The sequence below is a fragment of the Solea senegalensis genome, linkage group LG13 (assembly GCF_019176455.1).
Source record: "Solea senegalensis isolate Sse05_10M linkage group LG13, IFAPA_SoseM_1, whole genome shotgun sequence".
Classification (NCBI taxonomy): Eukaryota; Metazoa; Chordata; class Actinopteri; order Pleuronectiformes; family Soleidae; genus Solea; species Solea senegalensis.
Genome location: NC_058033.1, coordinates 15,911,017 through 16,113,413, shown reverse-complemented (window position 1 = coordinate 16,113,413; position 202,397 = coordinate 15,911,017). Strand labels below are relative to the sequence as shown.

Sequence of the window (202,397 nt, the reverse complement as noted above, 5' to 3'; positions counted from 1 at the left end):
CCCTATCTCGTACGCCATACAATATTTTAAAAAGCTTTTGATAACTTTTGATGCTCAACTCGTCCACAATGATCTCACCAAGTTTGAAGGTGATAGCACAAAAGCTCTAGGAGGAGATAATTGAAATACAAGCTGTCATACTGTCTGCTGTCACCAGGGGGCGCTGTTTTCGAAATTGAATATTTTCATATAGACGTCTTTAGGGCGGGACTATCATCAATCCTAGCAAGTTTGGTTCAGATCGGACCAGGATTTGCGAAGTTGTAGCAGTTTGATTTTTTGTCCCAAAAATCCGACTTTGCGTCGTTGCCATGGCAACACCGTTAAATGATTCGTCGTCATATTGATCACACATCATCTACCATGTGTTTTGACTGTTGTCACCAATTTTGAGTGCGGTACGATTATCTGTGTAAAAGTTATTCCCGAAATAGTAAAAAAACTTTTTTTTGGTGTATTTTCTTTCACCACAAGGAGGCGCTGTTTTCAAACTTCACCGTTTTTTCATAGACGTCTTCAGCCATGGCCCATCATCAATCATAGCAAGTTTGGTTTGGATCGGACCTTCCATCGCAAAGGTATAAGAGTTTTGTTTTTCTGATGCGAAACATCAGAATCATCACGAACTTTGCCGCCCCCTATCTCGCGCGCCATGTGACATTTGAAAAAACTTTTGATACCGTGAGCTCCTCAACTGGTCCCCAGGGACCTCACCAAGTTTGAAGGTGATCGCACGAAAACTCTAGGAGGAGTTAGTTCAAATACCATTGCTGCGAATTCGCCAAAATCGCCAAAAAATGGCCAATCAACCCAAGATGGCGGACTTCCTGTTGGGTTTGGATCATGGTCATAATGTAATTTTTTCTTCATCCTGACCCACTACACATGTGTACCGAATTTCGTGCATGTGCGATATTTGTGTTGGTCATGGTGAATTTGGACAGGTGGCGCCGCACTTATTGCCCCCTCCCACATTCAATTTTCAACGCACATTCCCCGAACCTTTTTCAGACGTAAATTTACACCAGGATTGATGCGGTCACAAAAATTGGTGAGTTTTGGGGTATGGGAAAGGCCTCAAAAAGGCGATTCATTTGGGGGAATAATAAGAATAATAATAATAATAATAATAATAATCCTTCCAGTTTCAAGAGGGTTCTTGCAACCTTGTTGCTCGAACCCTAATAACTAGTACCGCAAGCGGTAATCAACGGGTTCGAGCTTGACGGCTCGCGGGTCTCCCTGCGCCCACCTCGCCGTGCGAGACGTCTAGCTCATCTTCCGTTCATTCACCGCTTGCGGCAGTAGTAATTTTCAGCTTAGACTATTTTCAGCGTCCATGTGCTAAGTTAGATGGCACTTCCTGTTTAAAATGGCCGACTTCCTGTTTGGTGAAAGGTGTGTCCGTAAACGTGTTCAGGGACGTTCCTTTGACTCACATATCAAGTTTTGTGAAGAGTGGAAAATGTTAGACTTGACTTCCTGTTTCGGGAGTTCTACTTCCTGTAGGGAGGTTATCCTTTACAGCACATATGTCAGAATCAAGGCCCGTGAATGAGTTATGTCTGGCTAGCGGGATGATTTTTAATTACTATTAAAACCGGCTTGCACTATTATGTGCCCTCAGCACCATAATACTACAAATCCCAAGATGCACTGCGAGTGCGATCCCGTGTCATCATTCATGAACAGCATCACAGTCACAGTGGAGGACTAAACATTGCTGTCATTTTTCATCTCCCTCTCCCCCAAATAGACAAATAGAAAAGTAGACGGTGAAAACAGGGTTATCAAGACAGGTGGGAGGCAGAATAATGTTCACCGAAGTAAAAGGAAAGCCTGTGTGTCTTGTGTGTGGAGACAGTGTGTCGTTATGAAAGAATATAACTTAAGAAGGCACTATGAAACTTGCAACTGTTTTGCACTTTTCAAGTTTGCATTAACTTCTAATTTTATTATAAAAGACAGACATTGGTGAGGATCAGAGCAGCACACTGATTTGTTTTGTAACATGCTGTTTCATTTTTGCATTTATCTTGCCATTGAGCTTTGAAGGAAAATAACATTTTGCTGTTTACCTGTTAAAAAGAAGAAGAAGGAAAAACGTTTTCAATTTGTTACTGAAAGAGCCTTGAGAAAATATTGCAACTGATTTAATTTAATTTAATTTAATTTAATTTAATTTAATTTTATTTTATTTTATTTTATTTTATTTTATTTTATTTAATTTAATTTAATTTAATGATTGAGTGCAATATAGGCTGTGGTATTGGTATTGGTTCAATATGTGCAGTAATTGCAAGTTTTAATAAATATTTAACCCTCCACCTGTACCATTTTTTTTATTTTGGCCCCCGTGTATTTGACTTTGGCATTACTGCTTTACAGACATGTTCCGGACGGTTCTGAGGTCTCACGTATCAAGTTTCAAGTGGATACAACAATCCCAATTAGAGCAGCATGAGAAACTGTAAATGTTAGATTTGATAGATTTGTAGGCAAATGCCTCCATCATGTGGCGAGCAATGGTTACTGCATGAACAAACCACTCAGTTGAGGGAATCCTTTGCATTTTTGCCAGGCAACACCGTTGAACGATTTGTTATCATATTCAGCAAGCATCATCTACCATGTGTTTTACATGTTTTCATTCATTTTGAGTATGATACAATGAAATTTGTTAAAGTTATAAGGGAAATTGTGAAATTGTATTTTCTGTTACCACCAGAAGGCGCTGTTTTCAAAATGTACAGTTTTTGCATGAGCATCTTCAGCAATATCCCATCATCGATCGTCACGAGTTTGGTTAAGATCTGACCTTCCATCGCAAAGTTATAAGAGTTTGTTGTTGTAGCGAAATACCAGACGTCATATTGTCTGCCGTCAACAGGGGGCACTGTTTTTGAAAGTGAATATTTTCATATAGGCATCTTCAGGGATTGACTATCATCAATCCTAGCAAGTTTGGTTCAGATTGGAATAGTATTCGCAAAGTGGTAGCAGTTTGTTTTTTGTCGCAAATATCTGACTTTGCAGTGTTGTCATGGCAACACTGTTGAACAATTTGTTATCATATTAGGCACGCATCATCTACCATGTGTTTTGAATGTTTTCCCAAATTTTGAGTTTGATACAAGGAAATTTGTTAAAGTTATAAGGGAAATTGTGAACTTGTACTTTCTGTTACCACCAGGTGGCGCTGTTTCCAAAATTTACAGTTTTTGCATAGGCATCTTCAGCAAAAGCCCATCATCGATCATCACAAGTTTGGTTAAGATCTGACCTTCAATCGCAAAGTTATAAGAGTTTGTTGTGTGTTGCGAAATACCAGACTTCCTAGTGTTTGCCACCACCAGGAGGCGATGTTTTCAAAATTTACAGTTTTTGCATAGACATCTTTAGCAAGGGCCCATCATCGATTGTCACTTGTTTGGTTAATATCTGACCTTCCATGGCAAAGTTATGAGAGATTGTTGTGTGTTGCGAGGAATCGTGATTTTCGCCAACTTTCCGCCCTTCTTCTTGTTCGCCGTGATACTTAATGAAAAGATTTTGATACCTTTGGATCCTCAACTTGTCCACAGTGACCTCACAAAGTTTCAAGGTGATCCCATGAAAGCTCTATGACAAGTGCGTTCACATACCATTGGTGCGAAATGGCCAAAATCTGCAAAAAATTGTACTTTCAATCCAAGATGGCGGCTTTCCCGTTCGTTTTAGAGCATAGGCTGCTTTGAATTTTTTGACCGTCCTGACCTAAGGAACGCGTGAGTACCAAGTTTAGTGCATGTACATTAAACGTGCTCCTCAGGAGGACAAGTTTTACGGGTTGTAAGAGTTTCGCCTTTTGTTGTGAAAAATATGAATGAACGCCAACTTTGGCGCCCCCTATCTCAAAAACCATGTGACATTTTAAAAAACTTTTAATAACTTTAGATCCTCAACTTATTCACAGTGACCTCACCCAGTTTGAAGGTGATCCCTTTAAAGCTCTATGACAAGTGCGTTCACATACCATTGGTGCGAAATGGCCAAAATCTGCAAAAAATGTACTTTCAATCCAAAATGGCGGCTTTCCTGTTCATTTTAGAGCTTCGGCTACGCTGACTTTTTTGACCGTCTGGACCTAACGAACGCGTGAGTACCAAGTTTTGTGCATGTACATTCAACGTGCTCCTCAGGAGGACAAGTTTTACGGGTTGTAAGAGTTTTGCCTTTTGTTGTGAAAAATATGAATGAACACCAACTTTGGCGCCCCCTATCTCGTACACCGAGCGACATTTTAAAAAGCTTTCAGGAACTTATGCTTGGCAACTTGTTCACAGTGACCTCACCAATTTTCAAGGTGATCGCACAAAAACTCTAGGACAAGTTCATTCAAATATCAGGTGTCATAGTGTCTGCTGTCACAAGGGGGCGCTGTTTTTGAAAGTGAATATTTTCATATAGGTGTCTTCAGGGCCGGACTATCATCAATCCTAGCAAGTTTGGTTCAGATTGGACTCAGATTCGCAAAGTTGTAGCAGTTTGTTTTTTTGTCACAAATATCTGACTTTGCAGTGTTGCTATGGCAACACCGTTGAACCATTTGTTATCATAATAAGCACGCATCATCTTTCATGTGTTTTAAATGTTGTCACAAATTTTGAGTTTGATACGATTAACTATGTAAAAGTTATTACCGAAATTGTGTATTTGTTGTATTTTCTGTTACCACAAGGAGGCGCTGTGCTAAAAATTTACAGTTTTTCCACAGACTTCTTCAGCAATGGTCCATCATCAACCCTAGGTAATTTGGTTGGGAAGTGACCTTCTATCGCAAAGTTATAAGAGTTTTGTTGCCTGTGGTGAAAAATAAAAATTTTCACCAACTTTGCCGGCCCCTTTCTCGTACGCCATGATACTTATTAAAAAGTTTTTAGCAACTTTAGATCCTCAACTTGTCCAAAGTGACCTCACCAAGTTTGAACGTGATCCCATGTAAGCTCTAGGACAAGTTCGTTCAAATACCGATGGTGCGAAATGGCCAAAATCGGCAAAAAATGAACTTTCAATCCAAGATGGCGGCTTTCCTGTTCGTTTTAGAGCTTAGGCTTGCCTAGGTTTTTTGACCGTCCCGACCCAAGGAACGCGTGTACCAAGTTTCGTGCATGTACATTAAACATGCTCCTCAGGACGACAAGTTTTAGGGGCTGGAGCAGTTATTTGCCCCGCCCACTTTCATTTTTTAACGCACATTCCCGGAAACACTAATAAACGTAAATTTTCACCAGGTCTGATGTGCTTGCAAAAATTGGTGAGTTTTGGGGCATGTTCAGGGCCTCAAAAAGGCGATTCATTTAGAGGAAAAATAATAATAACTAGTACCGCAAGCGGTAATCAACGGGTTCGAGCTTGACGGCTCGCGGGTCTCCCTGCGCCCACCTCGCCGTGCGAGACGTCTAGCTCATCTTCCGTTCATTCACCGCTTGCGGCAGTAGTAATTTTCAGCTTAGACTATTTTCAGCGTCCATGTGCTAAGTTAGATGGCACTTCCTGTTTAAAATGGCCGACTTCCTGTTTGGTGAAAGGTGTGTCCGTAAACGTGTTCAGGGACGTTCCTCACATATCAAGTTTTGTGAAGATTGGAAAATGTTAGACTTGACTTCCTGTTTCGGGAGTTCTACTTCCTGTAGGGAGGTTATCCTTTACAGCACATATGTCAGAATCAAGGCCCGTGAATGAGTTATGTCTGGCCCACGGGATGATTTTTAATTACTATTAAAACCGGCTTGCACTATTATGTGCCCTCAGCACCATAATACTACACATCCCAAGATGCACTGTGAGTGCGATCCCGTGTCATCCTTCATGAACAGCATCACAGTCACAGTGGAAAACTAAACATTGCTGTCATTTTTCATCTCCCTCTCCCCCAAATAGACAAATAGAAAAGTAGACGGTGAAAACAGGGTTTTCAAGACAGGTGGGAGGCAGAATAATGTTCACCGAAGTAAAAGGAAAGCCTGTGTGTCTTGTGTGTGGAGACAGTGTGTCGTTATGAAAGAATATAACTTAAGAAGGCACTATGAAACATGCAACTGTTTTGCACTTTTCAAGTTTGCACTAACTTCTAATTTTATTATAAAAGACAGACATTGGTGAGGATCAGAGCAGCACACTGATTTGTTTTGTAACATGCTGTTTCATTTTTGCATTTATCTTGCCATTGAGCTTTGAAGGAAAATAACATTTTGCTGTTTACCTGTTAAAAAGAAGACGGAAAAACGTTTTCAATTTGTTACTGAAAGAGCCTTGAGAAAATATTGCAACTGATTTTATTTATATTTTGCTTAATTTAATTTAATTTAATTTAATTTAATTTAATTTAATTTAATTTAATTTAATGATTGAGTGCAATATAGGCTGTGGTATTGGTATTGGTTCAATATGTGCAGTAATTGCAAGTTTTAATAAATATTTAATCCTCCACCTGTACCATTTTTTTTATTTTGGCCCCCCGTGTATTTGACTTTGGCATTACTGCTTTACAGACATGTTCCGGACGGGTCTGAGGTCTCACGTATGAAGTTTCAAGTGGATACAACAATCCCAATTAGAGCAGCATGAGAAACTGTAAATGTTAGATTTGATAGATTTGTAGGCAAATGCCTCCATCATGTGGCGAACAATGGTTACTGCATGAACAAACCACTCAGTTGAGGGAATCCTTTGCATTTTTGCCAGGCAACACCATTTAACGATTTGTTATCATATTCAGCAAGCATCATCTACCATGTGTTTTACATGTTTTCATTCATTTTGAGTATGATACAATGAAATTTGTTAAAGTTATAAGGGAAATTGTGAAATTGTATTTTCTGTTACCACCAGAAGGCGCTGTTTTCAAAATGTACAGTTTTTGCATAAGCATCTTCAGCAAGATCCCATCATCGATCGTCACAAGTTTGGTTAAGATCTGACCTTCCATCGCAAAGTTATAAGAGTTTGTTGTTGTAGCGAAATACCAGACGTCATATTGTCTGCCGTCAACAGGGGGCACTGTTTTTGAAAATGAATATTTTCATATAGGCATCTTCAGGGATTGACTATCATCAATCCTAGCAAGTTTGGTTCAGATTGGAATAGCATTCGCAAAGTGGTAGCAGTTTGTTTTTTGTCGCAAATATCTGACTTTGTAGTGTTGTCATGGCAACACTGTTGAACAATTTGTTATCATATTAGGCACACATCATCTACCATGTGTTTTGAATGTTTTCCCAAATTTTGAGTTTGATACAAGGAAATTTGTTAAAGTTATAAGGGAAATTGTGAACTTGTACTTTCTGTTACCACCAGGTGGCGCTGTTTCCAAAATTTACAATTTTTGCATAGGCATCTTCAGCAAAAGCCCATCATCGATCATCACAAGTTTGGTTAAGATCTGACCTTCAATCGCAAAGTTATAAGAGTTTGTTGTGTGTTGCGAAATACCAGACTTCCTAGTGTTTGCCACCACCAGGAGGCGATGTTTTCAAAATTTACAGTTTTTGCATAGACATCTTTAGCAAGGGCCCATCATCGATTGTCACTTGTTTGGTTACTATCTGACCTTCCATGGCAAAGTTATAAGAGATTGTTGTGTGTTGCGAGGAATCGTGATTTTCGCCAACTTTCCTGACCTTCTTCTTGTTCGCCGTGATACTTAATGAAAAGATTTTGATACCTTTGGATCCTCAACTTGTTCACAGTGACCTCACAAAGTTTCAAGGTGATCCCATGAAAGCTCTATGACAAGTGCGTTCACATACCATTGGTGCGAAATGGCCAAAATCTGCAAAAATGTACTTTCAATCCAAGATGGCGGCTTTCCCGTTCGTTTTAGAGCATAGGCTGCTTTGAATTTTTTGACCGTCCTGACCTAAGGAACGCGTGAGTACCAAGTTTAGTGCATGTACATTAAACGTGCTCCTCAGGAGGACAAGTTTTACGGGTTGTAAGAGTTTCGCCTTTTGTTGTGAAAAATATGAATGAACGCCAACTTTGGCGCCCCCTATCTCAAAAACCATGTGACATTTTAAAAAACTTTTAATAACTTTAGATCCTCAACTTATTCACAGTGACCTCAACCAGTTTGAAGGTGATCGAATTAAAGCTCTATGACAAGTGCGTTCACATACCATTGGTGCGAAATGGCCAAAATCTGCGAAAAATGTACTTTCAATCCAAAATGGCGGCTTTCCTGTTCGTTTTAGAGGTTCGGCTACGCTGACTTTTTTGACCGTCTGGACCTAACGAACGCGTGAGTACCAAGTTTCGTGCATGTACATTCAACGTGCTCCTCAGGAGGACAAGTTTTACGGGTTGTAAGAGTTTTGCCTTTTGTTGTGAAAAATATGAATGAACACCAACTTTGGCGCCCCCTATCTCGTACACCGAGCGACATTTTAAAAAGCTTTCAGTAACTTATGCTCGGCAACTTGTTCACAGTGACCTCACTAATTTTCAAGGTGATCGCACAAAAACTCTAGGACAAGTTCATTCAAATATCAGGTGTCATAGTGGCTGCTGTCACAAGGGGGCGCTGTTTTTGAAAGTGAATATTTTCAAATAGGTGTCTTCAGGGCCAGACTATCATCAATCCTAGCAAGTTTGGTTCAGATTGGACTCAGTTTCGCAAAGTTGTAGCAGTTTGTTTTTTTGTCACAAATATCTGACTTTGCAGTGTTGCTATGGCAACACCGTTGCGCCATTTGTTATCATAATAAGCACGCATCATCTTTCATGTGTTTTAAATGTTGTCACAAATTTTGAGTTTGATACGATTAAATATGTAAAAGTTATTACCGAAATTGTGTATTTGTTGTATTTTCTGTTACCACAAGGAGGCGCTGTGCTAAAAATGTACAGTTTTTCCACAGACTTCTTCAGCAATGGTCCATCATCAACCCTAGGTAATTTGGTTGGGAAGTGACCTTCTATCGCAAAGTTATAAGAGTTTTGTTGCCTGTGGCGAAAAATAAAAATTTTCACCAACTTTGCCGGCCCCTTTCTCGTACACCATGATACTTATTAAAAAGTTTTTAGCAACTTTAGATCCTCAACTTGTCCAAAGTGACCTCACCAAGTTTGAACGTGATCCCATGTAAGCTCTAGGACAAGTTCGTTCAAATACCGATGGTGCGATATGGCCAAAATCGGCAAAAAATGAATTTTCAATCCAAGATGGCGGCTTTCCTGTTCGTTTTAGAGCATAGGCTACGCTGACTTTTTTGACCATCCCGACCTAAGGAACGCGTGTACCAAGTTTCGTGCATGTACATTAAACGTGCTCCTCAGGCCCACAAGTTTTAGGGGGTGGAGCAGTTATTTGCCCCGCCCACTTTCATTTTTTAACGCACATTCCCCGAAACACTAATAAACGTAAATTTACACCAGGTCTGATGCGCTTGCAAAAATTGGTGAGTTTTGGGGCATGTTCAGGGCCTCTAAAACGCGATTTACTTTGGTGAAGAAGAAGAAGAAGAAGAAGAAGAAGAATAATCTTTAAGATAGGGTTCTTGCAACCAAGAAGAACTAGTACCGCAAGCGGTAATTGACGGGTTCGAGCTTGACGGCTCGCGAGTCCCTGTGCGTCCACGTCGCAGCGCGAGTCCTCTTCCTCATCTTCCGTTCATTCACCGCTTGTGGTACAGGTTATTTTCAGCTGCATCCCCGCGCAATGTCAGGCGTGTCCTTTTAAAATGGCCGTCTTCCTGTTGGGTGAAAGGCGTGTCCGTAAACGTGTTTAGGGAAGGTACCTTGACTTACATAACAAGTTTCGTGTGGATCGGAGAATGTCAGACTTTACTTCCTGTTTCGGGAGTTGTACTTCCTGTAAGGAGGTCATCCTTTACAGACATGTTCAGGGCGGGTCTGAGGTCTAACAGTGTGATTTCATCTATAAGTTGTTATTTTTGTGAAAAACAACTGATGGTATCAGAATTGAAGCTGAATTTTAGAAATAACTAGTTATTTTTGTGATAGAACATCTGATGGTATAAGAATTTAGGGTGCATTTTCTCTTTTTTCCCTCTGTTACTTTTTCTCTCTTCCCATTTTCCCTGTTTTTTTTTTTCCTTGGCCCCTCTTGCAGTACCTTTTGCCCCATCTTTCCCTTTCAGAGCAGCATGAGAAACTGTAAATGTTAGATTTGATAGATTTGTAGGCAAATGCCTCCATCATGTGGCGAACAAAGGTTACTGCACTGACAAACCACTCAGTAGAGTGGGTCCTGTGCAGTGTTCTTATGTCAACACCGTTGAACGATTTGTTATCATATTCAGCAAGCATCATCTACCATGTGTTTTACATGTTTTCATTCATTTTGAGTATGATACAATGAAATTTGTTAAAGTTATAAGGGAAATTGTGAAATTGTATTTTCTGTTACCACCAGAAGGCGCTGTTTTTAAAATGTACAGTTTTTGCATAAGCATCTTCAGCAAGATCCCATCATCGATCGTCACTAGTTTGGTTAAGATCTAACCTTTCATCGCAAAGTTATAAGAGTTTGTTGTTGTAGCGAAATACCAGACGTCATATTGTCTGCCGTCAACAGGGGGCGATGTTTTCAAAATGTACAGTTTTTGCATAGACATCTTTAGCCAGGGCCCATCATCGATTGTCACTTGTTTAGTTAATATCTGACCTTCCATGGCAAAGTTATAAGAGATTGTTGTGTGTTGCGAGGAATCGTGATTTTCGCCAACTTTCCTGACCTTCTTCTTGTTAGCCGTGATACTTAATGAAAAGATTTTGATACCTTTGGATCCTCAACTTGTCCACAGTGACCTCACAAAGTTTGAAGGTGATCCCATTAAAGCTCTTTGACAAGTGCGTTCACATACCATTGGTGCGAAATGGCCAAAATCTGCTAAAAATGTACTTTCAATCCAAGATGGCGGCTTTCCTGTTCGTTTCAGAGCTTAGGCTGCTTTGAATTTTTTGACCGTCCCGACCTAAGGAACGCGTGAGTACCAAGTTTAGTGCATGTACATTAAACGTGCTCCTCAGGAGGACAAGTTTTACGGGTTGTAAGAGTTTTGCCTTTTGTTGTGAGAAATATGAATGAACGCCAACTTTGGCGCCCCCTATCTCGAAAACCATGGGACATTTTGAAAAACTTTTAATAACTTTAGATCCTCAACTTGTCCACAGTGACCTCACAAAGTTTAAAGGTGATCGCACAAAAGCTCTATGACAAGTTAGTTCACATACCATTGGTGCGAAATGGCCAAAATCTCCCAAAAATTTACTTTCAATCCAAGATGGCGGCTTTCCTGTTCGCTTTAGAGCTTCGGCTACGCTGACTTTTTTGACCGTCTGGACCTAAGGAACGCGTGAGTACCAAGTTTCATGCATGTACATTCAACGTGATCCTCAGGAGGACAAGTTTTACGGGTTGTAAGAGTTTTGCCTTTTGTTGTGAGAAATATGAATGAACGCCAACTTTGGCGCCCCCTATCTCGAAAACCATGCGACATTTTGAAAAACTTTTAATAACTTTAGATCCTCAACTTGTCCACAGTGACCTCACAAAGTTTAAAGGTGATCGCACAAAAGCTGTAGGACTAGTTCATTCAAATACCAGGCGTCATAGTGTCTGCTGTCACCAGGGGGCGCTGTTTTTGAAAGTGAATATTTTCATATAGGCGTCTTCAGGTCTGGACTATCATCAATCCAAGCAAGTTTGGTTCAGATCGGACTCGGATTCGTAAAGTTGTAGCAGTTTGTTTTTTGTCACAAATATCTGACTTTGCAGTGTTGCTGTGGCAACACCGTTGAACGATTTGTTATCATATTAAGCACGCATCATCGAACATGTGTTTTAAATGTTTTCCCAATTTTTGAGTTTGATACGATTAACTCTGTAAAAGTTATAACCGAAATTGTTTTTTTTTGTATATTTTGTTACCACAAGGAGGCACTGTGCTCAAAATTTACGTTTTTTTCACAGACTTCTTCAGCAATGGTCCATCATCAACCCTAGGTAATTTGGTTGGGATGTGACCTTCTATCGCAAAGTTATAAGAGTTTTGTTGCCTGTGGCGAAACATTAAAATGTTCACCAACTTTGCCCGCCCCTTACTCTTACGCCATAATACCTATTGAAAAGATTTTGATACCTTTGGATCCTCAACTTGTCCAAAGTGACCTCACCAAGTTTGAAGGTGATCCCATGAAAGTTCTAGGACAAATCTGTTCAAATATCATTGGTGCGAAATGGCCAAAATCAGCAAAGCATTTACTTTCAATCCAAGATGGCGGCTTTCCTGTTCGTTTTAGAGCATAGGCTACGCTGACTTTTTTGACCGGCCCGACCTAAGGAAGGCGTGTACCAAGTTTCGTGCATGAACATTAAACGTGCTCCTCAGGACCACAAGTTTTAGGGGTTGGAGCAGTTTTTTGGCCCGTCCACTTTCACCAGGGGGCGCTGATTTTGACATGAAATATTTTCACATAGGTTTGTTCAGGGCCAGACTATCAACAATCCTAGCAAGTTTGGCTCAGATTGGACCAGGATTGGCAAAGTTGTGACAGTTTTTTTTTTTTTGTATTTTCTACCACCACCAGGAGGCGCTGTTTTCAAAATTTATTGTTTTCGGCAATATAGTCGCCTTCAGCAACTACCCATTATCAATCATAGGAAGTTTGGTTGGGATTGGATCTTCCATCACAAAGTTATAAGAGTTTCGCTTTTTGTTGTGAAAAATAGGAATTTACACCCACTTTGGCGCCCCCTATCTCGTACACCATGAGACATTTTAAAAAACTTTTGATAACTTAAGTTCCTCAACTGGTTCACAGTGACCTGACCAAGTTTAAAGGTGATCGCACAAGAACTCTAGGATTAATTCATTCAAATACCAGAGGTCATATTGTTTCCGTCACCAGGGGGTGCTGTTTTTGAAAGTGAATATTTTCATATAGGTGTCTTCAGGGCCGGACTATCATCAATCATGGCAAGTTTGGTTCAGATTGGACAAGGATTCGCAAAGTGGTAGCAGTTTGTTTTTTTGTCGCAAAAATCCGACTTTGCATCATTACCATGGCAACATCATGTAACGATACGCCATCATATTGAGCATGCATAGTCTACCATGTGTTTAGAATCTTTTAACCAATTTTGAGTTTGATACAATCATTTCTGTAAAAGTTATTCCCGAAATTGTAAAAGTAACTTTTTTTTTTAGATTTTCTGCCACCACCAGGAGGCGATGTTTACAAACTTAACAGTTTTTGCATAGGCATCTTCAGCAAGGGCCCATCATCGATCGCCACAAGTTTGGTTACGATCGGACCTTCCATCACAAAGTTATAAGAGTTTCGTTGCGTGTAGCGAGAAATTACAAATTTTCGCCAACTTTGCCGGCCCTTTTCTCGTACGCCATGCGACATTTCAACTAACCATAAGCATCGTTAGATCCCCAACTTGTCCACAGTGACCTCACCAAGTTTGAACGTGATCCCATGTAAGCTCTAGGACAAGTTCGTTCAAATACCGATGGTGCGAAATGGCCAAAATCGCCTCTGTTTTGGAGTGCAATCCAAGATGGCGGCCTTCCTGTAGGATTCACAGGGAAGTTGTCATGGACTTTTTTGACCGTCCCCACCTCATGAACATGTGTGCCAAGTTTCGTTCATGTACGTTAAACCCGAGAGCAGATGACCTAATAGAAGTTTTTTGCGTCAGTTTTTAGCCCCGCCCTCTTCCATTTTTTGACGCACATTCCTTGAAACACTGATATACGTAATTTTACACCAGGTCTGATGGGGTTGCAAAATTTGGTGAGTTTTGGGGCATGGGAAAGGCCTCAAAAACGCGATTCATTTGGAGGAATAATAATAATAAGAATAAGAAGAATAATCTTAGCGATTACAATAGGGTTCTTGCGCAACCAAGTTGCTCGAACCCTAATAATCTTCGCAGTTTCAATAGGGTTCTTGCAACCAAGTTGCTCGAACCCTAATAATAATAATCCTTCCAGTTTCAATAGGGTTCTTGCAACCTTGTTGCTCGAACCCTAACAAGTGTAGTTTGCATAATACTGACTACTGAGCACTACATTAATTCATGTAATATTACAAACTCACTTACTAGCGCACTAGCTTAAGACGTCCAATTCATTTCTAATGGAGAAACATGCTAGCGCTACATTTAATTGTTGTTTCTTTCTTCTTGTTTTGTTCACCGGTCTGTGTGTGAGCTGGAAGGAGAGGACTCTCGGTTACTCGGTGACACGGGCGGGCAGGCAGGCAGGCAGGCACACCTTCTCTACTATGTCTTACCTGTGAAGAGCTGCTTGCGAGACCAGAAAAACAAGCCGAACACTGCAGCCGCACACACCGCATACGTGAGCCAGAGTACCATGACAGAAAGAGTTACGCTGTCAGCTCAGTGTAACTGCTTATCAAGCACAAACCTCTGCCACGAAGCATGACATTTATTTATTTAATGACACAAGTTGATAACGGCGTTACCTGTCACCGCAGTCAGACTTAGCTGCAGGTAAAGCTGAGACCTTTAAATGACAGTGTAAATGTAAGCTAGCTTAGCAGAGGCTTACACACAGTGTGACGACAGTGCCACCGGCCGGTGTTCATTACTGTACTGCTCACTACTGTACTGTTCATCACTACTGTACTGTTCACCATTGTACCGTTCACTACTGTACTGTTCACTACTGTATTGTGCACTGTCGTTGACTACTGTACTGCCCATGTACTGAACGATACTAACCGTAAACAGACGCGGAAACTCAATCCGACATAAACAGCGAGGCGAAGAACTCACCGGTGGTAATAAACCGACACGTAATCCTGACAGCGTGGAGTCCAAAGGCTCAAATTAATTGCGGGCGCCAAACACACATCCCCGTCTCCACTGACGATGATGAAGAAGAAGAGAGAAAAAAATCACATCGCGATGGGGTGACGCAGCTCCATCGGACGCTTTAACAGCAGAGAGTGGTGTGATGTGACGAAGAGCAGCCAGGTTACTCCCGGACGTTCACCCCTGACCCCAGCTTCCGCTGTAGAAACAGATGTAATAGAAGAGACGCTTATTTTGTGATTATTTTATAACGAAGCTGACTTCTAGAAAACAGAAAGTACCTCCTTTAATAGACGTTGGATAAGCCTATAACTGTACATATATATATATATATATATATATATATATATATATATATATATATATATATATATATATACACATATACATATATATATATATATATATATATATATATATATATATATACATATATATACATAATATGTATATATATATGTATATATATATATATACATATATATATATATATATATATATATATATATACATATACATATGTATATATATACATATGTATATGTATATATATATATATATATTATATATTTTTTTTTATTCATCTACTACGAATAAAAACATAATAAAGACATTTATTATGTCATTTATCTCTGTTTTTGTTATAGATTAATTTTACATCGTTAATATTTGTTTTTATTGTGAAGCAAGCAGTGCTCCATATCAAAACAAACACTTGTACTAATTCTGTGAAATACCATCCTGAATGTCTTTATTGTGATATCATGATTTGTGATCATTGTGCTTGTACAAATATAACAGTTCTGGGTTCTTGTTTCAGTTTGTATTTAACTGTAAAGAAAAATTCACAACCGCTGACACTACTACTGTATACTGTATTTCTTATTTATGTTGTTTCTCTTGTTGTAATGCAAGAAGAAAATTGGTGCCAATTTGAATATCTAAACAACACAACTCCTATTTTAAATATTATTTTAGTTGTGTTAATTATTCTGTGTGTGAGAGTATTCTATTTTTGTTATTATTATTTGTTTAGAAAGATTTAACTGTTAATGGCACAGAATACATATCAATAAATGAGTCAATGTTGGTTAGTATCGTGAAAACAGCCCCGATCTACTTTAACCTAAATCTAGGAAGTTGTCGGTCGCAGAGAACCAATTACATTCCAGGGATCTTTTGTGGGCGTGTTTAAGAGGGCCCGGAAGAGTCGGTCTTTCATCGTGCACGTGCTGCTGTTGAGTCTGTTGTTTAGTTTAATTTCGTCATTAACTCCAAGAGAGCAGCTCTGCACACAGTCAGGTGTGTTTCATTACGGAGAAATAACCACTGTGGTACTCGAATAAATACATACAAATACATAATAAATAACCACAATTACTTATATAATAATATAAATTGCAATTACTCATATGATTACGTAAAAGAAACATGGCTTTCTTTTCTCCAACAGTTAAAATATCTGTTTAAAATATTCCAATTGCAAAGGTCACAGCAGATGATTCCATCTTTATGATAATGAGCTAAGTATGTTAATACAAAAGACAATATATCGATATTATATCATGATAAAGTATCTGTGATTACTTTTAATGGTTTTAAAGGCTGTTGCATTGATAATCATATTTATTGTATTGAATACATTTGTGAAATACACTTAATATGATCAATTAAAGATAACCTATATTGATTGTAGAATACATGGACAAAAATTATAATAAAAAAGTATGTTTAATTTTAAGCCAAATTATTTGTGTCATCGCAGAATTTGAACATATTTATAGTCAATGTCATTGTCAACACACATAAATGTAATTAAAAAGCCAAAGAAATAAGGGTATGATATGAAAGGTAATGTTTATTTTAAGATCCTGTAACACAGATCATAAATAGATTATATTTTATTTTATGTATTTGTGTTAATGCAACTGTGATCCACAAGGTGGCTCCAGAGGACTTTCTTTTGCCACCTCTGATTCAGGTTGTGGTCAAGACATTTCTTCCTGAAATGAACTTATGAGTTGATATTACATTTTTATTATTATTATAAGACAAATTAAAAGAAAATGCTTGCTCATTTGTGTACCAAGCATGAATAGTTAACATTTGACATCTTGGTTTCCTCTCATTTATACATTAACCATCTTCCATATGAGCTACAAAACTGAACATGATTAATGAATTGCCATTTGAGGCTTGACACAGTGTTTTTAGTATCCATGATGTGCTTATAACAGTGAATAATTAAGCTTTAAACTAACAAACTCTGACATCCTCCACTTTACATTAACTTCACCTGTGAGCTAATAGCAAGAAAAATACCTCAATGTTATATATGTCTAACATTAAAGTAGAGGATTGGATGGTATCTTAAAGGACAATACAGATAAAAAAAAAACAAAAAAAACCTTACATTGGAACATGACAGCATAACACTTTTAATAAAATAAAGAGAACCAAATAAATTCCAAAACAGTCTTTAACATAACTAATTTACTTTTTAACATGGTTGTTTGTCTCTGTGTGGCCCTGCAATGGACTGGTGAGCTGTCCAAATAAATAAAATGTGGTCAAATTTAATCCAATTCTGTAATAGAATTGGAATTAAACACAGCATAACAATTGATTTTTAGTTTATTCTTTATATCACCAAGTGGAAAGAAAATGGGTGAACTTTAAATTGAAATATTGTAGTTTAAATAAACAGTAAAAATGTAACACTATTCCAGTGTATTCTGGTGTGTTTCTAATTGAGATGCATGTTAAATTTACTCTATTAGTGTTGCTTCAACACATATTTTGTATCTCTGTGGTTAAATTACACCGTTTTTTAATGCAATACCTTTTCCCAACATCGACATAATGAGAAATAATTTACTGGCTGGATTTGGAGGAAAAACAGATGGTAGAAAGGCATAAAAAAAAAAAGACCATATTAAAATTAAGCACAATTACTTTGCTGCATCTTACTTTATACCAAATGATCATGAATGTTGCACAGCTAAAAAATGTGAATTATTCTCGTCGCCCTGAAGGTTTAAAAATATTCAGGAAGAAAAAGGTTATGTGGGTTTCGCGAAATTGAGAAAGAGTCAAAAGTTCTTCTGTGTGGCTCTGGCACAGTGACATAATTATATAGTTTGTTTAAGGTTAATATTTAGACGTTGCTTAAATGTGTCTAAAGCCTGGAAAAAAGTGAGATGGGTTTATTTTTTTTGTATTATTTGTCATGGTTAATAAAGAATTGTGTCTTGTGAGCTGGTTTGGGTTAAACAGATGTTTAACAGGCTTTGTCAACACATGTCTCCAAAATGACTGTAAAATAGTTAAAGTTTAATGCAATTTTTCGACATTATTTCACACTTATGAGAATGAACGCTATAAAAACTAAAAAAAATAAAGCATTTACATCTTTGAAGAGAGGCTCTTGCCTGCTGAGAACAAAAAGATATTCCTGTTTAGGTGAATTATTAATGCAGTGTGTTACAGAGGAGTATGTTATGCTTCCATGCTATTTTTTTTAATCTCTGCACAGTAAATTAAGAGTATGTGCTGAGGAGTCCTGCAGCATCTGAAGGTGTTGCTTTGACATTGTGTCAACTCAGAGTGTGAGTCAATGCTCAGTCGAGGAGAGAATGCACTCAGCGGAGCTTTGAGAGCAGCTCAGCACAGAGGGAGGACTTTTCACATACATTTTTCAGTGACCACCACCATCATTATTTTTACATTACCAACAGCTGCAATGACAAAAAAAAAAACAAAAAAAAAACAAGACAAATAATTTGCTTAATCGTTCTGTCGTGGCTTAAGACAACCAAGAGGTTTAATTTGATAGCTGTACATGTTTGTGTCCAATATTTATGCAACACGAGTTACACTCAAAAAATCCTGATAACACTCAGTACAATCTATGCTGTGTATGTTTAACATTACAGACATGTCTCAGTCAAATTTAAATTTCAATAAATGCAAACTACAGTTTGTGATTACAGAGGTTTTTTTTTTTCCCCTTCTTAACATGCAGTATTCCTTAGTGGTCAGGGATGTAGAAACAACAAGAGGAAATCTGTGTAGTATGTAGTTGGTGTTTGAGCTCTAAGGGTCATCTGTGCAGCTGGGATGACCTTGGGTCCACAATTTTGTGTGGGTATAACTCCGTTTGCTTGGTGTTTAGACCAAGGGTGTAAATATACCATGTAGAGAGATATCTGGTGTCACATCACCTATCTAAAAGTATCAGGGAAGCAACAACAACAACAACCAAAAGATAGGCAGGTCAACGTGGAGCGGAATTAAATTAAAGCATTATTTTTAACAAGTTATCAAAAACTGTTCAAGAAAGGTTTGTGAAACAGAAAATGGTGGGAGGAACGGGCAGAAGTGGTGGTGCCAAATAACTGAAATTAAAAGAACAAAACAAGGCCTGCTTACTCCTAACATATAACACACAAAATCAACCTAACTTTACAGAAATTATGACCTATGACATGCAAAAATGTAGGGTACCCAACTTACCTAAAACACCAAATCGCACCACCACAGAATTACAATAAGGAGTCAAAAACTCTAAAGCTCATAAACAGAGCAATAGTGAGGGCAAGATGGCAGAGAGAGGCAGAGAGCCTGTCAGCCGGCCCTTATGACCTTGACCAGTCCATCGCTGATTGGCCAGCTCATTATGTGATCCCAGCTTCCCAGGTGGATCCCAGTCAGGTTGTTAGCACCTGGGAAGAAAACAAAAAGGAGGGGGGGGAGGCAGAAATGCAAACACACACCTCCAGCCCTCTGGCTTTGTTTGGCGCCTAACATCTGGGAAGAGCTACAAGTGTGTAGGTCAAAGGTGAATGGCCTAGTATGAAGCTATAGGAATGTGTATGTGAATGGAATTGTTATTTTCCATGACAATGCCTCCCTTTTGATTATATATTAATCACTAAGCTAAAGAAAATAGCATTTGGAAAAATCAACACTAACTAAAAACTTACTGCAAAACCTGCATAAAGGCACTTAAACATCATTAAAGCGACCATGAATACAAAATTCAAGAATCCATACAAAAACAATCCAGAATCAGAACAGTATAAGGTCACATACGAAGGTGATTATACTAATACAAATACAGGTGATACAAATACTAACAAAAAAGGTTATGATACTCGTAAAAGTAAAAAACATTCAATCGATTAGACTTTTTTTTATGCTAAAATATGACAGTGGTTATGTTTGCTAGTCTATTCTTAAGTAAAAACATCAAATCAACCAAAATGTATCATCAAAGTAATTAAAAAAAGATCAAAGGAGCACAACAAGACATCAAAAACATCACAGAGCCGGTTGAAGATGTTGCTGTTGAAGGGAAAATAAAAACTTAAGCCTTCTGGGTTCATATGTAGTGTATTTATATGTTTATAATATAAGGAGTTGTGTATTATTTCTGCAGCAATTTACCAAGGATGTAAGGATCTGTGAGTCGGGTTAAAATGGCATCTTTTGTTGTGTTTGTTTTTTGGACACAATACTCCACATTACAAACTAAAACTAATACAAACTAAAAACAAAACTAAGCATTAACAAAAAACAGAAACTCATAAAACCCTTTCTGAAAACTGATAAAACTCTTAATTAAGAAAAAGAGTAAATCATGTCCAGTCCAATGAAAAATTATATTATTAATTATAGCAAAGTTTATTTCAAGAGCACAAAATCAAAGAAATTTTTTTTTTCTCATACACATAAAATGCCTTTAATTTAATGGCACGGTCATATTAAATCAATTAAAACCTGACTTTATTTGTACATCGCATTCAGGATTTTACAAACCTAGTGTGAGTCCAAGAAGTGCTTTTTCAAAGTGCTTTGCAAGATAAAAAAAAAATCAGGGGAATGTGTCGTCTCTTAGTTATTGGTTGACATTTGATATTCCCCGGCACAAAAAAACTCAAACGCAAATAATCTATTTAGTTCAGTTTTCAGAATTAACTTATAACATCATACCCATAAGAAACATATCCAAATACACACACTACAGCTAACCTACTAAATTTCAAAGACACAGGATTCGTTGGACACACTCTCATTGTATATATAATGTGCATATTAATACATATAAACTGTAAAAATACACATTGTTATGTATCGTAAGTCTGCAGTTTGAATGTTCATATCGTTGTGTGTCGTGTGTGGAACAGCCATGTATATGTAAACATCCCAGAACTATTTCAAACATTAAACACGGACTATGTTTGTCATATGTGTGTCTCTGGGAGATTTAATTTGCATGACGGAGGGTCAACGACTCATGTGTAGCTCTGCCGTCACAAGCAGAGGAGTTGTACAGCAGCCATGCATAAGGTATGAGGCACACAGGCGCACGTTCACTCATTCACCTTCATCGCTCATTCATCACTGCCGTGGCCGAGGAGAGCATGACAGCAGCAGATGTTGCACGGCATGATTTTTTTATTTTACTTGCTATGATGTACTGGCGCTCCGAAAAAAATCCCCAAAAACAAACAAACGAACTACAGCAGCATGTGTGTGTTTTGTCTGGAGAGAAGTGGCACCCATGTGAGGGTGAACTCTGAGAAGGCTGACCAAATTGATTCCTTCAGAATTAAGATGATTATGTGCTTATTCCCCTCTATAATTCATTTGTGTGCCAGTGCCTGTAAAGAGGCAAAAAGATGTGGCGAGTGTAATGTGATTAAAGGGGCAGCTCAGGCAGAGGTAAAGTCTCATTCATCAGGCCCAAAGAGTCTAAACGCTTCCTGCTGGGCTGATCGAGGCAAAGCTTAAAGAGGCTGTGTGTCAAGAAATAAGTCAGGGGTCTGCAACCTTTACTACAGGGGTGTCAAACATACGGCCCGTGGGCCAGAACAGGCCCACCAGAGGGTCCAATCCGGCCCACAGGATGAATTTGTCAATCTAAACGTAATGTCAAATGCTCCAGATACCCGTGACTAAATGTTTGTGCCTTTATAGATCCAGTGTGCTGTGTAAATAGTAAATTTAGGCATGGTATTGTTGAAATTGCACTTATATGTCTCAAGAAATGTCATGTTTTGTAAAAATATCCTTCATTAAATGTAAAACAAAGGAGAAAAAACAAAGGAGTTCTTGTTGTCCACAGAGATCAAATTGTGCTGTATGTGGCCCCTGAACCCCTGCTTTACTATGAAATAAATCTAATCTGGAGCCACAAAACCCATTTCATCCACAAGATTCAAATATTACATGTTTTTTCGTACAGATGTATTATATTCAAAATAATGATAGTCTGTGGCATTAAGAACTACAAAAAAACTACTCAAAATAATCAAACTTATGTAGACCAAGTCCTTCCATTTTTTGTGAAAAATGAATTCAATAAATAAAGCAAATGGTGTAAATATGCCAGGGAGAGAGCTAAGAGAGTGTGTCGGTCAAAAGGTGAGTTGTCCGAGTATGAGCTGACTAGAAATGTGTATGAAGAGCAACAAATGTAAGCAACAATGTGAAAGTCACACGAAATGTATATGACGAGGGCAACAAATGTGTAGTTCAAAGGCGTATGTGTACGTGACCAAAGACATAAAGGACATGGGAAACACGGAGAATGTTATTTTCCATGACATTAGTTAACATTGCTGTAACAAATAAAGAGAAGAGAGATATTCACTTCCAAAATGTATTAAATGCTGCCATATACGAATTGTCACATGGGAATTTCGGCTGGGCACACACACAGCAAGCTGGCTGCTCTTTTTGTTGGCTACGTCTTGTTCTTTATGAATAAATCCTTTTGTTACCTTTTTTCAAGAAGCAAGTTTTGACTTCCACTTATTTGGGTTCAGTTTGGCTTTTTACTTTTCATGAATGTCACAAGAACACATTTTAAAGAACACTACTCTTTAAAGGGGCTGGCAGTAAAATAAAAAAATAAAGGTCTCCTGCCTTCAGCATTTTACAAATCAGAATTGACTTCTTACATCAGCTCATGAAGTACTTACAGAAACTTCTGAGATCATCTTAAAGTGCAGCATGAAACACCTTTAAAGAACAATATTTGAACACTTCACAGTAAAATAAATTACAGGGTCTTCTGACTTCAGAATTACATAAACGACTGCTGATGTCAGCGTTTTAAGTACAATCTTCTACTATATATTCTTTAAAAATACATCTGGCTTAAATCAAACTATACCAAAACATACCTAATTAGTATTTTGTGGCTATGAATTAGTATTTTGTGCGCGTTTCACCTATTTCAGGGGAAAGAATTAGTATTTCGTGGCCACAATTTAGTATTTTTATGCGCATGTTTTACTTATTTTGTAGGAACAAATTAATAGTTTGTGGCCACGAATCAGAGGTTTTTTTTCCCATGTCATGTCTGGGGCGCCCTAAAAAAAACAACAAATGACAAGGGAATTAATTGATTGAAAGAAATTTACTTTTCAAAATAAATTCATACGGACAATACCATTGAAGGACTTTTTACAGTGCAAGATTGTATCAGCTTTACCTGTCCCATATCTACACCAGTGGGTTTTACCATTATCGCACTGATGAGTTTTGTATCAGCTCATCCCTAATTATGCGTCACAATGTGCTCACTCGCTGAAGGTGGTTTCTGTGAAAGGATCTGAGGACACATTCGGGATGGACGAAGAACTACTCTCATTGTAGCTGCTGAGATGCAGAGCATCCACCGTGCCACAGGGGGAGCTGTGTATCTGAGAGCTGGCCTATCTATTGCGTCACTTCCAGGTACCTGGCCAATCACAGGACAGCAGGAAAGCTCTCGTTGGCTGGCCAATCACAACACAGTCCACGTTCTGGGGGTGTGGTTTTGGTCTGAAACAGCGCGGCTGACGAGAGCCTCAGTGAGGAGATATTTTGATCGGCTCGTTTGCAGCGATTAGGAGGTTTTTAACCATGAAAACAAGTTAATATATGCAAGTAGACGTCCATAACTAACATATATGTGTGATACAAGCATTCTATGTCGCCTTTAAACTTGCACAAGACTTCCAATATGCCCAAAAAAGAAGCTGATGTCAGGGATAAAAGCAGAGCGGAGACAATGATGGCAGGCAAAGAGTCTTTACTGTGGAAACAAGGCAAATAAACCAAGCAGGCAAAAGTACAAAGAGATGATGGGCAATTGGCATCACAGTCAAGCATGCAGGCAAATCAAGAAGCAGGCGGGTATGGGTAAGGTCTTAGAGGTCCAGAGTGCTACAATTTGATTGATGATAAATGTATCATTGCTTTAAAATAAAAGTAGTTTGTTGTTTTATAGCCTTAGAAGTACTTTTTACTTCTTATATACATTCTTCACAAATGCAGAAGAATGGCTCCGCTCACATGACCCTGATACATAAAGTAATAAGTGATAAGGAAGAAGCAGAGAGTGAGAGACAGAGAGAGAGAGGGAAATTGAAAGAGTGTTAATATCATTTCTGGGATGCAAAGGCCACTGTAGTTTCTTAACACCACGGAACACCGAATGCAAATATTTGCTCTGCACCAGATAAAACGTTTAGTGTCACACATGCGATGTCAAGTTACGGATGTGACATCAGGAGAACACTGGTTTTAGTTTTCGCCAAAGTGGCATTGACTTACTGCATGTCCTGCATGACCACAGCACAACATGCTTGTATGGAGCCCTAGACATGACATGAAAACAACTCTTTAAATGGTGTTGAACCTTTGATAAAACTGTGACCTCTTGTACAGGTAATGCAATTGAAAATGCCCACGTGGCAATGATTGCAACTCTGTATTCCACATATAATGTTTTTTTTTTATTATTATTACATTATTACAGTTCCAAGGTGGAAATACACAAGTATGGCATTGGTGGCTTATGGCTGACTCGTGGTGTTTATTGTATTGTTTTTATTGCAGTGTGGTTATAGGTAGTAAGTATTGACCACTCACTCCCTGTCTGTCTTCTTGTCCTCACTGGCAGCCATGTTTTTACGAAAAAAACAAAAAAATGACTTTAAAAGATTTGCTGATTTTCCAAGATTTCGATCGTAGTCGGGTCTGTAATAGGGTCAAAATATCTATTAGGTGATATATTGTCATAAAAGAAACGCCTCATCCACGTTGAACACATAGACTTTATGCAATGTGTTCTCTACGTTGTGAATAAATAGAAAAATCCTGGACTTTTAACGTTTCACTGATTACGATTCACTGTTTTCGTTACTTGGACAGATATCGTGATATATCGCTATATGATTGTCTTGCAATATATTGATTATCACAGAATCGTTATGGTATTGTGATATTATTGGCATCACATATCATGAGGTACCTTGTGATTCACACCCCGAGTCTGTGATGGAGTTATTCAGTATAGCAGCAATACCTACTGTTCTTTGATCGTAATGTGCATTATGATCATAACATTATGTCAATGAAATGCCTTTTTTCATCATTGTCCATCCCAACAATAGGAGAGTTTAGCGTGGGGTACGTGGTTTATCAGCTCCTCTGAGCACCTCGTATACAGACGCTTTAGAGGTGGTTTGAAGTGGAGCAGTCCTCTGCTTGGCCTTCTCGTAGCTGTGATCGACACAAACGGGACCTGGCTTCCTGCTGTCTGGTTTGAACTGTGCGTGTGAACTCCCAGACGAAAACTCTGTGAGCGGGCATGGGTGTGAGGTGGCAGATGACGGGAGATGATAGGGGCTAAATCGCAACCAAGGTCGAGATCCATGCGCACAGTGGTTTCTGGAGAGAGACAGGGTTGCAGAAGAAGCGGGGAGAGCAGCTGGGGCAGCCACGTAGCAGTACGGATATCCTCCATATGGTGACAGTGGGATTCCCTGCATGAAAAATACAAATGTTTCCTTAAAACAACTTGGATCACTATACTTTTCATTGACAGTTTTGAATTTGGCTTTTCCAACCAAGACTCCAGGCCAACTTCCTATGTGAGCCATTCTCAAACTAACTAACTACAAGTTAGCCTCCCATTATAAGCATACACTTTTGTAGGTACACTGAGTATTTCAGACACTACTGATCTATTCTATATCAAGTGAGCAGTAGACAATATTTCTCTGGGCGAAAAAAGTAGCCTTGTTGATGCCAAACATCTGGTTCATCATGATAGAAAGGCAATAGTAACTCAAATGATCACTTGCTACACTCAAGGTAGGTGGAGTAGAAGACCATCACTGAAGTATGTCAGATCTTAAGCAGATAGATAAGTCCACACCTACTTCATTTGCTGTCTTGTGTACCTATTAAAGTGGCTGCTAAGCATGTTTTTTTTCCATCCTGGCTATAAACTAAATGCAAACTGTTTCCCATTCCCAGGCCTTTAAAAAAAAAACATTTTAGGGCCTTTCTGCACTTCTGTGTAATTTTCCGTGGTCGGTCTGGTGTCATGAAATATAAAAATTAGGTAATAACAATAAGGCAATAACTATGTATTGACTTCTATGCATTACTAAAAAAATGTATGGAGCAATTTAAAGGGTCAGTTCATTCAAACGACAAAAAAGACTATACATGTAGCTGTGATTAGTTTTCCCTGAAAGTAATTTCTACACTCAACCAGCGTCAGATCTGAAGATGATCCTGAGCGACTAAGACATGCTTTCTGTAAAGTGCTTTCCATAATTTAGGACTCGCCATTACGAGACCACAAAAATGAACTGCGTGATATCGACTCCCACTTTAGAGGGTTGATGATCCGAAAAGTGTCCGCTTAGATTTGTGCATTCGTCGAGCCATTGCCAATTATATTCACGCGGTCCATTCAAATCCCAAGATGTTTAGATTGAGAAAATCATAATTCATAACATCTAACCCATGTCGCGGGTTAAGTGGTTAAGTTCAATATTTAAATATGTGCATCATCAGCATATGTGTGTCGTCGAAAGGAAATTCAAGTTAAACGAAGCATAATGGAATAATACCTTATACCTAATACCTTATATGAGTGGGTCAATGTTTTTTTCTGACTTCTCAACTAAAATTCAGTTTCTTTGTCCACCACCTGTGGCTCAAGGCTATCATGTTCCAAACCCAGGTTTTGAGATGTTATAGGTTGAAAATGATTTATGTCTACACTTAGGTGATGCCCGCCTAAGAGTCTATGCTCATTCTGACATAATTTATCATTATTTTGTTACCCTTTCTTCCCTGGAGGTATAAGCTCAAACTGTGTCTGCATTTTAACCGTAACAGGAACCTTCATACAAGACCATAAACACCAAGACCCACCAGTGGGCCACATCCCATACTTTGGGAGTCTCTGCCCTTAAAGTATACCGTCTGTAGAATGTGTTGAGTGTTGAGTTCTGTGCTCCTGCTGATTCGAACCTGAGATGCCAGCGTGTGTTGTGACAGGTGAGCCATGAAGGGAGACGCAGAGGTGATGCTTTGAAGAGTCAGCTCTCCACTTACTAGTTCATCCACTCCAGACAAAGAGGAAAATCGATGTCCTGTCGTCGTAGTGGGGAAAGCCTCTGGCTTCACTGTCAATTGTCCAGGGTGAAACAACAGAGGCGCACCAAACTTCAGCAAGTGTTGCCTGTTTGCACCTGAAAAATCCAAAGTCTGATGGCGACCACATCTGAGAGACGACAGGATTTCACCCATGTGCTCTATTGACGAGTCCCTCTTCGTGGAGTACATATCATCTGATGTTCTGAACACTGTCCTTTCATTGGTTGCCTCCTGGCAGTCATGACTCTTACTAAGAGCAGACCTGTTACGCAGGAGCTCCTCACTTCTCAGACTCGGAGCAGGTGCATATTTATCCCAGGAACCGTTGGCTTCAGCTGGGTCCTCGCTTTGTCGATCACAATCCGAATCACACCCAGTGTTGTTCTCGTCTGTGTGGAGAAAAGATCATTTTCAATAAAAATGTATTTGAAATGCATTTTTTGAACTATTGTTGAATGATGGGCCACACGATGGGGTAGTGGCTAGCGCTGTAGAGCAGGGGTGTCAAACATACGGCCCGGGGGCCAGAACCGGCCCGCCAGAGGGTCCAATCGGCCCACAGGATGAATTTGTTAAAATTTCACACTAATCTAAACGTAATGTCAAATGCTCCAGATACCCGTGACTAAATGCTTGTGCCTTTATAGATCCAGTGTGCTGTGTAAATAGTAAATTTAGGCATGATATTGTTGAAATTGCACTTATATTTCTCAAGAAATGAAAATAATAAAATTATCCTTCATTAAATGTAAAACAAAGAAGAAAAAACAAAGGAGTTCTTGTGGTTCATAGGTTATTATTCTATTATTTTTGCTCTTTTTACTGGTCCGGCCCCCTTGAGATCAAATTGTGCTGTATGTGGCCCCTGAACAAAAATGAGTTTGACACCTCTGCTGTAGAGGTTGAGTGGACACTCTAAATGTATGTGTGAGTGTGAGAGTGAATGGCTGTTTGCCTGTGTGTTGGCCTGTGATGTCTGCTATAAAAAAAGAGATTCATTAACGGATGCATTGATCCTATAAATTGTACAATTACCAAACACATCTGAATATTGTAAGAAAGAAGGAAACACAATAAACATACTTGTTAACACAGCCTACTTAGGCAACTCAACATCACTCATATTTACATTTTCTTAATCCAAAATTCATGTTTCAACATTCCTATATGGAAATATGTTCGGAAAACAGTACAAATATTATTTCGTAATATGCGTTAGTAGTGTTGTGTATTTATAGAATCAATACTGCTCGTTAGAAAAAGGCATTTGTTCACACTGTAAGTTCACGCACCGAAGCAGGATGGTGTGGACATCAGGGGGCTGCTGACCAGCTCCAGAGGGGAACAGATGGAATCGCTCGTGCTGCGTTGTTCACCCGAGTCATCAGAATCGCCGCTCTCCTGCTCCGCTGCGCTTTGGCCCTCGTGCAGCACACTTGGGTTTCGTTGTTTGCTCCTGAACGTCACACAGTTGTACTCAGGGTTACAGGGTAAGCCTGCATTTTTCACGTGTGCCATTTTATATGAGGACAAATCACTTACCTCTTTTCTCGTTTCCCATTCCCTGTGTCTCTGAATCCTTTGGCAAAGGGGTTGTTGTCGATTTTCAGCTGCGTAATCTGATAAAAAACAAGAAGAAGAAGAAAAACGTAGCTTCACATTATAAATACATTTATGAGTGGATATTTTTTCAATCTATTACGGCTTTATTGATGTTTCTGTAACACTTACATATAAATACATATCAACTATGGAACACTCGTATGATTCAGAGAGTGAAATAAGCTTTGATGTGTGTGTATGTGTGTGTGAGGGCATTACCTTTTCATTCTGATAGGCAGTGACAGCGATGAACTCCATCTCTGGGAAAACATAAGTCCGGAAGGTGCTGTACGGAAGCTTTATTATGTCGTTGGCTCTCACAATGTGAAATCTGGGCTGGTATTTATGCATCGAATTCAAAACTGTCTGAAATATTCAAGAAGTTTGATTAAATCTCAACACATGGTACGGTTATGTTACAATAAATAAGTCATAGAAGCTGCAAGGATTCAAACTTGTTTCACTTACAAACCCGTGCTTGTCGGAAATATTGTTGGTGAGTTTGAGTTTGTGAAAAGTGACGGGTTTGCTCATCCACTGCTCTCCTTTGGAGGGGCTGTCTGGGTGAATGTACATACGCTTTGGCATCTCAGGGTCAGCTTTCCCCGCCACCTTCCAGCGGGAGTTGTGAAACTTGTAACGGCATTCATCGACAGCGACGATGTCCATTAGCATGATGTACTTGTCCGACTCCTGCAGCCCGTCTACTGTCACTTTAAAAGGCGGGAACATCCTCCTGTAGCGACATGTTGACAGAGGAGAATACATTGAAAGACTGTGATGGAAATGATTCACATTTGAGATTCCACTGTCTATTTTTTTTGCTTATTTTCGTACAAAAATGAAGGATTTAGATCAGGGGTGTCAAACTCAAATGGCCTGGGGGCCAATGAGCATCTAGTCTGGGCAAGAGGGGGCCGGTCTAGAAAAAAAAAGTGGAAAAAAACAACTATTTAGTAGTGGGTGGGCAATATACGATATTCATTACAATGTCAGACAGAATTGCAAAGTAACAGTAGAAATAAATAGAAAACTTGGCAAATATTGACAAGAATAACTGTATTTAAAGCAGCTTAAATATATGTAATTTAATGTTGAGAGTAATACATTTAATAAAGCAATGATTACAACCAAATGTCTTATTACTATTACAATAATAATAATAATATTGCTAGCAAATAAATATGTGGTGGGCGGCCGCATGTAATCGATTGGAGGGCCACATGTTGCCCCCGGGCCGCCAGTTTGACACCCCGATTTAGACTGTAAATTTATAACACACTGATCTTACATTCCTACGTTAGGTCTTCAGTGATATTTTGCACTTTGTCATCATCTCTCGTTTTTTGTTTTTGTAAATGTCAAAATCATTTTGGTTATTCTTCTTTTTTTGCTGTGTCAAACTCACTGACATTTTAACTACACAATTAAGTCCAAATTGTAAATTTCACCTTACATTCACAGTTAATTACTGTACGTTTACAAGTGTCCATAATATGTCACATCTATATATGACTGTATATTTTTTTTAAATTTTAAAAGTTTCCTGCAAGAAAGAAAGAATGAAAGAAAGAAAACCTGACCCTATGATTAATCTCGTGGTCATATTTATCAATTATCTAAAGTAAATCCATCACTCCAAGCCCCTCTCTGGCAATATATGCACTATATGCACGATTATAATTTTATAATTTTATAAGTTAAGTTATAAGTTTATAATTTTATATAGTTTATAATACCAAACTTACCTTCCAGACCTTGTAATCACCATCTCGGTCCCCATGTTGTGAAATTCATCCCACAGATTCTTTGACTCCAGTGTGACGACCGGGTCATCATCGGGTCCAGGTTCGAGCTGCAGGCTCGTCAGGGAGCGCGGAGGAGCCACTTGAGGCTGGCGGCGCAGATCCGCGCGCCGCCGCGCGTCAGAGGCGGAGGAGGAATAGCGCTCCGACAGGGCGACATCTGGTAGAGACAGCGCGGCGAGGAACGAGGGCTGAGCGGCACCGAGATGAGGATGGTACGACATGGCAGCAGCCGCCGTGGCAACTGGCTCTCTCATCAGGTTACCACACCATCATCATCATCATCATCATCAATAAAACACAAGTACGCACTGTGGAGCTGCTGCGGGCGCAAAACTTCAAACGGCTAAAACCAAGTTTTGGAGCAAAGCATATATATATATAGATATGTATATATATATTTATTTATTTATGAATTTAAGGAAAAACAAACAAAACAAAATATATTGTTCCCAATCTGTTGAGTCAAGGAGAGAGCGCAGTGCGCTTTGGAACCACAGCGGACAGTGGGAGTGGGGTGAGATGAGCCAGTGAGTAAATTGACCCACCCACTGTTTCTAGCATAACTGTAAACATCTGTTGTCACGTGACCGCACATTCGGGATTTCCTTTGTCATGTCATGCACACACACACAGTCTGGTTTCAGGGACTTCAGAGGACATTAGATTGACTTACAGACACACACACACTTTTCTTTGTTTTGCAAACTTCTTCATGTCATGTTTAGTAGACTGTTGTCTTAAATGAAATATATCCAAAGTTTACAATACATACATCATTGTGTTATATGGGTAAGTAATATGTCCAAAAGTGTCCTGATAATTGCTTTAAAAACGAGTTAATATTGATAATTGTTATGATAAATGCCGAACAGAAAGATAACTGTGATTTAATCTGGACAGAAAACAACAAGCACTTGTTAAACAGTGAAACATTTCACATAAACATTATGAGCTATAGGTCTCAATGTGCGTTTTCACAATATATCGACATAAATGAAGAATATTATGAAGAATACAATAACAGTATCATTAAAAATAAGTACAATGACTCCACGCTCCACTTTGTGCCAGGCTGGAGAGGAGGGGTTTGCACTGTCACACACTTGTGTCAGCGCGGGTTCACCACAGCACACACGACAGGGGAAATGATAATGGTTCGTGGCACACGGTTCCACGTGTCCGGAGGGCGACAGAGGGATTTTAAGATCACACAGGGACAGATGCACATATAGCATCTATTAGTCCAGCATGAATCATGTGCCATGAACCATCCTGTTATGGGATCAGCACAAACGCACACACACACACACAGGGTTGTGTGTGTGCGTCTATGTGTCTCTTCATGAAGACGACCTTAACAATCTGAACCATAAACAGTCGGTGCCTAACCCTAACCCTAACCTAAACCCACTTCTAACCTTCACCCTAAAACCAGGTCTTAACACTCAAAAAGCCCTTTTCAGGTGTGAAAAGTTTATTTAGGTAATGACTATTGTTTCAAAGCATATTATAATTAGAATATAAGAAATATGTAATATGGTAATATAATAACTTTTCCCCATTAAATGGCAAGTAATCACTGCCTGCCCATGGGAATATAAGGGAAAACAGATTTGAGACTCTTAACAAAGGGCTCACATAAGAAAATGACTGCAATAATTAATATCTAAAGAATATGTTATATGGCACTTTTAGCCTTAAAGTAAAGTTTATCCAAAGGAGAGATTTCAAACCCAGAAGACACCAAGTACCACATTTGAACTCAGTGATGGACTCGTGCGTGCCTTGATGTATAATCGTATATCCATGTAGAGTTTCTTTTCTGCCCTTGCACTCAGGTACTTAGCAGGTGACATCATGAAAGCCCGTGAGGTGTCGGGTCTTAAGGGTTTAGGTGGGGACACTGGGATTGAGCCTATATCCTCCTTCCACATTAGTGCATGTTTTTCCTGCTGTTTCCTCCCCTATTCGCTGCTGCTGTGGCCTGTTTTCCTATTTTACGTCCAGTTCACCAGCACATTGGTGGCACTTATCATCTAACTAATTGGCTCACTATTACTTTATCGGTATAATCATTTTCGGAGCATTCTCTGTAGCGCGAGATGGATGTGTGTCAAAATCTCACGCACGTCTCTGAGATACTCAAACCAACAACCATTCTGGTGAAGAAAAAACTGCATTTGTTATTATTTTATCTGCTAGACAGAGACACAGATAAGATGTTTTTCACAATGCTACACTAGTGAATCTTGTGCGGCATTAACTCATTCATGGTGGTGTTTAAAGTACAGACTCAGAGCATCTGGGATTAACCTAATTACACAGAAACAGACACACAACTTATCACACAGAGAGGACCGAGCCGCTGCTTTTGCTGCAAGGACTATAACTACATGGTCTCATATTGAATCAGCATGTAATAGACCAACTTTTAAGCGATGTCAGTCAATTCTAACTGCCCTAAAGCCTCATGAACTCCCGGTGACTCTTGAAATAAAAGCAACTTTTGTTCCCAAAATGAAATTATGAATTTTTCTCAGATTTATTGGATTTACAGGAACAAGTGTTTTCCTACAAATTCATTTACCAGGCTTTCAGAGCGCCTGGCAGTCTGTGCCGTTACTGTGAGGCCTCAACTCTGAGTAGTATTTCTTTAAAGAGAGTTCTTTAAAGTGTTTTTATGGATCTGATCTTGGTTCGAGTCAACGCTGAGCAAAAGATCACTCATAACTCCCAAGAGGGCTGTTTGAGTGCTATTAAAAGCCACTTTTTCTAAAACTTTGGACAGTTATTAAACTTGGAATGGTCTAAAATGAAGGTCAAACTGAGGGGTCCAGGTTTCATTTTTTGATAAGGGGTTGCACGGCAGAGTGTTTAAAAGCAGCTGGAACACACCCTGATGTAAGACTGGTGTTTATTAAAACATGTACAGTGGGCCCAACAGTGTCAAATACATTTTTTAAGCAGGCGAGATGGGATACTATCAAAAGGATGTAGCCCGTGCAAGTGCATAACTGTGTCAGAGAGCGTGGAAAGGGAATTGGCTCAAAGGGCTCGAGGACAGGAACTCGAAGGGGTCAGTGACTAACAGAGGTAACGGCGGTGGAGGTTGCGGTTATTGTAAACTAGATTAGACATTAGACGCGGACAGCTGACGAAAGCACAGTCAGGAGGAAAACATCAGGTTTGAGCAACAATTCTGTCTCTCTGCATAAATGGTTTTCCAGTATGTCTTCCATAAACGGTGTTACATTTTTATGTAGGAGTTTAAAGCATCCTAGCCACGTCATCAGCGGTGCTACCTGGGCTCAGTGGGCGGGTCTTATAATAATTCACTGATCATTCTTTTCTGATCTACAGTCATCTTGATGCTCCCTCCGCAGCATCAGTGATGATCCCGATGGCCTTCTGGCTGTGCAGTCCTAAGATCCCAAGTCGACTTTGAGAGTCTACTGCAGAGCGACTGAGGGAGCCAACCTCGGTGCAGTAGCACCAGGTCTTCCATCCTCGGCTGCGGCTTCGCCTGATTAGCGTTTTCTCGCTCCTCTCTTATCTCAGTGAACGATACAACAAATACATTTGCAGTTTGTGATCATCAGTCCGTCCATCCATCCATCCGTCCGTCCATTCACTTGTTTTTGTTTAGAGTAAACAATTAACCTCTGCATGTCTGTACACGGTTGGTGTAGTGGTTAGCACTCTTGCCTTTGCAGCAAGAAGACCCGGGTTTGAGACCCAGTTGAAACATGGGCCTTTCTGCATGGAGTTTGCAAGTTCGCCCCGTGTGTGCGTAGGTTTTCCCCGGCTTCCTCCCACAGTCCAACAACATGCAACATGGAGATTAATTAGGTGAATTGAACGCTCTAAATTGACCATAGCTGTGAGTTGTGGCCCCTGTGGCGAACTGTCCACAGTGTACCCCGCCTATCATGACCGTGACTGTCATGTGGAGGATAAAGTGGCAGAAGGTGGATGGATGTTTTTGGACTGAGGGAGGAAACTGGAGAACCATGTGAGGTTGAGTCTATTATATTTGACAAACCCAGTTAATTGGAAAAAAGAAGTGTTTAACCGACTCCTGTTCCCACAGAGAAGAAGAAAAGCAGACCCCCTCTCCAGAAGCACAGGATAAATGCAGTGGTGAAATTGGCCCGCGCACTGTTTAATTGGGTGAGTGAGATTACAAATAGACCTTTATTACACTGCTCTCTGGGTGTCGGGCAAGATAACACTTCTCACCTTATGTTCACAAATATGCCCTCCTGGGGGTTATAATCTGGGCTTTAGAGGTTTGATCAGGCTAAGAGCTTTAAAAACTCAGGGAGGTGAGGTGTCTGACAGCAAGGGTGGCGTACGAGGACAATCCACACCTGAAACGGGTATAGCCTTGTTTTCCGTTGTACAATTATAATCATTTTGTCATCTATAATTGTGTCCTTTGTTGAGTATTAAGTGTGTTTAATGGATTGTCGTGTTATTACCTCAGTTCACCACAAACATTAGTCCTGCTGCCAGACGAGGGATGCCTGCAAAATCCATCCTCACACCTGCACCTGACAATCTGCCCCGATCGTGCCCCTCGTGTGTGTGAGTGGGAGTAAGGTGAAATGCACCAATGCACCAGGATTTAAAGGCTTTTGAGACTCTTAACCCAAACAAACCTCTAAATCCAGTTCCACAGTGAGAACGGAACAGCAGCACAATCCTGGGTCACACAGTAGAACTGTAGAGCACGGCTGTGTTTGTGTGCTTTGAATGATGATGATGTGAAACTGGGCAATTGTGTGCAATATGACATTATATACAATAGTCGATGGCAAATTGAAATAAAGCAGAATGAAACAGATTATTTCAATAGTGCTATCATACAAAAATGACATGCCACTTAAGGGAAACACCAAAGAGAGACATTTAAAGTTACTTAAAACTTTTAAAGTAATCTTTTACTGTCAGTTAACTGAATGAATAACTTCATTAAACTCGATAACATTAATAAATGTGAATGAATTAACTGTGAGTGAGCGCTTGTAACAGCATGAGGTAACGATAATGGACGAACCCTTGTGTAAAAAGTACACAACTCTCGTCTTAATGAGTCAAATGTTCCATCACAACACAGATGAGAGGACGCAAAGGAGGTAAATGGTGAATATCAGTTGTCATGAAATCGGGGAAATGAGTCAACCTCCTTCTCTACGTGTCGTCACAGGGGGAAGTAGACTGTAAATGAAGTATGTAGGTCATTATTTCACAAAGCATCAGCAGCTTATTGTCTTTGCCGTAATATCAGGACCCTAATGTGTAATAATATGCACGTGTGGAGGCGGAGGTGAAGACACATGGTCCCACATCACTAATACTGTGCCTGCTTCAAATGTGGACAGGGAGCGTGTGCGACGATGACACCTGAACATAGTTGAGAATGAAATGGATTTCAGTAATTGGATGTAGTGATCAGCAGACAAGCCTCCTCTCAAGTTTGCTCCTTCCCGGAAAGCTGAATATGTCCTGAGCGCTTTGGAGTGTCACTGACACCGCCTGCGTCCACCCTTGAGCGTATTTCTGAAATATTGTCACTTACTGGCTACAACATACATAAAGAATGTCATTTAATCTTCTTTAAATGCAGTTTTTTTACTAGACGTACTTTAGGTTAGGTTATGCTTCCCTATGAGGTCACTGCACAGGATTATGTGGGAGCCTATTGGAATAAAAAAGTAAAAACTATGAAAGAGGATTACGTTCATGAGAATATGCATATATATATATATATATATATATATATATAGAAAATAAAAAAAACTTTAATTCTATCTTTAATCTCAAAATGTAAGCATCTCATGAGGGTTATTTAAAAAATATTTATGTTACGTTCATGTGCGTCTTCTAGTCTCTTGGCAAAAATTGGTAATTATTTCAAAATAAAACAGGAAACAGAACACAAGACTACTCAGGATGTTCCACTTTCTTGTAGACGCTTATATTTGATTCAGAGATGATTGCTCCTCTGTCCTAATACATACATTTTTGTTGGGTTTTTATGACACACAACACTTATTATGACCTTTTTGCATCTTGCGTACTAGAAAAACAAAAAGTCAACACTAAATAAACAATGCTATTAAACTATTCTAACTTTGTCCTTAGTTAGGGTCACGAATGTCATTTAATCCTTTACAAGCGTGAGTTTTGTGAAAGGACATTTTCATGGTGAAAATAATATTTAGTCACGGGCATGCTCTGCCTTGTTTGAGTCAGCAGAAGAAAGAGAAGGAGGACACGTCACCTCCCATCATCCGCACGGCCTTTTTCCTGCACAACACTCACTTCAGACTCCAGAGCGTCTCATGAGAGGCAGAGGACGACGTATTAAAAGGCTGTTGAAGCTCGATTCATCCTGTCAGGAGGAGACAGGAGACCGCTCTCTCTCTCTCTCTATATATATATATACATATATATATATATATAAATCTCTCTCCATCGCAGACGTTCTATAATGAGATATGATGATGAGGTCAGGGCGGTATATATAAATATATCCATATTTTATATGGTGACATGAGATTTTGGATATCATCATATCATAATAAAGTATCTGTGATTCATTTTCCTGGTTTTAAAGGCTGTTGCATTGATACTCATCACATGTATTATATTAAATACATGTGTGAAATACACTAAATACTATAAATATTCACTAAAAATACATGGAGTATATTTTTCAAGTCACTAAACAACACTTCTTTAATTGTAGGCCTAATTATTTGTGTTCTTGCAATATATCTATAGTCATATTTAAAGTCATATAGTCATAAGTAAAGCAGGTATTATCTGAAACAAAGTGTGTTTTAAGATCATGTAACACAGATCATAAACAGTAGATTATATTTCATTTTTAGAGGGTATATACAGTGTATTGTTACTCTAAATTGACCACAGTGTGAGAGTGAATGGTTGTTTGTCTTTATGTGTCCCTGTGATGGACTGACAAACTGTACCCCGTCTGTTTTATTTTGTAGTTTCCTGTGTGTGTGTACCTTGTTAAGTGTAACTTCCTGTCCTGCCCTGATGTGATTCACCTGTGTTTCTTAATCACCGCCTCCCTTCCATGCGTTCCTGACCCTGATTCCCCCCCGCGTTTCATGGCATTTTTCTTTGTTTGTGTTTTACATTGTGCCGTCCACTCCCACTTTGGATTGTTTGTGTTGCGTTTGGGGGTTTAGCGTTGTCAAACTTGTTCTACCGTCAGTCTGTCGTCAAAGTGCATCCTTGTTCCCCCGTGAAGATGCGACGAGGGAGCAGAAGATAAGGCGCTGGACGCCACGATGCTCCACTGGCTGATGTACAGTGACAGAGTGTCTGCAGTAAGAGGGAGATGCTGTGCGTGTCGGGCAGGTCAACAGATGCTGTGCTGACAAGGCGATGAAATATTCAAGTCGCGACATCTCTATCATGGATCTGATGTCTGTGCATCTTCACTAGATGAAGAGGATTTTTTTTATTATTATTTTGCATAGATCTCTGTGGAGAATTCAGGAAAACCCAACTGTTCTAAAACAACGATTTCCAGAGAGGAGGAAAAATAAATAAATAAATAAATAAATATATAAATACAAAAAAATATGAATATGTTCATATTCTGAACATGAGTTACTTGTTTTTGTCAAAAACCATTAATATGTGTAGAATATCTCGCAGAACGAAAAACAAAAACAAAAACAAAATTGAAACAAAATTTTTATAAAAAGTTCCATAGCACTTTTATTTATGAATGTCTCTAATAGTTGGAGTATTGTTAAAAAATAAGAATAACACTAGGGCAAGCTATGTAAAGGAATTAAGGATCTTGAGTTTCCACATTTATTTATATCATTATGTTTTTTTCCTCAAAGAAAAATATTCTCAAAAATATTTACAATACATTTGCTTTAAACTTGACATGATGACAGTAGGAGAGGCCAGAAGTAAGACTCAAATAAATGATTTACATTTATTTATTTATTCATTTATTGGTATTGTTAAATGAATATAAGTACGAGTACGAAAGATAATCATGACTGAAAAGGTTCAGGTGACTTTTCCTTTCATCTTCTCAAAGTGTCTACAGTAAAATTGCTTGACAGAACAGGTAAGTTACTAGAACGACCATTCAAACACTTCACATCACTGCCACCTGCTGGCAGGTCCTGTCACTGCCAGTGCACTATGACCCACAGCAGCTCTATTAACTAACGTGGGTGAAAGAGATCATTTGCTACACAGAAATATACTTACAGGGCAGTTTCTCCCTTTTTTTAAATTAAAAATCATTATGATGCTGCTGTATTTGTTTAATTTGAGAATATTTGAGCAGTTGTTGTTATTTATTTTTATCTTTTACTCATAAAACTTCTTTCCGGGAAGGGACTTTGATGTGGACTTTTTGTCATTTTTTTTTTTTTCACTTTCGACTTCCCTCTGTCGACTTTTTTTTTTAATTCATCTTGTTTGTAAAGTGTCCTTGAGTGACCTGAAAGGTGCTTTTAAATTAAATGTATTGTTATTATTGTTGTTATAAAAAAAAAGCCTTTAAATGCTCTTACTGAATACAAATGTGCTTAAGTAGAGTAAGAAGTAGTGAAAAATGAGAACTTTATTACAACACACGGAAAATGTACACCAGTCACTTTTAAAGCATGTTAACATACAGTATATAGTGAGACTTGAGAAGCAGCGGCAGTGACTCTGAAGCCAAGACTCAAGTATTGTAATAACACATGCTCATTAACATCCATCACCTCTGGACACTTCACAATATACAGAGTAGCTCTGAGCATGCCAGACTCCTGGAACCAATGACTTTGCATAAGAACAATAATATTAATTATAATAATAATCATTTGCATATGGACCCACTGTACAAACATTGACATATTGTGAGTGGCGTAGAAAAGAATGTGCAGGGCCGGAGCTGAGTGAGGGGGGGGCCTCCATCATGTAAAAACCACGTGAATAGCACCTGTGACTAATTTGTGCAAAGGCAATCATGACGTTTTTATGTAAAAAAAATATAAGGCAAAGGAATCGGCAAGAATGGTAGGTGAGCTGCCATGTTAGCACAACTTAAAATCACTTTTTTATTCTTAAAAAAAAAGGTCTAGTGTGTAAAGTTTAGGTGAAATTATATTTAATTGACGATAAAAACAACTTTCCTTAATTTTCACAGCTGAATAATCGCCTGCTTGTATGAAATGTCTTTCATAAAATGAAAACGAGCCTTTTATATTTATACCAGAGTCAGGTGAGCTCTAAGGAGGCAGCCATTTCGGCCCACCGTGTTAATGCAGTTGCCAACAATAGGCAAAGTGAATTAACGGAAGGCAACACAAGTTCTCTCACACACTTGGAAGGAAAGAGCGAGGTGAGGGTTATTCAGCTGCTTCATGCAACTTCACCAACAAACGTTACATTTCACACACTGTACCTTCACGGGCACTTGCTGCGTTCAATATACCATCAAGTGTTTGGAAGGTCTAACGTGCCACATTGTGCATGTTAAAATGTCAGGAGCCAGATATGAACGCACTCCTTCTCTGTGTGTCGTTATTGAGCCAGCAGATGCATTCGAGTACCGCAGGAAATGCCACAACCTGTACATGAATACGCCGCGTTCAAATGAGTTCACGAGAGGGATGCGTTTTGAACACAAACGGTTTTGTGGAAGCTCTGAGTTTCACTTGAACGCAGCAACAGCCACAAACAGCGAGTAGCGAGTAAGAAGTGGCTCAGTAGAGACAGAGAGAAGAGAGTTAATATTAATATGAGTTAATATTAATATTTCCAAAACATGCGTGTCGGGATGCTTTTCGTTTTGACACACAAATATTGCATATTAGACCTTTAAAACACAGGCTACAAATGAACAAAAAAACCACATGGCAATTAAGTGGAAGACATTTTCAATGCATGGTTAATGCCTTGGCGAATACTAAACTGCACGTTACACAAATAAGATCAGGGGTCAAATAAATTGTAACCTGTCTCACACTGAGGTATAGACTCTGGTAAAGACCAGTACAACCAACACAACCATCTGCCCTGCTTTAACACAAAATTAATATTATTAAATAATGCTTGCTTGGAATGGAATTCAATGATTATTCAGCAAAGAGATAAATATTACAAGTATTGCAATTAAAGGGCTAGCTCACTCAAATCGCACACCTAAGCATCTGGAGAGACACCTCAATGGTAGCTGCATTTACACTGCATTATGTCACACAACTCTGTGATCGTTTCCTCCCATGTGGCACAAATCAGATATGACCCATGACGGTGTGAACAGGGAAAAAAAGCACATGGATTCAGATACTGGTCTTTCTGCTTTTATATAGAAAAAAAGACTTCTAGTCTTGACGACCACTCAAAGCAGTGTCTTGCCCAAGGGCGCGTCAGCAGATTAGCAGAGCCAGGAATTGAACCCACAAGACTATTGCTCCCCACTGTCGGATCACATATGAATCAGATCAGTGCAAGTGTGTCTACGAATGTCAAGACACCAATCTCATAATGCAATGGAACTTAGGAGTCCATAAAGTGAACAAGTGAATAATGTAAATACACATGTTCACAAGCGATGATCACATGACTTCAACCTGTGCAGTGGAGGATGAGGGTTCAAACTCATGCTGAGGTTTCAATCGTTTTTAAGCCTTTGGGGCAAGGATTTCTGAAATTCACAGTGACACCATTTTCAGGTGAGTATCCTGAAAACACCACCACCCTGTGGTGTAAATACAGATATCAGACATGGGTCCTCCAAAAAAAATTAGATGTACGCAACAAAAATACCTGCAGTGTAAATGTAGCCTTAGACTTCTTCCGATTTGGGTGAACTGACCCTTTAACACCTCTGCGCATGCTAGGCTCCACATTCACCAATTAGTCGAATAACAGCTTTTAATCTCAACAGTACATACTTGGACAAAGATAGTGAAGAAAACAAAAGGGTGCAAACTTAAAAAAAATAAAATAAAATAAAAATGAATACCCGCGTGTTTACCTCAGACCACGGTTTGCTTCCTTCCTTTATTTTTGCAAACGGCACAATATGAGCTCAAATCTGACCATCACTAAAAGCAGCGGCACTTCATTTGAGGAGGAAAGATACGAACAAGTGGTCTGAGGTTTTAACTTCACTCCTGTAAAAGTCCAAACAATATAAAATACAGTTGCTGTGAACTGACTGTAGTGATCTATCTTTTTCTTTTTCTTTTTTTAAATAAATATTTCCGATATACTGTACATACTTAGAAGTATGAAAATAGACTGTGTAGATTGGACAAATCTAAAATTTTAACTTTCCCAAACATTAATATTTGAAGAGGTGGGAGGTTAGGGAGGGAGGGGAAAAAAGCAGGGTAATTAAAACATTAACATGTTTAGAATCTCAAATTTCTCACATATTTACAAAAACAAACACTTTGTATAAAAGTATACGCTTAGGAAAAAAGGGGCCTGCAGCACAACTGGTACATATGCAACGTGGACATGATGCTGATTTTTCCCTCTAGTCTCAGGGTAAAAAAAAAAAACCAAAACAAAAAACACTTCTTATAAGACCAGATTCAGCACACGCACGAGGCAGAGATGTGGTGCCGGTGAAGGAAATAGTGTCTTCCTCAGAGGTGCTGTTTCCTCTTTTCTGAGCCACATTCTGACTGAATTGCTGACTTGCAGCAATTCGAGGCTGTAACCGGCCGCGTAGATGACCAGGACCTTTGAGTTCAAGATGTGCCGAGTCCTGCTTTTTTGTAAAAACTCCTCTGCGCCTTCACAGAGAGACGGTGTAACCGCCACAGAGTCAACGTCAGGTAAAAGCTGCTTCATACAGACCAAACTCCCGCTGCAGACTCATGGAATTTTCTCTGAATTGGGAGGAATTGGCATCACTCTGCAAATACATAGACAAAAGTGTCATTAGATATAATTATCGATTATCATGATTTAGTTGTTACAAAAAAATAACTGATACATAATACTATTTTATATGTATCATAAAATAGTATTATAAAATATTTCGGGAACCTTCGATCTCATTTTTGGTACCAATTTCCTCCTCTTTATTGTTCTGCCACAGGCCGTGACGAGCAACAAAGTGTGTCTCTCAAAACTCCTTTTACTCGTCGCGAATAAGGACAGGAATTTGAAACACAACTTGCTGCGCATCCATCATTAACATTAAATACAGTATGAGACACAGATGACTCACGTACATAAACAATAGTTGAAAACACATTTGGATTAGAATGTGTTCAAATGGCACTAGTGAATTTAAACAAGTGATTAGAGAGAACAAAGGCACATGGATAGAAAGTAGAAACATAAAACGTATTATTTCATCTATTCCTATTCATAGTATTTTGAAATATACAGAAACTAGAGTGGATTTTTTTATTGGCACTGATTATTCACTGACTTTATTTTTTTCATATACTTGCTGAGTTGTTATTTTGCACAATACCTAGTGGAAGCCTACAACAAGTTGACTGTGCACGAGACGTGTAAAATGACACAATCATTGGTAGAAACCTATAACGTGACTGATGTTGGCAATTAGTGTCAACAATGTGGTATTCTGCAGTGCATTTAAGTGATGGTTAATGTGCGCTGGCTGAGTGTGCCTCCTGTGTCTGGAGCCAGGGTTAGGGTTAAGGAAATAACAAAGGCCCAGCTAATAAAATCTACATTTGCTTTAGTCTGCGATATGTTTCCCACTTAATCTCACGGTTACATCGCCTTTTTGAACTGGAAACTGGTTCTTGCGGCTAGCCAGGTTTTCAGACAGAGCTAGCGTCCATGTCTCGAGCACAGCGGAGACACAGATCATAAACACAGCACAGTCAGTGCTGACATTGTTTCAGTGTCTCATAGAACCACACCTAAAATAAACCTTAACTATCACTTCATTTAAAAGGATCTTTCATTATCTACTTCTATCAGCAACCATTATAATAATTTACCTTTGGCCTTTAAATTACACAGTGAGAGGAATAATTGGAGCACTTGTTATAATAATAATAGTCTTTAACTAACAAAAACATTTAGTGGTTTTGAACTGGTTTGGTCAGTGTCACAAATGAGTTTGTGGAATAGTCAACAATATGATTAAGGAAGCAGATGATCTGCAGCTCTGTTGGGTGACTACATAGTAATATTAATAATGATAATACATAATAATATGATTCCAAACAGATTAGATAAAGTAGAGAATACGTAAAAGGAAGTGGTCAGTTCACATCACATCAAAAAAATAGGTATGTACTTTTTTTTGTTAGTGAGCAGTCACCTGACTACCACTCCAGGCATGTCCACCCATGTTCTTCTCCATATATCTCATCTTCTTCATAAAACATGCCATCCTCATGCTCCTCCTGTTGGCCCCCGAAAACAAAAGAGTGACTTGATGAACTTGTGGTCCACTCATATCAACAGTGCAACTGCTAGTGTCATATTTTAACCATCAAGCAATTAAGAAAATGACTAAAACATAATGTAAAAAGGACAAAACATTGAACAGTGAACAACAAACAAAAAAAACATTCTATATATTTTTTCCATTGTCAGAGAACAGAGTCGACTCTGCGTTCAGCAATGATATGTCACTGACCTTTGGGACCTCACACGTGTTATAAGGAGTGCCTGGGAATGGAACATGGTCAATTCCAGTAGCCATGTCAACAACAATCTCATCCTGATGCATAGCGATAGGCGGCCCCTCGCGCTCCTGAAGAGCCAGGACAATAACGGTTGTGTTGTCCGCACGGAGCATGCGTTGTTTCCAAAAAAGTAGTGCTGTACATCCAAGCCGCCGAGCACACGACATTCCTTTTGGTCCCTACAAAAATCAGCAGAAAGAGAAATAAGTCATGAGACATGATTAACTTAATCCTAGTGCTTCTAAAGCTGAGACCCTTTTCAATAGGGATGTCCCGATCTGATATTGATATCGGTCCGATATCAGCCAAAAAACGAGTATTGGATTATATCGAACTGCCTCTAAAATCTCTGATATAAGCGCTCCGATACAAGCAGTCCATTCCACTCCAGCACTTCTATCCAGCGGCGCCCGTCGTGATCATGTGAGCTCTATGTGTTGGATGCATGTAGAGCCCACATGATCACAACAACAGCGTGTGTGTGCAGCTGATATTTCAGAGGTTTAACATTTTTCTTTAACCTCTGAAATCAGAGGCTACGAATCCGCACAGCAAGCGCGAGCTAGCCGTTAGCACCGCGCCACCTCATCCTGAGGTGAGCTGCTAAAACAACATTATTTCATAAACCAACGCCACCTGTCGACTTTCAACAGACTCCGTTTGTTAATTATACCCCAAAAATCAGGAACTATACGAACATGAACTAGCAAGCTAGCTTGTTTGTTGTAAGCTAATTTGTTGTTACTGCCAACTGTGTGCTTTCAAATTAATATTGAAAATCAGCAATATGCATGACATGCAGAAAAAAACAGGACATTTTTACACACATTGTGAGCACTGCGTTCGTGGTTCGATGTTTAGGTTTTGTTGTAAGCAGTGGAATTTTTAAGGTTGGGAATGACGACTACTACTACTACTACAATTCAAAAGCCCACAGAAATGATTGTGTATTACATGTTTCATTACGTACCACCATTTTGTCATGGCTACAACACATATTAACAGCATTCTTGGGAGGCATCATATTCCATAGACCATCACTGCCGAGGATGATGTAACGATGTCTTTTGGGGTCAAGGGTCATCACTGTGGTATCGGGCTCCGGAGAAACCACAAACTCCCCACTGTAGAAATCATAACTCCAGAGATCACCTGTAAGCAAATCATAAAACATGTCACTTTGAGAAAAAAGATTGTTAAAAAAGATTCTGATACACAAAGAACACTAAGGCCTGGATCCTACTTTTCGTGTCTGTGGAGTTGTTTCATATTTCCACATGTGCGTAAATGGCTGCAATTCCATTCATACTGAAATGAGGATAAGCATCAGTGAGGTGTTCCACACATGCATACTCAGTCTCACATTCTACTCCAGCGTATTCTACGCCATTTTTCCTCTTCCGGAGTTTGCCCTAATTTGTATGTCTTTGCATTCGTTTGACCATCGTTGTAAATGTTTGGCCACCGGCTGATGACCTCACATAATCTCAAACAAGTCTCCATGGTTGCCGTCCAAGGGTGGGCAATATATCAATATTTTATCTCTATCATGACATGAGAACAGACATGGTCTTATATTTTGGATATCATCATATCATGATAAACTATCTGTGATGACTCCATTGTGCTTCAGGGAGCATGCACAGTTAGCATGTACAGTCCACAAGGTCTCGAAATGTGGAGGTGCTTGAATTTGCCCATGCACATCACAGTGGACATGGATAAGGTGGCAACATTTATGTCACGTGGCCGACCTATGCAGACATGCAAAATTATGAGCCAGGTCTAATCCCAAGAGAAAATGTGGTATTCTTACCTAGGGATCGGGCCACAGCTAGGAAGGGGATCTGGTCAATGACTGTACTCCTCCTCACTGGGCCATTATGTGTCAGTCTGGGCCTCTTCCACACAACACGGTTCACCCCAGATTTCTTCATGACACTACAATTACAGAGACAAAACAGCAAACATCAAATCAATCCAAAGTCGTAAACTCGGACATAAAAATACAATACTGTGTGTCGTAGAGAAGTCGTTTGCCCACCAACTCACCTGCCCCCCAGGCGTTCAATCCTTTCTTTTTCTTTAGGAAGTTCAGGTTTGTGGTCTTGTGTCAGTTCAAGTGCCTGGAGTGTGATATCAGAGTCATTCTCTTTCACTCCAACTACCACTGCTGAATCCCCTACATGGGCAACGTACATGTGAACGCCACGGATCACAATCACGCTAGCAGTGGTGCCCGACGTGCTGGGCAAGCCGGTTATAGTCTTGGGCCATTCCGCTGTAAGAGGACAAAGGGAAAGAAAGACAGAATTCAGATACCACTCACAGGGCAAACGTGGTCATAGCTTATAAGAGGTACCTCACAGTAATGAAGTGGTTCATCCACGGCAACAGGTAGATAGATAGATAGATAGATAGATAGATAGATAGATAGAGGTAGAACATATTCAATTAAATTTTATTTGTATAATGTGATTCATAACATACATTATATCAAGACACTTTTCATGTTAAGGTCAAGAGCTTACAATTATAGAAACCCAACAGGAACACAATGAGCAAGCACTTGGCACCAATGGAGGGACAAAAAACTCCCTTTTAACGGGAAGAAATCTGACAGAACCAGACTCCGAGTGTACGAACATCTGCCTCGACCATATGACGGTCAACTGATCAAAATAACTTTAAAATAGGGATACAAAATATCGCCTTTTTGGCTTTAAAAAGTATAATCGGATATCGATAAAGACAGATCGGCCGTTGTGACTAATTAATAAATCTGTAGACTGAAGAAGCTGCTATCCTTGACATCTTGCTTATATCTTCTCCAACTTTTATTTTTATTAATGTTCATTCATTTTGCACAAATGAAGCACACTTGTACCTACATCTGCTGCAACATGAGTATGAAAAAGTAAGTTAATTTCACTACGGAATAGACTCAATGACCAGGGAAAAACATATATATCGGTATCGGTTACCAGTCTAAGTACTTCTGATATATCAGCATTATTGGATGTAGGAAAACAGTCCAATACTACATCCCTATTTTAAAAAGACATTATGATATACTGTATCTACAGTATGCAGAGCTTTCTGAAAGGACGACTCTGCGTCCATATGCCAACGATTCACAGCCACCTTGCTGACTCTCATAACTAGCTTAGCTGTTATGCTTCTGCCTTCCCTCCATCAGTTGTGACATAAAACTCATCACACACTGGAAATGTCACCTGGTGACCCAAAAAAACACACTGCTACCCTGAAAAACACAGAGAGTCATGTGCAGCTGATACCCTTTTTTATCCCCACAGAACAAGTACTTTGAAAGCACAGAAACACTAGTTTTGGAAAACAGGTCCCAGAGTGTGAAAATCTTAAAACACTACCCTTCATGTGTTCTCATGTCAACAACCAATACGCTACTTTGGAAAAACTGTGACGTCATAATCCCACCTCTCTCTTGCATTTGCGGTCACTGTTGTCATTGTCGTCTTCATCTTGTGTTTTGAAGGCTGTTTGGTCAGTTCACTGCATGACACGTGATATGTTCTTTTCTAAGTCGCCCTGGCATGCTTCATTATGTCTCTGTTTCTACGACTGTAATATAAACTAAATTCAAATCAAGTTTTATACACAGCACACATGTTCACTGCTCAAGCTCTCCTCGCAATTCTGTTAGCATTACAGCACCACATACAGGCCTGGCATATGTACTACAGCATGTATAGGTCTGAACGTAAAGGACATGTGTTTCTCTTTAGAATGTAGCCTAACCTTTTTTCTTCAGTATTTAAAAATAAAGAGTGAATTTATGGGCTATTGCTTTGAATTTTAGGGTGACATGGGGGTTTTGGTACAGTTTGAATGACCCGATTCTGCCTTGAAACACCTCTGCTCCCAGTCTACTGTAGACTTCACAACAACTACTTTATAACAAAAAGTGTTGTTTACTTGATAGTGTTTACTTATGTGATGAAAACATGCATCAGTTGTAGGTCAGCTCTGTACTGTGAACGCTGAGTGGTGGTCATGGAAATGTGGGGCAGTAGCCAGACGACGACAACAACAACAATAGGCAGCATCATAAAAACAGACAATGACAAATAACGGAGAGCTGATGACTTACGTAGCTCCTTCCACATCGCATGGTGACAAGCGATGAAGCCTTTACGTAAAGCAGCACACACTTCACTGTGATCCTTGGACCAAAACCCACGCTGCCTCTTCAACAAATCCCACAGATTGTCGCGCGCGAAGTGTGCAGCCTCGCGACCCCCGTGTCCGTCGAACACGGCGAAGAACGCCACCGACCTGCGCGTGTCGACTACGTGCTCTTTTTCGTGAGGTGCCGGTGCAATGTTGTTGCCGCTGTCCTCGTTCGAGAGACTCTCCACCCACACAGCAGAGGCTGGAGCAGATTCGACGGCAGCGTCGAGCTTTTGTGTCTCATTTTCAGTCTGTGTTGTAGCCTCACCCTCCGGTTTTTCTGCTCCTCCGTGTCTCTGCGACTTTGGATAATCTTCAACTGGCGCCGCAGTCGGCTCGTACTCGATTTTTATATCGACAACATCCTCCATGTATTTTCTCCCTCCTTGCTCGGAATACGCACTCATACGAAATATTATCGTCTCGTCCATGATTGTCTACGCTTGGTAATACTTTTCTAAACGATTGAAGGTAACATGTGGTCGCTAAACTGCGACAACCTGAATTTTTAAACCGATTTTGCCGCGACGGTGTGGCCGAAGGTTTCCTTCCTTTTTGTTTATCTCCTACAAGCGTCCACAAGACGGACAAGACGTCCCGCTGTACGTAATGACGTCATACTCCCACCCATAGCACCACGCGCCCGCCTCGCTATGATGCTGCATTTACTGGCGCTCGGAAACGTAGGTTTTAGCGAGCGATCATATTACAGGCCAATGTGGCGCCTCTCCCGCTTCTAACGTGATAATTCAATGTCCAGCAGAATGTTGCCATTGTCTTCACTTACGGACGCGGTTTATAAGTGATTCTAAAAGAAATGGAGAGACGTTTATGTAGCAAAATGTGTCCAGTCAGTCCAGCTGCGAACAACATTTAAAGGTCATGTGTATACTACTTACTTACCAATGTTTTTTTATTATTATTTTATTTAGCCAGGAAGGTCCTATTTCAATACAAGATATCTTATTCCAGGGAGTCCTGGTTAAGATTACAGCATAAATAGTGACTAAACACTTTCAGATATAACACTCATAAAAAGCTCAAAAGAAGTGGTTAAATGAGAGTAATAATAAAGTGAAGTGCAGAAGTATGGCTATGTAAAACAACACATTTCTTTCATGATGGTAATCTGGCATACCAGGCATTTTCCTGGTGGGCCCCCGGGGAAATAGACAGAGAACGGTGTAGCTGCAGGCTTGTATGCAGCAGTTTTAGGCCTGCAGAATTAAGTCCCTTCATGTTTTCTTTTTTTCTTTTATTTCACTTGCACACATGACCTTCACTGAAGATGAACAATCACAATCTAAGTACTTAGTGAGTTAAGTTTAATTTGTTTAAAATTAGATATACATTTTGGAGAATCCAACAGCAAAATGAACACCATGTAGCTGCATGGGATTGTCTAACATTATTGATAAGCTAATTGTACTTTGTTTAGCTGCTGCAATACCAGTTTATGCCAGCAGGTGGTGGGTGTGTTCTTTTTGTTGTTATAAAGGTGGGAACTTTGTGTCACTGGGCACTGGGCAGGTGTTGCCGGACGGAAGAGCGCACAGTTTTTCAACCGCTTTAAGATATGCTTACGCACAGTGGTCTCCGTCACCGATTTACTGCTGTCTGTTGGACTTGATCTTGCGCCTTAAAATGTGAGAAATAAAAGGTCGCACATTAAGCAAAACAAGCGTGTGAGAGAGGACACCGGACACGCTATGTGGACCAGTCAATGTGGATCGCCAGCTAATCCGGAACACTGGGACACGCCAGCGTGAGGACACCGGGAGCCAATCTTCAAACGCTGGCGGCAAAGGAGTCATTCACCGGGATCATCAAGGCGCTAGACGTGAGTAGTAGCGCTACTGAACAACTGTGCACTTAAACATGAATGGCCATAATAAGGCCATTCATGTTTAAGTGCACAGTTGTTCAGTGCGTAAATCCAATGCATTGGTGGTCAAAGAGGGCGAACTTGATCAATGTTGCGTGTGTGGGTAAATCAATATGGACGTTAGTGAACCGTTAGTAAATAATCCCATTGCGCAATCAGCCGAAATGAACATTAATATTGACATTAATGCGCAAAAGGACAAGCCACAACGTGCTGTAACTCTGACTGCTAAAGCCTTTGCTGAAAGGTTTGATAAGTTGCAAGCTACTAGGAAAGCTAAGCTAAATAAGGCAGGTGGCTTAAGAGAAAAAATTAAAGGGTTTATGCAAAGCAATGACAATGTAAAGGTTCAGCGTGCTCTTGATGATTTGGTTAAATTGTGTGATGAAACCAAAGGTGTTCATGGGTCTTTGATTGATATTTTGCCTGATGATGAAAAAGAAAAGCACAACATATGGTTCAAAGCAAAAATGATACCCAATGATGAACTTATTCCTCATGTGGAAAAAATGGGTCTCAGTTGCTGAACAAATATTAAATGATGATGATTTTGGTGTTGAGGATGATAATGATGATGACGATGTGAATCCAGAGGACAGTGTTTCAAATGTACCAAGCAGCCAGCTGATAACAAAGTGGTTGTTGAATGTGTCTATAATGTTTATATTGCTCTTAATTTTTCTTTAGTAGTTCAGGTATGTTAGCTGGCATAATTTGACCTGGTGAACATTTAATTAACTTTCAAAACGTGCTGGGGTTTTGTAGATTTTAATTTATCATGAACAGATAATTACATTTGGTGTTTTTAGCAAACTGTGTACATTTATTGCTTAATGTTCTGAGGGATTACTTATTTTCTTTGCTTTGGCACAAGCTTCATAAATTAGTACCAGTAAGTTAGTAGTTTCCATATGAGCATGTATGTCTGTATTACTAAATCATTATGAAAACCTTCAGTAAATAAAAGATAACAGAAGACATTAGTGATGTTTACAACATTTTTTTTTTTTTTTTTACACATTTTGCCAACTTTTATATTTAGATTATCCTTAACATTTTCAACAATGATTTAAAGTTGTCCCGTTGTTATGCTGTTCCTCCAAGACACAAGTGTGGCAAGAAGTCAGTGACTGTCAATGAACACTAGAATGTGAACGTCATGTAGTACACCCTGAGAAATGATAACTGTGGCTACAATTAATTTAATAGTTTGAGTACCGGGCGTTTATAATTGCTATAAAACAAACAAACAAAAACAAAACGTTTGGTTTTCTTGCAGCCTTTTATAAGTACAAGTATAAGTATAAGTAAGCATATTTGGAATAATTCATCCAAGTTTTTTGCCAACAAATCTAGCTTGAGGAACAATTTGACTTGTCATATGACTTTGTATGTCTTTTGAAATTTCGTTAATATTTTGAAATGACATTTTTTTTTAAGTTATATTTGTAAATTATATTCCAGGTTAGTAACACTTGCCATCAACCCAGCACCTGGGTTGATGATCTCCCCAGTATATTTATTGTTATTAATAATAACAATAATAATAATAATAATAATAATAATAATAATAATAATAATAATAATAACTGGAGGGTCCATCAAAACTAATAGGAAAACACAACACGAGAACTGACTGAAAAAAATCACAAACTACAAATATATTTTTTAGTGTGTGTGTGTGTATATATATGTATGTGTATATATGTATGTGTATATATGTATGTGTGTATATGTGTGTGTATATATGTATATATATATATATATATATATACATACACTAAAAATGATTAGTTCTACAACTATGTTGAAAATTTAAATACATTTTACATTACATTTATTTTATATCAGATGCAGTATGTTGAAATAGATCTGAATTTTAGGATGTTTTGGCGTTAAACCAACAGTAAGAACTGTGTTTCAGGACTTCAAACTGTAGAGGGCAGCATTTACCTCTCGGTGTACAGCCTGCTGGAATGTATTAGGAGAAGTAGGAGAATCAGTGACTATTGGTTATGTGGGTTAGATCATCTCATTTCACACAGCACCTGACTTCAGTCTCCTCCTGAGAGACGATCCAGACACAGCTACAGTGTAAACGCTGACATCTGCTGGTCCATATTTGATAAAGCTCACTTGGAAACTAACCCTAACCCTGTATCATCTTAATTCACTTAGTTATGATTTGACGTCAAACCTCATTGTGAGAACAGACATTTACAACATTTACCACTAAACCCTTTTTTCCTTTCATTTATCAAACATATAAAAACATACAACGGAGACTCGTTGGACTGGTTCTGACATCACTTTGACTCTGGAGGTATGAGGGCGTGACTCTGTGTCCTCAAATCAGACACAGAAAGACAGCAGGACAGACGAGGGACAATCAGCAGCGTCTTGTGTCCACATGAAAGGTAGTCAGTGTGTGTGAATGAACCTGAGCTCAGGTAAGAATCTTACTTGACAAATCTGACACTGTCTGATCATCGCAGTCTCTTCCCATGATATTTGAGATGACATTTCTGTATATTTGTTTATTCACCATGTACCAAAGAGATGGCATTTCTATGACTCCATGTAGAAATGTCTGCAGTAATGTACTGTGATTGGCTGCTGCTCATATTGATACATGTTAATTAGGTCATTTCTATGAGTGACAGTGATTTTCCTGATCATATGTTTGTGTCACCTCAGTAAAATCACTGCTGAATCTTTATAATCTGACTTTCTGTTTTCAACATTCCTGCATGAGGAGTCTGAACTGGTCTGACAGCTTCCATCAATTGATGACTGCCCCTACACTGCTGAGAGAGATGGTGCTAAATTATTTCTCATTGTCCCTGCAACAATGACAATGAAGCTGCTGTTCTACAAACAAACAAATCAACTCTGAATGAGTTCATTACAGTTCACACGTCTCTTTCACATCTGCACTATATCAATATTAAACTCTGGGCAAAACTAAGTTAGAAATTAGATTATCATGTTTCTTTCTGTGGTCAATGATTTTGCAAATTGGAGTCAAATCTGGAGTTTGTGATAAGAAATTTGAAGTGACACAATGTGCGAAACCTATAGTGGACTGTACCTAGTCTGAGGAAAAGGTTGATTGTACATTAGAAGTCCTGATTCAAAGTTCATCACTATCATGGGCTTGTCAACAAATGTACCTGTTTACAAACTCTAGGGGGAACAATTGGATTCTATCAATGTATACTTTAGATGATTATCGACACTTTGGTTCAAATCATGAGGAACTTTTTCTGGCTCACTGAGTCTCCATCAGGTGTTGTTTTTGCTGCTGCTCCTCGGCTGGTGTTGCTGGCTCTTCTGATGATGATGATGTTGTAAGTCGCCTGAGGTCCAGAGGATGGTGCCAGGGGCAGGAATGGTCTGGCCCTCATACTCTCCTCCTGCTTCATGTTGTTTCTCAACAACTGCAGCCCCTGATGCTGGACCACATAAGCCTCCTCTTCTCAATTGTGACCCCAAAGCAGATTTCTGGTGGTAGATGGTCTATGAAACCTGGCTTACAACAAGGTTTTATAGACCATCAACCACCAAGCTTTGGTGACTCAAGTATCACCAGCCCAGTGCCAACCCAATAATTATGTTGATTGGCCAGTCAGACAGTGAGGGTCAAGTTCGGCCTGTTCTGACTTCTTGCTGACCAGCTTATGTTAGGATAATGTGGTCCACCCATGCTAGCAGAACTTGTAATGAGTGAGTTCTGCTTTCACAGCAGTTGGCACTTTGCTATGAATCAGACAGAGGACAAAGAAGAGGAAACCCCCCTCTCTAAAACCACTCTGTGTGAGGAACACAAGGCTCAAAGGTGAGATGAGGGTCTCATGGATCACGTGTCTTTTCTTCATGTCACAGCTCAGTGTTGTATTTAAACATCATGTCCTGTGTTTGTAGGAGGTTCCATCAGCAGATACCAGACTCTGCTGGACCAGGACCCAGCTGTGTGTCCATGTTGACTGACTGGTCCATGGGTCAACCTGTGGACTTCAAACAAGGAAAGAGGTCAGATGATGTTGGGTATAGGTCTTCACAGGTCAACAAAATCCTGCCACAACTCAAATTATCCACCATGTACCACCAGATATGTACAATATTTGGAAATTCAGACCCAGACCTGTACAGAACCAAAAACATTTGTCAGTCCATTAGGATAGATTTCATTTTTACATGTTGTGTCCTGTATTTGTAGAATCCATCAACAGGGACCAGACTCTGCCAGACTTGGAACAGGACCTGAACCCAGCTGTGTGTCCCTATTGAGTGACTGGTCCATGGGTCAACCTGTGGACTTCAAACAAGGACAAAGGTCAATCTCCAACAACTACCAGGAGTCTGGTGTATTTAGGGATAGCACTGCTGATCACAACCAGCGAGCTGCATCACAGACCTGTGTTTCAGTCCAGTGACTGTGTCAGATGGAGTCTGCGCTCCGGTGGAAATATGCTGTTAGTTCACTTGTTAGGCCAGCTGTGATTACAACAAATAACTCCACAATCTCACCACAGTATCAGTTAACACAAACCATAAAACAATAATACAATCTTTTCTTCTTTTTTTTTGCATTTTTCTTTGCTAAATTACAAAAGTAACTACTCTTCTTACATCTGCTACACTTGTCCTGTATTTGTAGGAGGATCCATGAACAGGGACCAGGCTTTGCCAAACCTGGAACTGGAGAGAAGACAATGAACAGAGTATCACCTATGGATCTTCTTATTAACCTCAAAAACATTAAGAGGTAACTGGTCGCTGTTATTGGGAGGTCAAGTCATCCTCAGTTTCTCACTGAGTATCGGTCTATGTGGACTGTCCTGCTGGAACTGTGTCCTTCTACAGAGTCTCCTCTGACTCACTGATCCACCTCCACACCTTTGGGACCACATTCACTGAACCTGTTTATCCTGGGTTCTGTGTCTGGTCTGGTTCCTCAGTGTCTCTGTGTTCTCTGTAGGACCTGAAGAGAAGGCATGTTCAATGGTGTGTTGGGTGAGGTTTCACTTTGGTTTTTTTGTTTGAGTCACATAATCCTAATATTGTTCAACACCTTGAGAGGAGCTTCTACAGCTTATCCCTCAACCGTTTTTGGGTTTTGATGTGGACTTGGGCCCCAAAGCAGAAGGTGGATTAGAAGGAAAAAAAGAAGAAGAAGCAGGAGATTTGGTTCCCTAAGCCATGTGCCATGGTAGGGATCAGTACGGTTTGAAATGGTTAAGTCCTGGGTCACACAATCTGCTGACTAAATATTGCCGCTCTAGCTCCACCCTGACCGCTCGGTACCATTTTACTCTGGGACCCCAAGAGAAGGGCGTCAAAGTGGCTGTACCTTACTGTACCAAATCGAACTGTTCCAGTAGGTGGAAACGTGGCTTTAGGCTGCCATGATGGCGGTTCATAGAAACTGAGACACATGACGTCCGGAGCTCTATGGGCAAGAATGCTATAGTGTAGAGTGTAGCCATGAAAGGATGTAACCAGCAAGTCTTGTCTTGCTAACCAGCACAGATTATGATTGCATATTTTGATCAGCACATATAAATATACACTTTATTGCACATCAACAACATGAGGTAATGTCAGAGTTCAGCAAGTTTATGACAATCGTATGATAGGGTAAACATACATTTTTTGTCCTTTTCCATCATGAAAAGCGTTTTCAACTGTTGTCTAAATGGATTTGTGATTTGTGACTTGACAAGGTAATCCCAACTGTGCTAAAGGTTTTTTTTCTGATAATGAGTGGGTGTCAGCATGCATCAATGCCTGAGGTCGCAAGGGAGGGTATGAAAAAAAAAGTTACAGGTCTGTGCTCATGTGTATGGAGATGTAAAACAATGCCTTCATGTTGTTTTTGGACAGCACGGCAATAATAACAATTTTATTTCATTTGGCACTGACATTAATGACTACTTTTCTTCTGGGATTCACTTCTATCAAGGAAAATCTTTACAGATCTTTGTGTGTATGTGTGTGTGTGCCTGAGAGAGAGAAAGAACGGAAGGAAGAGAGAGAGCAGTAAAGATGTTTAAGTGGAGAAAAAAGATTTTTTCCCACATTACGTTTTCCCTCAGTGTCTCCATTCCTTTATCCCTTAATACCCGAGGTTCTGACCTTGACTTTAACCCTAAAATCCCACGTTTTAAAACCCAGTCCTCTTTCTTTTTTTCTTTCTTTCTCTTGTTTGTGTCCTTTCATAGTCATGTCCTCGGAGAGGTCCTGTCTGCACACAGGCCTCTATTACTGATGAAGAGGCAAAGTGATTTCCATGTAAATGGTGTCAGAATGTCATTTTCAAGTGAAGCTGCCGAGAAAATGAATTCCTAAAGACAGAGGAGATTACCAAGGGGGCAGTGACACCTGCATTGCATTCTCTCCGACTTCCACTTCCATAAAAATAGCTTTGTTTGGGCTTGACTGTGTAGTCACTGAAGTGTCACTCAGCCTGACCGAAGACGGCAAAGGGACACAAATATGAAATCTATGGTACTATAAACACTGCACATATGAGTAACACAGTGGATATGTTATTCTGTGACTTCAACATTTGAAATCCTATATTAGAATTGACCTAAACTTATCAAATGAGTCAGCAGTAATCCAGCATCTCATGTGTCCTCTTGGCTTAAAAACACAGATTTTCTCTATGGATTTTGGGAATTATTATGTTGCAATTCATTGAGTGAAATGAGTATTTGACCCCCCATCAAAACATTACTAAGTTCTTGGTGGAGAATCTCTTGTTGGCAAGAACAGAGTTCAGACGTTTCTTGTAGTTGATCACCAGGTTTGCACACATCTCAGAAGGAATTTTCCTCTTTGCAGATCCTCTCCGAATCCTTAAGGTTTCGAGGCTGTCGCTTGGCAACTCGAAGCTTCAGCTCCCTCCACAGATTTTCTATATAATTTAAGTCCAGATGCTGGCTCGGCCTCTCCATGGCCGTAATGTGCTTCATCTTAAGCCACCCCTTTGTTATGCCGGGGCTGTATGTTTTGCTGGAAGACCCATCCACGACCTATTTTATGTTTCATGAGTGAGAGAAGGACTTTGTCACCCAGGATGCGGTGAAGTTGACGTTAGCGGAGAAACACCCCCAAAGCATAATGCTTCCACCTCCACACTTTACAGTGGGGATGATGTTCCTGGGGTCATAGTCTGAATTCTTCTTCCACATCACCACATCGCCTTCTCCCAATCATTCTCTGAATCATTCAGGTGTTCATCTGCAAACTTCAGACGGGCCTGTACATGTGCCTTCATGACTGTGCGCTGCTGGATTTTAATCCATTACGGCGTAGTGTGTTTTCTTGGTGAAAGCTGCCTTGAGATCATTAACAAGCCTCTCCCGTGTAGCCTCACCTTTGTCATGATCATTGATGCCCCACGAGGTGAAATCTTGCGTGGAGCCCCAGACCGATGTTTCTTCCATTTTCTAATTATTGCACCAACAGTTGTCTCCTTCTCACCCAGCTTATTGCCAATGGTCTTGTAGCCCATTCCGGCCTTGTGCAGGTCTACAATCTTGTCCCTGATGTCCTTAGAAATGTATTTAGTCTTACCCATAATGGAGAGGTTAGTGTGACGGGTGTCTTTTATATTATTAAAGTGGGAGGAGTCTGTGGGAGCCAGAATTCTTTATTGTTGGTAGGGGATCAAATACTTATTTCACTCAATGATATTCAAATAAATTTGTATCTTTTTTTAAATATGATTTTCTGGATTTTGTTTTTGATATTCTGCCTCTCACTATTAAAATGAACCTATTCATTTGTTAATTTTATTTCTTAGTGGGCAAACTTAGTGCAGTCAGTGTTGGAAATATGTGTAATGCAGCCTCATAAAACCCAAACTGCCACTTCAATGGTATAAGAAATATGAGGATATATGCATATACTGTACTTCATCATCTTTCATTAATCATTTATGCTATTCAAAGGCAAAAGGTAATGGAAGGAAAAGAAAAAATAATTAACAAAGGATTGCTATGTGTTGTGTAAAAGATTCATTCATTTACCAGATACAAATAAATCCATTTGTGTGCAAATGGGAAAATGTGGTCACTGAACACCTATGATAACACGGTAGATGATGTAGAAGTATCATTCATGGGGCAGGGTTGGAATCATGATAATGGATTTCACAGGAATGATGATTGGCATTAATGATATTTCCATTTGTCAAATATTTGTCATTTGACCTGTTCAGGGTGCCTTTTGCCCTATATCAGCTGGGATTAGCACCAGCGCCCCCGCGACTCTCGTGTGCAGGATAAAGCAATACAACATGGATGGATGGATGGATTTGTAATTTTACCGTTTTACTGTTTTATTTCATACATGGTACATATTGGAATTACTGGAAGATTATAACTATTTGTAAAACATGCTGTCATATAATTCCATGTTTAATTGGTCAGAAGGCATTCATTTACTCGCTCACTGGCCCAGGGTGAAACCCGGGGTACAGTACTTGGACAGGTCACCAGTCCATTACAGGGCCAACATTCAGAGACAAACAAACATTCACTGTCCCATTCACAACTTCAGAGTGTCCAGTATGTGTATGTGTATGTGTTTGGACTGGAGAACTTCAAGAAAACCCACATGCAACTCCACACAGCATGGGGTCTTTTTTGCTGTAAGGCAACAGTGCACTACACCACCATGTGGCCCAGAAGGCAGTGCACGAATATAAATTAACTTACTATAAAACAATATATTTAATTAAGTAATAATGGATGCTGTAAAGGTTTGATAGTGTTACATTTTGTGAATCTGCATACTGAACGTCATTTCTTTTTATTATGCCATGGGTGATTTATGGTCATCACAAAAAGTTGAGAAGCGTTGTTGCTGAAGACGACCACGAGATGATTACGTGTCCGATGTCGCACTCTGCTTCTGTCAGCATGACAGATGGCCACCACATTGACTTGAGGTTAATTCGAAACCACAGTGCTGAGATGCTCGGATGGAGGATGCTGATAAGAGTGCTGCAGATAAGGATGTCGTTGAAAAGAAAATTGTTTTGGGTCACATGCCCTGATGCCCCAGTCTCTATACATTTAGCCAGCTTTTTTTTCTTTTTTTCTTTTAAGTAGAAGAATTGTGGGGGCGAGAATATCTTGTAAGCCAAACCATTATGTGTTCACCTTTTATGAAAGTTTGAATGTTGGTGACCTTTTATGATGTTCACGGTTCTTACAACAAACATTTCCACACCAGGCATGAATCGGGTCCGATTATAACTGAAAATGATTCCATGAAGTACATACAAAAAGGATGTCAGGCTTCTATAAAAAGCACCGTACCATTTGGATGAAGTGAATGTAACACACTTTATTCCCGAAAAGCATGTGTTAATTTCCCTAATTTGTCTAATCCACTGAGGCCAATACATTGCTGCATTATGGCAGATTAAAATGAAAGAGTAGCTGTGGAGCAATGTTGCAGAGCAGTACTTTTTTTTATATACTAACACAATTACACAGACAAAAAAGATGTATCAATCTGCCAGTCTATTCTACATTCAGTAAATCATTTCTAGGATGTCACAGGCTTTACCTGTGATAATTCACATTGTGTTTTCTTGAGAAACTAGGTGTGTGTGATTTATACAGTTAAATGTAGTATTTACACAAGAACATACTGCTACCTCACCAGCAACTGTACTGTTTTACATTACTGCTGTATCACCAGCTTTTTCCTTGTGGCACAGATTTGATCTGATATTTTTTACACCGTATGCCCTTCCTGACACAACCCAATACCAGTGATCCAGGGGATTAAGAGTCACTAGACTGCTCAGAGGGACCCCAGCCCTTGATTCAAACCAGAAAATCCTCCACTGTGAAGGTACAATAAAAAATGCTATTTATGGAGGCTAACAAGGCTACATTTACATTGACTTATGCAGAATAACTATGAAGTTAAAGCCTCTAAATCCTTAAACCCCTGTTTGCAGGTGTTAATCTCTAGTTAATGATATTTGTTGATCCAGGTGCAAATTCTTTGTGTAAAGTATTGTTAAAATATACATGATGTGATAGAAATTGGTGTATTTACTGCCCTCTTTGGTCAAACAACAGCTACTGCATTCAAGTTTTGCCATTTGCTTTTTTGAACACTTTTACATTACATTACATTACATGTCATTTAGCAGACGCTTTTATCCAAAGCGACTTACAAAAGTGCATTTAAACATTTGGGTACAAATAAGAGCTAGAAGTAAGTAAGAGCTTCAAGTAGATCAAACTATGAAGTGCTAGTCATAAGTGCGATGTACAAGTTTTTTTTTTTGTCGTCTTAGTTGAGGTAGAGTCGGAAGAAATGTGTTTTTAGTCGGCGGCGGTGTTTTTAGTCACTGGCTCTTTCATCAACAAGGCTCGTTATCCTAGAACGCCCTTTTTCTCTCCACCGCTTGTGAGCGATAGAGAGATTTAAGATTGAACTAGCAGACCGTGCACATATCCCCACTCTCCCTCCCTCCTCCTCTACCCCACTCAGCTCTCAGCCCACTTCTTGGCATTTTTCAAAATAATGCAGTGGGCAGAGTTAAGTAGTTGAGTATGACACAATTATTTATAGTAAATGTACACGCAGTCATTTCTATTCTATTCTATTCTATTCTATTGTAGCAGTAGATAGTGGGAGACACGTGCTGAGTTTTACAGATATTCAGGTCAGGTGGCGTGGAGATACTAAAATTTCTATTTGTTTGTCATTGCTATCTCTGTGATGAATTGGGTGTTTTCTCACCATCTCCACTCTCTGAAAAGAAAGAGGCAGGGAAGAAAAGAAGGGCGAGAACAATTTCAGTTTCACTCAATGGAAGCGAGAGAGGCAGAATGTTTTTTGCTGCAGGTAAATGTGGATCCTGTGGGATATCCTCACTGCAGATTGTGAACCATTTTCCACACATTGCAACAACACAGTGTTGCAGGAAGATTTAGCTGTGGTGATTCATGGAGAAAAAAAGGTCTTATCTGTGCAATCTTATTCCTGCATACTAATGCGTATATACATAATTGATTTTTCTGTCCGAAAAGTATGTAAAATGTCAATCATCATTCTCCAAACATCACACTGACAATCTCATTTTGTCCACACATCAATAATATTCAGTGAATTGTCATGAAAGCGCAAAGAAACCAGAACATATTCACAAAAGAACTGTAAAAACTATCAAATACTTGGCAATTATTTTAGTATTTGACTTATAATCAATTACACACCACATCACCAAACATATTATACATAATTAAATATACCTAAATATAATGCAGAAGACTTCATTGACGGTTGTCCTGAAAAAAAACACATTTCTTTTCATTATTTTTAGTCTGAAAATGCACATATGTATATATATGTATGTGTGTATATATATATATATATATAGTATACATATATAGTATACATATATAATTTTATTGTTGGAATTCAGCATTTTCTGATTTTCCAGGTTCACTCTATGGGAGTAAATTGTCTGCGTACTGCTTTAGGACCCTGAGGATGTTGGACTTAGGTTGCTGCAGAGGTAGGTTTGTGATTTGTATGCACCCCATCTGATAGTGTCTCCTGGATCTCAGATGGATTATTTAGGCTTTTCCTTCAGCATAGGCTCCTTCTTTTGATTTTTTCTGCCTTTAATTTGATCGTTTGTTTTTTTTCTTCTGGTTCTACAACATAATATTGTTTTTTTTCTCTTTCTCTCTGCTCTCATTGTTGGCTACCATGAAGGGGCTGAGATTTGGTTTTGCCAGAGAACATGGAGCAGTAAAACTGGATAAATAACCTGGAGGGGTAAGTTGTAAAGTTTGATGCGTTCATATTAGTGAGACTTGGTTTGAAATGTCACTGCTATGAGTGCACATGCTTCTGCTGCCGGTGGCTACAGAGGGAACTCAATCCCTTCCCCATTGATTCATATGGAAGCAGATGCTGTCCACGTGCTGTGGTGCTGAAAGTTATCACACATTACCATGAATTGTATTTCTATTCTGATTTTGCCAAACAAGCAATAAGCACTTGGCACACCTCTAATTCTTTACTCCTATTGAAGCGACTTTAAAAGCCTGCTAATAGACTATTAAATCTTTTTTTTATTTGTTTTTTATCTATAACGTATTTACATATTAACGTAGTTACATACTGAAGTAATCTGGATAAATGCTCCGTCAGTTATCACTCTGATTGATTTAAATAACAGTAATATAATATGGCAACATCATATTATTATAACTATATGCTAATAATCTGTAATATAAACTATAATTATTATTATTTTTTAATATATCTGAGTGTGAATTTTACTTGTTATTCATCTTTCACTTTAACCCTAGCCCTTTTTTTTTTACCCCATTACTACTACTACACAACCTATAGGCTAATTTTTTTTTTTCATTTTGAACAACTATATAAACACATCTGTGCAAAAAGTACGACACAAAGGAAGACGAAAAAAAAAATGCATTTTGTGAAGCGTGAAGATGTGACCGATAAACATACTCCAAGGATGTCCATGTAAGGAGTTGTGTATGATTCCCAAGGCAAATCTGTTAGGATTAATTTGCTGTTGGTTCTGACAATCCATCAGTGATTTTGAAACTCCAGAGGGATTAATGGACTGTGAAAATTCCATTCAAACAATTCCAAATTTATCTTAAATATACTCACTCATAGGTATATACTCACCTACTCAACTACATGCTTAAGTCCATAGTGTCTTAAAAATATTCCACTTATTTTGCCATTAGACAGCCTTTTATGACTCTTGAAAATAACTTGAAAAGTTTGTAAAACGCACACTCTCCCACACCAAAGTCCACAGAGAAAAACTGCATTTTAGCTTGTGGAGACACAGGAGCTGCTTGTCTACTGCTGCCTCCTTTGGTAGGTGTGTGCCAATATTATGTAAATCCCATATCTGTGGGCATCACAGTCCATGTCTCAGGCCGATCTTCAGCTACAACAGTTGGTGGTGAAGGCAAAGTTGAGTCAGAGTCAGTATCTCATACAACCACACTTCAAAAAGCGTGAACTTAATGCCTTTCACTTTATTCATACTGCAAATCATCAACATGTTCTTTCTACCTCTTAAAGAAGAACTTTGCAAGTCTGGTCACTTTTTTGCCTTTATCTCTATGGAGCGCCCCCTACAGGAGTAAATATTTTCACAACACCACCATAAACATCCACCCATCCATTGTCTACCACTTCACCCTCACTGTTGTAAACCCCCCACTGTTGTTTTCTCCATTTTTATAGCCTAGTGAATGTGAGATTATTATTTTATTCTATTTTTTTAAAATATATATGATACTGACATCCATCTTGTAAGGCCACTGCTCCTTGTGGCTGATCCATGGAATCATTTTTTACTCTTCAGTATGGTTTTGTCTCTCCCACATCGTCGACTCAGCCATCAGTGACTTGTTACTGCAGACATCGCCTCTCATACTTTTAATATCCTTTGTCTTGCTCTGACGGCTCCCTTTAAAGAGTGGCAGTGATGAAAGCCTGTGCTTCCCTCCACCATCCATCCATTTCCCCAAAAGACAAAGCCATATGTCAGCGCTAACTGCCAGGTGTTGATAAGAACTCAGGAGTCAGTCAGGGGCCTGGTGTGATGCTACAGTATGTGCCTGTACTTGATTGGCATGTCTTTTATGCAGGTGGTTTGTGCGTGTGTGTGTATCAAATATCTGTCTGTCTCAACAGCACAATCCTCTTCCTCCACACACACCTCCCGCTGTGGCCTTGATTTAGACTCAGATCCTGTGCAGAATATAGTCAGTGAATCATACTTCCTGGTTGTACACTGTGTCCATGGGGTGTCGTTCAACAGAACCTCTGACACAGGGTTAGGTTAGTCAACAATATTCATATTCAGACTTAAATAGCCGAGAAAATATTACATGTTTAGCTCTCTGCCATAAAATATACACATGTATTATACACATCAATGATATACAAATCCACAGTACAGATATGGAGTAGGTGCAGGCCCTGATTTAGATCTAAAATCTGAATGATGTGTATTATATGCAAATCCTATTTCAGATAGCTACACCTTAAAGGTCCAGTGTGTAAGATTGCATTTAAGTTAAAACTCGGTAGTCAGAACTCACCGCGTTAAAAGAGAGAAGTTGGAAAAAACCACGGATGCCAACGTATCCTATGTTTCCAGTACGATTTGGTCACAACCTCTACATGGTTTGGTGCACACAAACAGCTTAACAACAAGTCCATGTGTAGAAATCAAAGAGTACATGTGTACAACAGATTTACGGTGAAACAAATACGACAGGAGTACTAATCACAGTAAGAAGCAGTGTTCGTGTGGCAGCCATTATGGAATCTTAACTCTAGGTATGTGAGGTTGGTCCGAGTTTCCGACCAACAGTTCGTAAATGTTTATTTCAGCATTTACTGATGTTATTGTGTATGCCAGAGCAGGGGCGGGTGGAGTCAAGAATCTTTTCTCCTGTCAAACTGCTGAGTGACCGGGTTTTTTGATCAGTAGAATGCACTTCTGAATCTTTTCTGGGACATTTCTCTCTGTTTTCAGTCATACTTTAACCTGTTTGCAGTCGTCTCGCTTTACTCGCTCAATGTTGCTTTTGCCTCCATCTGTCTTGACATAAAACAAGTCACAGGGTGCTGCACAGGAATGTTGCCAGGCGACAGGAGAGCTCACTGCTATACCGATCAACACTGTGTGAATACATTTGACAATGATTTGAATGTAACATTGTTGTATATTTAAAGGTTATGCACTAAAATATCATTTTCTATCACAATAAAAGTGTGACTTTAGCGTATTTTAGACAAATAATGTCTTGAGGGTCGGGCACTTTTGTGAAATAAAATAATGTTTATGGTAAAGAGATGTAATGTCGTGGAGAGTGACACTGATGCCACAGGTGCATTGAAATATGTCTGTCTTGCCTCTTGTTGCAGTTTGCTCCCAAAGTAAATACATCCATTAACTTTGATTACCATTCCTTGGCCCTTCTGACATGGTTCACTTAGCATGAAGTATTGCACTGCACGTGTTTGTCTCTATACGAGTACAGAGGATTACAAGGGAGGAAATATGAGTGGGAGAGATGCTGAGAGCTGATTCTGTTCATGCTCCACTGCTTTCCACAGTATGTGATCTGTCTGCTGTGGTATAGGCAGAGTCCCTGCTCTGGCATATTGACACTATGTTAGATGGTAAGCTGTGATTATTCCCCAGTTGACAGAAGAAGGAAGGTGGAAGCAGCAGTCCTGTCTTCTTTGGTCTCCACACTCTCCTCCTTATTAGAATAGAGTCCGCGCAGACGAGTTTAACAGATATTTTACCGTTGTGTCTTTTAGTGAGGCATGAACATTTCCTTTCACAGTTATTCTAACTGTGATTCATATTATTATTGCTGTAATTGTAAATTACCCATTAAGATACAGTATATATATCATTTCTTTAATTTATTTTTTTACCTTTTACCCATATTCTTAGCTTCCAGAAAAGGCATCTTCCCTGTACAGATGTTTAAAAAGTCACCTTGTCGACAAGATGAAGGCTCCTCCTTGTGGCACTTCAAACATAAAGCACTAAGACTGCATGTTGGTGAGATAACACAGGATTTTGAAGTTACTCGTGTAAAATATTAACATTGTTCAGACTGAACAATAGTGGTAATGGAAATTTACCATGATCAAGTTATTGTGTGTCATTTTACCCTTTAATTCATTTCACAGGTAGAACCTACGATACAAAACAACATGCTTATAAACTGTCCATACAGTGATGTAACAAGTTGCAAAGTAACATTATTCTTTTTTTGTACCAAACCAAAATATAATGTATATAAAATACAACTTCGTATGCATTACTTTTAATGACCTACTATGATTAATCTGCAGTTCTTCAAAGGCCCACCAGTCGGCAGTGGCCCACAGAATTGCTGATGACACAAATGATGAGCACACATTGGCCTCATACTAATCTTTATATTGTGATTCCTGACATCATTTTCAGTTATTTTATACCACTAGACCACTCCTACTGCTCTTTTCATTTCAGATTGTATATGCTAATGTGAAAGTAACACTCCTCTGCTGGTGTAACATTTTACACGTATATTTTCACTCCAATAATTCCCTCACTTCCCATATTTATGAATTACATCCTGGTTTCATTAAAGTTCCTGGCTCTAAACCTATTTTCTGCCAGTCGCTGTATCCCACATAAGATGTGTATACATATACATACATATATACATATACATACATATATATGTATATATATATATATATATATATATATATATATATAAAAACTATATAAGCAATGCAATGTTATATTAAAACGTTGACCTACCCACATTTAATATTCAGCATATGCCACAAAATGCAATCTTCCTCACTCATTATGTCGGTAATATATCCACATGAAGGGTTTTGTAGGAGCAGATTTCAATATGAACGCTCTTCATATTGAACACTGTGGAATAGTATTGGCTTTGTCTTTCATCGCTCTGGAAACGTCAGCATTTTTACTACAACAGTAAGAGCGCTGTGAGCTCAGCGGGAGAAGCTAATTCACTCACAAGTCATATCACAATAGTGCTCCAGATTTTTTTTATCTGCGGAAATACAAAGAAACATTTATCTTTACACATGCGACGACTTGTAACATTTACAACATACAGTACATTTACAAAAATCAAACAGTTCTATGTGCGCGACTAATTTACTATGTATCACGACACAGTAAATCTATTATAAATTCCATTATATTAATGGAAAAAGAGGTCGTTCTGATAACAATGCTCACGGTGTATTTTGTACCGTGTTGCCAAATTCACTTCATTTGCAACAGTTGTGTGCTAATTGTAATTAGCATTAAGGTAATTAGTATGAAATGCATTTTATCTGAGGCAGCTTAATGGTAAAAACATTCATTTTGCAGAAATGGACACATGTTGACCTGATAGTGGATCTGGAATGACTTTGATCCACAGGTCTCTCATTACATGCTTTTGTTGACATATTATGTGAGACCATCTCTGCTGATGTATTCATGTTTTATTACATTCTAAGAATGGTTTTCCTTATTTAAATTTGTTAGCAGTTGTTGGGCTGGAGTAGCTATTAACTATCCCACTGAAAGGACTTGTATCCAGAGCAGTTGCAGTGAAACAGCACAGAAATGTTGTGAGGTGTGCTGGCAGAGAAAAACCCAAACGCATGACAGAGGCAGAAGTCCGTTCAAAGGTTTACTTGATCAACAAGCAGACAGGAGTCAAACATACCAGGGAGTCATTCCAACAAGGCAAACAAATCCAATAAACAGCAGGCAAGAATCCAGAGGTCAGACCAGGTAGACCATAGAACTAGAAATGCAGGAGATGCATGCCAAAAACACAATTTGGCAGAGGGTAGGTGATAATGTGCTGGTATACAGGGGAACTCATGAGCTGCAGGTGAGGAGAAGGGGCGTGGACCAACAGGTGAAGGGAATGAGCTGATAGGAGGGCAGGATCTGAAATGAGATGAGAGCTAGTGATGAGGCATAAAAACAAAACTAAGTATTGTGAACTTAATATTAGCTGTAAGAAGATTTTTTAACAGATATTTTACTGTCGTGTCTTTTAGTGAGGCATGAACATTTCCTTTCACAGTTATTCTGACCAGAATAACTGCGATTCATATTATTATTGCTGTAATTGTAACTTACCCATTATTATACAGTATATATATAATTTAAAAAAAAATTTTTTTTACCTTATACCCATATTCTTAGCTTCTAGAAAAGGCATCTTCCCTGCACAGATGTTTAAAAAGTCACCCTGTCGACAAGATGAAGGCTCCTCCCTCTGGCACTTCAAAAATAAACCACTAAGACTGCATGTTGGCGAGATAACACAGGATTTTGAAGTCACGCGTGTACAATATTAACGTTGTTCAGATTGTACAATAGTGGTAATGGAACTTTACCATGATCAAGTTATTGTGTGTCAATTCAATTGGGAAACACTGCTTGAAAAAGTACACCAAGATGTGTGAATCAGAACTAATGCTAATTCTACTGCTAAAATTAAAAAGCCACCCACCCTTGCTCTGCTGCAGTATACATACAGGTGCTCCCTTATTCAGGTCTGATAGTTTTGATGGTTTCTGTTCATGAACAAAGGTTACACACTGTAAGCTTTAAATTGTGTGCCCATTCATTTCGTTGATCATTTCGAACTTGCGATGTTGTTAGTAAGAGATTTGTTTTCGAACATCATTGCAGTTTATTCTACCATCAGTGTCTGTAACGCAGTTCATAGAAATCGATCCAATAGACTGAAGGACTCATATTCCATAGGGATCATGAACATCTGTGAAGAACTCTATCCAAAAGCCCTTGAGATATTTACAGTGACATGCTAACCAGTGAACTATTCATCAAACATAATCAAGCTGTAGAAACTGTAGAAAATGTAGCGTCTTTGATTTTTGATTATTTTTTTACAAAACACACAACATATCACTTTCTTGTAGCTTAAACCAATTGTGGAAACAATGAAAGCCCTACCCTTCTCATAACTGTGTGCACACAGTACATTCACTTTGTGCCGTTTTGGCAGAAGGACAGCGTTGGCTGAATGTGGCCGTGCATTTCTCAGAACAATTAAAGTGGCACATCGAGTCAGTGGCCACGGGGTGCCAACAGACATCGCAGGAATCTGGCTGTCCATCAGACAGCTCGGATGAGTTCGCTGCAAATCTGTTTGTACCACAGATGGCTGATCAGTAGAACTGACTTCCTATTTCTCTCGCCATGGCGCTGTCACCGTGTCTCGTCACCACTCCCACTTGAGAACGCGGGTGTTCTGCTTACAATTGTTTGTGGAATTTGAGTTGTTGCCGCAGAAGTGCAGCAGGTAAATGTGAACTTGTTTTAACATGGTTTATGTATGTGATTTTGATGAGGGAACTGGAACACAGAGCATACACACACACCGCGGTTTACAGATGTACTGTAGCGTCTTGGGATATTTCAGAAATGGATTGTGGATTGGGTCCGGCCGAAACAAACGGTGTCAGAGTTTGGCAGGATGCTGAAAGGAAAGTCCATCTGTCTGCTCTGCCTCTTTGTGGTGGAATTTCACACAGTAACATGGCTGCACACGCGCTCACCAGCAGCTTTATCGCCATGATGCCACTGGGAAAATCTGTGTGAAGGAAACAATAATTACACATCTCCTTGAAGTGTAAATGAGAATCGTTTACGACGAGACGGCTTAAAGCTGCAGTATGTGACTTTTTCGTGCTATTGTTTTTTTTGTCGTCTTCATGAAAAGAAACGACGCAACATTATTTGTATGTTGTGTATCTACATTTGAAAACAAGCTCTGGGTAGTAATACTATCATACCTAACCGAGACAAAACTCTAATACTTTTGATAGCATGCTATCCAGTTAGCCTGCCAGGCCTTCCTTGTAACTTCCTGTTACAGAGTCATTGTCGCAGCCACTCCAAGTTTCATTATACTCCCTTGAACTTAAGCCACCGTTGAGCTTACAACAGTGGCTGAAGTTCTTGGCAAGCAACGATCGCTGCCTCCCACTCCCGACAACATACCAGCCGACTAAATGGACCTGTGGCACCGTCCATGGATCTTGGCAACCATGCTGATTCACTGAAAAGTGCAAAACTGCAGCTTCTTCTTCTTTAACCACATTTCTTGGCAACATGATAGAAGAGTGTACATTTGGACTGCAATGATTAATCATTCTTAATATATCCGTTATATATTGGTTATATATATATATACAGTATATAGATCAGTGGCTGCTGGTGATGTTTTCATGAAAAGAGGAAAAAAGCACCTACACGAATCAAAAGAAAAAACAGCTGACGCAGATTGAAGTGGTGGGTGATCGACCTAATGCTTTGAGAGAGAGAGAGACACACACACACACACACACACACACACACAGGGGGAGAGAGAGACACGGAGAGTTGTCTCTTGCTGTGGCAGTATGGTGTTGTTTCAAACTAGTTTGACGTCCTCAAAAGTTTATAAAGACTTGATTGACTCCGTTATCACGGGTCTCATCTGCTGTGGTGCTCTTTGGGCGCAAATGTCTGTGTTTGGGGGCGGGGTCTAGTACAGCTAGTGCAGCACGAGAGTCTATGGTGACGATTGTTCCAACCCCAAAGGAGCAGGAAATATGTCACTTGACTGTGAGAACATCTTTCAACTGCGTTTTAATGCAGGTCACACACGGCATATGTATAATGTGTAGGTCATTTGTTATACGCATGATCTTTATCTCCATTCCAGCTTAATGTCCTGATGTGTTTTTCTCTCTCCTCTCATTCAGGTTTATTCAGACACTCTGAACCATTTGGGACCATGAAGGCTGAACACTCGCCTCTCATGTTCCTTCTCATCAGCCTGTTGTACGTCAGCCAGGTGCAGCACAGCCACACTATGGACATGTCATCAGGTGAGAAGCCGTTGTGTGGGTGAAGGAAGTGATCCCATCTAAATATCAGCACCAAGTACAGGTGAAGGTATACTATCCTCTTGTGGCTGAGGAGTTAAAGGCATAGGTTATTTTTTGGAGGGTAAAACTAAGGTGCTGATATACAGTCAGGTTTGTCTGCCATAGGCACATTCCTGGCTTGGGGACATGGACACATTGAAAAACACAACTGCCAATAGGGATATAAATCTATATACTGATGTTTTTCATAATTTAGTGTTTAATGATTTCGTAATACTGAATGTATTGAATTTTTTCACATTGCAGGGGATCAAGATTAATCCTGCGGGACAGTTTTCATATCCACAGGCAACTGGTATTTTTATAAATTATATATTCACTCAGTTTCTCAGCTAAACGCAGGGGGAGGGACTTACAGTCAGTTACAACTTCACTTATATGCATCGCTGCACACTCTGCACACATACGTATCTCTTTGAGTTGCTTTTTTTTTCAAAGTGGTTTAATTTCAATTTAAACATCAAATTGAACACATTAATACGGAAGTTAAAAAATCAAACCGCATCAGAGGAAAAATTACTTTATTCATCTGCTCAGGGAATCTCCAGTATACAGTAGCTCATTCAAAATTAACAACTTCAACTACTACTACTGCCACTACTAGAATACACCAATAATAACATCAATAATAATAATGTATATCCCCAGACAAACATCACATATAGACATTATTTTAACATTAAACAACAAATGATTACATAAGTAAAATAATTATATTGTATAATCAATAATAAAACTATTAATTATATTAATAATACATGTTTTATTAGGTAAAATGTCTAAATCAACAACAACATAAACGTTTATTGACTTCCTCAGTTCATGTTCCTCTGACATGATAGAGTAGTGGCACCCTCTAGTGGTACATTTCATCTTTTCTACGGCCAGACCTACTGAACATAATTATGCTATTATTTAATTCAGGAAAAGAGGGGACAGAGCATTGTTTTTAAAGACCATGAGAATGATACATGTAAAGCTATTTTATTTCCATATCTACTCAGCTATAGTGTGACATTGGTGCTGCATTAAATCCTGTTTCTGCTTACACTGAAATAATATTCCTCCTGTGCGGACAGGAAGGTTCTCATGTCCTTCACCTTCTGTCTGACTTATATACTGAGCCTCCAAAGCAATATTTCCACTGCAAGGTTACCCGTTTGAATTAATATATTCAGAAAACGATCAAACAAACTTCAGCTTGATGACTCATCATCTAAATTGCAATGTCGTTATTTATTTATTTTATTTTTTTTTTAAACACGGCTAGAAGAAGCTTGTGAAACTGCTTTGTTAGCACTAGAGCATAAGAACAGACAAATGATTATAACCACTAATGACATAGTGACTGTGCAACACATTTAACATACTGTATATTGAGTTAATACCATTTGTATTCAATTTAATTTCATTTAATAAAATTAAGAATTTTTTGTTTTCTTATTTTAATGTGTCACTCAAATTCTTAGCTAACTGAATACAAACTCCCAAACTATCTAAGACTGTTTTTTGTATCTGTCCACTGCTGACACTGAACACATTTGTTAAAACTAATATACTATAAATGTAAGTGAAAAAAGGATTTGACTACTATTTGAAAGGATATTGTATTGTTGTTCTCATACAAACAGATAAACAAGGAGCAAACAATGAGCTCATCACCCAAACACCTGCATCTGGACAAGACAACAGCCTTGGATACAAAGGTACGGTTCATTTGATGACTGACTGATGTGCATCATGTTTTTAAAAGCCACAGTTATTTGTTGTACACTTGTCAAAACGGTTCTAGATAAATCTCTGCACTAAGCCTCAACAAAGTCGGCAGTCAAGTAAAGTGGTGCTGCAGTTTGTGCTGATTCTGTATTTGTCCTCTGAAAGACAAGATATTGAATCCAATTCCCAGGAAGAGGACCGTGTCTCTGTTTGCTGACAAAGACTCTAATGCTACTTAACACCAGTTCAGCAGCTGGAGAACTCAAATGCCGTGTCCAAAGCCAATACACTTCAATAACCTCTGCCTTTTACTTGGAGTTTGAACGATAAGGGCTCTGACATAGGGATGTGTTGAGGAGGAACAAAGCTTTAAGTGTAAGCTTTTCTCTCCCTGCGGACTCCCTTGGTGTGGAGATTACAAAACCTGCAGCACGTTGAAATAATAGGTTTGGCCTTTTATGTTTTAATGCACAGCTTATTATGCATTTTCCCCAGTCTTTAAAGAGGTTTTTTGACGTGTGGTTGTATGAGGTACTGACACAACACACTGCTGTGATTGTTCCCTCTGCTACAGAGACCAGCATCTTTAGCTCTTTTTAGACATCCTTTTCTGACTGGAAAATTAAGTTTGTAATCTGTTCACACTTAATCGCCAACTACTGCTGCCTTGTTTTTGGTCAGTTTGTGTCACCTTACTAAATCAGAGTGAAGGACTATAAGCACGGAAGTCATTTTTTTTAAAACAGAAGTGGATCAACATGTGAAATTGCTGATTTTTGTCTTTGGAGTTTGGTGCAGGAGAATGAGCGACTTACAAACAATACTTCAGTTTCCAGGTGTGTTAGAGCTGTGTCAGTACCTCATACAACCACATTTTAAAAAAACCTAAACGACAAGATTAATTGCTTCAATCTGATGCAGCTCACTGTATAGACATACTCAGGTAAAAGTCTGATTCTCTCTCGATGATTTTTTTTTTTTCATATCTAAAATCTCGGGCCAGGGGAAGAAAGATGACAGTGTCATTGTGAGAAGTTGTAAGGAAGTGGTGACAGCTAATATGACCAAACACACGACTGTCACTTTGCCAATTTGGGGAAAGCTCAGGAAGAATGGAGTCAGGGTGGTTGTATACGCTCTTGCCCCGATGTGTTATGGAGGGTGAATGTGACAGGCGAAGATATATCCACAATAGGGCGAATTGATGGAGCCAAAGAGCTGTCACAAACAGTGGTTTTTATGTGGTCCATAGCTTCAATTCTTGAAAATTGAACTAGAGTTGTAATTTCTCCAAGAAAATTGTGTTTTTACTTGTAGAAACTTGTTTGACCATCCACTTTGAAGAATGAAGCGGGTTTCCACTGACTGACCTCACTGCTTCTTTGTCTATTCTTCTTCTATTTTAATTTGGACAATAAGTACATAGTAATAGGGATGCATAGAGATTAGAAATGCAGTTAAAGTGGCTCCAGTTTTTGTGTTTCCACTGTAATGTTGACTGTTGGCTAGTTTGTGGCTCCTTGAATGATCTTATCTGTTATGTTGCCTCCTTACACGTGTTATATTTATGACACAATACAGACATTTGGCCTTGGATAGTTCCATATTAAAGGGACCTTGCTGTTATTGTTTTTTTTTTTGCAATCTGTTCTAAATATAAACAAAAGGAATTATAGGAACTCCCACTTTCATTTAACGGTAGGCCTATTAAACATCTGAATGAGTGTATAGTTAGTTAAATGAATGAATAAATATGAATGAATAATGAGTCGGTGCCCTTTTTTCACTTGAGCCCCTGAAATATTTGTGCACACCACTGGCTGAGTCCCAGTGTTAGTCCATGGAGATTCCAAGTTATTTATATTTGGCTTTGTGGATTTTATTTCTTCTCTCCTGGCTCAGAAGCTTCCAGAGAACCACTTTATTAATAATGATAAAATAAAAAAATAAAAAAACATATCAGTGCTTGGCAGTGTCTCCTTGAATTCTTGCCATTTTATGCATTTTGCTGCCATGAAGACGTGAATATTTTTGTGACCATTTTCCACCATCTGTTCCTGGAAATATTTGGTGTTGGAGATGCTTTGGGCTTTAACCAACTGTGAAAAGTGTGATTTTTTTTGTCTTTTTTAAACAAACCCTGCACATATAGCCACAAGCACTGCATCTGTTGTTATTTGAAAGCCTGGTGTGAATAAAGCACCAGGCCTTGCTGAACCCCATCATCCCCTTTAACCTTAATTTGTTTAAGCTCTCTGTTCACAGCTGCCCGCTTATTCCCAAGAGCAATATGATTTTAGACTAATTATGTAGACATTTCATGACCAGGAACATATTGTCCTCCACAGTATTACCGTGCTGTTTTGCAGTCAGTCAGGTTTAACCAACTGGGCTCTGTCATACGGTCGTATAGTGAGAATAACAGAGCCACAGTGAGGAATAAAAATAAATCTACCTCGAGCAAGCTACAAATGTGTGTGAAACTGAATAATCTGATCTCATTGGGCACATATGTGTAAATGATTTGGAGGCAGAGACATTTAGCAGTAGAGGTTTTGTGAAATCTATACTTGCATCCAAGTCATACCTCTGCCGGTAAAGTAACCTGCCTCTTACGTAATATTCTGTTTAAATGCCTCTCGCTAATAATGATTCCTTGCAATGCCAGGCTTTTGAATAGAATATCTTTGTAATTCATTCCCAATCACTCTATCTCTGTCCATCCCAAAGCTTCAGCCCTCTTCTGTTTATAATACTACATTATAACTATTTTGTGGGATCGAATTAGCATTTCTTGGCACAAGTTTATTTCCAATGTCATGTCTGGGGCTCCGTAAGTATGTTATATGATTGATTTGGTTTTTGTCCTGTTTTCTGTCTTGGCCGAGACACTCTTTCCGTGACTTTGATTTCCGGTGTATACTCCCAAAACAGATTTTATTCTCACTGTTTTTAAAGAAGAATCGTGGCACAGCTGTACAAGTGCAGAAGAGAGTAGAGAAACTGGACAAAATCAAGACAAATACAAGAGAGAAATGAGAGGGGTGGAGAGGAATCAAAGAAATAGAGTGCATATTTGACAAAGGCAGTAATGTGCTTGTGATGAGACGGTAATTCTCTGTACTTTACTGCTTGTTTACAAACTGTCATGGCTCTGCTTGGGTCCACTAAGACTGATAAAGGACAGGATAGGGGGGGCAATCACAGCTGTGTAAGTAAACGTTGTTACAGAGGGTTTTCAACAATATGGACACAGATGCAGGGCCGCAGTATACAGCAAAAGCGACATAAAACATATTCCAAATGTAGAAGGGAAGGGTATTTAACAGTGAAAATGTAAACACGAGGACTGGGAACGGGAAAATGTCAGTGAAAAGATGACACACTATAGGAAGAAACTACAAAATAAAAGTATTTTTAGGTTTTATTTTGAGTAACTGTTATTGCAGGGACATTGATTTTACAATTTTGTTTTTACATTACTCCAAGTTTGCTTTAAATGAAACGTGATGTCAAGCTCTTTTAACGAACTCTGAGAGCTTTGAGGGGATTTAATGACAATGAACCAATTTGCAAAGCGACCGAAAACCACTGAAGATCTTGAAAACATATTTCACAATAAAAGCATAATTCACAATAATAGCACACACATTGAAACATTTCTAATAAAGACATAAGTTAGCTACTATACTATTACTACCACTACTATCACTACCAGTAATAATAATAAAACACGGTGGCCTACTACAAGCATGTGCTTCCGCCCTGCAGCCAGCAGGGGGAGTGCTGACACACTCAGAATGTAGAAGTCATATCTAGGACTTGGCCAGTGATACAACAGTGCACTTCAGGGTGGATTCATTTTTCCTCAGTCCATTCTATTTAATGTGAGCACAATATCTCTATCATACGATAATGGATGTGATTATTACTTTAGCATATTTAATATCAGGACATGATATGTTTGATAATTATTTTCTAATAGACTTAAAATGTAGACGGCTTGTCTTAATTTCCCAGTGGTGCATTGAGAGGTCACAGGAGGAAAAACCTTGATCGATATCTTTACCCCTCATGGAAATAAGATCTCACAGTGCTGCTGCTGGTGGTTTCCTCTACATATAGATCTACATGCCTCTATGTATATATATATATATATATATATATATATATATATATATATATGTGTATATATATATATATATATATATATATATATATATATATATATATGTGTATATATATATATATATATATATGTGTATATATACATATATGTATATATATATATGTGTACATATATATTCTCCCTATACAAGCAGCTTCAAATTTTAATAAGGACACATGGGAAGTACACACCTTGATGGGAGGATAAAAATAGTATGAACCATTAAGTGAGGTCACATAATATCCAGTATTAACTCAAGACACACAGGAACCTGCATTTCTCCAATAGTTCCAGGATTTAACGGGGGTTTCACTGCAATACAATATTTATAAAGGAAAATGCCACTACATCTCAGAAATATATGACACAGCTGTGAAGTTAAATGTATGAAGAACAGTATTTATACAGGAAGATACTGAAAAGTAAAAAAAAAAGAAATAGTGCTAAATCACAGCATCATATGACACAATTGTGAAGTTACAGCGGAAAAAGGTTATTTATATTGGAAAATACTGTCATTTACAGAAAAAATACAGTATTTCTAAGTGAAATACTGTTAAATTGCAATAAAAAAACACAAAGTTGAAGTACAATAAACTCAGAAAAGTCTCGTAGAAAATACAGTACATGCTGCTAAATCACAGTAACATGTGACATAACAGTAAAGTTGCAGTGCAAAAAGTATTTATTTTTGGACAATTGTTGTTGTCATTGTGTTTCAAAGCAACTGTCAATTGAAAGTAGTTTAATAATCAATACATCAATAAACCACACATTGTTTGCCAGGATAGTGTGACTTTAATTTACACATTTTAACATTCACACTCAGGAGTTTGGAGTTTTCTTTTGCAGCCTTTTGTAGGAGTCTTTCTCTTAAGGGACGAGCCTTTTATGCAAAAAGTGCTTGTGACTGCTGTGTATCCTTGTGCGGTTAAATGGTGCCTGACTCGCAGGAATCTCCTGTGCGCAGCAGAAAAAAAAAGCCTCTGACTCGCGAGGAAAACCAAAGCGGAGCAGTGGATCAGTGGAGCAGTGGAGCAGTGCGCAGAAGACGCGCGGTGCCTCATCCAACCAGCGCCGTGCAGTCACATCAGCCCGGAGTAAAGCAGGGATCAGATGAAGCCACTGCACGTTTAAACCATTAAAGTGGAGACGCGTCCCGTTCCGTGCATTCCATGCTCTCTATTCTCCCTGTGAAGTGGAACTAATATCGATGAATTCGGCGAAGTTGGCAGCATTGGGGAGTGAGGAGTTGGACACGAGTGGAAAAGGAAATCCAAGTGAAGTGGATTATTTCTAATAACGATGACTCCTCGGGCTGATGTTGTGAAGTTTGGCTCCAGCAGAAGGACACTGCGCTGTTGCTGCTGCTGCTGCTGCTGCTGCTGAACACTTTATCTAAATATTTCAGTCCGATCCTGATCCCGCTTCCTAACATCAACTCTGCAAAAGTTGAGCTTTTAATGAAACAACCAACAACAAAAACACTGGATTTACACCGTTTTCCAGCTGATTTGAATGATGCCTGCCTGTTGGACGGCACTTCACTGTCTATTGGCATTTCTACACATCTGTTCAGGTACGAGCTGTTTATTCCCAAAACAGACTTTATTGTATTTCCTTTGTTTACATTCACATTTAGCACGGTAGTTTATAGGAGTCTTACAATAATAACAATGATGATCAAAACTATGTGTTAGTAGGGATGAGCTGATACTAAACATATCAGATATCAGGTTAAATTTATTTTATTTTTTTTAAATTAAAGCTGCGGTGCGTAACATTGTAACATCATTCATAAGTTGCCTCCTTCATCCTATCAGACCTGACTGAGGGTGCATTTGTGTATATACAGCAGCAGCGCCGGGCGGGCGGAGACGATAGCATTGTTAAAAGAGTTTGTCCCAATCAAACTGCTGAATGAAAAAGTTTCATGGCTGCTTTGTTAGCACAACGCCGCAGTCGCCTCCTCCCGTCTTGACACGAAACCAATCGCTTCCTGTGTGCAGTGTGGGAATGTCGCCGGAGATCCGGACCCTGCTATACCGAGAAACAAAGAGAGAGTCACGTGGGGGCTGACGGACGTCTCGTGTGTCCATTTAGAAATCAATTCAAATGATTTAAAATATGACGCACCACAGCTTTAAATTTCACATCCCTTATGCACGAATCTCAGGCTGTGAAGAGAGACAGTGTGCGAGCAGGAGGCTGCGTTTAAGCGGAAAAATGTCGAGTTGAATTTAGTTTGTGAATCATTTTATATCAAACGTTAGAAAAAGAGCACGTTTTAGCTGAGTCATGCTGAGGGCTTTATTTACAGGAGCAGTAGAGTGCTTACACAGTTGGTGCATTATGCGTTTGAACTGGTTGTTAATCATCGTTTTACAAGTGTGATACTCACAGTTTGGCTGTTGAAGGGGTTTCTAAGACTGATATTGGTATTTGCTCTAGGTTCTGATGTTGATGCTGATCTCAGACATGAGAAAGTGCCATAAAGCCGCCTTGAACACAGCACACCCTTTTCCTCGGTGCAGCAGAATCAGTATGTGTGTAGCTCCTGACTCCATGCTGGGAGCCTGCAAGCTGAGAGTGACCCATCTCTCCATAATTGGTACACATCAGTGAAACGCTGCCTTTTGTGCAGCACTCGTCACAGCGGTGGAAATTATTTGTGTCTGAATGGGGAAAAAAAGAGGGAATGATGTTGTTTAATGATTGTGTTAGAACCGCTTTCATGGATACATACCAGTAAAGTGTGTGTGTGTGTGTTCTTTTTTTTTTTCTTGTTTCACTGGAAAGAAAAAAAAAAGACTCCATCTACTGATAATGTACAACAGTGGTTCTCAAAATGGGCTCAGGGACACTTTTTGGGGCCCATGGCGCAGCACCTTGGCGTCCGGACATTTCGCATTCATTCGGGATACAAGAAAAGTACATTTTTAGTTGCACTGTGTGTCTTTGTTATCTCGTTTGCTTTTTGTGACGTTGCAAATGAAGCTGCTAAGACGCAAGAGACATTGCTCCAACTATTCAAGTATTCATCTCCCTATTTCTAAGGCAATTTCAGAAGAAACAAAGGTAAACAAGGTGCATCGTTCAACAACTATTAGGGATATTAGGGTCATATATAAGATGCCAATTTAGGTTTTTGTTACACGGCATAGGGCGATGCTGACAATAACCATCCGATATTGGTTAATAATGAACTGATTCATTCATTGATCAGCCACTTTCTCAACTTGCAGAATTCCATGGTGTCATGTGACAAGGAATTTGGAAAGTTGATATTTTTAGTGTTTTTCTTCTGGTATCCAGTTCGTGTTCTGTTGCTATCTATTGATTTACACGATTGAATGTCTGTGTATCAGTATGTCCGGCCTTGGTCTTGTATTGTATTATGCTGTATTTTACGGGGGCAGAATATTCCTTATGTTGTAGGGACTTCATGGAATATCTGTAAAGTGGATTCATCAAGAGACCTTAAGAGAGTTCAAGTCTCATTGTCAAGACCGACAAAGTCGTGACAACATTTCCATCCATTTATTCATTTCTTTCATTATTTAAACGCCTGCGCACACCGATATGCACTCCTGTAAGTCTGCCAGTTTTATCCAGCAGGTTTTCATTTCGACTGCAGTCCTCTGGCAGGACGTACTGAGCTATATGAAGTCCGTGTTGTCCCTGTTGGAGTGCAGACCACATGTTTTCCCCTCAACATAATTAGCTAACTCTTTATTGTTGAAGCCGTTTGTCATATAGCTGATATTAGCCAGTCAAGCCTTCCTTTTTTTTAAAAAAAAGTATTTTAGTCGCGGGAAACATCCTCCACCCACCAGGAATGACCACAAATATGCAGTGACATCACTTCACTTACATGGAATGATTGCGTGGCTCCAATTAAAATAACATCATTTTTATATACGAGCATCTGGTTCAATGAAGCTAAAGATGAAGGGCTCCTGTCCACAGAACACACTGTCACTACCACATCTGTGCCACAAGTGTTACTACATCCTGTTACGGCTAATGCTTTACAAATGTGGTGGAATAAGATTACATCAAACCACTTTATTTTGTTGTTGTAATAATAACTACTATAATAAAATATGTCAACGGTCCAAGGGTGTACCCCGCCTATCGCCCCTATGTCATCTGAGGTTGGCACAGCACCGCCTGCGACTCTCTGGTGGAGGATAAAGTGGTAGAAAGTGGTTTTTTTTTAGTACCTGAAGGGTTCCAAGCGAGCTGAGCTGACACTATGCGCGACGTCGTCAGTACCGTCACAGGAAGAGGCATGAGCAAGACTTCAGATACAAGAGTCAGTTAAAAATCCTTCACAATCCTAAACACCTGGAACCATGGAAATGTCCATAGTCTCGTCATTTAACAGAGACCGGCGAGCCGCATCACAACCCCTGCTGCTGTCTGTGCTCCGGTCATGCAGGAAGTACTGAACAAATCTTTTTAATGATTCAGTCACACTGAAAACAACTGCTTTACAAGTCACTGGTTTGCGTGTGTCGCGTGTGAGTTACAGCAGCTTCATGCAGCACACAAAACACAACCAAACCTTGTTGAGCTGAGGTGAGGCGAGGCCAGCTGGGACCATGTAGTGGAGACACAGCATATACGTTTACACTGGAAGGAGTGAAAAGCCAAAGTCACCTGCTCTTATTTTGAAAGTCAATGTGAAAGGAAGTGGTGATATGTCAGATGGGCAGATTGACATTGTGCATGAAGCACCTCCAAGTGCGTGCACATACATGTTTGTGTGTGCATTGTGTATTTTATGAACATAATATAACAGTATAGTTACACCTTTGTTTGAGCATTAAGGATATTTTGGTAAACGCTTATGCCAACATACAACACTCATAATATTTACCAGTAATCCAGAAAGAATAGTGCACAAATGATCCAAACAACAGACTTAAGTACAGAAAACACACATTTCAAGAATCCCTCACATCCCATCTTGGCATTGCAGTCTTCTTGACGGAGACAGCTGTCAGTAACATGAACAGTACCCATGTTTTCAGTCTTCCTGTCTGACACTGAGTGATGGCACACTCTGTTTGGTACTTGACTTTCCTTTTTAAACATTTATTTTTTTTCCATTTTTCCCCCTCATGTTAGAAGGCTGAAATCACTATGTCACATCGTTCTTTAAATGTATTGAAAATTATACAGTTTATAAAAAAAAAAGCTTATAAATGTTGTCTTTAGAGCCAAAGGTCGAGCAGAAGAGGTAGTGTTGACATGTGGATGTAATACAGCCTTTTAGTGAGTCCTTCTTTAAACATCGGTGGTAATTCCAAAAAGGGAAACATACTCAATCTTGCCGATCCACATCAAGAAGACGCAAATATGCATGACGCCAATTTTCCATTTCTAAATTTCCAGGCAGATAAATTTGGTTAAGTACTCGAGGACCTTGTTGCTTTCGTCAAAAACGTTCTCCTTCAAACTCTCTGATCCTCTACCATTACGCTGTATGTGAGTTACGCTGCAACATCAGAACCTGTTCAGTTCTCCTTTTAAACTCTAAACTGACCACATGGACATTAAAAGTCAAGACTTTGACTCAAACCTCAAAGCTTTTTGAAGTGGTCTGACATGGGCTCTCACCACTGACCAATGAGATGAGCTCAATTATTAGCTCTCTAGTAAATGTAATCTGTTTGAGCCTGTGAGATTATACGTGCTCCACATTGTCATCTCATCACAGATTACAGGGAGTTTGCCAGGTATACAGTACATACAAGCCTGTTCTTGGAAATCATGTCAGTGTAAAGCAACGGTGGCTTTTTGTGAAGTGTGGTTGTATGAGGTACTTTTAACTGTGCCACGTGTGCAACTTTATCTCGCTGTTAGACAGCCTGATTTCCTTCATGGACTTTGGTGCAGGGAGTGAGCAGAGCGACAGTAACTTCAGTTTCCAGTCAGAAAACATGTGTTTAAGATACAGAATTCACCAGGCTTTGATTTCATCACATTTTTTTTTTCTGAAACAACTAAAATCTGTTTCTCCTTGTGATCCTGTTGGCAGCCATGTTTCAAGTGAGTCACCAGTCGAACGTAAAATCCCAATTAGTGACATGTTTTTTCTGTATACCATCTCATTCCATTGTATGTTGTTTTGACCGTGGCATAAAATGTTACAGTGGTCCATCGTTAAAGAATTAAGCTTTCAAAGTTTAATCTCTGCCTAATGAGACTGCCAACGGTAATTGGCGCTACATGATAATCTAAATGGCGTATGTTGGTGTTGAAATGGCCTTTTATCTCGCGGATCTTAATTAACTGCGCTTTGTTTGAAGGTGTGTAAACACTGTGGAGAAAATAAACAAATGGCCTGTCCTGTGCTCTTATATCACGGTCGACTCACACCTGCATTGATAGATCATTAATTTCTAGCAACTTCAGACTTTTTAACCGTCTGAAGTTAATAGCACTTGAGTCGTTTGTGAATATGGGGATTTAAACCCTTTTGTGCAGTATAGTGAGCAATTTAGAAAGTACAGTACGGGAAAGGATGTAGGATGAAGGCAGGATAAAACATAATCTGAAGACATTGTCGACTTAAGTGAGCTTAGAAGTGAGCTTAGAGCAGGGGTGTCAAACTCATTTTTGTTCAGGGGCCACATACAGCACAATTTGATCTCAAGGGGGCCGGACCAGTAAAAATAGTAAAATAATAGCATAATAACCTATGAACAACAAGAACTCCTTTGTTTTTTCTCCTTTGTTTTACATTTAATGAAGGATAATCTTACAAAACATGAAATTTCTTGAGAAATATAAGTGCAATTTCAACAATATCATGCCTAAATTTACTATTTACACATCACACTGGATCTATAAAGGCACAAACATTTAGTCACGGGTATCTGGAGCATTTGACATTACGTTTAGATTAGTGTGAAATTTTAACAAATTCATCCTGTGGGCCGGATTGGACCCTCTGGCTGGCCGGTTCTGGCCCCCGGGCCGTATGTTTGACAGCCCTGGCTTAGAGAGTCCCCACACGTGAGTGGGTGTCCGTGTACCAGTCTGATGGAAAAACTGGGCTAATGACTTTAACATAAGTGACCAATGTCCACTGTGGCGTATTCTACCTTTATAGACCCTCGCGCGCGTGTGACACCAGAGGAGAGGTCAGTGCAGGAGTTGCTCTGAGACCAGCAGAGCACAGCGATGCAGCCTAATTCCATCACTATGGTGTGTGCAGTAACCCACCGGGGAACCGTTTCCCTGAGACATCTGGCTGACCTGCTGGAGTTAGCAATGCACGGGTCAAAGTTCACATGTACTTACTCATGCTGCGTTGGCGACTGACACTCACGGCCGGCAAGAGGGTGACTGTTGACGATACAGCACGACACTTGTTACACAGAGCTGGACCTTAACTGATGACGGCTTGATTGGGGAAGGCTGGCCTGCTGTGACGTCCCCTACGCTAACAAGCATCCCTGCAGTCTTTGTGGCGGTGACAGTGACGGGCAGAGTCTCGCTGCTAATGAGGACTTCTCTGCTACGGATGATGGGGCTGATCAGACATCTTTGTACACCAATGAGACTGCCTTTGTTTCTTCCATGAAACTGTCGGCGTTCCCCCTGCGCTTCCTTAGAAATAATGCAACTAATAAGCTTCACTGGAGACCATTTTGGTGGCGGAGCATCTGCAGTAGCTACATGTTCTTCATTTGCTGGAATACGCCAACGTCGGGTAGGAATAAGAAACAGAGTAAGATAAATGTAGTCATCCTGTCTTGCTTCTTCATCTTAATTCATAGCGAATCTGCTGAAACTACTCTTTTGAAAAATGCTCCCTAATTTACCATGCATAATTTAATTTCTTACTGCTGACAGCGACTCTGAGACAGGTTTAGTTTTCAGCTTTAATTAGCTTTAAGGTAAAGCTAAGGCCATGGATTGGTGAACCTGCCAAAAAAAGGTGATTAACAGCATCCCTACTGCCAGTGGTCGGCCTCTCCTGTTAAACTGAGTTAATCTGTTAATCACAAACACAGTGGAATTAAGAACAGTCAGCCATCACAGACCTTTGTCACCTGTGTTGTACACACTGGCACCAGGGATCTATAGAACTTTACCTGCTTATAGGTATTACCCTCTTACATGAACATGACAAGATTCATCCTGGTCTGTCACTGAGATATAAATATAAATAAATTGTATATAAATAATATATATATAAATATGTGAACTTCATTTAAATCTGTAGAGATTGCTTGAAAATGTAATGTACCAAATTTGAATAGAAACACACTTGGATGATCATCTACCCATCACAATAAATCCAGGTAGGTCCATTAAGGTCCGTATAGATAAACCCAGTGCATATGAAAACACAACCTCATTGACAAAGGCAACTAAATAGTCAGTTAGTTATAAACGATATTGTGGCGCTCAGGGACAATGTTGCACCATTTTGTATGTTTAACTTTAGTCCCTGTTGCAATCGATTCCAGTTGGCGGAATAAAAATATTGAGCACTACATCCATATTTATTAAAGCCTTAAATCTTAAATTATGTGTGACGTACATGAGTAAATCTTGAAGATCAGCCTCTCCGGAAAATGCACATAAGAACTTTATTTTCTTCACTAGTAACTGTTGAGGCAGAATAACCGTAGAGACCGTATCTCTCTTGTCTATCAAACCTCTGTAGATGTTGCGGGGATTATTTGGGTCTGACTGAATGTGCATACATGAATACATAATGATGTTAGTGAAAGCTTGTTTTCCATGTGTGTGCGTTCAGATTGTTTGCTGAAAGCTGTGATACATAATTGCTTGCCTTGTTTACGCACTGTTTTCCTGTGGTGCTGCGAGGCCGAGTGCGGGGAGCGACCTCTGGGAGAAAGGAGGCTGCTCGGAGCTTTAACAAGAGCCTGTGGGCTGGGAGTTCACAGGTCATCACACCTTTGCTCTGGCACACACACACACGCACACACGCTGAGATACACACACAACTCCTCATTCTGAAAAAAAGATCGATAACTATCTGCCTCTCCTGCAAAGCCTCTGTAGCTCCTCTGCCTGCAGCGTCCTCCTGCAACCCTTTCTGCTCATCCTCAAAAAAGAAGCGCAGAATTTATTCAGCTGCCATTTTCGAATGTTTAGTTTGACACCATCTTCTTAAAGCACACCCCCTCCCCCCCCCCAAAAGAAATAAAATTTTCCCCACAATAAATCACAAAGTATGAAGCTCATCATTAGCAATGTCCCAAAGCATCCACTAATATAACATTTTCATTTAGATTTAAAACACGGTTGTGTCTGCGCGTGCCACAGATCACATCATACCACCGATGATGATGTCTGTCAGACGAGGTCGACTGATGGGTTTTTCTATAGATGATCTTAAGAAAACAGTGCATTCTTTTTACAGTTTAATAAGAAATAATATACACATACCTTGTCTTCAATCTGCATTTTATGTCTACACTAAATTGCGACACATGAAAAAAGGTAAGCATTTATCAAGTTTCTTAGAACAAAAGTGAGTAAATGTACACAAATAGATATTAAAATGCAAATTAATAGGCCAGTATTAATGCTCTACCTCTATATTATCTCTTATTTAATCCCATTTGTACTATTATTATTATTATTATTATTGTTGTTTCCTACTAAAGGAAAGTGTTGAAAGATCCTCAGTGAACTGCTGTCTGTGCTCATCTGGCTCTAAGACTCTCAGGGGTCCGTGCTTTTCTTCTTTGTTTGTTCTTCTTCAGCCTTGGGTTCATGTTCTGAGGTCAGTGGCCACAGCTGAGGCACTTGACTTCAATACTTCGACACTAGACAGAATGTTGAGATGAATATACAAATCTATGCGATTTTATCCCGAGATGGGATAAGGGCCGTCCACACGAGGTCCAGGTTTTTTCTTCTGGGATTTTAAACATTGTAATGTAATGTCAAAACATTCTACAAATAAATACAGTGCCACATACTGGCCTGGCATCTATGCTACATCCTTAAACGACGCTGGGTTTACGGAACACTTTTCCAAAATTGTTTTGCGCTTCGTTCTGTTTCCATGTGTATAGGACCTTCGACAAATTGTTTGCCTGAAACAACCCAACATGGACCTTTAATTTGTCCATCTGTGCTGGTATTGATCGGTGGTCGCAACATGCTCCTCGAATAATGCTGTATTCCTCCAGGATTTGTGTTACTTGGTGAATTAATATTTTGAAAGGACAGCTTTAAAGGTCACTGCATGGCTTGACCTCAGAGATGCTTCCCAAGGATTCCTCCATGCCTCCACTCAGGCGGCTAATAATCAATAGTATCAATAAAAAGCTCCATCTTTTTTTTCCCCCTACGTTCACGCTAATACAGACAAGCACAGAATATAGATGTACCATCACGCTTGATATTAACCAGCCTGAGTGTGACCATTAAATCTAAGATAAGTCAATAAAATAATGGTTCAGTGATGTACAAATAGCAGTTATTCCTCTTCCACTCCCTCACTCTCTCTCCTCTTCCTCCTTCATTCGTCTCTCATCTCTCCCCGACCGTCACTGACAGAGTTCAGAGCCTCACTAAGTGAAGACTGCGGCATAACAAACTGTTTTCCCACCAGAGCATGTCTCACCCAAGAGCCCCAAAAACATGCGTAAATTGCTTTAATTAGCAGATCTATTATTAGCTATATGGCATTTGAAATTCTGTAGGACGGGATTCGCAGATATGCAGGGAGCAGCGATGGAAGCGGAGGGGTTTTGATGCATTTGAATTCATGTGCCGATACAGATGTGATGCCTTCATGTGAGTATGTGGAATAAGACGGGAATACGAGGTGGGAGTGGAGCATTTCAGTGTGAGATAATTATCTGTGTAATCAACTCAACTCATAGCGAGTTGGTTGTGTCATTGTTTTAATGGAGAATGTCCCAGGTAGTCGTCTGGGTAACACTTCACATTACAGTACAGTAACAGTGTGGTAAGGCGATGATAATAATGAATAATGAATGAATGAATGAATGTATGAATATATTTATTTTTATATAAAAAAACTAAACATAAAGCAAGATGTAAATTTAACACTAATGTGCCAACAACTGAAAAAGGAATGTGCCTATGCTGTACAATCCAAGGGGAAATGTTGTGAAGATACATAAAACATTACTTTTAATAATAATAATTTTGCAATAAAAGAAAGTATGTTGGCTGATGGTAGCCTACATAAATTTTCCTTACTAGTTTTTACCTGGGTATTATATAGGAAATAACATGGTTTTACTATGATATTATCTCTTATTACTACAATAATATGTTGTTATTACCAAAATGGAAATGAATGTGGAAATAATATGGTATTATGGTATTAACCATACTATGAGCATGTTCTTACTGTATTGCAATGTAAAATGTTCCCAAAATCTGATTTTAATTTAAATGTCTTGGTTTATGTAGCCTTATAATAAGCCTTTTATCCGTGCCATATTTCCACAGCAGCCTGAACAGACAAAGAAACATCATATTTCTTGAATGTTGAATATTTGAACGGAACCTTGACAATTAGATATTTCGATATTTTCGCCGAATTGGACACGGCCTCATGGTGCACACTCGAAGGTTTCCTCTATGATTGGAGAAAGAGATTTTGATTGTAAGTCCTTTTTACGGAGATTCATTTTATCATCCTCCAAACGTCTGGGAAGATGATGTTGTGATAACCTTCTTGATCAGAGCACAATCTAAAACACGCCTGCAGGAGTCCTTCACCTGGGTTATCACATCCCAGTAAGCCTTCAGGCGGAGATCAACAGGAGATTTCTTTCTTTTTAGAGCGAGAAAGAGAGGAGATTTCTAATGTTAATTTCAACAGGGTGACAGTCAATATGCTTGAGATGCCTCTGGAGTCGACATTTCACTAACACACTCATTAACCCAGAGAGACATTTTTTTAGTGTAACGGTGCAGGAATCGCACGATTCGTCAAACCTATGGAGGAAGATGTAACCCTTTAAAAAAAAAAAGATGTTTATCAAGAGCGATGCCAGGCTCGTTTTAGCATATCCATGTGGGCCCCATAAGGGTTATATTCGTACGGGGTCTCAATCGGGTTTGTCCATGGTTCCATGGTGGCCCCACCAAGTGGGGAACATGTTACTGAAACCATATGGGACCTGCTTAAATGGTCCACTTAAAACAACATTCCCACTTAGGACCCAAGTAGTCTGGGAAAAGGTACTAACTGGGCACTGACATGGGTGGGGCCACCATGGAAACCTAAAAACAAACCTAATATAACCCTTATAGGGCCCACATGGACATAGTGGCCGTGGACAGATTAAAGTGTATGGCTGGGGACTAACTCAATAACAATGTATATTGCAGTGTAATTTTCAGTATAATATATATAATTTCAATAGCAATAAAACAAAGACTACATACTGTATGTGTGTGTATAATGTCTATGCACTGCATCACTTGCAATGACTGAATGTTTGACCTCGGATTTGAGAAATTAAACAATCAACAGGTCATTCATTATCTGATAATTAATTATTATCATCATTTTAAAAGCATATTAAGAGAGTAATCCGCCATATGTCATCACTGAATTGGTTTTAAGCGCCCTAAAAACAGTATTTACTAATTCATGGCTAAAAATAATAGCTTTCCTTTTCACACTGATCAAGATTCATCAAATGTTCCATTTGGGCACTGCGGTGAGCATCGTGGTTTGTCAGTGTACCGACGTGAACGCTCTGATAACATGTAGAGAAACAACATCATCACCATTTTGGTGTTAGTTTAACGAGTGTTTTTACATCCAGGTAGGAGACACACATGCAGGACCAAGACATCTCAGGTAGTTAGTAAAATAGAGTCAGTGACTCACAGTGAACAGGAGGGTTTTTCTATCAACACCGTGTTTGAGGACGAGTTGACCTAACTATGGCTCCTGTGCATCATGACGTCATAGTTTTAGACGCACCTCAAACATTTTGAAAATACTGAGGTTTTCAAACAGTGACACGATGGTTTATGAAATACTATCATTTTTTTGTCCTTGAAGGTTCTTTGTATCTTCAGGAGTTAAGGTATCAGTAACTTGACATACTTTAGATGTGTTTTAAATTCTAGACAGGTATCCAGTCCACAGAGGCTAACTACCTGGAGTTTTCCACCAGTCAGTCAGAACTGAAGAAGCCTCCAGGATGAGGGGTGAAAAGTCCTCATTTAACTAAAGCAAGTCCACTTGCCTGTAGCTGAACTCCAGAAGTTGGAAAACTGAAAGGTTTCTTTTGAAAACCTTGAGATTATTATTTGCACATTGACTGGTGCCTTGTCATTTTCTTAAGTCTTAAATACTGTCGACAGCTTTCAGCTGAACACAAATGTCTGCAGAAATCGCTCCTCACATTCTCCGGTCAACGTCCAAGTGAGCACGACTGAGAACACGGCAGGAGAGACACTGGACAATCGACATACATCAGACATGCTCGGGCCAGGCTCTTCCACAGGTTCTCCTCACCCAGACATTCACGTCTGATGTCTGTAGAGTGTCACAGTGTCAGGCAGAAGGAAGCACCGTGATATGCACGTTCACTCCGCGACGGCTGTGTATTTAAAATAGAGCAATTAACTCTCGTTCACAGCCCGTTTTTATGAACAGAGGGATAAAAGAAGACTTCAGACACTCATTTGTCTCACAGACATTTTTTTGTCCGCATTGCCTGTGATTTTCCGCCGAAGTAAAGGCTCAGACTTAAGCCTTGCCTCCAATCAGCCAAATAACCTGCACTGTTTCCTCTCCACAAACAGCAGCATTATTGTCACACACAAGATTGGTATCAGTTGTTGACTAAGGCCAGATTTTTAGAGTTTTTCAGTTTTCATGACATTGCAATTACATTCAACAGCAGAGAATGGAAGCTTTCTTCAACCAGCGGATAATCACAACTTTGCGTTGCTCTTTTAAAACCATTACTGAAAACAGGGGAAATAACAGTTTACCACGGAAACACCGCGTACAACTATTTTTTTTTTTTGTAGCGATAATCACCAGAGCATATGAGGCATGTTTGGACCCACACCCTCAAACATGATCCACACAGCACGACACACCAAAGCTGGAAAACTGTGGCTTTTCACCATATACTTTGTGTCCACAATCACCAGAACACGGTGCCAGCGGCTGCTCGACAGCAGCGTCACAGAAGCAGCCAAATCCAAAGCTGTTCATACAGATAAATATGTGAATCACTGCCTCATGAGCAGCTTCATCACCCAGAAAATTAAAAAAAAACAGAAATGACTTAGCAGTTAGCAAGTTATGCTAAAACAATTTCATGTTACTTGATCATCTCAGTTTTGATTTCATTTAATACATGTTTGTGTTGCGGTGATTTAAAGTGTAACAAAAACCCCACTTCTGAGGCCTAATTTTGGAAAAAAAAAAATGTTAAGAAGTTGGCTGAGAGTGCGGAGAAGTGAGGAGGCGTGGTCTGGTCGTGAAATCTCAATCTGAGTTGCCGCTGTGTGAAGCGGTGGTGCGGATCATTTTAACAGTCTCCGCAGATCTGGCTGGCGCGCTGGACACGGAACGTGACATCCGTTGGAGAATCTCCGCGCTGGTTGGTTTACTTGACATTGCACGAAGACCTTTTCCGCCAAAGGTTGAAGTTTTCAACTTAAGGGCATTTATAAAAGGGGGAGGAGTCTTGGCCAACAAGCCCCAAGCTGATTGGTCAAGAGGGTGAGGAAAGCATGGACTAAGAAAGCTAGCTGGTGTTGGATCAGAGAGGGCAGTCAACACAATGATTTTTATTATGTACAAATTCATTACTTTACATTAAACTGTGATTTGCACCTGGATCAACAAATAACAGCAAGAATGATATTTGCCCAGTGGAAGTGAAGGATACAGGCATGTTGGCAGTGGAAGAAAAACAAAATGGTGAAGATATTATTGAGTTCTCATCCATGTTGAACTCCGACATCTTGGCCGCTTCCACTTCAGTGCTTTATTGCTTCCTGCACCTGAAAAACAAACGCACACCGAGGTAGCACAGGATTTCTTTTTTCCTTGTACCTTACATTTACTACGTTATTTTTTCCCTTTAATTACTTTTAGGTATAGTTTTTGATTTCTGTGACTGAACTTTCACCCAAAGACTAATTGTGACTTTATTGTCAGAGTTTCTGTGAAAAGAAAAACAACAAAGTTGATGCTCGTTCTGATATAGTATAGGTCAATTACATTTGGTTTTTTCTTTTTTTGCAAAGCCAGTGCAATAGCAGCAGGAGCACCAACAGCTGTGTTTGGATAAGATTTGCATTTGGTTCCTTGGCTCGGCTGCTGCCACTGTGTCACATGCCTGTTTCTGCCAGAGGAAAGAAAAACAGCAAAATTACACTTGAGTTGCTCAGATCATTTGGTCAACTTGTTAAAAGATCCTTTAAAATAATCACTCTCCATGCTTTATTTTAGAATACAAAGTATACGTATGACCTAAAACATAGTTTCTGGTATAATTATAATAATAACACTGTTATTAGTAGACGTGATGAGCTCATCACTCACATTTACTTTCATGGAGTCAGACCGATCATCTGCACTACCAGAGCAGATGCTTGTGGGCGAGTGGACCCGCCAATAATTCATAACATGTCCTTTGGGGTGCTATGTTACAGGGTGTTCAAGTTCAGAGAGTCCTTACACAAAATTCAAGTTTCAGCATCACATCACTGTTTGTTTGCCTGTACCCAAGATGCTGGAGTGCAGGTATAAGGCATATGAATGTTAACACACAGAATCTTTAATAACTGTTTATTAATTATTAATTGGAAAGGCTCCAAAAGGTCTACAAGACTGTAGCGAGACAGTGGCACTGTCAGAAAAGCTGAAAATGCTGAGATTTTGTCGGCGGGTGACCGGGGCGGACAGGATTAGAAATGAGCATATTCCATGGACATCTCAGGTTGAACGGTTTGGAGATGAAGTAAGAGAGTCAAGGTTGAGATGGTTTTATCACGTGCAGAGGAGGAATGGGGATTATCTTGGACAAAGGACGTTGAAGATGGACCTGCCAGGCCAGTAGGAAATAAGGAAGATCGCAGAGAAGGTTCATGGATGGTGTGAAGGAGGACATGAGGACAGTTAGTGTAACAGAAGACGAAGAACGGACACAAGGGAGAGGACAAGATGGCGACAGATGATCTGCTGTGTAGACCCATGAAAGGAGAAGCTGAAATGTGTGATTTGGTTTCAGATTAAGGATAATGGCCAAAATGATGAAACAATTCCTTTAAAGTTTGCTGTAAATGTAATCTGGCCAGATGGGTATGTATTTGTATTTTGTGTATATAGTGTAGTTAATAGCAGAGCAGCATTAACTGTGACCCACTCCTCTTTGAATTCCCAGGTTATGACACAAAGCCAGTAAATATCTGCGTGGATCTGCACAGCACTGACCTGTAATCCTCTGTGGTTTAATGTGCTCTCTGACTAATGCCCTCGCGGACTATTAAGCTAATCCCATGATTGCTCTTAGTGTTAATGCAGTCCACAAACATCCAGGTCTGTGGCCACTTCATTACAGAGACAGTGATCGCGGTTTAAAGGGTTGGTTAAGACGTTTTTGGGGTTTTTTCTGTGTTAGACTTAATGCGTGTTTGTTAGTATATTTTATGTATATAAAATTTATATGATTCAAAATGGTCCAAAATGATATCTTTGTATCTTAAAGCTCTTGAGATTATACATTGAAACTTGTCCCTCCCCCCTCCCTGTCTTTGGCACATCAGTGAATTATGAGGTTCCCATAGATACAGATGTTTTCATTACTTGGGCAGAGTCATTCCTCTTTGTTTGCGCACGATGGTTCTGCCTGAAAAACATATGCTCTGGTTTGTTTGTATGTGCAGGAAAATCATGATGGCCTTTGTCTGAAGTACATATAACAGACTTATTCTAAGGCAATTAAAAATTAAAGTATATGTAGGACGGCAGTTGTGCACTTGTGATATAAATGTATTAATGTGGTTATTTTAGTTAAAATGACACTTTATATGTCACAAGCCTCTAAGGAGATAAAATGAAATACGAGTGCAGATGGTCAAATGTACATGATGCATTTTTAGCAGATTATAACAACGTCAATAATCTACACTGGTAAGCAGATAAGTCAGGCTATGTAAGGTGAACCTGGTGTGATTTTCTTTTTTCTTTTTTTAAACAAACAATCATTTATGCCTCTATTCATGGGAAGTTTGACTTTCAAGCTTTGCCTGAGTGATAGTCAATGGCCTGTACAGCCACTTTACTTTGCACTGAACAGTTAATGGAGTGAGGATAAGCCTCTCAGACTGGCTGCTGGCCTTTTACACCAGATGTGTTTTCCAGCACAAACACAGAAGGAAGGGTCGCAACGATCAGATTCTTCGGTCTACATGTTCACTGAGTCAAAGCAATATGATTTAGCCCAAACATTTGAATGCAAAGTCTTTTGCCAATGTGTGACATAAACTGGCATCGGACAGTTCCGTCACATTCTCGACTTTAAATCGAATATCGATCGAAACAACATCACAATTTCGACCTTCGAAAGCAAAGGCGGAATCGAGGATTTAACCACGCCTCCAGTATGACGTCCCTGACGTCATTTCAGGGATACCATCTAGTGGCGTGAACGATAACGAAGCTAGCTTTATGGTTCAATGACTTTTTATCTCATAATTTTGACTTAGTATCTCATAATTTTGACTTAGTATCTCATAATTATGACTTTTTTATCTCATAATTTTGACTTTTTATCTCATAGTTTTGACTTATTATCTCATAATTTTGACTTTTTATCTCATAATTTTGACTTAGCTATCTCATAACATGACTTAGTATCTCATAATTTTTTTCCATCAAGTGGCGGAAATGGGCTTCCATACTGTATTTATGTAACATTCACTTCGACTAACAGTGTCAGTTGTTGTGGTTATCGCCATCTAGTGGTTTAATTAATTGTTGTCTGTTGACGATAAAGTTGTTAAGTTTGAATCAGCCATTTTGAAGAACATGGCACATAGGTGAAGAGAGCACCATACAATCTGTTTCCATCCTTTTTCGTTGGCTCTTCAAGAAGCGCAGTCTGTGAGTTGATTTGTTAATATATTGCTAGTGTGTAATGTTCTGGTGTTATTGTGCATATTTATTTACAGAATGTGTCGTTTTATTTGATGTTTTGAGAGTCATTTGTGTGTCTATGTAGCCTGCCTTTGTTTGTGTTCATACAACTAAGTCTGTATTTTGTATTATTTTACGGTTTTACACGGCTTCCATTATAGGACCTAAAGCCAACTCCTGTGTCTGGTACTTTGTGGGAGAGTGTTTAGTTCGCTACATATCTGTGTCCCCACAAGCTTTTTTTTTCATTTTTACAAGCGTTTACAAATAATACAAATATGAAACAATATTTTTTTTTTTCATTATGCATGTGTTTGGTTGTGTTTGACATAGTCAGCCTCATGTATTTACCCTGCAGTTAATGAGAACTGGTGACTTCACCAGAGCCATGTTCTGGTTTGTTCTGCCCATGGAGGTTTTTGTTGCTTGTTACCTTCCCAGTGAGCCTTAAACAGATGGAAATCCAATGTTTTTGGGTTGTTTGTTCCATAATAGCTGTGTTGTAAAACTCTTTACGCCCCATGCAACCTCATGGAATCTGTAAATCTTTTATTTGATTGACATATAAATCATTGTGTATTTTCTGACATTTAAAGACTGGATGATCAATCAATTAATCCTAAATAAAATGGCGGGCAGGTTAATCAATAATGCCAGTTGTTAGACCACACATTGCAATATGAGTTCGTAGGCCTCCGTGAAGCGTGTTCCGCAGTTTCACTCTGCTCATATCTTGCACTGAACACCTGGCTGCTGCAGTCAGGAGGCGTTATCATTGTCCACGACCTTGGTTCTCCTCCAGAGTCTCCCACATTGTGCATTGTGTTGTTGGCAGATGGAGAACACACACAGGCATCATAACTTCTGTGTGATTTAAATCACCTGTACACATGTCATTTAAAGAGAACATATGGGAGTGTGTTTGTCGACACCTTGTTCCAGCCTCACAGAGACATGGACACGCACAAACACACATTCCTTCCCCTGCGTACTTGAGTAAATGACAGTGTTCAAGTGTAATTGCAGTTTATACTGCGTGAGAAAGAATTCCTGGTATTTATTGGCTCCCTGTGTTTTACCTTACAAATAAATGAGTGTGTGTATGTTTGGATACATTTCTCTAAGAGAAAACGCAAAGAGTTCACCTTCTATTGAGTTTTTTTCCTGAATTCTTATAGTTGAAGGATCTGAAACTGTCAGACGTGGATATCTTTGTCTTAATTGCTGAGATTAAGACAAGAGCATTGATTCCCTTCTCTATCAATATGAGGAGATAGTTAGCTTGGGTTAACATATCTTAGTTTCTAAGAATGTTAAACAGTTAAATAAAGTAACATACTATCAACACTTGTTTGTCAAAAAAAGCGAACATTTCTGTGAATATTTAATGCAGGGTTGACTTCTTTTGCAAAGTGTTGCATTCTGATCTCGCCACCTTTCATTTCCACTGCATGTTTTAAACCTACAATATGGCCAGCACGGCGAACTGAGACGTCTCACTTCTTCTCACTGTGAGGAAACAGTACGTGTACTGATACATCAAGTGATTCCTGCGGCTTAAACTGTCAGAAACTCGGTCTCGGCAAATCCAAGAACAACGTCAAGCTGCAGATCAGTTCAAAAAGACCTAACATTTCAGAAAGTGTGTGTTGAACTCCAACATTTAGCCAGGACATTTCTAAAATCTCTATTTTAACACAGGGGTTTGGCGTATTTAGCGACAGCAATGTACAAAAGCCGGAGATACTGAACTGAATCACAACACGTTCAGTCGTGTTTCAGTTCAGTGACTGAGGAGACGCTACGTGTGCTGGCATATAAAGCGATTCCTTCTCACAGAGTACTGTGTGACTGTCCAAACCAGCCTCAGCAGATCCAAGAAAGAGTTAACTGAACTGTAGATCAGTTTAAAAGACTTAAAAGTGCTAGTGCTTGCTCATTGTGTGAATTGTCGTGGTTCTCTGCTCTCGACGATGTTGTCCATGTGCAGTGCCTTGAGATAATGTATGTTGCGATTCAGCGCTATACAAATGAAATGAAATGAAATTAAGGTTTGGTGAACAAACTGATTGTAATGATTCAGTTTACTGAAAACGACCGTTTTTCCCATCACTAAAAGCAACTTGTACGTGTGAGAAATGTAGAGTATGTTCTTCAATGTCATCAAAAAACAGCAGTTCCATTTTTCCTCAACGGAATGCACATCATGGATAGCCTACTTGAGCATGAGGACGACCTTTAGGATTTTAAGATTATGTTTAATTATAGTTTTCACAGGGCCTTGCTGTAAGTTCTTAGGATCAGATATTTGTCTGACATCTCTGTACAAGCTGCTGTGCTTAAAAAAAATAAAATAGCGCAGTGATGCACAGCAAACACGTGTATAATGTCACATGCAAATACTTGTGGTGTGTAGTCTGTGTCTGTTAAACACATTTTGGGATGGAAATGCTGACAGCGCGACGTTCTCAGTCAGAGTCGGAGTTCTGTCTCCTGTGTAGATCCTTTTACTTGATACTTCCTGATACTGATACCTGAGGCCAAAGTGGGTGACTTTCCTACTTCCTGTCTGACACTTGCTGGCCCGATTCCATATTCATCTGTAGATAGGGAATAACCTTAAACTGCAGGACAGTTGCTGGAAAGTAGATGAGTGTGGAGTTTCGTCCGTGGGATGTTAAAATACTTTTTGAATTGCAGCGTTCTGTCCTGAGTTCATATATTTGTGTCACATGTGACAGACGACCTGAGGCAATCGCATCATCTCAGAAACTCTGCTCATGTTGACATATTTTATTGCATTATTGTCCAACTGTTTTCGACATTGTCCATTTTTTGGCAGTTATTGGTGCTTGAATAGCAAAGCCCTCAACTATCTCTCTCCCTCTCTCTCTCTGAACTGCCCTGTGATTGGTCAGAGTGCAGACATTTTGTTCTTAAGCTTCTCCCTTTCTAGGAGTCATCACAACAGATCACCTGCTAGTGATCCGCATATTTGACCCGGCAGAGATTCCCTCCCTGATACAACTTTCCCATTGATCCAGGCTTGGGACTGGTACATAGGATGTGGGGAGGTGGAGTGGCTCAGTGGTTAAGACCGGTACCGTAAATCATCATGGTCGCAATGGTCGCAAGTTCGATTCCACCCCTGACTGTACTCAATTCCATTGTAAGTCGCTTTGGATAAAAGCGTCTGCTAAACGACATGTAATGTAATGTAATGTGTCACCAGGCAACATTCTCACAGAGCACACAGGAAGTAGCTTGTTTTATGTCAAGACAGACGGAGGCAGCGCTCGTAAAGTGACACGGCTGCAAACATGTAAGAAAAAAACCACGAAAAGAAGCGAAACTCACAAGTGTGACGGGAAAATGCTTCTTTTCCCCACCCACCAACCCACCCGCCCCTGCACTGCTGCTGTACACTCAAACGCTCCCTCAGTCAGGTCTGGTAGTATTGCTTGACAGAGCCTCTTTTCAGATGAAGAACAAATTAAATCACATCATTTCTGTTCACAAAGGCCGAATAATAACATTAACAACAACAAAAATCACCAACATGAAGGTATTAACCGATTTCATTGAAAGTTTTTTTTATGCAGTGACCTCCGGTGTTATGGTGGCTTTTTGTCATAACTCTGTGCTTGTGACAGCCTCAGGCATTATGTTTGTGGGGCTGTTGTCCATCTGTCTGTCCGTCCCATTCTCCTGAATGTGATATGTCAGGAATGCCCTCGGGGAGCATGATATATCAGGATCGCCTGCAAGGAAAATGTCACCACATCTGGCACAGCTGCCCACTTGGATTTGAGGATGAAGTGATTAGAATGTGGAGGTCACAGTAAAAATGCCAAAGGTCAACTTTACGGTGATGTCACAAGGTTCTGCAGTTACATTCAACTTGTTAGTGCATTCCTTCTCTGCGTATAGTATGTGTCCGGACAGATGTGTGAAATACAACTTAACAGGCAGGAAGGGAGATATATAGAATGATAGACGCTGTCTGTTCCAAATTGTAACATGTTCTTATTATGCTGTATTATCATAAAACACATTAAAACACATGTTAAAATAAAGGTACAGTGTCTATTTTAGGTGGTTCCGGATAGTTTTTTTTGATGTTACACTGCATGTAAACACTAAAGTAAACAAGCTAAATGCTTGTGTTAATAGTAAAGAACATTTTCTGTTATTGATGGGATGTTCCATTTGAAGTTGGACATTCATACATGGAAGTTTCATTAATAACACTTTATTTACAGTATTTCTTCATGCTATTTTTTTTATCTCTCAGATGGAATTAGTCATTTCTTTTGTCAATGGTATTTCCAGGGCAGTGGAACAGCAGTAGCTGAAAGGAGTGATGGAGGGGGTTCGAGGGGTTCTCTGTGATCTCAGTGGTTGTACTCAGTGAGTCTATCAAGAGAGTGTGGGAGTGTGAACCAATTATTTTGCTGGTCCGGTTTGTACTGCAGGAGGTTTTGGTTCTGTGTTTACTGCTGAGGACGTTAAACCAGGATGAGATGTTGGCGATGAGAATGAATGATCAGTAAACCAGGGTTAAAATGTCTTTGCTCATATTATTTAATGCGTATGTGTGATCCATAGATGGAAGTGAGGCTGGAAATATTATTATTTCCAACATATTGTTGCTGCTTTGACGCCTTGGTTTTGGAATGTTGAGCTTAAGTGATTTTGCACTAAATGGTTTGACTAGGTTGTAATTTACTGTTTGACTCGGTTTGATTACGAGTCAGGGTATACAATTTGATTATCATCATAATACATCTTGATGCATTGATAAGCAAAGTGATTCATAATTGAATGGTCCCATGTCTCCATTCACTATTATTATTAATACAACTGGAACAACATACTGTACATCTGTGGAAACAACAAGAAAAGATAATTTTTTAAAATCTTTTTTTTCATTTCCATTTATTGGATTGGCTTAATCTTTCCATAATCATTAGAAAACAGGTCTTTTCCTCACTTGGATTGTTTGTTCTCTTCTATTCTCTCATGTCTTGTCTACCTTGTTGATCTTCTTTGGACACCTGCGGTGTAATTTGTTCTAAGAGATCAATGCAGTGAACTTGGACGCTTCTGTAAATCTCTGCCTCACCATTAAAAGTGTGGATTTGATCCGCGGCCTCTGCCACGGGTCACACACAAAAAGGAAAACTAAATGACTTTCACAGACTCGCACAAAAGTGCGGCCTTAACAAGACAAGAGGTGTTCCATTTATTGCTCACTTTTAAGCCGGCCTGCGTCTGATGCTGTTTACTTGTCCAGAGTGGTGTTAGCACTCCAACACAGGTAATCCCTCAATTCTACAGCGGGGAGATTTAGCATCTTCACCACTACGTCTTCAGGTAGTAGCAACAAAGACTGACACTAAGTCTGCTGTGTTCTACATTAATGAATGTCACTGAGTCAATTGTGGTGAGATGAATTTCCAGGTTTTTCAGTTTGAGGGCGGGTTTTGGTTTAAAAAGCGTAACAGTGCTGAGAGAGCTCCATCAGAAATGTGTGTCACAAGTGCTGCTAATAGTCAACACAATCACTTATTGATTAGTTAGCAGAATTTCAGCGCCGATGTGTTGCATCATAGAGAAATAAAAGCATGTAAGGAGCCGTTTATGTGCATAAAAACACAAATAAAATAGATGTTTTTAACTAAGACGCTTCTCTCATGTCCGCTGTTACTAAGCAACCAAAACCTGGGAGCTGCTGTGATGAATTAATTTGCTGCAGCCTCACTGAACTAGCTCACAGGTAGAGTGAACGATCTTTCAACTTGAAGGTTTTGGGTTTGATTCCCGGCTCTGCTCATGGGTGTTGCTCCTGACAGCTGTACTGGCAACGTGTGAATGAGTATGAAAGATGAGTGGTAGAAAATGCGCTATATATACATAGATGCTTACCTGGATGTAACTTGAGTGCACTAAAGGACGTATAAGAATCAGTAATATAAGCTGGATGTTTGTGTTTATAGTAAAGTGCATCTCCTGTTACCTCTCCAGCCTCTAGCTCTGAATCTGTTGCGTTCCATTTGTCGTTGGAACTCAGAAATTCCAAGGTCATGGGGTGTCAGGATTCCAAAATGGCTTCCCAGTCAACCGGAACGAGTGACGTCACTCGCGGTTCCGAGTCCCGACGCAAATGGAATGCAGCATCAGCATCTGCATAAGGTGCCGAGCTGATGTGCTAAGCTACTCAGCTTTATCGGTGGTGACGATTAACAATTCTACGGTGCTGAACGGCACTTTATTTGTAAAAGTTGGAAACATGAATCCTTTTGGATCGGTGATTAATCAACCACCAAAATAAATGCTAGTGGCAGCTCCAGCGTTTTCATGTACCTGTCAGTACCTTTGTAAATCCAGCTCGACGGTCGCTGTGACTTCAGAGCAAATCATTTCTATGTGATATTTGATATTTCGTCTGTATAATTCTTTGGTTTAACGCCAACCGTCACAGTAGCCTCCTTTCATGCGTTCTAAAAATATAGTGTTGTACTGTAAATGACACTGCTGTGGGTTGATGTAAGACCACCAACGCTGCATTAAATTATACGCGTACTTGTCATATTGTGTTATTTCAAACTCCGCACAGCATGATTTAAAACCTTATGCCCTCCCCTTTTAACACTCTCCCCCCCCAGAATCCATCCCCTCATGCTTTCTTTGCCGCCTTAAATATTCATCAAGCCGTTTTGAATAGAACACAGAATACCTATAGTTTATTATTCCTACATAAATGGCTTTCTACTCTCTTCCACCTGTCTCTTTTAGTCCTCTAGGCAAGTGGGTGTTTACCCCGGAGCACACCAAAGACCAAGACAAATGCTCAAGGCACACTTGTAGTCAAATTCATGTAAAACACATGCAGTCACTCTCCTTACTCACAGTATCTTTACATGAAGTTAGAGGAAAATTAATTATTGTCTCAGCTACACAATCCAACTACTCAAGCCGCTCTCAGTTCTCCGAGTGCTGCTTTTTCCGCGAAATCCCAGAAATAATGGAAGCAAAAGAGGAAGCTCCACATGCAAACAAGTAGCTACAGGCTAAATTGGAAACTGCCCAATATCAAGATAAAAAAAAACACACCAAAACATTTCAAACATGTAAAGAACAAAACAATGTCCCTTCATGTTAGAAGGTCGTTTAAATCACTCAAAAAATACTTCCCACAAATCTCCCACACACACGCACTGTACAGTGTTTATTACCTTCCCTTGAAAGTTCCCACCTTTAAATGTTTTCACCCTTTCCCTGTATGGTGTTGGTTTGGGCCACATACATGTAACTGTAAAACAATAAAAAAAAAAGAAGCAAAAAACTTTTATATTTATATCAGGAGAAAGGTCAGTACAGAGGCTGCCATTTTGGCATATTTGCAAATAATGGACAAATTAGACATATTTGAGCTTTGATGCTAACTGAGGGTTATGGAGCAACAAAGATTGAACAATGTGCTGCACAGAACCACGTCAATAAAAGAGTAAAACATAAAACAATACCATTTTGCAAAACCTGAGTCCAGCGCAACCTGAATTAAAAGTAGGTTTTCAAAGAAGATTTAAAAATCTCTTGGGTCTTGGAACGTGTAATGTCACCTCTGGTCTTCAGTTTAGTCCAGCCACAGCTTGTTAGCTGACCTTTAACAGTCATAAATGGCACTTCTTCACTGACCATGTTAACCAATGAGAATGAAATACTCTGTGAAGAACCACTGCTCTTGAACAAATTCACAGTTTTGGAGGAAACGGATTCTCTTTTCCCTCCTTTCCTCCCAGACCGAGACAAAAACTGCAGACATGCTCATTCCTCTTTTGTGTCTGTAACTCTTCATCCGCCTCCTTTCCCTCCGTCTTCACAAGAAGACATAACAGCCTGAGGGATGCCTGAGAGAGAGAGAGAGAGAGAGAGAGAGGGAGAAAGAGGGGAAAAAAATCTTGTTTTTTTTTGTCAGGGTACAGGTGTTGGAAATGACCTTCCCTGTGCATGTTCTCCTTTGTGCATCTGTGTTCATGTTTTTGCATACTGATTGTACACTGGCTGCTGGCCCTTTGCAGATAAAACCACGGTCTTCTGGGGACCCACTTGTAGCTAGGCTTACGCTGCTTCTCCGTAATGGCAGGCAGCTCAGGGAGCTGCATGGACCCTCAGGCATCAGCCCAACACAATTAAGTACAAGGGAAGCAGCACGGTGGGCTGTGAGCAGGGACTCAAGGCCACAGCAGCTCCCTTGTTTGTATTGTTCTGCCATAGGTTTAAATGTCTAGACAGCGTGTGGCGTTGTACTGTAATTAAATATGTATGGTTTCTGCTCATGGCTACATTGATGTTTCTTTTGGCAAAATATTTTTTGTATTAATTGTTGAACTTAAATAATTAATGAGCTTTTAGATTATTTATAAAAGATAAACCACCACAGGTAAGACCCTGGATTTGGGATGGTTCAAAAAATGTAATATCTAGTGTTGGAGATTTTTAGATTTTTTATAATCATGTTTTAATGTCATAACAAACACACATTTTACATAAAATTACCCATGCATCAAATGATATTCATATGTATCTTTGTTATATTGATATCAAAGTAAATTATATATATATGTACAATATTTACTGTTACTGAATTTTGCTCATGCAGCATTATTCCCAGGTAAAATAGAGTGACGCAATTACGGGGCTGCAACAATAAATGGAATAATATTAATATTTACTGAATTGATTATCTTTTTCTTTTCTTTTTTTTTTTTAAATACAAATTTGTTGTTATGTTTAGAGTTGTTTAAATATTTAAATTGGGCTGTACATAAGTATTTTGTAGGTTGTGTTGGTTGTGCAAGAAAGGGGGTATGGATTTATACATAGTACTGCAAGTTATCAAATTTTAGCAATTTCAATATTTGTTTCTGTGTTCCTCTATGACAGTAAATGATAATGGTATTGTCATATTTATGTTTAGGAAACATTTTACACTCATTTATCCATGTTATAGATAATAAACCGATTGCTAAAGAGCAGATAAATTACACCGATCCCATTAGACTGACAATATTGAAATAATGAAGGGTTCAAAGGACACTGGACTAATCGATTATTAAAATAATCAATAGTTAAAGCCCTAGATGCTTGTGCACGTATTGTTCCCGGACATTTCGAAGGAAGAAGGTTGCGCTCTACCCTCTTAAATCATATCACATATTACTCTGTAACCCTTTAGGAAATGTGCTTTATATAGATTTGTGCAAACCTGATTATCCTGTGGATGACAATCTCTCAACAATGTGTGAGGTGCTTTATCTACATAAGCACTAAGTCTGTGTGGGATTTATTGGTTGCAACAGGAGTGTAGGAGCTCATCACTGATGGGCACAGTAGTGATTATCTGTTTTACTGGGCCATTGGCACATTCAAGCGTAACCTGCTGAAGGTTTGTGTCTGCAGGAGCATGAAAGAACAGGACAAACACGTTCCCACAGCTATAATACAGGTGTAAGCAATGGTTTCACGGCTGCCATTGATGCCACGTTTCCTTAATTTCCTCTATCTCTTGTCGCGGCACTTGTTTTTTTAAACACTAATTAGCACTCACACGTTGATTTAGTTCCAGCCACTGCCAAAATATGAACTCGGTTTGGCATATTTAAGTTTTGGTAATGGTTAGAGGTCAAGTGGAAAACGATTTATTATTTGTTCTGTTAAACTGAAACAAGGAAAGAACGCCCACCCACTGCATCACTGACTCCCAGAGAAGCTGAGCTTCCCTGGAAGTGACGTTTTACCGTACTGTCTCACGGAGATCAACTGAAGCTGAGTTTCCACTGGTTTTAATGTGCCGTGCTGCTGCAGGAATGAATATAAATATTGTGTCAGACGATCTGTAATAAACAGCTGATTATAAACACACTAATATCATTTTTATTCATGAAAAAGAACGGTATGACATTTCAGAGGAAGCAGCCTGAGACTCATTTGCGAACGGTCATAGAGTCAGCGTGTATTTGATTACAGGATGGAGGAAGCCATATTTGGAGGTATCCAAAACACATTTTAATGCCAGTTGTGCACATTCATAGACCACTGAAAACAGATTTTTATTCCAGGTCCTACACTCGGCAGACACCACATTCTCCAGCATTTGCACAGTGCTCGAGATAAAAAGGAGAGAGCTTGTGAGGGGGGGATGTGTGTGGAAATGGTTGGTGGTGGGCTTTTGTGTATACCTGGCTATGCTGTGTGTGTGTGTGTGTGTGTGTGGGGGGTGGAGGTCATGTAAGGAATGCAGGATGTGCAGAGGCATTTGAGTTGCGTGTGTACCTGGATCTAATTAGGGTTCTTTTTCTTTGTCCGCTGACTCGCAGGAACTCCCACAGTTTCTTTGAAAAGACCATGAGAGGAGGGACGTGATTGACATATCAACAGTGTGGCAGGGATTAGTGGTTGTTAGTGCAGGCTTTGACTGGACGGAGTATTGATTCACATTTCAACGGCTGTCTTGAGATACATTTCTCTTCAGGTGTCGTGGTGAAGCTGGTTCAAAATGGCAACGTAAATAGATTTGCACAAATACAGAAACAAATTGCCCTGCAGACAACTCGGCACTATGCACACTATGAGCACTTGCATGAGTTTGTACACGCAGAGAGGAGGACAGAGGGATGGGCTCATGATGAGGATGGACAACATTTGTCTTCGTCTCATAGTATCAGAGAAGGCATCTGGCGAAGAAGATGTGTAGATATCTTATTATATTTTCTCCCTTTTAATTTCCTTAATCATCCAGGATCCTCAATATACACACATTATGAATTTTTATCATGCTGTTCTTATATTATTAGCTGTAGTAGCACAGTTATCAGCATGTTTAAAACTATTACAAAGAATGACTTAGTAAAATTCGTGGGAGCAGATAATATTGTAATCCTATTACAATTCATCTGTAAGGGAAAAAAATATGTGTTTAATTTTTAGTGCCTTGAGAGGTTCCAGCTGCTGAAACTAAAGCAAAACATTTTATAATGAATGAAATGTGTTTGGGTTGTAATTATGTTGTCATGTCAAGCGGGGTCATTTTTAATACAAGACACTGATGTACTGTATTTAATTCCTTCAGAGTTCTTTGGGGGGGTTTTGTTGCACTCATTGTTGCTTAAAGAAAGGATACATTTCACCCAGTGTCTGGGTTGTCTTTTTGTATTTATGTATGGGTTCTAGAATTACGGGTTAGTCTCACAGCAACTGATCCTCATCTTTGTTTTATCCCCCTTACCTCATTTCCCCAGGGTCTCGTCTTCGTCAGGAAGACTTCCCTCCTCGCATTGTGGAGCATCCCTCTGACCTTATTGTGTCCAAAGGGGAACCGGCCACTCTCAACTGTAAGGCAGAGGGTCGTCCAGCCCCCACGGTGGAATGGTACAAAGACGGGGAACGCGTCGAGACGGTTCGCGACAACTCCCGCTCCCACCGCATGCTGCTGCCCAGCGGGTCCCTCTTCTTCCTGCGCATCGTCCACGGACGCCGGAGCAAACCAGACGACGGCAGCTATGTGTGCGTGGCCCGGAACTATCTGGGCCAGGCGATCAGTCACAACGCATCACTGGAAGTGGCCAGTAAGTTCTGTCATTGTGTGTTGTTGTGTGTTGTTGATATACAGGATGTGAGATACTGTAACTTGAACATAAACATATCTAATACCAGGCAAATACCCACATGATGGAAAAATTGCTTAGTGCCTTTAAACCATTTCCTTGATTAACCAGATTCCTGGTGTGTATAGTGATAGCATTTGTTTTTAAGAGATAATTTAGGTTTCTTGTGTGCTTATATGAGTTACTGACACATATGAACCAGTTTTATTCCATCTATTATTTTGTATCTGTGGCATGTGACACAAACCTACCAAATGAGAAAGCAGTAAACCAGCAGCTTCTGTGTCCCCACATGCTAAAAATGTTTTATTTTATTAGGCAAGCCTTTTGTTCAAAACATAGGTTTTTTCCTTGTGTCCCTGCTGGCAGCCACTGAGTGTGTCTGAAGCTGATTCTTGCCACAGGGAGCTGGCTTAACAGTCAACTATCTAGCAAATACTGGAAATGCTATACAGACACAATTTACCTTTACCAGAACATGGATCTTACACACACATCTATACATTCAACATCTAAACAGCTTGTTTTACTTAGCTGCCTTTGTTTAAATATGGTTATTTTTATGGCTACGTGACAGGTGAACGCTCCCTCCGCAATCCACCTGTCAGACACGGCGACAGCTGCAGTGTCTGCTTTCGTCCCAAGGTTTAAAGCAGGGTTGAGTGTGTTTCTAACAGGTGACAGTGCCTATACTCGCCGTGCCATTGCCAGGTTAACAGCCTTTCACTGCTGTATGTCTCAGGCAGGAATCTGTCAGGTCGAAAGTAGTAACCAAACATATGTGCATATGTGTGTGTGTGTGTGTGTGTGTGTGTGTGTGCAGGTTAGCTGCATTTGAGGGAATGAAGCCTGTGGAGAAACAGAGTGCGGGCAGAGGGCAAAAGGTCAGGGTTTACGACCGTCAGAAGAGGGTAAACGTGCAAGGTGTTTGCAAGTCCAACAACACAGTTTGATTACTTAGTCCTAAAATGCACTGGTCTGAATTTGGTCTTGTTTTTGTCGGTGTTGTCCTCTTCTGTGATGAAGCTTGGATGGATGATGGATTTAACTCCCCATCACATTATCTGGGTTTGTTGATCTGACAATTTGAGTCATGTTTTTATATTTTCCAAACGTGTGGTTTTAGTCGGGCTAATGCATCATTTTCAAATATGTGAAACACCCTGAATGTAGTCGGACTGGCAAACAGCAAACGTGAAGAAAGCACCGCAAGAAAGGAAAGCGTTGGTGAGAAGGTTTAATGACTGCACTTAAGCCTTTGCGAGACGTGTAGCTCCACAACCTGTACGGTTGATCCCCTGGTCCGTTCAGCTGCGTCAGCTCACAGGACTCCACCTCAGCTCGTTCTCCTGGGAGAGAAATTCCGCAAAAGGTTTTAAAATAATAATAAGCCTCTAGTATCTGTTTCACCTTCTGAATTATAATGAAAGTGCCGGTCAAATGGTGTGATAGTAATGCTAGATCAGTGCACCCTGCAGCAGCTCAGCCCTCAAGGGTTCGAGTTTATTACGGGGGAGTTTTGAGGTCGGGAGGCAACAGAGAGTGAGAGGACTTGTTGAAGCTGCCTGGATGAGTAATGTCTCTCTGCTTCATCCTTCAGAGGTTGCACAGATTCATGGGTCACCCTGCAGGGGAGTGAAGGTAAAACACGATCCCCTTTTGGCAAGTGCCGCTGAGTTCAGGACAACGAGGGACTGTTAAAAAGTGTTTTGACCCCAATCTGTCAAGAGATGTGTGAAATCATTGGTCTGGTCTTGTTAATGTGTCAGTTGTTAATCTGTACGTTGCTTTGAGTAAAAGAATTGTATCCACATCCGTGTGAGACACAGTGCGTTAGGTCTTTTGGAATCATTTGCTTTGACATTCAGTCTGGACTCTGACACACACATACGGAGTGTTATCAAATTTGCATTGTGTTTTCCTTAGTAGGTTTGTCACAACAAAATCACTAATCAGGCACTAACACTGACTGACAAGGCTCTAATTATAGTGCAGGCTTGTGGATGGTGATCATTCTCCAGCAAAGAGATGAAAAGCGGTGAAATTAGCACTGTGTGCTACGTGCAGGTCACCGGTTCACAAGCATTCAGAGCATTAGAAGAACTTTGGAAGCATTTGGACATATATATATATATATATATATATATATATATATACATATATAACTGGATCATGAAATGCTGGCAGAGAATGAACATGCTACATACATTATTACGCTATTCTTTAATTATTATTTTTCTTGGCAAACTGTAGTGAATGCGACTCATTGCAATGACATGATTCACAACTGAGTCTTTGTCTCTGTATTTGGTTTAAGGTGTGGCTCTATGGCAATGTGGTTGTCTTTCAGACATTCATTCACCCTCTTTGGTTCAAAATTACATAGCTACACATAGTAACTATGACTAAGACATTCCAATCTGTTATCTTCAGGGGTTAGGAATCTGATATGTGTAGTGAATTTCTCAATCTGAATTAAATGCTTGACAATCAAGAATGCAGAAATTTAACCCTTAGAACACAGCGCATGTTGGCAGATTTGTTCCATTGCTATGTTTAAATGTATACAGAGGGTATAAGAATGTGCAATATAGAGTGTGTTATATACTTTTTTATAAGACACTATATAAACACACCTCAGCAAAAAGTACTCAAAATGTTTAAGATCTTATTGAATTTGTAAAGACGTCACATTTCAAAGTAACACGTGGCTCATTTTCATGAACAAAACGAAAATAAAAACAGCCCATTTACTCTATATTGCTACTAAAATGCAATATAAAATGAATCATAACTTTGACTTGACAACACATAAGGCATTTTTAAAGCCTGAATGTTTGACCTATAAGCAGTAGCGCACACGCACACCACTGCGCATCTATAGGCTACTGCATCATTACCACCACATCTTCTGCAAACGCAGAAACGCAAGCCACTATATGACACAAAAACAAGCTTCCACATAAGCATAGGCGTCAGCTACGCGGCGGAACACGTCCCCGGCACTATTTATGATCAACACTTTTGTCCTCACCACTTCTAAAAGATGTTATCAATTTATCATTAACACTCGAACTACCGTAAATGATGTACCTCTTCGGTGTAGGTCTTCCTCTTGAAATAATGTCCTTCTTTTCTCCAAACAATCGCCGTGAAAATGCACAAATAGGAAATGGCAGCTTCAACGAAAGGCCAGCAATGATTCTAGAGCAGGTCCACGGAGCTATGATGCGTTTAATGACATCCAGGAAAATCCAGCTCAGCTTCACAAAAAATAACCATATTCTTTCCGGAAATATAATCATAACATACTGAAAAAGTAATTGAATTCAGACACACATTCATTTGATTATTAAAAATAATAATAATAATAATAATAAAAAAAAGTACATACCCCCAGGATGTCCATATAAGGAGTTGTGTATCATTCCCACAGCAAATTAACATGGGTGCACCTGCGGCAGAGGTCTGTGCAAGTGTGAGCACTAAGGGTTAATGACAATGAAGGTGGGTGACACTGTGGTGTAGTGGCTAGCACTGTTGCCTCACAGGTTTCTTTTCTGTGAGGAGTTTGCATGTTCTCCCCCCGTGTTCTTCTCTGGTTTCCTCCGACAGTCCCAAAACATGCAGTGGTTTATTGGACACTCTAAATTGACCATAATAGTGGGCAGTCTCTGTGTTTTGGCCCTGCAATGGACTGGAAACCAGTCCAGAGTGTACCCCACCTTTCACCCCACATGCCAGCTGGCTCCAGCTCCCATTGTCCCTCATGTGGAGGATAAAGCAGTTGAAAATGAATGAATGAACGATGGAGGCTCAAACGGTGTCTAAATACAATCTTGTATTAACAGACACCAACTTAAATGTGATGGTTCTTACAAAGGCCTCCAACATGGCTTGAATAGTCTGGATATAATACATTTCTGACCAGGTGGAGATTTATATTGTTTTGGGGTGAAGCACATGGCAATATGCTACAACTATAATATAAGAATAAATTCTGCAATCTCACTGACGTAATCCAGTGAACAAATAATCCATTGTTAAGGAAACGTTTGTAGAATACAGAAAGAAATCCTTGGTGAGCCAAAGACCTCAAAGGATAGAGCTTTACCTTATAGCTGCAAGCTCTCCTCGACCGCTAACTCTGACATACATACATCCCAAGAAATAAAAATATCTCTCTATTGATTCCAGGAACATCTGTCTGTCTGTCACATAACTGTCTAATGGTTCACCTGACAGGCTTCAGCTTTGGTAGTTGATTTATTAAGGGCACCAGTGTGTGCGGTGCCAACTTAAACATTGGACAAGGACATAACAAAGGTGTATTCTAAGACTACAAAACTAAATTATAAGTTATTCTTTATTAATTATAAAAAAAATTCTGTTATTGACAGTCACATTCACTGGGATGTAACAGCTACGTGTGTGTGTTTTTTTTTTACTACTATAAAAAAGCTTTTAAACGTATGTTATTTTTCTGTAATAGTAGAAAAAAATTGCTGCCATGATTTTTAGTTTATGAATTACTTCATGGGCTTGTCCAATCTGTCTTTCAGGCTGTGTGCAGCTCATAGGCCTCACCCCTCCCCGACAGAGCCTTATTGACAAAACTAAATGTGAAAGCTGCAGTGGAAAATTAATAACCCATAAAAGCCTTAACCGAATTCCAGTTTTGAATTTACCGTAGTGTAAATTTCCCGACCGCCTCTTTCATTTAAGCAAAAGCAGCGATGATGAAAAGTAACGAGGCGGCCGACAAAAGACAGACTTGGAGTCTGACAGATATACTGTGATGGAAGCGGGGAAGGAGTGACAGAGACAGATGGAAGAGAAGAAATAGGAGGTGGAATATCTGTCCTTCAAGGCGCGCAAGTGAAACTTGTTTGCAGAAAATTGAGGTGACGTGGTAGAGACAGTGACAGATGTAGTATGTGCTGGTTGCCTGAAGCGTGACCATGGGGTCGCACACACACGCACGCGCGCACATACATGCTCACAAACACGGACGCGTGGAACTCTCTCTGAAAGGGAAAGAGACGGAATGAGACAGAGAATAAAAAAAGACATATAACTTAGTTTCCTTTCCAATAAATGTCACCGAAGACACTCAGCATATTTTCTTTTTCTCTGCCTGCGGGGATCCTAGAGGACTCTGGGAAATGAACATATGTCCTATTGACCTCAGCCTCTTGATTCAATCAGGGAGCGCTTTATTGAGGTGAAGGCAAAGTCACAGCCTGTGTACTCTAAAGGTTATTGAATAGTCGACCTGTTTTTATCCCCAGTAAGAGAGCGAGCAATGAATGTATTTCTTAAACTAATTGGACACTGTCCATTTGCTAGAGGAAAGTGAGGCGCGTGCTGGAGCTGATGGTTTGGCCACAACACTGCAGTGATGGAGTAATGAGCCACAGGGAAAGACAACTATTCAGCTACACCACCTCCCGTAAGAAAGTATGACAACACGGTCTATTAGGACCATGTCATATCCTATATCGTTCGCAATAATACCGGCAGTATAGTTAAGTAAATGCCATATAGCGATTGGCATAGCAATACCATGACGAGATGCGAGGTCCCCACTTTGTCATGTCCTATAACGGGGCAGCCCGTGGCCAAGTGGGAAAGGGAACTTGACTTGTAACCAGAGGTTACGCCGGTTCAAATCCCCACCCGGCCAAAAAAAAACCCTGAGCAAGGTACCCAACCCCCAATCCTCCCCGGGCGCTACTCAGTGTGGCAGCCCACTGCTCCTAATTCTAGGATGGGTCAAAATGCAGAGGAATACTTTCCCTAAGGGGATTAATAAAAACTAACTTTAACTTTAACGCATGCGTGACAAAAACACTGACTTGTTTGGTAAGTATGTGTTACTTCCAAAAATTCCAAATTGAAGCATTAACACATCTTAGTCACAAGGACAGGCAATGGCCAAGCAAAGGGGCTTGTAACTGGTGGACTGCCGTTTCGAATTCCCACCAGGTCAAGGGCTGGTGTACTCATTCCCCATTCCTCAATGTAATTGGACATAATAAATTGACCCCATCCATGGGTGGGGCACAGCCTGCTAAAAGGGAGGGTTGGGGCAGTTAGGAAGGGCATCTGGCTTAAAATCTCTGCCAAATCAAATATGTGGATCATCCACTGTGGCGACCCCCTGGGAAGGAAGAAGAAAAACACACTTCTGTCACAAAATAACACAATTAGACTTATAAGACGGCGGTCGACACAAACTTTGGTTTTCTGTTGTAAAAGGCCATTTACATACAGCATAACATAAGTTAGAGGAAGAGCCACAAGATGCATTCAAGGACTCCTTCTCAGACAGACCAAAAACCTGCCGAGGCTGCTGCTACCTCAGATGCGCTACTAATTAGGTTGTCATCAGCTCATCGCAAAAAAATATGGAAATGCAATTCGTTTTTTTGAACGCATAATTGCTGCTGCCTTCGATCAGTTTAATTTTGTAGTTTTCTTTAATAATTTTAAACTTATATAGCCCACCCCTACAGTTTTAATTTACTCACATACAAATATTTATAAAAACTGCAGTGATTTATTAGTTTTAAAACAGTCTGATAAATTCATCAAGTCAGTAACTGTGAAAATACAAAATAACAATAATAATAAAACTGATGGTAACAACAAGATAATTAAAATATCTGCTTGAGGCTGGCAGCTCACAGCCGCATCAGTCAGCAGAGCACATCGTCTCTGACCGCAAGTTGTGTTATGGTTCATTTAGATGCCAGCTTTGACAAGAGAGAATAATGTTGGGGAATAAAAATAGGACAATATCATGTTTCTGTTGTATGGATTTTTCTGTGTGCTTCCACAGTGAGGGAACATTATGAAAAATGGCAGTACTAAATCAGTGAAATACTATTGACGGACCTAATAAGCAATGTGCGCGTTCTGGTGCTGCCAGTGTGTGTGAGTGTGTAAATATGTTTTTTCTTTGTACAAAATACGTTACATGTGCAACTTGGTAAATTGTAAATTGTCCGATAATTCAACGGAAGCCACTCAGACACACAGAGACAAACAACCCTTCACTCTCACATTCACAGCTATGGGCGATTTAGCGTTTTCAATTACGCTTTGCATGTTTTCGGACTGTTGGGGGGGAACTGGAGAACCCAGAGAAAACCCATGCGCACACGGGGAGAAACATGCAAATTCCACATAGAAAGGCCTGAACCGGCAACCTTCTTGCTGCGAGGCAAAAGTGCTAGCCACATGCTCCTCCTTTTTGAAATTAATTTAAAAAGCAATTCTCCAGTCTGGATTTCAACCGTCCTAAAAATATGCCGTTTCGAGGAGAAGCTATTGGAAGACACGGCGGCTTGTGGTAATTACATGAATGCATTAACATGAGAGTCATGTTCACCGAAACTCCACACTCTGTGAAGTGGATCATGGGATGAGTGCAGCTCAGTCGGACGGTGAGATTGACAGCTTGAGGTTGGACCCCCTGCTCCGCCTCTCTATCTGCTCCTCTTTGATTATAATCTTATGCTGGGAATGTGGGGTTTGCAGGAGACGCATGCAACCGTTAAAAGAGAGGTAGGTTCACAGAGGTCAGGTTCCCCCTCTGCCTGACCCTATACTCATTAAGCAACGGCTCCCTACTTCAAATGGCTGTCACTGTCGCTGACAACATCCTGCCGGTCGTCACTGAGGATAAACGCAAAATGAGTATGTATAGTAAGTGGCAGTCGAGTGGTTTGTCTTAGGAAAGTCGGTTAGAAGTTGGCTCTCTTTGTGGATGAAGAGTGATACTGGTCGGGAGACAAACACTGACATATTGTAAATATGTTTCAGCCTCAGCTGACAAGTCAGCTATGAGTGTTCATTTCCAATTGCCCGTGACGGTCTGAACGCTGCGTCACACTCCGGTTCCTCACCCTGTTTCCACTCCTCTCGCTCTGTCCCAATTGGCCTATGGTTAGATCTGTCAGTGAATAAGTATCGCACTCTGGGGGGACAGCTGGATTGTGTTTACAGTCTGGAGACTGGGGTGAGTGCACTCCAAGTATTATCCAAACAATTTCAGTCGCTGTACTCCTCCAGGCATCAGCATTTCCAAGGTCTAGAGTTGTGCCAGGACACAGAGAAAGAGTTTCTTTGGCTTGCAGCAGCGCGGTGAAGAGACGGGAAGTGCTCAAGTGTCTCTGACAAAGACCATATGGCTTCTCGGTGTATGTCACTATTATCGGGAGTCAAAGTAGTTTTCCGAATTGTCACAGTGATATTATTGGATTCCAACATGAATAACAACCGTGTTGATGTTTTATATAGTATGATAAAAGTTTATTCTAAAAGATTCATGAAAAATAAGCATTATCCTCTGCTCTGAAACACCACTCGTTTCAAAAATGACCGCAGAAGGCTGAAGTATCGGCTTCGTAATAAATGCACTGGAATGTCCTTTTTAGAACCATTTGGGTGACATCACTTTTCTGTGGGTTGATGAGTCATAACGTTCTAGCTCAGTAGCTGCGTTGCTCATCATGTCGGATCACAGGAGACCCACTTTTGATTTTGCTGGATACCCAGGCAGCATGTCAATTTTTCTGTGGTTTCCATAGTGCCCCCATGGACAAACCAGATTGGGATCCATATTTTCAGCACAAATGTTATTTTGTGTATTTTAACTCCGCTCAATACCCAAAAAGCGTCTTCAACTGAACACAACACAGCTCCCAACACTAAGCACTAACTAAATCAGCATCATAAAAACATTGACACAACATAAATCATATCTCACCTTTGCTGTCGACATCATAACTTGTGTTTTAGTCCAAAACTTGGTCACTTGTGATGCAAACATTGGCCCAAGAATGCAGGTCGAGCTCATACGTCATAGCTATCATATATCACAGCCAGGACAGTAAAGCAAGACGGCTGCAAACATTTAACGCATCGCCAAGGACATTTAAGAAGTGTCTTTTACTGCTACGATCCCCACTTGGCTTATATAAACACAACTGGGTAGCGGAAATCAGGGGAGACAGTGTTTCCGTCATTACTCAGAATTGTCACCGGCGCTCTGCAGTTGATCTTCAAATCACACATTTACAGCTTTCTCATATGTGTACCGTGTTCAGAAACAAATCTCCTGCATACACGTGGTACCAGTTTCCTTTGTTAAGGGAAACAAAGAGAAACTGCTGAATCGAGCTTCGTGTGTTTTAAAAACGCTGGCAGGCGTTGTGAATTATCCACAGCGTTGTAGGTCCCTTTTCCTTTACGGACACATGAAGCCGTCCTTATCAACTCCTGTGTGCAGGTTTAGTGTGCTGACAAGGAGAAATGCAGAGAGAACAAATCTGTCTGTTAAAGACTGAACTGTGTGAGTGCACAGGATTAGATGCTGCATCTCTCTGCATTTCCTGTTAGGTACCATTGTTATTATTCTTTTTTTTGTGTGTGTTGTGGTTAATGTATTCAGCTCTTGATTGTTCACAGAGAGATTTTTGTTTGCCTTTTCCCGATCAGCACCGATGCTGCTCAGCTCTTCCTGCATTTTCCCTGCAGCCCCTGCGCAGTAATGCACAGAGATTTTATCCATTTCTGATTAAAAAAAAAATAAAAAATAAATGAATAAATCTTCATGCTTGTTGCGTCAGGTTACTCAGATGTCATGTTTGCCGATTTGTAGCACGGGAAAACTCCCCTGACAGTCGAATCACCAGCGTTCACATGCTCATAGCTGCAATCAATTGAGAGAGAGATTTTTTTTCATCAAGTCATAACTCGTAAAAAAAAAAGTGTGCACTGAGTGTGCAGTGTATTTTACTCGTGAATTTGTCGGTGTGAAAGTATTCCGGAATCTCAACAGCAGGGTTGAATAATCCCCCCCCCCTGTCACTGAGAGAAGAGGGATGCGTTTGCATTTGCTGAGATATTAGCCTTATCCATCGTCTATCCGTCAGTCCGTAGCACCACAGTCAACAGCGTCCACAAGCCGAGTCTGAGCTCAGGGTTAATGCTGTGTCCCCCTCGGGGGTTAAAGGCCTGTCTTGCTTTTTCATTTCAGCCTCACGTCACTTTTGACGTTTTCTCCAAGATTTCCGTCTGGGCATCTGCTTCGAAGTGGTACCATGTCGACCAGTCAAAGGAAGCGGAAGGGAAAAAGTCTCTCCGAAAAGTGATCGCTCACCCAGATGTGCGCCGGATAATTGTAGTTTGATTATTGTGTCTTTGCGTTTGTGATTTTCGTCTGTCATTAAGCTAATCAGACTTTCTGTGTGAGCTGGTGCAGACTAAATCTTTTACATGGTCACTTGCAACCATAATGAAACATTGTGAATGAGAACCATGCCTCAGAGATATTCCGCAAAGTTCTTTTCATTTGTTTTGAAACCGTTTTGAAACGATACGCAACATATTGCAGACAAATTTATCTTCTTTTTTTATTTTTTTGTTACATGTTCTACTCCTGATTCAGCTGATTATGCACAAAAACATAATATTAGTCTAAGAGTCAACTGTTTGTCTTTTTTTCTATTTCACCCTGTACTCAGTGTTGGAAGGTCAACTTTAAAGCTATTTGTAAGAAAGGTGTCATATTAAGTCATAAAATAATAATTACAAATAGTTTCATTTTGAAGATTTGAGTTTATTACACTGGACGCATTTTTCATTCAAATTATTTGCACGGTTCGCTGTTTTTTTTCAAAGCTTCCTTTTCCGATAAATTCACAGCTAATCAGATTGCGCGTCGTTGATGACGTACAGTCGGCTCACTTGATTTCCCAAAACCCTGTTCTTTTTAATAAACGAGAAAAAAGAAGTACAAAATGATTAGAAGAAGCCATGGAGCTTCAGTCATTTATTTGTTTCTTTGCATTGCGCTCGATGTGCATGGGAGGGTGCGTCGTAATTCACATCCGAGATTATCTGCACGCAAACGATGGCCGTGAGAGAGACAATGCAGTGTGATCTTGGATAAAGTGTTTTAACAAAAGAAATATCAGAGGGCAAAACACACACAAGCAATGATAGATACTTACAGTCTGAAACTGGTGCAGCTGCAGGGAGTTTTTTTTTCTCCCAGATCATAGTTTGTACTGTTTGCTCGCCACAACCATCGACCATGGCATCTTCTCCAATGGGCTGTTGATGTGACGATTTATAACACGCAGCAAAATAAGGGACAAAGCATGAGATATAGTGGGGCGGTTCCTCAGTGGAAAGCTGAATAATGAGATGAATGTTTCCAACGCACTGGAACCATTCCAGAGCGTGGCTGTCAGTTGTGCATCCACTATTTTCCGCCGTTTCCCTCTGCCTCCTCCTCCTGCTCCTCTTTCTGGAGTATCGCTTCATCTCTCTCCTGCGGGGATACTTTGGAATGAGAAGACAGGTCTGTGATGGAGCTGCTGTTGCTGAAGCTGCACCCTGAAAAGATTTGGTGACCGCTGATGCTTTCCCTATGACAACACTGTCATGCACACAGTGGTTATACAAATTGTATATACATACTGGGTGTGTCTGTGCAAGGTGCATAGTATGCAGGGGCGGGCGTGTCTGCATGTGACGGCCTTACCTAAGGAAGTTGAGATATTTTAATGTGAATGTTAGGCCACATGATTAAAAAGCGACAATTCACCTCAGAACCTCACGAGATGTTTGAATAGTGCGTCTGAGCTTGCCACTTGCACCGCCACTGTAAGGTGTGCTGCTTTTTCTACCTTTTTATCTTTTCATCAACAGCCTTTTGTGATGTTGACATTGCAGAATTCAAACATGCAATTTCAATGTTTTTTTTTTTCCCCCATTTACTGTGTTGCGACGTGTGCACGGAGCAGTAATTCATTCTGACAGTCTCTTTGTTCGCTTAGCTCGCAGCTTCCTTCCGCAACTCCGAACCTGCACTCCCACTTTTTTCCTGCCATAAAGACCAATTTTCAAGGTCTCAAGTTTATTATTCGAGACAGACAGAGTGAAATGAATGAGAGCCTCCTTCAGACTACCGCAGCAGAACATTCTATTTACAAGCATGTACACGCGCCCAGACTTCAGACCTTTACCGGTAGCTACTCCATGAAATTCCTTGTCTCAAATATATTGCCTTCAAATGCCACATAATATGAACAATATTGAATATTTCATCATGCAAAACGGCAGGCGATAAGACCGTCCTCACGGTTTGCCTAACCTCCCTTAGTCTGCGTTTTGTTTCTCCGTGGAAAACTCCCTTTACTGGTTCTCCCACACTTGTCAAGGCTATTGCAGAGATATAACAAAGGAGCACAAATAGAGACAGCATGAAATGAGGCGCAGTGAGCTGACGGAAAAGATAAAGCCGAGCAGTAAAGGAAAACCTTGAGACACTGGAGATACACTGGAGATAATTAAAAGGAGGTTCTCAGTGATATAGTAACCCTCGGCACTTGGATTTCATATTCATTCACATATATTTGAATGTCCCCTTTATAACACACCTGTACCAGAGATGCGTGCGGGACATAAATCTGTGCCTCTCCCCCTCCCGTATCTTTAATTTGAGTTATGCAAAGCACGTTAGGATCCAACTCATTTCCAGAACAGCAATCTACCGGCAATTCATCACAATCAGGCATGAAAAATATGCCATTATTTCGCCTGAAATGATTTATTTGTTTTATGCTGTGTACGTAACAAAAAAAATCCCGTGTTTCTCTGAGAATAATGCAATAGCGAGGGTTTTTTTTTTTTCCATATGTTTTAATGTCACATTGAAAAATGGGCATGGAACAAATGAAACAGTTTACTGGTGGAATCAAGTGGCGTCACCCTGTTTAAATTTCACATTTAAGACATATTTGCGTGTGTGTGTGTGTAACCAATGAATCTGTCAGACTAATGTCATTGTCGTATGTGTTCACACTGCATGCAGTTGGCTAACGTACTCGACTGTACACTTCTTTCCAAAAACCTAATTTATTTCTATTCATTAAGAAATAAACACATTCTAGCGGCGCCACGCTCTGCACTGAAGACACTCTGCTCGTCTCTGGCGCTTGTGATCATGGCGCTTGTGTAGAACAGCTCTCTGGGGTCAAAGGGATGAACAGCTGATTCAACTGTCTGTTTGACAACCTGTCAGCAACTGTCACTGTGTGTGTGTGTGTGTGTGTGTTCTTGTATTTGTAGCCTTGTGGGGACCAAACAGTGTATAAACCATATGGAGTGAAGACATTTTGTCTGGTCCCTCAGAACACCGAGCGTTTTGGCTGCTTTTTGAATTACTACGTTTAACCATACAACATATATACAGAGGGTATAAGAATGTACAATATAGAGTGTCTTGTATGCTTTTATTCCCCAGCACAACAAGCAATCTGATGAAAAAAATCAACTATTTTAACAAACCTGAGCAAAAAGTACTCAAAATGATCTATCTTTAATTTAAATAAAGGTTGTAAAAAATAATAATAATAACAATAATAATGATAATAATAATAATAGTAAAATGTTCAGAATTTGATTGAATTTGGAAAATGTGTCAACAAACAAAACAAACAAAAGGAAAGAAAAACTTCTATTTTGTGACTTCTGCACAATTATTGCTACTTGCGACCACTAGTGCGATATAAAATGAATCATAACTTTCACTCAACAACGCTGATACCACCCGTTACTATATGAGATCTCCGTCAGACCACTCATTATCAGACTGTGGATTACTGCGGGCATAACTGTAAGATAAATTAGATTTGTATTATCTCTCAATCGAAAATCAACGATTCTATTTGCTCATTACAGTCTGTGAAAATAGCAATTCAAAATGCCCACATAAACAAGAATTGCTTCCAACTCTCCCACTAAAAGTGCATACATATGTTCTGTGATGTCATCGTATTGACTTCTGTAATCATCATACAGCCTCCAGGCATGTGGACCATGTTAGGAACATGTAGCTGGACCACAAAGACCCTCATTCAGGTCTGGTATTAAGGATCCATCCTGAGTGATCCGATCATGTGCAGATCGAGTGCACTCTCACGTCTGATCACAAAAAAAAAACATTTCCAGGAGGTTGGAGGACACATGTCTTCAATCGTGAATGCAATCCACCCTCATGACCGACTCGAGACAGTTAATCAGCACTCAACATTCGTTTAGCTGTAGTCACCAACACGGGATTAGCACTGGTCGTCACAATTTCCTTTTGTAATCGTTGAAATCTTGTTTTATTTTCGGGGCAGCTCATTTAACTCACTCAAACATGTCTGTCATTCATGCACGCACACACACACACTAGCTATTACTACTGGGTCGTCTAAGAATGGCAATCGCATCCTTTATCCATGTTAAAATGCAGTACGTGGTCTGTTTTTAAAACGATGACATGCACACTTGCGGTATCTAAAGCCTCGTATTTTGAAACTAACTCAATTAGTACCCCACTGCCTGACTTTGGAAAAAAAACATGGATCTAAACTATCTCACTAAAAGTGTGAATTTACTGAGCCCCACCCCTCATTTACATGATGTCTTTACAGCAGGGGTGTCAAACTCATTTTTGTTCAGGGGCCACATACAGCATAATTTGATCTCAAGGGGGCCGGACCAGTAAAAATAGCAAAATAATAGAATAATAACCTATGAAAAACAAGAACTCCTTTGTTTTTTCTCCTTTGTTTTACATTTAATGAAGAATAATTTTACAAAACATGAAATATAAGTGCAATTTCAACAATATTACATTACATTTTATTACATGTAATTTAGCAGACACTTTTATCCAAAATTCATCCTGTGGGCCGGATTGGACCCTCTGGCGGGCCGGTTCTGGCCCCCGGGCCGTATGTTTGACACCCCTGCTTTACAGGTTAGGTGATAACTGAAATCACAAAGAAGAGAAAACAAAATTTCACTACTGCTAAACTGCCCCGAACCCAGGTTAATTTAGAAACCTCATTTCACTACTGCTAAAAAAAAACAACAACAAACTGTAATTTAATAGTGTGACCGACCACTTAATAGACCACATGTGTCGAGAGCACTGCACATGTAGTAGGAGTAGGAGCGGGGAGGACAATGGAAAAGAATGGAATGTGGGACCAATGCAGACCCTCTGCAGACACGGGATAACTCTCTGAAATAAAAAAAAAAAGGCTCTTTTTAGAGCCGCAGATCCACAGCTAATTGGATTGATTGAGGTTGCTCCAAATCTACCTCATCGGATTCAGTTCTGTGGACATTTTAAAAAACGATCAATAGTCTCAGCAAATGTCCTTGAATAATATTCAGTGCTGTAGTGCTGTTTTTTTTTTTATATAATAATCAGCCTCTCCTGCATAAATCATGATGCAAAGGACCTTAAAATGCACTCAAGGAAAGCAAATGAAAATCCCTGTGTGCAACCATCACCCATGCTCTGTTTAACAGCGTGCCGGATTTTTGGGTAAACACCCGTTTTCGTGTCTTTTGATCAGAAGTGTCTCGTCTTGAACCAAAGTGTCGTCAGCCAATAAGACACCACCACCCCACACATCGCTGACAGACACGGACATATATATATTTTTTATGTCCATTCTCCACTCCGCGTGCGCGATGTTTCTCAAGATGAGTCGTGGTTTAATTGACAGCCTGCTCACCGACCGCTTCCCCCCCCCCGCTGACGGATAAGGACGTTTTTACACTAATAGCCATCAGACACCTGCACATCTTGTCAGTTTTTCCTTGAAGTTTGTTGACAGCGTGTGCAGAAACAGCGAGTATGATGCAGGAGCAGTGTCAGTCTCATGTCTTACTGTAAATTCCCCCCAGCCCCAATTCTTTCTCTCTCTCTCTCCCACTCATGCAAAAGTGTCATTTATAAATAGACGACAGCACAAAGAAAGCCATGTGGTGTTTTTGTTGGCACGAGATTCTCTCAGCAAAGACACTTAATCTGATTTCTTGTCACGTGTCACCTTTCCATGCATTCAATCACTCGTATTTTTGTAAACTTTCGCTTTCTTGCGAAACGCCCCGTTTGCGTCAAGCGATACATGGATTATATGGCTATATGGGTTATAGGGATGTAACGATTACCGGTATGACGATAAACGGCGGTAAAATTCCCGACGGTTAGTACTACCGTTTCAAATTTTAGTTATCGTTAAAACCGTGATTGATTACCGCAACTGATGACCGAAAAACTCAGTGATACTGCTCATTTCCTGAAGAAGCAGCGGCACCTGAACGGCACTCGCTCAGAAGCGGGCGCGCATGCGCAGTTTCCACTGTCCTGTGACAACACGGCTGAAGCCACCTGCGCTCCAGAGATTTACCCCCCCGTAAAAAAACAAGATCAGAAGTCTGGGCATATTTTGCATTTTTAAATGATGTTGACGGTAAAATAATTGGAAGACAAAAAAAAAACTCCGCGAAGGGGGGGGTAACACTTCCGTGACCACCACCCACAACGTGTCAGCGAGCGTAAAGTAAGTCAACAAAAACGGGAATTTCGGAATAGTGAGAAATGTCACGGTTTGTCTGTAAAACGTTCCTATTTTCTCAATAAAGGAAACCTAAGTTAAGTGTTACCGAACGTTACTCCTGTAAAAATACATGTTATTGGGCGCTATCCGCGAAAGCGAGTCGTGTGTGCAGACGACACGTACCGTAGCAGAGCAAAATATGTTTGTTTCTGTGTTTTTTATTTTATTTTCATGCTGCTACTTAATTATTGTGTGTGTGTGTGTGTGCGCGCGTGTCAGTCAGTCAGATGATAATTAATAACAATAATAATAATAATAACCAACATATAATATAAAATATATTTTTTTAAATAAAACTTTGTTAAAAGATTTCAGTGTGTGTGTGTGTTCAGTACTTTTTGAACACATCTAACAATACCGTGATAATATCAATAACCGTGATATGAAATTTTCATATCGTTACGTCTCTAATGGATTATAAGGGTTTAACATGACTCATCAATGCCATCGCGGTTTTCAACTCTTCTGCTCGTGCACAGCATTTACATGGCGGAGCTGGGCCCACTGCAGTCTGTTGATTGGTCCACTGTTGCTCTTTGTCTTCTTTGTGCAATGCGTTGTTGAGCTACGTTGCGTTACGTACCTGACGCAGCTTCATGAATCGCTAGGTCGTGTGCGTATATCTTAACGTACACACCCTGCAGTGGAAACACAAGCCAAGATCGGGGGTTTTGATCCGTTTCATGGCAAATTGAAATGCGCTTTTCCATGAACCCTGTCGAATCTGCCCACGATTCGGTTTCCGTCAACGACGAACTACGAATCTCTTTTACGATCAAGAACATGTTCAAAAAAAAAAAAGAATAACGCCTGAAGAATTGAACTTAAATATACTGGGGAAAAAATGAAAGACAAATCCAGGAATTCCTGCTCGATAACCAACGCTGAAACAGTGGTTTGAAAAATAAAATCCTTCAGGTGAAATATATTATGAATGCATTTCTGGATCGCACAGGCAAACAAACAGACCGACTTTTATGAGAAATATTGTAAATATTTAGCAAGTACATTTTCTTTCTGGGTTCGGTGTGTTTGAGTAGACCTTCCTCTCGCCATCCTCTATCTGCTGCAGCTCTGCTGGCATCGATTATTATGTGTGTGTGTGTGTGTGTGTGTGTGTGTACCATCTATAGCCGGACTGCATACTGACGAGGTATCTATCTCTAGAGGTTTCTTAAGAGAACAGATTCTGTTGCCTGCCTCTCATTGCCACAGGGGATATAAGGGAGTGTTGGGTATAGAGGGAAGGGGTAAAGGGGGAGAAATAGGCCAAAGGATGTGAGTTTCCACTGCTTACTCGCACATATGAATGAAATCCTATATGTTGGATTAGCCCTTTGACTCCACTGATAACAAATGCCTCGAGTTGGGGTTAATTGAATAAAGTCTCCTCAGGCGATATCAGGTAGTGCCGTGCTGGGTTGGACCAGGTCCATGGTATGTTTGAAACTGCTATGAGTTTTAATTATAGTTTAACATAACATTAGAACTAAAGTGTCACTTGACCCCATTGAAGATATACAGTGCACTTGACTCACTCAAGGTGTGATGCAGACAGCTGTGGCTTTACATGGTCTTGTTTTGTTTTGGTCTGTCTCTCAATGGAGCGGGATCTTTGCATCTTTATGTTGATCTCACTATTTGCAGCTTTGGATGTTAGGTTTCATTTACACCTAAAGCAATCTCTCATCTGTGACACTCTCTGCTGATATTGGTTGATGATTTATGTGCATTGTCAGGCTCGTTTTTTGACGTATTACATACAGATTTATGACTTATTATATATCGATTTTTTTCCACCACAAGGACCCGTGTGCTGACTAGGTGTAGTGTGACGGCCGACAGTGTCATGTTCGCTCACTTGATGTGCATAATGCTAATTATGGTTATGAAATATTTGGTTTGATGAATATCCTGCTAACTGTACCTTTTAACACCCACCAGTGAAAACCGCTCAAAGCAAAGGCGATGGATTATCAGTCCTTACAGGACCACTTTCTCTAAATTCCTGTCACATCCACTCTTTTGGTGTTGAAGACAGAAATAAAAAAAAGAATATTTCAGAAGTTGGGCAAATTAAACTAAAGTTACGACTTTTCATGCCATTTTTGTGATGTGGCAAAAAAATACAAAAACATGAAAAATGAACAAAAACAGGTTAGGGTTGTTACCGAGGTTTGAAATTAGCCTATGCCCTTGAAATGTTTGAAATAATAGGGGCTTTTACTGTGTATATTTATCTAATATACATGTTAAATATTATAGGATATATAATGTTTATAATTTTTTTTGTCTTATACCATGTGGAGCCATGGTTCTCAAACTGTGGTACGTGTACCGTCAGTGGTAGGTTAGCTTCCTCTGATGGTACTTCAGAAATAGTGTTTGATCGGAGTGGAGCTAAGAAATTTTGACCGGATGAAACAAATGGCAAAAATGAATAATACATGAAATATAAATAATTATTATAACTTTATCACTCACTCCATCTTAATCTAAAATACAAATGATCATATTGGGAATAAATCTGTCTCCTGTGAAAAGTCTGTGGCTCTATTGGTATAGAATGCTAGAGAAACACTGATGTTATTTTATATCTATTACGTACCAGACAGTTTGAAGTACTGTTGGTTACAGAAGATCCATACTATCCGTTAAACTGTCATGTAGTATGTCATTCTAATTGATATTAAAAATGTCTTCAGACAATCTTGATTTGCCTTTACCCCTATATAATAAACATATTTTACAACATTTGATAAAAATTGCCCCAGAAATGACCCAAGAGGCCTTGAAAAAAATTCATTTCCAACCCTGGTTGCTATTGAAGTCAGAGAAATTGTCTTTTGGCACTACTTTGTTTACAGTTTAACCGTTGTGTATGTACTGGGAATACACAAGTATGTGTGTGTGTGTGCCGGTGTGGAGCAACAGTACAGCAGGATGACTCTCGAACCAAATTACCTCTGGGAAGGAAAAGTGAAGGAAGCTTCACACTTGCATGAACACACAGCAGGGAGTGTGCCGTACATTGTTTACAGTACACACAGTCTGCCATGTTTAATAGCCCTCCATCTCTCTCCCTCTCTCTCTCTTCCTCCCACTCGGAACGACAAGCTCACAAACACCAGGACTTCCACCAGCACATGTTAGCCTGTATGCTTCAATGGAAGCCATTAAACACGGGCTACCTCCAACTCAGACACCTACTGAGTCTAATCAAGGGTCAGTCCCGGTGTATACAACTGCTCCGTTCCTTGTCGAATTACTGCGCGATTGTCGCAAAGGTGTTGCATGTTGACCTCCCACTTTTCATTCAAACCCCGCAAACAGCTGCAAATTATTGTCAAGCAGAGCAGAAAAAAACAACAACATTGTGCATCACACGAACCAATTAATTTGGACACATGCTGACATATGTTTCTGTGAACTAAAATTATGAAAATAGAGGTCATAGGCTAGACAGAAAAACCTCAGTACGGTATAGAAATCAGTTGTTTGCGTGTGTGAGATGGCGAGATGGGAAGACCTCCTACAAGTGGAAATGACAGTCAACACCGACCTTGGCTCGACCCCAATTTCAACCTCTAAATGTATTTCTTCCTCTACGAAGCCTTTAGAGACATGAAAGAAACTCCCTCTCCCTCTCTCTCCACGACAGTGAAAGACAACTTTTGATTTGAGTCCACAATGCCAGATATGTCTTCCCAGAAAAGGTCACCCGTTTCCCGAACTGCCCTTCTTCTTATTTCGTTCTGTTTGGACCCAGACAGTGCTGAGTCTACTCAGAAGGAGACAGCTGGATGGATTACAGCGAGCTAATTATAAGCTATCTGTCCATAATTAAAGTGGATTACGGTGTTATTCATGCAGAGCTCAGTTGAAAAAAAAAAAACGCCTTAAACACCATCACATTGCGTACCATATATTGCAAAGTAGTATTCACTATTTAAGCAGCTGGAACTAAATGCAACATTTAGCCCTGTTAATAGTAAAGACTAATTAAAGCCTATTATCCAGTTACAGCTCCGTTTTCGCTCTGTAATATACCAGCGATGACTCCATTAGGTTTGTGCATTACAGGTATTGTTGGACGGGGATGAGGAAGCCACGTGTCCATGGTCCATTCAGGTTGCAGATCAATCAGTGCAACTCATTTGGGAAGGCGATCAGGATTTGATTCATGGCCTGGTCACATGGGTATTGAATGACAGATAGACACATTAGGGGAAGAAGTCCTTTGAGCATTATGTCACAGCTTCACTGGTCTAATAAAGGAATCCTGCTCTCTCCTCCACCCACTCGCTCCATTTAGTGTATTAACTCAAGCAAATATGGGACTGCGTAGACGTTGGACCATGTCATCTTGAATACCTGGCTTTATTATTCTTATAGAAACACACTGAATCCCTGAGTGTGCGCCAGAGGTACTGTTGCATAGGTCTAGGACTTTCACATGTTGTTGCGTCAACACAGCATGGGGTCTTTGGAACAATCACATGTCTATGAATGCTGTTTCATCATCGAAACCATTGTAGCAGCAGGCGATCCTTGGGCCTGCTGCTCTTCTGCTTATGTGTCACATAGATGTTACGCTGCACATGTGTACCATAGCGGGTTTATTCGTCGCTAATCATTCCAACAGGCTTCGACTCGTGGTCTGAAGGCAAACAGGAAAAAAAGCCCCCCAGAGTGGCTAGTTCCTATAACTCAGGGGTGTCAAGCATACGGCCCGGGGGCCAGAACCGGCCCGCCAGAGGGTCCAATCCGGCCCACAGGATGAATTTGTTAAAATTTCACACTAATCTAAATGTAATGTCAAATGCTTCCTTCATTAAATGTAAAACAAAGGAGTTCTTGTTGTTCATGGGTTATTATTCTATTATTTTGCTATTTTTACTGGTCCGGCCCCCTTGAGATCAAATTGTGCTGTATGTGGCCCCTGAACAAAAATGAGTTTGACACCCCTGCTTTAACTCCTTGTGATTCATTTGGACTGTTGAACTTGCAAAGGGGGTCTTTACTACTTTCCTTTACTTTACTACTGAAATCTAACAAACAGACTTGACGTTTCTCTTCTCTCTTTTCTCTTCACCTTTTTCCCCATGGTCCAAAGACATTCAGTTTGGGCTCTAGGCTACACCCATTCTACTAGATTTTCATTTGAAAACCTTCTTTACCCCTTCTGTAATAATCTTGTCGTCGCCGACAGGATTTAGCAGGTGTACTTTTCATTATCTTAACTCCTAGACCATTTGCGATATCTGGAAAGTAAAAAAAAACAAAAAACTATGGCCCCGCCTTTTGCCCCTCAATCTCGTCAGCTGAGATTGTTTTTCAAACTTCTTTGTTTGGCACTCTTGGGTATGGACGTCAAATGTATCAGGAACAGAATGTTTGCACTTTTAAAGAAAAAGTTTTGAGTGTTAACGGTGGTTTGTCTGTATATGTTGACGCTGTCAGCTGGAAATTAAACAGGATGGATGGATGGATAATGTTTGTGTGTGTGTGTGTGTGTGTAAGAGAGGCAAACTATGAAAATTGCCACAGAATCTGGTGGGAGTGTCCCTCTGTCCTTCGATGCATCGACATCTGTTGCCAGATTGACAGCATGCTGTCTCTCCACCTGCCTGGTTTTTAAAATAATCTACTACCAATATGTTGATTTCATTCCTTCCTGCCGTCTGCCCATCAGAGCAGCTGTCTGGTGCAGCAAGCCAGCCTTAACGTTTTCTTTGCACGGCTGCTAAAACCAATTAAAGGAATCACTTGATTACAAAGTTCCTCACTCACCTCCCAGCACTCCCTTTCCCTCTCGGCGTGTACAGTATACCTGTGTATGTAAAACACTCGGGGCGACGTCGAGAGATGATCAGGTGGGAATGTGACATACTTTCGGCTGCGTCTGTGCCGCCTCCGTCTGTTTGCTAATCCATATGGACGCGCAACTAATTAAATCCAGCAGCACAGCTATTCACACCGCTGACTGCTTGGCAGACAGGAAACAAATCTGCTGGAGTTCTGTCAGGTAATGTGACAAAACCAGCAGGGAGAGTTTGCGTGTGTGTTAATGTCTGAAAGACACAAGATGTTGTGATTAAAGCTGTTAAGTGATGGTGTGTAAGAGTGAGACAGAGGAATATTCAGTCTATCGATTGGTGTTAGGAGACGGGACAGTCAAAATTGCTCCTGGTGATGGAGCAGCAGGAGACACTGAGGCAGACTGGCAGTTGTGGAGTTTTTTCCCACTCCCAGTTATAAATGGAAGGTCCATTTTGTTTTTGGCAAACATTGAATATAAAGTACTAGCTATTAATATGTTTGTATCAGGATATCATTTCATGTATTTTTAAGGCAAGGGCTGTTCTTTAATGAAGTCCGCCATCTTGCACCGCCATCTCGCTAAGGCAGCCTTAACACAGTGGCAACTGGTCACGACGTCACCCGTAAGAATCTGACCTCCCATGATGAGGTTGAGATTAGAGCTGAAACAATGAATCGATTACTAAATGAATCGACAACTAAGTTTTTTTTCGCGATTAAAACAAGATTTCTGATTGTTTGAGCTTGTTAAATGTGAATATTTTCTTCATTTCTTTGCTCTGGATAACAAAGAACTCATTAAAAGTGAATCATTTTGGTTTGTGGACAAAACAAGACATTTGAGAACATCATCATTTCCAGGTTTGACGATCACCGATCAATATTTTTTAAGGTCTTCTGATATTTCATGGAACAAACGATTCATCGATTCATCGAGAAAATAATCGACAGATTAATCGATTATGGAAATAATCCACAGGCAGCACCTGCAATCCTATTAGATGATACCAGCTGTCGATCACACTGGTGTCCACTCATTTGTGCCACATTTATTGGCTATGTTTCAGTTAAAGGAAACACAATTCTCAATACTGACATCATAGAAAACCTGAAACTAATGTTTGAGATCATTCACTCCTCAGTAAAATATGTAGTTACATTACTAATCGAGTGGGAAGTAGAGGCTAATTTCCCCATGGACTGTTTTTTTTTTTTTGAATAGCCGACCATTTAACGGCTATTTAATGTATTCCTATTTCCTGGACTAACCATTAGATGCCACTAATTCTCACACTTGTGGCTTTATAATCTATCACGACTCCATTTTGATTTTAAAAATCATCAACTCTGCTCCGGATATGCCTGCTCTCCACACTACTCTGCTGTTTGACAGCCCTTAAAATGAAGAAATATACAAACACACTGCTGGACGTTTGGAGACCATGGTGCAGTTTCTCTCATGTTCTTCCTGACTGGTTCTTCGCAGTCGTGACTGGACTGCCAGCTGTGAATGAAATGCATTTGTTTCACCCTGAAGTTGGTCTTTCCAGAAATGAAACACCTGCTCAGAATGTTCACCCTTGAAGTTTCTTGTTAGTCCCATTTCTTTTTCAAATTTGCTTTCACTTTTCAACCAGTGTACATAATGTCATGTGATTCCAGTACAGGTGTAATAGTATGGTAGCAAATTACTGTCTGTACAATTATTTGTTTGAAAATGTCATTGCCAAATATAAAAGTAGCCTTTACCTGTAAGAAATACTCAGGAATCAGACCCAAAAGCAGACTCAGACAAAGTCTTTTCACTGTTCTTTGGTTGTCTAAATAAAAGTGAACAAAGTACCACATTGGAAGGAAAAAGGGAACAGATGAGAGCAATCTGACCAAATGAGGAGTTAATAGAACACAGGTGTGCAACAGGAACAAGACATAAACCTGACTTGAATGGGAAATGCATAGCAGAAATAAAACAGGCATTAAATGGTATGTGCGTCCTTTCAATTCTGCTTCGGTGTGGTATCTCGTACTGTCTGCAGTGGTTTTTATAATTGTCCCCTTGATGAGCGATTCTCAGTGATTTCACAGCAAGTGTGCTGATGTTTGCTAGGCATTGTGTGTGACAGTATGCTTGATTGTTCTGCGCCGCTTGGGAAGGCTAATGCTTTGGTTTAGTGGCGTTGTGTTAACAGGATAAAGATTTATGGGGAGCAGTCCGGTGTGTGTGTTTTGTTGTTCGTACAACAGATAGATAAATAAATGGAAATTGGGTCCATTCATCACTGCACAGTCTCAACTGATCCCCAACATACCTGTGGAGTTTGTCCCTGCCAGTTCCTGCAGGCCTTTGGTCACACTTGTCCCACTTGTCCCCCACATATATATGTGTATATATATATATGTGTATATATATATATATATATATATATATATATATATATATATATATATATATATATATATATATAATATATATATATATATGTGTATGTATATATGTATGTGTGTATATATGTGTATGTATATATGTATGTGTGTATATATATATATATATATATATATGTATATATATATATGTATATATGTATGTATATATATATATATATGTATATATATATATATATATATGTATATATGTATATATATATATATATATATATATGTATATATATATATATATAAGCGTATTTCTATAAGTATATCATTGCTTTAAGAAAAAAAAAAATTTGTTATTTGCTACTTTAGAATAGGCCTTTTATAGGGGCTTCATTATTAGGCCCAGTGCTTAAACAATGCATAAGAACTTCATGTTCAGTGTAAACACACCCTTGGACTATACACCTCAGTATTAATGAAATAAATGCAGCTAGTATTTAATGGGAGACACAACTCATCAAGTAGCCATTTCTATCTCAGAATGTCACATTGTTGTGTCACACATAAAGTGAACTCCACCGTGACCTGATATCTGAAATATTATGCCGCGAACCATATGGTCACAAATCCCCTGAGCGGCAGATCTTCAGGTCATGTCCCTGCATTCCCTGAATCTCTTTATCCACAGTTCCCATGTGTCTCCTCTGTCCCTGCCAAGTAAATCAATATATAATACCACGAAGATTACTTGAATGTGTAGATAAATTAAGAAAAAAAAAAAAGTGCATCATCATGAACAGCTGTGGTGTCAGTTTAATGTTTAAAGTAAATACATGCATGAAGTCACTGTTAAATGTTTCAATCCTTAACCCAGACCTTGATATTTCCCTCACCTTAAGGGGATAGTTCAGGTTTTTTTTGTTTTTCTAGTGTTTGATTTTACATCACAGCACTCAGGACTTGTTGATCCACTGCTGGATCTTAGGTGTATGCGATTATTTGTTCTGTTTTGCTTCCCAGTGTCACAACCGCAGCGTAGATGTCCTTCATGGACTTCGGTCAAATGGTGCCATGAACTCATTTTTCATTTTTCAATTACACTTCCAAAAAACACATGGACTGTCCCTTTAAACGTGGGCTTCGAGATGCCTAAACTCGCAGTAACCGTGCGGTTCAGTTTTGCATTATTCAACGCAAGCAATTATTGTATTACTGTACAAGAGCAAATATTGTCGAGCGTCAAGGGATAGATGTTATCAGCAAACGCCCTGCAGATGTTTCCAGCAACAGCAAACTCAGGACCTGCCGCGAGACGCTAATTAACAGAATTTAAGCATGTTTTGATTATGAATACATTTCTGGCATATGTTTCTATCAAAGCGTGTTTGTTATTGCAAATTAGTAGCATACAAATGTAATCTGTGGGAGACAGGACTGTTTATTAAGCACTATTTCCCCCTATAATTTCCTCAGGGATACAAGTTGTGGCACAAAAAAAAATGGGGAAAAATCTCCTCATGCACAGTAAGTGCTGAGTTTACCAGAAGCAACTCAAGTATAGTTTCTTTGAGACATTGGATAATTATCGTGTACAGTGATCGCTTCCGTTGCTACACAGACAGAGGAAACTCAGAGCTCAGCAGCGTTAAATGCAAAAGAAATACTGCGCCGGTCCCTTCATTATATGACAGAATGTGCACCTGTGGTGTCCTATGCACTGTTTTTAAATCGGCGCTGCAGAGCTGAATCTCATTTGAGTCATTTAACTGGAATGTCTGAGCCAGCACTATTTTCTATTCATTTTTTTTCTTTTTTTTTTTCATAAAGAGAAGAGAAAGACATTGAGGCAAAGACAGACATGAAGCCACAGTGCAGTTGTGTGGTTTATTCTGGTATTCTGCTGACATGGGATTCATTAGCAGGGTTTAAGGGATGGGGGAGGAAAAAAAGGGAAGCGTGGGCCCTAAAAATCAGCGAGGCAAACCCCAGCACAAGACGTTCGTGAGTGCAGGGGAGAAGAAAAGATGGGGAGGAGCAAATGGGGAGATAGCTGCGAGGAAACAAAGGAGATTTGAAGACTGAAGTTAGAAGGCAGGGAAACATGAGGGAGAGGGAGAAATGATGAAGGGGTAGAGCTGTGCACATGTAAAGGAGAAGACAGCGAGAGAGAGAGAGCTGAGGGGGAGATGGTGGGGGGAGGGGGCACTGAATCAAAGCTGCACAGTGGATCCTATAGAGCAGTGTCTGTAGAGATGTCTGTTTAGTGCCATGAAAAAAATGTTCAGGTGTGCAAACGTAGGAGTTAATGCACTGTACTGTTTCGCCATTCACCCATTCACATCCATTCACTCACACTTTCATACGGCGCATCTTGCATACCCATTCACGTGATTTTCTATCACGATTAGGACTAATTAAATATCTAAATATCAATTTTTTTCCAAACTGATGAATCCGTTGATTATGTCTTTGGGAAATCAAGTAGTTGTTTGGTTCATAACAAGCAAAGAAATGACAGAATTTTAAATGTAATTAAGTTGGGAAAAAAAACGCAGACACTCAAACTGATCAGTTCCGTATGAAAATTGATCAATTTGAAAATAAACACCTAAGGTAGCGAGTCCTTCTTCTCCGTTGTGTAACCCTCACCCCTTTTGTGCTGCAGAAATATAAAAGGTTTATTTGAAGGCGACAAAATCTGAATGTTGTTCCCTGTAAAGTGATGATGTGCTCATGGGTAGCTTATTCATTTCATACCGAGCCAAATTGTGACTGTTGGCCTGCTAATTTGCCTCCATCTAGTTCTAGGTGAGTCATCTCATGCTGCAGTTGCAGAGCGACTGAGCCTGGGACAGGTGTGCACACTTCAACACAGCTTACTCATGGAATAACTCATACGCTTGATAAGGCCGCACACACACCTACAGTCATCTTTCCTGTGGTGCCCAAATGATACCCTCCGTCTCTGTCAAAGGGAGTTGTCGTCGTCTAAAGGGATTGAAAGACACACCCCCGCCGGGGCTGGTTTCATCCATTTGTGCACAATCAAACATTGACAGATGAATGTTTGTTGCCACAGGGCCGCAGCCGTGTTTGTGATGGGGATTTACATGATGACACAGAGAGGGGACGGAGAAGGGAGACGGTGACGCCGCACGGATTTATCCATTAGCTTTATTTTCCAATCGACTTTGCGTGATTACACATGCACTGTGGAACATGCTTCTATCACTTTTTAGGAATAGTTTGAAATGCAAACGCCCACTCTCTCCAATTTTGCCCCCTGACCACAACATCAAACAGAATTAAGTAGCAGAAACAAGATGGGCAATACACCCGATATAGTTTTTTTCTTTTTTTTTCTTTACATAATCATGTTTTTTCTCCCCTTTGCATATCATTTTTGGCCCCGTGCTTCTCCCTCCCCCATGCATACCCATGGACTCTCCTCGTCAGAAAGACAAATTACCCATGTGGGCTGCTCTTTTAGCTGTGCTTTCTGTACAATAATCAATTCGAGGATGCGCAGAGAAGAAGAAGGCTGAAGAAACGTGAAATTATTCATCAGGGTTCCTCAGTGGTGGAGCTGTGGAGGTGTGGGGGATGGTGCAGAGGCTACCTTGTCCTCTGTGAGATAATTAGGTGGAAGACCAAAAGCAGGCATGTGGAGACGACTGCAGGGCACCAGTCGGTGTGTTTAGTGTGACTAAAATTTGACTTTTAAAATACATGTTAACATGTTAGATTTAAGATTAAATTTCAAGTTGGTTAACACACGGGCCACACGGTTGGTGTAGTGGTTCGTTCTCTTGCCCTTGCAGCAAGAAGATCCGGGTTTGAGCCCCGGTTGGAACAAGGGTGCATGGAGTTTGCATGTTGTGCATGTGTGGGGGTTTTCTCCGGGTTCTCCGGGTTCCTCCCACAGTCCAAATACATGCAATAATGGGGATTAGGTATACTGGTCACTCTGAATTGACCATGTATATCGCCCTAGGTCAAAATTATAATGAACAGACATGAAAGTCACAGACGCAGACGAGGAGGACATTGAGATGGATGGTGGACAGTGAGGGGACGAGCAGACGGCGATGCATGTGTACACCATACACCACAATCTGATCATTTAATGTCCATGTAAATGATTGGAAGACATTTTGCACATGTAAACATATAGCTGTTGTCCCTCACCGCAACCTATGCCTCCTTCCACGTCTAAAAGAGACGCACCAGTGTGTGTGTGTGGATATCGATTAAGCCTAACCCAGAGATTTATCCGATTCCTAACATTAGTCTCTGACTTCTATTTGAACCCATTCTCTGCTCTGATTGTCAACTGAATGTCCGGTGCGTCGTTTTTCAGACGCGGAGAGACACGCTGTGCGCCTGTAAGGTGTTGCTTTGACAGAGCGCGGCTCTATATGACATGGCCACTGAAATATAAGCCAGCTCTTTAACTTCTGGTCAGTTGTCGCGTATATGAGAAACTTTTTTTAAGATAATGTTAGCAATTAAGACATCTGAAATTGAAAATGTTTTCGCACTGAGGGATTCACTCACTCATCTTCTCGATGCTTTAAAGTTATAAAGTGAGTTAGTTTTTATTAATCCCCTTAGGGAAAGTATTCCTCTGCATTTTGACCCATCCTAGAATTAGGAGCAGTGGGCTGCCACACTGAGTAGCGCGCGGGGAGCATTGGGGGTTGGGTACCTTGCTCAGGGGTACCCCAGCCCTTTTTGGCCGGGTGGGGATTTGAACCGGCGACCCTCTGGTTAAAGTCAAGTTCCCTTTCCACTTGGCCACGGGCTGCCCATCCTCCATGTGAGGGTCGAGGGTTGTGGCGGGGGGGGGGTCGCTGGTGCCGATCACAGGGCCACATATAGAGACAAACAACCATCTCACTCTCCGTCAATTAAGAGTTTGCCTAATCCCTAATTCTGATGTTTTTGGACAGTGGGAGGAAACAAGAGAACCCGGAGAAAACCCACACACGGTAGAACATGTGAACTCTATGAGGGATTCAAAATGGCCTACAATGAAAAAGGCATTTCATTTTCAGCATCTTGAAGGGATACGAGCACAGCCGCTTTTGAATTCTCTTCACACTCAGACACAAGTAAAACACAAGTAATTTGACCTGGGAGGGAATGCAAAGGGTTTTGACCGCTGAGCGTGGGGTAAAAGAGAGACGGATGCACACACAGAGAGTTCACTTGGGGCAGGATCACAACTTGTGTGACAGCAAATTTGGAAATCTTGAGGTGGTGTTTGTTTTTTTTGTTTTTTTGTCGTCCCAGCAACAGACAGAGAGATACACGGGAGAGGAGCGAGGACAGACAGCTGCGGCTGGCGATGAGTGAAGGGGAAGTACAGATAGGAGGAGGAGGAGGAGGTGGAAGAGGGCATTCCGTGAAGATAGCTTCAGTTTAGCTCTGGAGAAGTGAAGGATAGAGGAAAAATGAGCCCGGCTCTCTCTTGTGGCGGCTGTTTATTCAGAGACCTCTTGTTTCCTACCAATTAAAGGGGCCAGAGACAAACCTCCTGCTCTCTCTCTCTCTCTGCTCAATCTGTCTTCACCCTCTTCTTCTGCAGTGTTTGCTCTTTTTTTGTTTTTCTGCAATCTCAATACGGATATTTGCACGTTTTTGTTAGTTTTTTACCTTCGGCGCTCAACTGTCTGTTAATAGTTTTGACATTACACATTTGTCGTACAACACGTTGATGGTGTACAGTATGTTTATCTTGTAATAATTCATCGTTTTATCTACAACAGCTTGCATTTGTTCTGCTCTTATCTCTTCCCTTCCCCTCTGCTGCTGCTGCTGCAATGACCCAATTTCCCCAGAGGGATCATTAAAGTTTCATCTTTCACTCCTCATTCATTTCTCTCCCTGTTCACTCCTCCCTGGTGCAGCTCAGTCCAAACCAAACAGGCCCATCGTTATACTCGATTTCTCTCCCCATTCCGACTCTAAATTACCAGTCTTTAGCCTCTCTCTGACTTGGAGGGTCTCTTAGTGCCAAGGACTACCGTTTCCACACTAAATATGTTGCTTTTTATTATTTTTGTCGGTTAATTTATTTCATGACAAAAAAAACAAAAAACATTTGGAATGTTTTCACAAATCCAGTTGTAAGGTGTTGTTGGTGAATAATATATGAATAAGAAATATTAAAGAGAATGATTTATCTGCACTCGGTAGCTGCGGCGTGGTGCCGCGGCTGCCTGTACACATCGTTATCAGTATCAAACACCTGACGTACGGCAGCACTAAAAAGCCTCAAAATCACACACTTTATTCAATATCTGCTTTATCTTTGCACATACATATCAGCGGTAATGGAGTATTCCTCTGCTCCGCGTGATTTGATTTGCAGTGTACAGTTATTTAATTGAAGTCAAAGATCAGTTCAGTGTTTATTAGATTTAAAATGTCATCAAGCATCCCTACTGTCAAAACATACTCAATGCTATATTATGAGGATGGAAACTTTTATATATATATATACATGTATGTATGTATATATATATATATATATATATATATATATATATATATATATATATATATATATATATATATATATATATAGGTGTGTATATATATATATATATATATATGTGTATAAAGAGAGATGGAGAGAGGAAAAAAAGAAAGGAAAATCTATCTATCTTACTTCAATAAATTGATTGCATGATTGAGAATAACTGCATTATTTTGTAGTAAACCAAATCATAACATTCTCAAGTATGGGAATTCATCAGCAATGTATTTACATTGTCATATTAACCAGACTTATTAATTAAGCACATGGCTCTTTCCTGTATGAATTAAGGAGTTTAGAGCAGTTTTAATATGTCATCTACCGCTTTATCCTCCACCAGAGGGTCACGGGGGGGGGGCCCTACATCGGGCGATAGGCGGGGTACACCCTGGACAGTTCGCCAGTCCATCACAGGGCCACACACAACTAGAGACAAACAACCATTCACTCTCACACTCACTCCTACGGTCAATTTAGAGTGTCCAATTCACCTAATCCCCACATTGCATGTTTTTGGACTGTGGGAGGAAGCCGGAGAACCCGGAGAGAACCCACGCACACACGGGGAGAACATGCAAACTCCATGCAGAAAGGCCCTTGTTCCAACCGGGGCTCGAACCCGGGTCTTCTCGCTGCAAGGCGAGAGTAATATTTCAATATGTGATCCCCATAATTCCTCACACTAAACTAAACATGGAAGTGTCCAGTTAACAAAAATGTATAAGTAAAGCTTAAGTGCTATTCCTTATGAAATATACTTTATATGGATTTCATTGATTCAAAATAGCAATTTTGAATTAATGATTCACCCCCAGTCTGGAGTGCGCGGTGTCAAACAGATGCGGCTTCTCCTGTATATACTGCACATGCCTTGGGGCCATGTGATTCTGCCATATGTACCTGCACTGTCAGCATATTTCCCCGCCACGATAATGTCATTTTCCATGGCTGAATTAAAGGAATCATTGTGTTATGATGTGTGTCTCAATGCAGGAAGCACAGCTGTCATTGAGTACATTATAAAATATGATGCCATGGCCTCAAACATCTATGAAAACAGCCGTTATTGTGTGCGTTACCTTTGTCTGATTTATTTTATATGTATATATACATATATGTATATATATATATAGAGAGAGAGCGAGAGAGAGCGTTAACATACCTGCTCATGTCCTCCCTCTGTCTCTCCTGGGCCCTCCAGTTGTCTCTCAGATTGATGACACAGGAGCCGTTGGGCACCTCTGGGTACATTACGCTGTGAAACATAGCGGTAACTGTGAGTGTGATATCGGCGCACACGTGTGTGTGTGTTTGCTGCGGTGGAACTTTACTTATTTTGGCACATGACTCGCCATAAAACGAAAAAAAAAAGACCACATTGCAGTGAGTGCGGAGTCATTTCTGCACTCACTGTAGCTCTTTGTCCTCATCTCTGCTCCTACCCTGCTTGAAATTTCTTTGTCTCGCTCCCTTTTCTCTTTGCTGCAAACACGTCCTCCCTCCCCTCCACCAACTCTCCCTCTTCATCCTCCTCCTCCTCCACTCCATGGCCTCTCTGTGCGACCCGCACTGCTCTCATCCCGTGGAGAATTTCTCTTGGGTTTTTGCTTTTTATTATTTCCGTCTCTACCTGCTCTGTCTTTGTAACACAAACAAAGGCGAGGAAAAGGTGCTCATTAATCAAAGAGTAGAAGCATCACATACTTGGCCTGTCTGCAGTGTGTAATTGCACAAACCCTGGTTTGTTTGACCCTCTTTGCTTTTTGTGTACACTTTATAGAGGGTGCTTATTTACTGCCTGGCCCAAGGAGATTTTTTATTTTTTTTCCAAACACCGTTGCCATGGTCATGCTCCCCAAACAAAGGTTTCTATGGACCAGCATACTGGAATAGTTTCTTCTCAAGGTCTGTCTGCTGTCTGCTTTCCAGTGCTTTTGTTTTTTCCGACAAAGCCAGAAAAGTCTTTCACATAATTTCTCTCCCTCCGCAGGATTTATTGGCCTTATTAGTGGCAAAATATATATATATATATATATAAACAGTATTTGCTTGTACAAAAAAATAATAATAATAGTGCTGGTTGACATTCTCACTTGCATTTACATAGATGCATTCCTCCACTAACTGTATTTTACGTTCCCGTTAATGTTTCCAATTACTCTGTCAAACACTGCCACCGTTTTTTTTGCAGCGTCCATTGAAATGGTAATGCAACCATCGCAAAGTGAAAGTCTTTCATTCACTGGCTTCTAAGTGGATTTATTCATGACAATTTGCAGGATTACACTAATGAGAGGGTTAAAGGGTAGCGGTGTGTGTGTGTGTGTGTGTGTGTGAGTGTGTGGCTTTCCACTGCTTTCATGCGAGGAACTCTTGCCCTCCAGAGAAAAGCCTATATTTTCTCTCTTTATCATTGAGAAGAAGAAGGAGAAGGCTTGATTTGGTCTTGTGCTGTGTCTCCGTCTCAACAGCATGTACTTCCAGATGTGTCAAGGTTTCAGGAGAGTCAAACTTGTCTCCTTTATGTTAGGTTTCATTTGATTTGACTCACAGGCCTGTTCGTATCTGGATTGTCTTAATTGAGATGGTAAATTGCGCCGCACCTGAAGCAGCCCTCAAATAATAAAGCAGGGACCTCTGTGCCGCAGGAGCAGGAGGTCAGGTCTCTGGGGAAGTGTTGTTTTGTTAGCGCAGATCCCAGGATATGGGTCATTGTGCCTTGAGTTTGGGGTTTTTACCTTTTCCTCTGTACCATTATTTCATTTTATGGCGCTGTCAACACATCGTCATCTATGCATCACCTCACCTGACTAATAAGTGTCAGCCACATGACATCCACTTTTGTTTGCTCTTCCACCGCTTAACATGATTCACCCCAGAAGGAATTTCAATTGTGTTTGTTTGGAGTAATTAAAGGGCAGCATCTGTGAGTGGGTTTTTTTTTCGGTTATTTCACAATCACACCTTTTTCTGGCATGACACTGTAATGTGGGAATTTGCAATCACCAAATAGAAAAAGGAAAAGCCGCAGTGTGTAACTTGCTAAACACTAACCCTAACCTGGGTTTCGCGAACCAATCAGAACAATGCTGTGTCATCCACATTGAGGTTAGGTCAAATGTAGGCTGTAAATTAACTGTCGATGTGAATGTGAGTAGATTTTGGTGAGACAGTTCCGTTTGGTACAGTCCGATGGGTGATTGGAATCAAGCATAGTCATTGTTTAGTATCTAGCTTTATTCATTTACTTGTAAATTACTGTCAGCGCGTGGTTTCCCTTTTTCTTTTCCTACTTAACGTCAGCATAAGTAGCTCGTCTTGATCCCTTTCCAGTAGTCACTTACTCTCACATCCAGTTTAAAGGACGCAACATTTTACCTGGTGAATGCAGCAGTGACTTCAGGTCTTGGCTCGCGGCCTAAGAAAATACATGTTTGTCGGCGGAGAAAACCGATTGACTGAGCGCCTTTAAATTGAAGGAGTCACAACATGTGCTCAGTGTCGTTTGCCCGAAGGCTTAGCATATATTCACAGTGAGGGGTTAAAGGAGTTAATGGTCTACATACAAAACAACTGGAGGCAAGAGTGGATAGCGACCACACACACAAACATTTGACTTCAGAACGATTCAGTTTGCATCATCATTGTCTTTTATGGCGCTTTTCCACTATATAGTACCGCCTTGGTATGGCATGGCTCGACCCTACATGGTTTGGTTGGTTTCCCATTACAATATAGTACCTAATCAATGTGGGCGGAGCTGCATGAAACTTTTCTTTGCTAAATGTCGGAGGTTAACGCACATTTTCAGGATTTATTAGTCATTTTAATTGATCTACTTTTCATCTGTGTGGTGTGACCTGAAGTAGCAAGCACTTCCTTGAATGATTATACAATAATTGACTGGAAATGCTTTGTTGTTCTATTATTTTGCTCCACAGAAACTTAACATGAGATAAAATAATCCTTTATCTAGTGCCAGTCCCACAACGGGGGACTAGTACGGTTAAAGGTAAAAGATTATAAATGTCCATTTTCAGATCCATGATTGTAAAACATTTATATACAGTAGTCATTATGGTATGCATAATCAGGGTTCAGCGCATGCGGCCATATGACAAGTATAGATAACTTTAAGCGGGTAAAAGAAAAGGGCTGTCACTCATGGTGGTACCCACACTCTCATCCAGGGGGCGATAGCACTGTTTGCCAACTACAATTTAACAAGGAATAAAGAAGAAGAAAACTCCATCATGTGGAAAAGCATTTGGTAACATGTTGCCATGCCAACACAGCGATTTAAAAAAAAAAAAAATCCACATCCACTGGGAGCAAGACATTTTAGATTTTTTTTCTTTTATTAATATTTTAAAATATAGGGGGAGGGTTTGTTAATGAGAGGTTTTGAAGGGGGGTATGTTTTAACATACATTATAAACCTCAAAGAAAAAACCCACAACCTTCAAGTCGAACGTCTACTGAGCTACTGTTGCCATGTCCTTAAAGTCAAGTCGTATCGACCCCCGTGATCCAATGCTGCTTCTTGTTACTGCATTTATGGAGCGACCCCTTGTTTTTACACATTACTATATTAATAAAAAAATCAAGGTAAATAAATTAAATGAGAACGATTTAGCGTCGTATCAGAATGAGCGTATTTGTCTCACTCAGTAACAGCAATTTACTTTAATATACAGCAGTGGTGTCACACAGTCTGGCATTTTTTGGGCCTAAATGCCAAAGTTACACGAGCAGACCTGTCTTGCTTTATGTTGCCTGCTCCAGAATAAATAAGCAAGAGTTATGCGTGGGAATGTTTTCAATAAAAACACTATGTATCCCATAAAAAAACAGCAACTGTGTGTGGGCATAGCTGCATATGTGTGTGTGTCTCTGTCTGTGTGTGTTCCTATTTCCACAACCCCTTTCACATCTTCAGTTGATCAAATTGTCTACAGCTCATAAAACCAAACAGAATGTTTTTTTTACTTTTTTATTTCCACTTGATTTAATATGTCACAATTTTTATGTTCTATACGGTATACTATTGAGTGAGGTCATAGATAGTAAGGATAGAAAACAGCAAAACAAAAACAAATGGCAGGCTTCTCTCTTTTTCATGACTTGTTCTCTGAACCTGCACCAACAGTGTTACACCTAAAAGACTGGGATCCTATAGAAAGCTAATGTTTTCTCCATGTTACTGGTGTTACTGCAAAAAGGAACTAAGGATGTCAGTGTGAATGTAGTCATCTGATGTGGACCAAGCAACCAAACTCAGGTCTGCTAGAAAGAGGCGGTCTCAGACCACTTGCAAGTGAACTCTGGAGCAGTTCATCACTTTACAAGGGTAAAGTTATTTACAGCTGCAGCCTCAGTGTTCGCACCTACGTCCAAAGGTGAGGAGAAGGGAGAACCAGAAAGAGAGAGCGCCACATCCGTCCTCCAGGTCTGGCAGGTCCCAGGTCTTCCTCCTCCACAGATAAACTAGCATAAAGTGGTCAAGGAGAAAAATAGTTTTATGAATGTTATTTACAGTTATTACAGCGACTAGTAACATTATTCGTCTTCATTTAAACATTTTTGGAGGCAAATTTCATACAATTCATTATTTTTCTGATTCTGACTGTTATATATGTGAAATGAAAACGATTAAGCCCTGATTGTGGAGCTGCCGAGATGTGTATTTCCTTTTTTTTATTTTAGGTTATTGCCATGATGAAGGTGGCGTGTATGAAATACAAATCATTCAGGTGAAATACACCCACACCGCTCTTATATCCTAACGGTTTGTAGCTTTATACCCTACAAGAATAAAACAAACAATCTGAGCTCTATTTTGGATCACAAAACTCTTTCTTTATTTACATTGTATAGGTGGATTTTAAACAAGGTATCAAATTTCCCTCACTTGTAAACCAAATGATGCAGATTCACCCGAAGAGTCATCCTCTTGCACTTTACTGTGACTGACAATCATTCCAACTCTATCAGAGCAGCTCAGCCTCAGTTTCACCCCGCACTTGTGCCACTTCACTAATTCACCTAATCTGCTTCATGTCCATCCGTCTTGTCGTATCTATCTTCTCCTCATTCTCGGCCCTGCATTCCCTCTTTTCCGTTAATCTGTCTTATTTCTTACAGGAGGGTAGGATGAGAGGAAGGGATTAAAACGAGCGTTACACAATCCTTTTAGGTACTTTTAATATTTGCCCCCACACGAGAGATATGTCCTGCGCGTACATCAACAGGATTAGAGTGTCAGGACATTTGAGAACCGACGAGCCGGTGCGTCCATCCGTCCTCACGTGCACACATGGTGGTTCCTCTTTAAAAGGCTGCTGTGTGTGTTTACTGTACTGCACATGTGCATTTCTGATGCCACTTTGTTTTTAATGGAACTAAAAGGATTTTAACAACATTATGAAAGACTTTAAAAGAGTCCAAAATAGCAATAAAAACACGTTATGTGCTCACGTTTTGGAATCAGGGTTGGCTCCTGGCCTGCACAAAGCAAATACTATTGACTGTTGACGATGCTTGATCTTTTTCTTCGACACACTGACAAAGCCCAGAATAGAAAAAAGGGTGAAATCATGTAAGATTGCCATGACCGCAACGCTTTAAAGAGGTTTTTAGGCCCCACCCACAGTCACCTGCCACTTTAAAAAGCAACACTTTGAGGGAGTCAGCAAGAAAGACTGAATAACTCTACAAGACTTGAAATTAAATGAAAAAATGTCAGTCTTTCTGCTCCAACATGACTTTTCGCTTGTACTGACCTGATACATATCCCGACCAAATTTGGTAATCCTGGGGCATACAGGTTCCAGGGGCTGACTCTAGGGGGTGTTGTCAAAACCATTTTGTCATGCCCATCATGAGCAACCACAAAATGGCAAAGATTCTTGGGTTTTTCCTGCATGTTTAAGACCCCAAAAATGTTGCTTCTTTCAGGAGGAGAGGAAAAATAATGATTATAACAGGAAAAACAATAGGGTCTTCATACCAATTTGATGCCTGAGCCCTAGTTAAAGGAGACTAAACATCACATGCAGCTTAAAAGAGAACGATTACTTCAACTAAGAGATTGATCGTTTGTATGAGGTACTGATGCACAGTCAGCACTGCCCCCCTTTAATAAAACACTATACCATTAAATAAAACATTTCATGATAATACATTTCATCCCCTTAGGGAAAATGTTTTCAAAAGTGTCAGAAATAAAGAAGAAGAAAGATAAAAGTCCTAGATGAAAATCAGCGTCCACAAACAAGTCAGGAGGAAGCCGATAATAGAACCAAGAGTTTTATCCCATTAAGTGAGTGAGTATGTTTACTTAATTGGCTCCCCACACATAAGATAGGTGCGTGCCAAATCTATAAATAAAAAAAAAAAGAAATACAAAAATCAATTTGCCCTGGGACTTTTGAATAATGATTTTTGAAAATGCAAATTCAAATGCGTGAGCTTAGGGAGGAGAAGCAGTGTTATTATTATAAGCACCGTGTGTTGTTTTGTTAATGCTATCGTGTATTTCGCAAATCTCGTCGGACACAGTTATGATACGGCGCTAATGCATGTATCCTAATTTGTAAGAGAGGGACCTTCATTTTTTTTTATTATTGGATATGCTCGGTTGCAGCTCATATTGTGTTATTGCCCACTGGACCTCCCCGTGCACACACTCTCTGCATATTTGTGTGTGTGTGTGTGTGTGTGTATCTTTTTTCGATCCATCTGACCAACCACTGCACGCGAGCTGCACATATTGGTTTTTCTGTGGGGCAGCTGTTAATCTGGCAGCTTTCTGTCTCTCCAGACAAAAGGTCTGTAAGAGAAGAGGAAGAGGGAGGGAGATGGATCGAGGCCGAAAGAACGAGGGGGTAAGGAGAGGTCAGCAAAAGGGGATTGTGAGAAAGTCAAGGATTTCATATCTGCCGGGGGTTGTATTGTGTCACAGCAGAATTCCTACTTTCAGCTTTGGGCATTTATTACATTTATTTGTTCAGGCTGTGGCTCTGAGATGTTTTGTTTTTTTTTGTCAAATAAGTGTGTGAGCTGAAGATGATGATGATTGTGAAACACTGGGAAACATGGAGACTTCAGGACGGTGTAATAGATGCCAGGACTTATTTTTGTCTCAGCCTGGTCTCAGTCCAAAGGGCCATGGCGAGATCAGAGAGGGAGTTACAGTTTCAGCCTCACTTTTTCATTTGAGTGTTTACATTTCACTAACACAGTCTGGTGCACGGTATGCTTTCTATCGTTTTGTGTTTTTGGATTTTTTTTTCTCTCAACGCTGAATCAGTTAGTTTGAATGAGATTTGAAAGGCTAACTGATTGAATCGTGTACATCGATCGGCAGCAAATACTCAGTCATTTATTACTTAATAATACTATAAATGCAATTATTAAGTAAATAATGTGGATTTACTGTGCGACTGGATGTTAGCACAGTAACAATTACCAGAACAGTAACAATTCTGACTCATAATGTCATAAAGGGCCAGTGAAAGTTTTTGTGTGAAGATAAAAATGCAAAAGTGCTTAAAGTTTTATAAAAGTGCTGAAACATTTAAGAGTCAGACAACAAAAACAAAAAGTGAGATAATAAAACATATTTAAAAAAAAGTGAGGTGCAATAAATTGAAATGCATTTTTCCCATAAACTATAATTGTCACTATGAGCAGCCAAGACTCAAGAACCAGTGCAAGACAAGTGCAAGTTTTTTTTAAGTTTCATTTCCACTGCAGAATAAAGTCATCTTAGACTAGACCAGGCTCTTGGGACCAGGTTCTTCTGAACCTGAGAGAACATGTAAGTAACATAGGTGGCACCTTTCCCTGCTTTCACGCACCGTATGGAAATTATAAACAAATCAAATAAACAATCTGGAATTGCCAGCTATTCTGTGGTTGCCAAAAAAACTAAAATCTGTCAGGCGGCCTCGTGATTGGCTGAATGCTAATTGCTTTTTTTTTTCCTCTGTAATACGAGTTGGAAGCAGAAACACGCTCCCAGTCTGTGTTTGGCAAACCTGACCTGATATTAAAAAAAGCATGAGTGCCTTACAGTAGTGCTGATGTTGACTTTGGGACAAGCGTGTGATTGCTGCGCCGAATTACCTTTACAGCCGGAGTTACAGCGTGCACATAAAAAAAAGAGATATGGGAGAGGGTTAGCTACGACTGTGATGACAAAAGGTGCTGGAGTCGCTTCTTTTAATGATGTCGTGTGATAAGATTACTGTGTGCGCCCCGGTCCCACCTCTATCTCCTGGGCTGGATTGTGCAGAGAGGATTATTGGAGCTGTGCTGCAGTAGGCGCAGGCTCAGGCTGTGGAGGACTCACAACAAGTCAGACACTGTCAGATTCAAGTTAGGGAGGCCAAGGGCTGATGCTTTGAAGTGGGCTTTGAGATTCTCATCTGAAGGGATCATATGGTTGGAGGGGTGAAATAAAGCGAAAAAGGTGCAAAGCTCCAGCCAAACTGGCTTCAGAAGCTGTACGGGAGTTTTTTTTCTCACTGTTAAGAATGGTTTAAATCAGTGGTATACAGTGGACGTCATGTATGAATCTCCTGGAATAGAATAACAATGACTTGAGAACCGGGTGGCACACTAACAGTGCGCAACGCATCACAGTAGAGATGCAAGAGTGAAAGAAACGAGGGAGAAACAAACAAGCGAAGAGCAAATTAGAAGATTTAAGTGGCAGTTCGATTGTTGTTTCAAGTGTTTTTGTATGAGATGCTGAAATTGTGGAATTTGATTCATACATCAACAATGCACTGTTGTCACACTCACTGAAAACATGGCTGCCAGTTTTTATTATCTTAAGAATATGTGCGCTGCTTTGCTTTACTGTTCAACCGCCTTTTCACTCTCCTGCACCAAAGTCCAATAGAGAATCTGTGATTTTTAGCTCATAGGGACACTGAAGCTGGCCTTCTGCTGCCTTTTTTTGTGAAGTTCATGTCATTTCAGGTAAATTGGAACACATTTCAAACATCAAAATCCCCAAAAAACGTGTTGTGTTGTGTGTGTTGTGATACTAAATCTATGTTTTTCTTAATGGACTTTGATGCAGGAGAGTGAGTGGTTTACAAACCAGTGAACATGTTCTAAAGACATCCGAAACTTAAGCATTTTATTGGCGAGGCTTTGTCAAATGGTTACAATTTGTTTTTTTTTTCTTCTTGTGTCCCTTGCTGACTGCCATGTTTGCAGTGACAACATCACAAAAACTACAACTATCCCTGTACGCTGTAGCTCTTAAAGTCAGCAGGAAATAAATATTTACGCGCCTGTAATCGATGTATGCCATGGGAAAAACATGTCAATTTTGGGGTGATTTTCCTCCACGTTATTCCTCAAGCATTCTTACAATCGGAGCAGTCATCTCGGGACGTCCACATGTTACTAATCACCCTCTAATGTTTCAAAATGTATGCACCCACCAAGCTTTCTATTGCTCATTCTTTCTGTCTGTGCAGCCTGGTTTAGCAAAGGCCACAAACTCAGGGGATTTCAGACGAGAGACGAACGTCAGCAACAGACTGTCGGGATATGTTTGCAGATAAAGCTGAAGTAATACAAGTTATCTAGAGGAAAGGACCAGGAAAGACACACACGCATAGGAGCAGGATGGATACAAGGATCTGGAAAGGATGAAACAACCTTAGTGTGGGTTTTCAGAGGCACTGTATTTTCATTTCTGTGTGGGCTGGCCTTGCATGGTTACATGGCCATGCATCATTTCCTATTATAATGTAATAAGGGGATACATTTTCCCTTCTGAGAATATAAACAATCCCCTTTTTACAAACACACCATCAGGATTATTCGTGTGCTGACGCAGCACAATAATACAGTAAAACACGCAAAAACCTGCCAACTTGCTCAAATACATAAACGTGCTTACTCACTTTTGTCGCGACATAACCTTTGCGTGCCTCCTTTGGTTCGGCCTAAACGCTTTATGTCCTCTAATGTCTCCTCTTTTTTTTTTTTTACACTCACTATGGCTATCAGCAAAAATAAATCTTTAACAAAGGGGCTTGAGGAAAATGGTCTTTCAAAATGGAGACATATGGACCTCACAAGATAGTAAAAACAGATGTGTAATCTTAATACTCTCAGAATTGAAAGATAGTATCAGTCAATCAATCAACACACACTCACACACACACTGTACATGCAGCCGCGATGGTCTCGCTTTCTTCCTGTCTGATGTAACCTCAGCCATGTTTCTGTATCCCGAGAGGAATGCCTTTTATCATGTGACATGGTGGTGTTGGCCGTGGCGGCAGGGAGTGTGTGTGTGGGGGGGGGGAGGGGGTTTGGGTTGTCAGACAGCTGTTTCCCATCAGCACTCACTCAACTGCAGTCAGCCAGTCGCAACCCATGCTCACAGGATCAGAGGGGCCAAAGCAGCGGAGCGTAGCTCATAAGGAGTTGCGGCCGGGGCCAAAAAAAAATGATACCTCCAATTAGAAGGGTCGTCCCAATTTGTTCCCCCGCGATACCCACCACGCCGCTCATCAGGCGTCTCAGGCTCTGCTTCCTTGGCGTCCATCTCAGCGCGGTGTTACGCACAAATCCGTGTCCAGAGGTGAACGGGTTGCTGCCATCTGGGAGCGATTAGGTCTTTTTTCCCCATTGTTTCCTGTCTCTCTACCCCCTTCCTCAACCCGGCTCCATACTGCTGTTCTGCTGTAGCTCTGCGTTGGCTCAGCTCACTTAGCTTGTTCAGGTTCTAAGCCCCCATTGTAATTTAAGACTGGGAACACTTAACAGCAGTCACTCATGCACAGGCATCTACATTAGCACATGCTGTTCACCTCATCAGGAGCTGGATTCTGCTCACTTATGTGAACATATGGAAGGTTGTTTGCATTACAAATGTACACCTTCCTCTTTGACGTAGGTCACTTTCTCTCCTCTGCTGAAATGTTGCAGATCATTCTTGCTGATATCCATCGTTGTTCCAACGTTGTAGAATGCCCTTTTCTTTACAAATGTGCTCCTGCTCCTGCTGTTTGGAGCTGTACAGTGAAGTGAGGAGATCTTTATGTGCAGTCTCTGGCGGAGACAGGCAGGAGCTGCCGGTGACCACTGGAACTCCTCTGTTGGGCTACTTGGAATAGATGCCAATGGAATCGGCTTCTGGCTGCAAACTTGCTACTTGTGCACAAGCTAAGAAAGATGATAAATTGCCGCCATAGATTTTCTGCCCCCTGCCAGGGAAGCCATCTGGACCTTACCTTTCTGCCAGTATGTTTTCATGCACAGTTAAGTCCAGCTACAGTTGTAGCTCAACCGCCATTTAATTGGACTACTGCCCTCGTCCCAGCACACAAGAACTTGCAGGGAATCAAATAGGGAATTTAGTGCTAAGTGGTAATATCCCAATCCTGAGAGTGTCATATACTGCTGCACAGTGATGTCCCTCAGCATCACGTGACAGACGCACAAGGTGTCCCTCCAATATAAACCCACCGGCGTTGCAGTTAGACGCTCAGAGTAGAGCGGCGGTGAAAGAAAAGTCAGAGTAGAGGTTAGGATAAATATCCAGGTTAGGCTCAGTGGATATTCTCTGTTGGCTCACATTTTAATAGAGTATATATTTTCCTTTTCACTAACTACTTACCAGCTTAATGCATGTGTGGATGGACTCCCGGGGCAACATGTTCGTCTCTTTCAGACGAGGGAAGTTACCCTTTGCGTCTTTAAGGCCACGCTGAGGGATGTGACGCTCTTAGAATGAGAACAGGCTGTGACTGAAAGCTGTTGTTATGTCAGTGAGTTGACCTCATACAACATGTGTATATGATGATCAAGCATGAATTAACCTGGTGTAATAAATCTTTTTTCCACATGAAGTCGTAGGACAAAACACAAGTTTTACCAGTAAAGATAATTTGAGTTCACTCTAGGTTTAAAAGAGCCATGCTATTGTTCAAGTACTTCATAGTTTAAGAGTAAAAGCTCGCTCACTTGCTCCACTTACTCACTCACTCACTCACTCATAGAAATGTATTCTTTGCCCTTACAACATCACACACTATTAACTAATGTGTCATTCTGTGTTTTCCAGTTTTGCGCGATGACTTCAGACAGAACCCTGTGGATGTTATGGTGGCGGTGGGTGAACCTGCGGTGCTGGAGTGTCAACCACCACGAGGGCACCCTGAACCCACCATCTCCTGGAGGAGAGATGGAGTTACTCTAGATGACAGAGATGAACGTATCACAGTAAGTGTTGCCATCATTCTGACGACAGGATACAACAAAGTACTGTTTTATTGTCATTATTTAGTCATTCAATGTCAGAACAAGGGAACAAATGTTCATCACAAGTTCTCAGGACAGAAGGTTTATTGCTTATTGCTGTGTAGACAAAGGTAGGTCAGTAAAAAGTTTGATATTGAAACGTATTGGGCCACCATGGCCAAGTGGAAAGGGAACTTGTAACCGGAGGGTTGCCAGTTTGAGTCCCCACCAGGTCAAAGGGCTAGGGCACCCCTGAGCAAGATTACCCAACCCCCATTGCTTCCTGGGCGGCAGTGCCCTGGTGCCCAGGAAGCAATGCTCCTAAGGGATTAATAAAATATAAGGAAAAAAAACCGACTAATAATAATAATAATAATTATGTATGTGTGTATATATATATATATATATATATATATATATACATGTGTGTGTGAATGAATGAATGAATGAGTTCCTTAAAATCCTTCCTTACCTTCACATTCACATTGAACAGGAGTCATAAAAGTAGTAGTCATAAAAACATAGATAACCTTCAAGGTCCTTACATAAACAGAAGTGGCTCGTGTAAATCTTTGGTATTTGTTTGCCCTTTTCATAACTCTAAATAACCAATTACCTGTTGTCCCCTCAGTCTTTGTAAAATATAATAAAAATACAGAAGAGCAAACGTGCAAAGTCAGAATCGATTTAGTGGTCACAAGAACACTAAATCAGCATCTTATGACCCATAGCGCAGTGGTAATTTGATAATGCATATTGTTTTGGGTATCATATTACACAGGAGTCATTTTCATTTTGTGTACACTAAAAAAACACTAAAAAAAACAGTGTTTTTTTTAAGTGTTTATTTGAAGTACTGTGCCATGTATGCCCCCAGTGGACGGCTGGGACCAGGAACCCATCTGAGACTAAATTCAGCGGCGCACTTTCCTAAAGGCTCACCTAATAAATCTATGTTTATGTTTATGTTATCTTTGCTGCTTTATCTCACAATCGACAGCTTTTGTAAACCGCTCTCTTCCCTCAATGAAATCCATCGAGAAAATCAACAATTTTCACATTACGGCACACATGGAGCTGTTGATCCACTGCTGCGTCCATCAACACATTCAGGTGTGTTATTTTGTGACTTCAGTGTTTGAAATTCGTTGTTCAGACTTAGTGACACAAACTCACCAACAGTACTTTGAATTGCCCTGGCAGCCATGTTTTCAGTGAGAGTGAGCATCTCTGTTTCAAGCTGGTTAAAGCTAGTACTTTAGCCTGGCAACCCAGACCTACATCAAGATGTTTGGTCTGGGCACACACACAATTGGCAGGGCTCAATCCGAGGGGCGGGATAAACGGTTGTCTTTCAAATTCCCTCTGCGTGCAATAAGACAGCGCTACGACGCCAATCAGAGCAACGAAGAAGGTGACACAGTCAGAACAACGGAGTCCATGGGCAAGTGTTCTGCGTATGGTGCGTGGCAAAGTTTGATGGAGAGATTCCTGTAAGCCAACAAATGTAATGGAGCCCAACGACTGTTGGCGTTTTTGTGCAAAGAATATGAGAATTGCGCGCGTGGTTGTACTCACTTGCTGGTGGAGATGGGTGGCCTCCGCAGGAGAAATCATGACAGGCCGTTCAGATAAATGAGATTGTGAGCCTACTACATCGAAGACACCTATGTCCTTAAAAAAGTTCTGATAACCCTGCAAGTCCTGGAAGAGCTAATATTCGATGCAGCATCACCGAGGTATGTGTGTTGTATTTACATGTGTTACATGTAGCAGAGGGACTACGCGCGGCACGGTCGCAACTCTGTCGTCATTATGTTAAGCCCGCCCACTGACTCTAGGCGAACCAGAGTTTGGATTTTGCAGCTTGTGAGCTAACGGGGACTTTCTAGACGGAACCCTGGCGGCAAACCCTGGCTAGTGTGTGTATAGATTTCTAGGCTACTAGTACCTCATGCAGCTACACTTGGAAAAACCTGAACGATCCCTTTAATCAGATGGGTTAGCAAGAAAAGGATCCCCAGTCCCTTGACTCAAACATATAACCGGGTATAAATAAATTGTGTCGTGTATTTGTATAAATGTCTTTGCAGAAGCAGAAGATTTGAATGCTCATGTTAGTGCTGTGACAGGTAGAAGCTCTCTGAGGGAACGTGATGGACAGAGCAGCAGTGTGTGATTCAAGGAGAGGCATGGATCAGAGACGAAGGGGGTTGGCGGGCGGGGGGGGGTGGTGTACTTGCCTCCTCTGAGGCAAATACAAAGGCTGCTTTTTGCTTTGTACTTTCTGTGCGCTTGTCTTTGTCCGCTCTAATCATCTTTTCTATATGGAAATGTATGTCTTTGCCGTGAGGTTCATTCACAGACTGGCAGCAGACCCATTTACTGTATCAAGACCAAAACAGTCCGGCACAAGTGATTCCCACCTACTGTCATGTCATTCCTTTTGAATGTGTGCCTTGTGATGAGGAACATTAAGTGTGATTTACACATTTTAACTGAAAAGGTTAGTCACACTAAAGGCAGCAAAGTGTGAGTGCCTAGAAACTATTCCTCAATTGATTTAAAACGTAAAAAAAAAGTGGGTTAAGTAAACTTTGCTGGGCTAGAACCGTTAAAGCCTGTAAATTGAGCCACTTTCAGACTGTTTTGTGCCTTAAAACAAGGAAAAACTAGACAAAACTGACTGTGTTTACTTAGAGTGAATTTAACAATGTATACCTTAGATTCTCTTATATTTGCACACACACATACATAAGCTGTATACCTAAATATGCATACTGAACTAAACTGTAATATCTTATTCAGACACCTTGTTTTTAGTGCTCAAAGTGCACTTTCTTGTTTTTTGTTGCCGTGTGCAAAGCAATGGTAAGAAGAAAAAAGGCTGAAACAGAGCAGATGAAAACTGAGGTTTCAGTGTCCTAGATGGAGGACAGACAAACCACATTTTGGATTTCTTAGAAATGGAATTTTCTGCTAAAAATGCCCGTGGCTCTAAAAAAAAAGAAGAAGAAAAAAAAGCCCTCAGCCTGCTCTTTAATCAACTGCTGAAGTTGCTGGTGCAGCAGTATTTACAGCAAACAGCAACAAGTCAAAGGCAATGGTTAAAACAAGATCATCTCTGCAGTCCTGGAGGAATATCTAAAAGACTGCATCATCACACTGCCACAATGTGACACTGGCTCATCAGGGGACAGATATTACAGAGGCTTAGAAGACTGTGTGTGTTCGTAAGTCTTTTTGAGGATAACCTCGTTCACCTGGATTTAATTTGCTCCTTATGGAAATACGAGTGCTTATTAAATGTGATTGAAAACAGCACGGCAAAGATTATGAGCCTAGAAAGATCAATCCAATGACATTTTTCGTAATTATAAATGAAATATCTGCGTCATTTATTACCCCAATCCATATTTATAGCTGCATCGTGTACCTTTTATTAATATGTGTGATATAATTGAAAGCAAGACTATTCTCCTTCTTGTGCAAATAAACCCACAAACTACTTTAAAAGGTTGAACTGATATCATTTTTTAATTTGTATACTATTATAGGTACACAGAACATCTAATGAAGTGGCAGGAGTACTCTTCTGCCAATGCAGCTCATCTGTTTCAGGGCACTGTGGTCTACTTCATAACCTGGTTGCAATGAGTGGTTATATGTCTTAATTTGACCTTTCTATCTATTTTTTTGTCCAGTCCAATAACTAAATAAATACTAGAGAGGTTTGTTCGTGAGATTCTCAGTCGATCAGCAGTTTTTCAAAAATTGAGACCAACAACCCTGCCATTTTCAAAGTCGCTTCCTCATTCTTTCTCATTCTAATGTATTTCCACATGCCCAAATGCTTTCTAAGTTGCTCTCATTGGTATGGATAACAAGTGTCAATTTCAGCAGCAATGACCCGTGTAAAACAAACACGGGGAGTCCGTCCACCAACCTTTGTCACCACAGAGGGATATCAAGGCAAACTGATGATGTTTCTTCATCACATTCCTCTTCTCCCTGGCCGCCATTTCTGCTGTTTTTCTATAGTACAATGAAATGTTGAAGCAGGGGTGACATTTCTGTCACGTGATTTTCAAAAGTCCTCTTTAATATGCGAAAACTGTCTCCATTGCACTTACTCGCTTATACATTTTATCGATATACTTTGGTGTGAAAAGTATATCGATTTTTTTTTTTGGAAATTTGTCTCCACTCAGATTTTTTTATGCACAATGAAATGATTAAAACTCACCTTTAGAGCTCTAGACATCTTAATGGCAGATTAATATGCAGCAAAAATGAATAGGACCGGTGCTGGATTCAACCAGTGTTGCCAACTTAGCAACGTTGTCACTATATTTAAGTATTCAGACCCCTCAAGTGACTCTAAATCGACTTTTTCTGTTGTTAGTGGAGACTTTTGGAGACTCGGGCGTGAAAGCACGTATCGTCTTCCTCTCATCAAAACAGCGGGAGCTGCCGTGGGCCCCTCCCTCGTTCCAAAGCACTCACAGTGGCCCTGTCCTCTCCTTGCGTAGCAGCTGCAGTCAGAGTAGAGGTTCATCCCTTCATGTCCAGACTGCAAATTAATCACGCATGCGCGAAACCACCGCTGACTGAATGGTAAATGTAAAATAAATGACAAAAATAATAATAATAATATATATAATAAAGTGGTTAAGTGGTTGAAAGTGTCTCTTTTGGGTCACTCTTTCCAACCCAGATAAAGGATAATTTGGAAAGGTCACTTAAAAAAAAAAAATGTAGCTCTAAACATATTTAGGGTGTTTTTAACTATTCAAGAACAACAATAACATCATAATATTTACTTTACAAGAATCTGGATGGAAACAAATTGACACAATCATTCAACTCTGGAGTCGACCATGCTAAAGATAGCGTCGTTGTCACTGGAAGGGTACGTGTTAGCATAATGTTAGCGTTAGCAGTTAGCAGTGTGATGCACATAACTGCCGTGTTAACGTCGCCGCGCAGACTAGCTCTTGGTAATTCACCTCCACCGTCTCTTTGGATCTGTGGGGATCCACTAAAATGTTCTCCTCTTAGCCTCAGCAACATCAACAACATCTATCCACCATCTTCACTGTTATGATGAAAACAGCCAGAGAACAGTTATCTGACATATTGTTTGATTTAGTTCTATTGTCTCTATTATCTAAACATGCAAACTCTGTTCTGCCGAATACTGATTTGCGCAATCGGCAGTACGAGCTCCCACTGTTGCCCACTTTTACCCTTGTGATTACTAGTGGTTGGCACATTGCATGTAAAGTAAATATTGCAAAGCCACAGGTCATGCCTCAGTTTTGCTCATTCTTCCTGCATTATGAACAGCAGACGTGGAATGTCAGCCAAAGCTAGACGACTCTTTATCTGATGGACAGTGTGACCTGCTTGTAGTGGAAGGTCAGCCTGCAGGAGGATGAGTAAATAAATGAAAAGGGCCATTGGTTTCATCCTCGCAGCAGCACTTTAATGATGTATATCCTGTGTGAGCTGGTAAGTGGAGAGTGCCCACCAAGCAAGGTGCTGCTGTCTGCCATGACACTGAATCCCTCTGCATGCTTTTATGGACACTGCGCTGTAGGCGGCCTCCACCTCCGACCTCTTTTAAGAAATAACACCACCGTGCCACTACAGGCTGTGTGTCTCTAGCAGACTGGAGACGCACGCTGCTATCTGGAGCCATAATAAAGGGTTTGAAAGTTTAATTGAAGTCGACGCCTGGGAGAAGGTTTTTTGATGTTTGGGGGCAGGGAATGTCCTTGTGTTTGTTTTCAGGTCTTTTTTCAGGTCGTGTTTCGCGGCTGCTTTTTCATGTCTGCTCACTGCTGCTGTGGCAGCTCCTCTAACGCAGAGTGTCTGCAGACTATCAATACAGTGCCTCATATCTGAAGCACTGTGAAGACAGCTAAGAAAGGCTGTGGGGGGTGGAGGATAGGATATGAAAAACTGAAAGCAGCAGCATGTAGAGCATACAATATATTTCCCACCCTCTTTGTTGTGTGTGTTTGTGTGTGTCTGTCTGAGTGCTGATACCCATGAAGCTAAAAAAGTTTGAGCAAGGCAAGGCACACGGACTGAACATCGGATGAAGGAATCTACAAAGACGCCATGTCTTTGTTCCCTGGGTTCTGTGTTAATGTAGCCCCAGATATGAATTATGTAATTGTATAATGGGTGACCTTCTATGCAGCTTGAAAGGCAGCTCAAATCCCCTTCCGTAGATAAAGAGAAGCATACAGATGCATATGTACACCCGTATACTACACCACGTGCTGTTAAGCTATTGAAGTGGCTTGAACTAATTATTATTTTTTTTCATTAAATATGTCCACAGACATGTTAAATCCAAAGGTCCAAATGTCCATATGCATCTAAGAGTACTAATGTCATGAGCAGAGACCTGTTGTTGTTCTCATTGGGTTGTCATGCAGTTGTATTTGAGGACCACAGGAAATTCCAGACACTGTGTTTAAATATGTGGCAAGAGATACGCACATATGGAAACCGCCCCATCATTTGCATGTTAACTCTTGAGTTTTCTACAAGCCCTTATGTCCAGGATGTCTTGTCTATGTGACCATCCTTATGTGTAAATAATACCAATACTCGGACTGATGTGGCCGAAATCAGTGAGCCAGAAAAAAGTGTAAAATATTGTATTATTGGAATTTGTTTAATATTAACTGCATGCTTTACTAATTGCAGAATATTTGTTGGAGCATCATGTTAGCTTGGTGGTAAATGCATCAGCCCAACAGGTTCATAGTGTGGGAAACCACTTTTTTTAAGACGGCAATAACACAGATTCAGAATTCATATTATAACTTCTGAATTGATAGTTATAATACATTTCATGCATATTATTTAAAACATTTACACATACCTTTTGACTAACAGTGCATCAAAACCCCAGATGTGTGTTTACACTGGTGACGGGTAATATGATGATAATAATAATAATAATATTCATGATGGGCTACTGGCATTAGCTGTCACAATAGCTTTTCATTGTTGTAGATGCCGTTTTTAACTTGCAGCACTTCCTGTAAGTACGGCATATGGGACCTTATAGCTGTGGCAAATGTCACAATTTTAGCGGTAAATTTGTTGAGATTGTTTACACACCTTGTAAACGCACATACAGAGCAGCAGCGGACATAGTGTATGGGCCAAATACAGCTGTATAAATATGTATTGTGTTTTTTGTTTTTTTTTTTAGATCCGCAGTGGTAAGCTGATGATCACCAACACCAGGAAGAGCGATGCAGGGAAATACATCTGCGTTGGGACCAACATGGTGGGGGAGAGGGAGAGCGAAGTCGCTGAACTCACTGTGCTGGGTAAACTGTGCAGCTTTGTGATTGAAGTGTTCATTGTTCCAGTGTTTTGTTTTGGGTTTTTTTTTTTTCCTCCACTACTTTTTCTTATTGGTTTCATTTGCCCGTCCGCTGTAGTGTTAAGTCATTGTCACTGGAGTGTAATAGCCTGTTAATTACATTGATTGTGCAGGACTGCCATCCAATCAGACAGCTTTGGAGAGGTTTCCAAGCAGTCATGTGTTGAAAATCCACCACTGATGCATCTGGTGCTCTCAAACCTCTCAAAAGCTCCACATGTTACCACTGACACCACCCTCCCCATGCTGCCTGCTGCTAGCCCCTTTTCTCCACCCTCCCTTCGCTCCTAATATTTCCCATGAAAATAGAGCTCTTATCAGCATCACACAGTGTGATGACCTTGGTTTAGTTTGGAGGAGGAGGTTGGAGTACAGTACAGTGCCTCAGAGAGACGTTCAAGGTTGTGAGAGTCAGTCTGCTGAATACAGAAGCGGGTCAAAATATTTTATGCTGCAGTTGTTCTTCGTAAAATACTCTGGAGACTCTCATAGCCCTATCAACTGAATATTACATTTACCTTCACTGAAAGAAAAAAATCAAATGGTGTGAAACACACAACTGATAATTCACAATGTTGTACACACTGTATCAAAAAAAGAGTTTATATGCCATTTATATGCCGTATCTAAATAATGCATGGAGGAAGAGGCTGGATGTGGTTTTTAATCAAGGGTTGCGCTGTCACGTGCATTGTTACTTAGCAACCTAAACCTGGGAGCCACTGAGATGACTGAAGTTGATGTAGCTTCCTTGAATGAACTTAAGAATCCATCCATCTATCCATCCAGTTTCTACTGCTTTATCCTCCACATGAGGGTCGGGGGGGTAAGAATTGAACTAAACTAAATGGGGACCCGCTTTTTAATGAGGGCAAACTATATTGACCCAAAAATCACAATACAAATCATGACAAGAGCAATTTTATGTAAAATGTAGTGATACATTTTGGGTTGTTCCTGTAAAATCTTTTTGATTTGGTAATTGAATAATATCTGACATGTTAATGGTTAATGAATTAAAACTTGTCAATGTCAGTCATGTTATTTAAAGTATTCACAAGTCTTAATTAAAGGGTAAAAAAATCCCGCCATGACCCATCTATGGGTCCCACCCCATACTTTGGGAATCACTGTTGTAGATGATGGAGTTTCAGAGCTTTCAACTGTGTCACTCTCATTGAAGACACTATTTGTCTGCACAAAAGACGTTGCACGTGAACAACCCTTTAAGGCCCATTTTTTTACTCATTTCTACGCAGCTTTACATTCAGTGGGCTCACATTCCACCGCCACAAAATGCACTTCCATTGCTATTCATGCTGCTTCCCGTTGTGTTGTTCTACAGAGCGCCCAACCTTTGTAAAGCGGCCTAACAGCGTGGTGGTGTTGGCGGAGGAGAGTGTGGAGTTCCACTGTGTCGTTCAAGGAGACCCTGTTCCCACTACCCGCTGGAGGAAAGACGATTCTGAACTGCCTAAGGGCAGGTAATGCGTTAGCCATACACAGCCACTTATCACAGAACCGCGGCGCTTGAGCTCTCTCTTTCATCTCTATGGTTTGTATCCGTCCTGCCTGCAGATTTGAAATCCTCGAGGACCATACTTTGATTGTTCGCCAGGTGACCTCCTCAGATGAAGGCTCCTATACGTGCGTGGTGGAGAACATGGTTGGGAAGTCGGAAGCATCCGCCACGCTCACTGTACACGGTCAGTACAACCTGACCCTCCCATGTAATGTCTTTCAGCTCTTTTCTAAGTGTAAAAAAAGTTCACACACTTTGTTCAAGGCCTCAGATTTTCCCTTCGTGGAAAGGTATTTGCAGAACAGCTGCCTCTAACAGAACTAATGCAGTGTTTTACAGTCACAAATGAGCACACACTGTCTTTTACCTCGAGTCTTCATTATTGTCTTTTAGGAAGCCATTTCTCTCAACACAGTACTGAGAGGCCGAATTATATCTGGGGTGTTTTCTTTTTTACTTCCTCGCTGGATGATATATAATGTGTGCAGCTGTCACAAATTCGAAATAATTAGCCCTATAGGACCTTGCAGCAGTTTGTTTGCAGTGCACTTCATGGTATGAACTGAGACGAGCGCGCGGAGTAAATGTTTATGTGACCACGGAAAATGGATTCACTTGGTCTAAGCTGTCCTGCCACAATGACAGCCTTCAGTTTTTTTAAATCAGTCGCAGGAAATGAGCAGTGTGACACCTCTCACGGTCGCACACAGATGCACAGTGTCTGTACACATAAACACACGCTACAGTGACACAGTGGGTGTCACAGACTGCGAGGACAGTAGGACTTAATTAAAGATAAGGCCCGGGCCGGTTCCACGCTGGGAAAATGACATGGTTCCAATTACATTGTCGTCCTCTCCCTCCCAAAACCTGAGAAAATGAGCATCATGGGGGAGCAAAGCTAATTTGGGCAGTGAATGGAAAAGGACAGCAATAAATGGTGGATGAGAAATTGTATTAAGAGAGGAAACTGATGCGTGTTTCATAATGAAAAAAAAAAAACCTCTCTGTCTTAAAGGAATAGTTCAGGTTTTTGAAGTTGAGTTGTATGATCAACAGGCCACCAGAAAGGACCACAAGGAAAAACGGATTGAGCCAGTGATATTTTAAAAATACGTTTGCCCCTTTCTCTCAACATTTTGGCAGGAAGCAAGTTTGTAAACCACTCACTCTCCCACACCAAAGTCCGTAGGAAAAAAAATCAGTGATTTTACATCACGGCACACGTGAGTTGTTGATCCACTGCTGCCTCCATCAGTTCATTCACATGTCTTATTTTGTGACTTTGGTGTTTGAAATCCTTTGTTCCAGTTCGATAAAGTGACACAAATTTATCAAATGAGGCAGGAGTAGACCAGCAGCGTAATGAGTCCCTGTACGCTCAAAATGAAGATATTCTCGAGGGACTTTGGTGTGGGGGGGAAAGCGTTTTCAAAGTGACCTACAATTTAGTTGCCAGGTGAGAAAAAAGGCTGCCTGAAGATCAAGATTAAAGATCAAGCAGATATAGATATTGTTTTTGTATTGCTTTTGTTCATTTAAAATCTGTTTTCCAATTGGGCAGCCAAGTTTTCAAGGTGACTTCAATTATTCCTTTAACCTCTGACTGAAGCTCAGCTATGGTTTAAGTCTTACCACAGAATTATTGTTACTGGTGTAGAACATTTGGTCGATGTTAAGCGGTTCATTTTTGAAACAAATGTAGTTTGTCAGGCCAAGGCGCTTACTCCTTTGAAGGATTGTGCAAATTTCAAGCATGAAATCATCAACTCCTCAGTCTTGCACTCATTAGAACAATCTCTGATGTTTCACATGTAAACTTTTGAGAAACCCACTATTTTGTAAATGAAATCACACTGCCTAAACATGATTCATGTTTGTGTACACTCTGGAAAAAAGAAAGTTGCATGCTTGACTGTTCTAAAAACATTCTTTAAACACCAAAAATGTTGAGCAATCGCCACAGTCATCTCCTCACAGTAGTTCCAAAAACCAGCTGGTTAGCTAGCCCTTCATTGCATTATAAATCTACTTTACAGATGTCAAGAGTTGTTCCTATCGCTGAATGTGTCTTTGTGTAGCACATTTATAGAGGAGCTTGCACATGATTACCTCCTCATTATGGAAGTCTAAATTGTCTAAATATGCCTTAACATTTAGTTTTTTTGACAATTGAAACAGAAATAAAATAAATAAATAATTAAAGCTGAACATTTTTCGATTTTTGCGTTATTGAGATACTGGCATTTCTTGTCCAATGTTTCCCTTTTTTAGGTTTTTAAAGTCCTACTATATCTTTAATATCTGCATGTTTCTACAATGATCATGCTTTATCTCATTTAATTGCATAACTATATTGACCAATAGTGAGTAAAAATAATTTATTCATATTGAACACCACCTTCTGGAAAATGCTATACCAATTGAATGATACCATTTCTACAACAGGTTGTAGAAATAGCTGTGCTTGCATCTCTACTGCTTCCTCCTCTTCTTCTATACCAATTCAGACACCATTCAGACATGTAACAGTATATCATTTCAGCTATACATATACCTGTATGCATCCTGCTTACTCATTACACTGCTCTTGTTTGTGTTTTTTTTTCCTTGTAGTAAACACTGGTAAGTTGTCATCCATCCGTCATCCACCACCAACCAGCAGCAAGGACTCACGAGCCCTTGTCATTGTCCTGTCTGCACTGTAATTCCATAATACAGTATGTAATTCATGTTATGTGTGGGTAAATGACTTAAAATGTGCTATTTTTTTTATTTATTTTTTTTTAAAAAGGTAAATACATAGTGACTGCAATTGCTGCATTACAATATACACTGCACAGTGCTTATTCTTTGTTTTGTTCGCTGTGCTTGCTGATGTTCCATAACTGGGAATGATGAAAAATGTACCTAGCTGCCAAGTAATTAGGACGTCTCCTCCTCTGCAGTGCCCCCAGCATTTGCCATACGGCCCAGGAACCAGGTGGCGACAGTGGGCAGGACGGTCACCTTCCGGTGTGAGGCCACCGGAAACCCGCAGCCCGCTATCTTCTGGCAGAAGGAGGGCAGCGAGGTAAGCCTCGCCCTCATCACGCTAAGGCACTGCTCCAGTGTAGGGTTTTCTAACTCTGCGATGCTTTGTCTCCCCTTTCAGAGTCTGCTGTTCTCTTACCAGCCACCACAGCCCTATAGCCGTCTGTCTGTCTCCCAGATGGGCAGCCTGACCATTACTGATGTTCAGCACTCTGATGGCGGCATGTACAGCTGCCAGGCTCTCAACATCGCTGGCAGTGTTATTACCAAAGCACTGCTGGAGGTCACAGACTGTGAGTAAAGGAAAGGAGTGATGGCAGACAGATGGGAATGGGAGGGGGACGGGATTTTATTCAGCACTATTTTTTTTCTGTCTTTTGACTAAATGGACTACATTTCTGCTGTGGTTTTCCCTTTGCTGGGCAGATATATGAATTGGTCTAGGTTGCAGACTACTGAAAGGAACCCCCCTTAGGTGTAGTAATTGGCCCTGTTACTACTGTCACAAGAGGGTTTTCAGAACGTGTTGTTCTCCCGTTGGGCATAAAACCCTTTGCAGCCATAGTGATTGTGTATACAGTGTCTAGTCTTATGTCTGGGGGTGTGTGTTTTTTACCTTAGAGGACAATTAGCATGTATTTAGATACATGGGCTATGGTAAGATTCAGAGAATCTCCTACAATTTCATATAAGTTGATATGATTTGATACATACATATAGTATATAGTATAATATTACATAAAACACCAGATAATCCTTTGTATTTTCTTTTGATCAAAAAGTGAGTGCACTGTAGGTTCACAGATAATAACAGAACTATTGCAGGACTTCTTAATTGTTATTGTCTTCACTCAGGTGCGACTTGCACGAGCATCTTTTATAGAAGGGATTGAAGTGATGCAACGAGGACGTAACAGCTCAGTAGCTTTGTTGAACCGATTCATACTATTTAAAGATGGGACATCAACACATGGACACAGGACACCCCTCTTGTGTACCTCCAGACATTGAGATAATTTATTGAGGCGTATACAACCAAATTTCACTTATTTTATAATTTGCTATGTATAAAATTAGGTACGCAATTACTGAACAAAAATAACAGTATTTCTTTGCTCTGAAATGCAGGGGACGTGTATCAGTATCCTGTGTCAGATTCACAGTAGACATTCTGAGCTAAGACCCCAGACCCTGTCTATCGCTCAGTAAATGACAAATGTAGTTGTACTTTCAAAGTAAGTTGAATATACAGTATATTTGAAAAACATGTTTGGGCAACCCATGGCCTAGTGGCAAGCGAACTTGGCTTACAAACAGAGGGTGATTGGTTTGTATCCTGACATGTCAAGGTGCCCACAAAACAGCAGAGGAACCTTCCAAACAGTGGATGGAGGGAGACAGGGCAATTTGGTGCAGGCGACAGAGTAAAGCGTTGGATATGGATCTATAATCTATTTTTAATCATATACAATACATTCAAAATAGATGCCAAAATAGATCCACATTACATGTCCTGTTTGAGGTGACGTGAGGAAGTTCCACTAAATACACATAAAGCATCTTTATTTAAACATAACATGTAAAGATGTAAATCCAAATCAACTAAATCAACAAATCAAAAAACCCAGAGACTGTGGTTTAACTAAAAGCCCAGAGTTCAAGTTATTTACTTTATAAATACAAAACATTCACAGTCTTAACGTTCTATACTGTATATAACACTCTATATCTGTTGCATACTGTACATCTCACATTAACAACAATTATGGTCATAACAGAGGTATGCATAATGTGCTTACAATCTCTGACTTTACATTAAAGCAGGGGTGTCAAACATACGGCCCAGGGGCCAGAACCTGCCCGCCAGAGGGTCCAATCTGGCCCACAGGATGAATTTGTTAAACTAAATCTAAATCTCTTCCAGATACCTGTGACTAAATGTTTGTGCCTTTATAGAGCCAGTGTGATGTGTAAATAGCACATTTAGGCATGATATTGTTGAAATTGCACTTATATTTCTCAAGAAACTTCATGTTTTGTAAAAAATATCCTTCATTAAATATAAAACAAAGGAGAAAAAAGCAAGGAGTTCTTGTTGTTCATGGGTTATTATGCTATTATTTTACTATTTTTACTGGTCCGGACCTACTTGAGATCAAATTGTGCTGTATGTGGCCCCCAAACAAAAATGAGTTTGACACCCCTGCATTAAAGGGACTTACATTTCAATTCTACTTTTCTACTTTATAATTAGGACGGCGTAATTTTTTACATATGATGTCCTATAAAATTGTGGTCAAAAAGACTGTCAGCCAAATCCGCGTTAATTGTTTGAAAAAAGCAATTTAAATGTGCTTGGAGGGCCACACCAGTAATTACAAACCACCAGCAAAGTCTACAATTAAATGACCTGTGTGATCATGAATACACATGTGTGGGTAATTTTGTACTACGGCGTGTACATATATTAATTTAATGATGATAATCGCTTCAGGGTTAAACAGACATTTACTGCGTCTACACTCTGAGTTGTTTGAGTCGTAATAGACAATCTGCCGGCACTACGAAAGGCGACTTATTCACTCAGTAAAAATGCATTATGGGTAATGAACGTGGAAACAGATGGTGTCGCGTTTTACCCAGTTTTTTCATTGCTCCACAGTACTGCGCTCTCATCTGTTTCCTCTCCTCCTCACCCTCAAATTTCTCTCCATCCCATCACTCTCCTCTCATCCCCATTTGAAGTGGTGCATTTATATGGAAATAACTAGTCTGTGTTACCGCAGGCAGTTTTCAAGGTGTGTTTCCATCGCCTTTTTTTTTTTTTTTTTGGTACTTTTATAAATATATTTATGTATATCGAAGCCCTGCACCCATTCATGGAGGTTTGAAATGTAAGAGAAAAGGAATAGATAGAGAGAGTTCTGTTATCTAAGTGAGGATGTTATTAGTTGGGCTTTGCCGCTGTGATTGGAGTTGGCTCCGGCAGCACCTACTGCCGAATAAACGATTAGTTGCTCTCCGCTGGAGGGGAAAAGTTGATTTCTTTTTCCTTGGCTGCCTGCACAACCAGCTCGACCTATTGTTCTCTCTCTTTACCAATTCTCCTCTCAGTATCTTTCACATCTTATCTGTCTTTCACTTTTTTCGGCAGCATTTCATTTTCTCCACCTTCATTCTCTCTCTCTATACTCTATATTTGTGTCTCTTTCCTCAGCTTTGATCTTTTGTAAAAATCATTTCCCAATCCAGTTCCAATAATGCACTGTTGACAGTGTGCTTTCAGCTGTTTGGAATGCAGCCTTTATTCATTAGTTAGAGAGCAACAAAGGACAACAAAGGTCACTAACTGGATTCAAACTGTTCTGACAATAACACAGAGAATAATACCAAGTCCAAAAAAATAGAATCCCCACAATGGTTAATATCCAATGATTTGAATTAAGAAACGCTGGGTCCCACACAGGCCCGTGAGATCACTGGAGACGGAAATCTCTTGGACACTCTAACCAAGTGTTTTCATTCCAAAGGCTTTACATTATTGATGCTCACACTGCGTTTACAATGACCACCATTGTTCTTCAACCCTAAACAGGTGCTTTTAGTTTCAGAAACACATGAAACATGTTATTTTTGCAGGAAGAGCATACAGAATCTTATCATTTACATATAAACAAATGACCTGCTGCACGGGGCAAACGCAACGCGAGTAAACCAAGGCAGCTGCAAACAGCTTGGAGTGAAAATGACTGAAAAACATACAGGTGCGTCCAACAGGAGAGTTTGGCGGGATGAATACTGCTGCTGTATACGCACAAACGCTCCCTCAGTCAGGTCTGGTACTTTTGCTTGATAGCATACAACTAACTGTGCATTGTCTCAGTTCTCGAGACCAAACGGAGGCAAAATAATAACAACAACAACAACAACAATGACGAAAATCACATGTGCTGCAGCTTTGAAATATGTCCTTTTTCAATACATTAATGGAGTTTTAAACTTTGCTGCTTGTCTGTGTGTGTTTTTAAAACAGCTGGCACAGACCACCCTCCCCCTGTGATAAGGCAGGGCCCAGTTAACCAGACTGTTCTTGTGGACAGCACAATTGTCCTGGGGTGCAAAACAGCTGGCCATTCATCTCCTACAGTCCACTGGAAGAAGAACGACGTGCTGTTGACGTCGGTGGACTCCCGCATATCCACAACCGACACGGGATCACTGGAGATTCGACAAACGAAGGTCAGGGTGGATTTGAACAGCAGTTTGTAGTTAGCACTTCCATTCACATGTCTACGCTTATTAAATGCAAAACCTCTCCTCAGCTGGCAGATACAGGCTTCTACACTTGTGTAGCTTCTAGTCCAAATGGACAGGCTTCCTGGACAGCATACGTGCAAGTGGCAGGTAGGATATTCATACGGAAAAATATAGTTATAGTGAATGTAACTGGAGTTTTGACTGTGGTGTTGTTGCTAACTTGTGTGGCAGAGTTTGGGGTCCATGCAGTTCATCCCACAGACCCTAATCTGGTTCCTAGCGCGCCATTTAAACCTGAGGTGACCGACATCAGCCGCACCTCTGTCAGTCTGTCATGGAAAACCAACCCCAGTGCTGGAGCCAAGGCTACATCTTACCTTATCGAGGCGTTCAGGTTAGTCATTTGACGAATTGTGCATCTCTGAACATCTTACAACACTATCATCCAGCTTCAAGGGAGAGTTGTGTTTTTTTGATGCGTGGCTGCGCGAGGTACCGACACACAGTCAGCACTGTGTGCGCTACTTACACAGAGAGAGACTCACTCTGAAATAAAACACGGATGTCAGTGGAAACACAAAGAAAATACTGATTTAAACCACAAAAAAGGCCAAAACAATCTGTACCTGTTAGTGTATGAGATATATTTTGAATATATCTTATATATACAAATATTCTTGTTGCTTTATTTCAGTATCACCCCCTGACTTGAGGGTGACCATAATGAGTTTTTCTTTAGCTGATGCCAATAATAATAATTGATGCCGATATTTTTGTCCCACAAAGCTGATTTTCTTTTCTTCCCCCATCTGATGAAATAGAACAGTTTTAATGATAACATTCATTTAAAACGTTACTTGGCAAGTTTCTGTGAAGGAAAATGCTAATGCCAGTTATTTAAAATGGCAAATATCTGCGCAACCAATGAATCTGAAAAGCTGAACTAAAGCAACAACAGTATTTGTAAGACTTTCTTAGATTTGTGTAAATGTACATTTCACCGTGTGAGAATTGATGGGAAAGTTGGTTCCCAGCACAGCCAATGACCATGCATGTCTGGTCGCTTTTTCTCCCTGTTCTCTACAGAGCTCCCCCTACAGTTTCATATTGTTATGACACCACTGTGAACATCCATCCGTTGTCTACCACTTTATCCTCACTGTCGTTAAAAACTCCCCCCTCCCTGGAGCCGTGTCCATGCCGACGCATGCTTTTCACCAATCGAAAAAAGCTCGTATCCTCTTCCTCGCTTCCTCTAACAATGATTTTCTCTGCTTCTATTTCACGGGGTCTGCTAATAAAGCTAAAATACAACATTTCACGCACGTAACGTATGTGTGAAATGCCGTGAAGCCATTTGAATTCCTGATTCTGAAGACTCCGGTTCGGCGGCGCTGGTCTTGCAAGGCTGTCTTTCTGCTAACAGACAGTAGGGGGCAGTGAAGACAGCCCCCAATCTCCACACAAGATTCATTCAAAGTGTTTATTGTCATATGCACAGTAAAGAAACACGTTTCCCTGTACAATGAAATTCTTACTTTGCTGTCCACTCAAAAACACCAGCATAAAGTAAAAAAGAGATGCTTTTGTAAAAAAAAGTATAAATATACATAAACAAGATGATCAACCATCACAATGACTCCAAAGTTGTTAAATAAGCTCAAAAATGGTGCTTAGTTCTGCTTTAAATGCTGTATCAGTACCTCATCATCAAAAAAAAAGCTTAAGGAAATATGTATTTCACTTGAATTCCTTCTCCCTGCAGTTATACATCAGGCAGCAGATGGGTGACCGTAGCTGAGCATGTGAAGACAGAGACCTTTGTCCTGCAGAACCTGAAGCCTGGAGCTGTCTACCTCTTCATGGTCAGAGCAGCGAATGCTTACGGCCTCAGCGACCCCAGCCCCATCTCTGATGCCGTCAGGACACAGGGTCAGTGTGTGGAGGCTTGGCGTCATAGCAGAGATCATTTAAATTGCAGACAGTTGCCACTCAAATGTTGGGTGAATACTTTATTGCTGCTATTTCACATCTTTTCCTTCCTTTGGCGTCAGCAGACAGCACTTCCACCATGCAGGGCGTGGATCACCGTCACATCGAGAGGGAGCTGGGAGATGTCGCGATCCACCTGCACACGCCAGCTGTTGTGTCGTCGTCTGCGGTCAGGCTGCAGTGGATGGTGAGATGACCATACTGCCCTGTGCGCAGTAAACAATCACCGTATTTATTAAGTTGTCAGAGTTAGGGTAATATGGGAATAGGTCAAATGTACCAGCAAATGTAAACACACCGAGTACATTAATAAATTATTTATATAAAAATCAATGCCGTCTATGCTGGCAGCTTTTATAGAGTGGATTTATTCTCTCTGACATGTTTTTTATTTACTTGAGCTCTCGTTGACGAGTGAGCAAATACTCTCTGAGCAGAAACTCACATAAAGCATTCTTTTAAAACACAGAATAAATCCACTGCACAGTGGTGAATTTATCTCGTCTCAAAAAGCATAAGAATGTATTGGTGGCACGCGAGCGTGTGTGTGTGTGCGTTATGTGTGTGGATGTGTGGGTCCCCCCCCCACAGGCATTCTTTGTCATAATTGTGTGGTTTAAATGGAAAGTGCTTAATCCTCTCCTGATTTCGACCAGACTTTCCTGCGAGGACTCTATTAATGACCTAATATTGTGGTTTACAGGGAGAATTCACAGATATGGTGAAATGCTAATCCGTGTCGCCCTAAAGGCAAAGTGAATTAACTGGAGTTTCCTGCAGAGTGTTCACAAGATGAAGCTCCGACATCCTACATGTGTGTCATTTGGACTCGCATGCACATATTGTGCAATAACCGATTTCAAGTTGATAGTTCCAGCCTGACGTGGACGCTCGGCCTCGTTGTAAACACAGCTGCCAGCGGGGGAAAAACATATTTAGCCACTTATCAAAAGGCACACCAAATTAAATTTACACCTGGGTGTCTACAATATCTTGAGAATATAATTGCCACAGCTTTTGCCAATTGGGAAATGAAGTTTGTTATCCTTTGTGAAACGTTTTCCTCTACCACACCAAAGCCCATGGGGAAAATCAGCGTCTTTTCATCACCAGCACATGGGATTTAATGATTAACTGCTGCCTCCATTGGTAAGTTCAAAGGTGTCATTTTGTGACTTTGATGTGTAAAATCCTTCATTTGGATTTTGGGCAGCAGTAGACCAGCAGCTTCTGTGTCCACCACAAGCTAAAAATACTGTTTTTCTCTATGGACTTTGGTGTCGGAGAGTGAACACTTTGTTTCCTGTAAAAAAACGGTGTCTAATGGTAAGATACAATTGCAAACATAATTTTTAAGACAATGCGGATTTAAATGGGAATAGATTTTATTAGTTAACTCGAAATCTTCCATGTCCATGTCTGAGGGATGATCGCTTCGAAAAATTTACATGTACATTATAGGTCGAGCAGCAGTCCCCGTACACCCAGGGTTACAAGGTGCTCTACAGGGCATCCGCCGCGCACGGCCAGCCCGAGAGTCAGTGGAGCGTCCTGGATGTACGCAACCCACGGGAGGACGGCGTGGTGATCGGTCAGCTGAAGAGAGGGGCCATCTACGAGTTCAAAGTGCGACCGTTCTTCGATGAGTTCCAGGGAGCCGACAGTGAGGTCAAGGTGGTCCGGACGTTGGAAGAAGGTCAGACGGAATTGTGTTACGTATTCATATAAATATCAAATCAAAATGAAGCATTTCTGCATTTTTCATTTAATAGCTTTCGGTTTACAGTATATATCTGATCATAATATAGCCAAGTACAGTTCACCTCCAGGGAGGTTGTGTTATTTTTTAATGTTTTCTGTTTGTTTGATTGTGAGCAGCACAGATCGTAATAATAAAAAAGGATCCGGGGATGTAGATTATGGACTAGGTCAAATTAGACTTTGGTTATGGTCCACATGTGGATTCGGATTCAGGATTTTTCAAATAATTTGTTAACCTTGCAGATTTTTTTAATTACTCAGCTAAGAATTTCAGTATTGCTCTGAATAAATGTCCCGTTAAATCCTAAATGTAGATCCAGATTTCCATCATCACCGAAATCCATTTAAAAATGAACCAATCAACCATATTTGTATATGTAACTTCTCACATATGATACACATTTTTTCTGAAAATGTTTTATTATCAGTTGAAATCAGATCATTTGTACTGATGCTGTGGGGAATACTGGTCAGCCTTGTCTGTGGTCGCTTTCTCTGCTTTAATTTGGGTTTGTTTACCTGTTTGATGCAATGTCCTCAGCCGTCAAAGACAAGGGCAAAGGCAATTTTCTTTGAATGGCACATTTGAGGGAAGTCAGAGTTTTTTACACAGAAATAATTAAAACAGTTCTTGAGCAAAGCAGAGAAACGGTAAAATGGTGAAATGACACTATTGCAATTAACACCGTTTTTAAGCAGTTTCAATACAGCAAAGGTAAAGGTCACAGGAGAGATAAATATAGAAAGATAATGTAGGACTTTGCAAGTAATGAAAATGAATCTAATTAAATTCATAAAAATAAGTATTCAGTATATATTACACTATAGGTGTTGCTAATCAGCTTAAATACCTGATTTAAAGCAACGCAATGTAAGATTTCAACCTTCAAATAACGTGAAACGATGCAAACTAAAGACATATTTTTGACGAAAACAATACCTTTTACCAACTGCAGGTGGAACCTGGGAGCAAATCCTACATTGTGTTCTTCTAAAAGGTTCCACGCAGGCGTCAGGTTTTCAGGAAGCATCCTTGGATGCAGAGACGAGGTTTTGTTTCTTTCTTTTTCTTTTTTTTTATTGACACATAGTTAACTGTATGTTTCGCTGCCTCAGCTCCAAGAAGAGCACCCCAGGGTGTTACAGTGACAAAGAGTGACACCAATGGAACTGCCATCCTAATTGCTTGGAAACCGCCTCCAGATTCAGAAGAGGCAGGAGTCATCCAGGAGTACAAGGTAAAAAAAAAAAAGAAGACTGACTGTCTCTTCTGTACTAATGCTCTGAATCCCCTGTTAAAATGTGACGTGTATTTTTCTGAGACTCTTGGCGCTTGTCTCGTCTTTGTGTGGCCGGACGTGTCCTCAGGCACTCACTGTCATCCTGTCTCCTCCTCACCGTCTCCTGACAGATTTGGTGCCTGGGCAACGAGAGCCGCTACCACGTAAACCAGACGGTCGACGGCTCCTCCTCCTCTGTGCTCATCTCCGGTCTAGCGCCGGGAATCCGTTACAGTGTTGAGGTTGCGGCCAGTAACAGTGCAGGACCCGGGGTCAGGAGCGATGTCACGTTCTTTCAATTAGGTAGGAGTTTGACAAAGAATGAAGGAATGAATGAATGAATATATGATAATGTTTTGGGCCCAGAAGTGGAATTAGTCTTCATCAGTTCTCAAGAAAAATGAAGAACTGGATTGTGAACTGATTACAACTTGTGTTTGCAGTACGTTTTCCCCTCTTGTCCTTTATTTATTTATATATTTAACAACAATTATGTGTATTTGCGTATATGTATGCTTGTACTGCATACCTTAAATTTGGATTGGATGCAAAAAATATGTTAATAATGCAAAATATTATTTACTCTACAGAACACCAGCAATTAGAAATTCAGCAGCTGACTGTCATTGTTCGTAAGAGTTTATGCAGAATATTCACTGAAATTTAAACCAGTTGACCAACAATTAGTTAAGACAGGAAGAGTCTAGCTAATAAACCAAAGACAGCAGTGTAGGAGCAGGTGCACTTACTCGTGAGTGAGCGGTAAAGCGCTGATAAAACATGCTGAAGGTTTTTATATCGTTACAGCATTTTAGGGGGAGTTATAACTATGGCTCATGTGCGTCATGGAACCATATTTCTAAAAATTGTTGAACAGAAGACAGGAGAGAAACTTTTTTTGGCCACTATTTTCGAACATATTTTCTATGTGAAGGAGAAAGTCTGCTTTAGTTTGTTTTACGCACACAGTTTAAATAATTGATTTGAATTTGAAACGGTATCTTTGTTACTGGACAGTGTTCACACATGCATTTCACCTGTATATGCACAATTCGTTTTCAACTAGAGCTGCAACGAAACGATTATTTTCATAATCGATGAATCTGTTGATTATTTCCTCGATGAAATATCAGAAAACCTCAAGAAATATTGATCGGTGATGGTCAAACCTGGAAATGATGATGTTCTCAAATGTCCCAAAATGATTCACTTTTAATGAGTTCTTTGTTATCCAGAGCAAAGAAATGAAGAAAATATTCACGTTTAAGAAGCTCAAACAATCAGAAATCTTGTTTTAATCATGAAAAAAACTTCAAACCGATTCATCGCTTATCAAAACAGTTGTCGATTGGTTTAGTAATCGATCAATAGTTTCAGCTCTATTTTCAACATCTTCTTTTCTGCTACTTTTTTTTTTTTCTATTCCTGTGCTTCTCGTCAACGTATAATGACACGCCTCTCACTCTTCAGACTCTGCAGGGCAGATGATGGACATCAGTGAGGAGAGAGACACCTTCTCTCAGATCTCAGATGTGGTGAGGCAGCCAGCCTTTATTGCTGGCATTGGCGCCACCTGCTGGTTGGTCCTCATGATTTTCAGTGTTTGGCTCTACCGCCACAGAAAGAAGAGAAGCGGCCTGAGCAGCACATACACCGGGATACGCAAAGGTATGTGTGTGTGTGTGTGTGTGTGTGTGTGCCTCTGATAGGTGGATACTTTAGAAAAGACGTGTGTGTTTCGTGGATAAATGCACTGTGTTTGTGCTCATTTGCAGCCTACAGCACACTAAACTCACGACTCCACCTGTCAGTGTTTTTTAACAGTGGCTGATGAAAGGATCAAGGCATGACCACCACACTAAACAGCTGTCGTCATCGCACTGATATTAAGGAATATTTCCCCGACTCTCATGAGCAGATCACACATCAAGTGTTTAAAAATAAATACCTGGGTCTAATCTTCCCCTGGCACAAAGACGTCAGGCGCAGATTTGCATTTTGCGATTATGCAGACATTCAAAGGCTGACCTTCAGTCGCTCATTTGTAGGGTGTCATTTCCTCCACATGGCACAGTTCTTGGAGGTACAGGCCTGTCAAGCTGCCATTACTCTGTCTGCTGGTAATATCACTGTTATTTTCTCCTCTGCCTGTCACCCCCATTAACCTTCACCTGGACACGCATGAGGCAGCGGGACGGCGGCTGACATGTGGTTATTTAAATGTTTGTACACATCTGATTTTTATATGAAGAGATGGGCATCACACACGGCAGAGGTTTGCCTTCCACTGACATGAAAAAAAGCACCTCGTACTCGTATATGAAGCGCATAAAGAAAAAAGTGCCACACAGCTGATTTCACTATTTTCCTCTCTTTCATTTGTCCTTTCAGTTCCATCCTTCACCTTCACACCGACAGGTATGTAAACTCTGTTTCTATGTCATAACAGACGTCCTTTCTTGTCCACAGATGTGGACATTTGTCTCTGGCTTCACAGTTTTGACTTATAATACGATAAACGCCACCAATGAATCAAACTAAAACACACATGATACAGATCATGTAGACTGATCCAGTGTGGGTGGTGTGGAAGAGTTTAACATCGCTATTGCGGTGACTGTGAATGACTTGTTGTAAAAGCTTTCGGTTGCCGTACTGGATCTACAGCGCCCTCCTGAGGGCAGTTGAACAAAACTGAACCTGGATGAACAGGATCACACACACACACAATTGTTTTGTTTAACCTATACTTTATATAACGATCCCAGCTGCAATGATTTATAATTCTTGCCACTGTTTATACCATGTGCAGATAGATAGATAGATAGATAGATAGGTTTTTATATGTATACTCCTTCCATTTAAACAGGAGGATCATTGATCAGAACAGGTGGAAATAAAAGGATGTTAATACCAGGTCTGAATGGGGCCTTGAAGATCAAATATTGCAATGAATGGTCTTTTATAGTCATATATCAATGTACGACAATGTTAAGCATGAAATGAAAACACAAAACTGAATGCTGAAACAGTATATACCTCATTGTTTGCACTCAGCCAATCGATAAATACAGAGAAGAAGAAAGCATATTGATCGAGATGACAAAACGGTGTCATTATCGATCAGTACCACAATGGTACGGAATTTTTGGATTTATGTTTTTTTGACAATAATAGAACTGTGATGTGCTGATAGAGTGCTCATTTTCTCACCACAACAAACGAAAACGTCACATTTGTTCACAACTGTGTCATACTAAGTGTATTGTTTTGTGGTTTTTTTTGGCAGAATGACACAAAAAAAATTCCCTTTTTGCATTGCCCCTGCTCACTATAGGTTCATACACGAAATGGTATTATTGAGTAAAACGCGTGTTATGTGGGAGAAATGTTGTTGTCACACTGAGGTGGGTAAAGGTAGAAGGAACTATTTGTGTTGTTTTTATTGGAATTAAACCTGACAGCCAGACTCTGTGCCTTGAGGATAGAAGTGTGTATTGAAGTAAGTGCCCTCTTTTGAGTTCAGACCTTTCTTTAGACTCTATTCCTGCCTTTTATGCTCTTCCCTTTCTTTGGCTTGTCTTCTTTTTGACAGCTCGTCACGGTTTCATGTATTTTTTCCCCCCCCCTCTGTTTCTCTTCGCAGTTGCGTATCAAAGAGGGGAATCTGTGTGCGGTGCTGGCAGGTGAGTGATATTTGTGTCCCTTTGAGTTCTTATAAAAGAGGACCAGAATAAATGCAATGGTGCTGGGTGTACACTAGGGGGAGCTGTCTTCCTTCTGTAAATGATGACATGGACACGTCCCACCCCGTGCTTATTCTTCCTTTTCTATGTCTGGGAGATATATGAAGACAGCAGGTTTTGATTGACAGCACTGTGATGCTCCTCATTGCAGACCCGGCCTCCTCAGTATGGGTGAACCTCTGAACCAGCTGTGGCTGCCAGACAATTGGCCAAATGCATGTGCCAATCACAAGGACTGTAGCATCAACTGCTGTAATAATGGCAATGGTACCAGTGACAGCAACATGACAACATACAGCCGGCCAGGTCAGTGCAGAGCTGAGGTCAGGTCTCGGCTCACAAGATTGTGTGTGTGTCTGATAAATATCAAACATTTTGTGGTTTTGTGACATTTTGTGACTGCTTCGTTCTTCTCGCTCCTCCTCAGCTGACTGCATCGCCAACTATGGAAACCACGCGGAAAACAAACCGGGGGGCCAGCTCGCTCCCGAGATGGCCATCTACAGCGACGTGAACCTCTCCAACAAGCTCAATGAGATTAAAACCTTCAACAACGCCAACATGGGCTACGTGAGTCCGGGGGGGGATTCGGCGGCCATGTATGAGCCCATCCCGTACGCCACCACTCAGCTCATCCAGGCCAGCATCAAGAGCAAAGCCTCTACTGGCGGCGCTCTCGCGGAGCCCCTGGACATGCCGTGCTGGAAGCAGCCCCCCAACCCTCCCCCCATACCGAAGGAGATGGCAGCACAGATGCAGTACAACATAATGGAGCAGAACATGTTAAACAGAGGTGAATTATTGGTCAGTCGCATTTGCTTCGTGCCATTTGGTAGGTTTTTCATCAGCCTGCTTTTATGAGCTTTTTTGAAAATAAAAAAAAAACAAAACATAAATAATGCAATAAAATGTATACACTGGTGGGAGGTGGGGAAATAGATGCAAATAAACACAATGGTTTATATGTCACTCCACTTCACCCTCTGAATTTCAGTGCAGTGGAGAAATCCTGCTGCCAATGTATTGATTAGAAGATTAAATACAAACGTAACATTTCCATATTGATACAGAGCTTCATGGAACTGATTCGGTAATGTAATAGTATAAATTGCATTTATATATAAATGTACAGTACCTTACCTTTCCTTAAAGTGTAGTAAAAAATCACAAACGGGGCCTAGTGTTAATTTGCATTTTCATATTCTACATGAAGTGTGAAGTGTGATACTGACCTTGAATTAAACAAGTAAACGTGTTCAACGGATTTGGTTTTAAAATTTAGAACATTTAGAATTGAGATGTGCAAACGTGCTCTGAAGACAATCTAAGTAAAACCATATAACTTAAGATAAACACGTTTTATCTATCTAAATACATTTAAAGATCTCTCTTTAGTATGTAAAAAAGAAAAAGAAAATCCCTCCCCTGGGGATCATTTTGCTTACGCCTTGGGCTGTGAGGGGATTTACTGTATGTGTGGATTAAAAAGGAAACTCTAACATTCCGACAATATTACTGCAATAATAGATGGAAGCAACAATGAAATGTTTATCTACAGCCACTGACGGCCCTTATTTTTTTCCACTTAATTGCACCTTCTTATCTGTTCTCTGTGATGACCTAAGGAGGACTTCAAATGTTCTGTCACCTCAGCCTTATCTCAGTGAACTAACTCATAGAATTCACTTAAAGGTCCAGTTTGTAAGAGTCAGTCACATTTAATGGGGAGACTGCAGATTGTAAGCAAGGACTCTGCTCACACACACACACACACACATTCCAGGAAGGATGTCAACATTCATTTTCATAGTGTGAATATAACACCAAGAGTTAGATATAAATAGTTATTTTAACACTTCTAGACTGCGAATAAATATCTCATTAGAACAATGCAGTGCAACAGTGTCAATGTACGTAGAGGTGGTATCTAGTATTTCTGCCCATAGACCCTGGATGTGATATTTTCATGAGGAAGCAAAAAAAAGATGTTACAAATGGACTTTCTGCTCCGTCTCAAGATCACCTGCAGGGAAACGAGGCGAGGGTCCATCCCAAAACCATTAGCTATTGCCAGAGCCGCGATCACAGCACAGGAGGCTCCCACCACAGCTCAGACAGAGGCAGCAACAGCACCTCAGGTGAGGCCAGCAGCTGCACACGGTGAATATTGATGAGGCAAGACAGAGGTCTGTGCTGACCTTGGTGTTTTCTCACTCATTCTAGGGAGTCAGAATCAAAAGAAGGGAATGCGGGCCCCAAAGATGCCAAAACATAATGCAGTAAGCTGGGGAGAGGCCCCGTCTGCTCCTCATGCCAATGCCTGGGACTGTGATGATTATAGCCTACCCATGGACAGAAGGTAAGGAGGGGCGGAAAAGCCACACTCAGAATGGCACAACACTTTTCTTTTTTTTTTTATACCAATTACAATATGACAGCCTTGAGTATCTACCAATACTGATATTAGTCCACAACAACAACAACAAAAACAGCACTAGTGCTGCCCACGTGAGCTACAGAAAGGATCATCGACAAGTTGAACACATCTGAGTCACTCAAGAGAGCAATGAATCAAAAAAAATCCTTTAATATTTCATGGCTATTGAATTATAGCAACAGTAAAAACAACAACAACAACAAAAAAGAAACATGGCACCTCTCTCCACCTTCAGCTACTGTCTCAGTCTCTCGTATCTGACTGACTGCAGGCAAAGTGACTGTTTCGCACGGATCACTCCCGGCTTTCATGTCAGAACACAAACCTGCGTTATTGTTTTAAATGATTTCATTGCATTAATTAATCAGCTGTTTTAATCACACCGATGAACGCGTTGACTTTGACAGCCCTAATATACAGTGTATCCATCCTGGTCATTTTCAACTCATCACCCCCTTGAGTGACTCACATCTTCTTAACTTGCCCAACGCTGATTTTTGCAGTGTGTTATATACATCTATCCTGTTAATAGCCTAGTTGTGCTGATGCAGTTACCACTGAGTCATCATGAAACAAAACGCCAAAGTGTGCTAACAAATATTCTGCACCCATAATGGAAGAAATCAATCACTGCAACATGACTGAGTTGAAATGTTGCTGCTGCTTTTTTTTTTTAACGCGACATTCCTTTTCTCCACTGCAGCGTGTCAGACACGTGTAGCTATCACTCATTCTCTGGTCACATGACGCCGGCGGCACACCGCTCTCTTCGCAGCCTGTGCTCTGTGAGGCATTCGATAGTATGCGATAATGCGACGCGTTTAGGTTCTTGCATTGCGTCAGATTTTACATTTGATTACGCTTATGGTTGCTGTTGACGTGGTGAAACGTTATTGTTCACCATGTGGACAATTGTCTTTGCCGCCATATAAAAGCAAGGCATGCATTACAAGTACAATCATAGGCAGTCATTCAGCTGAGGTTTAATTATAGGTAATTAAATTCATTTTGACATTTGAAATCTGAATATTTATTTACATTGGTAACAAACAATTTTGTGGTCAAAGTGGGAGTGGGAGATCACTTGTTTTCTTTGTCAGTAAGCCGCGTAATTTTCGTCTTTTATTACCTGATGCTGTGGTTTTGACCCGTATCAGCTTCTCCCAGTGCTGCATACAAGTATTCATACAGTTTGACGAACCCGTGCATGAGATAAACTGAGAAAGTGAGCTGAAAGTGTCATGCTTAACTTGAAATACTGTGCACTAAGTTGCTAATCATCAAGCTGTAAACGTTAAGATGATAAATCTGTCAGGCCCGTGCCGTCTTAATTAGCTGTTTGCTGTGCACACACCTGCAGACTCTCTGTCAAAACATGTCCTTGTTGTCACAGGCAAGACTTTTTAAATTACACAACTTAGGTATGTGGCAGAATATGTGTTTGTTCTCTTGTCAGACAGTTTAGTGTGACAGCAGATTTTGCGCGGCCAAAAGTATTTAATGACACGTACAGTAAACAGAACATAAACACTGAACTGTTTCAGGAATGCAAAAAACGAGGGTGCACAAAGGTTATTGGACACCAGTTGGACACTCATTTTTCCGATAATGGAAGTTTGTGTTTTGATGGAGGGCCGAGGCATTTACAATTCATGACCAAATGGGCGGTGACTAACGTGTCAGGACTGCAAGCACCTCTCATTCCTGTAGACATCAATATGTGTCACTTGTCCTTTTCTTTAAAGTTTTGATGCAGAGGAGAGGACAGAAACCTGTCCTACGCCACCTGTGCGAGGACCAGCCTCGTCCCCGCCTGAAGTGTCCTTTGGTCACCCACCTATGACATCACCACAGGGGGACCCGAATAGTGACCTGCACAATGGAGCTGAACACCTGAGGTAACTGGATTAAAGTTGCAGTAGGCAGGATTGCAGGTTTGGAAAAAAGATAAATGTATACATTTTGGGAGCCTCTCCTCATATCTGATCTCATGTTTCACACTCGACAGATGAATTCATTTAGTTCAAATATGAGATTTGCGGAGCTTACCCTACAGTTCCGGAGTACATATCTTTACGACACCGCCATAAACATCCATCCATCGTCTACCACTTTGTCCTCACTGACATACAAAACCCACCGCTGACGCTCCCCCCTGAGTTTATTATTTATTTTATTTATTTAGTTTGTTATAATTCTGTATGCAAGGTTTGTTTCGCCGTTGTCAAAAGTGTACGTTCACTCCATATATTTAACGCACCACAAACAAATAACGCAGCTGCATTTGCTTTACTTCACATGGCGGCTGACCTTTTACCCCAGATACCATCCAAATTAAGAAAAGATGAAGCCACTGTTAGCCGCGCCACCGTAGATGTTAATAACGATGGATTTCTTTCATTCTAATAACATCAGGAGACACATTTAAACTCTAGTGGTGGCAGTGGTTGAGCTGGTTTCTTGGCTTCACTAGTCAACATGTGTCCCCTGGGTAAGACAATCACCCGTATGATGTGCAGTATTAACGTTTGAGTGAATGGGTAAATGGCAAAACGGTAGTCTAAGACTATAAAGGTAATATATATAAAGGTAAAATAGTTGACAAACTTAAACTTCTATTGCTATTCAAACTAAAGTAGTCTGGAACATTTGATTTGAATGAACTTCATTCTCTTGGGTATTTTTTTTAACTGAAGTAATATTTTTGTTGCTTAACATTTTAACAAAAATATATACAAAAATAATAAAAACTAGGACATGGAAGGACACATAATTCGGGGAGTCCGGCAGTTCCCTGACCTCACGATCTCCCTCACTTAACGGTCAACTCGCTTCACCTTTATTCAGCAACATTTGTGCCAACAAACACTCATTTACGAAAATCGCCCACGTGGATGCCAAATGCAACATGGCTGGCTTCCTGTTTGGTCAAAAATCATCAGAAAGTTTAATCAAAATTGAAAAGACTTTCAATTGTGGACTGTCACATTTTCACCACACCTGATTGTCATGTGAAGTTTCCAGACATTTTATGCAGGTTATCCCCCTCAAAAAGGACTGCAAACCATGGAATAACAATAATATTAATAACAATTTAATAAAAATGATCATTTATCAACGATGCCCCCAAAATCCTGCCTACTGTACCTTTACTCATCCCTGACACAACATTCAATGCTATAAGAATGTTGTTGTGACAGTCATGCTCACATGTTTGGTTTTTTTTTGTCCTTAACTTTCCATTTTCCAGCCCACACATCAGCAGCCACCCTGGTCCTCTCTCCCCGACACACACATACAGCTCCATCCCCCTCTGCTTGGACACTGATGAACATGAGGAGGATGAGGAGGAGGCAGAAGAAGAGGAGGAGGAGGAGGAGGAGGAGGAGACAGACGCAGAGCTCGCCGACAGCCGGTACAGCCAACACCACAACAAGCAGAAGCACAAACACCAGCTGCACCTCCCCACTCCACACAAGCTGCTCTTCCATGGCCTGGACCAGACCCCAGCCTCCAGCACTGGGGATCTGGACAAATCAGTCACAGGCTCCATGGTGAACAGCTGGGGCTCAGCATCTGAGGACAACATCTCATCAGGCAGGTCCAGTGTTGTTAGCACCTCAGAAGGATCCTTCTTTACCGACGGCGATTTCAACCAGGCGGTGGCCTCTTCACGCGATATCGTAGGCCTGCGCATGTGCAGATACCCCGAGGATCCAGGTATTTCTTTTTTTAGAAAAAGGCTGTGTGACAACAACTTTCATTCTATTTCATTTTATTTTTACTTTGTGCAAAAGTTACTCATCAATTCATACAAATAACTTTTGTATATTGTAATCAACATCATATAAAATATATAGGGTATAATAGATTATTATATTCCATATTACAGTTCAGTCAATCAGAGGTCTGTACCATGAATCAAGGTCAACAAACCCAAGATATATTTACATTTTGTCTGGTTTGACTTAAACTGACTGGAAAAATAGATAGCAATACTATAAAGTTCAAGTTCCTCATATAATCCTGTTGAATCTATATATATATATATGTATATGTATATACATATATATATATATGTATATGTATATGTATATATATATATATACATATGTATATGTATATATATATATATATACATATGTATATGTATATACGTATATACATATACATATGTATATGTATATATATACAGTATATCCAGCAATATTATAATATACATGTTCACATTTTACGTCACAAGAACCATAAATAAGCATAAGATAAGATAACATATAAAAATAAGAAAAAGGTAAATAATAATAAACATGCATTATGAACATGGGGTATATGTAAGATATATAAAATATTAAATGATAAAAGAAAATAATATTAAACAGTTGACTATGTAAACAGAATAATAAAATGGGTGTATTATGTACATCTGCAATGATATTGCACAGTGTGTTTTTCACAATATTACATACAAGCTAAAATGTCAAATAGTGTATGTGGTCATTTTCAGACACTTCATGGTGAATAAAATGTAGATTCAGAAAAAAACATTGGACTGTTTTTTTAAGTTTTCATGACCAAAGCAATTAAAGAGTGAAGCTTGTTAAGAGTTGATCAAGAGAAATATTGATCCGTGTGTGGATCGTTTTCTTTTCTAATCAAACACACCCGAGGCTTCAGATGTTATTTCATGTTGTTTTGAGCTGAGCTGCACAGAGAGAATGAGAGTCGAAGCATCAACACTGTGAGGAATTCTGATGGGAATGAATTCATGATTAAATGTGATATAATGATTCAGCAGTATTGTTCATTTGTTTTCACAAATATATTTCAACATGATTTATTTGTATCCACTGATACAAATAAATCTTACAAAAGGACAGAACAATATCAAAATATTCAACACAATATTTAAAATAAATGCAATATGTATGTATTATGTATAGGATTTGGTTCAGTGATCCGATTGGTGCACATTTGAGGTGTTAGAGGTTGATTTATACTGATTGGATTCATTTTCTGGATAACTGTAACCTCTGCTTCATAGTACAGGCACACATATAATATGATACATATTACATTTGAGCTGAATCTTTGTTTTGATTCCAGGCCAGCGTCACCAGCGTCCCAGCAGCCCGCTGTCCACAGACAGCAACATGAGTCCTGCCATAACACATAAAAGACCCCGGAGACATAAACCGAGCCAGTGTGGTCAACAAGGCTGCCCACCACCCAAAGACGTCTTCAATGACGGTCGAGATTAAAACGATATTAAGACATTTTAACCGAGACATTTACTGCTCTGTATCTCTGTGTGACGCTGTGTGACTCTGCTGTGTCCTCAGACACCTGCATGCCCCTGAGCTTCTCCAGCCAGATGTCCCATGGCGACTATAAAGCGAGGGGGGCCACGCTGCCTCGGATGGGCTCTGTGGAGGCGCGGGGTCGACGAGGCAGCGCTGGGACTCACAGGGTGAGAGAGGGCGCGTTTGAGCAAAGGGAGAGCCAGGACAAGCACAAGAGTCCACTGGGAGGGAAAGGAAGTGGCAAGGGCCGACAGAGCTCAGGTACCGACTGGGTTCCAACACCTCCCTGCACCTCTAACCTTTCATTACCTTTATTCCTTTCTAGCTGCTTGTATCTTTTTAATATTTTATGATAGTTTTAATATGTATTGTATATGTGTATATCTATCCATGCGAGGAAAGTGATTAATGATTCTATCATGAGGTCAGAGACAATAAGATAAAATAAGTTTGAATATGCACTCAAGCATCGAGACAATTCACATTTGTTGCATGTTTGTCCTTCAGAATCTGGGGACATCCTCCTGTACAGTCGCCCGTCTTTCCCCTCAGGTCAGGCTCAGAGGGAGTCTGACCATCCCAACCCATCCACCTTTATGTCATGTGGAGACTCGCGGACGAAACAGGGAGGACAGGATGAAGAGGTGAATGGGAATCAGAAATCAGAAATCTGATTTTATAGTTGTTGTCCTCTGTGTGAACATATTTTCTTTGACCCGATGACTAACGGAATCCTCTCGATCCCTAACGTCTTAAATATCCCAACATTAGAATAAAAACCCACAGTTGGGAATATTGATATTCTTAAGATCAATCTCTTTAACTTGGCTTGTATATTTGCTTTATCAATCCCCTTCTCAGTCTGTGTGAGATTAACTGACTCCACTGTGACTTTGAAAAATGTCTCACATTTAATGTAACTTTTACTTCTGTGTCACTTTTTAATTGTATTTTATAATATTGTTATTTGTTCATTTTTATGTTAATATTATATTTATGTATCTGTTTTTTAACAACCATATCCTCTTTATTGCATATTATTTTTATGTTCTTTTTTTTTAAAAATATTTATTTACAATGACTGTTAATTATGGTTTGCCATTCAGGTCATTCACTAAATAGGCTGCTGCCTCCATTTTTTTTACGTTTACATATTTTGCTCAATGAAGTTAATGTAAATGATTCTGCTGTGACATGAGTATGCAAGATTATATCGGTATTATCATATCATAGCATATCGGCAAAAAGTCCCTTTAGTTTGCATTTGAAAAATTCTTGACTGAACCTTTATTTGATTTTATAAGACTATTCTTATATGTTAGTTCATTTTACTTAATCAGTATATTGTCTTATTAGTTTAACCTATGGTTCTCAAAAAAAAAATGCAAATTTCAAAGTACATATCTTTCTAAAGGGAAGCCATAACAGAGGAGATTTATCCAAATTGTTAATAAAGACTGAAGGAGCTCATGGCTCCTCAAGCTCTGTCTTCACAGTTGCATTCTCCATATGAGGCTCACTGTGGTAACTAGTGTTGTAGTCAAGACCACCTATACCGAGACCAAGTCGAGACCAAGACCACAGTGTATCGAGACTGAGACAAGACCAAGACCGAGGACGTGGTCCCATCCGTCTCCGTTAGCGTCGTTGTGCTGTGAGGTATTTATGCACAAAAAGTCTTTGTGGTTTCAGGTTCACCACATTTGATTATAGATGAATTGGCTGACATCTTCTCACGGCCTCTTCTCCTTCCTGTCACTCACATGCACTTTTGTGTGGGGGGGCGTGCGAAAGGGGGCGGGAGGGGTGACGCCCGTTAACAGCCGGTGACAAAAATTATTGGATGTAACCCGAAGCAATGCGATTTTACGCAAAATCACGGTAATGATATTAACAAGTTAATCCAAAAATGCACAGGCAATTTATTGATATCCCCACAGTTGCAGTCTTGAAATAAAATCCCGAGTACGCTTTGTCCGAGACCGAGTAAAAATGCAGTTGATTCTGAGACGAGACACTAGTGGTAACGTACCGAAAATTTGTTCCATGCACTCGTGTATTTGTCCCCAATGTCCTGTGCTGAGCAGTTCAGGACGAATACACGCACCTTGACAAGTGTTTTGTATTTTTTCCTCATCACTGATTCTTCAGCTCTACAATGGCGTTTTTTCCCTCATGCCTGTATGTTTGATTCTATTGTCTTTCAGCAAAGCACATTGCGTTACATCACTGTGCATGAAAGGTGCCGTGTGAATGAATGAATGAATTGATCGACTGAATAACTGACGTGACAATGTTCTGTTTTCACAGTTTCTGAAAAGCTAAGAGGTGTTGTCCGCAAATGAGGAAAATCCTTCAAGTTGCTTCAGATGAAGGACCTTTACCACGTGGGGGAAAAAAAAAAAAAAATTCTGCACAATACATGCTATCATTTTCTACTTCAAATTTCTCATTAGGTGTTTGAAAAAGAAAAAAAAAAACAATGAAAAAAGAAAAAAAGGTGCTTTCATGTGTAAGTCTGTGGACTTCAGTTTGATGCACTGTTTTGTTTCTTGTTTGCTTTCTTGGGTGCGCAGCTTCCAGGAGCCCGAGGCACTGGTTGCTCACTGAAGATGAAGACGAATGCACATTCGATGACTGTCGTGGGTGTCTACAAAAATATTGTCCATGAGGACCACTCGACGTGGTCCACATGATCTTTGCTTGTCAAGTGTCTTGATATTTTTCCTGTAATCGATATTCAGTCATTGCCAGCCATCTTGTAAACTGTCGAGATTGTTTACTGCCACAGAAGTGCTTCAAATTCAAATTTTATAGAGCGGTGTTAATGTTTTATAAGTGATGTACATCTTTGTCTTTGTATTTTTTATTTTTTTTTTTTTGTCCTACTTTTGGTTATAAAAGCACAATCACTTAATTTTATTGTAAGTCATTGTTACACAGATTTCAGTCTGGAGGAAATCAGTCGTTTCATCAGGGTCGGTTTGGGGCCGAGAAAATGAATTGTTGATTGTGGTTGTGCGTTCAGTTGTGTTCGTTGGAGCTGCTTTCATTCAGATTTGAACTATCTGTTGTTTGTACTGAAGAGATTTGCATGCGGATTCACCTGTAGGAGGTTTTACTTCACACCTTAACTGCTTTGTTCGAACCGCCTCTGGGATGATGAAAATTCTGGTCATGGACTGGTTCCATTTATCATTTCTCACCAACGCGTCAATTTCTTGTTAAAAACTTTGTGTTCCCTTGACTCTGGGCATAACTTTTGGAGCAGGGCTGGACAATGCACCATACATATTGAATTACTCACTCTGAATTCTTTCAATAAATACAATTGCCTGGATTAAAGTGAGAACAGCTACAAAAAAGAACCTACAACTAGTTTTCCTGTACAGTGCAGACTAGAGGTCCAAATCCATCAACTGGACACATACCAGATATTAGCCAGTATAACTGGCACTGTTATTAAAATATATAAATGTGTATATTATTGTTTATTTATCTTTGCATAGTTGCATTTACATTGTGATATAGATTTTGGTCACATTGTCCTGCCCTGTTCTGCAGGTTATACAGCATATGGAACACATTTGTCACTTTAACTACTCTGTTTAAATAAATATTGCTGTTCAATAACAAATAATTGTCCATCTCTCTTCTGTAACTTGATCTATAGATGAATCCAGCAAAGTGCTGAAAGGGCAATAATCAAGGCGCTATTACTGTGGCGCATGACCGTTTGAGTTAATGCTCCCTAAAGAATGCACAATTTCTATGTCACTTTCCAGGAAAGAACATTTTTGCTGCTCCAATATTGCGCTTTGTAAGAAAAAAAAAAGAAAATGGAAAAATAGTACACATTTACAGATCCAAGTGCAGTTTCCCAACTCTGATGAGCAGCTAATAGTCAACCAGTCTATGATTTGATGTTTACTTGACAATACACATAATTGTCACCATATAATCACCTAATAATTGATCGTATTTCCTGTTAACTTTGTGACAGACATCATTTTTTTCCGGCTGTTTGTCACAACAGTCGTGTAACTATTACTTAGACTTTGAACGAACATGTTTACTATTCATAATGTACCTCTAACACATGCCTGACATTTGTTGTCGTTGTCACTGTTGGCAGGCAACAGCAGGCAGTGAGTTGCTGCGACCTTCCTGTGCTGAAACGGAGCACATCAAGAGCACACAAATAGATGGCTGGACTTGTCTCCATGTACCTTTCGTTTCAGTTTGGTATCAAAAATGATTTCAAACTATTTACAACTATTTCTATATACAAATTACCCTTTGAGAATGTTGACTGTCAGGCCCATTTGACTCCAAAAAAATCATTTTACGTATAAGACCTTCAAGGTTATGAACACGTAGTAAAAAAAGACCATCAACTGTGGTGATAATGTTATTTTTTTGCTACACAAAACTAAATTGAGTAGATTTTTATAAAGTATGCAAATATTGCAGACAAAAAAAAGTTATCAACATGATTCTCATAATTAACCTACAGTGCTATTCAAGCGCAAATGGAAAATAAATCTGAAGAGTGTGGTGATTCTGTTCACACTGTCCCATGTGTAAACCCGGGCTGTTGTGTGACTGTACAAGTGAAGACAGAGAAGCTGTGAAGTTGTGATGAAGCACGCTGTTTAATTAACCTCACTTAGGAACCTTCATCTGCAGAGCACCTGTGCGAGATTGAGAGATGTCTTTCAGTGTGTATATGTGTGTGTATGGCATGCGTGTGAGTACTGTTTTTTTTTTGCACTTCATCCAAGTCTGGCCCTCCATTGAACATTCTCTAGACATGTCCCTCTGTCCCAAACTTTACAATTACCGGGATGAGGAAATAAACAGTTTAGGCATAAATACTCCTATCATTTGTAATCTAGATTTCACATGTTCCCTGTATTCTTGCCAATCATGCCCCTGCTCTGGAGGATGCTCATTCTATCTTGTGTAAGGGTAATTCAGGGCTCTCTCTCACCCTGCTTACAATTCATTGTCTGTCCATTACAAAATCTGTGGTTTCCCAATATGTCAAAATAAGGAAGCGCATAAAAGACAAAAAAAGATGAATTTCATGATTTCCAATGATGACACAATAAAACTTGAAGACTCATCCCCATTTAGATGTTACTCATCCATTACTCACACCATCCAGTTTTCAGTTTTATCCAACCCCCTCCATGTTCAGGTGTCATACTGATATGTTCCAACTCAGATCCCCAACACTTTGTTACAATGCGAGGTAGGAAATGCAGCAATAAGCTGTGTGAGGTTGTAAAGATTAAGTTTTAATCTTAATCTCCTTAAAAGCACTTTAAAAAAAAGTGCTTTTAAGGATAACATTTGGCATTTCATTTGATTTACCTAAGGCGGTGTGTTATGTTATACTAGCTACCCTGTGAACTTGATATGGAACAGAAATATAAAAATCCTTCCTCGAGAGAATCAGGTGTAATATTTGTGCACAAATTATACCCCAAAGACAATATTCAGCGCTGATCAAAATACTTGTGGCGTTTTGACTGAGAGCTTCTGCATCCCCACTCTTGCCGCTATCTCTGCGGGCATAGCATGAGAGTTTGCCTTTATGCTATACTACATTCCATTTTTTTTTTTTTTTTTTACTGCGTTATCCTCGACAGGAGGGCCGCGGGGGGAGCTGTGCCAATTTCAGCTGACATAAGGCGATAGGCAGGGTACACCCTGGACAGTTCGCCAATCCATTGCATGGCCACATATAAAGACAAACAACCATTCAACCATTCACTCTCACTCTATATGGTCAATATAGAGTGGTGCTATGCTACATTTCTTTTTTAATTCTTTTTTTCATTGCAAATCCAATGCCAACATCTGTGAGCCTCTTCTGTTGCAGAGATACCAGCTATTTCACATTGGATTTATCATTGTTGTGCTTTTTTTTCCTCAGAATTATTTGATGGCTAGGCAAAATGCATATAGTTTTAGTGTGAGCTCTCCTAATAGTCATACCGATGCTGTGACAGAATTGAATACATGAATTGTAATCCTCACTTTAAAGCTGGGTGTGAATTACGTTTTGAATTTACTTAAATATGGGGGTTAGCGATGGGATACCCTATATGATTACAGGATTCCAAGGAGAGAAAGAAAACTGAAGAACATACAGAGGGAACTGAGGAAGCAGCTCTTCTTTAAAAAAATTGGGTCCAAAGAGGCAAAAGTAAGGGAGGAGATAAGGACAGATGTATGTGTTTGTAAGTCTGTGTCTTAAACATTTAAATAGACCAACCCTTTACTATACAGTAATACAGATATTGTTATTTGCTCCACCATAGATAAAGACGGCACAGGTAGTGATAATGGAGATACAGTATCAGCGAGCCAAGGGATGCTCGGCAGGTAGAGGATAAGGAAGATGAAGATATTCCAGGGAGAAATGATGACAATGATGAAAAGTTTCAGTGAGAGAGTGGATTGTGAAGATGTAGAGGAAAGAGCCCATGCAGACAATTCAAAGGACGGAGAATTTATATCAAGGAGGGAGATGATGAAAGTGGTGGGGAAAGAGCAGATGCAGAGGATTCAATGGAGAGAAATAATGACAGTGGTGATGATGAGATCAGAGAGAGAGAGCCGAAGAAGATACTGAGGAAACCGGTGGATTCAGATGAATCTGTGGGGAGAAGTGACGATGATGCTGGTCATGGAGATGATCAGAAAATCAAGGATGAGTCAAAGGAAGACAGGAAAACAACTGACAAGTATATTGCTCTTCTGTCATCATTAAAATATCCCACTGATCCAGCTCATGTTCAAAAGCACACTATAGACCATAAGGTATCCTCTATGACTTATCTTCTTTTGTTTATCGTTAGTTTCCAATTGATCGGTTATTATTCAAATTCAAAATTGGAATCAAAACATTAGATGCGTGATCATGACCTAAAGACCCATCTGTGAGAAAAAAGATTGAGAATTGAATGGAATTGTGACCTTAAAATTGAAAATCAAATCGAATTAAGAATTGTGAAATACACTGTATTAATTTATATGATATTCAAATATTTAATCTTGAAAAAACAGATTTTGATGGTGGACACCAAAAGCAGTGCTACAAATGAGTTCCACTTTATCCAATCACTTTACATCTTCCGCTCCTGTTAATTGACAATTGTTGCCTGACCTTTATCAGCAAACATGATGAATTTGTATATGTATTATATATATATATATATATATTTTCAGTTGAACTAAAAAGGTCAATTATTGTGTGTCTACGTACTAAATCTGTCTGTGTATGGAAAATTCATCTGCTAATTCAATCTCTAGATTTATGGCCCAGTTCTGCAGGTCCCCTGACCGGTACAGGACCAGGAGCCACAGCTGTAATCATAATAATTAAAGTCTTTCAGAGCTCCACTCAGCCAAGACAACAATTAAACTCCCTGCTTGGCTGTTTTCCAACTCTATTACTTTTGGCCTTCAGGAAGACATACTGCCAAGAGGATCCAAGGTATCAAGGATAGCCTCTTCACCTCGCAGGACAACACTTCTGAGTGGAGCACCAGTTTTGTCCTTACTTCGGCACAAAGACACCATAAGAAGGTGGTGGCAAAAGAACATTTTGAGGAAGACTGATGAGGCGTGTCCGAACATTTGAGCCACCAGTGTTTTTAAGGTTTCTAATTCAAATAAAACTATACATGACATTGTCTTGAGTAGTGTCAAGACATAATTCAATAGCTCATTTTACTAGTGTTTACAATCCAAGCAGAGGACCAATGTGTAACTTTCTGCATCCCATTAAGTCAGGAAGGGAAGAAACACGAAGTCCAAACGTCCAGTTGAAGGCAACGTTTGAGATTTACCTGCAAAGCAAGTTAGTTCTTTTCAACAAAAGCTTCAGACAAAGCGAGGGATAAGACCAGGTTAAATACTGATAAGGGATGGGCATTTCTAGCAAAAACGCTATTCAATATTTGTTGAATATTCTAAACTGCAGTGAATGAGAGCTAGTTAGAGTAATGCAGGGTTGACAGTGTGTTGAGCCAATGGGAGCAGCCAATGAGATGCATTCAAAGACCCTGGAAAATTGCATTATTTCTGCAGGAGTGTTGAGCTTGAAGGAGCAGCTGACACCTTTTGTTATAGACAGACCACACATTCGGAAGACATTGCAGTAGACAGATTTATATTTATAATTCATCCCTAATACTGTTCTGATGTTACCATGATGAATCGTTGCATGAGCCAGGAAAAGGGCTCCAAAGTAAATTAAAGCTAGTCCTTCTCCCGGGACTCTTTAATAATTTGATGCATACATTATGTCACATGTAGGCACAATAGCTGCCGGTGTTAGCTGTCACAATCACTTTTGTTTTGGTCTTTGTGGTAGCTAAGTGTCCTGGTGTTTTCTGTCCTATACTCAAACCTGTTGCAGCCACTTAGTTTTACTAACGCTATGTTGCAGTACCGCTTCCTTCTTGCCCTCGTAAGTACTGACGTGAAACAAATCACTTCCTGTGAGCAGCACAGGAATGTTGCCGGGCAAATCAGAACTATACTTGTCTATGAAATCATTTTACACCTGCTTGAATGGAGCTTAATTGCTTTTATGGGAGTGTCAAACGCAATTACAGGAGGGAACGACATTAAAAACTGTGTCCACGTCGAGGGCCAGGCGAGGTCAAGTAACATAAAATTCAAAACAAACCAAACTACTGTAATAAATAAAGAAGCAAAACTGAGATCAAATTTGAAATATGATGTGAATGAAAGATGTGTCATGGTAAGATATATTACTGAATGAAATGCATACTTTTTGGAAATGAATCTATTTACCCATGCAATTGCCTGGGCTACACATGGGATACACATCATTACTCACAACAGAACCTAAATGTTGAAGATGGGTAAACATTGTTGAAATGTATTGACATCAGCAGTGAAGTAATGCAATTTCCATGTGTCGCAACTGATTTCAGAGGAGCACAAACAGGCCTGTTGTCACATGTACTGTATCTTCAACAATAATTTGCTGTTCTCAATAATAATTATTGGATGTGTAAATAAAAAAAAAGAGGAGGCAAAATCCAGTACAAATGAGGGGGCTGAGCTCCGTGTTTTCAAAGTCCCCACTGAATTTATTTAATTCTTTTACAGGTGCGATAACTTGATGTGAAGTGTCTCACTGGAGGAACTACTTGAATACAATTGTATTGGGGACCACATGACACGAGTTTGACACTTTAAGGATTTTGCCCTTATAACTGTTGTCTTTGAGAGGTGTGTCTACCACAGCACAGTAGGTAAGAAGCCAAAGACAACTTTCGATCAAGCCTGTCAGACCTTGGTTTATGCGTGTCCCAGTTGTGCACAAGGGCTGACCTATTTTACAGTCGCACAGCTGTCAACAGCTCTGAACCTGTGATCTACCGTCTTGGTGCAATTATCACTTTAAGCTTGACTGATGTCACTGTAACGACTAAATGGTGGGTGAATAATGTGAACTCGAGCAGTGGAACTGAACAGCAGCATCATTGTTTCCCTGTCGTTTGCAAATGAATGTGTGCAATCTGAAGTGTGTGTGTGATTTTTATCATTCATGATCATGATCATACACTTAATGTATTATTCCCATAACTCTATTGCAGCTAAACTGAATTATGAATACGATTCAGTTCTGTGTCATTATGCGCTGCAGAAATCAATTTCTGAATGGCTGCCTTCATCTCCATCCATTCCTTTCTCAAGGACAGTAGGTTATACACAAGTGTCTGCCCTAGTTTCTTAGATACTGTGTGAGATGTGTATGCCTGTGCATGGGCCTGTGTGTGTATGTGAGCTGCCAAGATTCATTTTCAAATTTTCTGTGTTTATCCAGCAGATTCTCAGCAATCTGTTGACAAAGAGCCAGCCATGACAGCCAGGGCAAATGTGGCAGAGAGGCTGACAGAGCAGGCTAAACTGATGGCTGTCAGCCCTGAATAACTCTTACTGTCGGGGGGGAAAGATCTATACAGACATTTTTTTTCCCCTTCCGTTATCACACAACAAAATGTCAAATCTTAAGATAATCCAAAATATTATCCTGCATTTTGCTGCAGGTGCTGTGATTTCAGGCCCCTTGAACGTGTTCATGCAGTCATTCAGGCAGCGGGATTTTCAAGTGTGCTGAGTGTTTGTTGGGGTTGTGTTACAGGAGAGAAGTCTGGAGGTGATGAGGACATTGATTAGCTTCACAGAAGTGAATTACACAGGTGGTGTCAGAGATAGGCAGCATTTCTCGGCTCTGAGAGGAAGTGGGGGTTTTTCGTTTTTTTTCTGTCACCGACGTACTTGGAGGCATGGAGGGCACTGCAGTTGGGGGGCGAGGGGGATAAGCGACACCAGTGTTGATGAGGAGTCATGGGTGGAGAAGAAGGCCGGGGGGAGGGGGGGATTAATTGGGGTTCAAATTTCAAATTTCAAATTTATCACTGTTGTGTTTGAAGAAGATTACTTTCTCTTAAAGTGCCGAGGTGGAGCTTATCCTGCAGCAGAGGAGAAATTGTATTTTTTATGGAGATATATCACCGTCTGTCACAATAGAAGTTGACTGCAAACCAGGGGAGGATTTGTCTTGTGATGCCCTGAGAGGATTCACAGTGGCAGCTGTGGCAGCACACACAAAAAAACAGAGCGTGAAGTCTAAAGTTTTGCTAAAATAAATTTGCATTTAAGGTTAAGATATGAAAGCTGGCAAATGTGGATTTCTGCACCTGATATGAAAGGATCACCACACAAAAGGATATAGGGTATACTGTATGTCGGGTATACAGTATAAAGTATGGTTTTGGCTTCCTGACAAAATGGCATTGTTTTGATAATAAAAAATAAAGACGACTTGCATGTACACAGCATGTACAATTTCAATACTTTAAACAGTAATGATTTGGACCTGGATCAACAGATAGCATTAGTAGATACCCATATACACCAGTTTAAACCTTAAACTTACATTTGATGGGATTTTGTATTAGCTGAGTGAGAATCCCAAGGAAACACCAAAAGTGAAGAAAACTACTGGTGCAGAGAAAGGCTGTCAAGATCAGAAAGGCTAAACTACAAATGTATGTACTCTCTCAGGATTTTCCAGGAACTTCAGCTGGTTCTGTTTCTAGGAGCAGTAGTGCTTGTCTCAGCTGAAACCTGGACACCGTGTGTTTTACTCCATGAGTCACCAACAGCAGAGAGAAGCATTAATACCAGCATGTAAACGCCCTTTCTGTATTTATCTAGATGTCCCGTATACGAGACCTCTAAGAGAAGCCTCGCCACTTCATGTCCGTGCCGCAATGTCAAGTGGAAATGTATGTAAAAGAAGCACATAAAGGGTCACAAAAAGATGAAAATAAATGAGTCACACAGGAAGCTAAAGGCCATGAGACGACTGGCCTTTAGCTTAGCCTCGGGGCTGCAGTCTCAGGTGGAGTGCACGTAAAACCACCGCGCCATTAAAATGTTGCAATTAGCCAAATGTCAGGAGTCACATATCAGCCTCTCCAAGGCAAGGTTACTCATAATCATCATGAAAAGGTTGTTCACCACATGTTGGGACATTTTCATCACGTGATGCCGCTCATATATTGAGAATTTAATGACTCACTGTCCCTTCCTAAACTTATAAACAGTTTGCAGTCACACTGTACTCACATGTTGATGTTGATGCATTACCAGTGGCACTCTTTCTTTCAGTCGGTTTGGTGTAGGTGTGTCAGGTTGTCATGCACAATATTAAAAGAGAATACAACATAATGAATTCAGTTAGGTCTCCTGCCTGAACTAGAACTCATGTGCAAGTCATAATGTTGGTTGTTTTCGAAGAAAATAAACAACACAGTGAAGTTTTGCAAGCTCTCTTAACCCTAACCCCTTGTCATTTTTCCTTGTTTGTCCTGTTCTGACACGCGTCTTAAACTGCTCCCACACAACTGCTCCCATTTAAACACTGCACGCCAACATTAAGTGTATATCTTCAGTAAATATGTCAACTTTTTTTTTTCATATAAAACAAACTATGTGATCATTGGCATTTGAATTGGAATGATGTGACTGAAAGTTGGTTGGAAGTTGTCAATGAGTTGAACTCTTACACATGAATGTAATGCCTGAATAAACCTGATATAAATCAGATATTTAATACAGTAGGACAAACACAGGTTTTTAGCAGTGATATGATATAAAACATTCAACATACTTTTTGCTCCACTTGCAGGTACAGGATGAGGGTCAGCTGCATGCACAGCAGCACTGCTGCCCCTGAACAAGCTTACCCCAGGCATGAATTTCAAATTGGAAATGGAAAACTGACAGAAAGGGGTAGAGAGAAAGAGAGAGAGGGTGTGAGAGAGAGCGAAATCCTATTCTATAATTAAAGGGGAGTTTAATAATCCAAGAACTCACTTGAATATTATTTCACTTGACTTGTTCTTTACTAAATAATAATGAGGAAACAGTAACATTCATACTTTTTGTATTGTTTAAAATAATAACTGTCTCTAGTTGCCCAAAGCCAAACTAGTGTTGGATTAATAAAGTTGACTTGAAACTTCCATTCCTTTATCCCTGTTCAAATGTTATAGCTTTGCAATCATAACATTGTAAAATCAATGCTTACAATGTGAAGGCTTTGTATATGTTTATTTAAAATAGAAATCAAATAATTAGTGACTGAATGAACACAGTCCAGTGTTTGTTTGTTTTTTGTCATGATTGTTGTCGCTTACATTCCTCCAGTGGCGCGTGGCAATGTTCAAAGAAGTGCTGCAATTTGAGTCCACACTGTTCTCCTGAGGGCTGGAAAAAGAATTTCAGCAAGAAAAAGTGTTACTGTAAACTGATTTTTCATTGAACCAAGACCACAGCGACCCGTAATGTTATCCCTTCAAACCAAGACCAGTATATTGAGCTACACCTTGTAATTGGGCTCCGAGGACTCAACCATGGATTTATTTCTCTTTCCTCTACTTTTAATTGGTGAAAAAACACAAAGTCACACAACAAAATATTTAGGCTGCAATGCATCACACACACACATACACACCACCTGTATATGCAGCTTTAACTTTTGTTTTATAATGGAAGAGTGAAAGTGTCTATAGTACAAATATACAAACTATTAACTTCACTTTATTTGTATCTTTATGGTAAATATTTTAAGAGGAAGAAGAGTATGAGAGAAAAGAGGGAGAAAATGGCCAATAAATAAATAAAGTGGTTGTTGGATGAGGCAGAAAGGTTTTTAAAGGGAAGGAAAAGGTGGAGTATACTGGGCTCAAGGGAGACAGATTTTTTTTTTGTTTTCTTTTCCACTGGCCATATTTAAGATCCTTGAGATGAGATTGTCCACCATGGGATGACCTTAAACCTCTTCTCTCTTTGTTTGTCTCTAATACATGGCAGTAAAATGAACATATACATATTTATGACATGACATAATGTTCAAAACGTATCAATATTTCTATTGTGTCCGTGTAAAACTGTGAATATTCCATGAGTTTAAATTCTGTATCTAATTATATATAAATACCTCATGATATTCTTCATAGTAAGCGTCGAAAATTTGATATTTCTTAAATTTTAAATAAGATAAGTGTTTTTTTTCAAGTTTGTCACATCTTTGTTCTTCCCGGTCAAGAAGGGCCACTAGGCATCTTTGATAGTATCAGGGAGACAAGTAAGTTAACATACTTGACAATGAGGAGGTCATGTTAAACTTTACACCAGGTTCTTTGTGCACATATAAACAATATTAGCATGTTATCAGACGGAAATAAGACATGGCCTCCTCATAGTTGAGTATGTGAGCATGCTATCAATGGACACACTAACATGATGCTACGTAGGTGTTAAGGTGTCGTGTGTAAGAGCACCCAAAGAACACCTGTGGTAGTCAATTTTAAAGAAAGAAATCCAGAACCTACAGAAAATGACAAGAAAATTGAACCATCAATCAAACTTAAGGGAAAATCCATAGTGAAAACAGCACTAGTGTCTCTAAACATTATAGATGTGCATGTTTCTACTGCACAAAAACCCCAGTCATTCAGCAGTTAAACACTTCCGTTGGAGATGATAGCCTACACTTGCTTTATTTAATCTGAGGACACAAGTTACAGAAGGTACTCAGGAAACATCACATTCATCACACATACTAACAACAATATTCTCTGTTATTATCTTCTATTAGCTTAACTACTCGATAAACAACACAGCAAAATCATCGGGAGGCAGTTAAATATTTCCCCGACTGCTTAGAAGATCGAATAAAGATCACTCAGGTCTGTTGGGTTTGGTTTGAGGGTAGATTCTTCCACTGAAGCTTGAAGTCTGTCCATCCCAGGTTTGTTAGCCTTGCATGGATCTGAGGAGAAATGAAGAAATGTGCACGCTTGTTGTCACTAGTGAAACGTCTAATATGCAACACATGTGCACCACTAGTGGTGGAAGATAAGGAGAGTGTAGAGTGTGTATGTTGCATAGATGCCTGAACGATATTATCCAATATTGTGATCAACTATAATTTAAACAAAGAGCAGGATTTCTTTGGAAGGAAATCCAAAGTGTCGCCCTCAGGTGTTGGTGCTGGTGATAACTCATAAGGTGTGTGCGTCTTCATGGAGCTAGCAGATGCTTCCTCGTAACTAATAACTTTCGTCATTTGTTGTCATCATAAATAAAGGCTAACAATGTGTCAGCTTACTCTGACTGTGCCTGGCTGGGACATGTATTATTCTTCTGAGCTTTGTCAGGTAAGGGAAGAAAAAAAAATCTCCCTCTTGTCCTTTCTCTCCCCCCTTTCTGTCCTCCACCTCTCCGCTGTCCCCCATTTTCCTTTCACCCCAACCGGTCGAGGCAGATGACCGCACATCTCTGAGCCTGGTTCTGTCAGAGATTTCTTCCTGTTAAGAGGGAGTTTTTTCTCTCCACTGATGCCTAGTGCTTGCTCATTGTGTGAACTGTTGGGGTTCTCTGCTCTCTTTGATGTTGTCTATGTACAGTGCCTTGAGATTAATGTATGTTATGATTTGGCACTATACAAATAAAATTGAATTGAATTGAATTGAATTGAAACATGTGCATGTACATTCATGACGCAAGCCAGGAGACGGTTGCTGCGTCAACAGCAGCAGCAGCACCCGTCTCCTGGCTCCTGTCCTCCAGTACCGGGACAGCCGGGACATCACATACTGTTGTACATTTGCCCTTTGGTCAGCAGCTTTTGAGATTGAGATGCAGTCTGACGTGAGCTAGGCTAAAAAACAATGCGGGAAGTTACCTGCTGGAGAAACTGTTCAATAACAGCTGGATCTGTCATATTTGCATCAGTCATAATCTGCATCCCCACCGTGGTCCTCAATCTTGTTACTGAAAAGTACACAAAAACATGCACGTCGCTCATGAACTGAATCAAAAATAATGACTTATTTTTCTCATTGAACTATCACCTTGTTGACAAATGAAAGGCTGGAATACGGAACAGGATGTGTCCAGCCACTTATGATGAGGCCCTTCGACCCCACAGTGTCCGTTTAAGGGGAAGTTATTTGGTTCAGTGTCATCCCAGTTCTTGAAGGAACTGTGAGACCTGTCAGACCATGCCCATGGCACTCGGTACAGACCGATCCAAGATCTCTTCCCACCGATTTTTGATAAGACCATAGAGTTTTCTATAGAGTTCTCAATCATAGCAAGGTCTGTGTGGTGTTCTTTGCAGTATTCCTGAGCAGAATTCCATGATTTCACGGTCGGGAAGAACTTATAGACTTTATCACTTTGTTTTGTGACTGTAATGGACAGAGGTGAAGTCAGTGTCTTTATAATTTGTTATGTTTTCTGTGCAAAAGGGCAACAATTATTACAATTTATATGACAATTTCTGGAACACTTCTAATATGATGAAAATCTCGGTTTTTTATAAACAGAAAGTAAGTCATGGTCAGTCTCCAGTATAATCTATGGGAAGCAGTGTAAAATATGATGATGAATCAGCTTCTATGAACATGGAAAAGAATGAGGGTGAGGCAGAAATAAAAAGTGATCGTTTTTGTTGATAAACCCAAAATGTTGGAAAAAAAAGATTATAAGTACTTAAGAAAAGGCTTTATCTCACCATTAGATTGACCTTTTCTGATTAGAAACTGAATTTTGTGTTGTTTGGTAAACCACTCACTAAAACAACGGGGAACTAGATGTAGACTAGAAGTAGTGGTCTATAAACTTCAGTTTCTTATTTGAAGAGCCCGTCTACTGGTGAGACAATGCTAACGCAAAGTTAACTTTCAGTCTATGATACTTAATGTAAAGTACATTTCTCAAAATGAGCCTTTTGTTAAGTGGCTAAGATCCATTTTTTCCTTGTGTCTCCACTGGTAGGGGGTGCCATATGTAAAAATTCAATCACACTTTTCTTTTCTCACATTTAGCTCACTTCTACACATTTGTGGTAGAAATTAAATGTTAAATCTAAATCTAAATGTTAAATCTAAATCTAAATGTTAAATCTAAAGCTATATGTTAAATGTCAATCTAAATGCTAAATCTAAATCTAAAATGTTTAGAAAATATGGAAATAGCCCATGCCTTTCAGTGTTCACAGACCCGCCCACACCTCTGAATGTATCCCAGAATGCATTTTGCCTGAACAAAGCAGCACAGAATACAAATAAAAACCTGAAATAAATATTTGTATGTGTCCTGGAACGCAGTTTTAAGATCATTTGAGGCTTGAAATGAGTCATTATAGAATTCAAAAATGTGGTCTGTGTATTAAGATATGACATATTTATAGTTTGGCAGTAATGTGGTCGGAGGTGATCAGCTCCGCCTCTGTGGACACTCGGTGATTTAGCATTTAGCATTTAGATTTGGATTTACATTTAACATTTATCTTTAGATTTAACATTTAGATTTAGATTCACCATTTAATTTCTTCCTGAAATGTGAAGAAAGTGAGCTAAATGTGGTACATACGACACCACCATACACTGGCAGCCATGTTTCCACTGCGAGTGACCATTTATTTATAGAAGCACTTTCTCCTGAAAATAAACATAAACAGAGCTGATGTGACCTCAAATGTCTTCTTACCTGTGTAACAAACAAAACTGTATTTATTGGTGCAGTCAGTGTCTATCCAAGTCCCATCAGTATCCATGTTTACACAGGTTTCCTGTGCATTCCCAAAAGAGGGCTCTGAGCTAGCCCAAGCCTCAAAAGTAGTTTTGCCTGTTTCACCAGTCACTGACCATCTCCAGGAGTTGGACTTATTTCCAAGGTTTACCTTCCAGGATTTGGGGTCATCAATCAGTCCGATCCATGCATACTCATAGGAAAATGTAGGTTCTAGCATGCTTATATCGTCGTAGCTTTCAAAGGTTGCCAGGTCAGTGTAATGCTCTCTGCAGTAGTTCTGAGCCTGGAACCAGGTCATGGGCTGGTTTATGTAGTAGTACTTATGTGGGGGAAAATTAGAGCAAGAGCTGAGGCTCCATCCTGAGATTTGATGATAGAAGGTATCTTTAGTGTTTCATGATTTAATAGTTACACAAATAACTGAGTTCAAAACAACAATGTGTAAGGTCCAGTGTGTAAGAATGAGTGACATCTAATGGTAACACTGCAGAAATAGCAAAATGGAAGACTCCTCCCCTCACTGCTCCCTTTCCCCAAGTGCATCAGGCATCTACAGTGGCCTTTGCATACCAGAAAGGATGTTAATACTCTTTCACAACTCTCTGTGAATTATATGCATATCAAGCACGAGGCATAGAAACAAATAAATTATGAGGATGAGAGGTGACCTGAGCAGGCTACACACACACACAGACACACAGCTGCAGCAGCCAGAGAAAGCAGCTCAGAGTGAAACTGGGTAGTATATTCTATTTTCCCAATGAATCTTCCTGGATGTTACACACTGGACCTTTAAGTTTATAATCTCTTACCTTAAGCCAAGCAGCCCCTTTAATGTTTAAACAAATACAAAATATCATCAATGAAACGAGAAAATTCCTACTATGACTTTTCTGAGTGATTTTGAACAACATAATATACTATTACTTTTTTGTCAAAATTTGGACCACATACTATACTATGACTTTTTTGACGACATACTATACTATGACTTTTTTGACCGATTTTGGACGACATACTAAACTATGATGTTTTTGAGTGATTATTGATGACATACTATACTATGACGTTTTTTGACCAATTTTGGACGACATACTATACTATGACATTTTTGAGTGATTTTGGATGATATACTGTACTATGACAAATTTTGGACGACATACTA

General features: G+C 40.1%; 3 protein-coding genes across 6 annotated transcripts; 1 reads left to right on the top strand and 2 right to left on the bottom strand.

Annotated features, from left to right (window-relative positions):
* Nucleotides 1-23,924: 23,924 nt before the first annotated feature.
* LOC122779310 (T-box transcription factor TBX3-like) lies at nt 23,925-31,052 on the bottom strand. Of its 2 annotated transcripts, none has more exons than XM_044041498.1 (7): nt 30,661-31,052; nt 29,381-29,648; nt 29,132-29,278; nt 28,853-28,929; nt 28,603-28,766; nt 27,185-27,699; nt 23,925-25,677 (listed from the first exon to the last, which is right to left on the bottom strand). In XM_044041498.1, exons 1-7 carry the CDS (start codon nt 30,972-30,974, stop codon nt 25,312-25,314), a joined length of 1,851 nt encoding a protein of 616 aa, XP_043897433.1. In that variant the 5' UTR covers nt 30,975-31,052; the 3' UTR covers nt 23,925-25,311. The 2 variants fall into 2 exon arrangements, with proteins under 2 accessions (XP_043897433.1, XP_043897434.1); XM_044041499.1 differs by having other exon boundaries at nt 27,269-27,699.
* Nucleotides 31,053-39,334: 8,282 nt separating this feature from the next.
* On the bottom strand, nt 39,335-49,261 carry LOC122779635 (protein phosphatase 1D-like). 2 transcript variants are annotated; one of them, XM_044042176.1, is made up of 7 exons: nt 48,550-49,261; nt 46,470-46,698; nt 46,234-46,358; nt 45,388-45,569; nt 44,369-44,596; nt 44,024-44,132; nt 39,335-42,652 (listed from the first exon to the last, which is right to left on the bottom strand). In XM_044042176.1, the coding sequence occupies exons 1-6, from the start codon at nt 49,058-49,060 to the stop codon at nt 44,052-44,054; spliced, it is 1,356 nt and encodes a 451-aa protein (XP_043898111.1). In that variant the 5' UTR covers nt 49,061-49,261; the 3' UTR covers nt 39,335-42,652; nt 44,024-44,051. The 2 variants fall into 2 exon arrangements, with proteins under 2 accessions (XP_043898111.1, XP_043898112.1); XM_044042177.1 differs by having other exon boundaries at nt 44,048-44,132.
* A 9,721-nt stretch (nt 49,262-58,982) lies between these two features.
* Nucleotides 58,983-187,717, top strand: LOC122779636 (roundabout homolog 1-like). 2 transcript variants are annotated; one of them, XM_044042179.1, is made up of 34 exons: nt 58,983-60,393; nt 62,000-62,074; nt 62,278-62,340; nt 70,903-71,028; nt 72,720-72,794; nt 106,445-106,771; nt 151,140-151,297; nt 158,556-158,676; nt 160,078-160,216; nt 160,311-160,438; nt 162,871-162,879; nt 163,203-163,327; nt 163,409-163,580; nt 167,321-167,526; nt 167,610-167,691; nt 167,776-167,938; nt 169,310-169,476; nt 169,602-169,723; nt 170,998-171,232; nt 172,414-172,535; nt 172,709-172,880; nt 174,048-174,245; nt 174,969-174,995; nt 176,224-176,263; nt 176,475-176,629; nt 176,751-177,116; nt 178,342-178,461; nt 178,547-178,682; nt 180,506-180,658; nt 182,011-182,480; nt 183,864-184,007; nt 184,100-184,321; nt 184,568-184,704; nt 186,371-187,717. In XM_044042179.1, the coding sequence occupies exons 4-34, from the start codon at nt 70,935-70,937 to the stop codon at nt 186,383-186,385; spliced, it is 4,800 nt and encodes a 1,599-aa protein (XP_043898114.1). In that variant the 5' UTR covers nt 58,983-60,393; nt 62,000-62,074; nt 62,278-62,340; nt 70,903-70,934; the 3' UTR covers nt 186,386-187,717. The 2 variants fall into 2 exon arrangements, with proteins under 2 accessions (XP_043898114.1, XP_043898115.1); XM_044042180.1 differs by lacking the exons at nt 58,983-60,393; nt 62,000-62,074; nt 62,278-62,340; nt 70,903-71,028; nt 72,720-72,794 and adding an exon at nt 77,984-78,551.
* The last annotated feature ends 14,680 nt before the right edge of the window (nt 187,718-202,397 follow it).

Coding starts and splice junctions, on each gene's coding strand:
- LOC122779310 (XM_044041498.1), bottom strand. CDS start 30,974: ATGAGAGAGCCAGTTGCCACGGCGGCTGCTGCCATGTCGTACCATCCT. Junction 29,649..30,660: donor GTGATTACAAGGTCTGGAAG/GTAAGTTTGGTA, acceptor ATGTCGCTACAG/GAGGATGTTCCCGCCTTTTA. Junction 27,700..28,602: donor GTCCACACCATCCTGCTTCG/GTGCGTGAACTT, acceptor TTCTCCACACAG/ACGAGAACAACACTGGGTGT.
- LOC122779635 (XM_044042176.1), bottom strand. CDS start 49,060: ATGGACGAGACGATAATATTTCGTATGAGTGCGTATTCCGAGCAAGGA. Junction 45,570..46,233: donor AGCTGTGGCCCGATCCCTAG/GTAAGAATACCA, acceptor ATTTGCTTACAG/GTGATCTCTGGAGTTATGAT. Junction 44,133..44,368: donor ACACGTGTGAGGTCCCAAAG/GTCAGTGACATA, acceptor GGGGGCCAACAG/GAGGAGCATGAGGATGGCAT.
- LOC122779636 (XM_044042179.1), top strand. CDS start 70,935: ATGAAGGCTGAACACTCGCCTCTCATGTTCCTTCTCATCAGCCTGTTG. Junction 167,939..169,309: donor TACCTTATCGAGGCGTTCAG/GTTAGTCATTTG, acceptor TTCTCCCTGCAG/TTATACATCAGGCAGCAGAT. Junction 176,630..176,750: donor GACAACATACAGCCGGCCAG/GTCAGTGCAGAG, acceptor GCTCCTCCTCAG/CTGACTGCATCGCCAACTAT.